The sequence below is a fragment of the Panulirus ornatus genome, chromosome 55 (genome assembly GCF_036320965.1).
Source record: "Panulirus ornatus isolate Po-2019 chromosome 55, ASM3632096v1, whole genome shotgun sequence".
Taxonomy (NCBI): Eukaryota; Metazoa; Arthropoda; class Malacostraca; order Decapoda; family Palinuridae; genus Panulirus; species Panulirus ornatus.
In genome coordinates this window covers 23,963,037-24,225,542 of record NC_092278.1, presented here as the reverse complement: position 1 = coordinate 24,225,542, position 262,506 = coordinate 23,963,037, and the positions used below count along the sequence as shown (strand labels likewise).

Sequence of the window (262,506 nt, the reverse complement as noted above, 5' to 3'; positions counted from 1 at the left end):
GCTGAGGGTCGTACCATCATGCTGAGGGTCGTACCATCATGCTGAGGGTCCTACCATCATGCTGAGGGTCGTACCATCATGCTGAGGGTCGTACCATCATGCTGAGGGTCGTACCATCATGCTGAGGGTCGTACCATCATGCTGAGGGTCCTACCATCATGCTGAGGGTCCTACCATCATGCTGAGGGTCGTACCATCATGCTGAGGGTCGTACCATCATGCTGAGGGGTCGTACCATCATGCTGAGGGTCCTACCATCATGCTGAGGGTCATACCATCATGCTCAGGGGTCGTACCATCATGCTCAGGGGTCGTACCATCATGCTGAGGGTCATACCATCATGCTGAGGGTCGTACCATCATGCTGAGGGTCATACCATCATGCTCAGGGTCGTACCATCATGCTGAGGGACGTACCATCATGCTGAGGGTCCTACCATCATGCTGAGGGTCGTACCATCATGCTGAGGGTCGTACCATCATGCTGAGGGTTGTACCATCATGCTGAGGGTCGTACCATCATGCTGAGGGTCGTACCATCATGCTGAGGGTCGTACCATCATGCTGAGGGTCATACCATCATGCTCAGGGTCGTACCATCATGCTGAGGGTCGTACCATCATGCTGAGGGACGTACCATCATGCTGAGGGTCATACCATCATGCTCAGGGTCGTACCATCATGCTGAGGGTACCATCATGCTCAGGGTCGTACCATCATGCTGAGGGTCGTACCATCATGCTGAGGGTCGTACCATCATGCTGAGGGTTGTACCATCATGCATAGGCAGTTCCAGTCATTCATGAAACAGCACATGACCTTGTTAGCGTCTTGACTGCAGCTCACAACACCAATAACCTTTTCATGTTGGTCGGTTGGTGTCTGCAGCGTGGAACAACTTATGGCAGCGTTCTTTTTTTAATTCTAGGTAAGTGTGTTAGTGTGCTGTGAGGTCAGGTCAAAGCACAAACATCCTGGGTGGTGTAGGTACGTGTAAGCCAGGTGTTTGTGGCCCCTGTAAACACCCGTCAGTCAGGTATACATACAATTATGTAGTGCTCAGGTATATACACCGGCAGACCTGCCCCACATAATCACCAGCAGCTTCTCCCTTCTCTTGTTATTTAACCGACTTTCAGTTCTTTCTCGTCGTCGACCACGTTCTCTCTCGTCCTCGACTACGTTTTCTCGTCCTCGACCACGTTCTCTCTGGTTTTGGTACATATATTAACTCTTCCATGTCGTTCACGCTTGTATACTGTGTTTTCTCTTAGTCCCAGTTCTCCAACGTTTTCTCTCGGGTTTTTGTGTCTGGTCATATTTATTTTTAGATCTATTCCAAGTTCTTTACAATTTTCTTGTTTTTGTTCATATAAATGTGTGTTTACCATCTTCATTCCCAGTCGTCACGAGTGGTCTTTCTTCAGGTCTAACTTCGACCGTGGTTTTTACATTTTCTTCTTAGAAACCTAACCTGCCAGGTCCCCGGGATACCAGGTCTCACCCCTCGACCAGATCGATCCTCTTGTGTTTCGACCCTTCCTGCCTCACCCTCACAGTGTGGGGACCTGTATGGCAGACCCCACGTGGTATGATGATGTAGGTCTTGGGTTTGTCATGAAGCAGTGGCCACCGTGTCTCTGGTGTCCATCATCCTTAATACAGGTCATTGTCACCATCTGTTGCAGGGGAGTGAAAATGTTGCTTGTACTGCAGTAGGGAAAGTAGCTATTGATATCTACTTGCCATAGTATATATACACAAGGTTTATGAGATGTGGTAACGCGGGGGCAGTCATGTCTCCCTGTAACACACATCATCATGGGCATGCCAGACACACAGATATCTCCGTTGTTTATTACTTGGGACGAATCAGGTGTGAGAACGATGAGGTAGGAGGCGTGTTGCCTTGTGGTTGTGAGGATTGAGTTGTACCTCATTGCCATACCCTGGGATGAGGCAGTATAAGGCACACCTCACACCCAAACAGCAGATGAAAGGAAAGTTTAACTGTACACTTGCGGTCCAGGAAACTGTGGCTGTAATGAGAGGACGTTGTTCTGGCAGGTCAGTGTCCTCTTATTATTAGTCTGAAAGAAATTCCCCGAATTAAGATAGAGCAATATTTTGCTTAATACGTAATATAGAGCAATATTTTGCTTAATACGTAATATAGAGTAATATTTTGCTTAATACGTATTATATTTCTGCAAGAAAACAAGGCTCTGAATTTTGAGGATCTCCTGCAAGATACATACTAGGCAGTAGAATATGGAGGAGTCTCACCTCAAGGGGCCAGTGGTGGTGATGACAGCTTCTGTGTACTGTATACCTCCGTGTCTGGAGCCAGTGTACGTAGAGCTGGTGAACATGAGGAGGACAAACAGGAGAGGTTCTCAGACCCAGCCTTGTGGACCTCCCCGGATTATCTGCGGTCGCTGGGTAACACTGGATCGTCTCCGTATTTCCTGTGAGGGAACTCTTGTGTTTATGTTCAGTGTTCACAGCACACCTCGAGAGAGAGACGGGAAATTTGGACAAACACATTTAATGTTTGTAAGATTACCTGTTGGTTGTGGTGTCATCATTATGATGATCACGTGACCAAATGTGATGTGATTCAGAGGGAAGATAGTGCTGTACTAGAGGAGAGTCCATGTATTTTTGTAAGAATGTGCGGTTAATTTCCTGGGCGACACAGGAAGGAGGAGTTCTTGCCTCAAGTGTCATCCCCAGCGACACAGGGATGGCACGTGAGGAGTTCTTGCCTCAAGTGTATCTTAACGTTGTTTACATTGATGTATCATTATGTTTATTGACTGCATTATTATGACAGGTGTGCCAACAGGTAGTTATATATGTTATTATTATTATTATTATTATTATTATTATATTATTTTATAGTGATATTACATCTTCTATCAATGTTTGTTATTTAGTTGCAGTTAAACGATCACTTGTTTCAGTACACTTTTGAAAGAAAAAATTTGAATGTGAAATGCAATACGCCGTAGTATGGGGAAATACAGTGTTATCTGGCTCGCAGATTAGTTGAGGGAGTTCAAGATCTGGTCTTACTGACGACCTGAAAAAATTCAGCTGTGTTTATGATGTTTTATAGATGAAGAGAGAGAGAGAGAGAGAGAGAGAGAGAGAGAGAGAGAGAGAGAGAGAGAGAGAGAGAGAGAGAGAGAGATAAGTAGGTAGAATGAGTGTGTCGATAGAGTCATGAACTTAAGAACATTTAAATAAAGATACGTTCACACACACACACACACACACACACACACACAGGAGAGAGGAAGGTGATAAGGAGAGTATAATAAGAGTGGCCATAATTAAGACAGGTGTGGCCTGCAAGACATTCCTGAACCCCCCCAACCCCGACAAAGGACCCCTTCCCCCCCTCCCTCCCTCCCTCCCTCCTCCACAAGGTACCACCAGAACCCCCCCCCCCCCCCAATTTCTCCCTCCAGGAGCCCCCCCCCCCCCCCCCCCCGACCCACCCATCTTCCTCCGTAGCTCAGTACTTCCTGTCTGGCTGGTGTGATCTTGATCAATACAATGTGTCTCCCTCCTCAGCTGTGTCTGTCTGTGTCTTCCTCCCTCCCTCCCTGTATTTGTCTGTTGTTTTTTTCTGTCTTTGTTTCTTCCTTCCTGTCTTTGTGAAGACCTTGACTGTCTGGCAGACGCTCTTTTCCTCCCTGTCTGTACCTGTTGCTGTCTGTGTCTTAGGCTGTATCCCTGCCTCACTCAGTATGTCTGTTGCTGTTTTCCGTCTTTGTTGTGTTGTTTTGTCATTCTGTTTGTGAATGTATTCTCTCTCTCTCTCTCTCTCTCTCTCTCTCTCTCTCTCTCTCTCTCTCTCTCTCTCTCTCTCTCTCTCTCTCTCTCTCTCTCTCTCTCTCATCATTACCACCACCACCATCGTACCAGCATCTCACCTGCCACCCCCACACCCCCTCATGCTAATAACCATTCCCCAGTGTTCCCTCCCCATCTCAGGCTCCCCGAACGATATACACAGGGCCAACCCCCACCGAGGGAGCGCACGAAAAACTCTGGTACACGACCAAACTCAGTGCTCTGGCCCGGACAAGGTGTGTACACGGCCGGCTCTGTGTGTGTGTGTGTGTGTGTACATGTGTATGTGTGTGTGTATGTAGGTGTTGCTGATGTGTTCTTACAGATATTGGGTGTCAGTGTTGGTAGTGTGTGCTGAGAGCCGGGTCTGCCTGGCACTTCAGGCTTCTGTAACGTATTCTTACGTTACAAATTGTTGCCCAAACTCCCAAGGTGTTCAGTGCAAATTATATATATATATATATATATATATATATATATATATATATATATATATATATATATGATGAAGTAACATATGTATCTTGTACATGTTTCTCCGGACTTGAAGTGTTGTGAAAAGACTATTTTCAAAATGGAAAACAGTGGAATGTGAAAGAATGTTTGTTATTGAGAATGAAGTGTGGAAACTCTCCTGCCAGATGCGGGGAATTCGCATAACCAGAATATGACTCGATGTTGTGAACCGACTACGAAGAAAATATGAAAAAAATATAGTCCAGAAAAATGGCGAATTTGTGAGCTGGTGTTTATATGTACAGCGAGTGAAGAGTCGATAGTGATGCTACTTGGTGTATGTATCAAGTGTAGGAAGTGAGTGGAAGGTGTCATTGTTAAGGATGTATTGTTTGGTAAATGGGATGGTGGCCCTCCACGGCGGCCAAGTCTGCCTCAACTCCCGGGCAAGTGATCAAGTGTGTCGCCACAGCATCACATCTTTGATCATCGCCTCCCTATCTTCTCTGTGATGTTGTTTGTAGGGTTGGTTGCGCACCAGTTTATCTCTTAGTTTGTTTCTCGTGTAGTAAATGATTCTTCGTGTATTTGATAATTTTGTAATGATTTATCCTCATTATTACTGTTCTTATGCCTGATAAAGGACAAGGAGTTGTTAACATAGATGGATTGTTTTCGTGGCCTGTTAGCAACAGACACTTGACGTATTGTTGTGGTTGATGAAGTGTTTGTGTGACGGTGTGAGTTGGTCGTCAGTGATGGTGGTGGTGTGTGCTAGTAGTGAGGGTGCGAGTGTGTGGCTGGTAGTAGAGTGTGGGGAGGTGGGTAGCCCACTAGCCAGAGTGGAGGGTGTGTTGTTTACATAGCTCTGGGCTGCAGGTTCACCACAAGGAAGGATGACTCGGGAGGCACAAGGTCGGGTCGCTTTTGGCAGCCAACCCATGTTTCTGCCTCTTCATTGATCGCCAGAGCACCTGGCTACACACACCTACCTATATTTACATACATATTTACATACATGCATTGTATGTTAACAAGGAACGTGTGACACTGGCAGTGGTGTGAGGTGGGTGTAGCAGTGATTGTCGTAGGTTCGCTACACCGGACGTGAGAAGGACAGGCCACTGTGGTGTGATACCTCGACTTTAACCAAGTGTAGTGGTCAACCCGTTGTTGTGTTGATGACTGTGGTGTAGCCTGAGAAGGCGTACCGTAAGGCTGTCGTCTGTGTCGCATGAGATCTGAATCCTCACGTTGACAGTAAAACGTTTGTCGCTGGAACACAGTCCCACGTGTGTGGCAATACTTGACACAGAAATGTATACATAGTGAACTGTCCAGCCTCCTGGACATGCTAATGTGTTGGTGTTACTCTTTACTTACGCCCTGTGGTGTGGTGGTGTTGTGGTCTGCCACGGGTTGTATGCGGGTGTTGTAGAGGCCGTCGTGTCTTGTGTTGTAGTAGCAGTGGTCTGAGGTATGTACCACCTGCTCCCTGCAACCCTCTCCTTCCATCTCCTCACTCGCCTCCATCATTACCCTCACCTTCCTCCTACATCCCTGACACCTCATACGTCCCCTCACCACCCTCACCTGCCCCTTTCCTCTCACACCTGCCTCCAGCACAGCACGTCGCCGGTTCGGTAAGGTGAGGGAGGCTGGGGCTCCCGGCCGTGCACTTCCTCTCCTGCCGCCTCCCGCTCCTCAGCCAACCCCGTCCCTCACCAGTGTCTTGTCTGACTTCATCTATGCTATATTTCCTCCAGGCCTCCCTCAACTACCAGTCATCACTCTGACATCAACTCTCACACGTAATTTCGTCAGCTTTCCACCATCCTCGTCGCTCAGCTGTGCCTGCAGCCACACCGCCGTCCATCAATCCAGTTCAACTTTGAGTCGTCCCCAGGTAACCCGGGCTTCACCTTCCATCCGTAAACAGACTCGTGAGGCATCCATCCGTCCGTCATGTGTGGCGTCCGACCAACGCCGATGTTTGTGCTACGCGCCAGCCGCCATCACACGAGTGTCGAGTGAGGCGCCACCACCTGTGGAGGGTAGGTGGGCCACACCACGCCTCACACAGGCCTGGGGGTCCACGATAACAGCAGACCACAAGGCCTGTAACGTACCTGCCCGTCGCGGCCAGACTCTCATTAGCTGCTGTAATGGATGCAGCTGGACCGTTACTACAGCTGTGTGTTCCTGTAACCCAGGCTAACGGCACCGTAACGTTACCGTTCATCTCTCTGAGAGAGGCAGGTCGGCCGATAACACGACCACCTGGTGTTGTAACACAGGCAAGTGGACCAGTAACATGGCCATATGGTGTGGTAACCCAGGCAAGTAGGCCAGTAACAGGATCATCTGGCACCGTAAAGCAGGCAGGTGGGCCAGTAACACACCCAGCTGGTGCTGTAACACAAGCAGGTGGGCCAGTAACACGACCAGCTGGTGTTGTAACACAGGCAGGTGGGCCAGTTACACAAAAACCTGGTGTTGTAACACAGGCAGGTGGGCCAGTAACACGACCACCTGGTGTTGTAACACAGGCAGGTGGGCCAGTAACACAAAAACCTAGTGTTGTATCACAGGCAGGTGGAACAGTAACACGACCTGCTAGTGTTGTAACACAGGCAGGTGGAACAGTAACACGACCAGCTAGTGTTGTAACACAGGCAGGTGGGCAAGTAACACGACCAGCTGGTGATGCACGACAGCCAGCTGATGATCGTGGCAGGGCAGGACAACCAGGTGCTGACATGACCTTGCGAGAAGGCGTCAGGACACAGGCGTCAGCCGGGACGCGACATCGTCCATCAGCTGTGCTCGGGAGGCCGCCATCTGCCAGGGCTGGGTTCCCCCGACCTAAATTAGCGCCTCCGAAGCCCAAGAGGAGCTGTAGGATCCAGCCCAAGCTGGACTCCTGCAAGAGTGCTGTGGCTTCCCCTGCTGTAGCCGGAGCTGGGGCGGCTCCAGCAGCAGGAGATGCCGTGGCCCGGACTGTATCCCGCCTGGTGAGCCGGGGCGGTGCCGCGCAGCACGTCCTCACCCTGTGTGTGGATGGCGCTGATATAGCGCGCAAAATGGGATGGAGGGAGATGATAAAAGAAAGCAGCAGAGAACAGCGTCTGCAGGAGAAAGTCAGGTCAGAAAATGTTGTTTCCAGCTCGAAAGAAGTTGGACACATCAGACTCCCGCTGGCAGACGCGTCGCCAGAAGCTGTTACGAGGTTGCATCCTGGAGTTCCCCTCTACGCATGGAGCAAAATCTCTCAGGGTAGTCGACGTGGTGCTCTGGAACTCCAGGCACCAAGTCACAAGAGATCGGATTCCTTTCCAGTAACCTCTGTACTCCAGGCTGGACCCTTCCAGGCAGGCGGAGGCGGTACTCGTAACACTGATATCCTGGAACATCAGTCGAAGCTCGCTGTTCCAGGGATATACTTGGACGATGATTTCCAGCAGGTTCTGTGGAAGAAGATGCGGCTTGCTGGGATGATGCAGAGATTGAGGTCTCCACACTCACAACCAGTGCCTCCACAACCACCAGGCTCACTCCCACAACCTGTGGCTGCACAACTAGCAGGCTCACACCCACAACCAGAGTCTCTACAACCACCAGCCTCACGCCCACAACCAGGGCTTCCACAACCACCACCCTCACACCCACAACCAGGAGCACCTCCACCTACAGTAGTGGGTTGTAGTGTCATTTCACGTGGTCCAGCCCCCAGAAGTGGCCGCATACGTGGCAGGTCATCGCGGCAGCAGCGTGTTAGCTTCCCCATGCTGGGGACTTCTGCCCTGCGGAGCGCACCCGCCGCTACCACCACCACCTTCCAGCATCACCTGGGCAGGTCAGCCTGGGCGCTCGTGGTGGACAACCCTCTCTATGGCCAGGTGGAGGTCAGGAGTGCCGCTGGAACTGCCACAAGACCAACGCTGAGCTGCAGGGGAGGGTCAGAGGAACCTCCTGTGCTTGCCAGAGGGAAGACTCCTTCTGGGGCCGAGGGACACAGTATCCCCTGCCATCGCCCGCCCCTCTCCGTGAATGAGGCACATGAAGCAGGGTCGGCTGGGACAGAGTCGGCAGCACGGTCCCAGCGGAGGAGAGCTGGTCCCAGCCTTGCCCCACCAGCCGTGCATCACCAGGTCTTACAGAGGTCTCAGTCAGGGCCGGGAGTGCTGGAGACGACACCCCTCACACACGACCCTGCCCCCTCACTCCTGCAGCCGACGCACTCCCTCCCGCCACAACTGATCCTCGCCCTCAACACTTCTGATGGCGTCACAGACATCCCCGAAGACACACATGTGCGTACCTCCCAAGGGGACTGTTGGCAAGGTGTACAGAAGTGCACACACGCGCGCACATCCTCCGTCGCCGTGGAGAGGCCGTCAGTGTACATTTGTACATATGTCGGCACTGAGGAGCCTCCCCTGGCCACCAGCTCACCCAAGACTCCACACAGACCGCCACACAGGTAACGTATGTCGACTGGCGCCACTTTCTGCTCATGTGGTGGACTGTGGTAGAGGCATCAGTAGTTAGGTTACGGTAGGAAAAAAGATATAACCAGATTTAGTCCAACCAGAACTTGATGTATCTGTTGGGAAAGTTACAGTATTGTAAGGTACCGGTACTTTTTTCTTTTTTTGTGTTGTTTTTTTTAGGAGGGAGCACTACTGCCTTTCACTGTGTTGAGCTTGTAGTTCGTGATCTGACAGACAGCACCAAGTCACCCACAGGGACCACTACTGTATGTCCACCTGAGAGGGGGTGGGGGCACACACCCTTTCCCTTCAGAAGTATAGTTGAGAATATATAATGATTATGTATGGGGTAGGGGCCGCAGTCCACGTGTCTCCTGTGTGTTGTAAAAAGCGTCGTAAGAGGGGCGGAAGCGAGAGGTTGGATATCCTCCCCTCCTGTAATATTACTTAAAGATATGAGGAGAGGAAGGAGGTAAGTGAGGCCTTTTCCTCGGAGGTTCAGTCGTCTGGTCCAGATGCTGCCTCGCTAAGTTACTGGTTGTCGCTGGTGTACACTTCACCACCACTGTGGTCGGGACAGAGGAACACAGGAAAGAATGGAAATTATTCTGTGATTGTATTAAAAACCGAAGTGATTTAATTAGTGATTGGGATTACAGGGCCTAGGTTCGTGTCTGCTATAGATAGGTTCAAAATGTGTGTGTGTGTGTGTGTGTGTGTGTGTGTGTGTGTGTGTGTGTGTGTGTGTGTGTGTAGATGTTATACCTCCCCAGGTGGAGGAGTTTATCACTAGTGCTTCTGATATATTGAACTTTTGTATGTAAATACTGATGCTGTGAACCTCTAAATGCTGGGGTCTGGCCTGGAGTTGAACCCCCTCCCATCTCCCCTCCATGTTGACCTCACATATTTTAAACAGCCAAGTGTAACGGGTTCTTGCTGGATGTTGTGTAGATTTACTACCCCCCCTCTCTCTCTCTCTCTCTCTCTCTCTCTCTCTCTCTCTCTCTCTCTCTCTCTCTCTCTCTCTCTCTCTCTCTCTCTCTCTCTCTCAACAGTTTTCAGATGGGCAGAAGAGAACCTACTCGTGGAATTTAACGAAGATAATTTGAGCAATTAAGTTATAGAGCAGTTAACAGTAGTAGTAATAGTAATACGGTAGTAAACAGACCCAACAGAAAAAGATGTACAAAATCAAAGAAAACGTGAGAGGTGTACGTGTTACCGTAGTGGACAGAGATGAGTCAAGGAAATATATTGCTAAGGTAGTGAGTGGAATGAAGCCATCAGATAATGAGTAGTGTGATGATGAGAACTTGTAGAACGAGAGGGAGAAAGATTAGGATGGAAGTTTTAATGAAGACATAAGAATCCAAGCTGAAGACTCTCACGTCGTGTGGTCGGTCACCAGGCAAGTGATTTGCAAGTGAAAAAAAAGTTGAGAGAAAATTCAGAAACGCTTCACGAGCAAGATGGAAGGAGTCGCACGTATGAACCAACATGGGAGGTTGAAAACGCAGGAACAGTATACGTCATGACAAAACGAAGAAAATGACATCAGAAATAATGTCTTGCATCCCAGAAGTAAGGAAGAAAGAGTCATTAAAATCCTCAAGTTTAGCTTGAAGTGCACGGAAAAAAAAGATATCAGACACAAATATACGAGAGCCGTACAGTAAACACTGTAATGAGAGGCATTTAGAAAAAAAAAATTCATATATGGTTCATCTCCAGATGAACCAGCCGTACATTGACAGCTGTGTGATGAGCATGACAGAGAGCAGCTGTGTAACTCATCAAGTAAGAGGTGTGCTGAGAAATACGCGCCAGTCCTGAATTGTTACGTAATATAGTCTTACTCAACCCCCTGCACAACTCTGCCACTACAACAACCCTCTGCACAACCCTACCACCAGAACCCCCTCTACAATCCAACCACCAGAACCCCCTCCACAGTTCAGCCACTAGAACTCCCTGTGCAATGCTACCACTAGGATCCTCCACCGCACATGATACAACACCTTCCCCCTGACTCAAGACGAGAGATGAACCATGGTGATAACTCCAGGAATGTTATTGTCTTGAGGCGCAACAATACAGAGAGAGAGAGAGAGAGAGAGAGAGAGAGAGAGAGAGAGAGAGAGAGAGAGAGAGAGAGAGAGAGGCCCTCTAACACGTCCGTGGACCACCCTCCTCAGGATCCCATAATCTCTACTAACCCTCGTCTGTCATTATCACGTCTCTCTCTACCATCTCTCCAGCGCCCTTCTCCTCCTCCCCCGTCTGCACCTCTCCCTGGCCTCCCCAAGTCTCGTAAGCCTCCCCAGCGACCCCAGCTCCCCGCGCCCCCTTGCCTAGGGATTCCATACATCACAGAAAGTATGATCCAGCGCTGCCACACTAACGTCCTCCACGACCCACGGCTACACCTGCGTCCGCTACCACCACATCTCACACATACGTGATCATCACCATACTCTCACTAACATCACTGTACATAACGCCAGCAAAAGCTACATCTCGTCGTAGGTAGGTAGGTATGTATGTAGGTAAGTAGGTACGTGGGTAGGTGTGCAGATAGGTAAGTCTGTAGGTAGGTGGGTAGGTATGTAGGTAAGTAAGTATGTAGATAGGTAGGTAGGTAAGTAGGTACTCCTCTCATACATACTTCCATGATAAATATTGTAATCTAAAATGTAAACATAACGTCACTGCAATAAAAACTCTCTCTCTCTCTCTCTCTCTCTCTCTCTCTCTCTCTCTCTCTCTCTCTCTCTCTCTCTCTCTCTCTCTCTCTCTCTCGTTCAGAAAGTCACCAGTCAGCGACTCAGATCAACCGTCATCATCATCATCATATGAAACATTTGTAATACTGTGATTTCTTCCTTTCAGGTAAGCTGACTGGCGGTACACTCATGAGGTACAGTGTAGACGCACGTACAGGTACACGGAAGGTACAGTGTAGTTGGAGAGGTGCAGGTAAGTTGCACTTTGTAGATGAAGACAGAGGGAAGGTGCAGTAATAGACATAGAGGTACAGGTATGGTACACTAGACGTGTAGGCACAGGTATGGTAGGCTAAACATGCAGGTACAGGTAAGGTACACGACGTGGATAAACAGGTAAGATAATGCTGTACTCCAGTCATTATGGTCGTGATGAGGGAAAATGGGTCGTCTCCTGGGGTGTAGTACACTTCCGCACACCCTGCCGCATACTGTACATTACCCCCCTACCCCCCCTTGAGTTTGTGACGAGCTGGTTGGTTGCTGGTGAGTGGTCATCATCAACTGGGTTGTAAACATGGCACGGCTCTCATGATCATGGCCTCCTGTTGGCTTCCCCCTGTCTTCTGCTGCTACACTTCCCCTGTGGTGTACTTAACGGGGATGTTGTGGTGTGTGGTAGTTGACGAGGGTGTCCCCGTACGTTGCCGTTGACGGGGCTGCTTGGGTATGTTGTAGTTGACGAAGATATTGGAGTATGACTAACTATGTTAGGGTATGTCCCAGCGTGTTGCTGATAGCGTCAGTGTCAGTGTTTGTTTATATGTTGGCAGATATGACCAGATGTTAGAGAGGAGTAATGTGCCGGCTGGGGTATATGTGGTTATACTCCAGTAAGTTTCAGGTGATTTTGACTAGAGAAAAATGACTTCAGAAAAGTGAAGGGTATTTGGTAGATCTTTTACAGTGGAGGGAAATGGTTAAGTGCTGAGGGAAAGTGGCAGTATTTACGAGAGGGCAACACTGTGAACACAAAGATAAACAGACGTGGCATGAAGTGATAGTGGCGAACCCATAGACACAGAGTACACAGGCACCGACAGACCGTGTCTCAGCTGTCCAGGTCAGGTAACCTTGGCTTCATTACATCATTTGCCGCTATAGATTACCACACGCACGGTACCAAATTCGTGACACGAAAGCCAGAAGTTTGTGAGTATAGCAGGTGTGTACGTGCATATCAGCTGTGTCGCTATTCATGACCAGACACCTCGGCGAAGGAGGCAGATAAGGGACTACAGCTGGCGGCCCGGTGATTGGTTCACGTCTCCACCAATGGTGACGGCTCTCGCTGGCCGCCCGCGCACACCTTTCATTCACAAGTTGGTGGGAGGCGGCCGCGTCCCCCATCTCCTGCAGACGTCTTCTCTACCCTCCTACAAGAGATTGGACACCTTACGATGACGTGCTATAAAACTGCGGTTTGTTAGACTGGTTATTGGGCGTCATGATTTGTTTAGGTGCATATTGGGTTATAGTAGCCACGTGCCAGTTGTTTTTTTTCTTTTTGATGAAGGGAAAGGCTTAGTTTGTTTGAGTTGAAGAGAGACCCCTCTTCGTTTGTTTTGAGTGTCTTGCATGGAAGGGTCTTGGTTTGTTTGGACTGTGCGAAAGTGGCGTTGTTTGTTTGGGACTTCCAGGAAGGAAAGCTTCTGTTATGTTTGTCAAAAGTAGTCGGGCTTTGTTATATTTCAGGGGTTTCGCTTATGTCTCCTCTGTTTGTCTGTAAGTAAATTCTTGTTTGGTGAGGGAGATGCTGATCTTTGTTATGATGTGTGAATAGGCTGTGGGGTAAGTATCAGAGGAATTTAAGAAGGCTTTGGAGAAGTATCAACCATGTGTACCAGACCGACCAGACTGTGGGTGATGTGCGGGCCGCCGCCTCCACCAGCCTGGTCAAGCAACGTTACCTTTTGCGCTACCGCTCACAGGATGAGCATGGGGTGCATGATGAACTTGCCGGTGATACCGGCATGAATCAGTCAGTCAGCCATACCAGCAGCTTGGACCCCGCCCGAGCCGTGGGGGTTAGAAGACCTGCGAAGACTAGGCCAGATGTGTTCTCCAGGGAGGGTGCCTATGTGTCTTCATGAGTAGCTTTGGTTTTGTTTCTTGTTTTGCTGTGACTGTATTTAATAGTTTTTGACACCTTGTATTACAGGACACCAATTTGATCCGTGTGTATTTTAGACTTTTATAGTGGTTTTGTGGTGACCGTAGTGATGTAAGAACGGGTTCCAGTTGACCATGTCATTCTAGTGGTGTACCGCGGATTCTTCTTGTGTGTGTGTGTTTACTGTATATGTTGACTGTAAATGCTACCAGGTCACTCGTATGGTTCCTGGGTTTTTGTGTTCAGTAGACGTTAATGTAGTAGTGCTGATCAATATCCGGTGTTGTAGAGCTTATATATCCTGGATGTGTTTCGATGTCAATAACCCGAGTGTATTTTATTGATATTTTGACATTGTAGTGTTTTACCGTGGTTTCTGTATAGCAGAGTGTATGTTCGTGGTTTCTGTATAGCAGAGTGTAAGTTCGTGGTTTCTGTATAATGTGTATGTTCGTGGTTTCTGTATAATATAGTGTAAGTTCGTGGTTTCTGTATAATGTGTATGTTCGTGGTTTCTGTATAATATAGTGTATGTTCGTGGTTTCTGTATAATGTGTATGTTCGTGGTTTCTGTATAATATAGTGTATGTTCGTGGTTTCTGTATAATGTGTATGTTCGTGGTTTCTGTATAATATAGTGTATGTTCGTGGTTTCTAGGACAATTTAGGTCTTTTGTTGGTCTTTACAGGAGTCAGGGAAGATTCCGTTTAAGATTAGAGTTGTGCATCTCTGTGGTTGGTGGGGTGTCTTGGGTAGTTCTTGGTTGTAAGCATCACAATACCGGCTCTTATCCTGCCTCCTCCTGCTTGGCACACATCACCGTTACCTGTACACATGATCAGATACGAACTTTAAGAGATTCGAATGTGTTTTCTGAGTTTCCTTTTATTTTTTTTTTTGTGTGTGTTCTTATGAACGTATATCATATTGTGTGGAAGGTAACTGGTTATGATTAATGTTGATGTATTGCATAGTGGCAGGTATACCCCGTGTATGTCCCTGTGTATGATTGGTTATATCACCTTTGTAAAGTCATTAACTAGTGAAAGACCAGATGCTTTTGATGATGATAGGTTTATCATTACGATGTCCAGCGTATTCCAAATGTAGACTAAAGATAAAGGTTACAGAAACCTGTGATAATACTGAAGACCAACTAACCTAACCTGCTTCTCAACGAATATATTAGGTTTGTTTAATCAGGTTTATACGAAATTGAATATTTATATTTGTTTCTTGCATTCTATACTGTAGCTTTGAATGCAAGTATTAGTATACTATACTGGTGCAGGTCATGTTAGAGAACCAGTACTGTACTGGTGCAGGTCATGTTACAGGACCAGTACTGCACTGGTGCAGGTCAATTTACAGGACCAGTACTGTACTGGTGCAGGTCATGTTAGAGAACCAGTACTGTACTGGTGCAGGTCATGTTACAGGACCAGTACTGCACTGGTGCAGGTCAATTTACAGGACCAGTACTGTACTGGTGAAGGTCGTTATAGGACCAGTACTGTACTGGTGCAGGTCATGTTATAGGACCAGTACTGTACTGGTGCAGGTCAATTTACAGGACCAGTACTGTACTGGTGCAGGTCATGTTAGAGAACCAGTACTGTACTGGTGCAGGTCATGTTACAGGACCAGTACTGCACTGGTGCAGGTCAATTTACAGGACCAGTACTGTACTGGTGAAGGTCGTTATAGGACCAGTACTGTACTGGTGCAGGTCATGTTATAGGACCAGTACTGTACTGGTGCAGGTCAATTTACAGGACCAGTACTGTACTGGTGAAGGTCATGTTACAGGACCAGTACTGTACTGGTGAAGGTCATGTTATAGGACCAGTACTGTACTGGTGAAGGTCATGTTACAGGACCAGTACTGTACTGGTGAAGGTCATGTTATAGGACCAGTACTGCACTGGTGCAGGTCATGTTATAGGACCAGTACTGTACTGGTGCAGGTCATGTTACAGGACCAGTACTTTACTGGTGAAGGTCATGTTATAGGACCAGTACTGTACTGGTGAAGGTCATGTTACAGGACCAGTACTGTACTGGTGAAGGTCATGTTACAGGACCAGTACAGTACTTAACCACCTCCGTAGTGGGCGGTGTTCAACCCCAACAGAAAACGGGTGCGGTACCTGGGATATATCGAAGGTGAGGAGTGTGTTGACCTTATCCAAGGTCGTGCCAGTGTTGTAAGTGTCAGGTATGGTTTTTCTTAGGCTTGGCCCATGACACATGCAAGACGTCCTAGGGGATAGTGGAATTCATATCAATATGTAGTTTTACGTCATTAGATATTTGTTGTTTATGATACCACACAGCCAGCGGTGTCTGGGTGTAGGGTAGTGGTTTACATGGAGTTAGGGTCTGGCCGAGTGTAGCACCATAGCAGGACGCTTGGTTGCGCGTATTAACGTGACGATCACCAGTTGTCATTGTAAGATGTATATTGAGGAAATAGTTGAAGCAACTCATGAGAGATGGAGATAGTTGCTGGAGGAGAGGGTAGCGGCCGGGTCTCTCCTCCCACGTGCAAGCAGTAGTATCCTCAGTCAGGTATTCCCCCCCTCCCCCCCCAGGGAACTTTATCCTCTGACAGAACAGTCTGCGAAGTCAAGGAAGATTTGAATACTGTAGCTGTGTGAAATACAATTCCCGTCCGGCTTAGACTTAATCTCATAAGTATTGAGTTGTGATTTATGAGTCCGTGAGCCTGGACACAGAGGGTGTGACGTCTGGTACGTGGGAGGACAGGGAACAGTGGAGGATGTACCCCACGAGCCACACCCATTATACCCCTCACCTGTGGTTACACCTCCATCATCACGTGCATCGTATCTTGCACTCTCAAGACCCTGCACAGGTCGGGCATCCTCGAACCCATGACATTGAATACCTCAAGTCAATTCAGGTGTACACGTGGGAGCTGCCAGGAGCCGTGGTTCCCAGTCTGTTGTTGAAAAATAGTTCTTGATTTTGACTTACACGGAAGACTTGAATGTCACTGCTGAAATGGGATGCCTTCTACGACACGCAGGGGAAAACGTGGGAAGTATTCTTTCTCCCATATATATATATATATATATATATATATATATATATATATATATATATATATATATATATATATATATTTATTTATTTATGTGTGTGCCGAAGGGAACGGCAGGAAAACTATATGTGGAGGGATGGAGGAGTCAGTTTCTCAGAGCTGTTAGGTTAGGTTAGGTTAGGTAGGCCTTGAGTGAGCATCAGAGTTCTTTCTTCATGAGGCCGTCCGTATCAAGGGAGTTGGGGACACTAACAAAAAGTTCTTTAGGATCAAAGACTATGGTTCTTGCACTTCATGGTAGGTTAGTTTTGAAAAAAACACGTTCACTATGCTATTCTTGGCTTGCTTAACAGTTAAGACTTTTAAGTGAGTGGTAAGGTGTAATGGGTAATGCCCCCTCGAGTTGGAAGGCTTAAGTAACGGCATGTTTGTTGCATATGTACCTTTCTGTAGTGGAGGGCGACGGGTCCGTGTTGTACATTAGGCGGGGCTTGTGGCGTGTGGGCAGGTATGGTAGTGTAGTGTGGGCAGCAGGTGTGTGGTGGGAGGAGGGACGTAGGAAGATGTCTGCTTTGGTGTGCTGATGTGGCCGGCGGTGCCCCGCTGGCGGTGGCGGCGAAGGTTGCCATCAGTACCCACCCTCTTATTTTCCTTGCTGTTTTGTCTACTCAGCCACTCATAACACTCGGACATTATAGATTTTGATCAATATTACTCTCCAGGGATTGTCATCATGGTGTAAAACTCTTGGGAGGGAAGAACACTGGGTGATTCGGATTGTGTTTTGTTTATATGATGACAACCGTTGGACTCCAAATCCAAAGCCTTGGAACTGCAGGTATCTGTGCTAGGCTGCGGTGCCGTCCATCCTTGGATACCCTGCAGTAAACCAGCCACGGAATAGCGGCAGTGATCACACATCGACTACTAGTGATGCCATGACTCGTACGATTATGGCTAACAACTTTGTCACTGGAATCACTATTATTTTTTTCATATTTCGAGAAAATGTCTCAAGTGTTCAGGTGTACCCACGATGTACTAACAGGGGAGGTTGCTGGGCCCACTAGAGTCCTGCACTGTCAACAAACTTCTGCTGTGTATATATTACAATACTCTGTGTAAAAATGTTTATTGTTCCAAGTACAATTTTGCGTATTTATACAGTATGGATTTCACGAGTGGTTTGCCTTGTGCTCAGAAAATACTTGAAAGTTTATCGAGTTGAAGACTTTGATGGCTTCTAGTGTGTTATTGGTGTCACCCCTCCCCTTGGCCAAGACCCTACGCCTCCCCTAACCCTCCCGTGGACTTCGATTAAAGCCAAACATATGACTAGAAGTGGTATGTCTTTATAAGGCAATGTTGTGACTGTGCGCGGGGAATAAGTTGGTATTTGGCATGATCACGTGCCATTTCGTGCAACCGCATTGCAGGTGATCTGTGAACTTGTGGCTTTCTGTTGAGTTTGGAGATTGTAGCGCGTCGTGGTGGAGTTTTAAGCTGGTGTCGGGAGAGGGGAGGCCACAGTGAGAACTTTGGTGCACATATGGCCGGGATGACCAAATCCTGTAAGTACCCGCCTGGTGTGCACAGCCACGCGGCGCCCCTGGCTATCAGACATCACTGCGGGAACCATGGTCACTGATTCCTTTTATAAGCAGCCTCCTGTGTTGTGAGCTGACGGCAGCGGTGTTCACAGATAGTGGAATACACTTTTACTGTGGTTGGTGTAACGCGGCAACAGTGTTTCATAAACTTGTGGGTAGTTATTAGAATGCCAGAGGATTTTTGCGAACGACGCTACTTACAGATCCTTCTATCACATGAGAGTTCGAAAGTGGGTTCTGTCTGCCCTTTGATTCTAGGATAAAAGTTTGTAATTTTTTTCTAGTTTTTACAGCGTTGACATGATAATCATATTGAGAGATATCCATCCATGTTTGACGGTATTGAATCTTTCAACGTTACAATTTGTAAGTACCATACGAGCATTTTTGATAATTTTGAGTTGTGAACATTGATGGGCCTGACATATTTAGGTATGTGAGCATATATCTGAGTTTCCGTAAAGACGTGCTGCATTAGGTTCGTTTGGAAGAGCAGTATGTGGAATTACTCATTTGTAATTACCTGTTAGTACGGCATGGGGAGACATTTAAGCCCTCACAGGGGCTTCAGTTTCTTTAACTTTCTGTATCGGTGAGATATTCTTAATTCAGGAATAGCGAGTAGCGCTCATGGCAGGAAAATTAGAGTCAAGTCGTGTGAGTAACATGTTGAGTATTCTGATGTAAGAGGATAATGGTGTGTTTAGGGAATTAACACCAACAACCCACGCGTGTGTTTGGCATTTCAGTCCATCAACTTTGATTATGTCCTTAGGTCAGTATTGTTATGTTCTTGAAGTTGACATTGTCCTGGGGTTGACTACTTGATCTTGGATTAGGATTCCAACTCTTAAGATGGGTGTTGCTTCACTACCTAAATAACGGGTGCACTTCTTTATTGATTTCTAAATCAGAGTTACCGTTATAGAGCAGTTTATAATGCACTGTTAAGTTTTTCAAGAATGTATATGTACCACTTCCAAAAATTCTTCCACTTTCTGGCTTTCTATTGCCTGTCGAGGTTGCTTTTCCAAAAAGATCCTACCCAGAACATTACAAATAGTAGGCGCCAGAAAAATCTGGGTGCATCTATAAAGTGCCATGTAGAATTTGATCAGTTTTATGTTGGGCAGACTGGTAAAGATCTTTCTGTTAGACTTGAGCAACATAAATATAGTATAAGAACTGGATACAAATCAAATGCCTTGTTTAATCACCTTAAAAACTATGATCATTGTATTGACTGAAGTAATGCCATCTCAGTTAACTCTAATTCTATTACCACGAGAAATATTGAATCTTCTATTATTAAATACACAAAGAATTATAATCTCAATATTAGTGATGGTCTATACAAATTGGATAACTTTATTGTTAATAGAATTTGTAAACAATTCACCTTTTCCACACAATAAGTTTATGATACTCGTTGTCTGTCTTGGACAATCGCATGTTTACCAAATGGCGTCCTAGCTTCGTCTCTTCGATGTATATCAACTGACTGTTATATTTCTCTCTTGTGTCTCCCCTGATGATGTTATTATTACACAAAAGTGCACTTGGGAACTTTTCGTGTTTCATTTTCCCCGTGGACTCATAGGAATATCTTGATCACGCGCAAAATTGTGATCCTTTCCAATATATATATATATATATATATATATATATATATATATATATATATATATAATATATACTATTCGCTATTTCCCACATTAGTGAGGTAGTGGTAAGAACAGAGGACTGAGCCTTTGGGGGAAAATCCTCACTTGGCCCCCTTCTCTGTTCCTTCTTTTGGAAACCTAAAAACGAGAGGGAAGGATTTCCAGCCCCCCGCTTCCCTTCCCTTTTAGTCGCCTTCTACGACACGCAGGGAATACGTAGGAAGAATTCGTTCTCCCCTAACCCATATATATATATATATATATATATATATATATATATATATTGGAGCGATGTGGTATACCGGGGTCGACGTGCAGTCAATGGATCGAACCAGGGTATGTGAAGCGTCTGGGGTAAACCATGGAAGGCTTTGTGAGGCCTGGATGTGGAAAGGGAGCTGTGGTTTCAGTGCATTCCACATGACAGCTAGAGACTAAATGTGAACGAATGTGACCTTTGTTGTCTTTTTGTAGCGCTACCTCGCGCACATGCGGTGTGAGGGAGGTGCCATTTCATGTGTGGCGTGATGGCGACGGGAATGGATGAAGGCAATAAATATGTATATTTACATTTTTATATATGTATATGTCTGTGTATGTATGTATGCGTTGAAATTTATAGGTATGTATATGTGCGTGTGTGGGCGTTATGTATATACATGTGTATGTGGGTGGGTTTGGCCATTCTTGCGTGTTTCCTTGCGCTACGTCGCTAACGCGGGAGACAGCGAATATGTATTATAATATAGAAAAAAAAGAAATATATATAAATTTTTATTTGTACTTAATGTGTGTGTGTTTCCCGCATCAGCGAGGTATCGCCATGAAACAGAGGAAGAATGGCCCTTCCACTCATATATACATGTATATACATATGTACTGAAGTGTATGTAACCAGTTTATAGTCATTATAGTAGTTCACTTTACTGTATATCCAACTGGTTATTTATTATTTGTATACTTACCAAGGAATCCCTTTATGGGGTTCTTGCAGCTTCAAAGCTGTGCTCCACTTGGAGCAGGGATATGATGGACTCCCACAGAGTGAGAAGGTCCATGACAAGATTACTCCTTTCCATCCATTGACAATGACCTAACCTTGCCAGAAGTGACTTCACATTTGCAGTGTTACCACAGGCAGGCAGAGTTTGGCTTGGTGTGTAATTATCACTTGTTTAGTGTTGTGTGTTCCTTTTTACTGTGTAGATAGTATTGTAACTGCATAAGCTATTACTTGAAATGTCTCTCACTTCATTTATTTTATTTTTGCCCTGATTTGATGTAATTCTGTTTGTACAGTTATAACAGGAGAGCTACCCTTACATTTCAGGAACTTTTTGCAAAAACAGATTCCCATGGAAGTCCCACAAATACTGCCAGTGAAGCTAAATAAATAATTGTACTGACAAGTGCTTATCCTTCAGTTATTCCTGTAAACTGAGGAAATTGACAGTACACTTGTTGCTTCTGAAAAAAGTGAATAAGTAGTAACTTATATTGTTATGATAATAGCTGTTGAGTTACAGTCATATAGTAGTGATGGGAAGAGTAACTCTCAAATGTAGAACAGTGCCTATCAAAGTTTTAATAACAGCATGATGGAGAAATGCCCCAAGCTTGATAGTTTGCATTGTTTGTTAGGTGTGAACAGAAGGGAGAACCAGATGATAATGGTGAATGTACTTAATCAAAACAAAAAAAAATTCAGGTTGTGAGGCATCAGGATGTTCCTACCAGTGTGTCTTAATTGGATAACCTATTAGATGAAGGTACCGGAATGGCTTATAAGGATACGGAAGGGAGGAGGAAGTGGTGGGAAAAGAGGAGGAGCTTTAGAATTAGATACACCTCCAGCTTCTTCCATTAGCACCCCAGTTCTTGTACATTCAACCAGTCACTTGTTGAATCCTGCTGCAAGGACAGGAGGAGGCACCAGCAACAGTAGATACCCTAACACAACAGCTTCTCTCAGTACTCCTGTTCTTCCACTTTCCTTCATGTTTAGAAAGCATGGGAAGGTTAGTGAGACTCATACTTCACCTCCATCCAGTGCAGTATCCTTGCAGGGTTGGCTGAGAGAGAATCAGGGCTCCAATGAGTCATATCTCTTCTGCCGTGAAGCTGCATTGCGTCAGAGCATCACCAGTAGTAATAGAAGCAGCAACAGGAGCACTACATTGAGTCAGAGCAGCTGTAATTCTGTGTCATGTGCACCTGATATACCACCCAGACCTACCAGTGGTAAGAGAAGTGGCTTCAACTCATGCTGTGTCAGTGTAGAAGAGGATTTGTCTGGCAGTACCAAACCAAAGACCCAGATGCTTAGAAACTTCTTGAAAAGTAGTGGTGCCAGAGAGGGAGCAGATGACTTTCCTCGGCTCAATAGGAGTGCCAGTGTCAACAGGAGCAGTGATTTGTGCCTTCATGAGAGAGGTTTCTGCACTGTTAATAAGGTGTCCTCCAGTTCTCATCTGCCTGTGAATGAAGAAAGAAAAATTAGTATGAAGAAGTTTACAGACAGTGCAAATACAAGCACATACAAACAATTTAGTGCCAAAGATAAAATCAGTAATTCACGATTGATACCAGACTGGGTGCTGCAGGAGAAAAATGTCTCTGGAGAGGGTCTGAGAAGGAAACACTCAACACAAAAGAACTCTCTTTCATCCTCGTTTCGGTTTCTTCGGAAACCTGAGGGAATCCAGGTTCAGAGACATGAGGGCATCAGTGATGCTGTTAAGAGTTCCAGCAACATGAGTTCTTGGAAAAAGTCTCTACACACCTCCACTCCCTCTCTAATTCCAAAGATATTACCCATAAAAAAATTGCCCATTGAAAACAAAGTTAATCATGGTAGGCATCGACCTCAGAGTTTTGATGAAAATTCCTTAAGTAGGCCTTCTAGGCATCCTACAGAACTGAGAAAGGCTGTTGAGAGAAATCGTTCCTTTCGAATTTTAAAGAATGTGAATGCTTGCTCTTTTTTGCATGCACTACCTACCCCCATTAGTATCTCGCATGGTGATAAAAAGCAAAAAGTATTTAGAGAACATGGTTCTGCAGTGCAGTCACAGTGTGAAAGAAGTGTCAAGAAACACAAGTCGCAGCTTACACAGCATTGCAAATACATATCAGATAGTAACTGTAACCATTGTAGTGAGGATGTAAGTCAGCACCACCATCAGGTGCATCCCCACAATGTAATAAGTGATGTTTGTGGAGATCAGACCAGGGAAGTAAATGTAGGGCATTGTGATCAAGAATCTAACTGTAAGAAAAGTGAAATTATTCGTGAACAGGATAATAGGTCACCTTCCAAGATCTTGGAGAGGAGACCTTCAGTTCGTAAAGTTCTAGAAACCTATGAACAGCTGTACATTGCAAGGCGTGACTGTGAAAAACTACATAAACGACCTACAGCTGTTTATATCCCCGTTGAAAAGACCACAGTTAAAGTTGGTGAGGAGAATATGACTGACATAAAAGAATATTTATTAGAGTATGATGAGCCAGGGAGACCCATTTCTGTCACAATAGAAGATCCTGCTGATTCAATTGGAACAAGTCCTGAACTACCGAGAAAGAGGAATTTATCTCCTACTTCCACAGAAACATATAAGTTGCACAAACCCTGTACTTCAAAAGAAAATCAGATTTGTAGTAATGAACAGGAAAATGTGCAGATTCATGAAGACTTAATGGTTATGCAGTGTCCCCCTTTATTTTTGAAATATAGTGGGGATAATGCCTTCCAAAATCAACAGGAACTGTGTTTATATTCAAAGCCACTAGACTCTCATTATATCAACCAGGTAGATATTACTTCTGTAGAATGTTTTGAAGATTTGGATGACCCTCTTGAGAAAATTATGCAAGCTTTGGAAAAGAAAACTAAGCCTTCAGTACCAAGAGAAGACTCCAGTGATGATGATTTTGTAGATTTGAACAAACTTCTGGTTGACTACGATCTTCCTGGATCACCAGCATATTCCATCAGGAGCCAGAGGTAGCTCAGAGCATTACCTTCTGGTTTTGGGCTTGTACAGTAGTTGTTTAAATGAATGGCTTTTGGATACTCAGAGTGGTTTTTGGAATTACTTGATTGGGTTTTTAACTAACCATGGTTTTTATCTTTCATAGTAGATATTGAATTATTGTCATAGTCTTTTTTTACTGCTGGAAATGTTTTTTAGTGGAATCTAAGCTTTCATTAATGCTCTCTTGCCTTGTACATTGGCTTTTGGATATTTACTATAGCCTTTGGGATTTACATCGAAGTATGGATAAAGTATTGTATTTTTCTGAATAGTAACGGTATTGTGAACTTCATTATTTTGCTGTGGGATATAGACATATTTTCCTCCTAAGATTAGGTTTTATTTATGTGATTTTTTTTTTTTTTTTTGCAAATATTGCTTATAGCTTTTACTAAAGATATGTTGCATCACCTCATAACAAAGATCTGGTATATTCCTTTTTTTTCCTCTTTAAGGGAACACTGCTTTAGAAAATAAGCTTTTAGTATAATGTGGTGTTAGATATGCTTTAAACTAATTTGTGATGGATATTTAAATTTTCATATTAACATATACAGTATTTACTGAAATGCTTCAAAATGATTGTTTTTGAGGCATTAAAACTTTATTTACAGTATTTTGTTTATAATGTAGTACTTGTCAGGGAACTTGATATTTATTGATTCTTTAAATATAACTTTTACAATATTGATGTGTTTTTGCGTAATTTGATCAGGTTTCTTGGCTTTAAGACAATCACCCTTGCAGTACATGTGCTTAGTTGTATTCAGACATGGAGTGGTAGATCCAACATCTAAAAGGGCTGGGGATATGGTATGGAAATTTTCCTTTTGAATACCATAAAGTTCGTATTGTGTGATTCTGTTAATGGATATTAATGATATGTCAAAAGTCTAGGGGACAAGGATAAGGATAAGACGGAATTGGTGATGGAAGGATGGTATGAATGAGTTTTTGAGTGAGTAGAGCCTAAACATGCAGGAGGGTGAAAGGCATGCACAGGATAGAATGAATTGGAGTGATTTAGTATACAGGGGGGGACATACCGTCAGTGGACTGAAGCAGCCAGGGGATACCACTAAAAGATCAGTGGGGCCTAGTTGTGGAAACTGGGCTGTAGATCTGGTCAGTTACAAATAACAGCTATGAACATGAGTGAATGATGCCTTTGCTTTGTTCCTGGTGATACCTTGTTAATACAAGAAATAGCAAACAGGTACATGCGTGAGAAAGAAAGAAGTCAGAAATTGTAACTTCCCTGCGTTTTACGATTTCTTAAAATGCTTTTCATGCTTGTCAGTATTAGAAGGATGAGAATTAGAATAATTCATTGCTTGTCATGCATCTCTAAATGCCTTCATTTCCTTTTCTACAGATGGAATGTACTGAAAATATTAGTGTATTCAATAATTTGAATATGTTTGGTTTTATTTTGCATAATCTATTAAATCTCTCTTCAGGGGCGAGGATGACAGTTTGGGGTGCGGGCTGAGTTACCTGCCATCAACAGGATCATCAGCGGCACTGCGGTCAGCCACACCACCACCATCAGTCACCATGAGTAGTGGTTGTGGTCTGCCTGCTGCACAACCTACAGCCACCATCATCAACACACATGCCCCAGCCCTTCCGCCTGACAGATCACACTCCTATATGCCACACCATCTAGGCACTTCACAGGTGGGATACTCAAACTTTTTCCCATTTTTGAGTTTGATGAATATTGATGCACCTCCCTAACATCTCTCTGATGGGTGACTAGGATTGATTGGATTTGGGTTTCATTCCATCAATACAGATAGTTGGCAACACATCACATATGAAATGGTAGGATAGGATGTCATATTTGGTTAGGATGGAGAGCATGCCAAGGAAAAGTAGTCTTTATATCATTAGGTGAGGGTTCTTTGAGTCCCACCACAATATATTATTATTCGGAATCAAATCCCCTGTGTCACTCTTTATACTGCATGTCTGTCATAGTTAATAGTGATAACCATTTAAGTAATGTGCTTAACAAAAATATGACACTGATAAAAGACTTTTGGTAGAGATAAATGCAAAATTTACATCTTTCGCAAAATCTCATACAGACTGCTATTGTAACAGCTAGATACATATTCGAGTTTACTATATTAGAAGGTGTGTTTAGTTTAGATATACATAATAGACACTTTTATTAATTCATCTGTTTTGCTTTGTCGCTGTCTCCCGCGTTAGTGAGGTAGCGCAAGGAAACAGATGAAAGAATGGCCCAACCCACCCACATACACATGTATATACATACCTATACATCTCAATGTATACATATATATACATACACAGACATTTATTTATTTTATTTTGCTTTGTCGCTGTCTCCTGCGTTAGCAAGGTAGCGCAAGGAAACAGACGAAAGAATGGCCCAAACCCACCCACATACACATGTATATACATACACGTCCACACACGCAAATATACATACCTATACATCTCAATGTATACATATATATACACACACAGACATATACATATATACATATGTACATAATTCATACTGTCTGCCTTTATTTATTCCCACCGCCACCTTGCCACACATGGAATATCAACCCCCTCCCCCCTCATGTGTGCGAGGTAGCGCTAGGAAAAGAAAACAAAGGCCCCATTCGTTCACACTCAGTCTCTAGCTGTCATATAATAATGCGCCGAAACCACAGCTCCCTTTCCACATCCAGTCCCCACAGAACTTTCCATGGTTTACCCCAGACACTTCACATGCCCTGATTCAATCCATTGACAGCACGTCGACCCCGGTATACCACATCGTTCCAGTTCACTCTATTCCTTGCACGCTTTTCACCCTCCTGCATGTTCAGGCCCCGATCACTCAAAACCTTCTTCACTCCATCTTTCCACCTCCAATCTGGTCTCCCACTTCTTCTTGTTCCCTCCACCTCTGACACATATATCCTCTTTGTCAATCTTTCCTCACTCATTCTCTCCATGTGACCAAACCATTTCGAAACACCCTCCTCTGCTCTCTCAACCACACTCTTTTTATTACCACACATCTCTCTTACCCTGTTATTACTTACTCGATCAAACCACATCACACCACATTTTGTCCTCAAAAAGACACTTATGTGCAACAAATTTTAAGATCTTCAAATTATTCTGTGGACATACTGGTCATTGTAACTTATAGCCATACTCAAGAATAGAAGCCACCAGATGCTGGTTGCACAAATTGACAGAGCAATTTAGGAGCTGAGATTTGCTGTGAAAATATGGCAAATCTCATGTAGAATGTATTTTTCTTCAGAAAGTTAAGTATTCCACATCTGAGGTGAAAACTGACATTACAGTTTAGTTGCCATGAAACTTCCAGGTAACAGTGTAGATGGGCAGTCACACACACACACACACTCTCTCTCTCTCTCTCTCTCTCTCTCTCTCTCTCTCTCTCTCTCTCTCTCTCTCTCTCTCTCTCAAATAACAGATGAGGTCTAATGAACATCATAAGTATGAACGGCAAACTGAATTTTTAATGTGTCAGTAACAGGTACATAATTGGGGTGAAAAGTCACTTAACATGTACACAGTCGAGTGCACAGCTGAAGTTATGTATTTCCTAACATCTTTTCTTTTTTAACTCTTTTCACCCTTGTTTCCCTTTTTCCCCTCTTGGTCACTTAGCACTTGGTGGAGTTGAATTTAAACAATGCTTGAACCTGTTTTGGTCTTTGTGTGAGTGTGTATGTTTTTTTGTTTTTATACCTTAAGCCTCTTGAGTGTTCTTTACCTAAGAATTTTCTCCTTTCTTGTAAAGTAAGGCTTTATGTTTGATGTAGAAAGTGAGATGAATGGGAATTCTTACCAAGGAACATTGAAAGCAAAGTGGAAGATTGGATTAAAAGGTTCGTTTGTTTGTATGTAAGAGGACGTGTATTGATATATGCAGTGAATGGTTTCTGGTAAAGTCAAAGGATGGGATTATATGGATGAGATGAGTATCAGCGATATGTTGAGATTAAACCATGGAAAAAAGATTCACCAGTCTTATCCTCATAATAAATTCATTTCATTTGTGAGCATAGTGTTCATAAATTTTACTCCTATAGAGAATTATGTTTTTACATATATTTTCATGCTGAAAATTAATGACAGCATTCATTATTCATGAGGTTGTTTTGCAGGAAAATGGTGGAGGAGGTGGTGGCAGCAGTGGTGGTGGTGGTGGTGGTGGTGGAGGAGGAGGAGGAGGACCAGGAGCACGTGTTGGGTCACCTGAGCGGCAAGACAAGAGTATCAAGGTGCATGTCAACACTTCATTCAATGTAGTCAAGTTCGGTGATGGGACAGATATGAAGGTGAGGAAAACAACATTGATATCGTTTGTATATACTGTACATTATGCACTTTCCAACCAGCTTGTTAAAAGCTTGAGCCAATGATAAAGAGTGCATTTGTGAGTAAAGTACAGTTGTGGTATAAAGTAAGCAAGGCAAGGTTTCATTGATTATGTAATCCACAGGAGTAATTAAGACTCCATCACAAATCCCTTTTTGCCTGAATGGTGCTTGGTAAGTTGGTAATATTTTACTTAGTTTGATATGTTAGATGAGTGCCCAGGCATCATCACGAACTGTAGCTTATATGAGAAACCCCCCAAAATTTATTGTGGTTACCAAAACCACCACAGTTGACTGATTACTGGTATTTTACTATTCAGTAACTATGATGAAGTTTGTGGTGTGATTACCTTATAACATGTCTACTGAGCAGGCTTCAGATAGTTTTTATCCAGAGTCACATTTTTATGGATGCTTTACTGCTTCAGATAATGAATTTAGGGGAAACTTATGGTTGCTGAACTTCACAGGTTTGGGGTTAGACAGCAAGTTAAAAGTCACTTTTGGCGAGCCTGTGTCATCATCATTTGATGAAAGAGTGTAGTCTTGTCAAAGAGCTTCCTTCAAAGGAGTCCATCCTTTGTGCACTGCTAAGTTTATTGCAGCCTTGAAGCTGCAGGAGCCCCTGGATTTATGTGAAAGGGGTCTTAAGGTTATAGCCCCTGGATCCCTTAATGAGAAATCGTAGGGTTCTGTAATAATGATAATGGTAATAATGTAGATACTGGACAGTGGCTGCCAGATAACATTTGTTGGCCATTCGTAACATACTGCAAATCATTTTCATTGTCCATAGTGAAAACAGCCAGAAGCAGCATTGAGTGTTTAACAACTAAAAGTAAGTAAATTCCAGTATGATACTGTTCGTACATAAAGATATTTACTCAAATCTCAAAATGTGATGAAGTAGTGGGTTTTGCAGGGTTCACTGAAAATTTTCCTATAGCAAAACTACCAAAAGAGTATTCCAGATTTTTTGCAAATTGTATGGTGTGCAGATTCCATTTAGATAATTGAAGCAAACCCCAAAAGAAAAATCTGCAATCTACTCAAACTCTCAAGTGCTTACCATTTTATTTCACACTGTGTACCAATGCATCACATAGGTCAGAAAGTCATGGATTGGATTGTAAGAATCCATTCAAAGCATAAATGTAGAATTCTCTTGGTGTCTTGACCTATTGTGCCAGTTGTGATGATGTGCTTAGGCTAAAGCAGCTATACTTAGAAATTGTTTAATGAGAGTTGTACCTTAGTAACTTTATGGGCAGGTTAGATAATTATTTCATGTGTAAATGACAAGCTTGAGTGGATGTGAAAAGCCAAATAGAGTAACAAAACATGGGGGACAAAGAAAGGTATTAATGTAAATGGGAATTGTTTGAGATAATTCTTTGTTGACTTGATGATTGATCATACTATGTTGTCCCAAGGTCAATTAATGGAGAAGGGACTTGCTCCAGTTTGTAACACCTTCAGTAGTAATGTTACCGTGGAACATGTACTAATGGAATGCCAAAAAGAGAGGAATCTTGGAGTCAATTATGAATCGTGTAGTAACAATGATTATTGGTGAAAGTCAAGACGTTAATTTTAATTTGAAGAGACTGATGAATTCCTTGAAATAGTCTAAAATTTATGATTTATATAAATAGTTTTAACTTTTTAGATATCTTGGAGGAAGCCAAATTATATGATTATTTATAAATGATTTTAAGATTTTGTATTGCTTTTTCATGCTGTAGAATGCTGAATAACCGTTACTTTCTAGGATTTTACAAATTTTGCTGAATCACTCAGTCTTTCTAGGCTTTGAAGTTTGAGTTCTTTAAGCTTCTCCTTATGGTTCATATGTTCTATTTCTTTTATTTTGGCCATGAAGTGCTTCAGAATTCTTTGTTTCCTATGTATACATTGAACATTTTAATTATCACTTTTTTGTTTTGAAGGTTCTCATTGTCATACCACCCATCAGTTACCCCTCTGGGCCTTAACAGTGTCATTATTGTATTATTGATTGTTCCTTGACTTATTTGTTGAAACATATCTTTACTGAATTCCACCAGGTTTAATTGTGCTTATTTGTAGATTTTATTTATGTCTTTGTATTTTTTTCATCAGATTCTATCATTTTGCTTACTCTAAGTCTCATTAGGTAGCAAAGCACATAACTGAACTTTCTTTTACTTCTCTGTCAGTGTCCAATATCATTATTAAGAAGAGTATTTTGACTAATGCTGTTTCTTGTGGAACCCTTGAATTGAGACCAGGCAAGTTGATCATGCAAATGGCAGTTGACTGAATTCCAATGAAATGGAAAATGGAGGAAAATCCTTACAGATGTGTGAACAGTACCCAGTACAGGATGAATTAAGGGATCATATCATACTCAAGGGAATAGAAAAGATTTGTTTTTCTTTAGAGATGATAGATAGATCCTAGTACACAAATGATAAGTGATGCTTTTTGAAATTGTTTCAGCATCAGGTTCCTTTTCTGATGAAGTTTGTTTTTGTTCTTGCTTTATGGTACTGTATGTATCCCTGTTCCTTGAATGCTAGTGGTGGCATAAAAGATAGATCTGTATTAGTAGGGAAAAAAGTAATTATTTAAACTGTAGATTGCTTAGAAGTATATCTGTTGAGAGAAAGGTGTTTATTATATGTAATCTTTTGGTTGCTCAAATCCATATTTGTAGAAAGGTGAATATGGTCTGTAAGTTGTTGATGGCTCAGACATATGGTTGTAGAGAAAGGTGATTATTATGAGTAAGCTGTCGGTGGCTTAGAGTATTTAGTTGTTAGCTGAAATTTGGCAGTTAGTGTATCTGTCTGTCTGTGTATCATACCCATTTATCCCACTCTCAAAGAAGGAATGGCACATACATTAACCTACTTGACTGAGAAGGACATCAGGTTCACTAAAAATCATTTGTTTGAAAAGCATGTATATTTTAGTGGACTAACTTGAGTGATTCAGATGTCCTCTACTACATATTGTGCATATTCTGCATAGTGTACCTCATAACTTCTTTTTCTTGTAAATTGAAATTTTGCAAGTACAAACAGAATTGTCTTAGTAAAGGAGATAATTTATGATAGATATGAAAGTTACAAATCTAGACGAGGCATAAGGAAGGTATCAGAAGTCTTTTAGTTTCTCTTTTTTTTATACAGATAGATAAGATGACTTTTGTATCAAATATATGCTGAGATACTTATGGAATTTATAAAAAATTTCTCTAATGAATTTCTACCTGTATATCTATATCTCTGATGCCCTTCTGGGAACTCCCATCAGTGGGTTGGCCACAGCAAAGGAGTCTCCATTTAACCCTGTCCTTACATGGATCCATCTCACACACCATTCCATGCACTCTTCCACCATATCTTTCTCTTTCCAGTATTCTACAACTCTATTTCCCTATGTCACAGGTGGTCTTCCTCTCACACCTACCCCTTTAATTTACTGTCATACACCCTCCTTGTAAACTTCCTGTCTTGCATTCTTTCCTTATGCCCAAACCAACTGAAAGTATTATGTTTCACCCACTCTACCACTCCATACTTCTTTCCCTTTGCATTCCCTGCCATTCCACATCTCTCACACACCCTCATTTCTTTCTTCATTTCATTTAGTCACCACATACTCCTCATAATTATGTAATTTCCACAGCCTGGATTCTTGACTTTTGCAATTCATTCTATGTCTGTGTTTCAATGTTTCAGTTGCATAGGTCAGGTTTGGAAGGACTATGCTGTCCCCTAATCCTTTCTCAACTAATGAATTTGAAAATTGATAAATTATGATTTTCTTGCTTTTCAGCTCGTCAATCCTTTTCTTAAATAAAAAGTTTGAAGACACTCCCGCAATTGAATAAGTTATGTTCCCTGACAAAAATTTAGCAATTGAATTCATTGAGACTAATTTATCTATGTTGTTTCTTAAATCCAGAAATTCTGTGTATAGTAATTTATAAATACTCGTGCCATATGTTTTAACATACTTCCTCTCTTCTCTCCCAAAGGAACCAAGCATTAAGGTAACTCATTACTTGTCATGTGGTGTTCAGGTGTAAATGTGAACTTTTTGGGTAAGACTTTTCTGTTTTGGGCATCTCTGTTCAGGATAAGTTGCATCCCTGACAAATTTTTTTTTTTCGTCATGGCAACTGCAGATGTTTACTGTCAGTTTGATTCCACCAGTGATATGTGCTTATAACACAGCAGAATATATTTTGTCCCATTTTAGCTGTAAACTTATGGTATTTCTTGTATATTTTGGAATAATTTTACAAGCTCAAGCAAAGTATTTATAGTATAGAATATTGAAGTGTTATTGGTAAAACATCATTCAATGCTGTGTTGTCAGCTTAACCCATTCACTGTCAACGTATGCCGGAATGGAGATATCAAGCTCTTAGTATCATGTTATGATAAGAAAATGACATCACATCTTACATTAAGTAAAAAAAGAAATATGAAGAAAAACCGCTTAGAATAACCTTCTTAACTTAAAAGATTAATGCACAGAAGTACATAACACTGATTTTATGGTGGAGTAAGTCAGAGTAAGCATGATGTTGCTTTGAAACATGTTATATGGTGGCCCTCATAGGCCTTGTGGCATGTTGTCCACAGAGCCTGTTTTATTATGATATATCACATCACTTTTTGTTGTGCATGTGAATTTTCTGAAATATTACTTCTTTAGAACGTGATGCTTTTTTTTTTTTTTTACTAGTTTTGTCACAAAGCATTTTACAGCTTACACATTTTGATTGTTATGCTATATTTTGGGTCAACATTTGTCGTGATATTGCTGTCTCAAAATAAACCACATATTTCATCACAACCACTTATGTCACTGTCTCTGATATCTGAATCAGTACATACAGGTGACTTCACTTTCAGCATTTACATCACAGTTTACTGCATCTCAGATTTCATTTCCATAGTTATAGTAGAGGTATTGATTGAGAGGGTGAAAGCATGTGTATAGCATCAGATATGGGGAGGAACAGTATGGTTTTAGAAGTGGTAGAGGATGTGTGGGTCATGTGTTTCCTTTAAAAAATGTGTGTGAGAAATACTTAGAAAAACAGACAGATTTGTATGCAGTTTGTATGGTTCTGGAGAAGGCATATAACAGGGTTGATAGAAATGCTTTTTGGAAGGTTTTAAGAATTTATGGTAAGGGATGAAAGCTGCTGGAAGCAGTGAGAAATTTTTATCAAGAGTGTAAGGCTTGTGTACAAGTAGGAAGAGAGAAAAGTGAATGGTTCCAAGTGAAGGTTGGTCTGCAGTAGGGTTATGTGATGTCACCATGGTTGTCCACTTTGAGTATGGATGGGTTGGTTAGGGAGGTAAATGTGAGACTCTTGAGAGAGGGGTGAGTATACAGTCTTTGAGGGGATGAGAGAGCCTAGGAAGTGAGTAAGTTGTTGTTTGCTTATGATACAGCACTGATGGCAGATTCGAGTGAGAAAAATGCATGAGTTAGTGACTGAGTGAGAGAAGAAAATGGAGTGAATGTGAATAAAAGCAAGATTATTAGGTTCAGCAGGGTTGAGAGACAGGTTAGTTGGGATATGAGTTTGTATGAAGAAAAAATGGAGGAAGTGAAGTAGTTTAGATATCTGGGAGGAGACATGGCAGCAAATGGAACTATTGAAACTAAAGTGAGTCATAGGATAGGGGAGGGAGTGAAGGTTCTGGGAGCACTGAAGAATATATGGGAAGAGAGAATGTTATCAGGGAGGGCAAAAATGGGTGTTTAAAGGAATTGCTGTCTCTACAATATTATATGGATGTGAGGCATTGGTTATAGGTAAGGGTGTGCAGCGGAAGGTGGATGTGTTGGAAATGAAATGTTTGAGGACGGTATATGGTGTGAGATTGTTTTATAAAGTAAGTCATGAAAAGGTAATAGAGATATGTGGTAATAAAGATGTGTGGTGATGAAATGGGTGTGGCTGAGAGAGCAGTAGAGGATGTGTTGAAATGGTTTAGACTTGTAGGAAAGGTTGAGAAAGAGGATAAATGTGTCACAAGTGGAGGAAACAAGGAGAATGGAGAGACCAAATTGAAGATGGAAAGATAGAGTGAAAAAGATTTTGAGTTATCAGGGCCTGAACATGACATGCAGGAGGGCGAAAGGCATGCACAGAATAAGTGAATTGGAGCGATGTGGTACACTGGGGTTGCCATGCTGTTATTGGACTGAACCGAGGCATGTGAAATGTCTGGGATAAATATTTAAATGTCTTTGGGGCCTGATTGTGGATAGGGTGTTGTGGTTTTCAGCACATTACATATGACAGTTAGAGAATGGATGTGAGTGAATTTGATCTTTGTTGGTCTGTTCCTGGCACTACCTCTTTAACATGGGAAATGGTACACTGATGATGGTAGAAGTGGGGTACCCTAGAGTGAGTTTGAAAATTAATGAATAGATGACAGCAGCAAATGTAGCAACTCGCAAGCATATGGTGTGCCTAAAAACATCATATTTTTGTCGCAACAAATAAAACCATTATAATCATTAATCCACATGCTGCCATTGTGTGTTATGTATACCCGTCATTGACAGTGAATGGGTTAAACCACTGATCATCAGAGGAGCTTCAAATTGCATCTGTTTTCTGCCTGTGCCTCTTATCTTTAGCTCCAGTGGTTTTTATTGCGAAATAAGTCCAAATTTACTGTAAGATGGCATCTTGTTAGTGCTGTACTGGCAGCAACAGTGTGCATGGCTGTTGTGATTATAACTATTTGTTGATGGTTTGGGATATTGAAATGTGTTCCCTAAAGGACTTTGAATATTACTGTTCTTGACTCTAAACTGTCTGCTTTATATAATAGTTTATATTCATAATCAATAAGGTCAAAACTTAATCTGCTAGCAAGAAATTTTTTTTAGTGTAGAGTATTTTTTATATAATCAGAATCAGTTCCATATTTAGGACTGATGCATTTGAATACATTTAAAAGAAAGCTATTGCAAATTGTTGAACTCTTTGAAATTAACTTGTTCCAGAAGTATGCACTAGATCTTTATAGTTAAAGTCCTTGGGAGAGAGACCGTTGGCAGAAAGTAGGGTAGTATGTTCATAAAATTATGTGCTTATCATGTCGCTCAATAGTACCTAAGACATCAGAGTTTTCTGACCACAGCCATCAAAAGCTTCTTGGAACACTTTTTTGTTGTTTATTAGAGAACTAACATAGTGAAAATTCTCATTTATTGCTAGTTATATCTGACAGCACATCTCCAGTGTAATGAAAAGTGCTAATAGTGGAAGACCAACAGATACTTGATACTGTGCGAGTGAAAAATTAGATTCTAGATATATTGGTACATCAGCAGTGATATTATATATATTATATGTTGTTCGCTGATGATACAGCGCTGGTGGCTGATTCATGTGAGAAACTGCAGAAGCTGGGGACTGAGTTTGGTAAAGTGTGTGAAAGAAGAAAGTTAAGAGTAAATGTGAATAAGAGCAAGGTTATTAGGTACAGTAGGGTTGAGGGTCAATTCAATTGGGAGGTAAGTTTGAATGGAGAAAAACTGGAGGAAGTAAAGTGTTTTAGATAGCTGGGAGTGGATCTGGCAGCGGATGGAATCATGGAAGCGGAAGTGAATCATAGGGTGGGGGAGGGGGCGAAAATCCTGGGAGCCTTGAAGAATGGGTGGAAGTCGAGAACATTATCTCGGAAAGCAAAAATGGGTATGTTTGAAGGAATAGTGGTTCCAACAATGTTGTATGGTTGCGAGGCGTGGGCTATGGATAGAGTTGTGCGCAGGAGGGTGTATATGCTGGAAATGAGATGTTTGAGGACAATGTGTGGTGTGAGGTGGTTTGATCGAGTAAGTAATGTAATGGTAAGAGAGATGTGTGGAAATAAAAAGAGTGTTGTTGAGAGAGCAGAAGAGGGTGTTTTGAAATGGTTTGGGCACATGGAGAGAATGAGTGAGGAAAGATTGACCAGGAGGATATATGTGTCGGAGGTGGAGGGAACGAGGAGAAGTGGGAGACTAAATTGGAGGTGGAAAGATGGAGTGAAAAAGATTTTGAGTGATCGGGGCCTGAACATGCAGGAGGATGAAAGGCGGGCAAGGAATAGAGTGAATTGGATCGATGTGGTATACCGGGGTCGACGTGCTGTCAATGGATTGAACCAAGGCATGTGAAGCGTCTGGGGTAAACCATGGAAAGCTCTGTGGGGCCTGGATGTGGAAAGGGAGCTGTGGTTTCGGTGCATTATTACATGGCAGCTAGAGACTGAGTGTGAACGAATGGGGCCTTTGTTGTCTTTTCCTCGCGCTACCTCACACACATGAGGGGGATGTTATTCCATGTGTGGCGAGGTGGCGATGGGAATAAGTAAAGGCAGAAAGTATGAATTATGTACATGTGTATATATATATATGTCTGTTTGTGTATATATATGTGTACATTGAGATGTATAGGTATGTATATTTGCGTGTGTGGACGTGTATGTATATACATGTGTATGTGGGTGAGTTTGGCCATTCTTTTCGTCTGTTTCCTTGCGCTACCTCACTAACGCGGGAGACAGCGACAAGCAAAATAAGTAAATATAAATAAGTTAAAGAATATTATTTTTATTAACTTACTGGATATCATAGCTACAGAATGCAGACCAGTATATTTTTTTTTCTTAAACTATTCCTTGAGGATACCATGTATTGTTATTCATGATATTCATAAAAGCCCTTTCAAATTATGTAAAATGCATGTTTAAATCTGTTATGCATTTCTTATGGCTGGTATTGGAGGCTTTTCATCATTAAGTAAATTTTGGGTATGTTATTTTAAGTTGAATGAACAGTAATTTGTTATTGAGTAGGGTAATTTTTAGTATTAATTAGTTTGGTTAATTCCTTTTTCATTTGTGAACTGTTTTAGTCTTTTCATTCTTCTTTTCCATTTTGAGCCTGTTGGAAAGCTGCAGGGAAGAATTCCCATTTAACAGCAGGTTATGTGGAAAGTCTACAAAGACAGAGTACAGTGACAAACACTGTCACCAGTTAGTGATTACCAGACTACTTGAATAAAATTCTGCCATTTTGATAAACCCCACCTATAGATATTAGTATCATGCATCAGGCCATTTTTTTCCTACCATACAAATGAATTCTTGTTCACATTTAGTTCACTATTGATAGAAATATCTGCAGTTAATTTAGTGGAAGGAGGAATTTTCCCATCACTTGGTTCAATAGAATGAAACCAGCTAATGATCCAAAAGTAATTCTGACATTAGACAGCAGGTTGGTAAGTTTTCCACTGAGTTTAGCTTAGTAACAAGTTTGTATTTGTGTTCTGAAAAAGCTGATAACCCTGCCAGATTTTTTTTTTTTAATCTTTCAGTCACTAGCTAACTATACATAGTACTTGTGTTAGATCTATGGCCAGAGTACTAGTTTTGTGGACATTGCATGTAATATGTTGTCAAAAATAAGATATGGAAGGAATTTTCAGGGTTATATCCTAGGATGAACTTGTTGTCTAAAATGATACATGGAAGGAATTTTCAGAGATGTATCCTGGGATGAACTTGTTCGTGCAGAGAAGTACATAACTTATTTTTTTATTACTTTTAATCCTATACACCCTTAGAAAATATATTGCTACCTTGGATCTGCATATTTGTAAGTATTTATCTAGGGAGAAGGAACCATAATATTTATATCTGGATTATCATTTCAGACACAAAGACAGAACTGTGGTGGTTTTCTTAATTTGCATTCTATTGAAAACAGTTTTACAGATCTGTAATTTGTACTTTATGGATTCAAACAGTATGTTACAGTATTACTCCAAGTTTGTGAAATTATGCGTGATGCTGACTTGTATTCATTAATATTAAATACTCATGTGAAGGAGTCAGCATCATATCATTTAAGGGAATATGTTTTGTTGAATAGAAATGGCACTAATATTTTATGGTTTCAATGTCTCTTGTTTACAGGGCATAATAAGTGTGGTTACCAGTAGGCAGGGTGGTGGATCTCGACCTTATGAGGGAATGTTTGCAGTCAGATTGCGCAACACCATCACTCGAGAGATCCACTGGCTACACCAGGACCTAACCATGTACCAGGTCATTGTTATATAAAGCATATTTATAGCTTGTAGTTCATGTACTCATGCTGTTTTTTACCAAACATTTGTTCATTGTCTTCATACTGCAATAGTATTTCCAACCTCTGATAATAGCAGTTCTTGTTCCATATGCAGTATCATTTACAGTAATGTATGATAAAGAATGATATATCACCAGAGGGCCCATATGATGTTGCAGTAACATCATGGTCATCACATCTCATAAACTTATCTGGTTTTCCCACTGCCGTGGACTGAGGATGCAGTCACAAGTAGTCTCCAGATCTTCAAGTGCAGAATATCATTTCCTTCTCATTAATTTTTTTTCATGGGGGGTTACTATTCCAGCCATCAAACCCTTCACCTTATTTCATTTTGATGATTTAGAAACTATCCCAGGCCCACACATGTACCATAGATACCAAAGATACCAAAATCACTTGACAAGTAGACAGTCATCAGTCATGTTCAACTTCTTTCACTTATGGATCCGGCTGTGCTGCATATTCTTATTTCTGATAATTGTTGTAATAGAAATTAGACCTGTGGGTTCCCCCCCCCCATGCTTTGTTCACCCCACCCAACATGCCCCTTCCCAAATCCAGCATACCCACATCCTACTACTCATAGTAGACACTATTCAGACCTAACATACACATGCCAGACCAACAATAACCCAACCAACTCATGTATGTCCACTTCTTCCCAACATGTGCTGAACATCCTGTAGCTAAACATCATTTATTTGAAAAATGCACCCTAGAAACTAAAACATTTCCTTTACCTATACAGTGCACACAGTGCACTTGTTCAAGACACTTAAGTGAAACCCACATCCAGCACATGTTTTGTACTCAGCTACACTACTCAAGATAAAACAGACTAAATGCACAAGGTGGATCAGTACTCATGACCATAATAAAACACACAAAACAACTGCAGAATGACAACACCTATGAATTGAGTCCATCAGACTCAAAGTTCAAGAGAATTTTAACATAGCCAATTTGTGTATTCTTCACACAACAGTGTACTAACCCTTTGCCCGTACAATTTATAGACACCCCTATGAAACACTCTTCAGTTATAAGCCTTAAATCTACCACAGCACAAAAGAGAATAAGACAGAACATATCATTCCAAACCTAAGTTCACCTTTCACAATGACGTTTAAAACTTTGTCTCCACAAAACTCACACATCTCAGGTTTAGGCAAAACAGTTATTACTGATATGAAATGTTTTGGTTCCATAGCCATCTAGCCTTCACATCTGCACTTGGCTTCACAAGAGGATGCCAAATTGGAACTGACAATATACTTTACATCATAGTAGTTTTTGTTTTTTGCTTTATAATTTGCTTATTTTTTCCACTAGGTGGAGGAAAAGTACCCAGACTTCCAGAGTACAGATTGGAAGTTTGAGTTACGAGTTCGCTATGTTCTGTCAGACCTCCATCAACTATATGAAAAAGACCGAAACACTTTTTGCTATTATTATGAACAGGTAATTTCAGTATTTGTTTTCCTTAAGTGAATATTTCATTTGCAATGTTAGAAATACAGTAAAAAGAATTTTGATGAGGTTTTTACATGGCTTGTAATTGTTCACAGGTTAGAAATGACTATTTAGAGGATGAGGGTCGAGGTAGTGAAGAAATAGACCAAGAAATTGCCATTCAGCTTGCCTGTATAGAAATTAAACGAATGTTCAAGGTATGTGATGCTGTATATCTTGTGGTATTGCCAAACACATGTATAACCACTTATGATGATTACAATTTGATTAAAGATACTAGCATTTGACAACTATTTCTGTATTTGCATGTGTGTTTGTCAGTTTATCTGTTTAATTATCTATCTTCCTTATCAGTCTTCCTCTACCTGTTTATCTATTTATCTATGCGACTTTTTATTTACATATTTATCTATTTGCCATCACTAATTCTGTTAGTAATTTTATTGGGGTAAATTAGGTACATACAACTTTTGAAAAACAGTATGTTATTACTCATACTGTCAGTGGCAGTGATGGGATTTATATATTATTGTACATCATTCTTTGGACTTATACATCAGAGCCATGAGCAAGGGTTTTGACCATGAATTTCAATGACTGACCCTGTTTAGGTTCTGAGAAGAGTCCATTAGAATGAAAAGTTTTTCACGGGATTTTTTGTGAAATTGTCAATATTTGATGACGCTACACTAGGGTAAAAAATTGAATATATTAAAAGTCATCATTCTTGTGATAAAGGATTTATGACTTTTGGGCTCTTTTTCAGGATACAAATAGCAATACATTGGAGAAGAAATCAAACCTAGAATATTTAGAAAAAGAAGTTGGGTTCCACAGGTTCCTACCTGCTTCAGTTCTCAATACAATCAAAACCAAAACATTGAAAAAGTCTCTGCAACACCATTTTAAGAAATATGGACAAATGTCAGAGTCTGAATGCTACTTTAAGTTCTTGGAGTTATTAGGGAAGGTTAAAAAGTATGATCAAGAGTCATTCCGTTGTGCATTGGGGGTAAGTCATATTTCTTGTATTTTGTACTAATTCCTTTCTTTCATTGATTTCTCTGATATAGTTTTTCAACTCATCTTTGACTACCCAAATTATTATGAAGCAACTTCTTTCACAGCCACACTAATACATTTCTCCTGCATAATTTTAGTTAGGATTTGAATAATCATTATCTTGACCATTACAGCAGCCAACTTGATGTATGTTGTACTAGATATGGATAATAGCTGTATGAAGTCACATTAACTTTTCATTATAAGTGACAATAATCATCAACAAAGCATTTGACAGCACCCCAACACACCCTTACAAAAATGTATACTTACACTGTTCTACAAAACAATGACAAAAAATGGTTGGCCAACTTCATAGCTTACTACTGACCCAGTTACTCACAAAAGCTTTTCATCCAAAATCATTTAAGTTTTACATTGACTGTTCCTAAAGAAGTTTTCTCTCCAGTCCTTATTCTCTTCCTATATGACTTTCCATCACCTTATGCTGATCACAGTGTGAAGGTTCTTTCATATGCAGATTACTTTGAACACAGATTACAGGATCCTGACATTATTCAATTAGCAGCTTACTTGCAACATGACATTACATGATTAGAACACTGGTTGAATTAGTACATAATGTCTGAATCTCCACTGCAGTCTCCATTCATTCTTTTAACCCCAGACAGACATAAATCCAACTTATATCCTTTTAGTGAATGTAAGGTGAAAGTTTTGCTGTGTGTGCTAGCTTCTGCACACCTGTTTCCCCAGGCTTGCCTTCTCTTCCATTTACCACCCATTTTCTCTTGAGTAATTATTAGTTAATTTTCTTTTGCTAAGAACCTCTGAAGAAAACTGTGGAGGAAAAATAAATGAAAAATACAGTTGACCATAACATTCAGTGGTTTAAGTTGGATTTTTGGAGTGGAGGTTGGGCAAGCATTCATATGCTAGATAATACTTCCATCTTTGCCACCTATTTTCTCCACTGTTAGAAAATACAGTTTACCACATCATTTACCAGATTGATTTGAAAGATTTGCTGTACGCAATAGGTTCTCACTTATGTCAAAGATTATTCAACATCCTCTGAAGATATTCTTTGCTTTGAAATATGTTTCTTTCATGCATATTGTATGTTCAGCTAAAGCTGTTCATTGTTTGGTTATCCACTCACTATGCTTTATATTTTACAGTCTGGATGGTCTATTCCCGTCACGTTGCTTGTGGGTCCATCTGTAGGTATCTCATACACAACAGACAATGCATCAAAGGTGAGTGTATAGAATAAGATAAATTGTAGTGAGAACTTTTGATGTGCAATAAGTAGCACTAATGTCTTTATCTCCCTTTAGATTTGATGGGTATTTTTTTAGATTAGGATTCAATAATGTCTGATATAAAAAGTTCCCTTTTAGAATTTATTTGTTTATGCTGTATAGCATTTGGTGAAAATTAAGGAAATCATACATGTGATGCACAAAGTTTTGCTTTCATAGGACACTCAGTCCTCAGATAACAAAAGACCTGTTGGTCTCTAATGAGATTTGTGTTTTTTCTGAAGTATAGAATGCATTGTTGCATAAGATGCATCTAGATTGTAGGATTGTAAGTTAATAAAAAGAACATTGCAGTGAGTGTATGTATACAGTACTTGTGTATAGCATCACAGAACAAAACAGCAGTGCAGCATAAGGGAAAAATGTAATAGTGAATACTGGTATACATTTTAAGATATTCACTCCAGTCATTATGAAATGAAATATTAGTGGAGCATTAAGATTTTACTAACTTCCTGTTTATAATTTTATTCATGTTTCCTCCATTACCAAATTGTTTTCTCATTTGGAAGCAGCCCAAAATGATTTGCAGCTACCCCATTGCTTTGATCTGTGGCATGTTGACCACTTCCTGTCTGGAGCTTGATGTATAAGAAAACCGTTTTTGCTTTGCAGCCATTGCATTTGCACTATGTTAAGCATGAATAGAATTTAAACTGTTAATCACTTTGTGACCAAAGATGCTTTACTGCATCACTTGGGCTGAAACAGGCTCAGATGATTAACCTGAGACAAGCATGAGTCTCAGATTGTTTGTGTATCTCAGACAGTCTGAGCTGATTAGTCCTGGGATAGTATGAGTCCTGGATTGTTCACATGCATGGCAAACATGTTTTCTATCTGTCTGTCTATCTATATATCTATATCTGATGCCTGTTCCATTTAGAACTCCCTCAAAGGGGTGGCCCTGGCAACAGAGTCTCCATAACTAAAGAACTCCAGTGGAGCTTCTTATCCTTTAGTGCCTCCTCCTTAATAGGCCAATGGCAGAGGGCAAGTGTAGTACAGTGTTTGCAGAAGCTCCCACCTAATGTTCCTAATGACTACTACTATTTAATGCTCCTACCTACTACTTCTACCTTCAGCCTAAATGTTCATACCTACTACTTATGTCTTCTGCTTCTACCATTTTGCCAAAAGGTAGGGTTAGCACACTGCAGGAAAATCTAGAGTTATGAAGAATAAGCTGCATGAGTTAAGTTTTGTCAAGTGTTACATATGATAGGGTGAGATTGTATGTTTGTGGACAGAATGCTAGTAATCCACATGTTTGTGAGGCAGAAAAAAAAAGACAGCTACATGGGTCAGAGGAGTGCAACTTGACAACTACTAAATTTCTGGCTCACTATGATGATGAATGCAGTGCAGTTTTAAGCAACATTTTTCATGATAAATATTTCTTCTGATACACTTAGAAATATGGCAAGTACTAAAGAAGTGAGGATCTTTATTTATTTTTATTTAGTTAATGAGGCCAGAAATGATGATTAAGTCTTACTTAATGAGTCTTTTTTGGCATTCATGACATGAGAAAGTTGCTTGCTTAAGTAGTCAGTAACTGCATATTCCAGCATTTAGTAACCTAATTTGTAAAGATATATTTCATTTTGTTCTTGAGAAACCAGTCATGAAAAAACCATGTGACCTGGCAGAGAGAAGAAACAGTTTAGATCAGTTGCATAGAAAGATAAAGCAGTAACAGTAATAGAGTATGGTCAAGTTGGATCAGTCAAAAAGAAGTGTTAGGAGACACTAGTTGTAGAGGTCAAGAAGGGCCCTTTCATTTTGATATGCAGTGACCAAGATGATGGAAGTGGAGTAAGATAGGGTAAGATAAAACTTTTTATAACTTCTGATGGGGAAAGCTAGTTTAACCACCTGGTTAAATTGTTATGCTATTTATTAGAATCAGAATATTTCCTTTCAGCCTCATCACATGGCAAGTTTTGAGCAGGTGCAGAGTGTCGAAACCTTGACAACTGACTGTGATACTCACCGCAAAGCTCTTGTGCAGCTTAAAGTAAGATTATGATGACCAACTTTTTAATCCTAGATGTAGAAAGATTAATGAAGACCATTGTTTGTAGGAAAGATTATGTGAATGATATTTACTGTTCCTTACAGGAGAAAGAATACATGCCATGCATTTTTAAACTCTGCATACATGAATGTCTGGAGTGATATGATGATTTATGTTTTGGTAAAGTAACACATATTCATGTTACAAATGTATGAAGTGGGATTAACTATTTTTGTATTCTATATTTCCTTTAAGGAGTGTTTGGTATAGGTTTAGCACTCTGATGTTTTGGGTTCAAGAAGCCAGGGTTTTAACTGCATTTTAGAGAGGGTTGGTATGATGTAATCTGTATAGTATGCCTAGTGCCATTTGTTTTATTAAAGCCTCAAACCAAGGTGATTGTTTCTGGGAAGACTCCACCTAATGTAGTGAAAAAGATGCAGTCATGTGTTTATTATCTGTTGACTTTTGTGTTTTTATATGAATTTTTATAAGTAGGTTCTTTGGATATTTCTTATCCGAATTGATAACAGTTTTCAGTGAATTATTTATTTGTAGACTAAGGTTGTTTGAAACCATGATAAGATTCTACTTGGATCCTTTCTTGTGATTATTAAAGTTTTGAAAACATTAAGCATGTAAGTAAATCATTTATTTATGCTAGAACATGCAGGAGGGTGAGAGACATGCATGAGTAGGAGAATAAGAGCAGTGTGGTATATGGGCTAAACTAGGGTAAACCATAGAAAGATGTGTATAGCTTGTCTGTAAATAGGGTCTCTAGTTTGGGTGCATTATACATAACAAATGGAGAGTGAATGTGAACAAATGAAGCCGTTTTTTGTTTGTTCATAGCACTCCCTTGCTATATGGGAAACAGGGATCTAGTATAAAAAATTTAAATTTATACAAAAGTAAACTCAGACAGATTTATTATTCAGTAATTATGTCTAAGTGCAGCAAGATACAGAGGTTCTCATTAATGGCAAACAATCTGCTTGTGTGTATTATTACTGAAATTTAGATTTTTTTTCCACGTAAGCAACACTATAAAAATTTATTATTTTCCAGACCATGAAACAAATTCTTTTAAGTCAGATTTTTTCCTGTTTTATTTTATAATGGGAACCTAGTACAGCACTTCGACTGTTGAAACTTGAGAGGAAAAAAAAGATTTAGAGGTAAAGTGAGAGTTTCAGTGATTTGGAAGTCAGTTGTCAAGCATGCAAGAAATTTGCAGTCTTGAATACTTATTTTAGAATTTTTTAGATAATTGTAAAACCTTAGATTTCCAAGGCACAGAGAAGTATAAGATGATAACATCTGTATCTAGTAGGAGTTCAAAAAGTAGACAGGGTAAAGACTGAACCTCTGAGAAAGAGAAATGTAGTTTAAAAATCACTAGAAAATTTGATGAATGAAAGTATATTAAGTTGGCAGCAGCCATACAGAATGCTTGTCAGATGAGAGATTAACATAAATTTTCACTATAATCATTAAAGTAACAGCAAAAAAAATGGCTAGAGAAGAAATTAACAGATCTGTTGTTGAGCTGTTAAGGATTTAATTCCAGGTGATGATTCTTTGAGAGTTATTCTGATATGTAAGGCATGCACAATGCATGCCAGAACAGAGTAATAAGTCTCATCTTTGCTGCTCAACTTGATGTGCTGAGTGTTTTAGTTTGAACTCCACTGTCCAAGAGAATGCTGTTCACCTGGTCACTCTGACTTAGTTAATAGTAGATATGATACCCTTTGTAAGTGGGATTGCACTAATAAAGTAACTGTTGGAGATTTTTTTTTTTAGAATTGTCATAACAGTTTTGTAAAGTTGTCTGTGCTCTCCACAGGTGGCAGGAACAGCAGAAGCGCTTACTGTTACATGTCCAAGCATAGCTATTGCTGAGAGCTTAGCTGACCTTATAGATGGATATTGTCGTCTTGTCAACAACACACGTACATCCCTTTGGAACACAAAAGGTGGGCAACATTTTGCTGACTGACATAAGTTGATAAGTATACATTTCCATAATATCTGAAATGGTAACTTGGAATTTTATTGTCTCTCAGGTTTCTGTCGTATTGCTTACTCTTTCCCTCAGTAAGTGATGCTATCATCAGCTTCTAAAGATAGTCTTATAATAAACATCAACACTGACAAGATAGTCTTATAATAAACATCAACACTAACATGAGGACTAAGAAAAACACCATTCTGGCAACATGTTCAGAATTCTTTTCTCATCATCAGGCATAGATTTGACCAAAAGAGAACATTACTAGATGACCTGTTAAAAGCATTTAAATCATGCAACCGTCATCTTAGTATATAAAGTATAACTTAAGCATAAGAAAAATAGCTGAAACATGGTTGCATTCATGGGAGTTAGAAAATATGTAATAGAATTATATTAGAACAAATTTACATTTATGAATAGGTTCAATACCAGAAAGGTAAAGCAAAAGAAAATACAGAAGCTAGTGAAATGTACTTTATTCCTGGGGATAGGGGAGAAGAATACTGCCCATGTATTCCCAGTGAGTCATAGAAGATGACTAAGAGGGGCAGGAGTGAATGGCTGGATATCCTACCTTCCTGTATTACTTTCCAAAAGAAAGAGCAAGGAACCAAGTGAAGATATTTCTTTCTGGGGCTATATCATCTGTTCTCAATGCTATTTGCTCATGCTGGAAAAGAAATAAAATGCACTGGCTATATGTCAACAAAAATAAAAATAGTTCACAAGCAGTCTCATGAGTACCAAGCTTAGGTCTCTCCAGTTACATGTATAAAGCTTTTGCTATTTTCCACTCCATGTGTAACTAATGAGAATTTTGTTATCCACCTCATTTTGCAGGTAGATTTTTGCATGAGCACGTTCGTCTATTTTATAAACCAAATTTGGATTAACGTCTCTTTTATAAACCAAATTTGGATCAATTATTTTGATACCTCTCCAGACCGTGTCCCCCTATTCTTAATTGCATAAATGATCAACACCCTGATATTTTTTGGGAAAAAAAGATAACTGTAAACTTGAACAAAATCACAAGTTGCCTTTCTTGGATATTCTGATGGAAAATTCTGATAATGCCTTCCACATCTCAATTTATAGGAAACCCACATGTACAGATCTGACCACAAAATTTTCTTCTGCCCTCCCTACCTAGTGTAACATGATTAGATTTGCATTCAAGTAACCAGAAATTACCACATGCACTCTAGCTACTTTAATTTTTGGCCAAGGATTGAATTTCCAGCTCGGTTTTTAATGTCCAGTGGCTTTTGCAGGCAATTGATAGACTTCAGATAGGTAGACACCTATCTCATCTTTTGTGTCCCATAGAGGCAAATCATTCACCTGCTGTCAAGAGAGCTTCAACAAATGTCTCCATGCCATACTTAGGTAGCAAAAGTTTTGCTTTAAGAAATAAATGATCAAAATTGATAGGAGAATTCTTACCACAAATTTCATGTACTATTTAAGACCAATGATGATATATATTGCAAAAGTACTTTTATGTTCAAAGATAGGATTCCTGACTGGCTGCAGTGATTATTTGTATACAAATATTTATTTTTTTTTTTATTATACTTTGTCGCTGTCTCCCGCGTTTGCGAGGTAGCGCAAGGAAACAGACGAAAGAAATGGCCCAACCCCCCCCCCCATACACATGTATATACATACGTCCACACACGCAAATATACATACCTACACAGCTTTCCATGGTTTACCCCAGACGCTTCACATGCCTTGATTCAATCCACTGACAGCACGTCAACCCCGGTATACCACATCGCTCCAATTCACTCTATTCCTTGCCCTCCTTTCACCCTCCTGCATGTTCAGGCCCCGATCACACAAAATCTTTTTCACTCCATCTTTCCACCTCCAATTTGGTCTCCCTCTTCTCCTCGTTCCCTCCACCTCCGACACATATATCCTCAAATATTTATGTGTTATATATATGTATATGTTGAGATGTATAGGTATGTATATTTACGTGTGTGGACGTGTATGTATATACATGTGTATGTGGGTGGGTTGGGCCATTCTTTCGTCTGTTTCCTTGCGCTACCTCGCTAAAGCAGGAGACAGCGACAAAGCAAAATAATGAAAATAATAATAATGTACAATAAGTCTCAGTATATTAGCGGAACAATGAGGCAGCTCCAGACTTACACATGTAAACACAAGGGTAATTCATATTGCATGAACCAGCCACTCTGTCAACCAAGTTACTCTGCCATTTGTTAACATATGTACCCATAAGTTGACAAAGTCATGATTGATTTTAAACTTTTGTACTGTTTTTGGTATTTGTTTATGCCTAAGGTGTGTTTATAGAAATGAAAAGATGGTTGCCTTATACCACCAGTATTGATTGTTCATATACAAATTTTTTTTTATTCAAATCTAGGCCTGAAATGAGAGTATAATTCTGGATACACTGCCAAGATGTTGCCATTCTTAGTCCCCATGTTGGTGTTGATTTTTTTTGTATATATATATGATTATTATTATATAACCCCAAGGACACCTCTTCCTTCCCTGTCTCTTAAGTTTCCAGCTGCTTCAAAGCTAGAGTGAGGAACTCTTGACATGTTATGCTTCAGTGATACAACCTTACTAAAGGTGACTTTTCACTCATGTTATATAACCACAAGCAGACTGAATTCAAGAACACCAATATATAAATTGAATGAAGAGAATATGGCGAAAGTGAAGTGTTTTAGATTCATGGAGTTGGACATAGTAGCCGATGGAACCATGATGTGGACATATGGAGATACTGATTAAGAGGGTACACATGTTGGAAGGGGAGAAAACAAGGAAAAGGGGGAAACAGAGGAGGAGATAGAAGGATGGAATAAAAGATGCTGTAAGTGTTAGGATCCTAAACATGCACTAGGGTGCGAGGCCTGCAAGGATAGAGCCGATTTAATCAGTGAAGTGTACAGGGGACTAGGAGATGGAAAGATGTCATGAAAGGTGCTGTAAGTGTTCAGGGCCAGAACATGCATTATTGTGCAAGGGATAGATCCAATTGGAGCAGCGAGGTATATAGGAGACTAAGTGCTGTCAGTGGACTGAACCAGGGCATATGAAGCAGCCAGGGGAAACCATGGAAAGGTCTGTAAGGCCTGATAGGGGGCTGTGGTTTCAGTACATTACATGTGAGAGCTATGACTTGCAGTAGATACGTGGGCATATTCTTTCTCCCCCATCCCCAGGAAGTAGTGCCAGGAAACAGACAAAGAATGCTCATCCACTCACATATGCATATATATCTTTTTTTCTTTCAAACTATTCGCCATTTCCTGCATTAGCGAGGTAGCGTTAAGAACAGAGGACTGGGCCTTTGAGGGAATACCCTCACCTGGCCCAATTCTCTGTTCCTTCTTTTGGAAAATTGAAAAAAAAAAAAAAAAAAAACGAGAGGGGAGGATTTCCAGCCCCCCGCTCCCTCCCCTTTTAGTCGCCTTCTACTACACGCAGGGAATACGTGGGAAGTATTCTTAATCCCCTATCCCCAGGGATATATATATATATCTTTCTTTCTTTGATACTATTCGCTATTTCCCGCGTCAGTGAGGTAGTGTTAAGAACAGAGGACTGGGCCTTTGAGGGAATATCCTCTCCTGGCCCCCTTTCTCTGTTCCCTCTTTTGGAAAATTAAGAAAAAACGAGAGTGGGAGGATTTCCAGCCCCCCGCTCCCTTCCCTTTTAGTTGCCTTCTACAACACGCAGGGAATACGTGGGAAGTATTCTTTCTCCCCAATCCTGAGGGATAATATATATATATATATATATATATATATATATATATATATATATATATATATTTATTTTTATTCATTTTGCTTTGTCGCTGTCTCCCGCGTTAGCGAGGTAGCGCAAGGAAACAGACAAAAGAATGGCCCAACCCACCCACATACACATGTATATACATACACGTCCACACATGCAAATATACATACCTATACATCAAAATGTACACATATATATACACACACAGACATATACATATATACACATGTACACAATTCATACTGTCTGCCTTCATTTATTCCCATCGCCACCCCGCCACATGGAATAACAACCCCCTCCCCCCTCATGTGTGCAAGGTAGCGCTAGGAAAAGACCACAAAGGCCACATTCATTCACACTCTGCCTCTAGCTGTCATGTATAATGCACCAAAACCACAGCTCCCTTTCCACATCCAGGCTCCACAAAACTTTCCATGGTTTACCCCAGACGCTTCACATACCCTGGTTCAATCCATTGACAGTACGTTGACCCTGGTATACCACATCATTCCAGTTCCCATAAATGCCCATACATGCACACATATGTATACATATACATATCACTGTATACATACATACACAGACATGTACATATGTATACATTTACATATTCATACTTGCTTGCTTTCATCCATTCCTGATGCTACCCTGCCCCACAGGAAACAGCATTGCTACCCCTTGCTTCAGCAAGGTAGCACCAGGAAAACAGACAAAAAAGGCCATTCCTTCACACTCAGTCCATAGCTGCCATACGTAGTGCACTGAAACCACAACTTCCTATCCACATCCATGCCCCACAGACCTTTCCATGGATTACCCCAGATGTTTCATATGCCATGGTTCATTCCATTGGAAAAGATCACAGTTGAGCACATGATCAAGTAAATTCCTTCTAATCCATGGGGAAATGGAACATGATAAGTTCCCAAGTGCACTTTTTGTAATGACCACATCATCGGGGAGATACAAGACTGAAAAATAGCAGCCAGTTGTGTGTGTGGTCACCTTCATATGTGTTGCATGATCTCTGTCAAAGTGGTTGCTAGGGCAGAAAGTTCTTTAAGTATGTATTTAAGCATTACTTCTTGATTCACCAATAGACAGAAAGGAGCACAACATCATTTGAGGGCCTTCCCAACCCAAAAAGATCACCCTTTACCGTACTTTCCTGGGGCTCAGCATTGAAGCTGTGGGAGCCAGTAAAAAGGATTCATGGGGATACATGATAATCTGTTTATATTTAAGATTCCTGGTGTATGTGTTTCTTGTGATTGTTGTTATCCAAAGCCATTGATATTCCATGTATACATTAGACTAATCACCTTTCTTTGTATGGTCATGTTTCATTACTAACCTATTTGTTTAGATATATTACCTTTGCTTGCAATCACTTTCTCAGCTTTGACCAGGAATCTCACCCAGCTTGTGTATAGCAAGATTCTTGTATACTTTAGTGGTGAATTATTAACACCATTCAGCTAATGAGTCTTGTCTTTTGTAATAATGAGTGTTCCTCTCAAATTGGATCATTATTCTTATTAATGTTTACAGTGCAGTTCCCTCTATTTTTTAAAATAGGAATGTACGGTGATACAGATACAGTAGAATTTATAAAAAAAAGAGGGTGACTGTGTTGTTGATTGGTTGGTAAGGATATTCATTGTATGTATGGATCATGGTGAAGCGCCTGAGGATTAGCAGAATGCATGGAAAGTGCCATTGTACAAAGGCAAAGGGGATAAAGGAGACTGTTCAAATTACAGGGGCATAAGATTGTTGAGTATTCTTGGAAAATTATATGGGAGGGTATTGATTGAGAGGGTAAAGGCATGTACAGAGCATCAGATTAGGGAAGAGCAGTGTAGTTTCAGAAGTCGTAGAGAAATACTTTGAAAAACAGTTGGATTTGTATGTAGCATTTATGGATCTGAAGAAGGCATACAATAGGGTTGATAGAGATCTTTGTGGAAGGTTTTAAGTATATGTTGTGGGAGGTAAGTTGCTAGAATCAGTGAAAGGTTTTTACCTAAGATGTAAAGTATGTGTACGAGTAGGAAGAGGAAAGTGATTGGTTCCCAGTGAATGTAGGTTTGCGGCAGGGGTGCGGGATGTCTCCATGGTTGTTTAATTTGTTTATGGATGGGGTGGTTAGAGAGGGGAATGCAAGAGTTGTGGAGAGAGGGGCATGTATGCAGTCTGTTGTGGATGAGAGGGCTTAGGAAGTGAGTCAGTTGTTTGCTGATGATACAGTGCTGGTGGCTGATTCATGTGAGAAACTGCAGAAGCTGGTGACAAAGTTTGGTAAAGTGTGTGAAAGAAGAAAGTTGAGAGTAAATGTGAATAAGAGCAAGGTTATTAGGTTCAGTAGGGTTGAGAGACAGGTTAATTGGGAGGTAAGTTTGAATGGAGAAAAAGTGGAGGAAGTGAAGTGTTTTAGATATCTGGGAGTGGATTTGGCAGCAGATCCTCCCTCCTCCACACAGCTCTATCTATAGCCCATGCCTCGCAACCATATAGCATTGTTGGGACCACTACTCCTTCAAATATACCCATTTTTGTTTTCCAAGATAACGCTCTCGACTTCCACACATTTTTCAACGCTCCCAGAACTTTCGCCCCCTCCCCCACCCTATGATTCACTGGAAATGAGATGTTTGAGGGCAATATGTGGTGTGAGGTGGTTTGGTCGAGTAAGTAATGAAAGGGTAAGAGAGATGTGTAGTTATAAAAAGAGTGTGGTTGAGAGAGCTGAAGAGGGTGTTTTGAAATGGTTTGGTCACATGGAGAGAATAAGTGAGGAAAGATTGACAGAGGGTATATGTGTCAGAGTTGGAGGGAATGAGGAGAAGTGGGAGACCAAATTGGAGGTGGAAAGATGGAGTGAAAAAGATTTTGAGTTATCGGGGCCTGAAAATGCAAGAGGGTGAAAGGCGTGCAAGGAATAGAGTGAATTGGAACAATATGGTATACCAGCGTCGACATGCTGTCAGTGGATTGAACCAGGGCATGTGAAGCATCTGGGGATAAACCATGGAAAGTTTTGTGGGGCCTGGATGTGGAAAGGAAGCTGTGGTTTCAGTGCATTATACATGACAGCTAGAGACTGAGTGTGAAGGAATGTGGCCTTTGTTGTCTTTTCCTAGCGCTACCTCGCGCATATGCAGGGGGAGGGGGTTGTTATTTCATGTGTGGCGGGGTGGCGATGGGAATGAATAAGGGCAGACAGTATGAATTATGTACATGTGTATATATGTACATGTCTGTGTGTTTATATATATGTATACGTTGAGATGTATAGGTTTGTATATTTGCGTGTGTGGACGTGTATGTATATACATGTGTATGTGGGTGGGTTGGGTCATTCTTTCGACTGTTTCCTTGCACTACCTCGCTAACACAGGAGACAGCGACAAAGTATGAAAAATAAATGTTAATGATATATATATCGTTAATGCGATGATCTTGATTAGGACCTCACTTGCCCATGCCGTCTCAGCAATGAAAAAAAATTATTGTGACTTGCCTTGCCAGTGCCATTTTAACTTCTGTAGAGAATACAGGGTATGCCATTAGATGTAGGTAGACAAACTTAGAGATTGATGGTTTAAAATTTCAAGAGTGTACTCCACAAAAAAAAAGAAAAAAGATCTTATGTTCCATTGTGAATATAGGCACTTCATCCATTTATGAAAATATACTCTGAACTTTATAGTAATTGTTAAGATCAGCATAACAGCCTTTGATGGAGCTGATAATGGTGTAGGTAATCATATTAAGTTTTTCATGCAGACATACTTATGACTACCATTGAATCATCAGTTAAACTTTCATACATGATGTGGCCTTGTTCCAGTGGATTTTTACTAGTTATGCAGTTTGAAGTATTGCTTTAGGCACTGTGACCACTTATTTTCAGGAAAGTTATTTTTTTTGTGAAAAAAGAATATTTGTTATAAGATATCCTCATGAGAAGCATGAAAAACATGCTTTTTGTTTGCAGTTTTCCTTGTAAAGGAGTAGTTTTATTAAGATGTGCTTATTCTTCTTTACATGGTAAAACTTACAAAAGTTTTTGCAGTAGTCTTTACCCATAGACATGTTATAGCTGAAGTGACATCACACTTGAAATGAAATAAGTAAATTTTTTTGCCCTGATTAATCTGACTTGGACATTAGGACATATAGAAACCTGCATATTGTTTTTCAGATATTAAGTGGGCTTCAGTTTGCATGTACACTATCAACATGTTTAATCATATCTTTGGGAGTCTATATATTCAACTTAATCTACTTAAGCTTCATTAAGGATGAAGATATACTTCTATTAATAATGGACTTATGAATCATAGTCCCCGTACCTGATTTTTGTTTATGTGATTGACTACATGTAATCTATCACCTGTAGGTGCATTTTGGACAGAGGTAGTATTTTTCCCAAGGCCCCATCTTTCGACCATCTTCTACTGCCAGACATCTTAAATTTTTTGCAATTCCCTGTGCTCACTCTTGTTTTCAGTTAGTTTTTTGGTATTTATCCACAACTCTGTTCATGTAGAAGTATTTTTTAGTGTGTTTTCTGACACTTTTTATGCTCACACACAAAGACATACATGAATGCTCTGTAACAGTACATACTTACATTAAACTGTATATAATTATACATATTAAGGTAAAACAGCATGAGAATCAAAGTTTTGATTAACGACACTATGGATGGATGAAAATTGGTATTGATGCATCCTTGTTAGTGAAGTTGAAATATTGCTTACTGGACCAAAGGACCAAGCTTGGACTATTGCAGATTTACTAACTTTTCCCTCGTCTTTTACTGTGCTCCCTGGCGCCGCTTGTTGAATGGTTGGCTGACTTGCTCCATGGGCTCGTTGGCTCCTTTCTCGCTCATTGCATCATCAACCATAGTTCATGTTTGGAAGTCTTTACCGTGCCCATGCCAGACTCCACAAGGTTTGTTCTAGCTTGGTTTGTGGCTTGATTGCATGTATATCCATTCACTAAACTTAAATTATGAATGATCTCTCTTGGTTTGTGGTTGTATTGCATGCCCTACCTTTGTAGAGGAGTCTTGAACTAAAATCTAACATCTTTTACTTTAGGAGACTTGCTTCATGGGGTAGCATCATTATCTAACATGAAAGGTCAGTGTAGCGTATGATCTTTGACTGGACAGTATAAATGGGAGACATTACTATTTCCTGCACTCTATGAATTCAATGTATGCTTCACTTTCAGGATATAGGAATCAGGATATTCTCCCCTAGTTTGTGTATGGATTAAAGGTATCACTTCATTGCAGACAACAAGCACATTTCAATTTTTTTTTTTATTTTGTAGTTCACCGTTCATCTGTAGATGAGCTGAAATGTTATTCTCCACTCATCACCCTTCATTAACATATGAGCACTAGTCTTGCAGCTGTGTTGTAGTCTCCTTTGACAAGGCTGAACACTGTCAGGCTTGTTTTCTGCTTGATTATTTGTAATGCTCTTTACGTGACCTGCAAGGTGACATTTAGCTTGGTTTGCAGCTTGACACTTGGGTTTACCTTTGATTAGAGTAGAAACATGACTTATACAGCTCATTTCATATATGACTGCATGTGCTACCTATCAAAAGGCAAAAAAGAAAAATGCATTGCACATCTTTCCTGTGGACTGGAAATCCAATGTAATGGTGCACCATTGTGACAATAAGGAGTAGCCATTCATATATCTTAAATGTAGTTTCTAAGCATGTATGAATACTTTACATGAGTTTGAGAATTTGTAGACATTTTATGGATCACTGAATGCTCTACACCCTTAAAATTCGTAGTAGATGATTTCTTGTTATTGTTATTTTCTAAGTATTACAAACAAGACTCTACAATTTGAAAACAGGCAGAAATTATTGATTTTCATGTTTTTCTGCCTTTTGAATCTAATTGGAAAATAAAGATATGAATGCTTTTAGGCCGTCTGTCAAAGCTGATATGTTGCCAGATCATATAGATTTACCTTATATGACATAGCAATTGCTATGCTGATAGATGCTTCAGAACAATGGTTGTGTCATACCACTTAAATAAAGGTTTAATATCATCATTGCCTGCCATTAGATAGCACCAGGTGACATGGCAGCTGATGAATGCTTCTTTTTTTCCCCTCCACAGCACTCACAAGCCATTTTATCAGGCATAGTTAGATCTAGAGAGCTGGTCTGATCACTTCTTGCATGGAAAAATTCTCCTAGGTGTTTTGGGCTGGTTTTGTTAAGCATGTAATTCAATTGTGCTTTATTGTGTGTAATTATGAGGAAGAATTTGGAGACACAAGCAGAGTTTGAATTTGTTTACTGGCTTTAGACAGTTGACAGCAGTGCAGGACTCATGAGCTGATATGAGCATGCACCTGACTAGTACATGCATTTGGACACAGCCCCAAGATGCTGAGCATACTGTAGTTATAGATCATGAGCCGCTATCATAGCAGAGCTTCAGCAGTGGCTGAAGTCAACCATTTTCATGGTTACTTGAATAATTTTATCAAGTTCTGAAGTTGGCTTAGTAAAAATGTAACTATCACATTTTCAAGTAAATGTGGAGTTTTAGAATATTCAGGCAGGATGTGTAGCCTGGGATATTCTGAATGCTTTAGCATGAAAGAATGGAATGGGACACGAAATATAAGATATGTACTTATGGGCAGTTTGGCATCTTTTGTTGGATTCTTTCTTTTACAAACAGTTTAATGACTTGTCAGAAGAGTAATCCTTGGCCAGGAGTTAAAAAAAAAAGTATTCATGAAGGGAAGAAAAATAACCACAGTAGTTGATGAATGGAAAGAGTTCTAAAGGTTAATGAATATTGAATAGTGTTATATCAAACTAACTGGATGATTACAGCTTTGATAGCAGTGTATCTTTGATGGGAGATTACATGGTATCTTGATAGACACAAGGCAAGTTAAACACTTTCCATTTTCATTAAGCACTTGTATGTATCGTTGGCTCTTTTCAGGCTCAGACAATGGGTTTTAATACTTGAGAGTTTTCTGAGCCTAGACAGACCAAGCCAGTGATATACTACCAGTTCCATCCACCTCTCTGAGTTGCTCCTTGATGACTGTTTATGAGTGCAGTTTGGAAAGTATGAGCAGGATATCATTTAGTGCAGGTCAGTTGGCTCAAGTCAGTGGGCACCATCAGTGAGTAGGCACAATCATTATAGCAGACCCTTAATTATATTGCATGAGCCATCAATATGCATTTGTTGGTGGCAATTGAAGGCTGCTGTGATATGTAGAAAATGTAAGGTATGCAGAGTATGGAGTATAAAAAGGGAAAGTCTTCCAATTTAGTATCTGACCAGAAGGCCTTGGAGCTCTCACTTTCCGAGCTTAGTCTGTTGGGGCTCAGCAAAATAGTTTTTCCAACATATGCCAAGCCCAGTTTTGTTATTCAGATGTGTGCTGCATCAGCCACAACTGTTGTGAAAGATTTTTGCTTAGTATTTTGTGGATTTTGATTGTGTTTTTGGTCTAAGAATGTTTGCAGTTTAGGTGGTCAATAGATTAGAGGGCATTCACTTTGTCTTTAAATAAAGTAATATAAGTAATATCATGGAAACTTTTTTATAGCAGCATCTGTAATAGTTTTGTATATTCATTGTACTGATTTTATGAATCTGTTTCAATCTTTTGGTCAGAATGCAGCAAACATCGATTGGTAAAAATTTGCATGAGTGTACTTTAGCAGTCAACTGCTTGATAGCACCTTCTTTTCTCAGGTTCATAAGATGCTGGACATGTATAGCATTTTGTGTTTGCTAGTTTCTCTAAATTATCTTAATTTACATCTCTCACTTTTTTCTCAATTTCATGTTGCCCTTGATGAACATGGACTAATCACTTATTGCATGAACCTGTATGGTAATTTCATATGTATATCTTTCAGTGCTCATGAGGTGCTTTGTTATTGAACTTATTACAGATGTATCTGTGATCCCTTTGAATTTAGATATCTGAGGAAGATCATTGTTTATGAACCATCTGAACTTCAAATCAGGAGGTTAGGTCTTTAGTCAGAGCTCTATACCTAATGCTCATGGTAACACTTTTACTGGTGAATGATTTAAACAAAGTTAACTGCATGGAAAACAAAGTGGGAGGTTTTACTGGAATCTGACTTGTGAGCTGGAGTTGAAGGTGAAGTGTGAAAGAGATGAGTTCATGAGAGAAGAGCAAAATGTAAGTGACCATGAAGAGTGAGAAACAGATATTAAAGTGAAAAACTAGAAGTAAAGGTAAAGTGTCAAGATTTGGAAGTATGCTGCCTGATAATGAAAAGAAAAAGGTTTTAGGGAAGGAAAGCATTGTCTGAAGATATTATATTGAAAAGAAAATTATTTAGGAATATACATTAAATGAAAACATTGAGTGAGAAAGAAAATTCGTTAGGGGTATACATTGTCTGAAAACAGATTTTTAAGAAAGAAAATTCTTTAGGGGTACACATTGTCTGAAAACAGATTTTTATAGAAAGATTCTTCAGGAACATGCTATATGAAGATTTACATGCATAAGGAAAAAAAATCACATTTATGGTGTGCACTCCTGATGTTTGACTTGATATAGGTACATACACACAAAAGTGTACATAGTCCTGTACATTTTGAAGTTTCATATAAATTTGTATTTATTGCTTTTCACTTATATAATATTACCCACTTGAAATTATGTAACTGAATTGAGGATTTCTTTCCAAGTATTTCAGTATTATCACCAATAAAGTAGAGAATTGTACAATTGATTGCTAATTTTTTCAGATACACTTTATTTGTGTATGTGGTTGATGCCTGTTGAATACCAAATATGCCATTATCATCACATCACTCAACATGTGACCTTAGTTTTACAGGTTCCTCTATGTAAAGAATCTGCCAAAAATTGGGCTGAAAATATTTACAATCAGATGTTAGTTGCTGGAACCTGCATTGGGTCTGAAAGATGATTAAGAGACTAGGGAGGTCTCAGAACAGTTGCCATGTAGGCACTGAGGAAACTTGTGACAAAATCATTTGTGAATTTCTTTAGTAGTTAAGAACAGTCAGGTGTTCTTATATATGAGCAGACATGGGCTAAGGATAATGAGCGAAAATGTTTATTCAATAACAAGTCCATTGTAACGAGGATTATGTGCATACACACAAGATTTAAAGTACATTGACATCACACACACACAAGATTTAAAGTACATTGACATCACACACACACAAATCCCAAGGTTAGAGGGGTGGCTGTGGAAAGCCCAGCCAGGAAGTGTCCTCATAGATGCAGCAATCCTCATGGCACAGGTGTACAGAATATTGCTACAAATCAAAAAATGAATGCCATTAATTGAATGATTAACTGTAAAGCAAAATAAAGTCACATACAGCAGCATTAAGGTCACTGTTGTAGTGAAAGTTTATCACCTTTTCACAGAACAGGTGAATGGTGTTCTCTGGTAACAGTAATTAGATGTGAGTATCAGATAGCAAATATAATTAAAGAGCAATTGTGGTCAACTTAAAAAATTCACTGATATCCTAGTAGTTAAGGATGATAATTGTTACACAAGTATAATCCCTTAAGCATGTGACAGTAGCTAAAGATATAACTTGTGGCTTACAAGATTAGTGTGACTGATCAGTATAAAAGTGTAGTGATGAAATACATTGTAACTGTTAAAAGGTGTTCATGGATAAGTTATGAGTTACAATAAGTAGTGACTGTGCAAGTGTGGTAACTAAATATTTGACAGTTGTTAAAGAGAAAAATGTTCACAAAAGAATTACTTGTATAGAGTGCTAGACAGTGGATAATTGTTTCATAGATGTGGTCCTAGCTCACCAAATTACCTCAATGTCATAACTGTGAGTGGACCCAATAAGAATAAATCCTGTGACACTTCTCACACTTACTTATTGGTGTGACAATTTCTCTCCAGGATTCTTATACAGCTTGTCTTGGCCCACAAATGTAAACAAGTCACAGCAGGAATGATTTATAGGGCATAGCCAAACGCTGCAGTTGAAAGTTGCTGGAGGCATATCTGGGCACTGTAGATGAGCACTGTTGCAGGCATAGCCAGGTGCTGTAGGAGCACAGGCTGGGTGCTGCAGTTGAGTGCTTTTGGTGGCATAACCAGATGTTGTAGGATTTCTGCTGGAAGCATACCTGGAAACTGAAGAGCAACATTGTTGGAGGACAAGCTGGGTGGGTGCTGCCATTGAGTGCTTTTAGAGGCATAGCCAGGTTCTGTAGGTGAGCATTGTTGGAGGCATAGCTTGACTGTAGATGGCCAACCATGCTGCTTTGCTTCAGTCATTAATGCCATCCCTGGTGCATTATGAAACAATCTGCTTGTAGCTCATTTACATTATCCCATGCGCATCATTGCCTCACACCAAGCTCATCGATGTTACCTAACACACCTCCCAACTGCAGCCAGCTGATGTCAACTTCACTGCTGTCATTGTCCTGTTATCATCTCTGTTGCCACTGTGCTCCATATCTCACCACATGAGTTGCACTGCTATCAACATTTCAACAACTACTTTATGATGTTGATCTATGAATGAGTCTTCATTGAGCTAGGTCTCATTGGCATCATACCAGTACTAAAGGCTTTTGTTAGTACTAGGAAATTCATGCGATAAAAACAAGCGGGGAACTAACCATTCCAGCTAGGCTAGGCTTACAATCAGCATTGTTACTCACCTCAGAACTAATTAATATTCAGTTTGCTTATTTGATGTAAGTGACATTCAGTTAAACTATTACACACTATTCAGCATATTTCCAACATGCTGGTAGCCATTGAACTCTTAACTTAGTCACCTTAGATTGGTAGATAAACACTTTTGCATTGTGTACCTTTTACAAAGATTTTACTTGATTTCACATTTATGTAGTGTGTTACAGTAAATTGGTGTTACATTTTCAGTGTGTTTGTTGTATTTATTGTATTGTCTTTATAAGAGATTGTGACTATTTGTATTTGTTATATTCTACTAAATTATCCATATAGGATCTTAGGCTGTGACTCTCATCAAATAGTGTAATCCATTGGTAATGTTATTATCCTTTTTTTCATCCATGCTTGTTACATTACATCTTATTTGGTTGCAGTTAGGATAGGTGAGTGATTCATTTTTCAGTAAAGAGATAGTTATCATTTATGGACTAAGGTCTTGTTTGTTTGATTTTTTCTCCCTATCCCTATTTTGCTGTATGTGGGTGTGCATTTGAATTAGTAATCATGCAGTGTAGATAATACTCTTATTCATGTTTCTTTACTGTATCATTATTCTGCCCACTCAGTTTCCCACAGATATTGATCATTGTGTTAAATTCCTTGGACTTAAGTTGATTGTCACCCGTGGCCTGACTGGCATCTCAGTGACTTGATTTTGTGATCTGCTCTTAAATGTTATTTCTGTTAAAAGATTCATAATTGTCTAGAGGACTGCACATCAGTATCTTACTTACATCAATGCTTAACCTTTATGGTTAGTTTTAAGGATCTACTAATGAGGTTGTTTTCAGTAGCACTTAAAGATGGTCAGGCATCAAACAGACTGTGAAACTTGACATGGTGTTGTTTCAAGACCTGAAGATGAAAATTCTATGCCTCCATAAAGGCAATATGCCATAGGATACTTTTATTTTTGCACAGATTTGCTAATCATAAACTCAGCAATGAATTTTCATGTTGTTAACAGTTGTGTGCTTGGATGACAAGGTGAGTGTTGAGTGAGACATCTGAGCAGCTATATCTTGATTTCTTAAGAGCCAGCTTTATTACAAAAAGGGTTAATTCTGAAATATCTTGCTCCTCTTTCCTGGTGATTTTTTATTATTATCATTATTATTATTATTTTTTTTTTTTTTTTTTTTTTTTTTTTTTTTACAGCCAGTATATATTCTTGGATGGTAAGTTTGTAAAATGTCATTGTTCAAAATAGATAATAGGGAATCTTGTTTGCAAGCAATTAAAGCCCTACTGACAAAACTGCCACTAAACTTCATCCTCCAAACTGTGTATTTAGTTTAGAAATATATTTTCCTAATGATTAAGTTGACTGTTACTTGCTACTTCTCTGTAGCTCACTTTTGTTCAGTTCCCTGTTGTCTAGCTATCTATTTTAGATTGAAAGATTTTGGAAACATTAGCAATAGAAGTAGTATCTCACCTCTAAGTGCATGCACTTATTTCTCTTTGATTAATTGTGTCCATCAAGCTCCTTTCCTTACAAGAAATCAGTCTTGTGTGGTAAGATTAGTTCATTTCAACTGGGGAAGCTTGAAGATTACATGCACTTTCCACCCACTCATTGTTGTGTTTATTGCTAGTAGACCAGCCTTAGAATTTGAAGCCAGTTCTTTCCCAGCCGTTGGTGATTTGAAAATTTAGGGCTACAAATTTAGGAAGTGCCTTTGAAGTGGATGTACATGGGAATGAATAATCAGAAATATTCCAAGATTGTTTTACATGGTGGTAGTAAGTCATGGCTTTTCTAAGTATATGGATGAAAAATGTAATTGATATTTTGATTTAAAAGTTAAAAATTTAGTTTGTGAACAGCACAATACAGAAGTACAGATTTGTTGCTCATCCTGTTAAGTACATATGAAAAATGAGTTTATCACCACATAGTGGTGAAGAGAGTGTATTTTGTGAGGTGGATCTTGGGTTTGGGGAGTTCACAGAGCAGAGGAAAAAACAATTGCCTTTTGACAAAGTGGGTAGTTGTTACAGCAAATGAGGGGATACCAAGATTTATACACTTGTGATCAGAATAGATGGCATTGACTACCAAGATTGTACCTATGTAAAGGATGAATAGACGAAGAGGAAAACTGAGAAAAGAATTAGGGAATTTTTTGAAAGAAAAGAATTAATGAATTTTTTAAAAGAATGGTTATGGAAATGTGGTAAGAATATGAAATATAGAGGAGGCTCTGCATAGAACTCCCTGAAATGGCTAATATTCACAAGCCAAGGGATGTGCCATAGGGGGCTTTTAGCATATCACTGTGGGATGTAGAGAGCTGTTCAGTCTTCTATTAGTTTGGTTTAACATCAAGGAATTTTTCTTGCTGAGGATAACTCCCACTGAAGGTGGGAAACAATTAGAAAGAGAATTTACTATAGCATTGTTGACTCAGGAAAGTCTTCTTAGTCCAAATCAACATAATTTATTTTTCATGTATCATTGTTAGTTTGATGAATAGCTTTTCTGTCATTGCACACTGTGTAATTATAATGCAACATAAATTTAAAGGAAATTGTAATATAATCTTCAAAAGCTTTAGAAAATCATTAGCAGAAATGGGATTCCAATTTTGAAGTGATGAAATTTATGGAATTTAAATGATTAACATTTTATAACAGAAGTGAGTGGGTCAGGAAGCAGCAGCTCACGCCACAGTTCAGAAACTGGGGGAGAGTCCAAAAGAGGAGGTGGTGGCTCTGAAGACTATGCAGAAATTGTTGATGATGAGGGTGACTATTCTACACCAGCAAGTAAGTGACAAAGTGTTGATTACAGAATAAGGAGATTTGAATTATCATTCATCAAATTCATTTTGAAGTAGAAATTTTCTTTTGACTTCACTTATATGCATTGATTGTATTTTTCTTCCTTCACTTTTTCCCACTTTTTATTCATAGTTTTCCTTTGTATTTCTCGAAATAAGATCATGTATTTATTCATGCTTATAGTTACCTTCATTACTTCTTTATCCTTCCATTATTCCAAGTCATATTCCATGTCTCAGCCTTTCATGTTTCTATGTCTGAAGCTTGATAAGCCATATCGTCATTGATTCAGTATTCAGGCATTTTCTCAAGTTGGTTTCTATTTCTGCTCTTGTAATTGTTCTTTCATATGTATTTTCACAGTACAAAAGTTTTTCACATTCCGTATTTATTTAACAGTCCTGGATCTACACATGAATCTTTTTGTCGGAGTATTTAATATCTTTACTCCATTCCTAGTTTGTTTAGGTTGATCAAGTACAGATATTCTCTTAACATCATTCACATATATCACAGCCTGTGAACATCACCGACACGTTCTCAACTCATGCCCATTTTAAAGTGAAACATGGTCCTACACACTTTTATAGTACTCTTTACCTTTTCATTTAGCATGCTAAATTGATTTGTCAAGGAGACCCATGGCACCATTTTTATTCATTATGTTATATTTTATGTGGAATTGAGAATTTGTAATATCATTTAATTATCATTTCCACAGCCAAAGACTATGAACTAGACAGATCAACCATAGATGTCAAAGAAATTATAGGAGAGGGCCAGTTTGGTGATGTTCACACAGGAGTGTACTATGCACGGGATGGCTCCACCATCCCAGTAGCCATCAAGACCTGCAAGGTGGAGTCAGAAGGCACCATGGCAGAGAAGTTCCTAGAGGAAGCATGTAAGTTTTATTTTATTCCTTAAGGTAACTGCTTTGGCATTGTTTATGCTGGTTTATTAAATTTCTGCCCATCGAATTTGCATTTCATATATGTAGCATCATATTAAACCTTATCACTGATTGCCTACCATACAGTAGTCACAAATATTGCTTCTTTTTTTCTTATTGGATTTTGGTGCAGATTTATCCACTTATGGTGTTGCACAACTTTTCAAAAACATCAAATGATTGATTGCTTCTAAGTTTAGCTGATATTGTGTTGAGTTCATGGCACTGAAGAAATAACTTCATCACTGATAGATTTATTGCATTAGATATTCACCACAAATAGAATAACTTATGGAAAATTCATTATAGGTTGACCTTATAACATGTGTTAGAGATGGGAGAGATTGTTAGACAGAATTGTATCGTGTAGAAAGACTTCCTGATTGCAACCAAGTTTTGGTGACAGAAAGAAGCTTTATGATCAGTAAGCTCTTTGTTGCATCTTTCCCATCTGATCTACTTGTCTGCTCCTTGTTTACTGGTTCATAATGAAAATTATCTTGGATAACATCAGAACCATACTCTCACCTCTTTCTCATGCACTAAGTACCCCATAGCATGACACTATGCATTTAAGGGTCCAGTTCACCAATTTATCCATAGTACATCCAAAGCTAACCCCCTGTATGCGGTAGGAACTTGTTGCATAGAAAGTTCCTTCAGATAGAACTTTTTACACTGAAAATTCACCACAGATATGAAGTGTAGAATTACCTTTGATAGGTCTTTTCTAAAAATATGTATGCATTTCAGATTTCCAGTTTTTGTTTACTTACTACAAATATTTATGCCTTTCACATTTCCAGTATTTATTCACCCACTGGTCTTAGAGATACAGAAGGTGGCCTTGGAAACAGAATGCATCTATACCGTGTGTTTTTGTTTATCTGTCATCTTTTGTTTAATATTTCAAAAATAAGTTGTGTGTATCCATCCATCCACATTGTGAAGTATGTCAAGAAAAAGTCAGTCTTGGGTTCCTATCCTGACCCCATAGGTGTATCACATGAGTAGTTATATTAAGATTGCTGGCTGATGACCTGAACTTGATAATTCAAAGTTTTAGAAGTCAATAGGAAAATCATGTTAACAGTATATTATGAGAAATTGAACTTTGGTCATATCATGCTGGTAAGGGAATGACCAGATTGATTTTAGTTTTGGATGGTTATTAAACAATTACTTTTGTTTTACAATGTGTCAGAGGCTCAGTAGTCTTGTAAAAGATAAACTGTGAATGATTAATCTGTAAAGTCAAATTAATTAAAGTATTTAACTTTTATTTTCCCAGTTAGTAGAGATGAGATTTGAAAAGAAAAAGGCTTCCCCAGTAACAGTTGCAACAATAGCCCATTTAACAAATGGTGGTCATTGACAATGGTCAGTAGCTGCTATTCATTAAAGGTTTACTTTTTTAATGATTCATGAAAAGGTGAGCAACAATAGCTGTTATACAAGTGATGGTCAGTGAAATGAATTAGAGTCAGCTGTTTCTTATGAATTTATTTTTCTAAATATGCATAAACAAAATATCTCAGTGATATTTAGATTAAAGATCACATGGCAGAGGCTAGTCAGAATTAAGCTAGAAAGTACAATGGCTTGACAAATTTAAGCAGAGGGTGATAGGTAGGTCCAAGGCAACCTCCTTAGCCAAGAAGCCTAAACATATTCTTTGATAAACAAATACAATTCTTCACATTTCTCCTTAATACATATCCTTTAATCATAATTCTTTCATAAAGAAAGTTGATTGTCAAGTCCTTTTAATGTCAGTTTTATTGGATTGCATCTTTCTTTTGTGATATGGGGTGAAGGGGAGTAGCTGGAGTGGAAAATTAAAGATATGGTAGGGAACTGTCAAATGCTTGGAGATGTTGAGGTTTATGGCAAAGATTCAAGAGAATCATTAAGGGAGAAGGATCAAGTCTGGGTCAATAATATTCGTAAGGAAAGAGGACCAAAGCTGGGTCACATTAGTGCAAATGTCATATGTTGATCATGCACCAAGGAAGCTGTACTGGTGATGTGAAAGAGAGGAATATGATTTTAAGTGTTTAAGCAAGTAAGAGTTTAGGAGTTTTTTGATGACTGGAGCTAGTAGAAGTGAGAGTGATTGGTTGATGGTTGGAAGGGTTAGAAGCAATTCCTTTTTAAGGGATGGACTGAACCAAAGCATGATTTCAAAAGAAGGGAAAACAGTGATTTTTAGATGAAATAAGCAAATGAGCATTGGTATGCATTTTCAGAAGCAAATTCATATAAAAGACAAAGAGTTAAACTTATATATCTATATCTGTTGTTCATTCCCTGTGGGAACTCCCACCTAGGGGGTGACCACAGCAAAGTAGTCTACACTTACCCCTGTCCTTACATTCTTTCCCTATGTACACCATCCTGCACATTCTTCACCTATTTCTTTCCCTCCGGTACTTTCCATCCAGTCCATACTCCATGTCCACCTGTAGCTGAAAGAGAACTTCAGAGAACTTGTGTGTGTGGAATATATGGGAAATGGCATAAATTCTATGGAAGACTAGAATTGGATTAATTCAAAGTATAGTTAGAGGAAAATAAGGTGCCACAAATAGTGGTTTCACCAGATGGAGAGCTAACTGTAGATTGATAAGGTGAAAAAGGAGGTGTTAAAAGGAAGCATTTGTTAGGAGAGTTATATGGTAAGAGAAGCAGTTATGAGATTGTATATTAAAAGGGAGCTGTTATGAGGAGATTAAATGTTTACAGGAAGCATTTATGAGGAAGATTTGTTTTAATGAAGCATCTGTGAAGATAGTATGTGTCAAGAAAAGCTGTTTTGTATGTGGTAAAGGGGGGCAGCTATGGGGAGAGTGATAAAGGAATGCAGTTATAAGGGGAGTATGTATTAAAACAAAGCAGTTAAGAAAATAGTGTCTGTGTTAAAGGAAAGCAGTTATAAGGAAAGTATGTATTAGAGGGAATCTGTTAGGAGAGTATGTTTTAAAGGGAAAGTTATGAGGAGAGTATATGTTAAATGTCAACAGTTATGAGGAAATTGTGTGTTAAAGGAAAGCATAATAGGGGAAAGTACAATTTATTTTTAAGTGAAACATTTATTAGGGGAATTTCTGAAAGAAACATTTCGTATTTGTGTGAGAGGAGCATTTATGTGAGTTTGTAAGAGGACAGCATTCTGTTGGGAGTGTGTGTTTGGGCTGAGGGAGGATTTTTCATGAGTATATGTGTAAGAGATAAGGTATGAAGGAATTGGAGTGGAAAGCAGTTCTAAGGGGAATATGTGTGAAAGAAGAAAGCTGTAATGATGTTGGTATGAGTTGGAAAGGGAATAGTTCATTGGTGAAAATATGTGAGACAGGGAAGCAGCTGTGAGGAGAGTCAGAGATGGAGAGGACAGATATAAGGGAATGACACAAAGTTAAGAGTGAGGGTATTCTGTAAATTTTACGTTAAAGATTTTATGTAGTCATCCCTGTTGAATGGGAGATTGCATAACAGTAATATTTTAATACAAAGTATAGTCTGTAGTCTTGACTTCACTGAGGTATATGTCCTTTGCTATAAATTTTTCTTGACTTTCATGTAAGTAAGGCTTTAGATTTATCAGTCATTTTAAATCTTTTTTTCAGATCATTCTCATTCCACTTTGTAAAAGTTAATTTATGTTGATGAGAAAGTTCATTAAGACTATTTATTGACTTTCCAGATATTATGCAGCAGTTTGACCACCCACACATCATAAAGCTTATTGGTATATGCTCGGGGTCACCTATTTGGATTGTGATGGAACTTGCACGGCATGGAGAGATGCGAGCTTACCTTCAGAGTAACAAGGACCGCCTTAACTTAGCCACTCTTGTCTTGTATGCCTTCCAGCTCTCCACTGCTCTCTCCTACCTTGAAAGCAAAAAGTTTGTTCATAGGTATGTACTCAAAAGAGTAGGGCTAAAGGAATCTTTTAGGTTTAGTATGGTTTTTTGAAGCACAGGTAAGTTAGTGTTTGTACACTTTTTTTTTTTTGGTTATATTATTGCACTTAATTCTAGCATATGATATACTTTAATCAAGTTTGTCATTTCAATGGGATTTAGTTTTTATGTCGGGTACTTTATTCTGTGTAATGTAGTTGTATTGTAATGCAAGTGATAAAGGGCAAAAATGAAAAAAATATACTGTTAGTTTGCAACACTTTGTATTTTAGTACTGTGAGTACCATCGTATTAGTAGATTTGAGTATAACCCCTTTAATTATTGGTGGGAGGTTGTAAACAGCAGTCGCCTGAGAAAGTATCGTCAATCCAACCTTGGATTGATTAAGTGGTGTCTTGGATTATCAAACACCATTATCAGGATAGTTCATTGTAACGTCTCTCATTAAAACTGAACTGCCAGGCAAATAGTAATGTTTCCCAACATGCACAGTGCACAAAACATCTATCCAGTAATTTTTTCATATCTTCTAACTCTTTGTACCATTCTTTTTCTCATTGTGAATCAAAGGTTTTGTAACAGCTATGACCTTTATAAATTTATTATACTTTGTTGCTGTCTCCCGCGTTAGCGAGGTAGCGCAAGGAAACATATGAAAGAATGGCCCAACCCACCCACATACACATGTATATACATACACATCCACACACGCACATATGCATACCTATACATCTCAATGTATACATATATATATACACACACAGACATATACATATATACACATGTACATAATTCATACTGTCTACCCTTATTAATTCCCGTCGCCACCCCACCACACATGAAATGAAAACCCCCTCCCCCGCATGTGCGCAAGGTAGCTCTAGGTAAGACAGCAAAGGCCACATTCATTCACACTCAGTCTCTAGCTGTCATGTATAATGCACCGAAACCACAGCTCCCTTTCCACATCCAGGCCCCACACAACTTTCCATGGTTTACCCCAGACGCTTCACATGCCCTGGTTCAATCCATTAACAGCACGTCGACCCCGGTATACCACATCGTTCCAATTCACTCTATTCCTTGCACACCTTTCACCCTCCTGCATGTCCAGGCCCCGATCACTCAAAATCTTTTTCACTCCATCTTTCCACCTCCAATTTGGTCTCTCACTTCTCCTCGTTCCTTCCACCTCTGACACATATATCCTCTTTGTCAATCTTTCCTTACTCACTCTCTCTATGTGACCAAACCATTTCAAAACACCCTCTTCTGCTCTCTCAACCACACCCTTTTTATTACTACACATCTCTCTTACCCTTTCATTACTTACTTGATCAAACCACGTCACACCACATATTGTCCTCAAACATCTCATTTCCAGCACATCCACCCTCCCATGCACAACTCTATCTATAGCCCACGCCTGGCAACCATATAACATTGTTGGAACCACTATTCCTTCAAACATACCCATTTTTGCTTTCTAAGATAACGTTCTCAACTTCCACACATTTTTCAACGCTTCCAGAACTTTCACCGCTCCCCCACCCTGTGACTCACTTCCACTTCCATGGTTCCATCCTCTGCCAAATCCACCCCCAGATATCTGAAACACTTCACTTCCTCCAGTTTTTCTCCGTTCAAACTTACCTCCTAGTTGACTTGTCCCTCAACCCTACTGTACCTAATAACCTTGCTTTTATTCACATTTACTCTCAGTTTTCTTCTTTCACACACTTTACCAAACTCAGTCACCAGCTTCTGCAGTTTCTCACCCGAATCAGCTACCAGTGCTGTATCATCAGTGAACAACAACTGACTCACTTCCCAAGCTCTCTCATCCACAACAGACTGCATACTTGCCCCTCTTTCCAAAAGTCTTGCTATGACCTGCTTCATTTTTATAAAGCAGGTTTGTCACCTCAGAAATACTACAGAGTACTTTTTTCCCCCTGGCTTTGATGAAGACTTCTGGCTATGCCTGTGGCATGTTGTATGATGCAAAGCATGGGCTATAGATGAAAATGTAAGAAGGGTGCATATGTTGAAATTGAAATGTTTGAGGATGATATGTGGAAGAGATGGGTTGATCAAGTAAGTATTAAAAGGGTAAGTGAGAGTTGTGGTAATGAAGAGAGTATTGTTGAGAGAGCTGAAAAGAACATGCTTAAATGGTATAGATATATGAAGAGCATGAGTTAGAAGTTGACAAAGAGTTCAGAAGTGGAAGGGACAAGGAGAAGGGTGAGACCAGATTCGAATTGGCAGGATGAAGTGAAAAAGATTTTGAGTGCTCAAGGACTGGATATTTAGGAGGGTGAAAGGTGTATGTAGGATACAGTACAATGAAGCCGTGTGGTATGCAGGGTAGATGTGCTGTCATTGGACTGAACAAGGCATAAGCTGCTGGGGGAAACAATGGGAAGGTAAAAGGGACATGGTTGTGGGTAAGGGGCTTTTGTTTTGTTGTATTACACATTACGACTAGAGAATGAATATGAGTAAATGAGACTTTCTTTGTTACTGGCACTTCTTCACAATTTCAGGGAATGGTGAACAAGTATGAATAGAAAAAAAGAAATTAGGTATTTTACACATGGTCTTCCATGTATGAATAAAAAGTAATGTAAAGATGTCTAAACAGAGTAAGAAAGAGAAAATAACTGAAATTACAGATCTACTTTTGGAGTTAATTTGAATGTTTAAACCTCATAATATATCATCTTTTATTATGCCTTGGGATTTCATGTGGTTACAGCATGCACTTCACCTTTTGTTGTTATTATTAAGATCCATATGTGACTCCTATCAGTGACGTCTTTCTGAATATCATATCTGTTCTGTAGATTGATCAAGTAGCACATTGAGTTGAATTTACTAGTTTTATAAAAAGTATCTGTAGAAATGTTGGTATTTAAGGGAAAACAAGATGCTTTTTGTATCTTACCTGATGAAGCATAATCTTTGTTTTTATTACTCACCCTCTGAAAATTAAAAGGAAAGCGTTTTAAGACATCTCTTTTCTGCAGGGACATTGCAGCCAGAAATGTTTTAGTTTATGCACATGATTGTGTTAAACTAGCAGATTTTGGCTTGTCTCGATGGGTTGAGGAGCAGAGTTATTACAAGGCAAGCAAAGGGAAACTTCCAATCAAGTGGATGGCACCTGAGAGCATAAACTTCAGAAGATTTACTAGTGCTAGTGATGTCTGGATGTTTGGTAAGTTGCTCATGATATTTGGATCTTTAAATTACTAATGAGACATAGATATATAGGGAGTTGTTAGGTACGACTGGTTGGGAAGTTGCTGCTAGTGCTTATATGCTTGGGAAGGTGTGGATAATGGTGTGGAATTTGCCATCCCTGGGAAAGAGGAGATAGAGTACTGCCTATGTATTCCCTGCTTGTCGTTGAAGGTGACATAGAGGGACGGGAGCGGATGGCTGGAAATCCTCGTCTTGTATTAATTTCCAAAAGAAAGAACAGAGCAAGAAACCAAATGAGGATTTTTCCCTCTAAAACTGTCATCAGTTCTTGACATTACCTCGCTTCTGTGGGAAATGATGAACATGTACAAATAACACTAAGAGGGTTAAGGGTTGAACATCACTGGCAGCTATACTGTATTATGATAACTTTTTTTCATGTACTTGAGAAAGATAATTACACACATATTTCTTTTGTGAGGATCAATTTTGCTTGCCTGGATTCTGTAGCAGAAAGGCAAGGGTTACCCAATTCATTTGGAAATTATCAAAGCCCATCCATCATCAGAAGCTCACCAGGTATTCACATCCCAAATGAATCTTCCTAAATTATATACAGTGAAGTTTTCATGCAAAACTTATATTTCAGGTGTATGTATGTGGGAAATTTTGATGCTTGGGATTAAACCATTTCAAGGGATCAAGAACAACGATGTTATCAAACGAATTGATAATGGGGAACGCTTAGCTCTTCCCACTAATTGTCCTCCTCGTCTGTACTCCCTCATGTCACTCTGCTGGACCTATGAACCCTCTAAGCGCCCTTCATTTAAGGAAATCAAGGAAGTTTTAAGGTATGTTAAAATATCCTTAGTTAAAAAAGATAAAGTATTTGATTTGTAAGGGTACAACTCTGGTTTCAACCATGGGATGTTTTACATGTGATATAAAATGTATATATTATTTGTAGGGGAAAATAGTGCTGGAAACTTTTACAGTAGCCATGAAATATAAGGACTGACTTTATTAATGAGCTGTTGGACTATTAGAAGAAAACTAAATCAAGCAACTTATGATGGTCAGAAGCCAGACCAGCAAGAGAAGTCTTTGATATTGTAAGCTTTGCACATTGTTGATATTTTGTGGTATAGAAGCATTTGTAGAGGTAACTTGTACAGATACCAATGTGCTGTTTTTGAATATTGTGGAAAAAGGAAACTGTATCATGTAAAAATTCCAGTTTAGATTTCTTTGAATGATCACTGTGACCTTTGTGCATTTGACATCCATTGAACAGATCCCCTACTTTATTTTGTATCAAAACAGTTTAGATAAAACTAGACAGACTCTCCGGTGCATAGTCTGATACTCTCTCTAGTAGGTAAGGTTACCTCTGGATTAGCATTTCTGTGTCATATGCTTTTAAACCATTTGTAAAGTAAAAAGAATGTCATCACACTTTTAATATGTAAAGATTTTTTTTGAGTGCTGTGGTGAGCATTTCTTTGCAGAATTGTAAACTTAACTTGTAAATCTTACAATGACTTGATTAATCTAGGTATTGGTAGGGCAGTATGTTCCTTATAGAATTTTAGAATTTAGGAGGAATGACATCACAAGCTCATATTTCTCCAATTTTTTGTGCCTTATGATTAAAGTTTTAACCTGGAATTTAACATAGCTTGTAACTTAAAGAAAACTACCTGTGGTCACAGAAATCAATACAGATGTATGTAATATTTTCTAAACAGTATTTTCACCCATTCTTATTTCACTCACAATAAATATGTTGCACTGCAAACAGCACAAGTGTTCTATGAAACATCTCTCGTGGTTTTATCTTACTTATTGGAAATTATTTGTGAGATGGACTAGTTTTAGGAGATTGTATGAAGTGTACTGCTGAGGAACTTCTTTATAGGCCGCCCAGTTGCACTGTAGGCTGAGGCTTTGCTTTATTTCATCTCTTCGAGGTATTACATAACTATTTCTTTATTTTAGTGAGATTCTGCGCGAAGAGAGAATGCAGCAGCAAGAGACAATGCGACGAGAAAATCGTCGTGTACAGGGCATGTCATGGGGTAAGTATTTCAGGATATAGTTTTAAGCAAGAGCAGACTATGGGTCCTTGCCTTATCTTATAAACCTTATTACTGTGGAAGTAGAAGGCTGGCAGATATTAGTGTGATAGCAGTCTTCAGTAGTTGTCCATTGGGTGACTGCTGAACATCAGGCAGTTCTGCATGGATATATGTTTAACACTAAGGGACTCTAGCTATACTTGAATGGTTTATGATGTTGCAAGACATACTTATACCATATGCATTTTTGCCTCTCTCCGTCCTTGTTCAAGATGGACTGCAGGATAATGAAGGGATCTTAGTTTTATGGCTTCAAGATCTCTGGTTTTGTGGTGGATATGATAAAGAGCTGAGTTGCCTCATCAAAATGATGGAGATGTGCAGCAGTTTGGTAACAGAACTTTACGACTGCATTTATGCCTTTGAGATTAAGCTTCATCTTTGGGAAAACCAGACGACCTTAAAACCATGACATGATACAGATGTCAAAATATATAGGTTGAAAGATGAATTCTAAGAAAGGTTTTATGACTTCCAAAACCTTGAGAGATTGCAGTTTTTCAGAACCCATTTTATTAATGTTCACAAGGCCTCAAGTGAGCTTCAGATCGAAATTCAAACTGCGTTGTGACTGTGGCTTGAAGAATAAGCTTTTTAATGTTGATGTTGGCACATTTAACCAACATTTAAGACTAAGATATCTCAGGCTAAAGCCTTTTGCTTCAAAAATTCTTTTCATTTTTGAGACATCTTATGCCTGTGAAGAGCTGGTCTGTGATGAACAATGTTCATAGTCCTTTGGAATACCCACTCCATCTCTTTTTCATATCTTTACCAGTTACCTGCTCTCTTCACTGACATTCCCATTTGTTTTCTTGTTTTTCTGTCATTATTTACCTCCTCTAAAACATATTCTTACTCTTCCAGATATTCATTGTACTTCTTCACCCCATCTTTCATTGTCCTTGTCAGCTCCCATATCTTTTGATACATATATGTGTGTGTGTGTGTGTATGCAGGTATGCATCTTTGTATGCATATGTAATTGCCTGTATGCACATTACAGGCAGAAGTTCTTCATCGGTGGGACCACATCTCTTGAACTTTCTGTATGTGTAGGTGTGTGTGTGTTTCTAGCCTTCACCTATAAGTGCTTACACTTCATTCAGGAAGTTCCCTTTGATGAGGATGTATCATTATCAGAGAGGATTAGAGTTTTGTTAAGGACCTTCCTGTCCAAAAAGGGCTCACCTTATTGTACTCATAGGGTTGCATGCAGTGATAATGATGATTATGTGTGTATGTGTTTGTGTTTACATTTGCATGTTTATCACTTTTATGTCCTCATTCATCTCATCTTTTATAAATCTTTTATTACAGTATTGTTTTTGATATGATAGCCTCTGCGACTTATCAATAAAATCTGGAAGAAATATCTTTTGTTTGAATGGGTGTTAGGACTAGGGAGCTGTATAGTACTTTAGTCATAGTTTAGTGATTTGAAGCCTATTATGTACAGACATCCTTTTCGGATAGCATTTTTGGACCATGTTATCTTGACACACTGAACTCTTGTGATCTTGTACACTTGCACTTTTGTGACCAAAGAATAGTGCATTAATAAAAACAAATTTCAGGTTCTGATGAGCCTCCACCAAAGCCATCCCGTGTACCAGTGATGTCTAGCAGTCGAGGACACACTTCATCACCTCCTCAAACTTCTGGTCTTGGATCACCGCCACTCTACGCCCCATCGCAGGTCAGTAGCAGTGGTCCGACCACCTACATCGTCGCCCAGACCCCCGAGGTGCTCAGTCAGCTGATGCGAGACAACCACAACAGGGCCGCCAACGCTCCTGGCTCCTATATCTCCCCAGCCTCTGTCCTTAATACCCTGCCCGTCGACTTCGTATCAACACCACGTTCTCCCCCTGCTGTCACCACATCACAGTCCAATCCACACTCCCCCTTCTCAACGTTATCACACCCTCAATCATCCCATTCCATTCCATCTCATCACAGTAGTGGTGGTCACAACTCTCCTCACTCCACCTTGTCTGCTCCTCATTCTCCATTAGGTTCCCCAATGGGAGCATCCAGCAGACGTCGTGGTGGTCGGGGGGGTACATTAGAACGTGGGGCATCGGCAGCGGCAGGGGGAGGCTGGGGTGGAGCCAGTTCTGGGGGCTCTGGTTCTGCATCACCGGTGCCCTTCTCACCTCCATCTACACTTATCAAGGTTGGGTTGCTGTAAAGTTGGTGGAGGCACGATGATGATGCTGATACTGCACGATCTTAGAGCCACCATAGCGCCAGCATGTATGGTGTTAGCATGGGGGTAGGGTAGGCAAGAGGCAAAAATGCTGTCACGTCACCCACAACTAGTTCTCCGTACGCACAGAACTTCAATTTTGCACTATTCTTTGATTAGAAATCAAGGTAAATGAACAGAACTAAAGGTTCAGGAAGAATACCAGTGAGATAATGAGCTGAAAAAGATCATATGTAATATGGAAGCTGGAATATTCATTATGTTAAAAGTATAAAATTATCAGTTTGATAAACTGATAATCTCTACTTATTCATAGGCTCAGATATCAGTTACTAGGTCATTATCCACCCATGATCTTATGTTAAACTTACATCTTAAAGTATCACCATGTGCTAATATCTAACACTAGTGGCAGATTCTTTTTTATCGATCTGTCTATATATTATTGTTAATTGCCTTCCCATTTACACTTTCGCAGTTGGGAAAGGGCAGGAACATCCAGCTCATTCACTATTTTATGCTAGATGGAGGACTAGTGAAAAAATTCCAGTGGTATGTGGTACTGGTTTTTTTTTTTCCAAAACAAGGAACAGAGAATTGGGTCAGGTAAAGGCCCAGTCCTCTGTTCTTAACGCTACCTCGCTGATGCGGGAAATGGCGAATAGTTTGAAAAAAAAAAAAAAAAAAAATTAAGAAATCCAAATAAGTTCATTATAAGTTACTAGATTATTGTATTTAACAAAGAAAACCAATATCAGTTTTCTTAAGTCATCAACTTTTTTAATGGGGTTTATGCTTACATATATCTGTCATAGATTACCCAGACCAATGTTACTGTTGGGATCCTTTTCAGTTTTTGAATGGAAAACTTTTAATATGAAAAAGGTTGTCAGTTTTTACACTTGAAGTCTTAATTTAATATGCTACCATATATAATATCTCATAATCTGAGTTGTTTGATAGTAACATGGCCCATCAAAAAATCATAGGATCATTTGATTGAAACTTAATTGATTTGGGTTTATATTAGATTACTTCAACATATGTAATCATTAAGAAACATTTCTTTAAGAGGGGAACTCTTTTTATTATAATTTTTTATTTGTTAATAATTACACAAGGACTCATTTCTGTGAAAGAATCCTGGTATATCCCAGGACATTTCTAAAGGCTCATGCAGCCCAAGGCTGTGATTTTTCAAGAGATGGGGAAATGTAGACTCCTTTGGAGTGAGACATTCTTTGATGAGACTGTACTCTCAGAGGCACAGCCTCACCAAAGGTGTCTTTTCACTTGTGTAACCTTGAGAAGATGGAGTCCAGTAACTTTTCACTTGTGTAACCTCGAGAAGGAGGTAACAAACACACACACACACTTGCATATCTATGGGAACATCAGTGAAGGGGGCTAATGGGGAGGTAATGACAAGTAGTGGTGATGTGAGAAGATGGAGTGAGTATTTTGAAGGTTTGTTGAATGTATTAGAAGATATAGGGGGTTTTGGTCGAGGTGGTGTGCAAAGTGAGAGGGTCAGAGTGAATGGTTTGGTAAACAGAGAAGAGGTAGTGAAAGCTTTGCAGAAGATGAAAGTTGGCAAGGCGGTGGGTTTGGATGGTATTGCAGTGCAATTTATTAAAAAAGGGGGTGACTGTGTTGTTGACTGGTTGGTGAGGATATTCATTGTATGTATGGTTCATGGTGAAGTGCCTGAGGATTGGCAAAATGCATGCATAGTGCCATTGTACAAAGGCAAAGGGAATAAAGGTGACTTCAAATTACAGAGGTATGAGTTTGTTGAGTATTCCTGGGAAATTACATGGGAGGGTATTGATTGAGAGGGTGAAGGCATGTACAGAGCATCAAATTGGGGAAGAGCAGTGTGGTTTCAGAAGTGGTAGAGGATATGTGGATCAGGTTTTTGCTTTGAAGAATGCATGTGAGAAATACTTAGAAAAACAAATGGATTTGTATGTAGTATTTATGGATCTGGAGAAGGCATATGATAGAGTTGATAGAGATGCTCTGTGGAAGGTATTGAGTATATGGTGTGGGAGGCAAATCGCTAGAAGCAGTGAAAAGTTTTTATCGAGGATGTAGGGCATGTGTACGAGTAGGAAGAGAGGAAAGTGATTGGTTCCTATTGAATGTTGGTTTGTGGCAGGGGTGCATGATATCTTAATAGTTCTTTAATTTGTTTGTGGATGGGGTGATTAGCAAGGTGAAAGCAAGAGTTTTGGAGAGAGGGGCAAGTATGCAGTCTGTTAAGGATGAGAGGGCTTGGGAAGTGAGTCAGTTGTTGTTCGCTGATGATACAGCGCTGGTGGCTGATTCAGGTTAGAAACTACAGAAGCTGTTGATTGAGTGATAAAGTGTGTGAAAGAGGAAAGCTGAGAGTAAATGTGAATAAAAGCAAGGTTATTAGGTTCAGTAGGGTTGAGGGACAAGTCAGTTGGGAGGTAAGTTTGAATGGAGAAAAACTGGAAGAAGTTAAGTGTTTTAGATATCTGCTAGTGGATTTGGCAGCGGATGGAACCATGGAAGTGGAAGTGAGTCATAGGGTGGGGGAGGGGGCGAAGGTTCTGGGAGCATTGAAGAATGTGTGGAAGGCGAGAATGTTATCTCAGAAAGCAGAAATGGGTATGTTTGGAGGAATAGTGGTTGTGAGGCATGGGCTATACATAGGGTTGTGCGGAGGAGGGTGGATGTGTTAGAAATGAAATGTTTGAGGACAGTATGTGGTATGAGGTGGTTTGATCGAGTAAATAATGAAAGGGTAAGAGAGATGTGTGGTAATAAAAAAGAGTGTGGTTGAGAGAGCAGAAGAGAGTGTATTGAAATGGTTTAGCTATGTGGAGAGAATGAGTGAGGAAAGATTGACAAAGAGGATATATGTGTCAGAGGTGGAGGGAATGAGGAGCAGTAGGAGATCAAATTGGAGGTGAAAGGATGGAGTGAAAGAGATTTTGAGCGATCGGGGCCTGAACATACTGGAGGTTGAAAGGCGTGCAAGGAATAGAGTGAATTGGAACGATGTGGTATACTGGGGTGGACGTACTGTCAGTGGATTGAACCAGGGCACGTGAAGCGTATGGGGTTAACCATGGAAAGTTTTGTGGGGCCTGGATGTGGAAAGGGAGCTGTGGTTTTGGTGCATTACACATGACAGCTAGAGACTGAGTGTGAACGAATGTGGCCTTTGTTGTCTTATCCTAGTGCTACCTCACGCGCACGCGGGAGTACCATTTCATGTGTGGCGGGGTGGCAGCGGAAATGGATGAAGGCAGCATGTATGAATATGTACATGTGTATATATGTATATGTCTGTGTATGTATATGAATGTATATGTTGAAATGTATTGGTATGTACATGTGAGTGTGTGGATGTTTATGTATATACATGTGTATGTGGGTGGGTTGGGCCATTCTTTCGTCTGTTTCCTTGTGCTACCTCGCTAACAGGGGAGACAGAAACAGAATAAATAGTATAAAAAATAATATACATATGGGTGTTTTGCTACCTCACACCCATTAAGTATTAAAAAAAATATAGGTGTGTTTGTAATTAACTCATTTCATAATTTATATACTGCAAACTGTAAACAGGTGATGCAGTTTCTCTCTCTTGAAGCTTTTTCACTCTTCGTGGAGAATGATTTGTGGGTGCATTGACTAAAAGATAGTTAAAAAATGAAGCAAAGTCATAAATTGCTCTATAACACACTGGTCTGGTATCAGAAAAGTCCTCTTCTCTGCCACATTAAAAGAACCCAGAAACCCCAGTTTGTTAACTCAAGCAGGCGACTGTATCACATGGCATGAACACGCTGTCGTAAGTAAACTTTTTTTAAGTTTGTTATACTGTATTTTGATTTTTCATTTTGATATTTTTCATTGCATTTTATACACATATTCATTAATCTTTGATAACTCTTATTCAAAAGAGACCTTTACAGACATATCTTTGCACTATTATACTTATTTACTATTCTCCCTTCTCTTATCTGATAAATGACTCATTGTATTCAGTTGTACCAAAAGTTTATTTTCAAAGAAAGTAACTGTTGTTTTTTTAGATACGTAGGCAGTTTACTTTATAATGCACCAATATTTTCAATAACTATAACTCTCAGAAACTGTACTGACAGTGCTCAGATTTGAACTTGGGTACTAACGTAATTGATATAACTCATCTCTCTCAGTAGACACTGCTATATGAATGTATATATGACAGCTTGTGTATGGAGGTGAGTGGATGTGGTGTTTCTTCATCTGTCTCCTGGTGCTACCTCACTGACATGGGGTGGTGATGCTGTTTCTTGTGAGATAGGGTAACACAGGGAATGGATGAAGGCAGCGAAATATGAATATATACATGTTTATATATGTATTCATATGTTGCAAGAGGTCATAGTGGTGCGCATGATCTAGTATACACATGTATGTGTATGTATATGTCTGTAATGAAAGGGTAAGAGATGTGTGGTAATAAAAAGTGTGTGGTTGAGAGAGCAGAAGAGGGTGTGTTGAAATGGTTTGGTCACAAGGAGAGAATGAGTGAGGAAAGATTGACAAAGAGGACATATGTGTCAGAGGTAGAGGGAATGAGGAGAAGCTGGAGACCAAATTGGAGTTAGAAGGATGGAGTGAAAAAGATTTAGAGCAATCAGGGCCTGAACATACTGGAGGGTGAAAGGCATGCAAGGAATAGAGTGAATTGGAACAATATTGTATACTGGGGTGGATGCGCTGTCAATGGGGTATACCATGGAAAGTTTTGTGGGGCCTGAATGTGGAAAGGGAGCTGTGGTTTGGGTGCATTACACGTGACAGCTAAAGACTGAATGTAAACGAATGTGGCCTTTTTTGTCTTTTCCTTGCGGTACTTCATGCACTTGCGGGTTGGGGGGGGCTATTTCATGTATGGCAGGGTGGCAACAGGAATGAATGAAGGCTGCAAGTATGAATATGTACGTGTATATATATATATGTCTGTATGAATATGTATGTATACATTAAAATGTATAGGTGTATATGTGCGTGTGTGGGTGTTTATGTATATGCACGTGTATGTGGGTGGGTTGGGCCATTCTTTCATCTGTTTCTTTGCGCTACCTCACTAATGCAGGATACAGTGGTTAAGTATAATGGGGATAGGGGAGAAAGAATACTTCCCACGTATTCCCTGCGTGTCGTAGAAGGCGACTAAAAGTGGAGTGAGCGGGGGGGCTGGAAATCCTCCCCTCTCATTATTTTTTTTTTTTTTTTATTTTCCAAAAGAAGGAACAGAGAAGGGGGCCAGGTGAGGATATTCCCTCAAAGGCCCAGTTCTCTGTTCTTAACGCTACCTCGCTAACGTGGGAAATGGCGAATAGTTAGAAAGAAAAAAGAAAATATATATATATATATATATATATATATATATATATGCTGATTGCTGAAAAAAAAAGAAAGGAAGCATGGGAAATTGGATCACTTGTTAGGTATTTATCAAGGCCATTATTTTCTTTCGCCTTAATCACTGCTTCATCATTTGCAGTAGTGACTTCTGCAGATTGTTGAGAGGTACGGTACATCAGAGCTACCAAAAGATTATTTTTTAGTTTTTATTAAAACGAGACCACAAGCTGTGTGTGTCCTTTAGAACCATCAGATTCAACATTTTGATTTTCCCATCGATGGGATGTATCAAAAATGTGATATCATGTTTTAGGAACTTACTCTGTTGTAAAGGATTAGTTGGTTATACTTAGGAATTAGGGAGCGGGGGGCTGGAAATCCTCCCCTCTCTTTTTTTTTAATTTTCCAAAAGAAGGAACAGAGGGGGCCAGGTGAGGATATTCCAGAAAAGGCCCAGTCCACTGTTCTTAACGCTACCTCGCTAACGCGGGAAATGGCGAATAGTTTAAAAGAAAGAATATATATATATATATATATATATATATATATATATATATATATATATATATATATATATATATATATTTTTTCAATTTTCCAAAAGAAGGAACAGAGAAGGGGGCCAGGTGAGGATGTTCCCTCAAAGGCCCAGTTCTCTGTTCTTAACGCTACCTCGCTAACGCGGGAAATGGCGAATAGTTTGAAAGAAAGAAAATATATATATATATATATATATATATATATATATATATATATATATATATATATATATATATATATATATAATATATATATATATTACTTAGTGTGTCTTCCATGTTAGCGGGGTTTTGCAAATAGACAGATGAAAGAATGGCCTAACCCACCCACATACATATGTATATACATAAACGCCCACACATGCACAGAGTTTGTATGAACATTCTGCCATTCAGCTTCCTAAATTTATGTAGCCTGTTTACATTAAGTGTCCTCAGTCATTTTATCTGATTCATCCACCAATCATATACTACAGAAGTAATTCCTCGCATCTTTTCTATCAAGTTTTTTTTATCTATTTCTAGTTATGTCCTCTGGTTGAAACTTTAATTGCTACATCTCTGGAAGAACTGTTCACTTTCTACATCATCAGTCTGTTTTAAAAGCTTAGAGGTTGTGATCAGGTCACCCCTGACTCATATGGATGACCTTCCAGAACTTTGTAAGAGTGTATTAGTGTGCATGAATTTAAGGGTGTATGAGAGTGTGCTAGTGTGGATAACCATGTAAAAATATATGAGAGTATGCTGGCATGGGTGAGCTAGCTGTTAGTGTGAATGAGCGTGGTGGGGTGTTTTTATATTAACATGAATCTCTTTGATAATGTGTATGCGAACATAAGTGGATAATCATTTACACACATGAAATTATTTATTTGTACTGTATGGGAGGGAAATTTATACTCATGGTACCCATCTCTTCAACATTCTTTACTGTCATACAACTTCTTAAAAAGTTATGTATGTTTTTTTGCATTAACCATGTCCTCATTCTGTTCCATTCATCCCACACTTTTATACTGTAAAAGTACTCACTTACATCTTCCTTAGAAAGGTCTCGCTTAATTTCATGTTATATCCTGTGTTTGCATTTAACACTACATCTCATAAAGAGCTTTTCACTATCCACATCATTGATGTGGTTTGAAAATTTGTGGAAGGGTGCTAGTATGGATGATAATGAGTGTGTGAGAATGCTCGAATGAGTGATGTTGCAAAGGTGCGCACCTGTGTCCCTGTGGATGATCAAGTATTGTTATAATGTGTCAGTGTTGGCTTCTTGAATTGGTAACATGAAAATTACTTATAATGAAATGTATACATTCATTTGCATTGGAATAAGTTTCTTAAGATATTGGTGTATTTTTGTCTTACAGTGAAGTTCATGGAGTTTAAAGAAAGTTGAAGACCTTAAGTTATGATCATACTGCAGCAAAAAACAGCTTAAATAACTTTGCATTAATTGTTTTGTGTGACTTTCTTTAGACTTAATTAAGACGTATTCTGTGTTCCCCTTTTATCCCTGTATTTTCCTGTATAACCCTTTTTTTCAGGGTGTGCCTTTAATGAAAATTTCATTAATTACCTTTTCTTGATATGGGATTAAACTCTTAATTTGCCCTGTAAATAGCTATAGTTTTGCTAATGCATCTATTTTTTTTCCTACTATATTGATGTTGTAGAGGCTTAACTTATTCATTTATTTTTTGTTGTTGTTTTTGTTGCACATTTCCAATAGCACTTGCTTTTAGGCAACTAGTAGATCACCTAGAAAGACTAGTGTGAGTTTTAGCTACCTTATTATTGCTTTTCATTATCCATAAGGTATGACTTAGTAACAAGAATTTATAAATCATTTAAGGTCTGCACTTAAAGCTAAATATTTTAACTTTATAAGCATTAATTTAAAAGTTTGTTATTAATATCCAGAATAATCATTGCCATTACTATTAATGCAGTCACATACTAATATTTACAATTGTTAGAGCAAGCATCATGTGCTTTACTCATGTGATAGCCAAAGTAAGAGGCAGAAATTTTCTGCAAATGTTTAATTTTCTACAGTTCAGTCCTTAATGCTTGGTGTTGAGTTAGTATGCAGAATTTCTTGGGGAATTCTTGTACCACCAAGCAGTGACTAAAGGAAATAGCATACATGATTAATAGGCTTTGAGCTTTTAACATTTTATGTTGGATAAGATTTTGAATTGTCAGTTAATATTTTATTTTTTTGGAAACCACTTGCGTATCCAGATCCCTCACGTGTCCACAGCCACACAACTGAAAGACAATGCACCAAATCATCCCATTTGCTGCCACCACCCTGAAAACAAATTAGAACAGACAGTAATAACAGTTTTGCAATACAATCCATGAAGATAAATGTACTTGTCACTAACAGCAACATAATCAACACATGCTTACCTACTTCCACTGCATACCCTACCAGATTCACTTCGCAACTTCTGAACCTCACCAACACCTCTGTGGAGGTTTCAGTACCCACCATATTGCATGGCTCAGTCCAGGATCCAAGGGGTGAAATTTCTCTTGAGCCAACTGCATTGTTTCATCACCACTGACCTGTGCAAACAACAGACAAACTCCCAACCCACAACCCCCAGCAGCTAATCTTACCAGACATCACTTTTTTGCACACAAGCACAGCATACAGAGACAGCCTGGAGCACTCTGAACAAACTATCCATTAACCATTTACTTATTCAGTTAAAAAAAAAAAATGCCATAAAAAGACATGCCAAAAGAACTTAGAAATATAATCCAAACCTCTGATTACAAGTTGCAAACCTCTTACAACAAAGAAACTAGCTCAGATAAAACCACACACTGTCTATAGAAATCACAGAATGAATCCAAACTCTAAACAACCTTATCACAAATCTCATTACTGAAGAGCAAACTCCTGACTGGCATGCCATCCTGTACATAGCAAACCACAGTATCCACAGCATCCAACTGGCATGCATTAAACAAGAGCCACATCAACCCTGCCTCCACACATGAAGCACATCTGACCCAGTCCAAATTATCTAGATACCTCATATCCCAAAGAACATAAAGACATACTCCGAAAACACTACTCATAGATCAGCCACAAACCACCTATACCTCAAAACAAGAAATTTATGACACACACAAAGTCCATCCAGAAATTAGTGCTCACCTACCCATCACTACCTCTGACAAGTATTGCAAACAGAACCTTAAATAACTCCCTTAAGCAGGGTCAAACAACATATCAGACTTTCACATAAAACACTTTGGCCCCATTGTAATACTATCTTATGATAACCTCAGTTACTCCTGGCTACACAAAAAAATCCAACATATCTGCAAACTTCCATACATAGTACCCATTCTGTTTCTTCTCTTACCACTTTACATCTCTAATGTCTTCAGTATCCAGTCTGAAAAACTGATCCATAACAGAATCAAGTTCAACATCCCACTCTTGCCTACTTTTTTTTTCCACCTGTCACTCGACTACTGTACAACACAAACCTCACAAAAACATACCATACATGGCTTCAACCAACCACAACCCCCTTCCCTCACAGTGGCAGTAGATCTCAATGTAGTATTTGATACTGCCCTCCAAGTATATCATTACATAAAAAGATATTTGACAGCACCCTTCACAACTGTGACAAAAATTGGTTGACCAACTTCATAGCTGCCTACCAAGCCAGTCACTCACAAAGGCTCCATCCCTAAAATCTTAAAATCTCTTCCTGAAAGACCTTCCATTACCCCCTGCAGACCAAATTATGTATGTCCTTTCATGTAAAGATAACCTTGCAATCACTTCACTACTCTCACACTACAGAAGCAACAACAAACATGCAACACTACATTAGGTACTTATTTGGCTTTTCTACATTAGTCTTCAGTCACCCTTTTAGCCCCAGACAGATTTGAATCCAACCTGCACCCTCCCATTGCCTTGAATGGCCAATTGCTCCCACTCAACAAAACACTACCTGTTCTGGACTTTACATGATAAATACATGAAATTTTACCCTTACCACAAACATCTTACTATAATGGAGCAATGGCTTGGACATTTACATATCTGTGTGAATGAAGTAAGTAAGTCCCAAACAAAAGAGAGAGGTTTGGTAGTAAATGGATTATGTGAAAGTTGAAGAGGTTGTCCTGAAATGGCCTGTACATATGGAAAGGATGAGTGAGGAGAGGCTATGAGGGGAGGGGGTATACATGTGGAAGTGAGTGGAAAAAGGAAAAGGGGGAAACCGGGGAGGAGCTGGAAGTATGGAGCAAAAGGGGCTTTGAGTGTTCGGGACCTGAACATGCATCAGGGTTTGAGGCATGCATAGGATGGTACAAATTGAAGTGATTGGGTATACAGGAGGTGATGTGCTGTTGGTTGAACCAGGGCAAATGAAGTAGTTTCAGGGGTATCATGAAAGGGTCTGTTGGACCTGGCTGTGGAGAGGGAGCTGTATGGATAGGGCACAGAGAGATGAAAGCAACAATGAGAGTGGGATATGATGCAAGTTTGATGGAAAGACATGTTTATTGTCGATTAGCCTATCTGCATATTTTTCAGTGTTGCTAATGCAACATGATGAGAAGCAGCAGGTGGTAAACAAGTTCCTTGCTGTGTGCAAGAAAAGAATTAAAAGTAAATGCTAAAGGTAAAGTGATGATCTTTGAATGGAGTGAAGCAGTAGAATGTAATGTTTTATAGAATCATTCAGTCCAGTAAGCTGAATTTATAGTTCCAAAACTAGGAATAATGGTGAACTGTTGAAGAGGTGAGAGTCTTAAGTATTTCAAACTGTTATTGTGCAAACATGGTTCGGTTGAGATATAAGAAAGAGCATTCCAGAAAAGTGTTTTGAAAGGGAAAAAATTGACGAAATGTAAAAATGGCACTGAAGGCAGCTACATTCTGCCAGCCACAATATGTAAATGTGGACTTGGGTTGAGTTGATGGTTCTAGGGTTCTGGATATTAGAGCTATTTAAAGGATGCTAGCAATTGTACCAGATGGGATGGAGTAAGTAATGGAGTAGTGTAGAGTTGTATATATACAGAAATAAAGATATTGAATGTGATATGGAGTGGTTATAGAGAAATACCAAACTAGCTTAATCATGAGGAAAGGATTCATGATGATAGGTTTGTAAAAAATACATTCATAGGATTGAATTAGAAGGAAGTAGGATGTGGAAAAACAGCTCCTTTAAGGGAAAAATGAGAAAGTACGTTGCTGAGGGAACTCAGGAGAACTGAGGAGGTTGCCATAACTTTGACCCTATATTTTAAGAATGAGAGATAAACTACATTATTGGTTCACAGCAGCGTCAGGGAAGCCAGCACAGTGATACGGGTGAATGGATGATTGGAGCTGGCAGTCTAGGAGGACCAAGCAGCTTGGGGGGTTCTGTCATGGCTGCTGATGTCGCTGAGCTTCAACACAAACTTTTAGAACAGAGACTGAGGCAGCAGCAGAGACAAACAGAGGAAGATAACCGCTGGCTTGCAAATGAGGAGAATAATATGGTGAGTGCTTACTGTCAAATATTTACCATTTTAAATGGTAGTCTGGACAGACATGTTTCCAAAATTTATGAAGTATGACTTAAAACCACTATACTTAATTGTGTACTATACTTCATTGTGTTTGTGGTTTATTCCTTGATACTTGTAACCATGTCTCCATGGTTGTTTAATTTGTTTATGGATGGGGTTGTTAGGGAGGTGAATGCAAGAGTTTTGGAAAGAGGGGCAAGTATGAAGTCTGTTGTGGATGAGAGAGCTTGGGAAGTGAGTCAGTTGTTGTTCGCTGATGATACAGCGCTGGTGGCTGATTCATGTGAGAAACTGCAGAAGCTGGTGACTGAATCTGGTAAAGTGTGTGAAAGAAGAAAGTTAAGAGTAAATGTGAATAAGAGCAATGTTATTAGGTACAGTAGGGTTGAGGGTCAAGTCAAATGGGAGGTAAGTTTGAATGGAGAAAAACTGGAGGAAGTAAAGTGTTTTAGATATCTGGGAGTGGATCTGGCAGCGGATGGAACCATGGAAGCGGAAGTGAATCATAGGGTGGGGGAGGGGGCGAAAATCCTGGGAGCCTTGAAGAATGTGTGGAAGTCAAGAACATTATCTCGGAAAGCAAAAATGGGTATGTTTGAAGGAATAGTGGTTCCAACAATGTTGTATGGTTGTGAGGCGTGGGCTATGGATAGAGTTGTGCGTGGGAGGGTGGTTGTGCTGGAAATGAGATGTTTGAGGACAATGTGTGGTGTGAGGTGGTTTGATCGAGTAAGTAATGTAAGGGTAAGAGAGATGTGTGGAAATAAAAAGAGCGTGGTTGAGAGAGCAGAAGAGGGTGTTTTGAAATGGTTTGGGCACATGGAGAGAATGAGTGAGGAAAGATTTACAAAGAGGATATATGTGTCGGAGGTGGAGGTAACAAGGAGAAGTGGGAGACCAAATTGGAGGTGGAAAGATGGAGTGAAAAAGATTTTGTGTGATCGGGGCCTGAACATGCAGGAGGGTGAAAGGCGGGCAAGGAATAGAGTGAATTGGATCGATGTGGTATACCGAGGTTGACGTGCTGTCAGTGGATTGAATCAGGGCATGTGAAGCGTCTGGGGTAAACCATGGAAAGTTCTGTGGGGCCTGGATGTGGAAAGGGAGCTGTGGTTTCGGGCATTATTGCGTGACAGCTGGAGACTGAGTGTGAACGAATGGGGCCTTTGTTGTCTTTTCCTAGTGCTGCCTCGCACACATGAGGGGGGAGGGGGATGGTATTCCATGTGTGGCGAGGTGGCGATGGGAATGAATAGGGGCAGACAGTGTGAATTGTGTGCATGGGTATATATGTATGTGTCTGTGTGTGTATATATATATGTGTACATTGAGATGTATAGGTATGTATATTTGCGTGTGTGTGTGTACATTGTGTATGGGGGTGGGTTGTGCCATTTCTTTCGTCTGTTTCCTTGCGTTACCTCGCAAACGCAGGAGACAGCGACAAAGCAAAATAAATAAATAAATAAAAAAAATACTTGTAACCAAACGTACTCCATATATTTTTCTTGTGGAGAATTGTCATTTTCAGCATTACCTAAAGGTCCACCACTAGGAACCCTCTTGGTCGTACTGCTTTCTTTTTTCAAAGAAACAATACTAGATGCCACTTACTTAGCACCATCCTCCTCTGATATTAAAAATAATATCAAAATTTCCTGGTGGAGTAATGTGAAGTACAGTCATCTTCATGCCCTTAGCAGCAAAGCAGAGGGGCATATTAGCTTACTCTTATCTGTTTTGATTTGATTCATTCTGGAATAACAATAGTTATAATAAGAGAAAGAAGAATGATTACATATTTTAAACTTGCTCTTCCTACTTAAGCAGAGTAGTATCAGAGACAAAATGGAATCATTCGCACACATTGGCTTTTTCACTGTCATATATAATGTGAAGAAGAAAAAATACTTTAAATGAGTGAAAGAAGTTTTGGGGTTGGAAAAGGATACTATTGTGCACGAACATTGTGAAAATAAAATTTTATAGAGCAAATTGTGTAAACCAGTTATGAAGAAATTATATATGGCATACACTTTAAGTGAGAGGTGCTTATTAATTTACTTGAAATTAAGAACCATTTATTGATGATATGGTTCATTGTTTTTTCCAGCTTAATTCCTCCAAGCAAAGAGTACAGTCTGATGTTTACTATTTGCACACATCCGTTCTAGACTTTGTACAGATAATTAAATTATGTGGAAAGTACGTTATCAACCCTAGCCAGCACATATCCAAATATAATTCTTGGCTGTATGGAGGAGCCATATTATATTATTATTATTCATTTTTAATCACCATGCATCTTAATATGTCAGATAGTGTATTTATTTGTGTTTCAAATTTCATTCAATTTTTGATATGATGTTCAGCAAAGATATGGTATTACGCTCATCTCCCACATTCCATCCTGTCTTTCTTTGATTTTTTTTTTTTTTTTATTTTAGTTCTTTCCCCAGCACTCCCTCCGACCATTCCACACATGTAGTTATGTCTTAAATCTATATAAGAAACTGAAACATCAGTGGAGTTGTACACATCCTATGACTTTTACTCAAAACTTAAAGGGTAGAAATGAAAAACAAAAGCTAAGGTCATAGCAATTAGATGGTCATCCTACAGCTCATTCCAGTATTTGCAAATTACAATTTCTCTTTCTGAATGAACATAAAAATGCACTATATATAGTAATCCCATAAGACTTAGAGGACCATAGCAGGTAGGCAGTGACTCGTCACTGAGGTGGTGAATGACTGTGTTACATACCTAGTAACTTTTCTTCACCCTTCCCAGTAAACTCAAGTCACACCAGCCCCTACATGCACTCATTTCTAGAACCCTTGTAAGAAATGAAGAATGCTTTAGCCCAGCACTTATGAATACTTGTGATAGAATTTTTCCAAAAGGCAGAGCCAATGCTGGTGTCAGAGAAAAAAAGTCATGGAAGCTTTGACATTAACTTAGGCGCTGGCCCAAGTACAGGCAGTTTTATTTGATGAGAGAAAGGTGTGAAGCATCCTCACATTGTTCTTTTATTCATTTTTCTTTTTTTTTGTGTGTGTGGATATTATGTGACCAAGAACTATGGGAAAACTTTATTCTTGCACATTACTAAATTGCATTTTATAAACTTTTGTCTAGTACTGTCAGTGCAGTTTCTGATTAGGTTTATATTGTCCATATTTTATGCAAAGCCTTTTGATTAATATTTATCTTTCATTTCTGGTATATTCTTACAGAGAAAACGTATGTCTTTTGCCATGAGTGCCTCTGACAAATCTGATTCCGATAGCGATTCTCCAGTAACTCATCATCCTCCCTCCTCCCCTTCTCCGGCACAAACAGAAGAACAAAGAGAGGGATCTGCCACTCCACTCTCCAATGGCTCCAGTTCTGCTGTTGAAGAGCCAAAGATTGTAGTTAAGGTAAGTGAAAGTACTAAACTCTTTTGAAAGCTCAGCTATCACTTTGTAGTTTTATATATTTTCTTCACTTGATGTATATGGTATGTAACATTTACTAGTTCTTCACTTATATTCCACTTAGCACAAGCTGGGGAGATAGGTCATGGTGACTGGTCATCACTGGGAGTCCAATAAGCAAGAAATGATATTCAGAGTACTTGAACATCGTGGCTTTACTATGTAATTGACAGATATGGAAATGTTTTAATTAGTAATTCAGGGGTAATCATCATTTCTTCAAAGGAAGTGAAAATGAAGTGGGCTGTTCATTTGTAATGACCAAAGAATACTTATCTGATAGGTACTAAGAGGCTGTAACTAAATATCAAACCTTTATCACATTTGGAATCTAAAACTGTTGCTTATAATTATCCACCAAAAGCCTCATAAAAGTCAGCTCCTATATGATCTAAAGACTGCTTCCACCCTTTCAGAAACAGTTTTGTTATTCCTCTATAGCTGGTAGATCAATTTGTGTAAATCTCAGCAAGCCTACAAATTTTCCAACTGCATCTTTATACAGATACTTTCAACCAGAGGCTTAGGATCTTGTCTTTTTCTCACTCTGTAAGAGACTTGAAATTCAGTTTTGGAGAATCCATCATATTTTTTTGGTTCACCAGAAAGTTGAGGAAATATAATAACCTTGAAAAGGCTTAAAAATTGAAAGAATTATTTATGTGAGCTCCTCAGGTGGTCGTAGAACCAACTTAAACTCACTGATGCAGCCACAGATACTCTGAACCCCTTCCCTCAGTGAAGTTGGTTTAAACAATAAAATGAGTCTGAATATTTAACCTTCAAAAACATGAAATACACCTTAACAACTGTGAAATAACCTTGCACTGGGTGACAGCAGTGGGATGGAAGTATTGCACATATGTTTTCATTCCAACCACTGATAGACAAATTAGCTTGCCTAAAGGCCCAGGAACAGGGAAATGATGGATATCTTCTGGAGCTAATGTATTTTTATGAGACTTACTGCTTTCTACTATTGGTAATGATACAGCCTCACCAAAGGTGACTTCTAATTCGAAGTATAACTACTTGCAGGTAGAATCCAGTAACACCAGATGGATAGATAGATGGTATTTTATTTATCCTCTACTCAGATGCATAAATTTTACTTGGTTTCTTGAAACAAATAACCAACTCCTGCTACTAAGAATTCATCTGTATGAGTGAAATTTAGGAGCATATTTTGATCAGACTAAAGTTTTATCAGTTTAGTTATCACATCTAGACAAAAAGGCAAATATATTTTGCTTTTTCGTGGTACCATGGATTATTCACCACCCTCCTTGTCAGCAAGTTAACATTAGGAATTGAGCCCTCAAGGAAAAATCCTTGTTTTGCTCCATTTGTTCACATGTTGAGAAACTGATACAGGAGGGGATTATATCCAGGCTACCCATTTCCACCTTTCTTCACACATGTGAGATGAGTTATGTTAATTTTCCTTTATCCCTGAGAATAATGATGGAATACAAAAAGCAGAAATCTGAAAATGAACCAGGTTACTTTTACAATATTTGTCAAGATTGTTCTAGTCCAGATTCACTGTTTAGTGCATGTACAATAGATTTATTGAATACTTTTTGTGTAACCTTCTATATCAAACCATAGATACATATTATATGCAAGTTTATGTAATTATTTCTAGATTGTACTGTATGTGTACAGTACTATACTTTACATGACTGCCTGGCAAGCATCCTTTAGACCTGCCTTTGTTAGACTAAAAATCAGTCCCTTCTCATAAAACTGATTTTTCCAAAATAGAATTGTCAAACATAGGTCTTTAAATAATTTTCAATATGGAACCCTGTGTTTGTTTTGACCACTATTTCTGTTCATGTATATTGAAATTTTTTTCTCTTAACAGCAGGTTGAACCAACGCCAACAGCTGATTTAGACCGTAGTAATGACAAAGTGTATGAGTCAACTATTCATGTTGTAAAAGCCATTACAGCTCTTACTCATGACGTCAAAGAAGGGCAGATACACAATTACCTTGACCATGTCAAAAAGGTTGGGCTAGAACTGAGGGACTTGCTTGCTACAGTCGATGCACTTATTTCAACAATCCCTCCTTCGTCACATAGAGAGGTGAGCAGTTTCAAGGTGGCAATGCCTTTTATTGACAGTCTTCTGCAAGTTGTACAAAATACAAGGATGAGGGAATTGCAGTGTTTACCATCTAAAAAAACAATTAAAAAATAAATGCATTACATGTCATGATTGCATGCTTTTACCAGACCATCATTGGCAATTGTATGCTGAAGATTGGTTATTGTTGTGTCAAGGTTGCAAACATGCTGCTTCCATGCTTGAGGGTTGTTGTCATCTGTTGGAAGGTGTGTAAAATGTGTTTGTTTGCATAGTTTGATTTTGAGATCTAGTTTTTTAGTTTGCCATTTAATAATAGATCAAAGCTTATGACTCCTTTTGTCTTAAATAGATATATTATAGCTTTCTTTTAATCTTTATAATAGATGTAATACTGACTTCCCTTTCATACTTTAATAGATATATATTTCATCCCTGGGGATAGGGGAGAAAGAATACTTCCCACGTATTCCCTGCGTGTCGTAGAAGGCGACTAAAAGGGGAGGGAGCGGGGGGCTGGAAATCTTCCCCTCTCGTTTTTTTTTTTAATTTTCCAAAACAAGGAACAGAGAAGGGGGCCAGGTGAGGATATTCCCTCCAAGGCCCAGTCCTCTGTTCTTAACGCTACCTCGCTAACGCGGGAAATGGTGAATAGTTTGAAAGAAGAAAGGAAAGATATATAAGAACGTTTCTTGAGTTTCTCATGAATTTAACACTGACTCTCCTTTACTTGTTGGTAGATGTCACATTGACTCTTCATTAGTTTTTGATAAAAATAATAACTGGATATTAGCCATACAAAAAAAGTTAGATTGATGTTTTAATTTTGTATTATGCTTTCTTTTGTCACCAGGTTGAGCTGGCTCACAAGGTGCTATCCAAAGACATGACTGACTTGGTACAAGCATATAAATTAGCACAGAAGTACTGTAACACAACATTAGATGAAGAATACCGCAAGTAAGTTGTTATTTTACCCATTCCTTGTGTTAACTTGAAGTTAACCTAAAGCCCACATCACCATGTTTCAGTATGATGCCTTTTTTCCAGTAACTTTCCATTGAATATTGTCTAAATTACATGATGACAAGGAGGTAAGCTAAGTGCTTCTGGTACAGTATAATCCATTCTTAAGAGTTATACTAGGGATATTTGATTAAGAATATAACCCCTCTTAGAACATGAGATTCAGTAGTTCAGCAGAGGGTGGATTTAACAAGATTGGCATGAGCGTAACCCCGCCATGAGCTGAAGCCTAATTATAATGTCTACAGACTAAATGAAAAATGCAAAGAATAGGAAGTAGGAAAGGAGTTTCAGACTGAATTTACCACCTTAAATTAATTACTGGCTCTTTGCACGCTGATTGTAAGCCATAGATGGCAGCCCTTACAAAGGATGAGTCACTGAGGCTGCCTGGAGGCCTCATTAATGCACTAGTGACCATGATGGGTGGTTTTGTACCTTCTTTAATGACTTCCCACATCTGTGGCACATATATCTGTACCACCACCACCTGTACTTTGGATTGGCTAGTCTGGTAAATAATGTTTTTCCAAAGTTAGAAAAGCTCAGATAAGTTTTTTGTGTACCATATCATATAAATGAAAAAGTTACATTTTTTTGGGTACTTAGGATGGGCCTGTAAGTACATATTGTTTTTTCTAAACTAGGAAAGGAAAAGTTTGTTTGTAAGATTGTCTTTTTCAACTTTGTTTTCCTCACAGTGGGAAAAGGCATAAAATCATTTGTGAAGTAAAAGGGTTAATTATCTACATCCCACCCTTGTTTTTTTCTGAAATTACCATATTATTAAGTTTTTAAAAATATTAAAGGTGGGAAAACTTTTTTAATTGAACCTTTAATGGGAGCACTTTCATTCAGATCATTCCAGATTGAACCAGTATTATAGTCTGGTGTCTGACTTCTCTTAACTTTGGAATTCGTTGAGTCTCTCACTTGGTAATAGGTTTTTTCCTATTGTAATTTCGGAAAAAACAAAGCACGAAGAGCAGCCTAATTGTGCCACATAAAATTGTTTGGATACCAGTACTACAGAATGCCTGTGTACTGGGAGATTTTGGAAATTCCAGGCACAAGTTTTCTGATTGTTGGATAAAACTTTTACTGTATCCGTTTCTTTGGTATAGGGAATTCCAAATCTGTTTTGTCACACCTTCATTGTTGTCTTGTTCAGTTTCTTCATGTTTGTTTTATTCATTCACCACTATAATCACGGATTATTTACACCTTTTCAGACTTTTGGAGACTGTGTATACAACATGCAGAATTCTTAGCATTACATTTGTGTCATTAAACATATAAATCATGAGTTGATGCTTGAATATTATTTTTTCACTTTCTGATTGATTGAATTCTTGCAGGCAGTTGCTCTCTGCTGCTCATGTTCTTGCCATGGATTCCAAGAATCTACTAGACGTAATAGATGGTGTAAGAGTGAGACACAACCTGGCTGCCTTCCTGCCAAACAAACATTCCGCTGTGTAATTGATCCATGGCAGTCAACACCTGAACACTCCCCCCTCCCAAAGTGCATCTTGGACAAAATTTGACAAGCCTGAAATCTATGAAACCTGTGGCTTATTTATAAGACTCCGTAGAAATACTTGACTATGAATACGAGTTTTTAATCTACGAAATAGAAATTTTGTGTAAATTCTGGTTTTCTGGACACCTGTCTCATGTAATACTTAGGTTATTTGTAAATAGTTATTAAACAGGTATACACTCTACATGATATCTGGTGTCCAGTATATTGTGGCCCTTGTTAAAGTGGGACTCCGAAGAATTCTTAACTGCTGTAAGTAATTAATTTTACATTTAAAGTGGACAACAAAGTGGGAGCAGGTGTTCTCTGATTTGCATCAATATTTTTCCCAGGATGAGTGAGAGCACATTTCAACAATTAGTTTTATTAGTCAGTGTCACCTAGCCTTACTGTGATTACTGCATGTCAGGAGGTGACAAACTTGAGCCCAGGTTGTTTTCCTTAGGGTGTCTTATTCCATTACTGTTAACAAGAGGATGTCACGGTATAATCAGAAGACAAGTGCAAAATTTTTTCCCTGGTGTGTGTATGTGTGTGTGGATGGATGTATGACACTGACTTCAAAATCTTATTTTAACAAGACTGCTAGTTAACTTCTGTTCTCTATCCTTGGCCAAACTCATAAATGATGAACTTTCAGGTTCTTTACATTTTATGGGAACTTTTTACTTTTTACATTAAAATGGGAAAATGATTTATGGTATAAGAACACATTATTTTAAAGATATGGAAATAAGTAAAAAGGAAAGTACATAAATCATTTATGAAAGGGCCATACTGATACCATTTCTTCGGTGTCATAGCTTGCTGCCTGTAGTCATGAGTGGCCAAAGTTTTCATCAGATTCTCGAGGTCACTGATTAGACATAGCTCATGTGCCTTTTGTTCATCAGAATGTAAAGTGCTCAAGATTGGCAATATTTCCACAGCCAAGCTTTTTGCATATTTTTTATCTTTGATGAGGAAATGCACATCCGATGTGTATATTTTGTGGCCACGTTGCAAGCTCTTGTACGTACTCCAACTCATGTCTTTATATATATAAATATATATATATATATATATGAATATGTACTATATGATCTTTGTGGTGTAAATATTAAAACTTCACTGAGTGTAATTATTTAATTTGATGGTCTCACTGAATAAAGAACAATGACCCACAAGTGTTTTTCTATCTATCTAATGCCTGTACCCACCTGGAATTCCTTCAAGGTTGGCCAAAGCAATAATCTCCATAACTTGCAAACTCATGCTGCTTCTTAGCCTTCAGTGCCTCACCCTTAACAGGCTACAGGCAGAGGGCAACTCGAGTGCAGTTTATACAGAGGCTCCAACCTAATTTTTCTACTGACTATGTCTACCTAATGCTCGTGCTTAATATTTCTATCAACTACTTCTACCTAATGTTGTTACCAAATGCTCCTGCCTTATATTTCCAACCTACTATTTCCATACATCTACCTATATCGGTGATGCCCATGCCCTTCAGAATTCCCTCAAGGGGATGGCCACCACAAAAAAAAATCACCATAACTGGTGAACAACAGTGTTGCTCGCATCACGGCCTTTGGTGTCTCACCTTTAGCGGAACACTGGCAGGGGGCAACTCTAGCACGTTTTCATAGGCTGCTACCAACAATTACTACTACTACCTAATGTTGCAGCCTACAACTATGCTCCACTGATAAACTGTTATTTATCATTTATTTACTTTGCTTTGCCGCTGTCTCCCGCGTTAGCGAGGTAGTGCAAGGAAACAGCCGAAAGAATGGCCCAACCCACCTACACACACATATTTGCGTTCACACACGCAAATATACATACCTATACATCTCAACATATACATATATATATATACACACAGACATATACATATATACACATTTAAAAAGGCAGTATCTAGAAGTGTGCCAATCTTGATGCATTTATGATAAAACTAACAATTCTTGCATTTATCATCTGCACAACTAACTACTGGCAAACATTTGAGAGAAAAAAGAAACTTTAATATGGGAACAGGGGAAAAAATACTACCCATATAACTCCTGTATATCATAAAGGGTGACCATGGGGGTTGGGAATCCTCCTTTCCTGTATTATTACTATAAAAGAAGAAACAGGAAAGAGCAATGAGAGGATCTTTTTTTGTCTAAGTCTTAAGTTTATCGGTTTACCATGTAAGTTTTAGAGGACTCCCCACAGATGGTGCTCATTTTATGTTAAATTTTTTTTTGTGTCTCCTAATCCACAATGCATACTATGTAATGCTCATCTAACCAACCAGTCAAGTTGATCTTTGTTGGCTAAAACCAGCCTGATAAAGTGATAACATATATTTTGTTCCAATTTACCAAAAGAGTTTGTTATAAACCAATTATTCTATCACTTTCCCCAACTGTTGAGAGGAAAGAGATAGGTAGGTTGAAATTTGGTTGCAAGGCCTCTTTATTATACCTTAAAAGGGTAGAATTAATGCAGGCTTAAAAGGTACGGAGAAATTTCTTTCCAGTCAACTTTGGTTGGATTTAATATGGAAAATTTTGCCTTTGGTTGGGCTATGAGTTAAGAATTCCTAAGGAAAGTCATCTTTACCTGTTGTCTTAACGTTTTGGAATTCATGAATGCTATTGTCACTGCCCATCTAGATCAGTGGATTAAATTCCTCTGAGCATGCCTTGTTCATTATCAGAATGTATTTTTCAACCTAAAATGCTGCCAGAGTAATATTAGATTTATATCTTGAGAGGTGAGGGTAACTTGGGAGGTGAGTGGAAAATTGTTGGGGGCCCTATCTTGAACTATATTAAAAATTTTCCATACTTTTGTCAGATGGGGTTAGATTTATTTCTGAGAAAAAGTTGAGCCCGTATTTTTTTCTTTGTTATTTTGACCACCTATTACGAAGATACTATACATCTTTAATATTAAGAAAAAATTAACACCATCTCTTAGCTCTAGCTAATCAGTATTCCTCTGTCCACCATGGGGATAAAAACTTTCAGAAATATATGCCCTTTGCATGTTTGAACACACTGGTGCATATCTCAATTAAAAATACTAAAGTACTTCACACTGTTCTCCAAAATATGTCTACTGGAAAATGGCATAGATTTTACCTTGTCTTTCCACTGAGGCCAGCACTTTTCTTCTATTTTCCAATTCATCAGGAGCCAATGGGATTCCAGTTGTCCTTCTAATGAATAAAAGTCGGATGATGATCACTACTGCCTACTTCAGGGTACGCCGATACTTTGCATTTGAGTAGTAAGCAGCTGTTCCGTCTGAAAAGATCTAATGTAGAATCTATTAATTCTGGGGTCAAAGCTTATGAACAGGTCTGGGGAAGTGAACAATGAGATGCATGGTGACATACTAATAAAATCTTTGAAGATAATAAGAGCAGAGGTTCTAACATCAGAACCCCAAAGGTTAATGCCTAGCCATGATGCCTTTTTTGAAACATCACTGCCTTCCCTTTAAAAAATTTACTGGGAGGTATACTATAAATAATAATGAAAAGTTTGCTTATCCAAATATTTGAAGCATACCTGTAAATGAACAAGTCCACAGACTAAATTTAATGGATTATAATCAAATTGGCCCTTAACATGACAATGTGACTCAGGAGAGGAACAGGGACATTCCCAGAAGAAATGAAATCACAGAAGAGTGACTCAGAAAGTACACTGAATGATGAAAAAATTTGGAGACAAGTCAGAGAACTGAATGTGATGGTTATGTATAATGGACAGCTATGGTGACAGAAAAGACTATCAATACATAAAATAATGTTTCAGATTTGTATGACAAGGTGAACTATATCTTTCTTCTTTCTTTTAAACTATTCGCCATTTCCCGCGTTAGCGAGGTAGCGTTAAGAACAGAGGACTGGGCCTTTTTTGGAATATCCTCACCTGGCCCCCTCTGTTCCTTCTTTTGGAAAATTAAAAAAAAAAAACGAGAGTGGAGGATTTCCAGCCCCCCGCACCCTTCCCTTTTAGTCGCCTTCTACGACACGCAGGGAATACGTGGGAAGTATTCTTAATCCCCTATCCCCAGGGATATATCACAATATATATCACAATATATTTCTTTAATGCACATGAAATGCTTATTATGGACAGGTACTGACAAAAAATATCCAATTTCTTTTTCTTATGCATGGCTATCTATCTATCTATATCCTTGAAGTCTGTTCCCAATTGGAACTCCCTCAATGGGTTGGCCATAGCAATAATCTCCATAATTAGCGAACTTCTGTGCTGCTTCTTAGCCTTTATCAGGCCACTGGTAAAGGGCAACTCTTGCACAGTGTTGCAGAGGGTCTTAACGTAATGTTTCAACTGACTATTTCTACTAATGCTCCTTCCTAATGTTCCTACCTACTGCTTCTACCCAAAATTTCTACCTAACGCTCCTTCCTAAATGTTCCTACCTACTACTACTACCTATTACTTCTCTCATTACACCAAAAGGCAGGGTTAGCACATTGTGCTCACTGTATGAAAATCTAGTTATAAAGAATGAGCTGTGTCAAGTGTTGTCATGCATTATGTATGACAAGGAGAGAATGTATGCTTGTGAACAAAATGCCAGTCATCCAAGTGTAGGTGAAGCAGATGGAAAAGACAGCTACCTGGGTCAAAGGAATGCAACTTGACAACCAATGAAATGCTGGCTCACTATGCAGCTGTCATTAAACCCCCCCAGTACTTAGGTGGGTAGCGATGCTGTTCCCTGTGGGGCAGGGTGTCACCAGGAATGAAAGAGGGCAAGCAGTATGAATAAGTACAAGTGTATATATGTAGATGTCGGTGTATGCGTATGTATTTGTGTATATGTTGATGTGTATGTGTAAGAGAGATATGTGGTAATAAAAAGAGTGTGGTTGAGAGAGCAAAAGAGGGTGTATCGAAATGGGTTGGTCACATGGAGAGAATGAGTGAGGAGAGATTGACAAAGAAGATATACGTGTCAGAGGTGAAGGGAACGAGGAGAAGTGGGACACCAAATTGGAGGTGGAAGGATGGCATGAAAAAGATTCTGAACGATCGGGGCCTGAACATGCAGGAGGGTGAAAGGTATGCAATGAATAGACTGAACTGGAACGATGTGATATACCGGGGTCAACATGCTGTCAATGGATTGAACCAGGGCACTTGAAGCGTCTGGGGTAAACCATAGAAAGTTTTGAGGGGCCTGAGTTGGGGTGAGAGAGTATCATTAAATTTTAGGGAGAAAAAAAAGATGTTTTGGAAGGAGGTAAAGTGCATAAGACAAGGGAACAAATGGGAACATCAGTGAAGGGGGCTAATGGGGAGGTGATAACAAGTAGTGGTGATGTGAGAAGGAGATGGAGTGAGTATTTTGAAGGTTTGTTGAATGTGTTTGATGATAGAGTGGCAGATATAGGGTGTTTTGGTCGAGGTGGTGTGCAAAGTGAGAGGGTTAGGGAAAATGATTTGGTAAACACAGAAGAGGTAGTAAATGCTTTGCGGAAGATGAAAGCCGGCAAGGCAGCAGGTTTGGATGGTATTGCAAAGGAATTTATTAAAAAAAGGGGGTGACTGTGTTGTTGACTGGTTAGTTAGATTATCTAATGTACGTATGAATCATGGTGAGGTGCCTGAGGATTGGCGGAATGCTTGCATAGTGCCATTGTACAAAGGCAAAGGGGATAAAAGTGAGTGTTCAAATTACAGAGGTGTAAGTTTGTTGACTGGTTGGTAAGGTTATTTAATGTATGTATGACTCATGGTGAGGTGCCTGAGGATTGGCGGAATGCGTGCATAGTGCCATTGTACAAAGGCAAAGGGGATAAGAGTGAGTGCTCAAATTACAGAGGTATAAGTTTGTTGAGTATTCCTGGTAAATTATATGGGAGGGTATTGATTGAGAGGGTGAAGGCATGTACAGAGCATCAGATTGGGGAAGAGCAGTGTGGTTTCAGAAGTGGTAGAGGATGTGTGGATCAGGTGTTTGCTTTGAAGAATGTATGTGAGAAATACTTAGAAGAGCAAATGGATTTGTATGTAGCATTTATGGATCTGGAGAAGGCATATGATAGAGTTGATAGAGATGCTCTGTGGAAGGTATTAAGAATATATGGTGTGGGAGGCAAGTTGTTAGAAGCAGTGAAAAGTTTTTATCGAGGATGTAAGGCATGTGTACGTGTAGGAAGAGAGGAAAGTGATTGGTTCTCAGTGAATGTAGGTTTGCGGCAGGGGTGTGTGATGTCTCCATGGTTGTTTAATTTGTTTATGGATGGGGTTGTTAGGGAGGTAAATGCAAGAGTCTTGGAAAGAGGGGCAAGTATGAAGTCTGTTGGGGATGAGAGAGCTTGGGAAGTGAGTCAGTTGTTGTTCGCTGATGATACAGCGCTGGTGGCGGATTCATGTGAGAAACTGCAGAAGCTGGTGACGGAGTTTGGTAAAGTGTGTGGAAGAAGAAAGTTAAGAGTAAATGTGAATAAGAGCAAGGTTATTAGGTACAGTAGGGTTGAGGGTCAAGTCAATTGGGAGGTGAGTTTGAATGGAGAAAAACTGGAGGAAGTGAAGTGTTTTAGATATCTGGGAGTGGATCTGTCAGCGGATGGAACCATGGAAGCGGAAGTGGATCATAGGGTGGGGGAGGGGGCAAAAATTTTGGGAGCCTTGAAAAATGTGTGGAAGTCGAGAACATTATCCCGGAAAGCAAAAATGGGTATGTTTGAAGGAATAGTGGTTCCAACAATGTTGTATGGTTGCGAGGCGTGGGCTATGGATAGAGTTGTGCGCAGGAGGATGGATGTGCTGGAAATGAGATGTTTGAGGACAATGTGTGGTGTGAGGTGGTTTGATCGAGTAAGTAACGTAAGGGTAAGAGAGATGTGTGGAAATAAAAAGAGCGTGGTTGAGAGAGCAGAAGAGGGTGTTTTGAAGTGGTTTGGGCACATGGAGAGAATGAGTGAGGAAAGATTGACCAAGAGGATATATGTGTCGGAGGTGGAGGGAACGAGGAGAAGAGGGAGACCAAATTGGAGGTGGAAAGATGGAGTGAAAAGGATTTTGTGTGATCGGGGCCTGAACATGCAGGAGGGTGAAAGGAGGGCAAGGAATAGAGTGAATTGGAGCGATGTGGTATACAGGGGTTGACGTGCTGTCAGTGGATTGAATCAAGGCATGTGAAGCGTCCGGGGTAAACCATGGAAAGCTGTGTAGGTATGTATGTTTGCGTGTGTGGACGTATGTATGTACATGTGTATGGGGGGGGTTGGGCCATTTCTTTCGTCTGTTTCCTTGCGCTACCTCGCAAACGCGGGAGACAGCGACGAGGTATAAAAAAAAAAAAAAAAAAAAAAAAAAAGTTTGTTGAGTATTCCTGGAAAATTATATGGAAGGTATTGATTGAGAGGGTGAAGGCATGTACAGAGCATCAGATTGGGGAAGAGCAGTGTGGTTTCAGAAGTGGTAGAGGATGTGTGGATCAGGTGTTTGCTTTGAAGAATGTATGTGAGAAATACTTAGAAAAACAAATGGATTTGAATGTAGCATTTATGGATCTGAAGAAGGCATATGATAGAGTTGATAGAGATGCTCTGTGGAAGGTATTAAGAATATATGGTGTGGGAGGCAAGTTGTTAGAAGCAGTGAAAAGTTTTTATCAAGGATGTAAAGCATGTGTACATGTAGGAAGAGAGGAAAGTGATTGGTTCTCAGTGAATGTTGGTTTGCGGCAGGGGTGCGGGATGTTTCCATGGTTGTTTAATTTGTTTATGGATGGAGTCGTTAAGGTGGTGAATGCAAGAGTTTCAGAAAGAGGGGCAAGTATGCAGTCTGTTGTGGATGAGAGAGCTTGGGACGTGAGTCAGTTGTTCACTAATGATACAGCACTGGTGGCTGATTCAAGTGAGAAACTGCAGAAGTTGGTGACTGAGTTTGGTAAGTTGGTGACTGAGTTTGGTAAAGTGTGTGAAAAAAGAAAGCTGAGAGTAAATGTGAATAAGAGCAAGGTTATTGGGCACAGTAGGGTTGAGGGACAAGTCAAATGGGAGGTAAATTTGAATGGAGAAAAAGTGGAGGAAGTGAAGTGTTTTAGATATCTGGGAGTGGATTTGGCAGCGGCTGGAACCATGGAAGTGGAAGTGAAATATAGGGTGGGGGAGGGGGCAAAAGTTCTAGGAGCATTGAAAAATCTGTGGAAGTTGAGAATGTTATCTTGGAAAGCAAAAATGGGTATGTTTGAAGGAATAGTGATTCCAACAATGTTATATGGTTGCGAGGTGTGGACTATAGATAGGGTTCTGCGGAGGAGGGTGGAAGTGCTGAAAATGAGATGTTTGAGGACAATATGTGGTGTGAGGTGATTTGATCGAGTAAGTAATGAAAGGGTAAGAGAGATGCATGGTAATAAAAAGAGTGTGGTTGAGAGAGCAGAAGAGGGTGTTTTGAAATGGTTTGGTCACATGGAGAGAATGAGTGAGGAAAGATTGACAAAGAGGATATATGTGTCACAGGTGGAGGGAACGAAGAGAGGTGGGAGACCAAATTAAGGTGGAAAGATGGAGTGAAAAAGATTTTGAGAGATCAGGGCCTGAACATGCAGGAGGGTGAAAGGCGTGCGAGGAATAGAGTGAATGGGAACATGTGGTATACCGGGGTCGACGTGCTGTCAATGGATTGAACCAGGGAATGTGAAGCGTCTGGGGTAAACCATGGAAAGTTTTGTGGGGCCTAGATGTGGAAAGGAAGCTGTGGTTTCAGGGCATTATACATGACAGATAGAGACTGAGTGTGAACAAATGTGGCCTTTCTTGTCTTTTCCTAGCGCTACCTCGTGCACATGCAGGGGAGGGGTTTGTCATTTCATGTGTGGTGGGTTGGCGACGGGAATGAATATGGGCAGACAGTATGAATTATGAACATGTGTATATATGTATATGCCTGTGTGTCTATATATATATGTAAACGTTGAGATGTATAGGTATGTATATGTGCGTGTGTGGACGTGTATGTATATACAAGTGTATGTGGGTGGGTTGGGTTATTCTTTCGTCTGTTTCCTTGCGCTGCCTTGCTAACGCAGGAGACAGCGACAAAGTAGAATAGAATGCATTTTTTATAATACTTTGTCGCTGTCTCACGTACATGTAGTGGACATTCTATTTCTTGTTTCTTTATTGACAAAACTAAGTTACATCTTGTGGCACTACACAACCGAACACTCTTAAGAGAAATAAAGCCATACCATCAACAAATTCTTTCTTTCATACTTAATTGCCATTTCTTGCATCAGCAAGGTAGCCCCTGGAACAGATGAAAAAAGGCCATGTCCACTCAAATTCATTGTCTAGCTGTCATAGGTAATGCACCAGTACAACTCCGAAACAAAAAAATTATTCCTATTTATCACATTTATGAACCAAATACTGCTATACTATCCACTCACTCAAATAAGATATCTTTAATGTTCAGGATAATATTACTATGTACTTTAAAAAAAAAATACATTTTCTCTTGCATCTAACTCCCTAACAATGACATTTACATGATGTTACAAATATTTCATGTTATCTGACAACATAATAATCACATATTGCATTGGGTAACTCAGCATAATAACACACTACAAAAGTTTATGGAGACAGTCTTTTCAGTAACAAAATTAATTCGTACAGAGTTTCCTTGTATTCTTATACAGTACTTCTAGGATTAACAAAATGCCTCCAAAAAACCTCTCTATTGGTCATTACGCATGCCTGTCTTCAAATCACAAGTTGAGATACCAGTTAGTAGGCACTGCTGAGGACAAAGCATAGTAAGCTTTATAATAAAAGTCATGAGTATTACTTTAAAATATTAACTGTTCTTTCCCTGGGGATAGGGGATTAAGAATACTTCCCACGTATTCCCTGCGTGTCGTAGAAGGCGACTAAAAGGGGAGGGAGCGGGGGGCTGGAAATCCTCCCCTCTCGTTTTTTTTTAATTTTCCAAAAGAAGGAACAGAGGGGGCCAGGTGAGGATATTCCAAAAAAGGCCCAGTCCTCTGTTCCTAACGCTACCTCGCTAACGCGGGAAATGGCGAATAGTTTGGGAAAAAAAAAAAAAAAAAAAATTAACTGTTCAAATTCAACATTTTTATGCACTTAACAAATGACTAACTATTCTACTGCTAGCAATATAGTACTGTCTAATCCATGTTCTTTTTTCTTTATAAACCTAGGAAACTTGGTACCATTTCATGAAGGTATTGTGCAAAGTCTCCCCTACACTTTCAAGTATCCTATTAACAGACTGTCACAAACATATTTTTCATACATATTCGCCATTTCCTGTGTTAAAGAGGTAGCATTAAGAACAGAGGACTGAGCCTAAGAGGGAAAATCCTCACTTGGCCCCCTTCTCTGTCCCTCCTTTTGGTGAAGTAAAAACTGGAGGGGAGGATTTCCAGCTCCCTGCTCCCTACCCTTTTAGTCACCTTCAACAACATGCACGGAACACATGGGACATATTCTTTCTCCCCTATATGAATATATTTCTATATTTACTTTAGATATCTACACTTAGTAAACAAGTACAACACTTTAAACATATCCTAAGGGATTCAATATCTGGTTAATTATCACATAATATCAATCTTCCTCATTAGCATCAACCAAAGTACTTTAAACATATGATTACTGCTTTTTGTGTTATTATGATGTTAATTTATGGTTAATAAAAACTTTTAATAAATTTGTTTAACTTACAGACCTACCAATAAAATAACACTGCAATCATTAAGGTAGCAATGAAACATGAGTTATTAATCAGGATTTAATTTTCAGTGTTTCTCCACTTGCCTTCTACAAGAAAATATTCTCACTAGGAAGACCATCGTCAAAATGTTGAAAGTGAATTCTGATTAACATCGTGGCTTTCATCGCTACTTTACATCTATTCAACTGAATTACCAGTATCACCATGATAGAAACAATATTAAAAAAAAATCCTACTTCAGTAGCCCCTATCTAATGTGACCATCACAGAATTACATCTCTAGGTGATAGGTTTCTACACTGTACAACGCTTATGAAATCTAAATTAAATCTCTCAAGAAGGAAAGGTCCTCAGTGTGCCCACTCAGAGAAAGAGACAATTTCTGTCACTGGATTACTTACGCAGGCTTTATTCCAATCACATTTGTGATTTTATATTAGAAGATACATACACTTTCTTAAATGGACAACATTTTAACCTAAACCTATACAGATGAGATATGTGTATTCTAATATATCCATTTCAACCTTGAGTTTTACATGAATAGCACAATCTATAAAACATAATGGAATATTATATTCTGATGCCTTTACAAGAGCTTCACAAATTCCTGAAGTACAATGTATTTTTCATTCCTATCTTTCACACAACTGAGATAACCACCCCTAGTTACGTCCAACTGGATGTATATCAGTCTAATCTTCGTTGGTAATTACAAAATGAGTACAATGCCCCAAATATAGAGCCTCTTGTCCACAATGAAGTCCCACATACCTTTCCTTTGTTTCCCCTGAGTATTTAACATGTCCTGGTTCAGTCCAATGACAGTGTGCCATCCGCTGCAAACCAAATCCCACTTTCCATTACGTGCCTTACACCTTCCGGCATGTTCATACCCCAACTATTCACAGCATCTTTCATTCAATCCCTTCCAACATGTATATCCACTCATTCATCCTTTACATATGTCCAAACCAGGTCAGTACACTCTTCAGTTCTCATTCATACTTACCTTACTAACACATCTCTTTCTTACTCTATCATTCCACAATCATTTAATTCTCCTCACAACCACATATTTCCAACACATTTACCCTGTTCTATGTCTCATATCAATACAACACTGCAGGTTCTACTACATACCTTCAAACATACCCATCCTCACCCTTCAAGATAGCAACCTCTCTTTCCATACATTCCACAATGTTCCCACGACCTTCACCCCCATCCACCCTATGACTCACCTCAGCTCCGATGATTCCAATCACTGCCATGTCAACTCCCAGGTATCTAAAACATTTCACTTCCCAAATTTTTCCATTCAAATTGAAACCCCAACTAACCTGTCTCTCTCCAGGGAGTAAAGCTAATAACCTTTTTTTTTACAGTTACTCTCAACTTCCTCCTTTCACACACATATATACCTGAACTCAGAAACCAATTTCTGTAGCCTTTCAATATAATCTGGCATTATTTTCATGTCATCAGCACACAATAACTGAGTAACCTCCCAAGCAACCCCACCCCTGACAGACTGCAGACCTATCCCTTTCCCTAAAACCTTAGCATACACTCCAAGAACCATCCAGTACTCTTCCACTTGATTTCCTAATGTCAGAGGTCACACAAAATCCTTTACCTGTACTATCACATACTCTCCTTGTGCACTCCTCACCTTGCATTCTTTCTACATGCCCAAACCATCTCAAAGTATTTAATTCAAACCACCGTACAATTCATTCCTTTTGCATACCCTGCCATTCCAAATCTCTTATACACCCCGTCATTACTTTCTTCATTCCATCTAGTCATACATGCCATTCTTGATAAAAAAAAACTTCTGACTGCTTCCATCTATTTACAAAACCTTCTAAATGATATCTTTATTAACCTACCTTATGTTTTCTCCAGATCCATAAATGCCACAAACTTTTCTTTTTCTTTAGGGATTTTTCACATGCGTCCTTCAAAGGAAACTCCTGATCCACATATCCTGAACCTGCATACTTTCATACTCTCAATTATCACTCTCCAATACAACTTACCAGGTACACTTAACAAACTTATACCTATGTAATTCAAACACTCATCTTTGTCCCCCTTGCTTTTATACGATGGTACTATACATGCATTCCGCCAATCTTCAGACACCTCACAGTGATACACATACACACATTGAAAATCTTAACTAACCAATCAACATCACAATCACCCCCTTTCTGAAGATGTTCAACTGCATTACCATCCACTCCAGCCACCTTGCCACATTTCATCTTATGCAAGGCTTTTTACACCTCCTCTCTCTTCACCAAACCATTTCCCATCACTCTCACTTGACATACCTCCCGACCCAGACACTCTAAATTTGCCATCCCAGCATCAAACACATTCAACTATCTTTTAAAATACTCATTCCAATTCCTTTCATCCTTACCAGTTACCATTTCCCCACTAGCCCCTTTCAAAGATGCTCCCATTTGTTCTCTTGTATTTCTCACACTATCAACCTCCTTCCAAAATATCTTATTCTTCAAGAAGTTTACTGGTAATTTGCTCACCCCAACTCTCACTGAACTCTTTTCAACCTCTCAATCTCCTGTCACTTTCTCTTGTGCATTTCCCAATCACTTGCACTCCTCCTCCTCCTCCTCCTCCCCCCCCCCCCCCCCCCTCTTAAGTGGTGCCCATGTGCCTCTGCTTTCTTGTTCACTAGCAACTTTACCTCATCAACCCACCACTCACTACCTTTTCTTACATGCTTATCTCCCACCTTCCACATATTAGACACTTCTCTTTCACATGCCAGCACTGCTTCCCCAAACATCTCCCATTTCTCACCTACATATATGTTTACATGCTGCATGCATGTAAGTGTATGCTTATATCTCATATGAATATATCAGCATGTGCACTTGCATGCATTTGTGTGTGAATGTGAGTGGAGTATATGTATGCATTTATCTAATGAATGACTTAGCATGTAGGTGAAAGCTTAATATGCATTGAGGTAAAGCCTGACATAATTTTTCTGTACAAACACTGAAATCTGGAAAAGGGTTTTTGCCACAGCCACAATAATATTCATGTATTTTCTTAGTAAATCTTTGATTATTGCATATTCTGTACTTCTGAATAACTGAAATGAATCAGTAGTACTGTGTGATCAAACAAAATTCAAACAAAATATTATCACAAAGACAGATATATAACTTGATAGTTGATTATTTACAGTAAAAACACAAAATTGCAGCTTTTCTTCTTGATATTTCAATACACAGACCTAGTGACATTCAACTAAACAAGTTGAAAGTTTTCTTTAAATTTAAGCTGATTGGCCTGGAATAGGGGCAAGTCCAAAACATTTGGATGATGGTACGAAGGCTTCCTCATTCCAAGAACTATCTCCAGCATTCTAAGGGCTCTCACAACTTTGTCCCTAAAAAAATTTATTATCAATACTGAAAATACTTGGCAATCATAAGACTGCCTCATGAACTCAAATATCACTAATAGGTCTGATTATGCAGCATTCCAACAGAATTTGACACCCATTATCAAAGGCAAGTTTACACAACTTGAACACGATTCCTAGAAAAAGGACACCTTTCACCTGCTGATAATTTGGCTATTAGTGAGGGACTTTTATTGTTCAGTCAAAAATCAAGGTTCTGCTACATTTTTATTGTAAATTCACCTTCCAAATATACAATCTAAAAGTCTCATCGCTTAAGCAGCTTCTTTATCTGTGTATTCTGAGACCCAATGGTCATGTCTGCTTTATCTGCCTTCTCTTGAATGTTGTCTATCATTGCATTCTGGTCTGTTATTTCAGATCCAAGACCCACTGCCAAACCCTTAAGGCGTGATAGACCAGCAGACATGTCATCTGAAAGAAGACTATTTTGAGAACTACAATTTTTTTTACCTAAGCAGCACTTAGAAAATGACACTGAAGTTAATCTAAAGTAGCCTGCAATAAATATACAAATGAACTGAGTATTCCTCTAATATCAGAATACAAAAGCTCTCTGAAAAAGGTCGTAAAGGTCAATAAATACAGTAGTCACTAACTAGTACATATCCAAAGTCTTAAATAACAGCCCAAATGTATAGGGTACAGTGCAAAGGATATAGAAAACAAGAAATATATTTAAAAGAAATCCTTGGAAAATATAAATTCCCATATATATATATATATATATATATATATATATATATATATATATATATATATATATGAATCATAGGGTGGGGGAGGGGGCGAAAATCCTGGGAGCCTTGAAGAATGTGTGGAAGTCGAGAACATTATCTCAGAAAGCAAAAATGGGTATGTTTGAAGGAATAGTGGTTCCAACAATGCTGTATGGTTGCGAGGCGTGGGCTATGAATAGAGTTGTGCGCAGGAGGGTGGATGTGCTGGAAATGAGATGTTTGAGGACAATGTGTGGTGTGAGGTGGTTTGATCAAGTAAGTAATGTGAGGGTAAGAGAGATGTGTGGAAATAAAAAGAGCATGGTTGAGAGAGCAGAAGAGGGTGTTTTGAAATGGTTTCGGCACATGGAGAGAATGAGTGAGGAAAGATTGACAAAGAGGATATATGTGTCGGAGGTGGAGGGAACGAGGAGAAGTGGGAGACCAAATTGGAGGTGGAAAGATGGAGTGAAAAAGATTTTGAGTGATCGGGGCCTGAACATGCAAGAGGGTGAAAGGCGGGCAAGGAATAGAGTGAATTGGATCGATGTGGTATACCGGGGTTGACGTGCTGTCAGTGGATTGAATCAGGGCATGTGAAGCGTCTGGGGTAAACCATGGAAAGTTGTGTGGGGCCTGGATGTGGAAAGGGAGCTGTGGTTTCAGGCATTATTGCATGGCAGCTAGAGACTGAGTGTGAACGAATGGGGCCCTTGTTGTCTTTTCCTAGCGCTACCTCACACACATGAGGGGGGAGGGGGATGGTATTCCATGAGTGGCGAGGTGGCGATGGGAATGAATAAAGACAGACAGTGTGAATTGTGTGCATGGGTATATATGTGTGTCTGTGTGTGTATATATATGTGTACATTGAGATGTATAGGTATGTATATTTGCGTGTGTGGACGTGTATGTATATACATGTGTATGGGGGTGGGTTTGGCCATTTCTTTCGTCTGTTTCCTTGCGCTACCTCGCAAACGCGGGAGACAGCGACAAAGCAACATATATATATATATATATGTGTGTGTGTGTGTGTGTGTGTGTATTTTTTCTTACCTAAGTCAGCATCAAGCCGAGCATTGACATGCCGTGCATTGGCTTGGAAGTCCTTAATGTCATGTTCTTCCTCTTCTTCTTCTTCAAGGCCCTTCAGATGATAAGCTGTCAATAAAACCAATGCTCTAAATTCAGTACCCTTACAAATAATTCAAACTAATAATTCAAATTCCCAAATGGTTAAAAAACATTTCCATAAAATTCATAATCTATATTCAAAATGCAATTATTTTTACAAATAAAGCATAGAAATCTATTTCCTGAAGTTAAGTACTAAAGAACATTCCAAGATTACATTTCTCATTAAATAACCCTTACAAATCACAATTTTCAATTCCACATTCCATTCATGTTTCCTAACATGAAAGACATAATCTATATCTATTCCACTTTACCTGGTCTGCTTATATGTAAAAAATATCATGAACATCAAACAGTAAAAATGTATGTGAACTATGCAAGTAGCTACAAGATGCTCACAAGGTAAAATAAGGACACAGGTTCTGTAAGGGATATCCTATTGTATAACTGGAGAAGTGGGAGACCAAATAGGAGGTGGAAAGATGGAGTGAAAAAGATTTTGAGTGATCGGGGCCTGAACATGCAGGAGGGTGAAAGGTGCGCAAGAAATAGAGTGAATTGGAATGATGTGGTATACCGGGGTCGACGTGCTGTTAATGGATTGAATCAGGGCATGTGAAGTGTCTGGGGTAAACCATGGAAAGTTCTGTGGGGCCTGGATGTGGAAAGGGAGCTGTGGTTTCGGTGCATTATTAAATGACAGCTAGAGACTGAGTGTGAACGAATGTGGCCTTTGTTGTCTTTTCCTAGCACTACCTCACGCACATGCAGGAAGAGGGAGGTTGTTATTTCATGTGTGGCTGGGTGGCAATGGGAATGAATAAAGGCAGACAGTATAAATTATGTACATGTGTATATATGTATATGTTTGTGTGTGTATATATATGTATACGTTTAGATGTATAGGTATGTATATTTGCGTGTGCGGACGTGTATGTACATACATGTGTATGTGGGTGGGTTGGGCCCTTCTTTCGTCTGTTTCCATGCGCTACCTCGCTGACGTGGGAGACAGCGACAAAGTAAAATAAAATAAATAAATAAATACATGATATAAACAGATACCTAGTTTGATACGTACACATGCAGATAGTTACATAAAAAGGAACTACAAACCTGGATGGGCAGTGGACTTCTGAACAACAACAGATGCTTGACTCTTTTCATAGGCAGATCCCAAATGAGGGTTACTTGTTACACTTAGTGCTTCCTTTGCACTAGGAGAAGTTGGTGAGGTAACCTTATCATCTTTACTAGCTGTCTGTTTGGGTGTCGTCCACCATGTCTTTAAGCTGCTGAAAACACTCTGATAAAAAAATATAATAATCTGCATTGCCATATCATATATATAAGAAATAAAAAAAACAAAAAAATATCCATCTGTCTACTGATCATCTTTAATGCCACTGCCTTTCAAATTGGGGGGACAACTACAATTATTTCTGTACTGTAGTACACCATAAGAAACAAGGAAGGGAGGTAGATCCAGCAATGTGCAAATGTAGAGTGACTACAGTGATCAGAGATAGAAATATTTCAAATGAATATGTTGAACATGCACTACCTGGCAAACTTGACAAATCTGTGAAGACCTACACTTCACCAAAGATACCAGAGCTGCAGTCAATTTGGTATTTGGTAGACTTGTTAACAAAGTCAAAAACTTTGACAATCAAGTCTTAAAATATTTTGGTGTTTATCAACTAAGCTCATTTCTATAAAAACATGGAAAAATCAAGACCTTTCTCACGAGACAGCCACAATCACACAATTTTCTATAAATACCCTGTGAACTCTCAGGCCAGATACGTCAAACTGAAGAGTCAGTTGACTGTTTACTCAAACTACACAAAGGTATCAACTGAAGTGAACTAATAACTTGGTGAAGCAGTGATGAAGTCTACCTATGAATGGTGAGCTCTAGTAGTCAGTCTTTTGAAAAGCTAGCACTGTTAGCTGGTTGGCTTCCCACCCAATAGGTCTCTAAGTTAACTTTCTCTTCTTACAAATGCTGAGAAGTAATCACCAGAGAAACGTCTTAAAAGTATGCCATGAAGCAAACGAAGTAATCACCAGAGAAACATCTTAAAGTATGCCATGAAGCAAACAGTGATGATTTACCTTGATACCATTGATGTTCTTCTGAGAATCTTTCAAGTTGTCAATAATGCCATCTAGACGCTGTTCAGTGTTACTCAGCTGTTCCCGCTGCTTCACCAATTCCTGCATAAATACAAAGAGTAATATTTAGATACACTTTTTTGTGGAACAAGTTTCAGATTCAAATACCATCTTGCACCTGCTAAGAATTATGGTAATTCTTATTCATACATCAAAACTTCTCTACAAACATTTATACTTTTTTCCACATAATCATGAAAATATAATTTTGCTGTGGGATTTATATGAATCTGTTTTATCTAAATATCTCTCTATCAAAACAAGTACTATACATATTTCCTTTTCGCACAGCAGGGAAGTCCCTACATAACCTTCCCTAAACATTTCCACTATTCCTTTGAATGGCCTGTATATAGACAATACCAATCATGCACACCATCCTAATACATCTCTAACAACTATAATCATAACTGGCATGCACTTTACAGGCTAACCTACTAGATCCTAAGCATTCATGCGAAGTCTTCAATAACATGCTTACAAACATTCCTACAGATTCATTTATTTCCTCTGACATAAAGTCATAGTGGTTTCTCTCTACCTTCCAGGCTGTTATCTGTACATCAATTACTATCGCACATCAATTTGCTTTTCCCTCTCCTATTTCAACAATTTCAAGCAATTTAGTTACTGTTGCACTTCAATTCTATACATTCCAGTTAACCTTTGATATATATATATATATATATATATATATATATATATATATATATATATATATATATATATATATATATATTTTTTTTATTATACTTTGTCGCTGTCTCCCGCGTTTGCGAGGTAGCGCAAGGAAACAGACGAAAGAAATGGCCCAACCCCCCCCCATACACATGTATATACATACGTCCACACACGCAAATATACATACCTACACAGCTTTCCATGGTTTACCCCAGACGCTTCACATGCCTTGATTCAATCCACTGACAGCACGTCAACCCCGGTATACCACATCGCTCCAATTCACTCTATTCCTTGCCCTCCTTTCACCCTCCTGCATGTTCAGGCCCCGATCACACAAAATCTTTTTCACTCCATCTTTCCACCTCTAATTTGGTCTCCCTCTTCTCCTTGCTCCCTCCACCTCCGACACATATATCCTCTTGGTCAATCTTTCCTCACTCATCCTCTCCATGTGCCCAAACCACTTCAAAACACCCTCTTCTGCTCTCTCAACCACGCTCTTTTTATTTCCACACATCTCTCTTACCCTTACGTTACTCACTCGATCAAACCACCTCACACCACACATTGTCCTCAAACATCTCATTTCCAGCACATCCATCCTCCTGCGCACAACTCTATCCATAGCCCATGCCTCGCAACCATACAACATTGTTGGAATCACTATTCCTTCAAACATACCCATTTTTGCCTTCCGAGATAATGTTCTCGACTTCCACACATTCTTCAAGGCCCCCAGGATTTTCGCCCCCTCCCCCACCCTATGATCCACTTCCGCTTCCATGGTTCCATCCGCTGCCAGATCCACTCCCAGATATCTAAAACACTTCACTTCCTCCAGTTTTTCTCCATTCAAACTCACCTCCCTATTGACTTGACCCTCAACCCTACTGTACCTAATAACCTTGCTCTTATTCACATTTACTCTTAACTTTCTTCTTCCACACACTTTTCCAAACTCAGTCACCAGCTTCTGCAGCTTCTCACATGAATCAGCCACCAACGCTGTATCATCAGCAAACAACAACTGACTCACTTCCCAAGCTCTCTCATCCCCAACAGACTTCATACTTGCCCCTCTTTCCAAAACTCTTGCATTTACCTCCCTAACAACCCCATCCATAAACAAATTAAACAACCATGGAGACATCACACACCCCTGCTGCAAACCTACATTCACTGAGAACCAATCACTTTCCTCTCTTCCTATATATATATATATATATATATATATACACCCCAGATGCTTCACATGCCCTGGTTCAATCCATTGACAGCACGTCAACCCCGGTATACCATATCGTTCCAATTCACTCTATTCCTTGCACACCTTTCACCCTCCTGCATGTTCAGGCCCTGATCACTCAAAATTTTTTTCACTCCATCTTTCCACCTCCAATTTGTTCTCCCACTTCTCCTCGTTCCCTCCACCTCTGACACATATATCCTCTTGGTCAATCTTTCCTCACTCATTCTCTCCATGTGACCAAACCATTTCAAAACACCCTCTTCTGCTCTCTCAACCACACTCTTTTCATTTCCACACATCTCTCTTACCCTTACATTACTTACTCGGTCAAACCACCTCACACCACATACTGTCCTCAAACATCTCATTTCCAGCACATCCACCCTCCCACGCACAACTCTATCCACAGCCCACGCCTCGCAGCCATACAACATTGTTGGAACCACTATTCCTTCAACATACCCATTTTTGCTTTCCGAGATAATGTTCTCGACTTCCACACATTCTTCAAGGCTCCCAGAATTTTCGTCCCCTCCCCCACCCTATGATTCACTTCCGCTTCCATTGTTCCATCCGCTGCCAGATCCACTCCCAGATATCTAAAACACTTTACTTCCTCCAGTTTTTCTCCATTCAAACTTACCTCCCAATTGACTTGACCCTCAACCCTACTGTACCTAATAACCTTGCTCTTATTCACATTTACTCTTAACTTTCTTCTTTCACACACTTTACCAAACTCAGTCACCAGCTTCTGCAGTTTCTCACATGAATCAGCCACCAGTGCTGTATCATCAGTGAACAACAACTGACTCACTTCCTATGCTCTCTCATCCACAACAGACTGCATACTTGCCCCTCTTTCCAAAACTCTTGCATTCACCTCCCTAACAACCCCATCCATAAACAAATTAAACAACCATGGAGACATCACACACCCCTGCCGCAAACCAACATTCACTGAGAACCAATCACTTTCCTCTCTTCCTACACGTACACATGCCTTACATCCTCGATAAAAACTTTTCACTGCTTCTAACAACTTGCCTCCCACACCATATATTCTTAATACCTTCCTCAGAGCATCTCTATCCACTCTATCATATGCCTTCCCCAGATCCATAAATGCTACATACAAATCCATTTGCTTTTCTAAGTATTTCTCACAAACATTCTTCAAAGCAAACACCTGATCCACACATCCTCTACCACTTCTGAAACCACACTGCTCTTCCCCAATCTGATGCTCTGTATATGCCTTCACCCTCTCAATCAATACCCTCCCATATAATTTACCAGGAATACTCAACAAACTTATACCTCTGTAATTTGAGCACTCAACTCTTATCCCCTTTGCCTTTGTACAATGGCACTATGCAAGCATTATGCCAATCCTCAGGCACCTCACCATGAATCATACATACATTAAATAACCTTACCAACCAGTCAACAACACAGTCACCCCCTTTTTTAATAAATTCCACTGCATTACCATCCAAACCCACTGCCTTGCCAGCTTTCATCTTCCGCAAAGCTTTTACTACCTCTTCTCTGTTTACCAAATCATTCTCCCTAACCCTCTCACTTTGCACACCACCTCGACCATAACACCCTATATCTGCCACTCTATCATCAAGCACATTCAACAAACCTTCAAAATACTCACCCCATCTCCTCACATCACCACTACTCGTTATCACCTCCCCATTTGCCCCCTTCATTGATGTTCCCATTTGTTCCCTTGTCTTACGCACTTTATTTACCTCATTCCAAAACATCTTATTATTCTCCCTAATATTTGATAATATTCTCTCACCCAAACTCTCATTTGCCCTCTTTTTCACCTCTTGCACCTTTCTCTTGACCTTCTGCCTCTTTCTTTTATACATCTCCCACTCATTTGCATTATCTCCCTGCAAAACTCGTCCAAATGCCTCTCTATTCTCTTTCACTAATAATCTTACATCTTCATCCCACCACCCACCACCCTTTCTAATCTACTCACCTCCCACACTTCTCATGCCGCAAGCATCTTTTGCGCAAGCCATCACATCTTCCCTAAATACCTGGTTGTGTACTTAACAGCGAATGGAACCATGGAAGTGAAAGTAAGTCAGAGGGTGGGGGAGGATGCGAAGGTTTTGGGAGCGATGAAGAATGTGTGGAAAGAGAAAACGTTATCTCCGGGAGCAAAAATGGGTATGTTTGAAGGAATAGGGTGGATGTGCTGGAAATGAAATGTTTGAGGACAACATGTAGTGTGAGGTGGCTTGATCGAGTAAGCAACGAAAGGGTAAGGTGAGATGTGTGGAAATAAAAAGAGTGTGGTTGAGAGAGCAGAAAAGGGCATGTTGAAATTATTTGAACATATGGAGAGAATGAGTGAGGAAAGACTGACAGAGGATATATGTGTCAGAGGTGGAGGGAACAAAGAGAAGCAGGAGACCAAATTGGAGGTGGAAGGATGGAGTGAAAAAGATTTTGAGCAATCATGTCCTGAACATACAGGAGGGTGAGAGGCTTGCAAGTGAACTGGAATTGAACCAGGGCATGTGAAACATGTATGTGTGTGTATATATATCCAGTTCATGGATAGGAAGCTTTGATTTCAGTGTATTGCAAACAACAGCCACAGAATAGATGTAAGCGAAAATGGCCTTTATTTTTTTTTTCCTTTCTGGTGCTACCTCACTAGTGCAGGAAACAGTGGACAAGTACAAATAATAATATGATTATATATGTTGGCCACTGACAATGAACGGTTGTGTATGGCTGTAAGTGCTTATTACATAATACATGTACTTCCCTTTCATACGTTTACCTATTAAGGTTGCTTTCAATATACTTGGTTCTTTCTTATTGGTGCCAGGTTCAATGTTTAAACTAACATCCCTTATGCCTTGAATGCTATTCTTAATGTCACAAACTACTGATTTCCCAAAACAACAGCATTTCATCAGAAATGCCACACTTTCTTATCTAATTTTTTTGGTTTCTTTAATTTCATGGCATGTGAAGTAGTTAAAACATTTTCACATCTTTATGGTAAATCTCAGCACCAGTAAATTCTATCGTCACAAAGGGAGTACAAACACATACTATACAGTGGTGTTCACCATGAGACATGGAAGATGGTACTTCAACATAAAGGACAGGAAAACATTTTACAGACGAAAAGAAATAAGATCAGCTAGTCTCCTGCTTAATAGCCATCTTGAGAAATTTCTAAATGAATCAAATCAAAGCTCTCACGGACTATGTGGCAAACATTAAGAAAAAATGGATCCCAAACAAAAGAAAGACTTACGAGATATCCAAATATTGTTCAATCAAACCATAAAAGAACTCATCAAATCTGGATTCTAGGAGACAAGCATACTTTGTCCACATTCAGGAAAATTATGTTTGCATACTAACTACTGTATTTCAATTCCACACATTTACCAATATATTTCATATGACCATGCTCCAGGCAAAGTTTCAGCTTAAACTCCATACAGATGATGTGTTCTGCCCTTCTTATGCATATGGAACAGAATTATACAGTATATAGTGTTAAGACAAAAGGAACTCAACCCCTTATGTTCATTCAACACCTGGTACATCCAAACAATCTCCCCAGCAATGGCATCAAATCAAACTCAAAGATGAGTAGTCACATCAACAGGGATTAACAGAGTAGTGCAAATTCTGTAAGACTACATACAATACAAATAAACAATCAACCTCAATCTTCTGACATACTAGCAATGAAATTAATAAATTTTCTTACCTCAGCTGTTTCTATGCCTACTTTCTCAGACTCATGTAATAATGCTATGCTCCTCTTAGAAGACTCCAAAGTCCGTTGCTTGACCTGTAACAAATGCATACACGGTAAATTAGTAAAATAATCTTAATTCTAAGCATATAAAAACTTAATCCAATGACTGCTATGCCCCACTCCAAATGTTTCTATACAGTATATTCAGTACAGTTGGAGCATGCCACTTTCATAGATGACAGTAGATATGAGAGAAATGTAATTGGCACTGTGCGACTACATTTGAATACCCAGTCAAAAGTACTAATTACTAATTGACAACCTTGAATATAATAATTGTTATAAGTTGTAAGCTGTCGCATTACCACAGCCAAATATTCATGAGATTAAATAATGTAAGAAATGATACTAAGCACTGCCAAAAACTAAGGCAAAATATCCATTATGCTATCATGCAATACAAGGAACACTCAAAATCCACCAAAATTCCATCAACTACACATTAAGCATTTTTTTCACATACCACAAAGCCCAACACTGCTAAACAAGCCTGATCTAATAATACCTGAGCCAAAGTTTTGTGAGCTTCAACTGCAGATTTTCAGAGTGCAATCAACTGATATGCAACCTAGTTGAAGATACTTTCTCTAGTACATCTAACAAGGTATAGCATATACGTAGTACTGTCCTATTGACTGTAAAAGCCAGTTTTATTTTGTGGTTCTTGCATAGTCTGGTACTATGTATATAATCAGTCATATAAATGATAAATACCAGTAAGATAAGGTATAAAAAAACTCTAAAGCCATGTAAAAGCCTCACTAAAACCATAATGAATTATAATCCAATCCATTATCATCAAGAATCATTACAATTTCATAAAGAATGTTTGAACGAGTCCTAGCGATTTCAAAAAGCATTTTAATCCTGTGACAGTCACTCTCCTACGTCAGCTAAACAACATAAATATGTACAAATAGGGCTGAACTGAGTATAGGGTAATATACACAATACAGAACAACATACTTTTTCTCAATGGAATATGAAAAAAAGTCTAGAGACACAGGTAATCAAACCAAGATCATCACAAAGTTTTCACCCTACTGTGAGGTTAAGATAATGATTTATGTGTACTTTCTTTATAAATAATTAAAAAACTCAACTGTGTAATCAAATATGTATATATAAAAATAACAACAACCTGACCATATGAGGACTAACTGGAATAATAACTCCATCTTTCCCCAAACAGTGGAACTGTAGAAGTCTCTTTTTGCTCTCACCTTTCAATCTTGCTATAACATTCCTAACTTAAAGAGCCAAATCTACTAATGCCTGCAAAGACTTGATCACGTTCTTTATGCTTTCTCTTAAATTTTTCTTTTCATGAGATGGCCTTGATTGGACATGTTCTGCATATGCCAAGTTGGTCAATAAAAATATCAATCAGTAAACTACATCTATCTCTGGTGTCAATCTACATACAAAGTGGCCCCTACCTGCCTCATTTGCCGCAGTAGTTCTTGTCGACGTACTTCCGCTTCCCGTGCAGCTTGTTGTTCAGGACCAGGTGGCAGCTTGTCTGCAGCCAGGTATGTTGCACTTGAAGTGTTCATGAATTCTGTTGAACAAACAATTATGAAAATAAATACATGTAGATAATCTACCAAGTATTTATCCATCAATTTCCATTATACATAGTGGTAAGAAATTAATATATTAATATATTTTAGGGAGAATAAAAAGATGTTCTGGAAGGAGGTAAATAAAGTGCGTAAGACAAGGGAGCAAACGGGAACTTCAGTGAAGGGCGCAAATGGGGAGGTGATAACAAGTAGTGGTGATGTGAGAAGGAGATGGAGTGAGTATTTTGAAGGTTTGTTGAATGTGTTTGATGATAGAGTGGCAGATATAGGGTGTTTTGGTCGAGGTGGTGTGCAAAGTGAGAGGGTTAGGGAAAATGATTTGGTAAACAGAGAAGAGGTAGTAAAAGCTTTGCGGAAGATGAAAGCCGGCAAGGCAGCAGGTTTGGATGGTATTGCAGTGGAATTTATTAAAAAAGGGGGTGACTGTATTGTTGACTGGTTGGTAAGGTTATTTAATGTATGTATGACTCATGGTGAGGTGCCTGAGGATTAGCGGAATGCGTGCATAGTGCCATTGTACAAAGGCAAAGGGGATAAGAGTGAGTGCTCAAATTACAGAGGTATAAGTTTGTTGAGTATTCCTGGTAAATTATATGGGAGGATATTGATTGAGAGGGTGAAGGCATGTACAGAGCATCAGATTGGGGAAGAGCAGTGTGGTTTCAGAAGTGGTAGAGGATGTGTGGATCAGGTGTTTGCTTTGAAGAATGTATGTGAGAAATACTTAGAAAAACAAATGGATTTGTATGTAGCATTTATGGATCTGGAGAAGGCATATGATAGAGTTGATAGAGATGCTCTGTGGAAGGTATTAAGAATATATGGTGTGGGAGGCAAGTTGTTAGAAGCAGTGAAAAGTTTTTATCGAGGATGTAAGGCATGTGTACGTGTAAGAAGAGAGGAAAGTGATTGGTTCTCAGTGAATGTAGGTTTGCGGCAGGGGTGTGTGATGTCTCCATGGTTGTTTAATTTGTTTATGGATGGGGTTGTTAGGGAGGTGAATGCAAGAGTTTTGGAAAGAGGGGCAAGTATGAAGTCTGTTGGGGATGAGAGAGCTTGGGAAGTGAGTCAGTTGTTGTTCGCTGATGATACAGCACTGGTGGCTGATTCATGTGAGAAACTGCAGAAGCTGGTGACTGAGTTTGGTAAAGTGTGTGAAAGAAGAAAGTTAAGAGTAAATGTGAATAAGAGCAAGGTTATTAGGTACAGTAGGGTTGAGGGTCAAGTCAATTGGGAGGTGAGTTTGAATGGAGAAAAACTGGAGGAAGTGAAGTGTTTTAGATATCTGGGAGTGGATCTGGCAGCGGATGGAACCATGGAAGCGGAAGTGGATCATAGGGTGGGGGAGGGGGCGAAAATTCTGGGAGCCTTGAAGAATGTGTGGAAGTCGAGAACATTATCTCGGAAAGCAAAAATGGGTATGTTTGAAGGAATAGTGGTTCCAACAATGTTGTATGGTTGTGAGGCGTGGGCTATGGATAGAGTTGTGCGCAGGAGGATGGATGTGCTGGAAATGAGATGTTTGAGGACAATGTGTGGTGTGAGGTGGTTTGATCGAGTAAGTAACGTAAGGGTAAGAGAGATGTGTGGAAATAAAAAGAGCGTGGTTGAGAGAGCAGAAGAGGGTGTTTTGAAATGGTTCGGGCACATGGAGAGAATGAGTGAGGAAAGATTGACCAAGAGAATATATGTGTCGGAGGTGGAGGGAACGAGGAGAAGAGGGAGACCAAATTGGAGGTGGAAAGATGGAGTGAAAAAGATTTTGTGTGATCGGGGCCTGAACATGCAGGAGGGTGAAAGGAGGGCAAGGAATAGAGTGAATTGGAGCGATGTGGTATACCGGGGTTGACGTGCTGTCAGTGGATTGAATCAAGGCATGTGAAGCGTCTGGGGTAAACCATGGAAAGCTGTGTAGGTATGTATATTTGCGTGTGTGGACGTATGTATATACATGTGTATGGGGGTGGGTTGGGCCATTTCTTTCGTCTGTTTCCTTGCGCTACCTCGCAAACGCGGGAGACAGCGACAAAGCAAAAAAAAAAAAAAAAAAAAAAACTAATTACCAACCCCCACTTAGATATGAAAAGTCCACCCGTGCCTCACACTTCAGCAGCTTCAACTCTTGGAACCTCTCACCCAAGCAAATACAACAAATGCACACTAAAGTGACCCAACAAGCACTAAAAAAAATACCCTCCCAACTCATCTTTAAACGTCACCCCACAAGACATACATCCAATACAAACTACATTCTATAGTTGAACACTAGTCACACTTTCCACTCTACACTCTGGACATCATCTATCCATACACTGACATGAAACCCCAATTAAACACATCCTAGGATCCATCATTCCCACAATGCAACAAACATAACTAATACTAACAAAAAAATTCTTGTGCTAAAACATGTTAACCTAAAGGAAGTGGGAAAACTGTTGGCTTTGGTAATGCAACAGCTATATTATGATAATCCTGGAAAGGTACAGTGGCTTAACAGCCTAAGAATACTTGGCAACCTCTCTTGGGGTCATGACCCTGCTGGAAACCTCTGGTTGAAAAAAATACAAAAAGAATTCCAGAATGTGATTTTTCAGCTTTTTTTTATTTCATTGAACAAAATGAGAGAACAATGAAAAAGAAGATAAAACACTTACAAAAAGTCGACTAAATCTATGTAAGCCTTCTATAACCTCTCAAGCAGTCAAGATTTACCTATGAGCACAACATCATCAATGTAATATTCCAGTTACATCCTTAAATGAGCTTTGTGCTAACATCTAACTATGTCAACAAAGAGACAACAAACCAAATGGCCAGTTATGCCACTGCCAGATTTTCCCTTGAGCAACCATTGCACTAAAACCAAAGAACAAATCAATTCTATGTTGCCATATTTCTACTATATAACTCAACAACAAAGGAGGTTAGAAGAGGTTTTCATTGTTTCTGATGGTTTTTTTACAAACATGTTTTACCTACTTTCATATTAAACATATTTTTTCAGTTGAGCGATACATATCTATCAAATGAACAATCTAGTTCTATGATGCCAGTGTAGTGTTAAAATATACAATAACAATAACAGATGATACTTTTGAACATTATATAGTACTGAATAACATTAAATAGGGCGATCGTACCACTATCACATCAATTGATGTTATTCAGTAAAATGCAACATTAAAAAATATGATGTCATTGTTACTGTATTCTATAAACACTTAACTGGTCTCACAAAATAAAATCACTCATTATCCAAAGCTAACATATTTGCCTTGCTAAACTGAAAAATTACCTTATTCCTATGCATTCAAATGCCCTGTTCAGTTACAAAATCATTTCATCATGAGCTGCAACTACACTGAATAATCACCAAATAATGATATCTAATATATCTTTATGGTTGCTTTTGCCAAGCTTAGTCGAAAACTGGATGGCTTATTTCCCCACACAATAAAAAACATTAACCACAGAAATATACTATACTTAAATCATGAGCAATAGATTAATTTTCTTTCTTTGATACAAATGTTGGCAATATAAAACTTTCCACTTACAAATTTTAATGTTATTCCTTTATCTTAATATAAATATTCAAACGAGCATCCTTCATTAGGCGACACTTTATAAGTTAAGCTATGAATAGACCCTATGCTAGGTGCAAGAGCTGTATATAGTGCAAGGCAGCACTGATCTGAGGTGAAAGAACCATAGAATCAACGAGAACATTACCTAACCCAAGCTGGATCCTTTGACTGGATATACAGCTGGCTAAACCCGAGCATAACGACAACCATACAATCAACTACACATAATACAACCTATCAGCTTGGTGACTCAACAAAAGTAGCAAGACTACAAAATGTGTGTGTAAAGACAACTTCAACTTACCCGAAGCCATATCATCATCTTCAAGCAAAGCGAATGCTGGTTTATTGGGGTTCAACGCATAGCTACCACCCCGGGACGCCATGTCTGGTATAATGAGCTGGTTTCACCAACACGAAAGAGTACACAAAAAGCCTATGAAGTCACTTTTCACTACAAAGTCTGTACTCCCATCACTACGAGATCAGATGATCTCTACCAACAATGACGTAGTACCCAGACTGGCAACTGATGACGTCGAGGCCATGTTATGGTCACACGTGCTGCCATCTCGTGATTGCATGCATAGTTGAGTATCTTAATGATCTTTATGTCTCCAGTGGCAACTGTAGATATGTTTATTGATATTCATGCGGAATAAACACAGAACAAGATAATTATCATGAAAAACATTGAGATTTATTAAAAGTAGATATGGCAATGTTGTTTTCATACTTATTTGCCGTTTTCCGCATTAGGTAGGTGCAGCTAGGAAAATAAGAAAGGCTTGACTTGATCACATCAGTTCTCTGTCATGTGTAATGCATCGAAACCACAGCTCCCTACCTACATCCAGGCCCAACAGACCTTTCCGAGGTTTCCCTCGGCTGCTTTATATGCCTTGGTTCAGTTCAATGAGAGCATGTGGCCCCTTGTATACCACATAGCTCCAGTCCACTCCATCCCGTGCACATCTTTCATTCCCTGCATGTTCAGAACAATCAAGATCTCATAAATTGCATCCTTTCATCTTCAATTTGGTGTCCTCATTCTTGACTCCTCCACTTCTGACACACACATCCCCTTTGTCAACATCCTCTCCCTTATTCTCTCCATATGGAGATACTATTCGATATCTTTTATTCATGTCTTTCCAGTTGATCTTTAACCCTAAGGATATGCAGCATTACTCATCACTTACGTAAATAATAGTAGGTATGTGTGGTTTGAGGGTTCTTTCCGGACAATAACTGTTGTGTATGAGTTTTGAAGTAATGTTCAACAAAGCAAGTAAAATTCCGCATGTTTCATACCTCATCACCGTAATAAACTTCACCAGCAGTATCTACAACACAAAGTTAGTAAGAAATAAAGAGAATATCAGTACACTTTCGTTATATAATGAAAACATTGTCATGTATAGTGAGGCAGGTATCGTGGCTAGGCGTCGTAATGAAATACAACACAGATTCCATCCCTGTCATGCTGATGCTCACCAGGGATTACTATCACGATTATGATTAAGGACGTGGCAGTGTGCAGGACGTATTGTAAAAGGTGTGGTTACGATCAGGGCAAAGTGCTACAGGTGTGGTTGTGTGCAGGACAAGGAGGCAGAGTAGCTATGTGCAGGACCAATGTGGTACGTGTAACTGTATGCCGGCCAGGACAAGGCAGGGTAGGACAGTGTGGAAGGCGTGGTTGTAGGCAGGTCAGGTTGTGGAAGACTTGGGTAGACGTCTGGGCAGAGTGTGGCTGCGTACAGGACAGGATGTGGTGTAAGGGAAAGGCGTGGTCGTGTACTGCGAGAGGGTGTGGTTGTGTGCAGGGCGTGGCCAGCTGGACGACGGTACATCAGGCACACAGGTCAGTGCTTATCAACATCAACCGGTGGTAGGACGTTCGCAGGTACAAGAATTGGTTGTCTGGAGGACATTTTACTGAGAAACATTCGTTACTGATAAGAAAACCTATCAGAACTCTACTAAGCAAGAGTTTCTAAGACTAAGTCTCATTCGTTAGTGAAGGAACATTTGTGAACATTTCCGAAGCTAAAGGAGACCCAAGATGGGCAATAAGGTGGCCGCCTTCTCCGAGAACCAACTGGACGAGTATCAGGTAGACGATGACGACGTAAACACCTTGGGTGACCCCTGTTCTCACGAGCAACAATGGTTCATATGGCACATTTTCAACAACAAACCAACTCTGAGTGAATAAAAGATAAATTCGTATGCTTAATACTAAATATCATGTAGAATGCAGTAAGAAGCGTATCATACAAATGATGAAATAAAGTTTTTTCCTTTAAGATTAAAAGGGTATCAATGTAAACGGAATGTATGAAATTGAGAATACAATACCCAGATGGAGATGCCTTATAATTCATAACTTCTGAAGCAATATCAAGGCCACTTAAAGGACTGAGTTAATTCGTTTTCATGTCCATTGCCAAGATAGCATTTTTGCCATTACTCTATGTGTTCTTTCCAAGGACGCTTTTCACTACACCAGGTGTTAAGTGTTCCACTAAGTGTTCATCTTCAGTGTGGAAACAGTCTACATGAAATATATGTAATACTTCTCTCTCTCTCTAGGCCTGCACCTTCTTGACTAGGAAGAGCATACTGAGGTGAGTGAGGCGATAAGGCGTCTACCATGGATGTACTTTGTGTAACTCAGTGTAACGATAAGGTGGTCACTTAATATGGCGGCCAGTAGGATAGCTAGTGTAGAAATACAGCAGCCATCACTGTTGTCAATATAGCATTATGGCGAAAATCAGTGTTGTTAGTATAGCAGTATGAATACTAAATCAGATCCAAAAACTGTCTAATGTAAATGACGCTGTTATAACTTAGACGCATTTCAACCCGGGACCCCAGTGTAACAGGCGGGAGCAATAATGCTATGATATGATCGCCCCTATAATATATATATATATATATATATATATATATATATATATATATATATATATATATATATATATATATATATATATATATATCAGTTCTGTAAGAGATTCATTTGTTCATAAAACACTCCTAATCATTTGCACATTTCAATGTTATGATAATGATAACTGAAACTTAATCATCACTGACGTGATAAGAGATAACAAAAGTTATCAGTGTCATGCTAACAAGAAACTGTTATCACTGTCATAACATAGAACTCATGACTTTCAACACGGCAGAGCTGAGCGTTTGTTTCGTCAGCTGAGTGGAGGTCACCTGCCCCAGGTGATCGAACCGGTGTGTGCCGCCTCCTTCACCGTGCCCTACGCTGCACTGGACACTCTCACGGAGCTCAAGGTAAGGAGATGGGAGCGATATAAAAAAGGAGAATGGTAAAAATGAAAAAAAAATACGTAAAAACAAGAGATAATCCAGTATATGAACATGCCAGTATGGCGACCATTTTGCAAACCAGAAAACCCACCACCCAACCAATCTGACCCTTTCATGCCTCCTTCAGGAGAACCCTTTCCGTCGTCGAGTATGTGAAGTCTTCAGCGGAGACGGTTCCGCGGCCCTCACCTTCGACCACTTCATCGAAATGTTCTCCGTCTTCAGTGAGCACGCTCCAAGGGACATCAAAGCCATATACGCCTTCAGAGTTTATGGTAAGGTCCTCTGGGGTTCTCAAGTAAAGTCAGAGACCTGTAGCATTGTATGGGCCACTGTCAAGGATCTTTTAGGCAGCTCGAACGACTTCCTTTTTTTTTTAGGGATCTAGGACACGGATGGCTAGGCTGCCTCATGTGTAGGTCCAGAGAATGTTTAGGGTATGTGTTAGGTCCTTCCTTTGTGAGGGAGGGGGGGCGTATCAGCTGTTGTTTGCTGATAACACAACTCTAGTGGCAGTCCCTAAGGGCGGGTTAATAAAATGGGTATCTGGCTCAGGCTCTCTCCCTCTCTCTCTCTGTCGCGGGAGACAGCGAAAAGAAAAAAAATATATATATATATAATATATATATTTTTTTTTTTTTTTTTGCTTTGTCGCTGTCTCCCGCGTTTGCGAGGTAGCGCAAGGAAACAGACGAAAGAAATGGCCCAACCCACCCCCATACACATGTATATACGTACGTCCACACACGCAAATATACATACCTACACAGCTTTCCATGGTTTACCCCCAGACGCTTCACATGCCTTGATTCAATCCACTGACAGCACGTCAACCCCGGTATACCACATCGCTCCAATTCACTCTATTCCTTGCCCTTCTTTCACCCTCCTGCATGTTCAGGCCCCGATCACACAAAATCTTTTTCACTCCATCTTTCCACCTCCAATTTGGTCTCCCTCTTCTCCTCGTTCCCTCCACCTCCAACACATATATCCTCTTGGTCAATCTTTCCTCACTCATTCTCTCCATGTGACCAAACCATTTCAAAACACCCTCTTCTGCTCTCTCAACCACGCTCTTTTTATTTCCACACATCTCTCTTACCCTTACGTTACTTACTCGATCAAACCACCTCACACCACACATTGTCCTCAAACATCTCATTTCCAGCACATCCATCCTCCTGCGCACAACTCTATCCATAGTCCACGCCTCGCAACCATACAACATTGTTGGAACCACTATTCCTTCAAACATACCCATTTTTGCTTTCCGAGATAATGTTCTCGACTTCCACACATTCTTCAAGGCTCCCAGAATTTTCGCCCCCTCCCCCACCCTATGATCCACTTCCGCTTCCATGTTTCCATCCGCTGCCAGATCCACTCCCAGATATCTAAAACACTTCACTTCCTCCAGTTTTTCTCCATTCAAACTCACCTCCCAATTGACTTGACCCTCAACCCTACTGCACCTAATAACCTTGCTCTTATTCACATTTACTCTTAACTTTCTTCTTTCACACACTTTACCAAACTCAGTCACCAGCTTCTGCAGTTTCTCACATGAATCAGCCACCAGCGCTGTATCATCAGCGAACAACAACTGACTCACTTCCCAAGCTCTCTCATCCCCAACAGACTTCATCCTTGCCCCTCTTTCCAAAACTCTTGCATTCACCTCCCTAACAACCCCATCCATAAACAAATTAAACAACCATGGAGACATCACACACCCCTGCCGCAAACCAACATTCACTGAGAACCAATCACTTTCCTCTCTTCCTACACGTACACATGCCTTACATCCTCGATAAAAACTTTTCACTGCTTCTAACAACTTGCCTCCCACACCATATATTCTTAATACCTTCCACAGAGCATCTCTATCAACTCTATCATATGCCTTCTCCAGATCCATAAATGCTACATACAAATCCATTTGCTTTTCTAGTATTTCTCACATACATTCTTCAAAGCAAACACCTGATCCACACATCCTCTACCACTTCTGAAACCACACTGCTCTTCCCCAATCTGATGCTCTGTACATGCCTTCACCCTCTCAATCAATACCCTCCCATACAATTTGCCAGGAATACTCAACAAACTTATACCTCTGTAATATATATATATATATATATATATATATATATATATATATATATATATATATATATATATATATATATATATATATATATAATTACGGCATTCAGTTGCCCAAAACTAAAACATCGTTTAAATATATCCCAAGACCATTAAAACCCCTGATGGAACTACCATAAAGAAGTATTTACTGCTTATTTGTCCCGCACTCCCTGCTCAAACACACAAGCACAACATTACAACCTGTGTTCTCGAGCGGTGGGCGTGGCCAGCTTCCAGAGTGTTGCAGGAACCTCATAAGAATATAAGGAACTTAGAAACCTTGAAATGTGTAAAGTAACAAGTAATACTAGAAACTTAGATAGGCAGTGTATAGATTTTATCAACATTTACTGATAAATAGTTAAAAGAAAAAAAAAACATGAAGCAAGTTAGGTTAGAAACCTAGGAGGAAAATGAGGTGATATGATATGTATGTGTCACATACATCATCAATATTCACAAACATGCTGGAAATTGTATTAAGCTCTTTTGTCGACAGACTTCGACGGGGACGGTTACCTTGGGGAGGCAGACTTGCAGCAGGCGGTCAGACACCTCACACACGACCTCCTCACGCCAGACGAGTACAACACCATCGTGGCCAAGGTGAGCGGCTCTACGAGGGCTTCTGACTGGCTGGGAGCCTCACTTGCTAGCAGACTGGCCAGGAGCCTAACTTAGCCGAAACTGGGGACGAGCCATCTAGATACGAAGGCTCATGCTAGGCCAACCTTGGCAAATCTTTCACATTTCCATCTGTTACTTGTTCTTAACCAAATGCGTCACATTAGAATGAAACAGTCTCTCTGAAGCTCGCCGTTGACCACAGATTTACATTCAATTTTTCCTTAAATAAGATTCTGGAAATTTTCAAAGCCAGAATTACTAAAATGAAATATTGACCGATAAAAACTGTGCATACATAAAACACCTTTTAGTAACCATTTTTTTTTTATGCTTGCAATCAATTAAGATGTCTTTGTTGTGTAAGACGATTTGAATTATGTATCGAGAGCATTACACAACCCTGACTTGGGTTGCTACTGCAGGAAATACCTCTACCTCACAGGTGCTGGAGGAGTCGGATGTGGACTGCGACGGACGGCTGTCGGAGTCTGAGTTCATCCACGTTATTCTCAAGTGCCCAGACTTCGTCCTCAATTTCCACATTGGGATCTAACCTCGTCTTATGACCTGCTGATCACGCTCCACAACCTATAATGCCTCTCGTTATTGGTTTCCTGTTACAGAAGATTGGGCCCAACGAGAGTAGACCTCTCTTCTCGTATTGTACAAATACATATATTAAGAATGTGTTGGACTACGTCAAAGAATGCCAGAATACGGAAAAGTATTTCACCAATGAAAGTGTTTATCTGAAAAGCCTTGTTGAAGGGTTAAGATCTAGCCAAGCAGTTCTACTGCTTGAATGACAGCGATGCAAAGGGGCTGGAAAGTTCCCTCATTGGCCCAGGTTGCTGCCATTTCTTTTTCCCTCACATACGCATCGGATGCTGGCATTCACTTCATAAACACACCCAATCCCACAAGTGACGCGACAACATGCATCTTGCACGATTCGTTATTCTTGACTAGACTTTCCTGCAGCGAGTGCCACGCATTAGCCTCGCCTGATAGCAAAACCATGTGTTATGTCAACTAAGGCGTAGCTACGTGAGCGTCAGCGGCATGATGTGTTGTAGTGTGTCACGTGGCGGGACAGGGTGTGGCTTCCCCTGTAACATTATCCGTTATCACGCCATGGTTACACTCCCTCCAACCGAAGCGTTTGTTGTTTGGACGAATGATGATATTGTAATCGTTTAGTGTGAGCTAGTATCCAAAAATATATCTTTCAACAGCTTTTTGTCAATACATCAATATTAACAATTGTAGACCGAGATGTCAATGTTGTAATGATAACTGGTTTTATAATAATTTTAATGACAACGAGCAGTTACGTCCTAGGACTAATGCAGCTGATGAATCATATTTCACTTCCCCTGATAAGACTGGGACTTTATATTCATAACCACACACAACAATACTGCTTCCACTTTTTCTCGTAATAATAATCATTGATGGATATTAACATAATGGCTTCACAGATGTACCAAGTTGCATTTCCAGTTTTGCGTTCTGAGACTTCGTAACCAAAAATTTTTTTGTACAATTTTAACGTTTTTTTTTTAATGCCACAGTAGCTTTATCTTATCTTAATATCATAAAACTATATCAATGTAAATAGGGAGATTCCTCGCCTACACAGATAAAATTCATATGATTATGATAATTCTGTAACTCAAATAAACCTGAGATATTCATTCTTTCCAAACTGTGTTTGAGTTACACATTCAGTTAATTTTTTCTAACCCTACGAGCACAGTTGTTCGTTCTCCAAGTATATGGTGTGACTTTTCAGCTGACCTTAAATCAAAGGCCATGTCCTCATATACAAAGGTCGTGCAGTTGTGATTTAAGGTTAAATATTGACTTTTGACCAGGTTGCAATATTGCGAGAAAGTTTCAAGTTTCTTTGGCCATGTTGTTGATGTTGACAGATTTAATGACAGTCCATAGGTCCAAGACTGAATAACCAACCAACCTTTTACATGGAACAGTGGTGATAAAGTAATAAATTCATTTTTTATATATGAACCATTTTTTATTAGTAACAAATACAGCGTGTCGTAGAAGGCGACTAAAAGGGAAGGGAGCGGGGGGGCTGGAAATCCTCCCCTCTTTTTTTTTTTTTTTTTTTTTTTTCTCTTTTTTTTTTTTTTGTTTTTCTCAAAGAAGGAACAGAGAAAGGGGCCAGATGAGGATATTCCCTCAAAGGCCCAGTCCTCTGTTCTTAACGCTACCTCGCTAACACGGGAAATGGCGAATAGTATGAAAGAAAAGAAAAGAAAATACAGCATAATGAGAAAGATCAACAATTGGGTATATATAAATCAAATATATCCAGATTACAGTAACTATAACATTCTATAATCCAACCATACAATGGTTTTGCAATAACTGTACGTATACGATAATGCAGATTATTAGAATCACATAAGAAATATAGTATAAATGTAAGTTAAATAAGAATACATATGTAATGAATTATATAATAAATGAGATCAGTGGTAATATGAACACATTTGTATTTCATATAAAACATTGATAAGCGAATATATCACGGAATAACAAACACAAGAGCTTATTATATGATGGGAAGAGGTCAGTTTAGTTTAATGTTTATATGGTGAGGAAGTTAGAGGTCAGGTGTGACTGGAGGCTTGGGTCTGCGGTGTGGTGGCCGTGGAAGAAGACCCAGGTCACCAGCTCGGTACCTTATCTGCCCCGCGTCCTCGGCTCGTCCGCCGCTACGCTTAACCTCGTCCTCCCCGCGAGCGGCAACTCCGGCGCCTGCCGCTTCGGGTCCGCATGCGTCCTCAGCCGAGGAAAGCAGGCTGACCAACTGCTGCAGCACCCCCGCCAAGGATTCCCCATCACCGCACTCACCCTCCTACAGGTTACATAGGGCATCCGGGTCACGTACAGTTTTAGTACCCATCACACTCAGGTCAATTGGTTTAAGAATAATATAACCAGGTCAGCCAGGGGATAAATGAAATATGTTAAAGACAATAACATTGCATTAAAGATGTCAATGATGTTTCATTGATTAATAATTCTACTTATACTCATCTAATTGGTATACTCCGAACGGGCTCAGGAGGGGAGATGGCCAGTAATTTACAATAGGTCAACCAAAAATGTTAAACTAAATTATAGTCATCTGAACTCCATCTCAACCTGTAAAGTATTTGTAAACTACATTCTACAATGGTCTTAAAATATTTCTCTCAGGTATGTAATCCGTAAACCAAACCACAGGCCGCTACTGTTACTTAAATACTAAAACATACAATTATCAACGGTAAATTGTAAAGTGTAAGCTAAAATGGTAATGTACATGATGTATACAGAATATTCAGAAAACACGAAACCGCAAAAAAGTAATATCAAATATAAACAGAAGTGTTAATTGTAGCCGTGACTTATAGAGGAAGTACACTAAAAAATTACAAAACAGTAGAATGTAAATTAAAGGGTAAACTTTAAGATGACAATTGTAAACTAAAAGAAATATAAAATCATCATCTGTAGACTATAAATGATGTATATTCTTAGAGGTTAAAACCACGATAGGTGTAGGGAAAACGATAGGACATGCGAGGAGCACCTGGAAGACGGCATGATGGAGTAGCGAGAGGGCGGCCTTGACAGACTCCTCCATGGTCTTACGGGCTGCGTCCTCTTGCCGCAGGTGAGATGACGTCAGTTCCAACGCCACGTCCTTTTCCGCTGTTCGCTCCCGCAATTCGCAAGCCGCCTGCGTCGAGGCATCCAATTGGGCTTGCATAACCTGCAAAGAGAATATATATATATATATATATATATATATATATATATATATATATATATATATATATATATATATATATATATATATTCCTATGAGTCCACGGGGCAAATGAAACACGATAAGTTCCCAAGTGCACTTTCGTGTAATAATCACATCATCAGGTAGAGAGAGAGAGAGAGAGGATTTGGGTAAGACAGAGATATGCAAATAAGGGGAGACAACTACAACATAAGTAAGAGAAGAAACATTACAGAAATAGTGATAAAAGGAGATAATAGAGCAGACTAGTTTTTCGAAAGAGACAGTAAGACATCGAGTAAAACGCTGACAGATATAATATGATATACTGAATATATTACTAAGATGAGAGATGATAAGACCGAAAACGAAAATAAGGACAAGGAAAACAAGTGATGGGCGGCGAGAAACATACCTGTAAGTCCCGACGGAGCTGATGATTCTCTCGCGCCAGGCGATCATAGTCCCGCCACACGTGACTGTGTTCCTCCGCGCGTTCTGTCACCACCTGCAGTAGCCGGGCGCGCCGTTCACCCCTCGCTGTCACCCGCGCCACTGTGTCCTGTAGGAGCCCTTCCCGCACCTGTGATTGGGAGTTAGATTGCTGTACTGTCGTTTCTCCCTTCCGCTACTGCTTGAAATATAATTGAAGCTACTGTTACTAATACAACTTATACATAAGAGTCCTCCTTGTGTCTCCTAAGACTCTACCTGAGACTTCCTTGGCTATCTAAATGAGACTCCCTAAATCTCCTCATGCTGACTCTATGCTTTATACTTGATATTTATAGCCATGAACCACGACATATCCTTCTGAAGCTGACGAACCTTCTCTCTGGAACTATTTGATGAATGTATGCGAGATTCCGAGACTTCAGGTCACAGGATAATCCTTTTAACCTCATAGATGTCTCCTCAAGTTTCCTGTCACAAGGAACCTACCTGGGAATCTGAAAGGGACTGCCGCAGTTGGTGGTTCTCAGTCCTAAGGTCAGCCACCTTCTCCCTGAACACGTCCAATTGGCGCGTGAGGGCTTCATTCTCGTGCAGCGCGCGGCGGGTTGTCGAGTGCACCTCCGTTTGTGCCGCCCGCCGCAGATCCTCAGTGATCCGCGTTACCCGCGACTCTAGCTCCGCCCGCAGCGCCGCAGCCTCCACTAACGACGCCTTCTCCAGAAAGCTCACCTGTAGGACATGGGGTCGTGAGCCAGCTTTCATTTGAGCTAATTTGAGAGTAAAAGTTTGACCCAGCGTGTTTGAACGCCAGTAAAAGCGTAAACCAGCAAGTTTGTAAGTATGAACCAATAAGCTAGTCAGTGAATAGAAATGTATGTCATCAATTTTGGAAGCCAATAAAAAAGTGAGCCAAGAAGTTTTTAAGCCAGTATACGAGTCAGCCACCAAGGATGTTGGTCACTACAATCATCACCAACTTACCTTCTCCTGATGCTTCTCCTTGTTCTGCGCCAGTTCTTCTTCAAGGCCCTTGAGCTTGGCCTCGAGCTCCTCCTTGTGTTGGCTGAATTCCTCCAGGCTCTCCAACTTCCTGGTAAGGGCGATGATCTTGTCGTTGAGGTCAAGGCGAGTATTTTCGGCCTCCCGGCTTAACGTTGCCAACTGCTCCTGTGTTCATAAAGGTTTGAACAGGAAGTTTGAGTATTGTCCTCGCTAGTGCTGTAGTTGTTATGGTCGTAGAGTTTATATCTCTGGCGGGGGGGTACTTACCTCGTAATGCTGGCGTTCGGCCTGCTTGGCCTTCACCAGCCCCGCCAAGCGGCTCCCGAGCTCCTCCACCTCGTCACTCTTGGAGGCCAGCCTGCAATCGTCAACACTTCAGTTACTGGGGACTCTTTATAACACACATGAAGACTATATCACCGGGAAGAGTATATAACACCTGGGTCAGTGGGTCAGCCAGTGACTTAACCTATCCTTGAGGAAACTGATGATATCAGTCTTGTCCTGCTGAAGCTTCTCGTACTGCGCACGCGCGTGCCTCTCAGCGTCGTCCAGCTGATCACACCGGCCGGTTGACCGCTTCAGCTTCACCTCCAGGGCCTGAGGGCGGAGATAAGAAGTCAACTAAGTGTGGTAAAAACAATACATAAACAAGTGAACAAGAGAAAGTACTGTTATCGCGGACACACCAAATGAGATAATATTATGTTATCTACGCCAAAGGACAAACAATTAGCAATATAGTTTATTGCTGGTAATTGAAATATTTATATATATTTTTAAAAGCAAATAAGATACATTTATCTATATATGTATATTGTTTTACCTAGAATGACCACATCTGTAAAAAAAAGTCAACATTATGACCTCAAAAAACCTTTGCAGTGGACAAGCCTAAAATCCACACACACTCCACCAAGCCTCGTATTGGGTAGAGAACCAAGGTACAACACAAGCATTTTAAGATTTCAAAAGTTAATTCTCTTCTTGGAATTCAAAGGTTACTGAATCGTGAGTCTGTCATTACTTCAATCAAGGTATAACTGTTTAGACTGACAAAGGTAGAATGTGACTCAAACAGTAGTTGAAATATGTAAACTATTTTAACTCGTTTAGCCCAACAGTCATTCACTAATCAGAAATTTAGCTCAGGAGATTAAGATAAGCTGGCGACAGTCAATGTATCGATCAGTCACTCACTTGGATCTGGTTGAGGTAGTAATGTTTATCTAACTCGGATATCGCTTCCTTGGGTTTTCCTTCGTCCTCAGCTTCTTTCTTGTCCTTCTTTTTCCCTTTTTTCTTTCCGCCTCGTTTACCGCCCTTTGGAGCCATCTCTTTATGCGTCACACCTGTGTAAATCAGAGGCTACTGAGTGACCTGTTGTTTACATGGTCCACCACATTGGCACCTTCCTCCAGCGTTAGCGTATGAATCAGCACATCAATCTAGATGCGTATGTAATCTGGGATATTCCCACTTTCTTCCAAACTCAACACGTGAAACGGAATACGCTGTGTGCTGGTGTTCACAGCTCGTCAGCAACAGCCGCTGCCATATACAGTACAGTTCGACCACACCTCACAACCATAAACACACACACCCTTGCACTTCTCTCTCGGCTCACAAACGTCCTCCTTCCCGTATCTATCTATTTTTCTAAGAATAACGATGAAATTCATTATCACAAATTACGATATTCATGTTCAATCCGTAGTTACAATTTCTGTCATTTTCGGTACGATGTTACAGTCTAACGTTACAATACTTGTAGTTAGTTTTCTGTATCCTAATCATTGCTAAATTCTAAATAAGATCTGCCAAAAAGTTCACTCAAATAAAAACTGGTCACGCCAGCAGACCACCTAATCTTATATCAACAAAACTGTCTTGATTATCTTTTCATAATCATTTTCGGTGTCGAAACTTATCGATGGCCCGGTCTTGAGATAAACAACTATGATGGTGGCAGTGAGGGTGTACAGCTAAACAAACTAAAGACTAAGTTGGCACACACATGTGATCGAGGACGATGAATTTAGGACAGTTGTTTACTTTGACAGGTAAATTTGACCTATAGTTGACCGGGACAACTGGAACATGGAAATTATGAGAACGGTATGGAACGAGGCGTCAGGTGACCAGGGATATGGCTATGGACGTCTTCCCTGGCTGTTGACCGGAGGGAAAGGGTCTGGGAGTTGATCTTTGAGAGAGAGAGAGAGAGAGAGAGAGAGAGAGAGAGAGAGAGAGAGAGAGAGAGAGAGAGAGAGAGAGAGATGGTTGGAAGGATTTTGGAAGTGTGGTGCCGAAGGGAAAGAGCTGGGGGGGGGGGGGGTAGGTTGACCCTCACCTTGGTACCCAGGGCCAGGTAAGATGTCTGTTACAATCGCCAAGGCCAAACTTGACTTTGGTTCTTGCGAGTGACAGTCCGATCTTGGGATGTCATGGCTGCCGCAGGCTGAGGGTGTCTCTATGGCCGCACTTGGATGGATGTGAGTGAGGTCATTGACAATCGACTGGTTGTACATACGTGTTAGTGAAGCCTCAGACTATAGACCATAGCTCTGGAAGGAAGCTAAGAGATGTTCCCTCCCACACCCGATTTTCTTTTACAGATTATCATCTTCAGCAGTTGTCAAAGAGCTTTGTGATTTCTTCATAGGAGGATCTAAAATTTTTCTCATTTATAAACAAGAAAATAAATCTAGACTAACTTTTCGCTGCTAAAACGTATTCAGTTTTAAGAAGCCATCATCGCTCCAACATGATTACTTTTGCGGCTTCCTAAATTTTTTATCAATAGTTATGAGTAGTGTGGCAATGGTTACACCTGAAATTATCATGGGAAACTTACCACAGGTTTCATATGCGCACATAATGGATAAGAAAAAAATTGTTGGAAGACATATTGCACACCAGGAAAAATCTACTCGATGAAATATCAACAATAATAATCTAAAGCAGATTTCATTAATCAATCATTCAATACAAACATTGAATATACAAGTTTGTTTCCTTGTTTCCTCATTGCTTGATAATGCATCACGAATGATTCAGTATGTGTAACAGGATTGTAAGATGTAACGAACAAATATGTCACTCACAAAAGCTGGTGTCTCGATGTATTTATGTTAAACACTAACACTCCGTGGAGACGACCTGTGCTGCAGCTTCAGTTGTTTATACGTTACCATAGTAACCAGTCGACAACCGAACCTGTGTGGAATTTATTTACAGAAAAAAATGAATCATTTTGACAAAAACAAAGTTACGGCACAACAAAAAATACTTTGTGCACTGAAAATTATGATTAATACATTAACACACTTAAAGAAATAAATTACAAAACAAATTTTTTTACATTTGCTCCTAGCCTTAAATCAAGACGTAAACGCCATGTCCACTAGCTGTAATATCTAATGCGTTATTTACTACGACTTTTGTTACAGATTATATCAACAAATATATATATATTGCAACGCCGCAAAATACTGCTCACAAGTAACGAAAAAAATAATGAAAAACAGTAGATGCTACTAATGCATGCATAGTGATGTTAGGACGACCATGTTATAATCCCTTATGTTGGGACTGAAATCAACAGCGATGCTAAACACTTCCTAATTCCTGATTGTGACAATTAACACCCTGGCTGACTCATAAGCCACAATTTGTCGAATTGCAAATATCATGTTCGTTACGCCTTCATTCTAACGTTAACCCATGTTGCGTGGCAGGTTATCTAGTAGTGCTTACATTATCACTGTCGCGCCACTCGAATAACTTTTACATACTTTGCAACATGATAGGATTTCACTGTAGTTTGCATGTTATCTTTGGACATTTTTTTAGCTTTTGTTACGTACGATTGTTTTATTTCAGCTGTCAATCAATCAAGGTGAATACCACTTTCGATTATAGCAACCAGTAATCGTACTTTCCCGTTTTTTTTATTTAGTAAATGCCACAATACCTGATTAAACCTTATGAGAAATACATATTTAATGTAGTACTTCTCTGACACGGATATTTGATTTTCAATGATAATTATGCATGATCTATTTTCATTTTTCAAGAACCGGTCGATTGGTCTTTCCTCGAAAGATACATTGTGACCGTAGCCTGGGACAAGAGGTACTTGGAGCAATGTGGTAAACATAAAACTTGACCGAGTTGAACTAGGACACATATCGGTCATGTGAAAAAACGAAAATCTGTGTATCTTTGCTTTGGATACATGGTTCTGGTTTCCGCATAAAATACATAGAAAAAAAAGAGCATTCACTCCAACTAACGTTATGCATAAGACATTGATACAAGCCCCAATACACCTGTGATTTTCTAGATAACTTCACGTCCTAATCAAGCCCACTGACCTTCCCTTGGACTCATCACCCTCTTGCATGTCCTAAACAGAACCTGCCGAGCATCTTCCACATAGTTTCCCCATTTTCTATTATCCTTCCACCCTACATGAATGCCCCAGCATTCACCACCAGTTCAAGGCATTTCTGCACACCTCCAGATAGGTAACCTCTTGAAACCGTAGTCATTTTGCCATTATTTCTGTATCGACCAACCACATATTGAGGCCAAACATTTAACATCATAATTCATCCTCTTCCTTTATTGCATGTCTAAAGCCCATACCTTATCCACAGTACCAACGGTAATATACCGTGAAACCTAACCTTCAACTTCAGAAGCTATGACCTCATCCAAGGATTTCTAAACGAGGCAAGGGAAAACGCACTTTCCTCAACTAATATGCGGCACTTCATCTGGCATGTGTTGCGGCAATCACTCAAAAATACTTCCTAACACGCTTCCAATTTCTACACACAAAAATTACCAGGTGAAAAATAACTTTGCCATTATCTGCATTTATTATGAACTCACATGTTAGTAGAATCCCACACGGAGTAGAGCCATTTAGATTTGTACTACGCTCCCCGTCTGAACCATGGCCCCAAAGGGATTTCTATGGTTCATCTAGCCGATTAAGCTCTGATCCACTTCACGAACGAAATGTCGACTCCCTTGACCAAGTCTTTCAGATACACCAACTCTTCTGCACACTAACACTCCACTCTTCCCAAACATTACAGCGCCCTTAAACACCCATCCATGAACATTACATACCTGACCGTAAGCACGTCACCTGTAAACATTCACCCTCCCCTCTCCCTACTTGCATAATTACTCGCTCGTGCTCACACATACCCAGTTTATCATATTGGCTTTATGATGGTCTATGAATAGGGTGCCTAGCATGATCATGGATACATACAAGGTATATATTGTACACAGATAAAACGGGTCAACACGACCTACCATTACTGAAATCGAACTATGGTTCATATCTAGTTACTTTTTCCAAACGTGGCACGTTTGGAGACAATCCACCTCAACAGGTACAAATACCTAAACATTTAAAACCTTATCAAAACAGAAGTACCATCCGACGTCTAACAAAGTGCTACAATTAACCTTTAAAAGGGGTCAAAGGGGGTTGCCTAGGGTAACGTTATAGACCACTTTTGGTTTCACAATTCTCATAATTTGGTTTATAATGAGGGGAAATTGTGGTATACCCGGGTCGACGTGCTGTCAATGTACTGAACAAAGTATGTGAAGAGTTCGGGGTTAACCATGGAAAGGTTTGTGGGGCCTGGACGTCGACAGAGCATTAGGTTTCGGTGCATTACACAAGTGTGAACGAATTTGGCCTTTTCTTTCCCTAGTGATACCTTCCTGAAGCACACGGCATCAAGATGGATGAAGGCAAATATGTACGCATGTATATGCGACTATATATATATATATATATATATATATATATATATAATTATCCCTGGGGATAGGGGAAAAGGAATACTTACCGTGTATGTCCAGAATGTCGTAGACGACGACCAAGAAGGGAAGGAGCGGGTGGCTGGAAAGCCTCCCCTCTCGTTTTTCTCTCAATTTTCCAAAAAGGAACAGAGAAGGGGGCCAGGAGAAGATTTCCCTCAAAGGCCTAGTCCTCTGTTCTTAACGCTACCTCGCTCACGCGGGAAATGGTTTTTTTTTTTTCTTTTTTTTGTGGAGGGGGGGAGGAAGTAAAAAACGAGAGGGGAGATATATATATATATATATATATATATATATATATATATATATATATATATATATATATATATATATATATATATAACTAAATGCACTAAATATATATGTAAATATATTTAGGAATAATTAAACAACTTTTATAAATCTGATTTTATTTTAAACACTTTTTACTTACCTATCAAGAAGTTTTGCAGTTAATATGTACCTCATTTCAAATTGAAGGTTTTACCATAATTGGAGAAAAATCAGGCACTTGTTCTTGCATGCAACTCGTGGATATTTTAATATTTTATCAACTAGTTTCCAAAATATATTAGCTGGAATATGGGAGCCAGTCTACCACACAAGGTAGCTTGACTAAATGTGTTTGTAATCCTAGCAAATGCTTCAAAAAAATTCTCATAACATGGAGATGCAAAGCACTACTATCCTTCATATCCTCATTTACCTAGACAACAGATTTACGTGACTGAAAACCGAATGACTGCCTTCAACCCTCTACAATAAAAAGCACAAAGAAAATGGAACACTACTACAATTTGCTTACATACCTGATTTAACCTCTGAAGTAATCATGAGAATGCTTTAGTCTAGACATCCTTTTTCTTAAATACAAGTTATCAACATAACTGCACGACAATAATTCTCCAATCAAGACCAAGGATATCGTCTCGAACACACTTCATACAACTAAACTACCATTTATAAATTCACTCCATTCCTAAAACTACCTTTGACAACTACGATGAGAAAACCTTAAATGCAAGAGCATCGTTTTTTTTCATTAAACTAAATCAAACATTCACTTTCTACATAAAGAGTATCATTTATGCCCCTATGAAGTTTCCAAGCGCAACTGCACAAGCACATACTAACACTTCACAAAAATTAGGATGACATTCATTGCCAGTTCAACAATTTGGGATATGGCTCATATCTGATTATCATAAAATGGAAACAAGGCATCATTTGCCTGCATGAAGAAACGTGAATCTGGACAAGTCCCTTGAATGTAGTTTGCAGCATTACAATGTGGCACATTGTCAATAAGCCCAAGATCTACCAAATATTTTCCTTTTTTCAACTACAGCATAATATCAAAGAGAAAATTTAGTTTTTAAGTTGGAATACTGAAATTGGTGAGTCACCTGCAACTACATTCAAGGAACAACAGAAACAGCAGTACAGTAGTTAAACTAATACTTCCTTTCAGCCCTCAACTTATAAGCTGTGCTGCATCCACATCACACCAAATCAAATTCTGATTGTTTCCCACGTTATCAATCCCTGTCAAAATGTTCACTTAGCAGTCGTGATCTGCTTTACCACGGCGAAGTCAACAACGATCCCCAATAACGTTTTAAGCTGAAGGTAAAAGTATAATGCCATAGATAAGAGAATGAATCATTTCAAATCACATGTACATTTGGTGTTGAACATTTCAAGCCCTTTTACAATTCCTACTTTAAAGACAAAATCTGCTCAAACAAGACAGCTTTTGTGTAAATGATTTACTCTATAAATTATCATTAAAGGCAAATCCATAGCAAAACCCTTTTGAAATCGTGTTCTAAATCAATTACTTCAAGGCAATATAGTGTGTCACAAAGCAAGTCAGATTTCCTTCACTAACCACATAAGATTTAAACCAACGGTATACTGATTTTCCCCATCTCTAATAAATCATCTCAAATTTAAGTATTAAAACTGAAAATCACACGGATCAAATTCCTTTTGGTTGAACTTTGTAATGCGTACTGAAGTAACTATTCTATGCTTATTTCAATAAAATAAGTAACCTTTGATTGCATAAGTCAAGAATTTCAACAATGAAGGTAAACTGGGCAAAACTTAAGAAACAAAACTGCGGTTATGTCACAGAAAATGACACTACCACTTTCCATTTTTACATCATGTGAAACTGAAAACTTTTCACAACATAACTACTCACATTGCCACCACTGCTGATACCAATTCGACATGACAAAAGGAATCTGGAGTATTCAGAGAATAATGATTCATCACCTGGAAAAAAATATCATATTAATCCTAGCTCCCATTCCCCTTCCTTTGTATGCATATGATCTATATATATGTAAACAATACAAATATATATATATGATCATATACTCATACAAGTTTATACATATATATATATATATATATATATATATATATACACTTTAGCAGGCTTTTATTTCTCATTTCAGTTATCCCTTGTTCATTTCTGAAAATCACTACCTTCCATTATTATGTCATTAGCCTGAGCTCTGCATACAAGTCATCAAGATACATCAATACTTCTTTCTAACTTTTATGATTCCCTTAATATACACTAATGAGTTCCCTAAATCCTGTAATAATTCATGGTAAATTCCTAATCTGAAATATTGATGCATTGTTAGAATAAGCACACAAAGCTCCTCGTAATGAGTTCAAACTATAAATTAACCCATAGTTGCACACATGAAGTTTGCAGTGCTTGATATGTCAGAGCCTGCATGTAGCCACCATTTATTACCCCATCCATCCATCCATCATCCACCCTCCTCCCTCCCTCCCTCCCACTCACCCCCCATTAGCGTTGCAAGGGTTGCCACAGCTGCAGCGAGTCACCACTGTCAGGTGACCGCACACAGCTGTCAGTCGCCTCCTCAGCATCACAGGGCACCACAGTGTCAGCAGTCAGGAGGACAGGATAACATTAGTAAGTACATTCGTTAGCATCTTATCCAATAATCTTGAAGATCACTGGCTATTGATATCAATCAAACGATCTTTAGGAATCCCTAATTCGTGGTGTCTGACGATGAGGATAATTTTCAGGTTATTGCACTCCTTATGGAGCTACAGGTTGAGGTAAAGGTGATTTTAGCAGTAGGAACAAGGGAATATATGGTGGCAGGTTTAAGGATGTGCAGCTGAATGTGACTTTGAGGAAGATAAGGTTGTGGTGTAAGCAGTGGCTGGGAACGAGGTTTGAGGTAGCAAGTGTAAGGCTGCGAGAGGGAGAAGAGGAGTGGTCTGGTGCCCTGCGAGCCAGTACTGCGCCTTGCGGCCCCCCCCGTCGGCTGCATGCCTGACTGGCTCTGCCACTGCTCCCGCCATAACACCGCACTACAGCAACCCGCCATACTCCACAGCAACACAACAGCAACAACTGCCACGCCCTGTGCGCGTAGAAATATACATCAGCACATGGCTACTAAAAAGGTAAATACACACAATACTCCATACTCTTACCAGCTTTAGGCATGTGGAATAGGAAAGTCCTGTCTTTGACCTTCGTGTCAATTTTATTTCCTAAGCATACAAAGTTAATGCATATGACTAAAGTGTAATCTGACAAAAATCTGAGTGAAAGCTTGAAGAGACAATCCCGGTGTTGATATGATGCATACTATTTATACAAACACTGTGAACAGTGGTAAACATTTTTATGCTTAAACTAGCACACATCAGAACCTGACTATTATAACTTAGCCCACAATAGAACCAGAGTGTATATTAATAAATAGGTTTATCACTCTTTTCACTATTTAGCATAGCATATCTTAAATAATTTAGGAATCGTTAAAGAAAAGTAAACTGATGTTGTAAATGATCTACAATAAAAAACCCAAAACAAAGTTACATAACTAATGAGCAAGATCCAAGGAAATAATCTGCAATGAGGAGGACATCAACATTCCATTACATGAGCCTATTCAGGCAAGTGGAAATGAAGAAAAATAAACCCTCAGACTTAATCTTAACCTCATTAAGTGGAGAGTGTAGGCCAAGATATAACTATAAAACTTTACAGCAAACAGCCTTGACAAATGAAATTTTAGCTTAAGTTGACAGGAATCCAGTACACAGTAAGCACATGAAAATGAACAAGTACCTGCCCAGCATGCCAGTACTGCAAAAATCTGGACAGGAATAAACAGGAATCTTGGTACGCAGAGATCTTGATACCATAGCTAAAACGCTGGAACAGCAACTGGTTGATGCAGTTCACTCCCCAGACCTGTTAAAGTAGGTACATGAAAACAATTAAACTGCAGTACACATTTTACTGCACATCTAATCAACATTCAAAATCTCCAACGGATCCGATTTCCAGGTAAAAGCTATGGATGCCACCCACCTCTTGAAAACTTCTTTTTTAGTTCTCTTCAAACACCCATTTCCCTTTCCTATATTTTCATTCATATTTTCCATCAATCTCATGTTTTCCTTTAATTCATATGAACTGAATCTTTTTATTAGAACTTTATATTCTACAGTCTTTGCCCTCCATTCAATGCTATCTTCTGAAAGATTAAGCTTTTAAACTTACAAACCAACTGTACTGAATTTTCTTCCAACAATGCTGTTCTCTGTATCCAATCTTATGAATTTTCTTTCAACAATGCTGTTCTCTGTATCCAATCTTAAAACACCCTTGAGGTGCTTCCACTCAACCACATCAATCTATTAACTACACAATCCTACACAATCAAGATCATTATTCAATTTACCCTAGAGGTTTTATAAATTCGAACTTTAACATCACAGCAAGTAAGTTCTTAATTTTTTCACATCTCTATTCTCAACCATCACTATTCTGAAATAAGACTAATCTTTATCTTTTTTTTTTTCGGTCTCCCGCGTTTGTGAGGTAGCGCAAGGAAACAGACGAAAGAAATGGCCCAACCCACTCCCATACACATGTATATACATACACGTCCACACACGCAAATATACATACCTACACAGCTTTCCATGGTTTACCCCAGACGCTTCACATGCCCTGATTCAATCCACTGACAGCACGTCAACCCCAGTATACCACATCGATCCAATTCACTCTATTCCCTGCCCTCCTTTCACCCTCCTGCATGTTCAGGCCCCGATCACACAAAATCTTTTTCACTCCACATTTCCACCTCCAATTTGGTCTCCCACTTCTCGTTCCCTCCACCTCCGACACATATATCCTCTTGGTCAATCTTTCCTCACTCATTCTCTCCCTGTGCCCAAACCATTTCAAAACACCCTCTTCTGCTTTCTCAACCACGCTCTTTTTATTTCCACACATCTCTCTTACCCTTACGTTACTTACTCGATCAAACCACCTCACACCACACATTGTCCTCAAACATCTCATTTCCAGCACATCCATCCTCCTGCGCACAACTCTATCCATAGCCCACGCCTCGCAACCATACAACATTGTTGGAACCACTATTCCTTCAAACATACCCATTTTTGCTTTCCGAGATAATGTTCTCGACTTCCACACATTCTTCAAGGCTCCCAGGATTTTCGCCCCCTCCCCCACCCTATGATCCGCTTCCGTGGTTCCTTCTGCTGCCAGATCCACTCCCAGATATCTAAAACACTTTACTTCCTCCAGTTTTTCTCCATTCAAACTTACCTCCTAATTAACTTGACTAAGGCCTTAACCCTACTGTACCTAATAACCTTGCTCTTATTCACATTTATTCAACTTTCTTCTTTCACACACTTTACCAAACTCAGTCACCAGCTTCTGCAGTTTCTCACATGAATCAGCCACCAGAGCTGTATCATCAGCGAACAACAACTGACTCACTTCCCAACCTCTCTCATCCACAACAGACTTCATACTTGCCCCTCTTTCCAAAACTCTTGCATTCACCTCCCTAACAACCCCATCCATAAACAAATTAAACAATCTTTATCTTTATCTATATGATGATTTTACAAGCATCACTGTCATTATTATGTACACGAGCAATTTCATTCCTTTTTAATAAAACCATCAATCATACTCTTATCCCTGGGGATAGGGGATTAAGAATACTTCCCACGTATTCCCTGCGTGTTGTAGAAGGCGACTAAAAGGGGAGGGAGCGGGGGGCTGGAAATCCTCCCCTCTCGTTTTTTTTTTTAATTTTCCAAAAGATGGAACAGAGGGGGCCAGGTGAGGATATTCCAAAAAAGGCCCAGTCCTCTGTTCTTAACGCTACCTCGTTAACGCAGGAAATGGCGAGGTTAAAAAAAAAAAAAAAAAAAAAAAAAAAAAAAAAAAAAAAAAAATTCAATCATACTCTATCTACCCTGTCTTCTCTGAACCTATAATCCTCAAGTTGGAATTATGTATGTGCAACACATATTAAGCCATTTCATAATCATCCCTTTCCTAATGATACTCAATACCATAGTAACTTACCATCCACTCTGTTTCCCATCTATCCAGAGGTTGGTGGCTGAGTGTGGAAAAGCGTGTGAACGGAGAAAGCTAAGTAAATGTGAATAACAGCAAGCTTAATAGGTTCAGTAGGGTTAAGGGACAAGCTAGGTGGGGTGTGAGTTTGAATGGAAAAAACCGGAGGAAGTGAAGTGTTTTTGATATCTGGAAGTGGATTTATCAGCAAATGGAACCATGAAAGTGGAAGTCAGTCATAGGGTGGGGGAGGGGGAAAAGGTTAAGAGAGTGATGAAGAATTTGAGGAGAGAACGTTCAATCTTGGAGAGAAAATGGGTATATTTGAAGAAATAGTTGTTCCAACAATACTATAAGGTTGCGAGGCATGGGCTATAGATAAGATTGTGCAGAGGAGGGTGATTGTGTTGGAAATTAAATGTTTGCTCTCTGAGATAATGTTCTCGCCTTCCACACATTCTTCAATGCTCCCAGAACCTTCACCCCCTCTCCAACCCTGTGACCCACTTCCGCTTCCATCTGCTGCCACATCCACTCCCATATATCTAAAACACTTAATTTCCTCCAATTTTATTTCCCATTTAAACTCACATCCCAACTAGCTTGTCCCTTAATCCTACTGAACCTAATAACCTTGCTCTTACTCATATGTACTCTCAGCTTTCTTCTTTCACACACTTTATCAAACTCAGTCACCAACTGCTGCAGTTTCTCACACGAATCAGCCACCAGCGCTGTATCATCAGTGAACAAATGACTCACTTTCAAAGCGCTCTCATCCACAACAGACTGCATACTTGCCCCTCTTTCCAAAACTCTTGCATTCACCTCCCTAACAGCCCCGTCCATAAACAAATTAAACAAACATGGAGACATCACGCACCCCTGCCACAAACCAACATTCACAGAGAACCAATCACTTTCCTCTCTTCCTACTCATACACATGCCTTACGTCCTCAATAAAAACTTTTCACTGCTTCTAACAGCTTACCTCCCACACCATATATTCTTAATACCTTCCACAGAGCATCTCTATCAACTCTTATCATATGCCTTCTCCAGATCCATAAATGCTACATACAAATCCATTGCTTTTCTAAGTTTTTCTCACATACATTCTTCAAAGCAAACATCTGATCCACACATCCTCTACCACTTCTGAAACCACACTGCTCTTCCCCAATCTGATGATCTGTACATGTCTTCACCCTCTTAATCAATAGCCTCCCATATAACTTACCAGGAATACTCAACAAACTTATACCTCTGTAATTTGAGCACTCACCTTTATCCCCTTTGCCTTTGTACAATGGCACTATGCATGCATTCAACCAATCCTTATGCACCTCACCATGAGTCATACATACATACATTAAATATCCTTACCAACCAGTCAACAACACACAGTCACCCCCATTTTTAATAAATTCCACTGCAATACCATCAAACCCACTGCCTTGCCAGCTTTCATCTTCCGCAAAACTTTTACAACCTCTTCTCTGTTTACCAAATCATTTTCCCTAACCCTCTCACTTTGCACACCACCTCGACCAAAACACCCTATATCTGCCACTCTATTATCTAACACATTCAACAAGCCTTCAAAATACTCATTATGCATTCCATCTATACCTCTAACGCCTGTTCCAACAGGAACTCCCTCAAATGGGTGGCCACAGCAAGTCTCCATAACTACAGAACTCCAGTGCAGCTTCTTAGCCTTCAGTGCCTCACCCTTAAAAGGTCACTAACAAAGGGCAACTCTAGCACAGTGTTTGCAGAAGCTCTTATCCAATGTTCCTAATGACTACTTCTATAAACCACTCCAAGCTAATAATCCTGCCCACTGCTTCTATCTACTGCCCCAACCATTCGGCCAAAAGGCTGGGATAGCATACTGTACTCACCACAGGAAAATCTAGTTTCGAAAAATAAGCTGCATGAGTTAAGCATTGTCAAGTGTTATATATGACAAGGAGAGATTGTATGCTTGTATGTTTGTGGACAGAATGCCAGTAGTCTATATGTTAGTAATATATGACCACCACACTCATTCTAGAACTAGTCTACAGAACATATATGAAACATACCATTGCAAATTTCACTTTCCAGAGACAATTTTCTTTACCTTGAACGTGACCTGGATCTTGACTTGCTCCGTGACTTTGACCTAGACCTCGACTTCGACTGCGAACGAGATCGGGATCGGGATTTGGAGTGGGAACGAGAATGGTCCATCGGCTGATCTTCTTCCATTGGTGCGTTCTCATCCATTCCATTCTCCTTATCCTCCTTCTCTGGGGATTTTGATTGACGATCATCAGGAGTACGAGACCGACTCTTACTTCCAGAACGGGACCTTGAACGTGAGCGTGAGTGGGAACGTGAACGGCTGCCAGACCTGGTGGAGTCATTTCCAACTACAATTCTGAGCTAATCAAGTATATAATATGCTTCCATCCATGAACTAAGCTAAACACCTGAATAAACAATAACGCCTCAACAAAATCACAGTCATCTAACCTTGATCTAGAATGGCGCCTTCGAGAACGTGAGCGCGACCTTGATCGAGATCTTCTGCTCCTCCTTCGAGATCGGGATCGCGACCGTGACCTTGACCGTGACCTGGAATATTCCCTGAACACAAAAATTTCAGGGTAAAAAGTTTCAGTTCAAATTGCAATCAAGTAAATAATATTCAATATGAATGCATAACACCAAACTTAATAACACCAACTTTAAAAGGGGTCAATACCAAATTTGAAAAATTGAGCAAATACAATTTACTGTTTCATGGCTACCTGTAGAAGGAATAGTTTCCTTCCTTATCTAATCTATATCAATTTCTGACAACAAATTATCTATTCTCTTGATGTACTACTATTTCATGTAAATGTTTGATATACTAACAGAGCCAGCTGCCAAGACATTCTTTCAGGTTCTAATTGCTATCTGATTGTACAGGGAGTGGGGTGGGTGAGCAATTGTTTCTAGATGGATATCATATATGAAATTGAATATCTAATGGGGTGGATGAGCAGTTGTTTCTGGATGGATATCATATGTAATTAAATATCTAATCTGAATATCCCAGGGTAGAGGGGTGAAAGAATACTTCCCACATATTCTCTGCATCTCATAAAGGATGACTAAAAAGGGTAAGTAGAGTTGGAAATCCTTACCCTCCTTGTGTTTCATTCCTTAATGTCAGAAAAGAATAAGCCAAGCAAAGAGGGCTCATCTTCCTTTTTCAAAAGGCTCAGTCTGGGGTGTCTGAATAAGTATAACCAAGATAGGAAGGAAAAATAGTATGATGCAAGAGGGGGATTAAAAGGGGCACATGGACCAAAAATGAAACAGTCATAGCAATTTTGAAGAACTGATTAAGTTCTTTAAACAGGGCTGATTGGGAAAGGGAGTTCTACTATACAAGGACATTGTCTCAAAAGCACTTTTTCTTATAAAATTCTCCCAGGAACTTGTTTCTGATGACTCACTACTGGTGAACTATGTCCCATCAGCAGACCCACTCAGCTTTTGATTTGCCATTTGCCAAAACAAAACCAACTGTATGAATTCCAACTTGGCTATGGAGGTGGCACTTCCTATGCTTGGTATTCTATGCTAAATCAAGAGTGAGAGGAATAAAAAGTGGATATGTGGGTGGCTAACCTGGAGAAGTATAGTTAAGTATCACTCATGGACTTGAGCAATTAGGATTTAAACAAATACAGTCTGTCCCAATCAAATCAACAATCAGTGAGTAATCTACTTAAAATTTTGGTATAAAAGTATGTATTTCCAGCATGTCAGATCAATTTAGGTGCATCACAGACATACGTTATCTGAATATTACATCTTTTATTCAAAACAGTCCTAATGGTTTCTCTTATGTTTGCTGGCCCAAATCCAAAGTTTTTTATCTTTTATTTCTTTAATGCTGAAGGCTCCAGTCGGGAACAAATGTCCAGAACATCAAGGCCGGGCCTAAATTGAAATAGAGAATTATGAAACGGAAATGGAAAAGACAAGGGAAAGCATTTACGAACTTTAGAAAAAGTGAAAAACCTGTCTTCTGAAATGTGCCAGGTCACAGTAATTGGGAAAAACAGTTTCAAAGCTTTGTAGTGTAGGGAAAGAAGCAGGCATCAAAACAGCCCACTTGAGTTACCAACATCCACACAATAATCATGTAACACAGTATTTTGCTAAGTACTGCGTGGTCCAGCTAGTGGTGGGCACACAAGCAACCAGCTCTCGGGTGCAAAAATACATTGTGGTGTAGGGCAAGGGGGTCAAGTTTGGAAGTTAGCCTGGGGCTGTTTGGAAGTTAGCCTGGGGCTGTTTACACGGCGGAATGCTTTTCACTGAACTCTTTCAAGCAAGGATGCAGAGCTAAAACCATCCCTACTGTGAGAGCAGTACTCCATATATGGAAGAATCAATCTCTTGTATAAACGGAGCAACTGTTCAGAGGAGTAGTTTCGACTTCTAAACAGGACACCCAGTTTCATAAGAGGCAGACTTAGCTATTTCTGTAATGAGGGGTTTCCAAGAAAGAGCGGATTTTACAGTAATATCATGTCAATTGAGTCAAGGGGTGGAATTACAGAACTGTCAAGAGATGAGAGTTGAGGAATTTTCAAAACAGAGATGGGAAGAAATTGGGTCTTAGAGGAATTAAATTTAACAAGACTGTGTCTACCCCACTAAGATATCCTGTCTAAGTCTGAGTTTATTGGAAAGCCGTGTCAAGACAAAAAGCAGATTGTGTGAGAGAAGAGCAAGCAAACTGTAGGATGTGGATGAATGCAATGTTCAGTGGTCAGCATATGAGTGCAGTGGATTATTTGTGGAGAGGAAATCATGGGGTGGTGGGGGTGGGGGGGAATGAATACTACAGGACAACCTTGAGGGTCACCACTATTGGGTGTGTGTGTGTGTGTGTGTGTGTTTGTCTCCCCCCCCCCCCCGATCCATCAACAACCACAGGGATCGGCAAGAGAGGAAGCTAGATATGAATGAGCAAAGTGAAAGAGGAAAGCCAAAAGAGGGGAGCCTAAGAGATGAGACCCTAATGCCACACTCTGTCAAAAGCCTTACATATGTCAAGGGCAACTACACTTAACTTCTCAAAATCTTTCTGGGATGATGACTAGACATTAGTAAGATAGGAAAGAATATCACCAATGGATCAAGCCTTACAGAAGTCATACTGGTGATCTGAGAAGACTGTGATTTTCCAGGTCTTTAGGGATATGGTAGTTGAGGAGGGATTCAGACTCTGGAAATGGTAAATGTCAAAGCAATTGGCCAATAGATGAGGGGTCAGAATAGTTACCCTTCTTACGGATGGAATATAACAATGCATGCTTCCAAGGAGAAGAAAAGTTTTGGGTATTTAAACAGAAACGGAACAGACAGGCAAGCACAGGTGCAAGTTCAGTTAAGAGGCACACTCACTCAATACATGGGAATGAATGCCATCAGGACCAGGCCTTGCCTGTGTCCTGAGAAAGAAATGTGTTTTGTACAATCCAAAAAGAGATTATGGGAAGGGCATAGGATTAATAAGAGAAGCATTAAGGGTGATGGAATGTTAGTTATCCGAGGTGGAGTTTGAGGAGAAACAAGAACCAAAGAGAATTGCTCTGTCAACAGAAGAGACACCTAAAGTACCGTCAGAGCAGAAAAGTGAAGGAAAGGAAGAACGACAGAGTTGTTAGAGATGCCCTTAGATAAAGACCAGAAAGACCTGTCAGAGGATGAGGAGAGGTTATCACACTTCCTTTGAATAAAGGAATGCTTCACCTCATGGATAATGTACTTGCAGCAATTAAAGCTGAATGGAAGCCAGAGGAAGGAGAGTTTTTTCAGGAAAGATAAAAGCTGAATGGAAGCCAGAGGAAGGAGAGTTTTTTAAAACCCAACATGCTAGGTCCTTTGCCTGAATGGCCTCAGAAAGGAACAGTTGAACCATAGATTGGATGAAAAGATCATCCTGAAGGAAGAGGGGATAAAAGCTTCCACTCCCGCTAGAATAACCTCTGCTATGCACCTAGCAGAAACAGAGGTATCACCACATGAGACAGTAATTTACCGAGGAAAGTCAGACAAGAAGTTACTGAAGTTATTCCAGTCAGCTTTGTTCAGTTGCCAGTACTTACTCTTTTAGATGGGGCTGCTGCCATTAGAATAGATACATTTATGAAAGCGTGATGAGATGAACCAACTGGAGCTACATTGCGTATTTACAGCGGGATGGACTAGAGGTAAAAAACAAATTCAGAATATCAGGAGTGGTCACAGTGGTTAAGAATATGGGTAAGGTGGGAGATAATTTGTACAACAGACTTTCAGTTTTGGCTGCAAAAAAGCACCAGCACACCTTTGTGAGTGTTTGTGTGTAATGTCCATGCAACACCATCGTAAAATTATGGACCACTTCTGTATAAGATTTTGTGAAATTTACAAGGAAGAGGTTAGACCATGGGTACTTCAGTGGCAAAATTGAAGAGTAGCATTAAAATGGAGAAATGGTTAAACAAGAGAGCTCAGGGATGTACTATGGTGGAAATATAAAAGACACTGCGACCAGCTAATACATGAAAGATACAAAAGACCACTGAATGAGTTCTGCAAAATAAGGCGAGTGAAGAGATTTCAGGGGGAATCCAAAGCTTTTCCAAAAATTCATCAGGAACAAACTAAGTTAAGAGCAAGTACTTAGGCTAAAGGACTCACAGAGAAGAATTCTTGAGGTACACAAGGAAATACAAGAAGAGTTGAATGATAAATTTAAGTGCTTTCAATGTGGACATCAATACACCAAAATTACCAAGGTTAGTGAGGGGAAGAATTCTTGGAACATACAAAAAGTGGCAGAAATGAAACAATTAGGAGAATAAAACAACTTGACCCATAGTCCTGAAAAAGTCTCCCAAAACAGTTAAAATGTGTGTTGAGGCACTTGACAGACCACTAGAAATGATGCTCAATAAATCATTAGAGGTAGGAGTTCCAAAAATGTAGAAAAGTGGGCAAACATAATCCCTACATACAACAGAGGTGATCAGGGAGCTGCACAGAATTACAGACAACTTAGAAATGTATGCTTCATAGAACAGTGGAAAAAAAAAAAAAAAAAAAAAAATACAAATGAAAAATTTTCAAACCAGAAGGCAACAGTTTGATAATAGGGCAAGTTCCATCTTACATCAAAGCAATAAGTAAACTGTAACTGTTCTTGGATTGACAGAAAACCTTTGAGACTTCCCCACTGGAGGTTGATAAAGCAATATCTACAGGTAAGAATAAAGGATGGGCTCTTCAATGTATAAGACTACCTAAGTGGTAGAAAACTGGGAACACAAATAAGCAATGCATCCTAAATGTGGGCTGGGGTTGCAGGTGGCAAGCCACAAGGCTCACCTTGGGCCCACTGCTATTCTTACTGTATGTAAATGCCTTGTCTGATGGACTGGAATCATATCTGAACATGCTTCCAGACAATGCCAAGGTCACGAGATAAAGAGGAGGAGGAGGATGACTGCATCAGCCTACGAGGAAAACTAGACAAACTCTTACGTTGCTCAAATAAATGGATGATGACATTCAATCCAAGTAATTGCAAAGTAAAGCAGATAGGACAAAAAAAGAGGAGGCCTCGTGATTAACACCCAGCGGTAAAATAATCAACATGCATCTAATTAAAATCCAGCAGAAAATAAATCCATAAAGGCTCAAGAGTGAAACAGTAATAGTTTTCAAAAATGTGTTCAATCTATTGCCAGATAAACTAAACAGCGAAGAAAGCAATCTGCTGGCAAAGAAAATATTGGTAGTCAATTATATGACAAAGACATGTTCAGTAAATCATTCACAACATAAACCAAAACTGGATTATGACTTGTAAATCTGGTCACTGCACCTAAAGAAGCACAAAGATCTGACAAATGGTTCTGTGGCGTGCAACAACAATGGAACTAAATTTAGGAGTACCGAGCTATGATGAAACCGAGTTACAAAGCCATCCACCATGAAGGAGAGGGAAAATGGGGCACCTTTTAAGTTCCTCAGCTAAACAATACTGATTACAAAAGTAACCAGAAGCAATATAAAAAGCTGCAAAAGAAGCTTAGAAAGAATGTTACTAAGAACTGGTTTAGTGTTACAGTGGTGGATGGCTGAAATACACTAACCACTGAGAGAGTGAATGATACCAATTTCCAATGGTTTCAAAGGCTAATTTACATCATGTGGCCCCACTAATGGAGAAATCGCTCCATACCGTGTAAACCCAACATTCTGCAAATGAATGCCAGTGGCCCTGAAACAAACATAGAAATACTCATTCAAGTCAGACACTACACAAGAAATGCAGTCCACAAGAATTAAACTTCACAGCACTGTCTGCAACATAATTAACATATATACCTCCTCCCTGTACAGTCCCTCCAGGTATACCCCTCAACTTCAAATTCTTACCAGCTTACCTTACACTTATCTCTATGGTGATTTCCATACCCATCATCCCACATGGTTCAACACTTACATCCATGTTCCCTGAGGTAAACTACTTATAAATCAACTGCAAACTAAATATTCTCAACCTAAACAATTAAGACTCCCAGCCCAACACCTTCGGAAACTGACCTCAGCACATAGTACTCTGCTCACCAACCCTATAATCACAGACCAACTGGAGTATGCTTAACGAACTACCCTATGACACCTACACATCCTATAACACCCATACACCCTGATAACACTCCATCTGCCCCCCCCCCCCCCCCCCCCCCCCCCATCTACAAAATCACCGGGAAGAATTACACAAACTGGAGAGCAGATGGGCCAGTCTTGACACAGTACAGGGAAACAGCTCCAAATCTTCAATACAGATGATCTCCTATCCCTAGATCATGCAATTTCAAACTTCATCAACATAGCCACCTAGGCCAGCAAAAAGCACAAACCAGAAGTTACACACCTTAAAGAGCCACAGAACAGCTCAGACAAAACCACTTACCCTCAACAGCAATTAGAGAGAAAATTATGGTAAATACTTTTTCTTTATTCAAAAAACTGCAATTTAAAAAAATGTTTGAAAGGAAATCTAAGTTAAGGGCTTTATGCACCATGCTATGACTCACTTTGGTCCCTAAAGTTCCATGACTTTGGTTTGTTACTATTGTCTTATATTCTTTCACGCTCTCCCAAATACTATTACTAGCATAAGAAGCTACGCCATCTACATACAGCGGATGATTCACCTCTCGTGCCCCCTCCAGCATAGTCTAGAACTGACCTTAATCCTTGCATTTACCTCCTTCACCATCCTACACAAATTAAAAACCCATGATGACATCAAAATTCTATAATGCAGAAACAAACACACATACACCAAAGCTTACACAATGTAACCCTTTACTGACTATCCCTAGAGGGGAGGGTAAACAGTCATGTTGGCTCTGAGCTGGTTGCCCTTTCCAAGATATGAACACAAGCTTCAATTCCTGGCTTGCAATGTTATGCAATTTGAATTATCATACAACTCAAAATCAAAATGAATTATAAAACTCAAAAATCCATAAAATTAGCCCAGTGCAGTTCCTGTAAACTTAAAGAGAAGAAAAAGACAGGCTGCATACTTAACAGTGAGAAAAACCAATAATATTCAAATCAGACTTATTTCAGGAAGGGTTGAGATTAACTTGAAGTCTGCCTTATTCTTTGTATTCAAGAAGCCATAGAAAGTAAACATACTATGGGCGAGAGGAATCCCAAAGAATAAACATCTTTTGACAATCCTTTCCTTCCTTGAAGGGTATGCTTCAAGATAAAACAAACATATTTCTTGAAGCATCATTTCAAATTCAGTATTGTTTCTACAAGTTTTTTAACATACAATATCCTAAAACTATGCAATCTAAATTACCTTTAACTTAACCAATGCACTATGTTAAATGACAGTGGGTATAAACCACTTTCCCATTTTAGACACACAGGTATAGCTACACAAGACATGTTCATGCAAGAGAACCATGCTATAAAAGTTACCAGTAAAATATTAAGATAGGACCCACTCCATTAAGACTTTATTAATACAGGTCTACAAAATGAAGGGAATAGGGCAATTAAAATTCATCCTCCATCCCTTCTAAGACCATAGTGTATAACTGGGTTCTAATCTATAGATGTGGGAACTATGCAAAATACCAGAACTAAAAGAACTATTTCACTACACTGAGAGTAAACAAATGAAATTATTACCTCCTGCTCCTTGACAGTGGGCCAAAGAAAGATATTAATTACATTAAGTATCCTTGAAGGGAACACTTTTTTAAATAATAAACAAAACCCTTTCCCTCTTCACTTTCATCTCTATACAAATAGTGATTACAAAATTCAGCTAGAACCCTTATTCTCTTTTAATTTCAAATCTGTTCACTATTCCCTACCTTAGAAAGATATCATCCGGAACAGATCAGTGAACCTAAACAGAAATGTCCTCACTTGGCTCCTTCATCTGTGTTTTTTAAAGCAATATAATTTGCATTACTCTTGTGGGGGCATACTTAGATCATCTGATGTGAAATCATCACTGAAAAAAAAAAAAAGGGGGGGGGGGGGGGGGGGGGCGCAAAAACCAAGCATGATTTAAAATACAAAATACACGTTACATTCCTCCCAAACCTTTGAATACATCAAAATACAGCAACCTTTGAAAGATCATTACATTAAATATTTTTTTTTTTTACTATTTTCCAACTACTGTACTTTGTAAATTAATCCAAAGAAATCTTAAGGGGTGAAAGCAACTATCCTTAACAGCAGAGAACACCCATTGGGTATCAGCAAACTGTTCATGTAAACATACCTGGAGCCACCACCAAATCTGATTTGGCACAGGAACAGAATTTTAATGAAACTGTGATTGACACTCAATGTGTACAGTTTACAACACATTCAAATAAATGAATTCAGAGCATATTACCAAGTACTTTAAGATAAATAAGTGAAAACATTAACTTACAGAGTACTGGTTGTACCTCTCTAATTTGGTGCTCTGTAGTCCGGCACATTTTGATCTGATGCCAATAGTTTTGTGGATCTGCCACCAGGGAAGCACTGCTAGCAGTGCTATGGCACCAAAATCTGTTTACACTGCAGCTGAGCTAATAAAGTCTTATTAATTTCTTATAGCCCCAGATCAAGTATATAATGCTGACGAATCTGCCCTGTATCAGCATTGTGTGCCACAAAAACCCTTGTCCAATATTGTAAGTCCATCTGGTGGTAAGGATTCCAAAGATAGGTTAACAATTCTTGGCTACAGCAATGCTCAGGAACACACATAAAAAAGAAAAACCTAAGCTCATGGCAATGAGAGCTGGCTGCTTGTGTGCCCACACCACCAGCTACACCACGCAATACTCTGCTGCTGTGTCACAAGATTATAGTGTGGCCATTAGCAACTCAAAGGTGAGCCGTTTTGATGCCTGCTTCTTTCCCTACACTTCAAAGCTCCGGAACTCTACCCTCTCATGTCTTTCCCAATAACTATCTATGACCAAGTACATTTCACGACAGTTTTTTTCACTTTCTCAAAAATTTGTATTCTTTCTCTCGTTTTCTTTTTCCGTTGCTATGCTGCTATGGCTTGAGTACTACCACGAAAAAATTCCTTTCATATGGCCTTGCGATATGTTAGAAGAGACACTGAAATCTGTCCCAACTAGGAATAAGCTTTTATTTAAATTTAGTTCAGTTCATATGTATCACAATCTAAAAAAGCACAGACAAATATCAGTTACGTTTGTAATCATCTACACAAAAACTGTTGGTTTGAATAGTTACCAACGAGATAACATGAAGTCACAAAAGAACGGAAAGAAGCAAAAAGGATACCTTCCTACAATTAAATTGTTTACTGTACACACATTGCACAGATATCTATTATAGATGTGTCCTAGCCCATTTTCAGAAATTTGTTCAGTCTTATAGTTTACAGTATTCCTTGCTAATTTTTTTTATTCTGCTGAGAACATGAGTGAAAAGAATATTACCTACATATCTCCTGCATGTTGCTGGATGTAATTCTTAGGGAAGATAGACTTGAACTTTGGTTGAAGACAATACTAGATGAACTTTGTTTAGACAAACACACCAAAGGAAGAGTCAATGAGAAAAATTGCAAAATACAAGAAGAAAGATATGTACTGAACAGAAAAGTGGGGAAGAAAGAATATCCAAAGAGCAAGTCAATAAGGGAGTGCCACATGCCAGCCTTGCCATCAGCAAAATCTTGTCAGTTACTCTTATTTATGCAATTCACCTACTTCACTTTCTTAACAGAAAACAGAAGGAGCCAAGCAAGGAGTGTTCCTCAAAAATACAAGTTGGAGTGCGTGAATATACATGGATTTATCCACGATGAGGTGAAAGATGGGTAGTTACCTTTGGGGAGAGGATACTGGATGTCCTGCCTCTGAGAGAAACAAAGCTTAAGGAGAAAAGGTAAAACTGTTTTGAGAATACCTTTAGGGTTAGTGTAAGGGTGAGAGCAAAGAAGGGGATGGCACTTCTGCTGACAGTCATGGAAATGTATTAAAACTGTGTAGGGAAGATCAAGAAAGATGTGTGTGAGAATGACTGCAGATTCTGAAAGACAGGCAACTCTCCATGCTTATGCACCTGGTATCAAAAGTAGTGAAAGAGTTACTGTTTGGGAAAAGGTGAATGAGTCCATCAGTAATTTTGATACATGGGATCATGTAATAGTGGCGGGAGATTTGAATGAGTGTTGAAGATGTGGTGGCTGAAGGTTGAAATGGAAGGAACACAGTACATGTATAAATGAAAATGAACAAATTGTCAAACTGTGCTGAAAAAAGATTAGCAGTTAGGAATACCTGCTTCAAAAACTGTCAGGTCACTGGTGTTATGAAAATGAGCATTATTGGATTATGTATTAAACGAGACATGAAATGGAGAGACTGTAGGAAGTGAATGTGCAGATGATCATGGCTTTTGGTTCTTGGTTCAAGAAATGCTATTCTCATCTACATCTAAAATAATGTGTACAAAAGAATCATGTGCTTTTTAAACACCAGGACATTCACACAGCCTTCAAATGGTTAATGCTCATCTAAAATTCACTGCAAAAAACCCCTATCAAATTCATTTCTCCAAAACTACAATCATCCTAAATGACCCACCACCTGCTACAGATTAGAGTAAAACTCTAATAATAATAATAATCACATCACATCACATCAGAGCATCATGGCTTCTCAGCAACAATAAATATGCAAAATTAAGAAACACATTGTCATCCAATTAACCTAAGCCTTACATCATACCAATCTTCAACCCCCTAACCCTGAAAGACCAACCACTTTAACAACAGAAAATCAACCACACTGGGTATGACGTACACCAAAAAATTAACTCCCTGTGACAAATATCAATACAAAAACAGCAAACAAATTTATTTCCTTCAGCACAGTAACTAGTTTCAGATTTGGACAAGAAAAACAAATCCCTAAATATTCTCAGCAAATACTTCAAGTGTTCCTAATTACATCAAACTCACCTGTCTTGTCAATCATACTAGTAAAAATGAATCTTGTCAACCATACTAGTAAAAATGAAAACAATCAAAGCAGCAAAACATATAAAACTGGGCTCTCAAAACAATCACTGACTGCCCAGAAACCACAGATATTCAACAACTGGACAATGAAGCAAATATACTACTAATACACTCTTTCTAATATGCTTGGCACTCAGTTAAATGCAACAACTGTAAACCCTTCCCATCAACGAACAACCCCCAAAACAGAAAACTACCCCTGCTTCACACTTCCACACCCAATAATCACAGACCCCCACTCCATTACACATATGACTAAGACACGACACTATGACTTCAAAGGCACCAAACAACCAATCCCACAACACAGATAAACACTATTTCACCAGACATACAACCATCTGAAACCACACCAACAAGCCCTGTACGATTTCATCTTTCTTGTCTGAGTTTTGGGTGGAACGCCTGAATTTCACTTATGCAAATTCTAAATGTTACACTAGGTTATACTAATATACCTGCAATTTAAAGCAATCTAACCCTATACATAATCTAGAATTAATGCATAGTTGATATCATAACTTTTTAAATGATTATACACATCTATATTCACACAATATGTATTCAAACATGTTGTATTTTTTGTAAGTCGTGTAATTAAAAAATATATACTTAACTGAGGAAGGCCTTTATAACTGTGCTGAAAGCTGAACTGGATCCTTTACCACAAAAGTGAATAGAAAACAAGTTTAAAAAACCTAAAACTTATTATTGCCACCATCAGCTGGGTTTTTGGTAATCCAATTAATAAGCAAGAAGTTCGAATGAAGCATTGAATGAGAAAAAAGTGAGTAAAATTAGAATCACTAGCAAGCACAACCACCTACGTAACTATTCACAAAACTGGAGTACAAATATAAATTTCAAATAATTACTGTACTATAGCAACTGTAATGTTCAGCAGATCTTATGTAACATTGAAAGGGGAAAATCATATACATGGATAAATCATGTTTCTAAGGTATTCAAGACAACTTATGTTTACCGTCTTCGACGTCTGCGGTGTGGAGGGGTTTCAGGGCGTCCATATCGGGCCATCTGTACTCTAAGCTCTCGGCCATCTAAACGCCGGCCATCCATGGCCTCCATTGCATCTTCAGCATCTCGCCGGTCATAGTATCTAAAAGAGAGGGCAAAAATCAATAAAATATTGTTATTAAAACCTTTTCCTCATACTATAACAAATCTATCCATATAATGTCTCTCGTTTACCCTTGTTTCTTTGGGTGGAATATCAATCAGTTAAATAAAAGCAATAATTCAAGGTGAAGATAATTCACTTCAAGAAAAACAATATTATCATTTTCTTTTTCTAAATATGCTTGCCATTTCCCATGTAGTAAGGTAGTGACAAGAACAGATAAGAAATGGCCCCATTCACTCATATCCACTCTCTAGCAACCATGTGCTATGTCGTCAAAAAACTTTACCTTGCAACGAATTTTCAAATGTCACACTTACATTTTAGTACTTTGTCATCTCTCCTTCGACCTTGATTACCATCTGCAGATGTCTGGGCATGGAAATGGCAAGGTGCCTGAAGCATTCTAGGTTTTGTTTCAGGTCCACAGGATCTTGATCTCTTAGGTGAGGCAAGGCAGTGCTGAGGTGTTGCAGGGAGCAGCCGCCTAATCATGCATTTTGAGTGCCAAGTGCACCTAAAAATCTCATATCTACCCCAATTTTCTTACTTCCAGAACTCTGGTTCTCCTCCTTAGAAAAGCAAGAGCCAACCATTTTGAAGTACTGGTGGAAAAAATACAGCACCCAGAAGCAAAATTCCCAAAATGAGGTGGCAGCCTAGAAGAGAAAAGAAAGAGTATCGTTCCCTTAAGATAGCCTGAGGTAAAGTGAGGCAGGCTCCCGATGGTAACACCATTGGAAATGCTAGACTCAACAACCAAATGTACGATAACATTACTCTCAGAATGTCGTATGTCTGCACCCCAATAAACCTTCAATCATAAACCGCCTCAGAAAAAATATGGGGGCGGATAAAGATTTTAGTGTACACTGTATAATACACCATAACCAAAGACCCCTACTCATAATCAGGCCACACAGCCCATTTCATTGTTTCATCAAACAACTTCATATGCCTTGGTTTAGCCTACTGACAGCACATCGTCCCATTAACCTCAATGCTATAATTCACTCTTAATTCATACATACCTTGCAAACTCCTGCATGATCAGGCCACATGCCTTTACAGCATCTTTTATTTCATCCTTCCACTTACTTCTTGTTTTCCGTTTCCCTTGTCACCTTCCACTTCAGACAAGTACACCCTCTTAGGCATCCTTCCTCATTCATCCTCTCCAAGTCTAAAAAATTTCAGCACACCCTCTTCTGCTTCTCATACTCCTCTTGCTAACCCATTCTTAGCCTTCTGCTCTCTCATACTTACACCTCTTACTAACACATTCTTAGCCTATCATTTGTAATTCAATCTCCCTTACATCACACACCTGGTAAAGTCTTTGGAGGTTTTTGCCAATACAGTCCGGGCTGGGTCCAGGCTGTTGGAGTGGGTCACTGGGCAACCAAACTATTTGAAGCTGGCCTAAACATCTGCCCACTGCCTGGCAAGTGTGCTACACTATGTAGGTACTTCTCCAGTGCACTCTTAAACATCTCTACTGTGCATCCCATGCCATCTCTGTTGTTAGCTAGCTAGGTGTTGAAGAGTTTTGGGAACATGTTTAAGGTCTCTCTCTCTCATGCATATTGCACCTTTAGATTTCAGAGGTAGTATTTTATGAAGTCTTTTCATGCCTGTCAACACCAGAAGGAAGTTATTTCCAAATTCATGTTGGGAACCATAAATTTTAAGATTTTTCAAGCAAGGATGATGATATAGCTCCCATCTCCACCCTAAGGAGCATAGCCACAGAGATTTCAGCTGTTCCTATTTTGGCCTTAAACATTTTGTTTCTAATGCATTAACCATAACCCATACATTTTTGTCTATGGCCTATGCCTCTCATCCATATGGCACCAACAGGACCACAATACCTTCACACATCCCATTTTTGTCCTGAAAGACAGTGACATCCCTTTCTACACATCCCTCAATGTGCCCAAGACCTTTGCCTTCTCACCCACTCAATGGCTTCAGCTCCTACCGTTCCATTCACTCAACTTGCAACTGACTCTTCTTGGGCCCTCCATCACCATTTGCCTGCATACCTCTTCTCTTCAAGACCTTACCTTAGCATTCACTTCCTCCAACCCACCAATACTTTCTGCTTCTAATAGCTTTCCTCCAACTATATAATTATAGTACCTTCCAAAAAGCATCCTTATCAACTCCATTATAAGCTTTCTCCGGTCATAAATATCATATATAAATCCTGTTTCTTCAAATCAAACATCTAATCCACACATCTACCACTTCTGCAATCACACTGGTCCTCCCCAATATGTGTGCATGCCATGCCATAAACCTCAATCACCACTCTTCCATACAACTCACCAAGCAAACCTAACAAACTTACACATCTACCTCAAACTTTTGTTTCTTTTGTCTTTAAACAATGGCACTATACAAGCATTCCGGCAATCCTCTGGCAACTCACCATGATCTGTATACGCTAGGGAAATATTAAACCAATCAACAAGTCATCTTTCTTGAGAATTTCAACAGAAATACCACCCACTATAGCTACCTTGCCACATTTCATTGGACACATGGTTTTTACTACCTCTTCTCTTTTCCCAACACTTTCTAATGCTATTAGTATTTATTAATGAACCTAAAGGGGTGACCTGCTGTCAATGAGCTGAACCAAGGTATATGAAGCAATCAAGATTAGTGCATGGAGTAGTTTGTTGGGTTTGGCCATGGGTGATTGCTTTAATTATGAGCAACTGAAACCATTGCATTACTCACTGTCCACAACCGAGGCAACTTCACTATATCACTAAGGCAGGAAATGTAATTGGGCTTTCAATAACAAAGGTTCTGAAAACTGAAAACCCTTTTAACTCTGAGGCAATTCAGAACCGAAAACCCTCTAAACTCTAAGGCAGAGTCCCATGAGAATAAGATGTATTCCCTGAGAAGATACAAGTCAAGACTCTTCCTACGTCATGATTCAGTGAGGAGGCATCAGATTTCACTCACCCAATAAAAACAACCCAAAGGTATCCATAGCACTTGATCATTAAACATATCCACCTTTAGCCAATCAGCAACCGCCACCAGGCTGACCTCATCAACTCGCATCCTACCTGCAACTCACAGCCCATAATTTGCAGATTGAAAGCAGCAAACCAAGACAGTGAAAGTATATATAGATACTTTTCGTTTAAAGGAAAAGGTCACAAGAAGTGGGGGAAGAGGGTTGACCAAGCAAGTAATGACAATGTGTGAGTCAGGTATGGAAATCTGATGACTATGGTTAATGGCAAAGAGAAATGAAGGGGATATGCTGAAATGGTTCGGCCATACAGAGAATGAGGAGAGCCTGACAAGTATATATATATATATATATATATATATATATATATATATATATATATATATATATATATATATATATATTAAAAGTAATGTAGATAAGAAAGGGGAGACCAAATTGGGAATGGAGGAATGAAATTAATAATTTTGTGGGTGCTCATGGCCTGAACGTACAGGAGGGTGATAGTGTAAGTGAACAGGATAGATGCGATAAACAGGAGTTTTAGTACTGAACCATAACATTTGATGCCGTGGAGGGATACCACAGAATAATCTGTGGGAACTGGTGGTGGATGGACAACAGTGGTTTCAGTGCTGATATTATAATCTATGAACAAGAGAAAGAATGAAAAGCTATGCACGAGAACTGATAATCTCAGCCTCTTCACTGCTTAAAATAACATGAACAAAACAAAATGGGTAAATGATAACATATAAACCTGGAACACGTACGAAAAGCTATGCACGAGAACTGAAAATCTCAGCCTCTTCACTGCTTAAAATAACATGAATACAAAATGGGTCAATGATAACATACAAACCTGGAACACGTATGTCCTCTTACATGAGACATTACCATATTTAATCAAGACCCCTTGATTAATTGCCATTTCTCTTAATCCTCTGTTTCGTTAGTCAACCAAACTCAAGTAAACTTAAGAAATACCAGATACAATGTGCCCAGATTCCTCCGTTTCCTGTTAAGTCACCCATACTCCAATCCATTTAAAATATTCCAGATACAATGTGCCTCGATTCCTCTATGGGAAAATCATTTCTTTTTAAATGGCTACAAACCTTACAGCTTAAAATTTTGTTCTCCAGGGTCATATAAAATCGAATATCTAGGTGGCTTATACCAAGTTATTTTACTAATTTTTGGGGTTTTCACACACGAAAAGGGGTCGTTTCTTCCATCTCCGTGAGAGCTTAACATATAAGTTTTACAATATATATAACATTAGAGCGAATTGAGGAAAAATAAATACAGCAAAATACTAAGACATACTACGGCCAACTGATCGACAAACACTTTTAAACATAATTGCCACTTAGTTCTCCTCATGCAACACTAGCACTGTCGAACAAAATCACTCAAAAGTAATTTCTGTAGTGACACTAAGGTTACTTCCCAACGAAACCAGTTTCAGACGAATGCATATTTTCCTAGCAAGCACAATATCAAAAAAACCTAATTCGGGCATACAATAATCGTCAACCTTCACATTTTCCGTTTAAAATTATACTAATACTCCTTTACGCCATGTAATTCTCCACATTAACATAATGGTCGCATACATTCCTCATCACAACTAAGACCGATCATTCATGGAACCTTTCTACCTAATAATCATCCTACTCGTAAATGCAATTAATTTTTTCTCACTACTCTCTTAAACCTACCTCACAAAGGCGAAGCCTCTGCTCTCGCGAGAGAACCTGTCTCGTGGGATGTACACGTCGCCTATCTCGCCATACTTTTCAAAAGAGCGTCGTAGGTCCTCCGGCGTTGTCCTATAAGTCAGATTGTCCACCTTCAGGGACGTCATCCCCTTGATATCCGGGGGGCCCCGCCCATAGCTCATGGTTAAACGTTGTAATTTACCCCTTCCTGCCACGAAACTTATATACTTTAGGGGGAAAATATCGTCAACCGGGTAAAGCGTCTAACTTGGTCTCACGGTCTCGGCCACAACGAAGTATAAATCTAAAGATTATGCTGATCGCTTGGTTTCGTATAAAACAGATGACTGTTGATTCTCCTTATAAACTATTCAACTCTATAAGCATCACTAGTTGAGGGATGCAAGTATTTTCTTATGGTTTCCTTTTCATTGTCTGCCATCTTTACTAAACAGTTGATAATTCCTTGTTCCTTTCTTTATATTCTATATACCTGATATGGAGGCACCGCATGCCTCAAGGTTTTGGCGGGAAGCCTCAAGCGCATGAGCACCAAGTCACAATGGCGACTCACTCATGGCTCCTGAGCACTTACCACGCATGATTAATTATCTCTGCCCCAACGAACCAGTTTTATTTAGATTAAATTCATCGTCCTCTTTCTGTTGCTAAGTGAAATAACGAAACATCTACTGATTTGGCTGTCTCATGGAGGTGATATTATTTTCAGCTTGGGTTCATATCCCAAGGACCATATTTATGCACGTTGGCAAGAAAAGTGAACACATTCAACCATGTTTCTGTAAATAGTCATCCTTCATACTTTAAGGTATCATATATATATATATATATATATATATATATATATATATATATATATATATATATATATATATATATATATATATATATATATATATATATTAATCCCCTATCCCTGGGGATAGGGGATTAAGAATACTTCCCACGTATTCCCTGCGTGTCGTAGAAGGCGACTAAAAGGGGAGGGAGCGGGGGGCTGGAAATCCTACCCTCACTTTTTTTTTTTTTCATTTTCCAAAAGAAGGAACAGAGGGGGCCAGGTGAGGATATTCCAAAAAAGGCCCAGTCCTCTGTTCTTAACGCTACCTCGCTAACGCGGGAAATGGCGAGTAGTTTAAAAAAAGAAAAAAAAAAAAAAAATATATATATATATATATATATATATATATATATATATATATATATTCCAAAAGAAGGAACAGAGAAGAGGGCCAGGTGAGGATATTTCCTCAAAGGCCCAGTCCTCTGTTCTTAACGCTACCTCGCTGTCGCGGGAAAGGGCGGATAGTATGAAAAAAAAAAAAAAAATATATATTGAAATGTATTTATTTTTTTTTATTTTATTATACTTTGTCGCTGTCTAAAATAAAAAAAATTGAAATGTATAGGTATGTATATGTGCGTGTGTGGGCGTTTATGTATATACATGTGTATGTGGGTGGCTTGGGCCATTCTTTCGTGTTTCCTTGCGCTACTTCGTAACGCGGGAGACAGCGACAAGTATAATATATATATATATATATATATATATATATATATATATATTTTTCCCTGGGGATAGGGGAGAAAGAATACCTCCCACGTATTCCCTGCGTGTCGTAGAAGGCGACTAAAAGGGGAGGGAGCGGGGGGCTGGAAATCCTCCCCTCTCAATTTTTTTTTAATTTTCCAAAAGAAGGAACAGAGAAGGGGGCCAGGTGAGGATATTCCCTCAATGGCCCAGTCCTCTGTTCTTAACGCTACCTCGCTAACGCGGGAAATGGCGAATAGTTTGAAAAAAAAATATATATATATAGGGGTTTAAGAATGCTTCCCACGTATTCCCTGCGTGTCGTAGAAGGCGAATAAAAGGGGAGGGAGCGGGGGGCTGGAAATCCTCCCCTCTTTTTTTTTTTTTCCAAAAGAAGGAACAGAGGGGGCCAGGTGAGGATATTCCAAAAAAGGCCCAGTCCTCTGTTCTTAACGCTACCTCGCTAACGCGGGAAATGGCGAATAGTTTGAAAGAAAAAGAAGAAAAGATATATATATATATATATATATATATATATATATATATATATATATATATATATATATATATACACATATATATATGGGAGCGGGGGGCTGGAAATCCTCCCATTTTTTTTTTTTTTTTTCCAAAAGAAGGAACAGAGGGGGCCAGGTGAGGATATTCCCTCTAAGGCCCAGTCCTCTGTTCTTAACGCTACCTCGCTAACGCGGGAAATGGCGAATAGTTTAAAAGAAAGAAAGAAAAAAAAAAATATATATATATATATATATATATATATATATATATATATATATATATATATATAGATAGATAGATAGATAGATAGATAGATAGATATTACAATGATGCACGCGATCTGGTATTTGCTGATAACCACGAGGAAAAATATCATCAGCAAATTTAGCAAGACACCACTAGCAAACAACAATTTCCTCATTCGTACACATCGTCACGTATAATGGACTGAAACCAGAGCTTCCTCTCCAACAAGACCCTGTTACCCTGTAAACCTTTCCGTGGTTTCCCCCGACCGATTCATGTGTTCTGGTTCGGCTCAGTAACAGTACAACGTCCCCTGTAAACCCAACCACATCCCTTCAATTCACTCTGTTCCTTACACATTTTATACCTTCCTGCATGATCAGGCCCCAATCTATTAGAGCATCCTTCACAAAATCCTTCAACATCCTCCTTGGTTCCCCCTTTCCATTGTTCACACCACTTCTGACATGTATACCCTCTAGTCATCCTTTCCATATACCTAAATTTCAGCGCTCACATTCCTCTCTACCACCTCTCTCTCTCTCTTTGACCGCCATTTCTTAGTTGATCATCCTCCATGCACAATGTACTATCCTCATAAGTTTCATTTCCAACTCATCCATCTTTTTCTTTACTTCTTAGTCTAAGTCCCATGTCCAGCATCCATAAAGCTCCAATGGAACTATTATACCATCAAACATGCCAATCTCTGCCCTTAAAGACAGTGGTTTTTCTGCATATTTCTCAATGTGCCCAGGACTTTTGCTCACTCACCCACTCTAAGAGTTCCATTGGTTGCCATATTCACACTTAGAAATCTAAAATACCCTACTTCCTCCAAATTCTCTCCATTCAGTCACTCTAAATAACCTGTCTCTCTTCACTGCTAAACCTAAAAACAATACTTTTGCTCACATTTAATCTCTCCTTTCAACCACTCCCCCAAATTTACACACCAACTTCTGCATTTTTCACTCGATTTTGCTACCAGCAAACAATAACTGACTCACCTACCTGGCACCCTAAACCCCCAACAGAGTGCATACTTACTTCTATCTCCAAGACTTGCATTCACTTCCCCACCACTCTATCCACAAACAAATTAAATGGCTGCCATTGTAACATAAAACGCCCCTACCACAGAACCAACTTCACCTGGAACCACTTACCCTCCTCTCTCTTTTTGAACGACGCCTTACTCTTTCAGTAATAACTCTTTACTGCTTGTACCAGATTTCATCCTTCACTATATATTTGTAAAACCTTCCTCAAAGCATCTCTATCAATCTATCATGCACTTTCTTGAGATCTCTAAATGCCCATACATACTAGTCCTGTTTTTTTTTAGATATTTCTCATGTGGAGTCTTCATGCAAATACCTTATCAACACAACCTTTACCACTCCTGATGTCACAGTGTTCCTCCCTAGTCAGAAACACAGTGCATGACATTACTCTTTTAATCACTACTCTCTCATACAATTTATCAGGTACACTGGACAAATTTATGTCTGAAGTTTGAATACTTGCTTTATTCCCATTTCCCTTTATACAATGGCACTATACAGACATTCTGCCAATCTTCAGGCACCTCACTATGAGCCATACATACATAAGAATAACAGAGTCCCTCCCTTTCTTCAGATATTCAATCAATCCACATTCCCATTTACTCCAGCTGCCTTGCTTCATCTCATCTTATGCAAGGCTTTCACCACCTCTTCTCTTTTCACCAGACCACTTTCCATGACTTTCACTTTGCATATTTCCCCAGTCTATACACCTTACATCTGCCACCCATCATTCAGCAGTCTCATAAAATGCTCACTACATCTCTTCACCTCATCACATGTTATCATTTTCCTATCAGCTCCCTTCACTGATGCTTTCATTTGCTATCCAACACTACAAACCACTAATCTTTCTCCAAAACATTTTCTCATTCTCCCTGAACACTTCTGATTCAGTCTCATCTCAATATGCTTGGCAGTAAGTTCTTTAAAATGAACTAAACCCTTCCCATTGATAACAAATCATATTTAACACCAAACCCCTAGTAGAAATAAAAAGCTTACCTTAGCTTCACGCTTTAACAATCTGTACTGTACTCATAGATCCGCTGTCCCTCTGTGAACAAGATATTGATAAATGACCCTACAAGCACTAAACAAACGCCCATCTGGCCCAGTTTTTTACATCATTCCCATTCCATCAATTAAACACCCATCTGAAACTTCAGTACAGTTAATCCTCATCTTTTCCACTCACTAGACAAATGTATACACACAACACAATACTTCCTGAGCTGTGGTTGTACACAGTGGATGTGGCTGATTTCCTCAGTACTCCAGAAGCCCCACTGAAGGGACCCTGGGGTAGCAATGCAAAGGTAAGATATATATAATACATTTGATCTCTACAATACATCCCTTAAAACATTATTCAGTACAAGAATTTTCTCAGTGAAATACCTCTGTTTTCCTGCTTAACACAGCTGTCTAAAAATATCAAGGGTTTTATCATCATGGATAACTGTTATTGTGCCCAATCTTGTATCCTAAGCTTTCTTACACAAAGGGGTGGGATCTTTCATTACTGAGGAGAAAATGTTTTTTTGTATGTCAACAAACTTCTCAAATTTTAAGGCAGGCAAAATTTTCAATGCTGATCATTATATCAGAAATGAAAACTTTTCTCAGATTCATAATTTTATTAAAAAATTTACAAAATATTCTATTCCATCCAAGGAAAACAAAAAATTACACAATTCCACGGACATACAATCAATATTTCACTTCAAATACAATCTTCATAAATGTGATAATCATATTTGTACTTACCACAACCTTTTTCTCTGGAAAAAATGTGGAAAAGTAAATGTTATAATTTACTGAAGAACTGCATAACATGACACACAATATCTAACCTAAAATAGTGTCGTAACATTATGCACATTCTTAATTCAATTTTCGTAAATCACGAATACCTAAATCATCCCCATTATTCTAAGACACACAAGTATAACTCTCAAATTCACATGACCAGCCTGGAGTGCAAACCCAAATCTGGTGGCCATGACCAGAGGGAAATGCAAGCATTCAAGTGCTAGGTAATATTTTCTATATTTTTTGTGTGCAAATAGGCAGAGAAGGGCGAGAGGTTCAAGGTGAAGATGGGTCTGCAGCAGGAGTGTGAGGTGTCACAATGGCTGTATAGGCTGTATAATCAGTTTATGGATGAGGTGGCGAAAGGTAAAAGCATGGGTCTCAGAGAAAAGAGCAGGTGTGCAGTCTGCTGGGGGTGGGGGCTGAGATGCAAGTAAACTGTTGTTTACTTATGATACAATACTAGTGGCAGATGTGAGTAAGAAGCTACAAAAGCTGGTTTTTAAGTCTGAGAGAGAAAGTGGAAAGTAAATGTGAATAAGAGCAAGGTTCAGCAGTGAAAAGAGACAGGTTATTGGAGTGTGAGTTTGAGTGAAGAAAAATTGGTGTGTTTTAGATACAAGGTATCTTTCTTTTCCCTCTGCCTCCGTCACATGTGGACTGCTGGCAATCCCTCCAGAAACATACAATCTCTCCTTATCATGTGTACACATAACACCTGACAGCATAACTCTTTCTTTGTAAATCTAGATTCTACTGCGTGAGTGCTATGTGCTAGCCCTATCTTTTGGCAATATGGGAGGAGCAATAGATAGAAGTAGTCGACCGGAACATTAGACAGGATCACTGGGTAGAAACATTTGGTAGAAGTAGTAGGGAGGAACATTAGGTGGAAACATTATGTAGTAGTAGTAGACTGGAACATTAGGTACAAGTAGCCAACAAGAACATTATGATGGAGTCTCTTAAAACACTGCATTAGAGCTGCCCTCTGTTGGTGGCCTTTTAAGGGTGAGGTACTAAAGGCTAGGAAATGGCACTGGAGTTCATCAGTTATGGAGACTCTTGCAGTGACCACTCCCTTAAGGAAGTTCTCAATGGGGATAGGCATCAGAGATATAGATAGTACAATAGGGAGTGGACATGGTAGCAAATGGAACCATGGGAGCTAAATCAGTCAGAGGGAGGGTAAGGGGTTAAGGTCTTGGGTGCACTGAAGAATGTGTGAAGGTCAGTGCCTTTAAGGGCAAAGAAGGATATGTTTGATGGTATAGTAGTCCTGTTGGTGCTGTATGGATGCAAGGCATGGGCCTCATACAAAAATGTAAAGGAGAATGTGCATATGTTGGAAATGAAATGTTTGAGGAGAATATGTGGCGTAAAGAGGGTTGACTGAATAAGAAATGCTAGAGTAATACAGAGGTGTGGTGGTAAGAGAAGCACATATGAGAGAGCTGAAGTGGGTGTACTGAAATGGTTTGGAAAGGGTGAGTGTGAAAAGGATGACTAAGAGGTTACACAAATCAGTAGTATGAACAACGAAAATGGAGATAGGAGGATAGAGTGAGAGCAGCTTTGAAGGCTCAGGGCCCATACATGCAGGAGGGTGAGAGGCTTGCATGAGACTGTGTGAACTGGTGCGATGTAGATTACAGGAGATGACATGCTGTCAACGGCTGAAGCAAGGCATACAAAGTGGTCTGAGAAAACCACAGAAAGATTTGTGGGGCCTGATTTTGAATGGGGAGCTCTGGCTTTGGTGCATTATACATGATAAGAGTGGATATGAATAAGAACATTTCTTCATCTGTGCCTGGCACTACCTTATTAGCACAGAAAATGGCAAACTTGAAAATACAAAAAAGTAGATATTCATCAATTCACGCTTTAGGTAAGAACCTCCGGAAAAAAGTTATTTAGAGAACATAAAAATACAAATAACTATATTACTGACTTATTATAGGTTGAATGTTTAGGTGAGACTTCAGTCTCCTTATTTCCTGATCATGAAGATAAACCCTAATATATGTATTTGGTATGAAACAACTGTATAGAACTGTTGAAAAAATATATGAAAAATACAATTTACCACATCACTCACCACTTTTAAGTTAAATGTTTTGAATGTTTAGATGATCATCTATTCATGAATTGGGTAAATACTCAATGAAGAAACCTGTGTATATAAAATATATGAAAAATACAATTTACTGTACCATTCACTGAATATAAACTGGATGCTCTGAAATGAAGATAAAAATGCATTCATGTGATAGAAGGCAATTCCGATTCATCACCTGAGTTTCCATTATTTTTCTAAATATGTACATAATCTTTTCTGACTGTAAGTACATATCATAAATGTTTTAAGATTTCTCTGTAATTTTTCCTTAGTGGTTTACAAAACTTCAGGGGCAATATCTGGTGTGTTATTGGCCTCCAGTCCCAAACCTTATGTTTATGCTGAAATCCACTGAACTGAAATTCATGGTACTGAGAATACTATTGGTCCCTATTGCATGAATATGGGTGACATCTGTGTTCATAGGTTCATATTTTGAATGTGCCAATCTTAAAGATGGGTAATCCACAATCCTTCCAAACACTTCACTGCTATACATCTTCACACATTCACCTTATTGTTTTATGTGCACAAAGCCAGATGATTTTAACTATGCTTTCAGGAAAGGCTTTCTCCCAGATGAAAAGAAATTGGCTAATACTATGCTTTTCACCAGGCTGGACCAGCCAAGTATAGGGCTGAATGCATCCGATCAAGTCTGGTTTCAGGGGCTGAAAATTCTGAACTGGAACCAATCAGTCAGCAGTGAGTAACAATAGCAACTTTGAAGAAGTGTTGATCTCTTTATCTGTCAATTCTGGGTGTCATTCTAGCATCACAGCCTTCCTTACAGTATGGAGGGATGGCTATACTAACTTGTAAGAGCTGGTCCTCAAGGCTCAAAAGAAAAAAAATGAATGTCATTGTAAGTATCTGCTGATATAATGCCAAATTTATATAGAGTCACTGTACTCTTGAATCATTCATGTTACTTTTCATTCTCAAGGCATGGTTTCATAAAGTCTTTATCTAATATACTTCATCTCGTAAGACACACAACTACTCATCGTATTCTGAATGTTAACGGTCCATAAGACTAGCCAATTTCTACAGAACTAAATTCTTCACTTCACTTGAGATTGTTTCAAAATTAATTGTCACTTTTACTACAAATGACAAACTATCAACTGTTGAAGGCACACCATTTTCTAATCATAGCTAAAAGTCCTAACCCATCATCCCACATCAGTATTATAAACAAATATGTGCTTCGTGAAGTACTAATGTGCAGACTTCCAACATTCATAGCTACAGCTATTTGCTATCCTTTGCTAATCTTAAGATCTTTTCATCAATCTACGTAAAATAAGTTGTCTTACATAAAACATTCACAGTATACTGTACTAGGTAGAATTCAACTCCAGCTTCAAATAAATACAATAAAGGATATCAAATGTACCAAATTAAAATACATTAGAAGGCATAGCGAGTTCTTATATCTTCTAATCTCTTGGACAGCTCATTTGGGGTCTTGTCTAAATCTTCAGAGATACTGCGTTGTTTAGCAGGGTCTACCATGTTGAACTGTTCACATAAGTCCCCATCAATGACATTCTGTAAGGGAAATACCACTTCAATTCAATGACAAATACAAGACATGTCAGACTGTGTACAGAAACATTCAGTCTTACCAAGGATAAAACAAATGTAGCAGATCAGTTAGCCTCCTACCAAATCATTTCTACCTTATGTAACCATAATCTGGAGACATAAGATTTGAGTCATACTTAGGCAATGACAAATGAACATAGCTGATCACACAGCATCATGCAACATTAACATAAACATTCTATTTGTCCAACCTGGCATTCAAAATTTTCCATTTCCTACTTATTTTTCCATAATAACTTTTCACACCTTGATGAAAATATTTACAAAAGTTATGGTCATGTATACCAAATAAGAGATGACAGGCTGGTCATGGTGTACATATTAATGCAATTAAAGGTAAAAGAAGGACAGATTAAAGAAGAGAAGGAGTGACACAAGTAGAAACCATGAGTGCTATAGAGATATTTCAGATGATGCTGCCAAAGGAATGAACCAGATCAAGTGAATGATGACAAGTCTCACTTAACATATCAAAATAAGTAAGCAAGTGGAACAGAAAGAAAAAGTCATGTGTAAAAGTTTATCAAGAAGCACAATTATTAAAAAGAAATGTCAATTTCATATCAACACAATGGACATGGGCTGAGGACATGTACTGCATATGCATCGAATCTACCCCTTGGAATTAGGAATAAGTTTAATAATAAAAAAACAAAAATCTTCTTCTCTTTAGTTTATCATTCTTTTCTGCTTTCCCTTGCGTACATTTATTTACTTTTCTAATATATGAAGCACAGAGACTCATTTAGAATTTTTCCTAAAATTGTGCTACATCTTTAGTCTAGAAACACCTTAAATGATATTCAGGATTTAGCATGTTGATCTAGGTATGAAACAAGTTCCAGAAAACAGAGGGCAAGAAGGTAAGCAGGGAAATACAGACTCCTTTGGAGTGAGAAGTTCTTAAAAAAGACTGTACTCCTAATAATACAGCCTCATCAAACACTTATGGTATAACCTCATGCAGACAGAGTCAGATAACACCATCAAAAGGATAATATGAATTATCAACACCAATGAAGATCATACACGAAGATTCAGGAATAATTTGATTGAAATGCTATTCAGTAGGTGTTAAAAACATAATAATGTCAGGTTAGCACTTGGTAAAGATATGTAGGTGATTATGATTAACAGAGTTGGGATACTGGTGACAAAAATATGAATAGTAAAGACCTGTTGTCATAGAATGCAGTGTTTGTGCATCATACACATCTTTGTTTAAATAAATCTATGAACAAGTAAATGTAATCCATTCCAAATGAAGGACTCAAAGCTCTCTTGGATCTCTAATTTATGTAGTGCCTTAAAAGAGTATAGGGTAGAATGACACTGCCCATGAGAAGTGGCTAAACAGCAAAATGAAGACATAAAGAAATTATGAGAAACAAAATAGTGAAGAGGTATAATAAAACATGAATGAAAATGGTGACTATATGGCTGAGGCGGATTTGAAAGTAAAGTCTAATGGGATAAATAGAAAAAAATAATACATCAGGTTGCCCCACTTAAGTGCAATATGTGGTGTAACAAATGACATAGGTCGACTGTTTTCAGTCACATGACTTACCTTGACAGGGAAGAAGTATGACCGGAAGGAGAGATGGTCTCGTCCACAAAGAGGCGGATGTTCAGAACGCATGTGCATCTCCAGATTCTGGAAAAGCTCATGATCCTCTCGAGATGTAAATGGCACCAGCACTCCTACTGTCCCACTCAAAGTGGTATACACTAAAGATTCACTGCCCCCAGGAATCAAAGTTGCTTTCTGGAGTGAAAAAACAATTAACAAATTTCAAAAGGTCAATTCTTTTGTATGCTGACTTGGCACAAGGTTTGCTTGAAAATGAAAATGACAGTTTACAAATTTCATAAGACTGCTAAATTTTCTGAACAGCATTCATATCATAGCTAATATATGAGAGAAAGTTAATGTTATTAAAACTTTACAAGTTCAAAATATATGTGGGAGTGCATCAGCCTTGTAAACTGACATTATGGTTCCTTAATGTTTCTAAAGATGGGACATTGAAATAAAAGTGAAATGGAGTGAATGCCAGGTGCAGCTGAACAACAGTAATGCAAAATGAATGTTACTGAATTTAGTATACGGATATGGACATGATGCAAATGAAATACCTAATGGCACTACATGATGTGAGGCAGGCTGACCATGTAAGGAATGACAGAGTAAGAGAGAGATTTGGTAAAAACAGCAGTCTGACCAAGAAAGCAGACCTAAGTGGACTAAGATCGTGTGGCGGTTTGGATACATAAAGAGGACAAGCAAAGAAAGGCTCTCAAAGAAGATCTACATGACAGAAATGGAGGAAGGAAGGGGAGGAGGACACCAAGAAGATGGAAGTATGGAGTAAAAGAGGCTATGATGGTTTCAAAACCTAAACATGAAAGAGGGTGAGAGGTATGTACAGGACTGAATGACCGGGGATGATGTGGTATACAGAGGCAACATGCTGTCAGTGGGATGAACAGGGGATAGGAAATGGGTATTTCTTATCTGTTTCCTAGCGCTACCTTGCTGACGTGGGAAACAGCAATCAAGTATTCTTTTTTTTCAACTTATTCATAATGTATATTAGCAACTAGCTTGGCCAATCCTAAGTACACACTTTTCATTGACTTTATATGATTATGTGCTGGAAAATTTTATTATTGATTTTACATTATTTTTTTTCTTTTTAAATAATAATAATAATATAAAATCAATAATAAAATCTTCCAGTACATAATCATATAAAGTTAATGAAAAGTGTGTACTTATGATTGGCCAAGCTAGTTGCTAATATACGTTATGAAAAAGTTGAAAAAAAAAAAAACTAGGAAAGGCTGAAAATGTCAACTGTGCTGAATCAAAAGGGGTTAACTGATGAACATATGAGGAACTCTTGTCACTCAAATCACATTAGATACTCTAGCCTGAACCTTTCATGAAAAATCATCACCTGACTCATTCCTCCATATCTACTGTTAAATAGTTATATGAAGGAAGGAACATATCACTGGCACATTTTTTTTAATTTTTTGATTTTTTTTTTTTTTAAATTTTCCAAAACAAGGAACAGAGAACGGGGCCAGATGAGGATATTCCCTCAGAGGCCCAGTCCTCTGTTCTTAAAGCTACCTCGCTAACGCGGGAAATGGCGAATAGTATAAAAAAAAAAAAAAAAAAAATCTTTTAACAGCATCTGGCTAAATGGACATACATGATTAAGGTTAGCAAATAAGCTAGGAAGGAGCAAAAGCTATGACTACAGGAAAAAATAAACACAATGCTTACCTCAAGTGTATTAACTGTCTCTCCAACATGGAAGTTGGCTATCACTTCTGCCTTCTGTGAAGCACCATTAAGGAGTCCGCGATCCCACAATGCTTTGTTACCAGTTGGATCTTCATCAACATCATCATTAATGTCACTGCCTAACCGTACCTATACAGAGGATAAGTATAAAAGTGTCAGTCGTTTCTCCAACAATCTCTTGAAATTCTGTTTCACTTCTTACAGTAAAACAACTCCTTGATTATTTGAGTTTCTGTCACAATTGCACACTGTATTCATGAAATTTCAATGTACACCACAAAGAATGGTTTGGCTCTACCGACATGATCTTGGCAGAGCTGAGGTCTTTTCTTTTACCCTCCTTAACTATCTGGAACAGACAATCAAACACACCAACACGATTTCCCTACCTCCATAACTACTCTTCCAACAAACTTAACCTCCTCTTTACCTCTGAACCATATCATAACTAATGGATTATTCTTCCCTCCTCAGGGGCTTCTGACCAACAACAATTTAAACAAGTACACAAAAAGCAATTTAACCCAAACTTCATCCCAAAATTTCACTCATAAAGCAAAGAAGCATGCTCAGACAAAACTACTCACCACCTGCAGGGACCAATGAGCAGAATTCATAATCTACAAATCACCATCAGTAACCTAATAATTAGAAAACAAACAGACTGACTGACTCACCTCTCTTCACACACAGACTATGAACCACAATACCAATGGCAACAAACTCTGGAAAATAGTAAAGAAAGTCCACACATTGCAAACCACTCCAACCCCCACATATGCAGATGCCATACGTAAGTTTAAGATGTATGATAACAGAGAATGTTCAGGAGAAAAAGAACACACAAACATACTCATAAAAGATTATCAAAAAATTAGCCACAAACCAACCACATCCTAAGCAGAACATTCTAAAAACTACATAAACTCTCAAACAATCTGCTCACCTATCCATCACACCTAATGATATTCAAAATGCAATTAAGACCTTACCCCAAAAATCTAGGAGTCATCATATCAAGACTTATACAAAAGGCTTCAAGATTCATCATATGAGCACTAAATTCCAAGGGCTCTGTTTAAATCCTTCATCAATATTTCAACATTTGTATGGCTGTTAAGTAAAATCTTGGTAATTCAAGATGCTTTCTTTAAAGACTAACACCTCCTGGAAGTAATATCAAAGAAGAAACAAAAACACACACATATATCACTACCCATTACTTCAGCGAGACAGCGCCAGGAAAACAGACAAAAAAGGCAACAGTCATTTACACTCAGTCTCCATTTGTCATGCGTAATGCATCGAAACCATACACATATACATTTCTTATTTTTTTCATACATAATCGACGTTTCCCATGTTTGTGCCAGGAACAGACAAAGAGAGGCCACATCTGCTCACATCCATTCTGTATACATATATAAATACATTTATTTTTCATACATATTTGCCATTTCCCACATTAGTGAGGTAGCATCAAGAACAGAGGACTGAGCCTTAGAGGGGAAAATCCTCACTTGGCCCCCTTCTCTGTTCCTTCTTTTGAAATAGTAAAAACTGGAGGGGAGAATTTCCAAGCCCCCGCTCCCAACCCTTTTATATATATGTAGGGGATAGGGGAGAAAGAATACTTCCCACGCATTCCCTGTGTGTCACAGAAGGCGACTAAAAGGGGAGGGAGTGGGGGACTGAAAATCCTTCCCTCCTGTTTTGAAATTTCCAAAAGAAAGAACAGAGAAGGGAGCCAAGTGAGGATGTTCCCTCTAAGGCTCAGTCCTCTGTTCTCAATGCTACCTCACTGATGCGAGAAATGGCGAATATGTATGAAAGAAAGAATAAATATGAAAGTGAAATCGCAATTCCATGGGAGTCCAGATAATTTTGTCTAACGAAGTATTTTTCAATACATGCTGCACTACATGTTTCATGGAGACAATCCACCTCATCAGGTACAAACAATTCATTAAGTTTTTAAATCCCAACACCGACACAAAGACCCTATCCTGTCAGTGCCATGCCAAGGAATATAGTGTAGAGTGAACTGGAACCATGTGGTAAACAGGGGTCGACATGCTATTAATGGACTGAATCAGTGCATCAGCAACCAGAATAAACAATGGAGAGGTCTGTGGGGCTTGGTTGAGGAAAGAAAGCTGTGATTTGTAAGTAATACACTGGAAAGCCAGAGGATGGATGTGAGCAGATGCAGCCTTTCCTCATATGTTCCTGGTACTACCTCGGTAACACAGGAAATGGCAATCAAGTATGAAAATATACACATGTATGGGAAAGGGGAGAAAATACACTGCCCATGCATCCCTTGTGTGTAGTAGAAGGTGACTATGAAGTGCCAGAGTGGGAGCTGGAAATCTTCCTCAAAGTCTCTGTCATCTGTTCTGGATGATACCTCACTCATGTAGGAAAAGCAATATAGTATGAAAGAAAGAAAAGATAAATAAATAAAATGAAAACCCACTACAGATTATAAAAAGTTATTTTCTCTAAACTAAGCTAAATCTCCATTCACAAGAGGATGAGACCTCAATAATGGAAGCTGACAAAGGTATGCTTTGCACTGGTTTGGGAAAGACTACATACTGCACAGCACTCACCACAGCAATGTTACCGAATTTGTCTGCTATTGCAGCTGTATCATAGTCCAGGAGGCAAGAAGTGGTGACCCAGCGCTGGTTGGTATCATCAACAAATATTATTAACTGGTTCTCTTGTCGTTTGTACCGAAGAACAAACAAACTCTCTTGAACATCACTTACAAAGACTCGCTGTCCTCTTGCTTTGATGTCCACAATCAGGTTTGCAACATGCTGAAGTGACCATGATAATGCATCAAGTAATGCTGTGTAAAATGATCTCATACTGTGCAGACATTTATCAGGGAAATGATGCATGAGGTATACGGGAAATACATTTCAAGATATATCTAACACAACACCAAATAATTATGTCGTGGTAGGGTTCCAGTACAACTGTGATTATGTTATAAATGCAAAAACTCCCAACCAAGAGCAGAGAGTATGTTGCATAAAGATAATACCTAATATTTCAACACTAACTCACATTTCCTTGTCTTCTTCTTTGGTCATCTCGACTTATTTGTTAGCATTTCCACTAATCAGTTTTCAATGCTCACTTTCCTCCAAGCAACTGTTTTCAAACTAAATAATCAAATACACTTTTATAAAGCAAAGTGGCTTATGTATGCCACTTAAAGATCTTGGTGCATTTTTAGAGATTCCTCTATCAGTATATATTTCCAATAAATATACTCTCTCATCTTGGCCTTCCACCTTATTGTCAGATTTCCAATAAAACAACTATCACTACTCTCATTCACATACACTTTTAACATGACTTTTCTCTCAAAGTAGTTAACAGATGGTAGACAGCCACCGACCACAGAGGTACATTACCAATAATACCTGCCTGAGTGTTGGGAGTGTTTGTGATGGCTGTGTAGTGAGTTAATACTTCAGTGGTTGTTTAGTTGCACTCCTCTGACTCAGGTAGCTGTCTTTTCTTTCTGTCTTATCCACATGTGGACTGCTGGCATTCTGTCCATGAATATACAATCTCTCCTTGTCACACTTAACACTTAGCTGACACAACTCATTTCTTGGAACTCACCTTTAACTGAGCTAACCCTGCCTTTTGGCAAAGTGGTAGGAGCAATATATAGAAGCAGTGGGTAGGAACATTAGACAGGAACATCAAATAGAAACATTGGGTAAAAGTTGTCAATAAGAACAATAAGCAGGAGCACTTGGTAGAAATAGCAGGTTGGAACATTAGGTAGGCACACTAAGTAGAAGTAGTCAATACAACCTTTAGGGGTCTCTGGAAACACTACACTAGAGTTAGCCTCTCCCTGTGGGTTTTTAAGGGTAAGGCTTTACTTGCTAAGAAGTGGCACAGGATTTCACCAGTTATGGAAACTTTTACTGTGGCCATCCCCTTGAGGGAGTTCCAGGAGGGTGAAGGCATCAAGGACATAAGCTGATAGATAAATATAAAAAAATAAATATGAAGTAGGCTATCTACCCATCTATCTATATCTCTGATGCCTGCTGCAATCAAAATTCCCTCAAAGGGGTGGCCACATCAACAAAGTCTCAATGAATAAAGAACTCCAGTGCCGCTTCTTAGCCTTTAGTGCCTCACCCTTAACAGGCCATCGGCAGAGGGCAAGTCTAGTGTAGTGTTTGCAGAGGCTCCTATCTCATGTTCCTATCTACTACTTCCATCCACTGCTCCTACCATTTTGCCAAAAGGCAGGGCTAGTGAATAGTGCTCATCGCAGGAAAATCTAGAGTTACAAAGAATGAGCTGCATGAGTTAAGTGCTGTCACATGTTACATATGAAAAGGAGAGACTGTATGTTCCACATGTTAGTGAGGTAGAAATAAAAGACAGCTAACTGAGTCAGAGGAGTGCAACTTGACAACCACTAAAGTGCTGTCTCACTATTGAAGTAGACTTGTTTACTAATTTCATTTTTAGCCAAAATGCAGTTTCAGAGATTTGTCACAGTTACTTACACAGAACCTCCATCAAACATGGCAGTTTGAAACATCTATGTTAATGCAACAACAACAACTCTGTCCCTTTACACAGGCACCTCTCTCACTTTGTCCCTTCATCCTAATATTACACTACAATGACCTTCCAATACGTTTTCTTAACTTATCAACATCAGTGTTCATGCTATACCTTATTTTCACATTTTCTTAGTAGTTTTTTCTTCCCAAGATCATAAATTCTCAACAAGCGGCCAACTCCCACAAGCACTCTACCATTGTAAGGGCATATTGATGTAGGAATGTCCTCAACCTCTGTTCGATGAACAAGTTCCAAATTTGTACAGTCACCTACAACTCTGGAAAAAATATTAATGTTGGGGACTACATCAAGTTATACATTTTATCATTACAACAACATATTCAATGCAGTAATAACATTAAACATTTCAATATTCATCCACATTACAATGTTTTAGACCCACCATTCAAAAGATATGTATCTGTCTGAGAACTTGAACATTTTTATCTATATCAAAAAACATAACATTAAGGAACAGGAAGAACATAATGCTAAAATTTACAGTACTTACTTGTAGCAGTAAATATAACCACTGTCAACCTGGCGAGGACTCAGCTGGTAATCTTTAACTGTGCCAACTAAAAGGTACTGCTGGTCCATGTCACTTTGGTTGGCAAACTTCACCAATGCAATGCTGTATAAATGGCATATAAGTTCTTGTGATCTCTCAGAATACATAAACCTTCAAAAACCTTAACACATGAAATGTTTATTGTTGATTCTGAGTTATAAACATTTTGAACAGGATATACAGAATGTATAAATGTCATATGAAACACAGGACCCCTTACAGGGTGTTCCCATAGCTCTGAGGACCAGGGGTGGGAAAGAAATCAATGATGCTGTCCTCCATTCATGTGATAATGATGATATAGACTTGTCAAAGGTGATTATCCACTCAAAGTGGTGCCACTTGTAGGATGAGTCCGAGAACACCAGGAAGTGTCTTTCCTAGTGCTACCTCGCACACATGAGGGGGGAAGGGGTTGTTATTCCATGTGTGGCGAGGTAGCGATGGGAATGAATAAAGGCAGACAGTATGAATTATGTACATGTGTTTCTATGTATATGTCTGTGTGTGTATATATATGTGTACATTGAGATGTATAGGTATGTATATTTGCATGTGTGGACGTGTATGTATGTGTATGTGGGTGGGTTGGGCCATTCTTTCGTCTGTTTCCTTGCGCTACCTCACTAACGCGGGAGACAGCGACAAAGCAAAATAAATATAATTATTTTTTTTAATTTTTTTTTTCTTTGCCGCTGTCTCCCGCGTTTACAAGGTAGCGCAAGGAAACAGACGAAAGAAATGGCCTAACCCACCCCCATACCCATGTATATACATACGTCCACACACGCAAATATACATACCTACACAGCTTTCCATGGTTTACCCCAGACGCTTCACATGCCCTGATTCAATCCACTGACAGCACGTCAACCCCGGTATACCACATCGATCCAATTCACTCTATTCCTTGCCCTCCTTTCACCCTCCTGCATGTTCAGGCCCCAATCACACAAAATCTTTTTCACTCCATCTTTCCACCTCCAATTTGGTCTCCCACTTCTCGTTCCCTCCACCTCCGACACATATATCCTCTTGGTTAATCTTTCCTCACTCATTCTCTCCATGTGCCCAAACCATTTCAAAACACCCTCTTCTGCTCTCTCAACCACGCTCTTTTTATTTCCACACATCTCTCTTACCCTTACGTTACTTACTCGATCAAACCACCTCACACCACACATTGTCCTCAAACATCTCATTTCCAGCACATCCATCCTCCTGCGCACAACTCTATCCATAGCCCACGCCTTGCAACCATACAACATAGTTGGAACCACTATTCCTTCAAACATACCCATTTTTGCTTTCCGAGATAATGTTCTCGACTTCCACACATTCTTCAAGGCCCCCAGGATTTTCGCCCCCTCCCCCACTCTATGATCCACTTCCACTTCCATGGTTCCATCCGCTGCCAGATCCACTCCCAGATATCTAAAACACTTTACTTCCTCCAGTTTTTCTCCATTCAAACTTACCTCCCAATTGACTTGACCCTCAACCCTACTGTACCTAATAATCTTGCTCTTATTCACATTTACTCTTAACTTTCTTCTTTCACACACTTTACCAAACTCAGTCACCAGCTTCTGCAGTTTCTCACATGAATCAGCCACCAGCGCTGTATCATCAGCGAACAACAACTGACTCACTTCCCAAGCTCTCTCATCCCCAACAGACTTCATACTTGCCCCTCTTTCCAAAACTCTTGCATATATATATATTTTTTTTTTTTTTATTATACTTTGTCGCTGTCTCCCGCGTTTGCGAGGTAGCGCAAGGAAACAGACGAAAGAAATGGCCCAACCCACCCCCATACACATGTATATACATACGTCCACACACGCAAATATACATACCTACACAGCTTTCCATGGTTTACCCCAGACGCTTCACATGCCTTGATTCAATCCACTGACAGCACGTCAACCCCGGTACACCACATCGCTCCAATTCACTCTATTCCTTGCCCTCCTTTCACCCTCCTGCATGTTCAGGCCCCGATCACACAAAATCTTTTTCACTCCATCTTTCCACCTCCAATTTATATATCTTTCTTTCTTTCTTTCAAACTATTCGCCATTTCCCGCATTAGCGAGGTAGCGTTAAGAACAGAGGACTGGGCCTTTGAGGGAATACCCTCACCTGGCCCAATTCTCTGTTCCTTATATATATATATATATATATATATATATATATATATATATATATATATATATTCTTTCTTTCAAACTATTCGCCATTTCCCGCATTAGCGAGGTAGCATTAAGAACAGAGGACTGGGCCTCTGAGGGAATACCCTCACCTGGCCCAATTCTCTGTTCCTTCTTTTGGAAAATTGAAAAAAAAACCGAGAGGGGAGGATTTCCAGCCCCCCGCTCCCTCCCCTTTTAGTCGCCTTCTACGACACGCAGGGAATACGTGGGAAGTATTCTTAATCCCCTATCCCCAGGGATAATATATATATATATATATATACATATAAATATAAAGGGTAAAGGGGAAGAGTGGTTTGGGAATGTCTGGGGAGTAAAGTCAGGGGTTAGTGAGAGGACAAGAGCAAGGGAAGGAGTAGCAATACTCCTGAAACAGGAGTTGTGGGAGTATGTGATAGAATGTAAGAAAGTAAATTCTCAATTAATATGGGTAAAACTGAAAGTTGATGGAGAGAGGTGGGTGATTATTTGTGCATATGCACCTGGGCATGAGAAGAAAGATCATGAGAGGCAAGTGTTTTGGGAGCAGCTGAATGAGTGTGTTAGTGGTTTTGATGCACGAGACCGGGTTATAGTGATGGGTGATTTGAATGCAAAGGTGAATAATGTGGCAGTTGAGGGAATAATTGGTATACATGGGGTGTTCAGTGTTGTAAATGGAAATGGTGAAGAGCTTGTAGATTTATGTGCTGAAAAAGGACTTATGATTGGGAATACCTGGTTTAAAAAGCGAGATATACATAAGTATACTTATGTAAGTAGGAGAGATGGCCAGAGAGCGTTATTGGATTACGTGTCAATTGACAGGCGCGCGAAAGAGAGACTTTTGGATGTTAATGTGCTGAGAGGTGCAACTGGAGGAATGTCTGATCATTATCTTGTGGAGGCTAAGGTGAAGATTTGTAAGGGTTTTCAGAAAAGAAGAGTGAATGTTGGGGTGAAGAGGGTGGTGAGAGTAAGTGAGCTTGGGAAGGAGACTTGTGTGAGGAAGTACCAGGAGAGACTGAGTACAGAATGGAAAAAGGTGAGAACAATGGAAGTAAGGGGAGTGGGGGAGGAATGGGATGTATTTAGGGAATCAGTGATGGATTGCACAAAAGATGCTTGTGGCATGAGAAGAGTGGGAGGTGGGTTGATTAGAAAGGGTAGTGAGTGGTGGGATGAAGAAGTAAGAGTATTAGTGAAAGAGAAGAGAGAGGCATTTGGACGATTTTTGCAAGGAAAAAATGCAATTGAGTGGGAGATGTATAAAAGAAAGAGACAGGAGGTCAAGAGAAAGGTGCAAGAGGTGAAAAAAAGGGCAAATGAGAGTTGGGGTGAGAGAGTATCAGTAAATTTTAGGGAGAATAAAAAGATGTTCTGGAAGGAGGTAAATAAAGTGCGTAAGACAAGGGAGCAAATGGGAACTTCAGTGAAGGGCGCAAATGGGGAGGTGATAACAAGTAGTGGTGATGTGAGAAGGAGATGGAGTGAGTATTTTGAAGGTTTGTTGAATGTGTTTGATGATAGAGTGGCAGATATAGGGTGTTTTGGTCGAGGTGGTGTGCAAAGTGAGAGGGTTAGGGAAAATGATTTGGTAAACAGAGAAGAGGTAGTAAAAGCTTTGCGGAAGATGAAAGCCGGCAAGGCAGCAGGTTTGGATGGTATTGCAGTGGAATTTATTAAAAAAGGGGGTGACTGTATTGTTGACTGGTTGGTAAGCTTATTTAATGTATGTATGACTCATGGTGAGGTGCCTGAGGATTGGCGGAATGCGTGCATAGTGCCATTGTACAAAGGCAAAGGGGATAAGAGTGAGTGCTCAAATTACAGAGGTATAAGTTTGTTGAGTATTCCTGGTAAATTATATGAGGAGGGTATTGATTGAGAGGGTGAAGGCATGTACAGAGCATCAGATTGGGGAAGAGCAGTGTGGTTTCAGAAGTGGTAGAGGATGTGTGGATCAGGTGTCTGCTTTGAAGAATGTATGTGAGAAATACTTAGAAAAGCAAATGGATTTGTATGTAGCATTTATGGATCTGGAGAAGGCATATGATAGAGTTGATAGAGATGCTCTGTGGAAGGTATTAAGAATATAAGGTGTGGGAGGCAAGTTGTTAGAAGCAGTGAAAAGTGTTTATCGAGGATGTAAGGCATGTGTACGTGTAGGAAGAGAGGAAAGTGATTGGTTCTCAGTGAATGTAGGTTTGCGGCAGGGGTGTGTGATGTCTCCATGGTTGTTTAATTTGTTTATGGATGGGGTTGTTAGGGAGGTGAATGCAAGAGTTTTGGAAAGAGGGGCAAGTATGAAGTCTGTTGGGGATGAGAGAGCTTGGGAAGTGAGTCAGTTGTTGTTCGCTGATGATACAGCGCTGGTGGCTGATTCATGTGAGAAACTGCAGAAGCTGGTGACTGAGTTTGGTAAAGTGTGTGAAAGAAGAAAGTTAAGAGTAAATGTGAATAAGAGCAAGGTTATTAGGTACAGTAGGGTTGAGGGTCAAGTCAATTGGGAGGTGAGTTTGAATGGAGAAAAACTGGAGGAAGTGAAGTGTTTTAGATACCTGGGAGTGGATCTGGCAGCGGATGGAACCATGGAAGCGGAAGTGGATCATAGGGTGGGGGAGGGGGCGAAAATTCTGGGAGCCTTGAAGAATGTGTGGAAGTCGAGAACATTATCTCGGAAAGCAAAAATGGGTACGTTTGAAGGAATAGTGGTTCCAACAATGTTGTATGGTTGCGAGGCGTGGGCTATGGATAGAGTTGTGCGCAGGAGGATGGATGTGCTGGAAATGAGATGTTTGAGGACAATGTGTGGTGTGAGGTGGTTTGATCGAGTAAGTAACGTAAGGGTAAGAGAGATGTGTGGAAATAAAAAGAGCGTGGTTGAGAGAGTAGAAGAGGGTGTTTTGAAATGGTTTGGGCACATGGAGAGAATGAGTGAGGAAAGATTGACCAAGAGGATATATGTGTCGGAGGTGGAGGGAACGAGGAGAAGAGGGAGACCAAATTGGAGGTGGAAAGATGGAGTGAAAAAGATTTTGTGTGATCGGGGCCTGAACATGCAGGAGGGTGAAAGGAGGGCAAGGAATAGAGTGAATTGGATCGATGTGGTATACCGGGGTTGACGTGCTGTCAGTGGATTGAATCAAGGCATGTGAAGCATCTGGGGTAAACCATGGAAAGCTGTGTAGGTATGTATATTTGCGTGTGTGGACGTATGTATATACATGTGTATGGGGGTGGGTTGGGCCATTTCTTTCGTCTGTTTCCTTGCGCTACCTCGCAAACGCGGGAGACCGACAAAAAAAAAAAAAAAAAAATATATATTCATATTTATTTTGCTTTGTCACTGTCTCCCGCGTTTGCAAGGTAGCGCAAGGAAACAGACGAAAGAAAATGGCCCAACCCACCCCCATACACATGTATATACACACCATGCACACACGCAAATATACATACCTATACATCTCAATGTACACATATATATACACACACAGACACATACATATATACCCATGCACACAATTCACACTGTCTGCCTTTATTCATTCCCACTGCCACCACGCCACACATGGAATACCATCCCCCTCCCCCCTCATGTGAGCAGGGTAGCGCTAGAAAAAGACAACAAAGGCCTCATTCATTCATACTCAGTCTCTAGCTGTCATGCAATAATGCCCGAAACCACAGCTCCCTTTCCACATCCAGGCCCCAAACAGCTTTCCATGGTTTACCCCAGACGCTTCACATGCCCTGATTCAATCCACTGACAGCACGTCAACCCCGGTATACCACATCGATCCAATTCACTCTATTCCTTGCCTGCCTTTCACCCTCCTGCATGTTCAGGCCCCGATCACTCAAAATCTTTTTCACTCCATCTTTCCATCTCCAATTTGGTCTCCCACTTCTCCTCGTTCCCTCCACCTCCGACACATATATCCTCTTGGTCAATCTTTCCTCACTCATTCTCTCCATGTGCCCAAACCATTTCAAAACACCCTCTTCTGCTCTCTCAACCACACTCTTTTTATTTCCATACATCTCTCTTACCCTTACATTACTTACTCGATCAAACCACCTCACACCACACATTGTCCGCAAACATCTCATTTCCAGCACATCCACCCTCCTGCACACAACTCTATCCATAGCCCATGCCTCGCAACCATACAACATTGTTGGAACCACTATTCCTTCAAACATACCCATTTTTGCTTTCCGAGATAATGTTCTCGACTTCCACACATTCTTCAAGGCTCCCAGGATTTTCGCCCCCTCCCCCACCCTATGATTCACTTCCACTTCCATGGTTCCATCCGCTGCTAGATCCACTCCCAGATATCTAAAACACTTTACTTCCTCCAGTTTTTCTCCATTCAAACTTACCTCCCAATTGACTTGACCCTCAACCCTACTGTACCTAATAACCTTGCTCTTATTCACATTTACTCTTAACTTTCTTCTTTCACACACTTTACCAAACTCAGTCACCAGCTTCTGCAGTTTCTCACATGAATCTGCCACCAGCTGATATATATATATATATCTTATTTCTTTAGTTTGCTTTGTCGCTGTCTCCTGGGGATAGGGGAGAAAGAATACTTCCCATGTGTTCTATGCATGTCATAAAAGACGACTACAGAGGAGGGGGTGGGTGGCTGGAAATCCTCTCCTCCCGTTTTTTTACTTTCCCAAAAAAAGGAACAGAGAAGGGGGCCAAATGAGGATATTCCCTCTAAGGTTCAGTCCTCTGTTCTTAATGCCACCTCGCTAATGTGGGAACTGGTGAATATGTGTGAAAAAAAACCCTCAGTATGGTAGCTGAAGTACTTCTGTAAAAAAAAAATATAACACATAATTACAAGATATGATTGGGAATAAAAAGTGTGGTTGAGAGAGCAGAAGAAGGTGTTTTGAAATGGTTTGGTCACATAGAGAGAATGTGTGAGGAAAGATTGGCAAAGAGGATATATGTGTCAGAGGTGGAGGGAATGAGAAGTGGGAGACCAAATTGGAGGTGGAAAGATGGAGTGAAAAATAGTCTGTGATCAGGGCCTGAACATGAAGGAGGATGAAGGGCGTGCAAGGAATAGAGTGAGTTGGAACGATGTGGTATACCAGGGTCGACGTGTTGTCAATGGATTGAACCAGGGCATGTGAAGCGTCTGGGGTAAACCATGGAAAGTTTTGTGGGACCTGGATGTGGAAAGGGAGCTGTGGTTTCGGTGCATTATACATGACAACTAGAGACTGAGAGTGAACGAATGTGGCCTTTGTTGTCTTTTCCTTTGTTGTCTGTGTGTGTATATATATGTATTTTTTTTTTTTTATGCTTTGTCGCTGTCTCCCGCGTTTGCGAGGTAGCGCAAGGAAACAGACGAATGAAATGGCCCAACCCACCCCCATACACATGTATATACATACATCCACACACGCAAATATACATACCTACACAGCTTTCCATGGTTTACCCCAGACGCTTCACATGCCTTGATTCAATCCACTGACAGCACGTCAACCCCGGTATACCACATCGCTCAAATTCACTCTATTCCTTGCCCTCCTTTCACCCTCCTGCATGCTCAGGCCCCGATCACACAAAATCTTTTTCACTCCATCTTTCCATGTGCGTGTCTGGACGTGTATGTATATGTGTGTGTATGTGAGTGGGTTGGGCCATTCTTTCGTCTGTTTCCTTGCGCTACCTCACTAGCATGGGGGACAGCAACAAAGTATAATGAATAAAATAAAAAATAAATTAATTACAAGAAAAATTACTGAAGTGTGACACAACATGGTTTCAGTGAAAGAGCGTCATGTGTAATGAACCTCTTAGGTTTCTATATGAGAAGTGAATTTTGTTTTAGACAAGAAGACTGGGTAGACTGTTTGCATAAGGACTGCTAGAAAGCATTTGATGGTTCTGCAAGGGAAGCTGATTAAGAGGCTGGATCAACAGGCAGTCATAAAGGAAAGATTCTTTTTGGTGACAAAAGATTATCTTTGTAGCAGGGAACAAAGGAAACATCAGAGGAGCCTTTTTGAAATGGGTGTAGGTACCCAGTGGAATGCCAAAGGATTCTGTTCTGGAACCAATATTCTCCTTGATCTACATGAATAACTTGTCAGACGATATGGAATCCTACCTGAATATGTTTGAAGGTGATGCAAAGGTCATGAAGGAAGCGAAAAATGAGAGGAAATGCATCAACTTACAAGGAGATCTAGACAGACTCATAAGTTGGTCTAATACATGGTTGGTGAAATTCAACTTGAGCAAATGCAAAGTGATGAGGATAGGATGCAGAGAAACGTCACAATATGAACGTTGGCAGGCAGGAAATAAGCTTCAGGAATCTGTGTGTGTGAATGAGGGGCTTGGAAAATTACGTATTCCTACTCTGTTGCGAGACCTAAATAAAAAATAGAATAGTAAAGGAAAAATACTGGCTACTGGCAAATAATAAAATAGCATTCAGGTATACAGATAAGGAAATATCTTACAAGTTGTTCATGTACAACATGAGGCCACAACTGGAATATGCTTCATTTGTTTGGTCACTACATCTAAAAGAGAACAAGGAGCTAACAGAGACGGTCCTGAGTTGGGCAATGAAAATGGTACCAGAATTAAGAGAGCTGAGTTATAGCTTTTAATATGTTCATTGCTATGGAAGGGAGAACAGTGAGGGGGACCTGACCACTTTAAGTTTTAAAACTGGATTGATGATGTAGACAGGAAACATTTATTTGATAGATAAAAAAGAAGGATATAAATGGCATTAATCAAGAGACTTGTTAAAAAAAAGTTAAGTACTTTTGCAATATAGGAGTGTGAGGGATGAATGGAATAAACTGTGGTAAAGGCACACAACATATAGAGGTTTAATATGTTGTCTGACAGTAGAGAATGCTCAGTGGAAAAAATATCATTCTGGTTGACCCTCTCAATCAGGCTGTTTTAAACTCAAAGACTTGCATTTCTGCAGTAGTCTACACAGATCTTTACAGTTCAGTGTTAATAGGTAAGTCTTTTACACAAAGCCCAATTCCACCACTTATTAACATCATGACACACCATATTAAGCTGTCTTCTACATAAAGACGAGTGTATAGGTGGGGGACTACTATATGAAACAAGGATATGGGTGGGGGCTACTAGCTTTAAGAGTGTAAATGAATTATTCTTGTTATCTTGCTAAAACCTTCCCTCAATAAATCAAAATACTAATTTCTAAAGATGGTGCAATAACTTAGCATGCCAAACAACAGTGCAACAGGCCTGAACTGAAATATCAGCCCCAGCACTTGTTTCAACAGCTTACAAATGTATGACAAGTACATAAAGTGCAGAGAATTGATAACAAAACTCAGAATAAATCAACTTACCTGAAGGCTGCTTCATTCTGGTCTAATCTGATAGTGTGAAGTGTATTACCCTGGATGGGTTCAATAATACGAATAAGTGAAGCCCACATGCCAGGACCAGCTTTTGGGGCACCAAACACAGCATCTGGGAGATCCTCTGAGAGCAGAGCTTCTGCCATCCTCTCTGCAACCTCAGCTTCCTCTTCTCCAGCTGCCTCTCTCAATTCCTATAAGATTTAAGAATTCTTTTCAAAAATTTATAGCAACATACTTTCAAAAGTCAAGCATTTCACAGTTAATCCCTGGTTGGCTGAGTTTAACAGTTCTCTATTTCAACCATGAAATTTTTACAATGAATATGGAACAAGACATCTTTGATTAACAGACAGGATGCTAGTCAGAACTCCGACCATGCAATTCAAGTACCATCCAAGCACCAAAACTGGATGAATTGGGGAAACAAACAAATGAAAGCAGAAAGGGTAGTTCCAAGGTTCTGCAAAAATCCTTATAGTCTTGTTTTTCCAACATCAACTGAGATCTTTGGAAACTAGGCAAAATACCTAGCAGAACTAGGAGCAAGCATCTTGGAAATGATAACTCTCCTCCAAATTTCAATGCACTTCCCTGAAATGGATCTGACAATTCCCTTAATCTTCAGTCTCAAATGGAGTGCCAAAACCCTTAAACAAACTCCTAGCCAGAAAAAATTCTAACCCTGTCACTTTTCCATGGAAGACTTCTGCCTAAAATACACCTAAAGAAGTTAAACACTGGGGCTTTTTGAACTTAGTTACAAGCTTAAGGACAAGTGACAATAAAAGAAATGCTTTTTACCAGAGCATTACTGTGCTTGGTCCTCAATACAGGTTGCAAGAGGCTTACTTTCATCCATTAGCTTAGTCACAATTATTTTTCTTTCATACTTGATCACCATTCCCCATATCAGCAAGGTAGCGTCAAGAACAAATGAAGAAAGGCTGCATCCACTCACATCCATCCTCTAGCTGTCATGTGTAAAGCACCAAAACCACAGCTTCCTATTCAAAACAAAACCCTACAGACTTTTCCTCAGTTTATCTCAGAAACCTCATATGCCCTGATCCAGTCTACTGACAGCACATCACAATATTATTTCAAAAATAAAAAAACATTTCTTTGAGAAGAGGGGAGACATTTTTATCCCACCTATAGTTTTATAAGAAGGTGAACCATTAGGGTCCCAGCAAAAACACATTAGCAAGCACTGTTTCACTAGATGCATTAAAGGAAGAAAAGACTTTAAACTGAACAAAGACTCATCACATGGTGTGCTGCTGGGCACATCAAAGAAATCACCACTGCATGAGCAAAGCCATGTCAACATGTCCTATGCTTCTTAGCACATCACATGAAACACCACTGTCTAAACAAAGTTAGATTAGCATGCACTAACCTCTGCCATCTGCATTTTTCTCTGGCGTTTAGTGTCTTCTGTATAAGCATTGTGATCAGTTTCAATTACTACCAAGTGTCCACTTTCTTGATGGATGACAAACTTGCGTGGAGTGTATTCTAAAGGGTGAGACACCTGTTGAAAAACATATAAGACTGGATGTAATAAATTCATTTTATTATGTATCATACATAACTGGTGTTTCCCACGTCAGCGAGGTAGAGGCAGGAAACAGACAGAGAATGGCCCATCCACTCATGTACACACCCACGTATTCCCTGCATGTCATATAAGGCGACTAAAGGGGGAGGGAGAGGGGGGCTGGAAATCCTCCCCTCTCGTTTTTAATTTTCCAGAAGGAACAGAGAAGGGGGCCAAGTGAGGATTTCCCTCAAAGGCTCAGTCCTCTGTTCTTAACGCTACCTCGCTGGTGCGGGAAATTGTGAATAGTTCGAAAAAGTAATGTAAGGGTAAGAGAGATGTGTGGAAATAAAAAGAGTGTGGTTGAGAGAGCAGAAGAGGGTGTTTTGAAATGGTTTGGTCACATGGAGAGAATGAGTGAGGAAAGATTGACCAAGAGGATATATGTGTCGGAGGTGGAGGGAACGAGGAGAAGAGGGAGACCAAATTGGAGGTGGAAAGATGGAGTGAAAAAGATTTTGTGTGGAAACAGACGAAAGAATGGCCCAACCCACCCACATACAAATGTATATACATACACATCCACACACACAAATATACATACCTATACATCTCAATGTACACATATATACACACACACAGACATATACATATATACCCATGTACATAATTCATACTGTCTGCCTTTATTTATTCCCATCGTCACCTGGCCACACATGGAATAACAACCCCCTCCCCCCTCATATGTGCGAGGTAGCGCTAGGAAAAGACAACAAAGGCCCCATTCGTTCACACTCAGTCTCTAGCTGTCATGTAATAATGCACCGAAACCACAGCTCCCTTTCCACATCCAGGCCCCACAGAACTTTCCATGGTTTACCCCAGTTGCTTCACATGCCCTGGTTCAATCCACTTACAGCACATCGACCCCGGTATACCACATCGTTCCAATTCACTCTATTCCTTGCACACCTTTCACCCTCATGCATGTTCAGGCCCCGATCACTCAAAATCTTTTTCACTCCATCTTTCCACCTCCAATTTGGTCTCCCACTTCTCCTTGTTCCCTCCACCTTTGACACATATATCCTCTTGGTCAATCTTTCCTCACTCATTCTCTCCATGTGCCCAAACCATTTCAAAACACCCTCTTCTGCTCTCTCAACCACGCTCTTTTTATTTCCACACATCTCTCTTACCCTTACGTTACTTACTCGATCAAACCACCTCACACCACACATTGTCCTCAAACATCTCATTTCCAGCACAACCATCCTCCTGCGCACAACTCTATCCATAGCCCACGCCTCGCAACCATACAACATTGTTGGAACCACTATTCCTTCAAACATACCCATTTTTGCTTTCTGAGATAATGTTCTCGACTTCCACACATTCTTCAAGGCTCCCAGGATTTTCGCCCCCTCCCCCATCCTATGATCCACTTCCGCTTCCATGGTTCCATCCGTTGCCAGATCCACTCCCAGATATCTAAAACACTTTACTTCCTCCAGTTTTTCTCCATTCAAACTTACCTCCCAATTGACTTGACCCTCAACCCTACTGTACCTAATAACCTTGCTCTTATTCACATTTACTCTTAACTTTCTTCTTTCCCACACTTTACGAAACTCAGTCACCAGCTTCTGCAGTTTCTCACATGAATATATATATTGCGACAAAGCAAAATAAGATAATAAATAAATAAATATACATATTTCATTTATCTATTGTACTTTGTCACTGTCTCCTGCATTAGTGAGGTAGCGCAAGGAAACAGACGAAAGAATGGCCCAACCCACCCACATACACATGTACATACATACACGTGCCCACACGCACTTATAAATACCTATACATTTCAACATATACATACATATACATACACAGACATATACATATACACACGTACAAATTTCATACTTGCTGCCTTTATTCATTCCCGTCGCCACCCCACCACACATGAAATGACAACCCCTCCCCCCGCATGCGTGCAAGGTAGCACTAGGAAAAGACAACAAAGGCCACATTCATTCACAATCAGTCTCTAGCTGTCATGTATAATGCATCAAACCACAGCTCCCTTTCCACATCCAGGTCCAACAAAACTTTCCATGGTTTACCCCAGACGCTTCACATGCCCTGATTCAATCCATATATATCATCCCTGGGATCAGGGGAGAAGGAATACTTCCCACGTATTCCCTGTGTGTCACAGAAGGCGACTAAAAGGGGTGGGTGCAGAGGTCTGGAAATCCTCCACTCCAGTTTTTACTTTTCTAAAAGAAGGAAGAGAGAAGGGAAGGAAATAAGGATTTTCCCTCCATGGGTCAGTCCTCTGCTCTTAACACTAACTCACTAATGCAGAAAATGGTGAACATGTAAAAACGAAAAAGATAATTCAATCATTTAATCTTTTTCTTGATCATAACACAAATCTTGGAGGGTCTATTTGCTCATCTAATCTTACCTCTCACCCTGGAGGTATTAACATACTATGATAGTGTTTTGCATGAGGGAAGTCCTTGTAGTCTGCGTGTAAGACTCGCAAAGTTTGGAACATTTGTGAAAAATCTTATCATAAAACATTTGCATATCAAAAAACAAATAAAATTTAACAGTATGTTAGAAAATGTACCAAGAACACAAAGGTATCCTTTATGACATATCAGGCTCATAAAAAAGTCAGAATATGAGTAACTAGAGTGAAAGGTATGTTCTAAGGAAACAGCAAGGAGAATGTAGTAATGTAATATTAAATAACAGAAATGTAAAACCAAGCTTCAGCCCTACCTGATTAAACACTGCCCCAAGTTTCTCTAAAGCCAAAATCCTGAGTGTGTTTGTGGAAATGGCTACAATGCCTTCCGGACATTGCTCTGACGAGAACCCTGCTGCATATTCTAGACTCTCATATGACAATGGTGTCAAGTGGAATCTGTTCTGGTAATAGTACGATAGCCATGAACGTGATGACATAGCCAGTACCTGAAATGCATTATGATGAAACGTTGAAACAGAAATGTGGTGAATAATGTAAATGAAAATAATCAAGTTGTAGTTTTGACATCCAGTATCGTAAAAAGCCAAATTTCACTTAACAGAAACACAGGTGACTCACATGTGCATCATACAAAATATGCTGGCATACACTGGAGGTATGTCAAAATCTTTAAAGATTCAATAAGAATCCATTTTTCAGTCTATAGTACCAATTTCTGTGTTTGTGATGGTTACTGACCAGTTGAGTTGAAAAAAATATGGTCAAAGGATGTGAAAACATAGTCTGAGTTGCTAGTAATTCTTTCCTGACAAATGCTTCACTACTTAACCAGTATAAGTAAATGCCCAAGACTGTATATGGCACAACTGCATTCATTTGCCACAGATATTTCATACTATTTATGGCACATCAGCATTAAATCGGCTGATGAAGAACAAAATTGAAGAATGAAACAGTTCCACATTGTGTTTGTGCCTGTCCCATGACAGTAGGGGAAAGCACTGTGAATGTAGCTCTTAGTAAATGTTAATTCCCACCAAGGAATAAAATATTCGTTTACACCCCTTAGAATACAAAGGTCTCAGAATACAAAATCTACAGTTTACTTACAGACTCATTTCCTTGCATAATGATACGAAAGAGTTTGACGGGCCTTGAACCCAAGTAACGTGTACGTGTATCAGACATGTCACCAGTCACAGAGTCCAAGACGGTACGTAGCAGTACACCATTCTGAAAATTTTTGCATAAGTAGGCCATATAAATAACCTCTGATATTAATCTACATATAATATCTAAATATATTTTTAATACTGTTCATATCTTTCATAAGGCCAAAACTAGAATATGCTTGTCAAATTTGGTTAATGCACCTACAGACACACATTGAGCTAATAGCAAAGGTACAGTTGGGAAACAAAGATAGTAACAAAATTAATAGAGCTGACTTACTGAGAAAGGCTAGAATTCTGCCCACCATGGAAGAAAAGTGTGTGAGGGGCGACCTAATCAAAACTTTTAAATCTTTACAGCAGGATAATGATTTAGACAATGAACAGTTCTTCGAAAGATGTAACAACAAAACAAGCAGAGGATATAACATGAAATCAAGCAAGAAACTTATTAAAAACAAGCTGTGAAATTTAACCTAATTTCACTTCAATATATTATTCATACATTCTTGCTGTTTCCTGTCATGTACTTTCCAATCTCTCACATTCATTATCCCATAAGTCTTTCTTTTCTCTTTCATTAGCAACTCTACTTTCTCATCCCACCATTCACTATCCTTACCCAAGTCAATACACCATCTTGCAAATGCTATGTGCCTCCCTCATACATATATGCACTGCTTCAGCACATCCCATTCCTCACCCCTTGTACCTTTTACTCTCATCTTCTGCCAATCTTTACCCAATCTCTTTTGGTATCTCCTGATACAAGCACAGTTTACAAGCTTACTCATTTTCATAAACCTCTCCCACTCACATCATTTTCTCTTTTCTTTAGGTCTTTACAAACTTTTACCCTTGCCTCCACCAAAAAATGATCAGATATCCCCCAAGTTCCATCTCTCAGCACAATTACATTGAACAGTCTCTCTTTAGTATGCCAATGAAGTAGTACAAAATCCAATAATGCCCACTTATCATTAACCAAACTCACCCACTTACACTTATGTGTGTTCCTCTTTTTAAACCAGATATTCCCAATCACCAATCCTTTTTCAGCACACAAATCCACTAGCTGTTCACCATTTTCATTCAAAGCATGAGGTACCCCATGCCACCTAATTATACCCTCAACTGTCATATAGCTCAATCTTGCATTAAAATCACCCATCACTATTACTCAATTCCTCACATCAAAATTGCAGTTGCATTCACTCAGCTCCATCCAAAACACTCACCTCTCTTCCTTACTCCTCTTGATACCAGGAGCATAAGTGTTAACTTTATCACCCTCTTTCATAATCCACTTTCATTTTCACCCACAGCAGTATGGAGTACACTTCCTCACAATCTCTTTCCCATTTCCAAAACTCCTCCCTCAGCAAAAGTGCAACCCACTCCTTTGCTTTCAGCCTCACATCAACCCGTTTTTTGCCTAAGTACATGGATAAGGAAATATTCAGCAAGCTGCTCATGTCCTACATTATGCCAAAGTTAGAATAAGCTCCTAAAGTTCTAAAGTTTAGTTAGGGCATTTAAAGAAGCACCAAGAACAAAGAGAGAAGGTCCAGAGGAAACAAACAAAGATGGTATTGTAATGAAAAGAGCTAAGTTACATGGAAAGGTCAGAAGCCTTACATCTGTCCACCATTAAAAAAATAAGAGCATATGATGACCTGATCACATCTTTATGATTCTAAACCAGTTTGATGATGTAGATAATAAACAGTTCTTTGAAAGATGCCACAATAAAACAACCTGAGGCCATAAAATATTGAATAAGAAACTTGTTAGAAAAATCTACTAAAGAACTTTTATGATAGGGATAATGGATGAATGGAATAAAATATACTACTTTATAATATTGTGAATGTGGACAGCATAAATAAGTTAAAAAATTGTATGACAGTAAAGACAGTTCCAAATATGGGGGCTGCATTAGCGTAAAACCCCCTCCTCATATTTTTTTTTTATTTTTTTATTATACTTTGTCGCTGTCTCCCGCGTTTGCGAGGTAGCGCAAGGAAACAGACGAAAGAAATGGCCCAACCCCCCCCCCATACACATGTATATACATACGTCCACACACGCAAATATACATACCTACACAGCTTTCCATGGTTTACCCCAGACGCTTCATATGCCTTGATTCAATCCACTGACAGCACGTCAACCCCGGTATACCACATCGATCCAATTCACTCTATTCCTTGCCCTCCTTTCACCCTCCTGCATGTTCAGGCCCCGATCACACAAAATCTTTTTCACTCCATCTTTCCACCTCCAATTTGGTCTCCCTCTTCTCCTCGTTCCCTCCACCTCCGACACATATATCCTCTTGGTCAATCTTTCCTCACTCATTCTCTCCATGTGCCCAAACCACTTCAAAACACCCTCTTCTGCTCTCTCAACCACACTCTTTTTATTTCCACACATCTCTCTTACCCTTACGTTACTCACTCGACCAAACCACCTCACACCACACATTGTCCTCAAACATCTCATTTCCAGCAAATCCATCCTCCTGCACACAACTCTATCCATAGCCCACGCCTCGCAACCATACAACATTGTTGGAACCACTATTCCTTCAAACATACCCATTTTTGCTTTCCGAGATAATGTTCTCGACTTCCACACATTCTTCAAGGCCCCCAGAATTTTCGCCCCATCCCCCACCCTATGATCCACTTCCGCTTCCATGGTTCCATCCGCTGCCAGATCCACTCCCAGATATCTAAAACACTTCACTTCCTCCAGTTTTTCTCCATTCAAACTCACCTCCCAATTGACTTGACCCTCAACCCTACTGTACCTAATAACCTTGCTCTTATTCACATTTACTCTTAACTTTCTTCTTCCACACACTTTACCAAACTCAGTCACCAGCTTCTGCAGTTTCTCACATGAATCAGCCACCAGCACTGTATCATCAGCGAACAACAACTGACTCACTTCCCAAGCTCTCTCATCCCCAACAGACTTCATACTTGCCCCTCTTTCCAAAACTCTTGCATTTACCTCCCTAACAACCCCATCCATAAACAAATTAAACAACCATGGAGACATCACACACCCCTGCCGCAAACCTACATTCACTGAGAACCAATCACTTTCCTCTCTTCCTACACGTACATATATTTGGGAAAAACAAATGGGCAATGCCACCCACAGCCAGCCCAGCTCTTCACCTTTCCCTTGAGACTAGTTGATAAATGAGTACCTGACTTAGGATTAGGGTGTGTGCCCACACGTAAGAGTAAAGACAAGGTACATACTAAAGTTTAGAAGATGGGTCAACACCATCGTAAAACTCTCTCAGTAACAAACAAACAGTAATTTCATTCATTTATGCACATCTGTCTGTCATCAGGTAACAGAATATAGAATAGCATTCTAGTTTAAGGATAAGGAATTATTCAGCAAGCTGTTCACATCATACATAAGGCCAAAATTAGAATATATTTCACTAGCTGGGTCACCACACTTTAGAAGCATAAAGAGCTATCATAGAAAGCCCAGAGTAAAGCAACACAGATGGTACCAGAATTAAGTGAGCTGAATTACATGGAAAGACTAGAAGCTTTAAATTTCCCCTCCTTAGAAGAGAGAAAATAGAGGGGTTACCCAATCATAAGCTTACAATTTCTAAAACAGATCAATGGCACAAAGAATTTTACGGTCAAAATGATATGCAATCTACTGCCAGAATACTTCACAAAGAAAATTGTTGAAGATGCATATTACCTGCAAGTAATTTCAAAATTTCTTTTAAGTATACGGTTAAAGGGTGTTTAATTCATTATTTAAAACTCCTGTAAAAATAAGAATACATAACTTCAAGCTAGGTCACCCTCACTGATGTAGGGATCTAACAAAGCAGGGCAAAAAATACGGTATCTGAAATCTAAGGGATGAGATACAAGGATGGGTGTGAAGCAATACATCTGCTCATCAAGGTAGAGAGAAAAACATGGGGAGACTTGATTACAACCTTTAAAATTCTTATTCAAATTGAAAACATCAAAAGAGATAAGAAGTCTATAAAATATGCAGAGAATGAGCAACAATATGTCACAGAAAAAAGTAAGCTTGGAACATGCTAGAAAAAAAATGACGCAGCAGTTCTTTGGTATTATAGTTATGGCTTACTGGAACAAGCTAATGGATAAAACTTTGAATGAGGATAGTATACAGAGCTTTAAAAAGTTTTCTGAGAGCAGAGTTTAAGAGATGGAGCCACATTAGTGTAAAACTCACACAGCATGCAAAAGGTTAAACACTGTCAAAGTTTAAGAAATGGGCCCCCCACTAGTGTAAAACCCCTTCAACAAACTTTAAAGTAACTCTTCACTAAAAGGCAATTCAGGACATATACAAATAAATACACAAAAATACCTGCAAACCAATGTTGAGATACAAGGCACCTAGAGTGCGAGGTTCATTATCTGATCCCTCTTGTCCTCCCATCTCAATGATGCTTAGAGACTCTGGTAAAGCAGGCAGCGCTTGCATTCCCCGTACTGTCAAACAGTCCTGATGGAAGAGAGGTAATTCAGAGTATGAAATCCAATGGTTCAGACTGACATGAAATATTAGCAAACAATCACAGTGTGACTTGCTATGAATAATACTTTTATTATTGTTCATTTATCATATGTGACTACATAAAAAGTGTTTATGCTCAAAATTATAAAGTCCATGTAGAAGGTCCCCTAAAAGATTTCAATTAATTCAAACTTTTGTGCATCCATTCATATATGAACCCCTGCTATGAGAGAGCTCCCTTAATCTTAGTTTATACGGGAAACTGTTTATTCACAAATCTTACTGTGATGGTAGTTTAGAATTATGAATGAGAAAATCCTGCAAATAAAACAATTGTGAGCTGTAAAGTCAGATGCCTGAGCAACCTGTTTGGTAATGGCATGTAAACAACCATTATCTGGAAACTATAATACCAAGAAAAAATGATTATATCACAAAATTCTTCAGTTTGGTGCATAGTGCCACACAACTTAATTCATAAGCCTTGACACTTAAAGTGAGTAGATCAGAATCATGCCACATCATATCCTTGTTCACAACAGTAACAGTGACCTCCTCCACTGCTAAAATGATGGCTGGTGAAATAAGCATGTTGAAGTTATGAAAGGATGGTTTGTTACCAGCAACTAGGTGCGCTACTGCCAAGGTGGTGGGGGTGCTAACTGTTCGTGTGTCAAACCAATATGTTGCTGAACTGGTGGAACAAGGTCAACAATGCTTGTGAATGAACACTATGAGGTGGATCATTAAAGACAATGCAAACATTATGTGTACTGATCATCATTCCCATCTTATGGCATCTCTATTTTCCAGCTTCAGGATGAGTTTTAGGCTAATGCCCCTGTAAATTCTTACTAAGACAAAGATATAATTGTTAGTAAAATGTATAAAAAAAATTGTCATCTATCAAGAATAAACTAAAGTCTGATAATGAAGAAATCAGTTTGAATGAGAATACAAAACACTATCAAAAGGAAAGGCTATCAATTTACTTTGACCAAGGTAGAACTCCCCCCACAAACCCAAACCCCCCAAAAAAATCAGTACTTATTCTTAGCATACTCCATCCATTCTCAAAACCCCATCTTCACCTTCTCAAGCACTAAATTCATCCTTTCGTATTCAACCAAAGCATTTTTATCTCTTTTCTATCGATTCAGCTGCATCTCCTCACAACAGCAAGAATGAAGTGTTCATATTCAACTGGTCTTCAGCATTCTTTCACTTAACCATCCTTTTGTGCGAGGCTGCAATTAAAAGCAGCTCTTGTGCAACCACTTTTATGTGATGTGAGAAGTTGTACTGTAATTGATAACCCTAAGGAATTATGAGAAAAATTAAAGACAATAGATAGATAGATATGGGCTATGGATAGAGTTGTGCGCAGGAGGATGGATGTGCTGGAAATGAGATGTTTGAGGACAATGTGTGGTGTGAGGTGGTTTGATCGAGTAAGTAACGTAAGGGTAAGAGAGATGTGTGGAAATAAAAAGAGCGTGGTTGAGAGAGCAGAAGAGGGTGTTTTGAAATGGTTTGGGCACATGGAGAGAATGAGTGAGGAAAGATTGACCAAGAGGATATATGTGTCGGAGGTGGAGGGAACGAGGAGAAGAGGGAGACCAAATTGGAGGTGGAAAGATGGAGTGAAAAAGATTTTGTGTGATCGGGGCCTGAACATGCAGGAGGGTGAAAGGAGGGCAAGGAATAGAGTGAATTGGAGCGATGTGGTATACAGGGTTTGACGTGCTGTCAGTGGATTGAATCAAGGCATGTGAAGCGTCTGGGGTAAACCATGTGTCAGCGTCGCGTCGCCTCGCCGCAGTGTATCGAGACAGACTTCCCCAGAACTTTTAAAGGGGAAGTAAATGTTTATAGTTGTGTTAATGGGGTGATAGTTTTCATGCATGGTGTTTTTGACAAGAAAATAGTGAAGTTGGAGAAAAATGTAGCTTAGACATTGAAGCTTATTGACACAGTGGTGAAATTGATGAGAACTGCTATTGACGTTTGTGTGAATAAATTGTACATTTCCTTTTCCATAGCCAGAGGTTGAACCATTATGTGACATTCATTTTTTTTTCATTCATTTCAAGCTAAAAGTTTGTTTTCTAAATTGTTTCTTACATTTTTCATATGTATATATATGTATGTGTGTGTGTGTGTGTGTATGTGCATATGTGTGTGTGTGTGTGTGTGTGTGTGTATATGTATATATATATGTATATTATCCCTGGGGATAGGGGTGAAAGAATACTTCCCACGTATTCCTCGCGTGTCGTAGAAAGCGACTAGAGGGGACGGGAGCGGGGGGCCGGAAATCCTCCCCTCCTTGTATTAACTTTCTAAAATGGGAAACAGAAGAAGGAGTCACGCGGGGAGTGATCATCCTCCTCGAAGGCTCAGAGTGGGGTGCCTAAATGTGTGTGGATGTAACCAAGATGTGAAAAAAGGAGAGATAGGTAGTATGTTTGAGGAAAGGAACCTGGATGTTTTGGCTCTGAGTGAAACGACATAAATTATCCCTGGGGATAGGGGATTAAGAATACTTCCCACGTATTCCCTGCGTGTCGTAGAAGGCGACTAAAAGGGGAGGGAGTGGGGGGCTGGAAATCCTCCCCTCTCGTTTTTTTTTTTAATTTTCCAAAAGAAGGAACAGAGGGGGCCAGGTGAGGATATTCCAAAAAAGGCCCAGTCCTCTGTTCTTAACGCTACCTCGCTAACGCGGGAAATGGCTAATAGTTTAAAAGAAAAGAAAAAGATATACATAAATGCCCATATATATACTTATCAACATATACATACACATACACAGACATATACATATATACAAATGTACATATTCATACTTGCTTGCCTTCATCCATTCCTGGTGCTATCCTACCCCACAGGACGGAGCATTGCTACCCCCTGCTTCAGTGAGGTGGCACCAGGAAAACAGACAAAAAAAGGCCACATTTGTTCACATTCAGTCTCTAGCTGTCATGTGTAATGCACTGAAACAATAGCTCCCTATCCACATCCAGGCCCCACAGACCTTTCCATGGTTTACCCTAGATGTTTCACATGCCCCGGTTCAGTCCACTGACAGCAGGTTGACCCCAGTATACCACATCATTCCAATTCACTCTATTCCTTGTTTGATTCTCACTCTCCTGTATATTCAGGCCCCTATCGATCAAAATCTTTTTCACTCCATCCTTCCACCTCCAATTTGGTCTCCCGCTTCTCCTTGTTCCCTCCACCTCTGACACATATAGCCTCTTTGTCAACCTTTCCTCACTCATTCTTTCCATATGTCCAAACCATTTCAACACACCCTCTTCTGCTCTCTCAACAACACTCTTTTTATTTCCACACATCTCTCTCACCCTTTCATTATTTACTCAATCAAACCACCTCACAACACATATTGTCCTCAAACATTTCATTTCCATCTCATCCACCCTCCTCCATACAACTCCAACTATAGCCCAAGCCTCGCAACCATATAGTATTGTTGGAACTACTATTCCTTCAAACATACCCATTTCTGCTCTCCGAGATAACGTTTTCTCCTTCCATACATAAACATACCCATTTTTGCTCTCTGAGATGATGTTCTCTCCTTCCACACATTCTTCATTTGTCCCAGGACCTTCGCCCCCTCCCCCACCCAGTGACTCACTTCCGCTTCTATGATTCCATTCGCTGCTAAGTCCATTCACTGAAAGCTCAGTCACCAACTTCGGCAGTTTCTTACTCGGTGAACTACAACTGACTCCCTTCCAAAGCCCTCTCATCCCCACATGGAAAATGAAACATAAGTTCCCACGTGCACTTTCATGTAATGATAACATCATCAGGGGAGATACAAGAATGAAATAGAAGACTTAAAACAGTCAGTTGACATAAAAAGAGAGAAATGGCATCTTACAGCTAAGATGCCAAAGGTAAACACATGTTTCTGGTTTGTGGGGAGAATGAGTGAGGAAAGGTTGACAAGGAGGATATATGCGTCAGAAATGGAAGGAACAAGGAGAACTGGGAGACCAAATTGGAGATGAAAGAATGGAGTGAGAGATTTTGAGCAATCAGGGCCTGAACATCCAGGAGGGTGAAAGGCATGCATGGAATAGAGTGAATTGGAACAATGCAGTATACTGGGGTCAACATGTCATCAATGGACTGAACCAGGGAATGTGAAATGTCCAGAGTAAACCATGGAAAGGTTTGTGGGGCCTGGATGTGGATAGGGAGCTGTGGTTTTGGTGCATTACACATGAAAGCAATGTATGGATGTGATTGAATATGGCCTTTCTTTGTCTGTTTCTTGGTGCTACCTCACTGATGCAGGGGGTGGGGATGCTGTTTCTTGTGGGGCTGGGTGGCACTGGAAATGACAGAAGGCAAGCAAGTATGAATATGTACATGTGTACATATGTATATGTATGCAAGAGGTTACAGTGGTGCGTGTGATATAGTATATGCATAAAACCACGAGGAAAATGAAACAGTGAGTTCCCAAGTGCACTTTCGTGTAATGATTGTATCGTCAGGGGCAATACAAGTATGAGACAGACGACGAGGAACAGTCAGTTGATATACAAGGAAGAGACGTAACTAGGACACCACTGGCAAACAAGCATGTATATGTATGTGTATGTATCTGTATGTATACGTATGTATATGTATATACATATATATATGTGTGAGTGGATGGGTCTTTCTTCGTCTATTTTCTGGCACTATCTCGCAAATGTGGGGAAACAAGAATCGAAAATGGGGGAAGTGAAGTGCCTTAGATATTTGGGAGTGGATTTAACAGCAAATGGAACCATGTAAGTGGAAGTGAGTCATATGGTGAGGTGAGGGGGTAAATGTTCTGGGAGCGATGAAGAACATGTGGAAAGAGAGAACATTATCTCAAAAGAGCGAAAATGGGCATGTTTGAATGAACAGTGGTTCCAACAATACTTTATGGTCACAAGACATGGGCTATAGAGAGGGTTGTATGGAAGAGGGTGGATGCGTTGCAAGTGAAATGTTTGAGGACAATATGTGGTACGAGGTGGTTTGATCAAGTAAGAAATTAAAGGATATGAGAAAAGTGTAGTAATAAAGAGTTTGGTTGTGAGGGCAAAAGAGGGTGTGTTAAAATGGTCTGGACCTGTAGAGAAGATGAGTGAGGACAACCAAATGGGGCTGTTGTTCCTCTGTTCTTTATGCTATTGTACTAAAGTAAGATGAGTAATTTTGTATGAAAAACTAGCATCTAAATGTATAAGTCGTTTGGAGGAGTAAAAATATATGGAAACACAAATATAATATATTTCCTTACGTTAGGATCAAGGCTGATGATCCTGACAGTATTATCAGATAACCCAACAGCCAAGAACCGAGATCGTTGCTCTCCAGCTGGCACTCGACCAACTGCCATACAGATAACATCACTCTTCATCTCCTTTCTTTCTGTATATTCATTCAGTTGCCCTGTCTGTGAAGCAGAAAGCACAGGATGTAATACAATCAAAATAATATGGGAAAAGTCATCAAAATATAAATGTAATAACAAACAAATCCTCATCAGAAGAGTTAACCTCTATCTGTGGTCTCTAGCATGACAGAGTAGATGACCCCACATATGAACAGCAAATAACACACTACTATCCAATTTAAGTATAATGACACCTATACAATGCTTCTACTCCAATAATTCTACTTGATCATATAACCACTACATTAAAGTGAACTCTAGCTAAAAAACATCTTTGATGATAGAATGAGAGATACCTTGTAACCCATTCACAATGCAGCTGCTATCTTTAATGTTCACAATTAAAGTTGGCACTTCATTCCAGTGGTTCATAAAGCATTAAACAAAACTAAAAATAACATCACTATTTACAACTAATAAGCCATTCCATATAAAAGGTCCATAGCCTCTGAGAAGACTAAGAATTATTCATAAAGGTCATTTTCAAGTTAAGAAATAAATTGTTCCCTTACAAGACCCATTCTTTTTCACAAATTCAATTCATAAACATCTTACATTTACATAAACCCTCTTGCCCATAAATCATCTAAGGGGTTTCTGTAGCACTCTACAAGCACCCTGGAAGCCAAACCTACTGAATGGGACCACAGTTATAAAGAGCTGTGATGTTGTGCGTGTTTGTGTCTCTATACGTTAACAAAGGGCAAATCATGAGTACACATTCACTGTCTTAACTTTGGAAATCAAATCCTGGGTCTTGTAAAATGATGAAAACGTTTCTGGAAGTTTGGAGGGATGGTTGGTGTCCAGAATACATACATGAAAGGTTAACCAGTACATGTATGGGATATGTAGTTTCAGACTGGTACATGTCTGGTTGGGTGACATTTGAAATTTCATTGGCAGGGTAGTTGTTTGGTGCCTGTCAGGTCATTTTCACAAGAAAAGTGTTTTGTCACTATTATGTCTGCTGTGGGAAAGGGGGTTCTGTGAGTATAGGTTTAATTTCCACTCTTAAGGTCAGTGGTTGGTTATGAGGGTTTGTGTGAGAAGGGTTCAGGGACATTGCAAAGAAATGAATTCTGAGAATACTGTGGTGGAAGTGTTTTTGTTTTGCTGTGCTGGTGCTGAATGTCTGTGGTTGCTACACAGCCAGAGACTGTTCTGAGTGATCAGTTCTGTCTGGTTTGCATATATGTTTTTACTTTCTTTCTCTGAAGATTCTGGGAGCACTGAAGAATGTGTGGAAAGGGAGACCATTATCTGGGAGGGCAGAAACATGTATGTTTGAAGGAAAAGTAGTCCCAGCAATATCATATGGATACAAGGTATGGGCTATAGATAAGTCTGTGCAGAGGGAGGGGAATGTATGTGTAGGAAATGAAATGTTTGAAGAAAATTATTTATATCTATTTATTCATTATACTTGATCGCTGTTTACCATGTCAGCGAGGTAGCACCAGGAAACAGACGAAGAATGGCCCATCCACTCATAGAAACATATATATACATAAACACCCACACACACACATATACATATCAACACATACATACACATACACAGACATACGTATATAAACATGTACATATTCATACTTGCTTGCCTTCACTTATTCCTGATGCTGCCCCGCCCCATAGGAAACAGTATTGCTACCACCTTCTTCAGTGAGGCAGCGCCAGGAAAACAGACAAAATAGCCACATTCACTCACACTCAGTCTCTAGCTGTCATGTGTATATATATACACATATATACTCTTTTTCTTTTTTATAATTGTATGCCATTTTCTGCATTAACAAGGAAGCACCAGGAACACATGAAAGGATGGCCTCACTTGCTCATATCCAAACTGTACCTGTAATGTGTGAAGTATCAAAACAGTGTGGGTGAGTGAGTGTTGGGGTGAAGAAGGTGGTGAGAGTAAGTGAGCTTGGGAAGGAGACCTGTGTGAAGAAGTATCAGGAGAGACTGTGTACAGAATGGAAAAAGGTGAGAACAATGGAAGTAAGGGGAGTGGGGGAGGAATGGGATGTATTTAGGGAATCAGTGATGGATTGCGCAAAAGATGCTTGTGGCATGAGAAGAGTGGGAGGTGGGCTGTTTAGAAAGGGTAGTGAGTGGTGGGATGAAGAAGTAAGAGTATTAGTGAAAGAGAAGAGAGAGGCATTTGGACGATTTTTGCAGGGAAAAAATGCAATTGAGTGGGAGAAGTATAAAAGAAAGAGACAGGAGGTCAAGAGAAAGGTGCAAGAGGTGAAAAAAAAGGGCAAATGAGAGTTGGGGTGGGAGACTATCAGTAAATCTTAGGGAGAATAAAAAGATGTTCTGGAAGGAGGTAAATAGGGTGCGTAAGACAAGGGAGCAAATGGGAACTTCAGTGAAGGGCGTAAATGGGGAGGTGATAACAAGTAGTGGTGATGTGAGAAGGAGATGGAATGAGTATTTTGAAGGTTTGTTGAATGTGTCTGATGACAGAGTGGCAGATATAGGGTGTTTGGGTCGAGGTGGTGTGCAAAGTGAGAGGGTTAGGGAAAATGATTTGGTAAACAGAGAAGAGGTAGTAAAAGCTTTGCGGAAGATGAAAGCCGGCAAGGCAGCAGGTTTGGATGGTATTGCAGTGGAATTTATTAAAAAAGGGGGTGACTGTATTGTTGACTGGTTGGTAAGGTTATTTAATGTATGTATGACTCATGGTGAGGTGCCTGAGGATTAGCGGAATGCGTGCTTAGTGCCATTGTACAAAGGCAAAGGGGATAAGAGTGAGTGCTCAAATTACAGAGGTATAAGTTTGTTGAGTATTCCTGGTAAATTATATGGGAGGGTGTTGATTGAGAGGGTGAAGGCATGTACAGAGCATCAGATTGGGGAAGAGCAGTGTGGTTTCAGAAGTGGTAGAGGATGTGTGGATCAGGTGTTTGCTTTGAAGAATGTATGTGAGAAATACTTAGAAAAGCAAATGGATTTGTATGTAGCATTTATGGATCTGGAGAAGGCATATGATAGAGTTGATAGAGATGCTCTGTGGAAGGTATTAAGAATATATGGTGTGGGAGGAAAGTTGTTAGAAGCAGTGAAAAGTTTTTATCGAGGATGTAAGGCGTGTGTACGTGTAGGAAGAGAGGAAAGTGATTGGTTCTCAGTGAATGTAGGTTTGCGGCAGGGGTGTGTGATGTCTCCATGGTTGTTTAATTTGTTTATGGATGGGGTTGTTAGGGAGGTAAATGCAAGAGTCTTGGAAAGAGGGGCAAGTATGAAGTCTGTTGGGGATGAGAGAGCTTGGGAAGTGAGTCAGTTGTTGTTCGCTGATGATACAGCGCTGGTGGCGGATTCATGTGAGAAACTGCAGAAGCTGGTGACTGAGTTTGGTAAAGTGTGTGGAAGAAGAAAGTTAAGAGTAAATGTGAATAAGAGCAAGGTTATTAGGTACAGTAGGGTTGAGGGTCAAGTCAATTGGGAGGTGAGTTTGAATGGAGAAAAACTGGAGGAAGTGAAGTGTTTTAGATATCTGGGAGTGGATCTGTCAGCGGATGGAACCATGGAAGCGGAAGTGGATCATAGGGTGGGGGAGGGGGCGAAAATTTTGGGAGCCTTGAAAAATGTGTGGAAGTCGAGAACATTATCCCGGAAAGCAAAAATGGGTATGTTTGAAGGAATAGTAGTTCCAACAATGTTGTATGGTTGCGAGGCGTGGGCTATGGATAGAGTTGTGCGCAGGAGGATGGATGTGCTGGAAATGAGATGTTTGAGGACAATGTGTGGTGTGAGGTGGTTTGATCGAGTAAGTAACGTAAGGGTAAGAGAGATGTGTGGAAATAAAAAGAGCGTGGTTGAGAGAGCAGAAGAGGGTGTTTTGAAATGGTTTGGGCACATGGAGAGAATGAGTGAGGAAAGATTGACCAAGAGGATATATGTGTCGGAGGTGAAGGGAACGAGGAGAAGAGGGAGACCAAATTGGAGGTGGAAAGATGGAGTGAAAAGGATTTTGTGTGATCGGGGCCTGAACATGCAGGAGGGTGAAAGGAGGGCAAGGAATAGAGTGAATTGGAGCGATGTGGTATACAGGGGTTGACGTGCTGTCAGTGGATTGAATCAAGGCATGTGAAGCGTCCGGGGTAAACCATGGAAAGCTGTGTAGGTATGTATATTTGCGTGTGTGGACGTGTGTATGTACATGTGTATGGGGGGGGTTGGGCCATTTCTTTCGTCTGTTTCCTTGCGCTACCTCGCAAACGCGGGAGACAGCGACAAAGTATAAAAAAAAAAAAAAAAAAAAAAAAAAATCAAAACAGTAGTCCCCTAACCACAACCAGGCTTCACAGACTTATCAGTGGTTTACCCTGACCATTCCATGTGCCCTGGTTCAGTCCATTAAGAGCATACCATTCTTTATATACCATAGTGATCCAATTTTCTCTATCTCATGCACACCTTACACCCTACTGGAATTCTTGATCGAACCCTGATATCTAGACTATGCCAGTCCTGCTCCAATAAGTTTTATCATAACATGAAATTTACTTAAAGCATCATATCATCCAAAACAAATATCTTACTGGATCCATTTCGAAGTACACTATCTCTCCTCCAGTAAGAGCGATTATAACCTGCCGTTGGTTCAAAGCACATCTTACGATAGTTTTTTTGCCAGGAGCTTTCCACTCATTAACACGACGATCTGCACGGATGTGTCGAATGCCATCAGGGTAAACCTGGGGGAAAACTGCAGTTAATACATAATCAATAAAAATACCTTGAATCATCATTCTGATATACTCCACCACCTTGAAATCTATTCCTGGTAAAATGGGCAGACCAGTTGTGGAAAGCATCCAATGTGACTCAAATGCATCCCATGTCTAGTGAGTTATAAAGAAACAACTTTCATGCTACTACAAACTGATTCACTTGGCATACTACATTGATTTGTCATATAAAACCAAAACATCATTTAAAATCTCTTCCATACATGAAATGATTCCATTGCACTTTATCATTTCCCTGGCACCTATCTATCTATCATCTATATGTTAAGACACCTGTTCCTTTCAGGAACCCCCTCATGGGAATGGGTACAGCAAAAGAATTTCCATAACTGGTGAACTCCAGTGTTGCTTCTAGACTTTTATTGAATCACACTTAAGAAGCCACTATCACAGGGCAAATCTAAAGCAATGTTTTTGGAGGCTCCTACCTAATGTCCTTGCCTAATATTCATTCATACTACTTCAACCTAATGCTCCCACCTAATGTTTACCCACAGTTTCTAATGTTTTTAACTAATGCTCCTGTCTAATGTCCCTTCCTACTTCTATTTATTGCTCTTACCATTTTCCCAAAAGGCAGGGCTAGTGCACAGCAATCCCCACAGGAAAATCTGGCATGAAGATTGTGCTGTGTGACTTAAGTGTTGTCAAGCATTATGTGTGACAGGAAGAGAGCATATGCTTGTGGACAAAATGCTATCAGTCCACACATGGGAAAGGCACAAGGAAAAGACAGTTACATGGTTCAGAGGAGTGCAATTTGACAACTACTTGATACACAAAATCCATCTGATTCAGTAAAACATCAAATTTTCCTATGCACTTGTGAAAATATTTATACAGTACACCTTCCTCTTCTTCACCAACACTATCATCTGCATAAATCATTTAATCCCACACATGAGCTGTACTTCACTGATTGTAATGATATCCTCATCTCCCTATCTATGTCCTGACGATTTCACCATTCAAAATTAAGTCTGACTCACTCATTACTGCTCATAAACATATATTCTTAACACATCCTCCAATGCTTCTATGTGAAAACATGCCTATTTATCATCAAATAGCAGCTAATAACATTTAGGTAAGAGCTTTAGGAAGAAACATTAGGCAGAAGTAGAAGGTATGAGCCTTAGATAGTAGTAATCATTAGGAATATTAGATAGAAGCTCTGCAAACTCTGCATTAGACTTGCCCTGTCAGTGGCCTGTTAAGGTGAGGCACTAAAGGCTAAGAAGCAGCACAGGAGTTCTTTAGTTATGGAGACTGTTGCCGTTGCCATCCCTTTGAGGGAATTCCAATTAGAATGGCCGTCAGAGATATAGATAGATAGATAGATAGATAGATAGATAGTGAATAAGAAATTCAATATCTAATGACAAATTCTGGTTACATTAAGACTTGGAAAAACAAGCTAACATCTAAGTGCCCCCTACATCAAATGAGACAGGTATCCTGTATGGGATAACTCAGTGCCTTGGTCTAAACTCTCATTTTTAAGTAATTGATCACCATTTCCTACATTTGCAAGGCAGCGCCAAGTACAGATGAGGAGCCGCAGCTGCTCACATCCATTTTCTATCTATCATGTGCAATGCACTGAAACCACAAAACCCAATCCACAATCAGGCCCTACATTCCTTTCCATGCCTTCCCCCAGCCACTTCATATGCCCTCGTTCAGTCCACTGATAGAATGTCAACCCTTGTACACCACACTGTTCTAATTCATTCTATCCCAGGCATACCTTTCACCCTCCTGCATGTTTAGGCCCCAATTACTCAAAATCTTTTTCACTCCATCCTTCCATCTCCAATCTGGTTTTCCACCATCCTTGTTCTCTCCATTCCTGATATATGCAACCTCTTTGACAACCTTTCCTCCCTCATTCTGTCCATATGTCCAAACTATTTCAGCACACCCTCTTCAGCTCTCTCAACCATGCAGTTTATAAACAAACCTCTCTCCTGCCTTTAATTACATACTCAATCAAACCACCGCCCATCACACATCATTTCTCAAACATCTCACCTCTAACACCACAGATCTTCATCCATAGCCTATGCACTGCATCCACACGACACCACCGGAACCACACCCTTAAACATAACCACTTTTGCACTACCAGATAACTGCCTGTATGGGAGAGATGGTCATGCTAAACAGCAGAGCAGCCTTACTGGCACCATATGGACGTAAGGCATGAGCCACAGACAAAAATGTAAAGGACAGAATGACTGTGTCAGAAATGCAAACTTCAAGGCCTACATGTGGCGCATGGAATGTTGATTTCTCCTGGTACCTCTTTGCACAAGCATTTTTTCCGTGTTTACTTAACAATGTGTCTGAGAAAAATCTATGAGAAACAGAACAACCCATATGTGGCACCCCTGGATCTAGAGAAAGCACATGATGGTGATTTCCCATGAAATATTCTATGAATATATGGCCAAAACTTATCAGAGCAAATATCACTGTTAATCTTTGCCAGTCCCTGGCCAATCCTGATCTCATGGGCTGTAAATGCAATGATCATCATGTACAATGGAATCCCTCAAAAAACTTAGGTAGTGTGAACAGTATCTAAGGCATTGGAATGATTAAGCATACCTGCACAAGAGCATCATCACCAAGCTGAGAACAAGCTAATGTTGGGGTGGTGCCCAAGAAGCCAGAATCCGTCACTTCCTCTACAGTTTCTCCAATGCTTAGTACCAGTGTGGCATTGACGAAAGACACGATGATGTAGGAATCATACTGGTCTGATGAAAAGAATATCAGTAAAGCCTTAAACATTGAGGATTATTAAAATCATCTACAGTAAAAATTATTTTACAAATAAAGGAACTGGAGGGATGTCTGATCATTATCTTGTGGAGGCTAAGGTGAAGATTTGTATGGGTTTTCAGAAAAGAAGAGTGAATGTTGGGGTGAAGAGGGTGGTGAGAGTAAGTGAGCTTGAGAAGGAGACCTGTGTGAGGAAGTACCAGGAGAGACTGAGTACAGAATGGAAAAAGGTGAGAACAATGGAAGTAAGGGGTGTGGGGGAGGAATGGGATGTATTTAGGGAATCAGTGATGGATTGCGCAAAAGATGCTTGTGGCATGAGAAGAGTGGGAGGTGGGTTGATTAGAAAGGGTAGTGAGTGGTGGGATGAAGAAGTAAGAGTATTAGTGAAAGAGAAGAGAGAGGCATTTGGACGATTTTTGCAGGGAAAAAATGCAATTGAGTGGGAGATGTATAAAAGAAAGAGACAGGAGGTCAAGAGAAAGGTGCAAGAGGTGAAAAAAAGGGCAAATGAGAGTTGGGGTGAGAGAGTATCATTAAATTTTAGGGAGAATAAAAAGATGTTCTGGAAGGAGGTAAATAAAGTGCGTAAGACAAGGGAGCAAATGGGAACTTCAGTGAAGGGCGCAAATGGGGAGGTGATAACAAGTAGTGGTGATGTGAGAAGGAGATGGAGTGAGTATTTCAAAGGTTTGTTGAATGTGTTTGATGATAGAGTGGCAGATATAGGGTGTTTTGGTCGAGGTGGTGTGCAAAGTGAGAGGGTTAGGGAAAATGATTTGGTAAACAGAGAAGAGGTAGTGAAAGCTTTGCGGAAGATGAAAGCCGGCAAGGCAGCAGGTTTGGATGGTATTGCAGTGGAATTTATTAAAAAAGGGGGTGACTGTATTGTTGACTGGTTGGTAAGGTTATTTAATGTATGTATGACTCATGGTGAGGTGCCTGAGGATTGGCGGAATGCGTGCATAGTGCCATTGTACAAAGGCAAAGGGGATAAGAGTGAGTGCTCAAATTACAGAGGTATAAGTTTGTTGAGTATTCCTGGTAAATTATATGGGAGGGTATTGATTGAGAGGGTGAAGGCATGTACAGAGCATCAGATTGGGGAAGAGCAGTGTGGTTTCAGAAGTGGTAGAGGATGTGTGGATCAGGTGTTTGCTTTGAAGAATGTATGTGAGAAATACTTAGAAAAGCAAATGGATTTGTATGTAGCATTTATGGATCTGGAGAAGGCATATGATAGAGTTGATAGAGATGCTCTGTGGAAGGTATTAAGAATATATGGTGTGGGAGGAAAGTTGTTAGAAGCAGTGAAAAGTTTTTATCGAGGATGTAAGGCATGTGTACGTGTAGGAAGAGAGGAAAGTGATTGGTTCTCAGTGAATGTAGGTTTGCGGCAGGGGTGTGTGATGTCTCCATGGTTGTTTAATTTGTTTATGGATGGGGTTGTTAGGGAGGTAAATACAAGAGTTTTGGAAAGAGGGGCAAGTATGAAGTCTGTTGGGGATGAGAGAGCTTGGGAAGTGAGTCAGTTGTTGTTCGCTGATGACACAGCGCTGGTGGCTGATTCATGTGTGAAACTGCAGAAGCTGGTGACTGAGTTTGGTAAAGTGTGTGGAAGAAGAAAGTTAAGAGTAAATGTGAATAAGAGCAAGGTTATTAGGTACAGTAGGGTTGAGGGTCAAGTCAATTGGGAGGTGAGTTTGAATGGAGAAAAACTGGAGGAAGTGAAGTGTTTTAGATATCTGGGAGTGGATCTGGCAGCGGATGGAACCATGGAAGCGGAAGTGGATCATAGGGTGGGGGATGGGGCGAAAATTCTGGGGGCCTTGAAGAATGTGTGGAAGTCGAGAACATTATCTCGGAAAGCAAAAATGGGTATGTTTGAAGGAATAGTGGTTCCAACAATGTTGTATGGTTGCGAGGCGTGGGCTATGGATAGAGTTGTGCGCAGGAGGATGGATGTGCTGGAAATGAGATGTTTGAGGACAATGTGTGGTGTGAGGTGGTTTGATCGAGTGAGTAACGTAAGGGTAAGAGAGATGTGTGGAAATAAAAAGAGCGTGGTTGAGAGAGCAGAAGAGGGTGTTTTGAAGTGGTTTGGGCACATGGAGAGGATGAGTGAGGAAAGATTGACCAAGAGGATATATGTGTCGGAGGTGGAGGGAACAAGGAGAAGAGGGAGACCAAATTGGAGGTGGAAAGATGGAGTGAAAAAGATTTTGTGTGATTGGGGCCTGAACATGCAGGAGGGTGAAAGGAGGGCAAGGAACAGAGTGAATTGGAGCGATGTGGTATACCGGGGCTGACGTGCTGTCAGTGGATTGAATCAAGGCATGTGAAGCGTCTGGGGTAGACCATGGAAAGCTGTGTAGGTATGTATATTTGCGTGTGTGGACGTATGTATATACATGTGTATGGGGGGGGTTGGGCCATTTCTTTCGTCTGTTTCCTTGCGCTACCTCGCAAACGCGGGAGACAGAGAAAAAAAAAATAAATAAATAAATAAAGGAAAAAACATTACTATCAAAAGGTCTTCCACTGCCATCTCAAAAAGTTCTATAATTGAAACATGTCAAAAAACTTAGCTTTACCAAATTTATCAGCATAAAATCTTTTTATACATCAATGGTCTGCCTTCTCAGTCATAATGTGTTTACTAACAGAATTTTCTCTTAAACCATCATTTCTTTAATAACCAACCCACCTTTAAACCATGTATCGTTGCTAGGCACTTCACCTAAAATATATCCATCCTCTTCTTTTTTTGCATTCAAGGCCCATAATTCACACTATGAAACAATGTCAGGGGTACTAAACCTTCATGAGTACTTATTTTTGCTTTTACAATAAGTGAGCTTATTTTTGTTTTACAATAAGTGAGCTTTCCTTTAACATATTTCTTAATGCATCTATGACCTTAGCCACCTCTTTCACTCTATTACTCATTTCAGCCACCATGCTTCCATCTGTCTCTTAAACCGTCATTTCTTTAATAACCAACCCACTTTTAAACCATGTATTGTTGTCAGGCACTTCAACTCCAATATATCCATCCTCTTCTTTTTTTGCATTCAAGGCTCATGATTCACACCACGAAACAATGCCAGGGGTACTAAACCTTAATGAGTACTTATTTTTGCTTTTACAATAAGTGAGCTTTCCTTTAACATACTTCTTAATGCATCCATGGCCTTAGCCCCCTCTTTCACTCTATTACTCATTTCAGCCACCATGGTTCCATCTGCCTCTGAAGAGTGCCACCATAGCTGTAGCACAAGTTAACAATACCTGGTCCACCCAGCATACTCTGTACCTTCCCCTTACTCCAAAAACATTGCATTTATATTCTTTAACACGCCAACCACGAACATATTAAAACGTATATATCATATAGAGAGTAGTCAAATCAACAGTGGGAAAACAGTTAATTCATATGAAAGAAAGATCACTTACCTTCACTTCGTTTTCTGACAGTCCATACAGCAGTAGGGTTACCAGGCAGTTCTGACACTGCCATCTCACTCACTTCCAAGCCATGACGTAGTACTCGCAATGATGATCGTGGGCCTCGCCCACACACAGTATACAGCTGTGGTGTATCTTCATTGGCTGTTTGGATAGAGCATTTTCAAGAATCAATTAACTGTTCTTTACTTTCAAGAAAACTAATGTACCATCATCTTCAATATAGTTTTTTTAACTAGTGCTTCAAAAATGCCTGATTATGCTTAATCCTCACATTTCCAGCTTTACCTAAAGAGTTCTTGCACAAAATCAAAGCTTCTTCAAACATCTTGCAAAACATATCAAGCACTATAACCTTTAATTAAGCCATAAAAACAATGAGCCACTAACATGGTATTGCACAGTATGATGCATCATAACAACATCATGATTCCCAACTTCCGTATTCTCACAGAAATTCCCATTTGATGAAAGGTTTTCACCATCTCTTTTCTTTTCATCAAATCACTTGCCATCTCTTTGCATACTACCATGATCCAATCACCCCACATCTGCCATCCTAACATAAAACACATTTAACTTTCCCACAAAATACTTAGTCCATCTCGTCTTCACCTCTTCTTTGTCCATTTCAACTCCCCCATTTTAATCCTTTAATGATGCTCCCATATATTCTTTTGTTCTCCCAATACTATATGCATCTTTCTAAAACATTTTCTTTCTCTCCCTCAAGTTAGCTGATACTCTCTTGCCCAAATTCTCATCTGCCCTCTTTTTAGCACTCATGCCTTCCTTTTGACCTCATGCTGCTTTTTCTTGTACATTTCCTAATCTCTTGCACACCTTCCCTGCAGGTAATGCCCATATCATCTTTCTTCTTCAATCACTACATATTACTTCCTCATGCCACCACTCATTATTCATTCTCACTTGCCACATCCCACTTTCCATGTGCCACATACCTTTCTCACACATGTAGTAATCTCCCAATTCTTGACTATTTCCCTGGTTTCATATGCTCTCACCTTTGATTATTATTCACTCAGGCCATCCTGGTATCTCAAAAATGTCTCTTCTTCCTAGCTCACTGACTTTTACTAATCTCTTTCCATCTTTATCATTTCCGCTCTACTTCTTTATTACTGGATTACGTAAGGAAAATGATGCCTCTAACCCAATTTAATGGCTCAATTAATGAATCTTCAAAATCAAGATATTTTTGAATAAGAACAATCATTCAGTTTCTTAATGAAAACACTGCAATTATGAGACTTCCTCACAAATATTTCAAAATTTTGGAAGAGTTACAAATCAGAAATGACAATGACAATGCTACTGAGTCATGGAAAGAAGTCGAGGACAAACATGAATGGAGTGTGGCAAAAACTATTTCTTTCATAATGGTTTACCTACTTCAAACTTATCTATTCTGGGCCTTTCCTACTTCTACATCTTATCTAGAAACTATCTAAGCCCACTTATAGCTCTCTAGGTATAATCCTACTTCATATTTCATATACTTAAAACAAATACACAATGCACCATTTTCAGCAACTCTGGCTATACCTTCATGTTAACACTAATCTTTCATCACTTTCTTTACAGTTCATGTAACCTGCATGTTTTCTAAAACAGGTAAACCAAGTAAACTTACCTAAATCAGCAATCTGGCATGCCATAATGGGTGACAGTGAATCAAGTTCATCAACCAGCACTAAATTCTGAAGCTGTCTAGGAGCATAGAAAAATGTGTCTCCTTCTTCTAAAGGCATGGCTGAACTGAATTCTGGCTCATCATCATCATCACCTAGATGGGCAATCTGTAAAAGAGCAGTTATGAATATGGATAATACTTGCCAATTATTTCTTCACCCCATCTCATTACTAAAGGAGATAAACTCCAATAAAGCAATAATGAAAGAGAAAAAATTGCAAACCTAAAAATACTGCCACCCATATTCTTAAGTCTGACTTTTCTTTCTCACTTTGTCATATACCCTGCTGTAAACTGTTTGAGGAATTTACCATGTCTTGTTTCACTGGCACCTTGCAACTGTGTACTCTATGCCAACACTACTCATTTACTCTATCTTAAAGGATGTCTTAACTCTTACCTATGGTTTCCTTTCCTTCACAAAATGTACCTAACATTATTAATTCAAAGATGTTTATTTGAATATGAAAATAATCATCTTTGAAGTATATTTCATCCACTAATTTCATTTGTTTCACAGATGTTGCAGCAAAACATGCTAAAAAAAGGAAAGTAAAGCCTCAGGGTCAAAGTGAGTTGTCACTACACCTGTTTTATTGTACATTTTACTCACATCCACAGGTAGGCCCCACAAACTCCATGGTTTACCGTGAGTGCAACATATGCCTTAATTCAGCCTACTGACTAATTGTCAATCCCCACATACCACATTCATCCAATTCATTCCATCCAATACATGCCTCTTACTCTCCTAAATGATCAGGGTCAAGATCTTATACCCCCAAAACCCCCTTCATACTATACTTCTTGGTTCCCCTTACCTTGCTCCCATCATTTCTGAGGAGTAGATTCTCTTAAGCAATCCTTCTCTTCATCTTCTCCTTACATCCAAACCATATCAGCATACTCTGGTCAGCTTTCTCAACCAGACTACTGCACTTACTACCATGCCTTTTTCTCATAGTCATTCTTTACATAATCAATCCATCTCATAAAATATATATCCTCAGGCATTCAATATTTGAAACACCACTCTCTTCCTTTACTTTGCATTCAACAACCAAGAATTTCATCCACACAAGACTATTAGGACTATGATGAACACATATACTCAGCAAAAACACTTATAGGCCAGTGGTCCATACACCTTTGGTCCCCAGAAAACTTGCTTTCAGATGCTCTGTGATGCACCCTGCACTTATTTCCAAATCTGGGAGCCTACCTAGAGTTCTAACTGATGAAAAAGTAACACTTCAAAATACAGTTAGTCATTTACGTCACTGAATCTAAAATGGATACAGCCATCCTCTATGGTTCTGTGTTCCACATAAGGATTGCAAATGAATATCATAAGGAAATAATGCTGCTGTCCAGTCAACAAAGGACTTGCAGATACCAAAGATTACACATTATCTGATTCATACCTCAGGTTCATGCTTCCTTTAATCTTTGACACTTACCAACCCCTAAACTTTGTAAATCTGAATGAAATTCGGGGTCCATTGGAATCATAAAAAACAACGAAATTCCACAAAACCATGGAAAACCATCACTCATGAGATGGAAACTAAACTTAAACTCAACAACACTGCACACCTCAACAAATGTATATTACTGGACTCACATAATGGGCTACTCTAAATCATACTAACCCTTTTCAAGACTAACCTGATAGAGATAATGATTGCCAAATTCTGATGCAACAAAAAGGAAGCCAGTCTTCAGGACACACATAGCAGTTGCTGGAGGGACTGTATCAAAATATTTGAGTTTGATCTCTGTCACAACATCTTCATCAGTTTCTAAGGTAATCTGCAAGGAAAAATAATCACAGCAGTGTTCTGAATTCTGTAGTAATCTATTCGATTTTTTATCTCATGGACCCACAATACATAATAAAGATTTCTCTAGAAATCTAACTTTCATATTTTGTAAAGGTATTCATGATTACACATATCTGAATGCTACAGCTGTCCTTTATCAATGATACGAAATGCATGTCTTATACAGTACTGGTAACAATATATCAAGTGAAAATGACCTGAACAATAAGCCCTTATTTAAACTACAATTAGCCTTCCATTAATCTTTGCTGTATCATAGAAATCATATAAATAAGTTAGTTTTAAGTCTTCTTTTGGGAAAACACTCTTTACATAATCTCTCAACAATTTTTAAATTCCATAAGGTATTTACACTTTTTTTCCTTTACTGGTACTTGTAGTAACAACCTGATATTTGCATATCATAGTAATTGTACTCTAACTCTCCACATATACCTATCTTTCTATGTATCATCATCAAATCTTCCTGTTCCAATAAAAGTGAAACATGAATTTCCATTTACATATGTGTTTTTTACATTTTCACTAAGCATATATAGTTGATTTGGTATTAATTTTCCCTCCTCACCTACTATCATTATTTAAAATACATTTTTCCTAGACCATGCTGTTTTAATACCATATATTTCCTTTCAGTACATTACACATGACAGCTAGAAATTGATTGTGAACGAATGTGGCCTTTTTGTTTTTTCCTAGCACTACCTTGCATGCGTGCAGGGGAAGGGGGGTGCCATTTCATGTCTGGCAGGGTGGGGACAGGAATGGATGAAGGCAGAAAATATGAATAAGTACATGTGTATATATGTATATGTCTGTGTATGTATATGTTAAAATGTATAGCTATGTATATGTGCGTGTGTGGGCGTTTATGTATATACATGTGTACGTGGGTGTGTTGGGCCATTCTTTCATCTTGTTTCCTTGCGCTACCTCACTAACGTGTATATGTATATGTCTGTGTATGTATATGTAAGTATATGTTTAAAATGTATAGGTATGTATATGTGCGTGAGTGGGCATTTATGTATATACATGTGTATGTGGGCGGGTTGGGCCATTCTTTCGTCTTGTTTCCCTTCGCTACCTCACTAACACGGGAGACAGCGACAAAGCATAATATATAAAATAAATATTACCTTGTTAAAATCTCTACCCTTCTTTGCTCTGTCCAATATATTAACTCCTATATCTCACTTTCCCTGATGATAGGGGAGAAAGAATACTTCCCATGTATTCCCTGTGTGTTGCAGAAGGCGACTAAAGGGGGAGGGAGCAGGGGGGTAGGAAATCCTCCCCTCCCGTTTTTTACTTTTCCAAAAAAAGGAACAGAGAACAGGGCCAAGTGAGGATATTCCCTCTAAGGCCCAGTCCTCTGTTCTCAATGCTACCTTGCAAATGTGGGAAATAGCGAATAAGTATGAAAAAAAATCTCACATTCCATGATATAATTCAGCCACTTACACCATACCAGCCAATCTGCCCCTGCATCACCCTGATCATGAATTCCTTACAGAGATCAGTGCTGATATCTATAACTACTTAACTCCTTAGGTAGTAGTTGGTAGGAAACTAACAAGTGAGGAGTTTTCAACGAGGTGTGTGTGGGATTATGAAGGGAAGATGGAGAGTGGCTTTTTATTCTATCTATCATCTTTAACTACATTCTCATTTAGATAGCACGGATCAAGAATACATAGCTTCTTTGTTCATTCACACGTATTCTAAACCCATGTCCAAATTGATAAAATATGCAAAGCCTTCAAAATAACTTTAAGATATTTTTCAATATAAAAGCTTTTCTAAGATTCTTTTACATCTATAAATTCTACATGTTACATGTGGTGTGGTTCCTGGAATGGCTAATGAACAAAATAATATCTACTTCATTGCTGCAGCTAAAACAATACAAAACAATCATGCTGTCTATAAATCTATGCAATTTAACCTTATACTTTCCCCTTAGGTCATTCCCCAGTACTGCGATAATTCATCTGACTTTTCCATTTATTCCTTACTTTGAAAATATCTCCTTGCTCTGTCTGAGCCAAGAAGAAGAACATAGAACGAGTCTTGTGAGTTGCAGCACAGATGAAAATCATGCCTCGTTCTGGGTCATCAAGATCATTCTGAAAAGAATACCAAAACCTAAATTAAAGCCTCTGACTGAACAAAAGTGCGAAATATACATGACACTAGTTTATTTCTCTTATTTACGTCACTGGAACCCTGATCCTAAAATAAACATTGTTCTTTTCAAATCTCTCATTTTTAAAAGTACATCTTTAGATATCACATCACTGCATGTAAATAAAAATATAAACATATGGAGAGATCAAAGAAGAGATGAGCAGACAGAGAAATACTGTCATGATATTCTTTAGCACAATCAGGAACAAACATATGAAGCATAGTAAGGGTATGTTGTGAAGTAAAATTTTCCAGCAGAGAGAAAAATGTTAATGGATGAAAATGGAGGGTCATATCAACACACATAAGAACAGTCACATCTTCATACATTACACCATGTGGAAAGCATTCAACAGGCATGAAACCTATAAAGTTGCACTTGGTCAGCATCATTGGCTGTATCTAAAACTGTCTGATGAACACTATCCTAAAATGTAAATCAACATATACACACTCTTCCAATATATAATCAACTATACTTCAAAAACTCTGAATTCAATATGTATACTTATTAAATATATTCAAAACATCATTTATATCTACTTAACCATCAGTAACTCCACTTACAATTCCATACTATTAGGTACATAGACCCATGGCTTCAAGGCTGTGCTACATCCAGAAGCATATAAATGATGGACTTCTACTGAGTGAGATGTTCTGTGACAACTTTTCATCCAATGATGACTGCAAAACATTGCTGTAGGTGACTTTTCTCTCATGGTGTAATCATGACTGGGTAGACTCTAGTAATTCTATTACACTAATTCAACCACAAAGCCTAATCTTCATTTGCACCAACCCTACAGATAAAAATGCTTCCAATGCATTAAATCCTCATTAATTCCTCCAGAAGTCAAAATCTAGCCCTAATTAATTATCTCACTTCAAGTATCCATCTCTTCCACAATTTACCTCTCATGTTTGCACCTTCCAATGTACTACAGGTACAACATGAAAAATCTGGAATCCCTCAAAGAAGTATATCAAAGCCTACCCTTCTCCTGGGGATTGGGCAACGGATGTCAGGCTGATCACCCAAGTTCTTATAAGTAATGTAGTTTTCAGAGCACACAAGTACACCAGATGGACCATCATTACCACCTGAAATATAGTAACAGTATTACAATATCTCCTTGAAAATTTTGAATACCTTTAATGCTGGTTATTCCTAAACCAAATGGCAAAAAGATTCCAAAATATATCAGAATATACATTTGTCTATGGCAAATGCCATATCCTGCATCTGAAGCATAGCAACTTATACATTCTCTTTTCTTAACTCTGACCATACCATCTCTACATCTTCAAGCAAAAGATATAATTAGCAGCACAAAATATATTTGTTTAAGGATTACAATTACCTGGTACAGATATGAGGAAGTTTGCATGCTCCTCCAGTGGCTCATGATATTTCCTGACAACATGATTAAGACCAAGATCCAATTCATAAAAGGTGAGTGTCTGTTGGGTCCTATGCACAGCCTCTCCAGTAGGATCAGTATCTGCTTCCTAGAAAATGAAAGTTATCTTTAAAAACAACTGAATGTGCATAAACTATCTATATTACAGCATTTGATGGGGTTGGTTAGAGTGGAAGGCGCTAAAAACATATGGTGGTGGTGGTGGTGGTGGGATGGGGGGGGTTACTAAATTTTGACGAGTTTTAATCAGGAGGAGAGTAAGGAGTGTGTGAAACTAAGAAGAGAGGGAATGAGTGGTTTCAAGTAAAAGTGGATCTATGTGAAGGGTGTGTGATATAACCATGGCTATCTAATATGTTTGTGGATGGGGTACTGAGGGATGTAAATGCAAGGGTTATAGACAGGGTAGGTCTACAGTATTCAGTTGATGGGAATTGGGGTGAGTCAGTTGCTATCTGCGGATGACACAACTGGTGTCCATGTTTGGGTGAATGTGTAAAAGGAAGATGTTGAGTCACAGACTTCAAGAATCCAAACTATTGAAATGAATTACATGAGAGGAGCATGAGGTATGATCAGATGGAAAGAAGAAAACTATAAAATTTAACCATATTCTAAAAGCATATGAAAACCCTAAGAGGGTTAAATTCCTCTGTGGCATTGCTAAAATACAACATTCAACATTCTGTTCATTAATGACTTCTGAATTGTATGTAGCTAAAAGGTGAATTACTGAAAAAAATAGGAGCTAACCTGAAACTGACATGTTTCTGTTTCGTTATTCTATGTTCAAAAACATGTCTCGAAGTACAACAGGAGATTGATTCACTTCATTCAAACATATGAGTGTTGCCACACTGTCCCTCTCAGTGGCTTGCAAAAGTTCAGCAGCATGATCTTCACCCAATTTTACTTTAATCTTTCTTTATCCCTGATATACCAAATGAACCACTTCTGCTGTAGCTAAATTAGGTCCATAAAAAAATACAGTTGGGTACAGAAACAGAACCTATGATGAGCAATTTACATAGGATAAACTAATGAAAAAACTAAACTCTTGACATCCCTAGGGATAGGGGTAAAAGAATACTATATCTGATCTATATCTCCTGCGCGACATAAAAGGAGACTATGTGGAGTGGGAGTTGGGGGCTAGAAATCCTCTCCAAAAGAAAGAAGGAAGGAGCCCAATGAGAAGTATTTCCTTTATGACTCATATATCTGTTTTTGAAACTACCTTGCTTGAGTGGAAAAGTGCAAATGCATATGAAAGAAAGAAAAGAAATATCTAATAAAACTGAATAAAAAAAAATCAGAAATCCAAAAATGAGTGACAAAGAGAATTCATGTAGCTATTTCTTAATACAATATATAATGAAAAAATGAAATAATCTGGTTTTCATTTCCATACAAAATCACTATACTTTTTTTAATGTGGTATTTTTGTATCTGCAAAGATCATTTACAAAGCTAAACAAAATGACATATAAATCTCTTGAAACAATTAAGTGAACTAACCTTTTGATGATTCTCATGAACTTACCTCATAGTCTATTTCTAAGCAAGCAAACAGTGGGTTTTCAAATCCCACATCCACTCCAACCATGTGATACACAAGTGTGTTGCTTTTATGGGCCTCCAAGGGGGATGATATGGTAAGTCTAGCTGCAGCATCCCGATTCAGGATATATACCAGCTTCTGTTTCTCTACAGCTCCTGTGGTGGAGCAAGGTCTAAACGTTAGACTACTTTTAAATGATTTGGCTTCACAATATCTCTCTATCCTCTAAGAGTCATATGAAGCAATTAATGGGGGGTGGAAATCTTCCCAAGTATTATCACCTTCCAAACATAGGAAAAAAAAATTTCAAAAGCTCAGACCAGAGCATGTGTATAAGAGTGGCTGTAATCAAGATGATAATGTGTGAAGCTAAGTTAAGGTGTAACAGGTTGAGTGCTACAAGAACCTTCTGGGAATAAACTCTGCAGTTAGTCAGAAGGCAAGAGACAAAGAAGGGGCAGCACTTCTAATCAACAAGGAGCTTTGGAACTGTGTCAGAATATAAGGAAAAAAAAAAGAGTTCAAGACTTTTTTTTTTTGTGTACAACACAGGTATCCACAGATTCCTATTTTGCAATTCAATGGCTAAATGTGTGGCATGCAGGAGGTGGGATACAGAAAGATGATAATTCTTAGTAAGTGGTGGAATGAGGTAGCTAAGCATTTCACTTCCGACAAATCTACCCTCTAATATAATACAGTATTTAGGACCCATGATTTACATCCATACATCACTGGTAAGACTAGTTTTTTATCATACTTAATCGCCGTCTCCCGCATTAACGAGGTAGCACAAGGAAAAAGACGAAAGAATGGCCAAACTCACCCACATACGCATGTAAATACATAAATGCCCACACATGCACATATACATACCTACACATTTCAATGTATATATACACATACATACACAGACATATACGTATATACACATGTACATATTCACACTTGCTGCCTTCATCCATTTCCATCGCAACCCTGCTACACATGAAATAGCAAGCCCCCCCATGAGGTAGTGCTAGGAAAAGACAAGAAAGGCTACATTCGTTCAGACTCAGTCTCTAGTTGTCATGGGTAATGCACCAAAACCAAAGCTCCCTTTCCACAACCAGGCCCCACAGACTCTTCCATGGTTTACCCCAGATGCCTCACATGCCCTGGTTCAATCCACTGACAGCACTTCAACCCCGGTACACCATACCATTCCAATTCACTCTATTCCTTGCACGCCTTTCACCCTCCTGTATGTTCAGGCCCTGATCGCTCAAACATGGTCTCCCACTTCTCGTTCCCTCTACCTCTGACACATATAACCTCTTTGTCAATATTTCCTCACTCATTCTCTCCATGTGACCAGACCATTTCAACACATCCTCTTCTGCTCTCTCAAACACACTCGCTTTATTACCACACATCTTTCTTACCCTTTCATTACTTACACAAGCAAACCTCTTCACACCACATATTGTCCTCAAACATTTCACTTCCAACACATCCACCCTTCTTTGCACAACCCTATCCATAGCCCATGCCTCGCAACCATATAACATTGAAGGAACCACTATTCCTTCAAACATACCCATTTTCGCTCTCTAAGATAACATTCTCGCCTTCCACACATTCTTCAACACTCCCAGAACCTTTGCCCCCCTCTCCACCCTGTGATTCACTTCCATTTCCATGGTTCCATCCTCTGCTAAATCCATTCCCAGATATCTAAAACACCTCACTTCCTCCAGTTTTTATCCATTCAAACTTACCTCCCAATTAACTTATCCCTCAACCCTACTGAACCTAATAACCTTACTCTTATTCACATTTACCCTCAGCTTTCTTCTCTCACACTCTTTACCAAACTCAGTCACCAACTTCTGCAGCTTCTCACCTGAATCAGCCACCAGTGCTGCATCATCAACGAACAACAACTGACTCACTTTCCAAGCCCTCTCATCCACAACAGACTGCATACTTGCCCCTCTCTCCAAAACTCTTGCATTAACCTCCCTAACAACCCCATCCATAAACAAACAACCATGGAGACATTACGCATCCCTGTCGCAAACCAACATTCACTTGGAACCAATCAGTTCCTATCTTCCTACTTGTACACATGCCTTACATTCTTGTTAAAACTTTTCACTGCTTCAAACAACTTGCCTCTCACACCATATACTCTTAACACCTTTCACAAAGCATCTCTATCAACCCTATCATATGCCTTCCCCAGATCCATAAATGTTACATACAAATCCATCTGTTTTTCTAAGTATTTCTCACATACATTCTTCAAAGCAAACACCTGATCCACACATCCTCTACCACTTCTGAAACCACACTGCTCTTCCCCAATCTGATGCTCTGTACATGCCTTAACCCTCTCAATCAATACCCTCCTATATAATTTCCCAGAAATACTCAACAAACTTAAACCTCTGTAATTTGAACATTCATCTTTATTCCCTTTGCCTTTGTACAATGGCACTATGCATGCATTCCAACAATCCTCAAGCACTTCACAATGAACCATACATACACTGAATATCCTTACCAACCAGTCAACAACAAAGTCACCCCCCCCTTTTTTTTTTTATAAATTCCACTGCAATACCATCCAAACCCGCCACCTTCCTGGCTTTCATCTTCCGCAAAGCTTTCACTACCTCTTTTCTGTTTACTAAACCATTCTCCCTGACCCCTCTCACTTCACACACCACCTTGACCAAAACTAGTATACCATCAAAAATACCCATCTTTGCCGTCACACACTCCTCAATACATTCAGGACCATATCCCCTTCCCCCACTCTAGCTCCCATGGTTCTATATGCTGCATAAACAACCTGAAGTACAGCAACAAAAGGCATACTGCAGAGATATAAAACAAATGTACTTACCAATCATGACTGCCCTTCCTTTTGGATCAATAGCAAGGTACTGTCCGGGAACAATTCGTCGACAACCACTCTTGCCAAAAGTTTCCATGTGAATTCTTTCAAATTGGTTTTTGGCTTGGTTGTACTCCAGGATGGTGATTCGTCCAGAATCAGACCCAACAACAACATAATCTAGAATACAAAATATGGCAATCAAATACAAATGCTGGACACCAACCATACTACATAAGAAACATGAAAACATTAAAAGAAAATATTAATTAGGCCCTATCAAGGTGAAACTTAGATATAAGAATACTCATAGTTCTTGGTATGTGTGTGTCAGCAGAATGAGAGACTGGAAGAATGAAGATGAATACATCAGTTACACAAAAAAATCTAAACTAATTGGTACTAAACTCAACTAAAAAACCTATAACTAATAGAGCATTTAGTGTTATATTCACATAAATGGCATGAAACACTTGGCATTTTCCTGTGCCTATGTGACAAACTTTCACAGCTTAAGGTAAGATTTGATACATGTAATTAGCCAACATTATCTAATCTTAACATATCTTTTTTTTTTTTACCTTTATTACCGCCTGTTAATCTGAAGGCCATCAAAGAGCGGATCACTCCAAATATGTCTGTCGTCAAGATGGTGTGAACCTGTCAAAAATATGCACGTTTATTACCAGATACTATATATTTCAGAAAAAAAGATATCCTGTGAGCCTTAATCAGTTTTGATAAAAAACCTTAAAAACTAATAAAACACAACTGGTATGCCTTGAAAGAGTTATACCAATGAATACACCATTAAAAGATCTAACAGACCCTATATCACTTATCAGATATGCTCCGAAATCACACTTATAAGGCCTGATTCAATTCTTATACAATCCTATTTCTACACACAAACATGAAGGAATTGTTTCATATACCAATAGCCAGTCCACATAATTCTTCAGACTTCTCCTTTGTAAATCTGCTTTTAATGTAGGGAAAGGAAACAATTTGAAACATGCAATGTTTTAACAAGGCAATTCACTAATGTGACAACAAAATCATGTGCAGAATACTTTCGCAAATATTCTTTCAAGTGACAGAAAAGATGTCTTATATTCTTCAATACTTAACTGCCTTTCTTGCTTTCATTAGGTATCGTCATGAGGAAACAAACATATGATTCATTTGAACGCATCCAGTCTCCAGATGCCATATACATGTATCAAAACCAGTGTCTATGATTCAAGCAGAGCCTAACATGCTATGCAACACTTCGCTTTGTTTCCTATGAACCAGTTCAGCCCATTAACGGTACATTGCCCCTCATATCACATCACCTCAATTTTTTATATCCAATGGACACCTCTCACTCTCTGGAACATTCAAGCATCTAATATCCCAAAGGGTTCCAAGCACTGAAAAGTCTGAATACTGAACACAATCAGAAAGTCCAGTGCAGTGGACAGTAAAAGCAAAGGAGTGCCTTCAAATAATGACGACAATACATGAAAGACTGCTGATTAAGTCAAGACACTTAAGCTTCAAAATTTAAAATATTTGGATTGTACACCTTTGGAGAACACAGGTGTGTTGATTAATGAATCTAGCAAAAATACAAAGATATAATGAACAGAAAATAAGTTATTTTTGGATTCCAGTGCAATTCATGCGAGAAACAAGTGCATAATATGAAGATCAAATACAGTTTGGTTCTAGTAGATTCTTTATGAAGAGATGATGAAGAATAAGAAATTTCAAGGTACATACTGAAATTTCAAATTTTCTTTATAAACATACTAAAAAAGGCAACAATTAAATAAGCGTGAACAAAAATGGATGATGAATTTCAAAGGTAATACAAATGTACAAAAATGCAGCTTATAAAAGGGGCAGAAGTGAATTTTTAATCGCCTAAAGGATAACAATGTTATATGGATGCGAGGTGTGGGCTATAGACAGAGTTGTGCGGAGGAGGGTGGATGTGCTGGAAATTAGATGTTTGAGGACAATATGTGGTGTGAGGTGGTTTGATTTAAGTAATGAGAGGGTAAGAGAGATGTGTGGTAATAAAAAGAGTGTGGTTGAGAGAGCAGAAGAGGGTGTTTTGAAATGGTTTGGTCACATGGGGAGAATGAGTGAGGAAAGACTGACAAAGAGGAAATACGTGTCAGAGGTGGAGGGAACGAGGAGAAGGGGGAGACCAAATTGGAGGTGGAAAGATGGAGTGAAAAAGATTTTGAGTGATTGGGGCCTGAACATGCAGGAGGGTGAATGGCATGCAAGGAACAGAGTGAATTAGAATGATGTGGTATACCGGGGTCGATGTGCTGTCAATGGATTGAACCAGGGCATGTGAAGCATCTGGGGTAAACCATGGAAAGGTCTGTGGGGACTGGATATGGAAAGAGAGCTGTGGTTTTGGTGCATTGCACATGACAAGTAGAGACTGAGTGTGAACGAATGTGGCCTAGTACTACCTCATGGGGTGGGAACGGTAATAGATGAAGACAGCAAGTGTGAATATTTCCAAGTGTACATATGTATATGTCTGTGTGTGTGTATAAGTTGAAATGCATAGATATGTAGATGTGTGTGTGTGGACGTTTATGTATATATCTATGTGTATGTGGGTGGATTGGGCCATTCTTCATCTGTTTCCTTGCGCTACCTCGCTAACACAGGAGACACAATTAAGTACAATAAATATATCTTTCACAACAAGTTTCTTCCCAATTTCTGACTATAACTTTAAGTAATTCTGGAGCTGCAACATTTGACCCATTATGTACTATTTAAAGGTGCAATCTATAAATATTTCTGGGAATTTAATGGTATCCCTCATTAAGAAGACCACAAGCAAAAGAACCATGAAGAGAAGTACACTTGAGAAGTCTGGAAAGCATTCTGCAAGGACTACCTTGCTCTATATGTATTGACAAAGAAAAATCAAATAAGTATAAAATATACTGTAAGTAGGAAGAGCATTGCAATGACAGATTCATAACAAGAAAAGCAATTTCCATACACCTTGAAATGAAACTCCCACCCAAATTTACCAAAATATTCTGAAATTTATCTCTTCAGGAGTATATAAAACAAATCACTTGGTTAAACAGAGAAAACCAAATAACAATAACATACACAACTAAATGAACAAATCTAAATTCATCATATCATCCTAAATGAAAAATATCACCCAAAATCCCAAATTCTAATTCTGTCTATTAAGTTTTATCGTTACTGCAATTAAATGAAAGTTGTGTAAGAAACGTTTTCCTTAAATACATCAGACACTGGCAATCTGAATAATGAACATCCAAGATCTATGCCGTAACCATGAGCTTTTGACTTTTGAATGCTGATTTGATTTTCACATAACTGTAAACACCTCAAATACTTAAAGAATACTAGGTCACATATAAAAGCCAACACGAAAAGACTGGTAGATGCTCTGGTGAGCAGATATGTATGGAAAACCATTAAAGCATTCCAAATTTTTCCATAAAAACTGTCTTCCACAGCAGATCATTTTCTCACGCACAAGACTCACCTTGCCTGTGTTGGGATCAGGCCTCAGAAGTTCTAATGAACGTCCTCGAGACACAACCAACTCCTGAGTGCGAGTACCTGAGAAGTTCCCATGGACAGCATGTGTGATACCTGACGCACGCTGCAATGTCAAGTTGTAAAGATACATCTTGCCAACAGGAAAAACTTCTTGGTAAATACCAACTGAACTGCTGAGGCCGAAGGCCTGGATTTCTTTTCCTTGATAGACTTACTCTCTGGTGAAAAAGAGAAAAACACAAAATAAATGTTTTAGACATACACGAATGAATCATACCAACAATTTCTTAGCAAGATGCAAGGGCTTACATTCTAATTGTTACAAACTGTACTATGTCATGCCATGTACCACGAGTTATATGAGTTTGTTTCATTGGCCATGATAATCACCTGTTCATTCATTTATTCACAGTCTGAAGGAGGATATCCTACTAGTCACAATCCATGACCATCTACAACATCATCCTGTCAATCTTTAAAACTCAACAAAAAATGGAAGGTCTTCAAAGGTGGGGGAAATTATGTTGAGAAATAATAGACAATCATAAAATAATAATAAAAAAGCCAGTGTTAGATTTTGATTTCATAAGTGAAATATACTGGAACTTACAACCTGATTTAATTAATACTATATTCAAGAACTCTGCGAAAAAATGGTCAAAAGCAGTCGTGGATGGTAATGGAAAGGATCGTTTAACTTCCTAAATAAATGCATGTTGGAACCTAAGGTAACCTATCCAAAACTCAGTTTCCAGGAATGTGACTTTAGTTAGTTGTAAGTAGTTATAGAAGGTGACTGGGAAGACCAGAATCAGCTATCAAATTACTCTTTGTCAATCAAATGTACACTCAAAGCACTGATATTCTCCTAAAAAGAATATTACTGTTTTAACCTTTTTGGGTGCACAAATCAGTGTGCACAAATAAATTACAGTCTGTGTTGACACAATAAAGAACTGAACTAGCTGGAGCAAATGGACAGATATATCATAATTCATACTAATAAAATCCTGGAAGTCAAGGACCCCAATCTGCATTGAAAAACAGCTCCCATCTGGCATGACAAACATAAAAGACACTGTAAAATATTACAAATGAAATGTGCAAGAAGTACAATAAATGAAGACAGAAACACCTAGGCCTAAGATTTTTAAATACATTGTCTGCAGCCATTAAAATATGAGGTGTCGTATAGGTGATGTAACTTTTTATTGTGACCATCTATTTCATATCTTTAAGGGTTTTATTCACCTTAGTATGGAGTGCTACTCACACATCTGGAGTGATCCTCTGTCCTCCTTTCTAATAACCAAAATGGAATCAAAAGACTTGTCTCATTAATTCACTTGGCATCACCTCTCTTCAACTATCCCATTTTCTATGCCGCAATGTTGCAGCTCTCTGTCTGTTCTCCATGAATCATTTTGGCCAGTGTTCTTGTGAGCTGTCTGCATGTGTCCTCACCCCAAGGCCTGAACCCAAGGCATACATCTAACTGCCCCTTCCCACAATTTCTGCGTGGTGACCAACCACTCTAGAATTAACCATACGATAACTTCATCCCTTGAGCAAATAAGCTGTGGAATTCTTTTTACTCTCTTTTTATAACATTTCTACCTTTAAGAATCATGTCTACTAACACTTATGGAAACCTGATTGATTCTTACTTTTCTTTTTTACATTTTCATTTCACTTTACTCCTTTCACCTGAAACAGCCTTTGACGAGTACGTTTTGCACATGCCATGTTGAATCACAATAAAAAATTGCCACAGGCAAAACATGCCCAATCAAAGTAATCTCAAGCAAAAAGAAAAAGTTAGAGAAAAGTAATGAAGAAATTAATCAAGGCAGAAAGGTTACAGGACAAAAGAAAATGGAAGGGAAAGAATTCTACAGCTTAACTATTTGGGGGCATTAACATTATGGACAACAGGAAGTGATGGCTGCAGATAAGTAATAGCAATAAAATTATGAAGACATGTGGCTTTTAATTTCAATTTTGGTTATAGGGAGATGAACAAAGTACTATCCTAGATAAGCATGCAGTACTTCGAGATATGGTACAACTCCACTTTAAGGGCACCACAATAACAGCATCCCTAAAGGTTAGAATTGAATGAAATCTGACAAGATTGTAATAAGATCAATGGGGAATGCCTGTAGTATGAAAAAACCTCAAGTACTGAAATCAATATTCATATCAGCAGTGTATTACTTTTCTGAATTAATTATCCTAATTTTGCTTCTCGATCAACATCCCAACGACGTAATGCCATTAATAATGTAATGTAACAGTATACTCTACAAAACTAAACCTAGCCTACCCTAAACCTGCTAACATAAACACATTACTCAACTGAGTCCCTACCGTACTGCATGTGTATTTCACCGATACTACTGCAAGCCTCCTAAATTCTGGTAAAATTCCTTAGTTAAGGGACACCATTTCTGTGGTGTCCCTAAACTTTATCCTCACATTTCCATCCTCTAGACATCTTATTTACACCCACAGTAGGATAGTATATGCCCATATGTACACCACAGAAAGAATGCCAGAAGCATACACTTCCGCTGAGGTAACAACAGGCAAGCTTTACTGTAATGTTAGGCTAGTTAAACTACACACGTGAAATCCATATCAATCAATAAACATTCAGTTCTTGAAATACTGAATCAATTATTCAATGTAACGATTGTGTCTAGCCATTACAAACTTTACATGACATAAACTAGTTTAAAATTATCGACTCAATAGTAGTAAAACTTACGTTTTAACGAAAACAATGGATTCAAAAGAGTAAATAAACATTCCACAGATTTGAACATACAAGTCCTTACTGTAAAAACTAGCCAAAAAGAATCACATATACGACAACAAATATTTAGTTACCTATATATATGAGTAATATATACAACAAACATCCTTAGCCGCAGCACAAAAACATTGACTGGCAACTTCAGTGTGGACAGTGGCAGGACACATAGGAACATCTACTGCTAGAATACATTGTTTCCTTTATTGCTCATTAGTTACCGCTTATTTCTCTCGGTTCACTTCATAAGTTATCAATATGTTTCTCCGAAAATTTATAACAGTTAGAATACCAAGATCATGCAGATGATTCAAGATAAAGAAAGACCAAATACGTCCTCACTACGTTAAAAATGAAACGCGTGATGCGTATATCTATTTATTTATTGTACTAATCTTTGTTTCCCGCGTCAGAGCTTTTACTAAAGACTCCTATTGCTCAAAGATATGCTTCTTTCAGTGACAGGGAAATGAAGACTCCTTTGGAGTGTGAAATACTTTGATGAGTGTACTCATAATAAAGCTTCGCCAGATAACGTGTTTTAGCTTAGGTTATGGCATATCATGGATTTATATGGCAAAGATTTGCCTAGTTTTGACTGACTTGGATGTCCCAGTGGTTGACCTTTCTTACTTAACGGCTGCGTTGAGAATGATAACTCTTCTGGGGAGTACGTGGCGGACTTCTCTAACATACCCTGTCTGGAACCATCGCCTACCTAACCATTTGCCCAAATGATTGTGGATCTGGGCAAGGAACTGTTTTGATGTTTTGATCTGTCCATATTTGCTATTCTGTTCTGTGATTATGCTCCTGCCTTCATGTCACGAAAGACTGTTTAGTATGCTTTTAATGGGGAATCATTGCATGATTTATTAGGCCTGTCTCAAAAAGTGCTCGAAATTGCATTTTATGCTGCACATGTAATTAGTAGCCTCATAATGGTTAATAAAAACTGATCTGCTCAGATTCATTGTAAGGTTAGATCTTGAGGAACATCAAGGTAGATATACTACCAAGAGTACCAAGGTACTGAATAGGTGAGCATTGAAGCCTGCCAGTAAGCAACCTGCTTCTGCTGTTTCCACATCCAGATTAATTCTCTCTCTCGAGTGATTCGTTTGTAATGCAATTGGGTTGCTTTTCATTGTATCCATCATTGTTTCTTTTGGTACAATGCTTGAAGCTAAAACTGGTTCAAAGCATTTGGCTGCTTGTCTTTCAACCTGCTTAAATCTACATGAAATGATGTTATGCAATGTCACCCATCTCTGCAAGTCCTTCATCTATCACTTCATGAATCCAGGTAGTTAAGGCCACAGTGATCATAACATACATGAGAACAACAGACCTTTTTTCAAGGTATATGGAACACTTGAGCACTTGTGGCAGAATGACACTAAAATATTTGAGAAGTGTATGGTATTGTTTTAAGATTGTGAGAATCTCACTCTATATCTAGATGCTGGAACTGAGAATCATGGGAGGAGGAGCTCAATATGTGCAAGTACAATTATTAGAAGCAGAGCACCCACTTACACCTGTATCTACCAAAATGAAGAGTATATAGTTGAGCTAAGTGTGGCAGCACTCTCAGAAGTAATTTCTTTTGGCACGGGCAGTATCACTGATGGAGGTACCTTCTGCTAGTGATAACATAGGCACCATTTGCTTTTGGTGCTCAAGATCACAATGTTTGATAAGAATTACATGAACCGTTCTTTTGAAACTGCTGTTACTTTTATAGATGAACTCTATTATCTACATCAAAAGTTAAATATTTTCACAAAAATTGTGAAAAAGCTTAATGATTATGCATGTATGATTAAATGCAAAAATAAAACGGAATTGTATACAATACTGACAATCTTTATTTACAAACATAAATATTTTCACATGTCCCATGTTTGTTAGAGTTTCATGGCACCAAAATGTGATGACTAGATACAACAATTCTGAAGTGTGTGCCACTTGCAATAAAGTGATGAGTTGCTATTTCAAAAAAATGAGAACAAGTACCAAATCTGAAACCTATTAATCTGTCAAAAGTGATATCTCTTATCAAAAACTTTCTATGTAGTAGTTCCATGGAATATATTACAGGTCAGAGAATGATCTTTTCAAATCCTTCATGCAAGTACTGTTCTCTCTGGTTTTCAGTAGTGTTCCTCCTATAATACCTGCAAACAGAAGGAGTCCTAGGTGACGGTTTGCTCTGAACTTCTGCCCACAGTCCCCTGGACTGTTGATGTCCAGAGTCATTACCTGTTAACAATCACCTTATATCAGTATAAGCTTTGAAATGTGTCACACTGCTTCAAATGTTTAAATTAGCATCAGAACAAAACTGGAAAAGCTCCCTGCAGCATTAAAAACTAAGGTTATAAGCAGACATACTACATAACATCTGTATTTGACTGGGACAAGCAGAACCTTTTCTAATCACATTAAAGCATTCTACTATAATATTTCTGTATCATTTATATGTAATAAAACTATTTTATGCACACAAGAAACTTAATGGCAGTTTCAAAAATGTTACCACATAAGAAGACACTATAGCCCTAACTACAAATGAAATAGAATGGGAAGGAGGTTTTAAAAGGAACTGAGATATCAAGAAATGACTTAGAATGGGATGAAGGTTTTTAAAAGGACTGATTTATCAAGAAAGACATCTAGAGAATACTAAAGGGTCTTGACATTCATAAGGTTCATAGTTTCGATGAAATTTCAACTTACAAGCTAAAGGTTTGTGTAGATACAACTGACATATCAGTTGATATATTTTAATTATTTTTCAAGATGTTGCTGGAAAAAGTCAAAGTGCCATGGAGGTGGAAATAAGCAAACATCATACCTATCAACAAGAAAGGAGACTGGAAGGAGGCACTGAACTATATACTGGTCTCCAAGACTAGTTTAGTCAGCAAGGTACTGTTAAAGATAATTAGAACACAAATGGACAACTTCCTGCAGAAAAGAAATAAACTATATGAGGGAAAGCTTGATTTCTGGGAAAGGTCATGTGTAATGAATCATTTAGATTTCTAAGAGAGAGTGAGCTTAGTTTTAACAAAATCTTTCTTTCTTTCAAACTATTCGCCATTTCCCGCGTTAGCGAGGTAGCATTAAGAACAGAGAACTGGGCCTTTAAGGGAATATCCTCACCTGGCCCCCTTCTCTATTCCTTCTTTTGGAAAATTAAAAAAAAATAATAAGAGGGGAGGATTTCCAGCCCCCTGCTCCCTCCCCTTTTAGTCACCTTCTACGACACGCAGGGAATACGTGGGAAGTATTCTTTCTCCCCTATCCCCAGGGATATTCATATACATATATACATATTCATGCTTGTTTGTCTTCATTCTCGGTACCATCCCACCTCACAGGAAACACGAAAAAAGGCTATATCCACTCACACTCATTCTCAAGCTGTTGTGTAATGCACCAAAACCACAGCTCCCTATCCAGGTCCCACAGGCCTCTCCATGGTTTATTCCGGATACTTCACATGCCCTAGTTCAGTCCATTGACAACATGTTGACCCGAAGTAAACCACATCATTCCAAACCATTCTATTCTTTGCACGCATTTCACCATTCTGCATGTTCAGGCCCCAATTGCTCAGAATCGTTTTCACTCCATTCTTCCCCCTCCAATTTGGTCTCCCACTTCTCCTCGTTCCCTCCTCTCTGACACATATATCCTCTTGGTCAATCTTTCCTCACTCATTCTCTCCATGTGACCGAACCATTTCAAAACACCCTCTTCTGCTCTCTCAACCACCCCCATTTTATTACCACACCTCTCTCTCACCCTATTATTACTTACTCAATCAAACCACCTCACATCTCATATTGTCCTCAAACATCTCATTTCCAGCACATCCACCTTCCTCCACACAACTCTATCTATAGCCTATGCCTTGCAACCATATAACATTGACGGAACCACGATCCCTTCAAACATACCCATTTTTGCTTTCTGAGATAATGTTCTCGACTTCCACACATTCTTCAACGCTCCCAGAACTTTTGCCCCCTCCCCCACCCTATGATTCGCTTCCGCTTCCATGGTTCCATCCGCTGCCAAATCCACTCCCAGATATCTAAAACACTTCACTTCCTCCAGTTTTTCTCCATTCAAACTTACCTCCCAAGTGACTTGTCGCTCAACCCTACTATCCCTAATAACCTTGCTCTTATTCACATTTACTCTTAACTTTCTTCTTTCACACACTTTACCAAACTCAGTCACCAGCTTTTGCAGTTTCTCACATGAATCAGCCACCAGCGCTGTATCATCAGCGAACAACAACTGACTCACTTCCCAAGCTCTCATCCACAACAGACTGCATACTTGCCCCTCTTTCCAAAACTCTTGCATTCACCTCCCTAACAAACCCATCCATAAACAAATTAAACCACCATGGAGACATCACACACTCCTGCCACAAACCAACATTCACTGAGAACCAATCACTTTCCTCTCTTCCTACATGTACACATGCCTTACATCCTTGATAAAAAGTTTTCACTGCCTCTAACATCTTGCCCCCACTCCATATACTCTTAATACCTTCCACAGAGCATCTCTATCAACTCTTATCATATGCCTTCTCCAGATCCATAAATGCTACATACAAATCCATTTGCTTTTCTAAGTATTTCTCACATACATTCTTCAAAGCAAACACCTGATCCACACATCCTCTACCATTTCTGAAACCACACTGCTCTTCCCCAATTTGATGCTCTGTACGTGCCTTCACCCTCTCAATCAATACCCTCCCATATAATTTCCCAGGAATACTCAACAAACTTATACCTCTGTAATTTGAGCACTCACTTTTATCCTCTTTGCCTTTGTACAATGGCACTATGCAAGCATTCCGCCAATCCTCAGGCACCTCACCATGAGTCATACATACATTAAATAACCTTACCAACCAGTCAACAATACAGTCACCCCCTTTTTTAATAAATTCCATTGCAATCCATCCAAACCCACTGCCTTGCTGGCTTTCTCCCTAACCCTCTCACTTTGCACACCACCTCGACCAAAACACCCTATATTTGCCACTCTATCATCAAACACATTCAACAAACCTTCAAAATACTCACTCCATCTCATTCTCACATTACCACTACTTGTTATCACCTCCCCATTAGCCCCCTTCACTGAAGTTCCCTTTGTTCCCTTGTCTTATGCATTTTATTTACCTCTTTCCAAAACATCTTTTTATTCTCCCTAAAATTTAATGATACTCTCTCACCCCAACTCTCATTTGCCCTCTTTTTCACCTCTTGCACCTTTCTCTTGACCTCCTGCCTCTTTCTTTTATACATCTCCCAGTCATTTGCATTATTTCCCTGCAAAAATCATCCCAAATGCCTCTCTCTTCTCTTTCACTAATAATCTTACTTCTTCATCCCACCACTCACTACCCTTTCTAATCTGCCCACCTCCCATGTTTCTCATGCCACAAGCATCTTTTGCACAAGCCATCACTGCTTCCCTGAATATATTCCATTCCAACCCCCACTCCCCTTATGTCCTTTGTTCTCACCTTTTTCCATTCTGTACTCAGCCTCTCCTGGTACTTCCTCACACAAGTCTCCTTCCTAAGTTCACTTACTCTCACCACTCTCTTCACCCCAACATTCTCTCTTCTTTTCTGTATATGTACATATATATATATATACACAACTCTATCCATAGCCCACGCCTCGCAACCATACAACATTGTTGGAACCACTATTCCTTCAAACATACCCATTTTTGCTTTCCGAGATAATGTTCTCGACTTCCACACATTTTTCAAGGCTCCCAAAATTTTCGCCCCCTCCCCCACCCTATGATCCACTTCCGCTTCCATGGTTCCATCCGCTGACAGATCCACTCCCAGATATCTAAAACACTTCACTTCCTCCAGTTTTTCTCCATTCAAACTCACCTCCCAATTGACTTGACCCTCAACCCTACTGTACCTAATAACCTTGCTCTTATTCACATTTACTCTTAACTTTCTTCTTCCACACACTTTACCAAACTCAGTCACCAGCTTCTGCAGTTTCTCACATGAATCAGCCACCAGCGCTGTATCATCAGCGAACAACAACTGACTCACTTCCCAAGCTCTCTCATCCCCAACAGACTTCATACTTGCCCCTGTGCTGGAAATGAGATGTTTGAGGACAATGTGTGGTGTGAGGTGGTTTGATCGAGTAAGTAACGTAAGGGTAAGAGAGATGTGTGGAAATAAAAAGAGCGTGGTTGAGAGAGCAGAAGAGGGTGTTTTGAAATGGTTTGGGCACATGGAGAGAATGAGTGAGGAAAGATTGACCAAGAGGATATATGTGTCGGAGGTGGAGGGAACGAGGAGAAGAGGGAGACCAAATTGGAGGTGGAAAGATGGAGTGAAAAAGATTTTGTGTGATCGGGGCCTGAACATGCAGGAGGGTGAAAGGAGGGCAAGGAATAGAGTGAATTGGAGCGATGTGGTATACAGGGGTTGACGTGCTGTCAGTGGATTGAATCAAGGCATGTGAAGCGTCTGGGGTAAACCATGGAAAGCTGTGTAGGTATGTATATTTGCGTGTGTGGACGTGTGTATGTACGTGTGTATGGGGGTTGGGCCATTTCTTTCGTCTGTTTCCTCGCGCTACCTCGCAAACGCGGGAGACAGCGACAAAGTATAAAAAAAAAAAAAAAAAAAAAAAAATATATATATACATATATATACACATATATATATATATACATACATACATAGAAGACAGAATTTCCTCCCTGGGGATAGGGGAGAAAGAATACTTCCCACATACTCCCTGCGTGTCGTAAAAGGCGACTAAAAGGGGAGGGAGCGGGGAATGGAAATCCTCCCCTCCCGTTTTTTTAATTCTCTAAAAGAAGGAACACACATCACTAACGTGGGAGATGGTAAGTGTGTATCAGAGGAGGAGAAGACAGGGTGGGTTGTTCGTACCTGGATTGTTAAAATGCATTTGATAACTTACTGCATGAAAGCCTTATTTTATTAAGAAACTGAATCAATAGGTGGAAATAAAAGGAAGACTCTTTCAACAGACAGAAAAGTATCTCAGTGTTGGGTAAAATAATATGAATGTTAAGAGAAACCTTCTCAACATGGGTGGAGGTCACCAATGGAATGCCACAAGGTTCTGTACTGGGAATATTGCTTTTCCTGATCTATGTGAATGACTTGTCTGAAGGTATGGACTCCTACCTGAATATGTTTGCAGATGACACAAAGGTCATGAATGAAATGAGCTAGATGGATTGCATCAGTTTACAAGGAGACATGGTTATGAAATAAAACACAAGTGAATGTAAAGCACTGAGGATGGGGAATTGTGAATGAAGGTCTCAAAATGAAAATTATCAACAACAAAATAAGCTTCAGAAGGCTGAGTGAAAAGGACTTAAAAGTTGACATAAGTTGACATCATCCCAATGTGTCACCAGGGTCCCATATTAAGAAAATGGAAGAGTAGAAAAACTGCCTACTGGTAAATGTCAGAATAGCATTAAAGTATAAGGATAAGGAAATATTCAGTATGCTGCTCACATCCTACATAAACTAAAATATGATTATCAAGTTTGAAAATATGAGCAATGATGGTTAATGTCAAGGTAAGGAAACCATATAAGATGCTAACCTATTGCCATAAAAAGGATGACAGCCTATAATGAGGCAGTATATGTATTATGGTATGAGCAGTAATAATAGTTAGTCATGGTAAGGAAGCCATGTACTATGCTAATACTTCCTACTGAAAAAGAAGCCAACCTTTAACAGGAGAAAGGAATATATGGATATGAATACAATTATTTAGATGTTGAAAGCTACCTGGTTTCCTATGCGAGCTGCAGCAGCTGCTACAGCTAAGTAGTAGGGCCATGCTAAATGAGCATTATATCCTGTGAGTAATAAACTGGAAATCATCATTATCCCAAAACTGCCGAGCCATTTCCAAGTTGCATCACCAAATTTCAATGCTGTGGACTTGACACCAATAATTGCATCATCATATTTGTCCTGTAAGAAAGGAGAATATCTTGAATTATTGTTTAATATAGAGGATTTGTCTAACAGGAGAGCAAAATTAACCAACTGTTATTGTTAAACAAAATTCAAATTACAAAATGGTAATTCATAATATTTGGGGTCTTCTTGGAGAGACAACTCTTCATAGTATACACTTTTCAGTGTATCTACCTGCAGCATTATGTTCACAATTTCCCAGATTTCACAAAGGAATGGTGCTCACAAAACATCCAAAATTCTTGTTGAAGAATTCTTCATGCTAGTTTGGTGACTATGTTGATGAAACAGTTAGCAACTACTTGCAATTAATGAATTTTGGAAAATCATAAAATATGCCTTAAGGACTGAACAAGTCACTTCCATTGCCTACTGTCCAGCCACAAGTTGAAAATAAGGATAAAAAAATGAGTCCATTAATCTATAAAAAATATGTCATGATATTTGTCTATCTAAATACATGTTCAACATTTCCTTCATCAGTGAGGTAGCACCAAGAACAGACACAGAAATGGCCTCTTTTGCTCACATCTGCTACCTAGCTCTTGTGTGTAATGCAATGAAAACAGAGACTAACATCCCCAACAATGCCCCAGAGGCCTTTCTGTGATTTCCTGTAACCATTTGATATGCCCAGATTCAGTTCACTGACAGAGTGATGTCCCCTGAATACCACAATGCTCCAGTTTGTTCAATCTCTGGCATGCTTCACACTCTCCATATGTTCAGGCCCCGAACCTTCAAAGCATCTTTTGCTTAATCCTTCCACCTCTTCCTTTGCTTTACCCTTTTCTTTGTTCCCTCTACTTCTGACCTGTATACCCTCTTTGTCATCCTCTCCAAATGTCCAAGCCATTTCAGACTAAAACACATATGCAATAAATTCAAACTTCCCATCATTCAGCACTTCTGAGTTAAAACACTTGCAAAATATATGCTTTTCTTATTTAATACATAACTTTGTACAACTACAGTCTCCAAAATCAGTTTGTTACCTTTATAGGGGTAAATAAGACATACGTACCAAGTTTCTATTACAATTTGTCCTTGAGATACTGTGCTAACAAGATCATGTCCAAAGACAGAGATATAACACACACACAGGAACTGACATGATGTCCCACATTCATTCTGTGTTCTAGCAAGATTCGCACACAAAAATATAAAAGTTGAAATAATGAAAGACTGAAGAAAAGTATAATTTCATGGATCAGTAAATGGCCAAGAAAAAGGAAATGTCAATCTCAAGTTCATGGAAGATTTAACTAAAAGTATGGGACTGTCATATCAAACAAGCAATAAATAAAAATTATTTCATTAAACTGAAGCAGAACTGTCTGAAATACATGTTCAAGAGAAATGAATATGAAGAAATGAAAAGGATAACAAGGAAAAATGAATGATAGGATACTTTTTCCTGAATCAATATCTGGTGTGGTTAAGTACATAAGTTTCATAACATATGGAATAAAAGGTAAAAATGCATTTGGTATTTCTTCTCACTACCTTTGATCCTCCACTTTCATGGACCAGGTACCTATATACAGCTGGGTGAACGAAAGTCATCCTTCCATGATGAGCATAAGCCTAATAAACTCATCCAACTGTGCACTATGTTCCAGCTACTTAGTGTTTTCAGGTAGAACTTCAAACATGAAAGTGGACCTGATGAAGGTGTAGATGCCTTCCTTTGCCTACTCTACCAAAAGAAATGCACAGGCCCAATGAACAACCCTGGCTTACAAGTCAACTACATCATCAAGAAAGCTATGAATTTTGTCTTGACCTACAACCTCAACCACCACCACCAGAATGCATTCCATGGCTTCTATGTAGTTTTTTCATTTATCCATAGACAATGAAGTTCCATGGTTCCAAATGCTGCCTGGTATTTGAAACATTCAATTTTCTCCAGGTTTGCTCCATTCAAACCTACAAGAAGAGACGGAAGAGGTTGGAAGAAGGAACTGCCCCCTGGGGAACTCCACTGTAAAGCTTGAGGATTCTAAGATGAGGCTTCAATGACAAATCTTAAAACTTTAAAAAATATAGTAATTAATTTTTTTTTTCAAAATTCCCAGAGTGATATTTACCCAAGTCCTAACTTGTAAAAAAAAAAGTACTCACAAGGATAAGGTTGGTTCAATAATTACAAAAAATGGGTAAGGAAGAAAGATATATCAGCAATGAGGAGCTACAATTGAAAATAGACTGAGAAAATTAATGTTCCAAAAGGCAATGTGTTGACTGATAAATGATCCAGATGATTACAGTACAACAATCAAAGACAAAAATTATTGTTCAAATACCTGATGTGCATATATTGTATCATATATTAGAGTCCATGCTATGCCTGCTGTGTAGAGTGGCAGACACACAGACCAGTCACATGAACCATGGACTGCTGCCCAACCCAACAGAGCTCCCCAGTTGAAGGTGAACCCCAGCATGAGTTGTGGCCAGTATGTCACACGCTTCATTAGGGGATACAGCACAACCAGACCTAATAAGCCAAAACATTTCATGAATGTCTTGCAATTATCAACTCAAATGTCACTTAACAAAAAAAATGTACTCTATTCAACCTGAAAATTTTAGAAAAAAAATTCCTGCTCAGAGTGGCAAGTGCATTTGAATGAGATCGAGTTACACTGTGATATCAAGCTGGGGAAGAGATGATGAAGAACTTTCCAAATTAAAAGGGTACACTTTTACAATACACTAGTTGAATTCAGGACATAACATAATGGAATAAAGACACAAGACTTCTGGGAGAGTAAACAAGTAGCTTACATGTGTGAACAATGACAAAACAGATTATTTTAATCCTCAAGTGAAAAATGACTGGGCTGCAATGATGATAAAATAGTCTACACAGCTAAGTAGTTTTTATTGAAGAATTGTGACAATACATAATGATAAAAAATTTAAGGGAAGACAGAAAATGACAAAAGAAATCTATCTTAGGATGCAGAAAGAATGACTTAGAGAAAAATGACATGTTTCTAAGCATAAGCAGCTTGGGAAATGATATAAGAAAAATGACACAAATAGATTTGAGGGAGATAAAGAAGTAAATACGAGGTCCAAGATGAAATCATACAGGTGAAAGGATATACAAAGCATATGCTTCAGCAGATGCAGACAATTCTGGGAAAAAGGAATGCTTAATTCTTAATTCACAAGATAAAAAAAAAAGGAGAAAAAATGGCATTATTTTTTCTACTAATAAATAAAACTTTTACCATTTTTCCACATACTCAAAATTACTCAGTCTGGTGAATAATGTGCCTGTTCCCAAACTAGGTTTGCTTCATTTTTTATGCATATGAAAAGAAAAATATTCATGATATTTTTTGGTACACCTAATCCTAAATAAAATAAAAGATACAATTTTTCTGAGTACTTCCTACTGACCTATCTCTTAAATGGTGTGTTTTTGGTTTAACAAGGAATAATTAACTCAAAGTTCATCAAAAAATTGATGGTCTTTATATTTCTTATGCATTAGGAGTGGGCAATAAAAAATAAGTGTGCACTAAAAGGGTTAACATCACAAATCTATGAGACAAATGGAAGGAACAAGATGAAGGGATGACTAGAAAGAGAATGAATGGACTGAAAGAGGCTTTGAGGTGTCAAGGCCTGGGATGGCAGAAATTGGAATGACATGATACACATATGGGGGTGGGGGGGTGATGTGCTGTTAAAGCTGAACCAGGGTGTACAAAGTGGTCAAGGGGAACCACAAAATGGTCTGTGGAGTTTGGCTGTGGATGGTAGGCTCTAGCTTCAATGAATTATATATGATAGATAGAGTGTGGATGTGAGTAAATGATACTGTTCTTTTGCTTGTTCATACCACTATCTCATTAAAGGGGTAAAAAACACAAAAAGTATAAAAATATCACAATATCCCAATTATGTGACCAGAGTTGGCATTACTTCCAAACACAGCTATTATTTTAGATATGGATATTTCTCTATCGGATACCCCTAAACACATAATCCAACACCTTACTTCTTGCACCTCCATCCCAACTTCACCTAAATTCAATACCTTCAAATACATCTATCTATCTCTTTCACACCTTGTTTCCAAGGAATACAAGGCAGAAAAGTATCCCACTTATATAAACATTTACACCTCCCTCGCATTCTCAAATTCCTCACACTTTCTAAGGTTCTCTTTCCAATATATTCCTTGACGCTCCCTTCCCAAGATGCCAGAAGTCTTCTACTTACTAAATTTCCTTTCACCTTGCTTGTATAGTATACTTCTTTATCAATCTATCACCATGAATGCTCTTCACTTTCCTTGACACACTTTGGGACACCATAACCCATGGAGCTCTCTACCATCCAAAATCTATCCATTTCAGCATTGCTTTTTTGTGTTAGCTGAGACAGCACAGGCAACTAAGGCTTTAATCAAGCCCATCTCTATGGGTGAATGAACAGCTGGGTTGAGTGTGGACCGAATGCCATAACTAGGATTTGAACCTGTGTGCTTGACCCTGGGTAACCCATGGATGCATCACAGTCAAAAACTCTAACTGCTGCACCATGGAGGTCCAAACTAACTCTATTCTATTTGCTAATACTACCAACTCCTCTCAGATAACCCATTTCAGCAGATCGAATCCTGCACCTGTACTCCATGTCTATGTCTCACAAGGTCAAAAGGATCATGCTGTCCCTTGGTCCTTTTGCCATTGTCAAATTCTTTTTATCATTATTCTCTATGATGATCTTATCACCTTTCCTCCCTTATAAAAGTACCTCCTTATGTCTCCATTGTTTGTGCCATGTTTGCATAGAATTGAACCCTATTATGTAAATTTACCAACTTTTTCTAACAGTTCACCACTCACCCTAACACATCCTTTTTTTCAACTATCTTTTTTATTTACTTTGTATGTCATTAAGCATTGTAACATAATACAATTATAAAACTGCTCCAGCATGATATGAGATATTAGCAAATAAAAGGGCTTACCTAGTGAACTTGCCCCAAGTAATACAGCATACCAGTTGAGCTGCAGGAGTACCAAACAACCCAAGCTAAGCTGTGTACCCAAGAAAACTAGAGCATCAAACATAGATAGGGCACCACTTGCCAGAGGTCGACCTGCTGTTCTTGCCACCTGCAAACACAAAAAATGCATTCAATTAAAACTCAATAATGTTACAGCAATGCAGGGTAGCAAGCTCTACCAAAAACATCATGGTTTCATTTCATTAATTCACAATGATGCATTTTATGTTCTGCTAAAAAAGGAATAAGTAATGTCAAAATATACTTTTCTAATTTTGCCTTAAACTGCACATTTCAATGATAGTCAGCCTTTGAATATTCATAGGGTTAAGGAATGAAATGTTCACAGATAACCAAAGTTGGCAGAAATTATAGTCAACATGGAAAAAAGGTGTTAGGGAATAAGACAAACAATGTATCATCAACACTCCAAAAGTGCATAATTAAAAGGAAATGAGAAATATGTAAAAATACACAAAGAATAGTAAAAGAACTTACTAAGAAAGTGTTCTGAATATACAGACATGCACTCAGAATATGGATAATTTTTTGTAGTAAAGGAAAAACTACCTAAAAGAAAATCAGTATGGAAAAGGAGGTCATACATGAAAATTATCTTAAGACTGCCATGAGTGACAGAGCTCAGATGGCTTGACTCTGGGCTTTTAAGGAAGTGTATGACACTGTACCACATAAGACAGTGGGAAAGAAGCTCTCTTTCCAGACAACAATTTTTTTTATCACACTGGATGGGAACAAAAGAACATTTCAGAGGAACCTTCATGAAATTGGTTGGGGGTATTAGCAGTCTTGGGACCATTGCTCTTCTTGGTCTCAGTAAATGACTTGTCAGGAGGACTGGACACATACCAAAGTATGTTTATAAATGATGCCACAGTCATGAGGGAAGTGAAGAATAATGAATATTCATCATCTTTGCATTAAGGCCTACATAGAATCTATAGATGCTGTGATACATGTTTATAAGTGGTAGGAATCTATTTACAAGATGAACTTGGGATTCAAAATTATATCCAACTTGTAAAAGCTTCACCTAAAGGCAACTGTGTACAGGCAAGCTAACTATGAGCAAATATTAGAACTTTTGTTCACATTTCCTGCTTTAAGAACAGACACACTACAGTCCCCATTCTCTAACTGTCCTAACTGTTCAGTATAATGCAAAGAAACCAGAGGCCACCATTCACAGTCAAGCCCCACAGACCATTCTATGCTTTCTCTTTATCATTTCACATGCTCTGGTTCAGCCTACTGAGAGCATGTCTCCCTCCTGTATGTTTAAATGCTCCAATTTGTTGTAGCCCATGCAGACCTCTCACCCTACTGAATGTTCAGTCCCTGACACCTCAAATCTTTCACTACATCCTTCTATCTCCTTCTTGGTCTCTCCCAGCTGTGAATCGGTCACAGTAAATACACCAAACTCAAACACAATTAGCATAATTTCATACGACCACCTAAGATGGTAAAATTCAATGATGTACTAATAGAAATTGAAGAGATATTGATGAATGCACACAAGCTAGTTCCAACAATAATATTGTCTTGTACCTTTGATTTTACTCTGCAGAATGGGAAAAGAGTACAACAGATCATGGATGCATGTATGAGTAAAAATCAGAGAAAATTGCAGTAGCAGATGAAAGCGTTGTTGAATATGCTAATGCTCATATGTGAAAGATTCAATGTAATACAAGTTATACACAAACCAACCAGAAATAACACCACCTACTTAATTTTAAAAATCACATAATACTAACATCAAGGTAAAAATGGATGATATCCACAAAGTGAAGCAAGAAAAGATATTATGATAAAGATCTAAAATTTTCACTGACAAAATAAGTCAACTAAGCCAATAATATGAAGAGGATGATCACTTAAGCATTCTAATGGGGCAGTCCATGAGCATAATAAAACTGAATCAAGAAATCAAATGAGGGGTATGTCTGCTGGCAGTTAAGATGTTAGGTTGCATGAGAAATAATTGAAGACAAAACAAAGCTTCTGAGACAGCTTACCTTTCCATCATAATCCTTGTCCCACATGTCATTAATGGTGCAACCAGCTCCACGCATGACAACAGCCCCAAGTGCAAAAAGGGTCAAAGTCTTAAGGTCTGGTAGACTTCCTGGGGGTGCTGCCATAGAAATACTCCAACCACATGGCCAAAATAGAAGCCAAGACCCAATAGGGCGGTCAAGACGCATTAACTGGAGGTATGCACGTAAAGTCTTGGGTGCACTTTGTACTAATCTTTGGGAAAAAGTTGGATTTGGCCCATAGTCCAAAGATAAATCTGTTTTTAAGATATCTGGTTCTTCCTTTTTAACATTTACAGAATTTTTCGAGTCTGGGAAGGTAGAATCAGAGGTACTACTGGATTTATTCACACAGATTATGGGATGTGTTCTTTGCTGATGTTTTTCATTATAATCTATTTTCAAAGCCCTTGTGACACTACTAAAACAGTTCCACTGATTAACACAACACAAGTGAGGATCTGATGTGATGCCATGTTTCTTGCATCTACAGAGACCCGATGTAGTTCTGAAACCTGAGACACAGTAAGTCAGGCGAGTGAGATGGAGGAATGAAACTGTTTGTCTTTGACCCACAATTCCTAATGACCCTCTTAGAGGCACTCCTCTTATCACCCACTGCAGCAAAGACATCACCTTCTAAAGGTTGTTTACTTTTTTACCTGAAAATAAGTATTCATTGTTAACATGTATATAAATAATAAACAAATTTAACACTACCATATAATATTAAGGCTTATTTACATAAGCTAATGATATCAATAAAAGGTAAAAAGTCATACAAACAACTACGTGTTTTTCTTGTTATCCAGCCAAACAATGGTTTTTAAAGACCAAACTCAATTTTCCTTTCATATTACCTTATCATCCTATCTTTACTGTGGATTTTTTTTGGGTGATGGATCCAAAAAAAACTTTTTTTTCCAATTCCATGGTTCCTCTCAGTAAAGAAAATCTGTATCAGTAATAGTTATACATTTGAGATTAAATACAGTGCCAGGTGCTCTTTGAATTTACATTTCCCACACGATAACTCCTAGATCTTTAACAATTTCTTCACTTTCTATGTCACTCACTATATTGTACTGTATATGTATGAATCTATATTTGCAAACTCATACTCTTAAAGAAATGCCAATAAATGGAGTTCTTAAATGGTGCAACAAAAGAAAGTAAACTATGCTGACAAAACACCGACTGTCTGACCCAATTATGCTTTACTTATGCCATCTTATAAGAAATTTTGTTGACTGGGCTATTACCTCAACTAGCTGTCAAAGCAATCTTGATCCACTTGTACTGACTTGTTGGTATAAATGCATTAGCTTCACCCATTACTCCATTTCTCACCATTCAACATTCGTGGATGATCGTTGTTATACCAACTAGTTGGCACAGGTGGGTCTGGTGCTATTTTGCCAAGTTGGCATCAGTGGGTTTCAAGTGGGTTACACTACTTGACAAAACAGCGTTTGACCTAGTAGCACCCGCTAATCGGCAAAATAGTTTCACTGATACCGACTAGCTAGCACTGTTGAGCCAAAGGTTACTTTACCAACTGGTCGGCAAAATTAACATTAAAACCATTCTTGCCAACAAAGTGGTGATTTTCATGATTGGTTAACAATATAAACACTATAGAATATACTGATCCAAAACCATACTCTCCGCACCTCTTTCAATACCAAGCAAAATCTATACATGTGTTGCATATCATAATTAGTCAGAATTCAAAGATAAATGCAATGAAGAGAGTTCTATTACTAAGGGAATTACTTAAGTGGCGAATACCTGCCTTTTACCTAACGCTAAAATTTATATGCTGCTCAAGCAGCAAACGACCTTGACCAAACGCACCATCAATATTACCGGTTAAGCCATTCAAACACAAGCACGATGATGTTCAGAATACGTACGCTACAATGTATGATGATGCACTGAAAAGAACTCACATTCACATCCAAAGGCAGAAAATTATGCAATCTCAGTGGCAACATCATGATCATTGTGTTACTTCGTTTGATTAGCAACGGGTTACAAAAAAGAATTAATTCTAAAAACCTTACATTTTCTAGCTTTAACAGCATTCTAATATCAAAGAAAACCTCCAATGCTTACATTATCTAAACACGATTGATAATCCTTCATTCATCTCACCGTATTAACATCTGTTGCCAGTTTGTGTTTTTTCTAAACTTTACATCCACCTGAGGACGATCAGTTTTTGCCAGAATAAAAAATCTAAAAATAAGTACCTAGTAGTCCCCGTGTCTCTTTTTCTTCAGAAGAATGACCTTATATTAATCATATAAGAATGTATTTTTTAAGATTGAAAGATGCAAGATCATAGGCACTGTTCTCCAAAATATGAATATGAACCCAATAAGGCTGGTACGCAGCGGTCAGTCGGCCTTGCTCGAGATGGTGCGTCTTGCTATGTGAAATTCCATAAGAGATAGGATTAGTGATTGAGATACTAAGTATGAGGGGAAATTATAATCATCAAAGACGGATTTAGAGACAAAAGAAATAAAAGACTGCTCTTTCAGTAATATAGATAGCTATAATGTCAATATATATATATATATATATATATATATATATATATATATATTTTTTTTTTTTTTTTTTTTTTTGCTTTGTCGCTGTCTCCCGCGTTTGCGAGGTAGCGCAAGGAAACAGACGAAAGAAATGGCCCAACCCACCCCCATACACATGTATATACATACGTCCACACACGCAAATATACATACCTACACAGCTTTCCATGGTTTACCCCAGACGCTTCACATGCCCTGATTCAATCCACTGACAGCACGTCAACCCCGGTATACCACATCGCTCCAATTCACTATATATATATTTATTTTGCTTTGTCGCTGTCTCCCGCGTTAGCGAGGTAGCGCAAGGAAACAGACGAAAGAATGGCCCAACCCACCCCACTACACATGAATATACATACACGTCCACACACGCAAATATACATACCTATACCTCTCAATGTACACATATATATACACCCACATACATATACATATATACACATGTACATAATTCATACTGTCTGCCTTTATTTATTTATTCCCATTGCCACCTCGCCACACATGGAATAACAACCCCGTCCCCCCTCATGTGTGCGAGGTAGCGCTAGGAACAGACAACAAAGGCCACATTCGTTCACATTCAATCTCTAGCTGTCATGTAATAATGCACAGAAACCACAGCTTCCTTTCCACATCCAGGCCCCACAGAACTTTCCATAGTTTACCCCAGACACTTCACATGCCCTGGTTCAATCCATTGAAGGCACGTCGACCCCCGGTGTACCACATCGTTCCAATTCACTCTATTCCTTGCACACCTTTCACCCTCCTGCATGTTCAGGCCCCGATCACTCAAAATCTTTTTCACTCCATCTTTCCACCTCCAATTTGGTCTCCCATTTCTCGTTCCCTCCACCTCTGACATATATCCTCTTGGTCAATCTTTCCTCACTCATTCTCTCCATGTGCCCGAACCATTTCAAAACACCCTCTTCTGCTCTCTCAACCACGCTCTTTTTATTTCCACACATCTCTCTTACCCTTACGTTACTTACTTGATCAAACCACCTCACACCACATATTGTCCTCAAACATCTCATTTCCAGCACACTCCATCCTCCTGCGCACAACTCTATCCATAGCCCACGTCTTGCAACCATACAACATTGTTGGAACCACTATTCCTTCAAACATACCCATTTTTGCTTTCCGAGATGATGTTCTCGACTTCCACACATTCTTCAAGGCCCCCAGAATTTTCGCCCCCTCCCCCACCCTATGATCCACTTCCGCTTCCATGGTTCCATCCGCTGCCAGATCCACTCCCAGATATCTAAAACACTTCACTTCTTCCAGTTTTTCTCCATTCAAACTCACCTCCCAATTGACTTGACCCTCAACCCTACTGTACCTAATAACCTTGCTCTTATTCACATTTACTCTTAACTTTCTTCTTTCACACACTTTACCAAACTCAGTCACCAGCTTCTGCAGTTTCTCACCTGAATCAGCCACCAGCGCTGTATCATCAGCGAACAACAACTGACTCACTTCCCAAGCTCTCTCATCCCCAACAGACTTCATACTTGCCCCTCTTTCCAAAACTCTTGCATTCACCTCCCTAACAACCCCATCCATAAACAAATTAAACAACCATGGAGACATCACACACCCCTGCCGCAAACCTATATTCACTGAGAACCAATCACTTTCCTCTCTTCCTACACGTACACATGCCTTACATCCTCGATAAAAACTTTTCACTGCTTCTAACAACTTGCCTCCCACACCATATATTCTTAATACCTTCCACAGAGCATCTCTATCAACTCTATCATATGCCTTCTCCAGATCCATAAATGCTACATACAAATCCATTTGCTTTTCTAAGTATTTCTCACATACATTCTTCAAAGCAAACACCTGATCCACACATCCTCTACCACTTCTGAAACCACAGTGCTCTTTCCTCATATATGTTATATATATCCACAACAGACTGCATACTTGCCCCTCTCTCTAAAACTCTTGCATTCACATCCCTAACAACCCCATCCATAAACAAATTAAACAATCAAGGAGACAACATCACGCACCCCTGCCGCAAACTGACTTTCACTGAGAACCAATCACTTTCCTCTCTTTCTACTTGCACACATGCCTTACATCCTCAATAAAAGCTTTTCACTGCTTCTAGCAGCTTACCTCCTGCACCATATACTCTTAATACTTTCCACAAAGCATCTCTATCAACCCTATCATATGCCTTCCCCAGATCCATAAATGCTGCATACAAATCCATCTGTTTTTCCAAGTATTTCTCACATACATTCTTCAAAGCAAACTTCTGATCCACACATTATCTACCACTTCTGAAACCAAACTGCTCTTCCCCAATCTGATGCTCTGTACATGCCTTTACCCTCTCAATCAATACCCTCCCATATAATTTCCCAGGAATACTCAACAAACTTATACCTCTGTAATTTGAGCACTCACCTTTATCCCCTTTGCCTTTGTACAATGGCACTATGCATGCATTCAACCAATCCTCAGGCACTTCACCACAAACTATACATACATTAAATATCCTTACCAACCAGTCAGCAAGATAGTCACCCCCTTTTTTAATAAATTCCACTTCAATACCATCCAAACCTTGTGGGATACTACAGTATAATACAATCCAACTTGAAAGGGGATTTCTGACGTGTCCTGTGTTCCTTTTCATTTACATAATTTTTGATCCAATGAAGTTCCCTTATTTCCAAAACTTCAAAAGTTGAAAACCAAAGAACAATGCATTAATTGCAAGCAAAATATAACAAAGTTAGTACCACAGAACTTTAACAAATGTTGAAGTTCTGTGTAGTCTAAGCAAAAATTGTGATGAAGTGTTTGTTTGAGTATCTATTAAGGACAATATCTATCCATTCACCTATTAGTTTTAGCTTCATTCTCATATATATGGAATGGATCAAGAGCATCCAGCCTTTCACATCACTCAAACTTTCATAACATTCTGTGCAGATGGGAAATTTTTCTATTTCTGAATAATCTATACTATTAAAAGGGGCTCCTGTCTTTTCATCCCCAGTTGTAGTCAGTGTAATAAGTTAACAGATGCATGATGACTAACACCCTTACATGCTAGTAACATTCATTTTCTTGGCAGGATACAATATGCTTGCTACTGATTTGAAACATTTTTGGTAAAATATTTTATTGTTGAATGGGAAGGATGTGGCATGTATGGAGAGGGGAAAATGGCAGGGTAAGTAATAATAATCATTTCAGAAAATTGTAGAATTGTGTACGGAAAGCATTTTGTACATGCAAGTGGAATGGTGAACGCTGATTTAAGTTTTACAGGATGACACAGTTTTGCAAGGAGAATGAAATAATATGAGCTGTTCTGGTTAGTGTGAAAAAAAAAACTTGCACTTTACAGTATTATATTACACATCTTGAGAATACATATGTATAGGCTATGTAGAGGCTTTGAGGTTTCATGAACCCAATCTCTCCGATGGAAATCAGTTACATAGTTACATACACTATGACAGAACTGAGCAAAAAATAAAGCAAAAATTTCTTTATATGACATACATATAAACCCAAAACTCTGATTCTCATGAAAACATAAAACAACATAGTCTTGTAAGAACTAAATATTAGGCACAATGCTGCATATTAAGGGTAGACTAGACAACCTGCCAGACAATGTGATAAACATTAACCTCCCTTATAACACTCAATACACTTGATCATTTACTTGTTAAAAAGACATTAACCAAATAATCAAATTTCATTCAAAATACTCATGTTAAATATGATATCTAAATATCCTTAGTACATATTTAGAATTACTTTCGCTTTATTTTTCTTATGTCGGCAGATATGTTCAAACATTTTTAGTCTGAGAACATCCAAAATCCAAATGCCCTTGCATTTAGGATTCCCACCAAATTGAAACATATGTTTGAATTCTTGATGGTAGTGTTCTGTGCTTTTCAGTTGGTCCTTGCACTCATTCTGCCCTTATCCTGGCATTTAGCAAGCATCCAACTCCCTACATTTCATCTTATGTGTAATATCCAAATTTACATTTGTATACATTGTACTTTTAAAAGCAGTGACAAAAAAAGAATTTTTGTCATATTAATGTGCTGAGAGGTGCAACTGGAGGGATGTCTGATCATTATCTTGTGGAGGCTAAGGTGAAGATTAGTATGGGTTTTCAGAAAAGAGGAGTGAATGTTGGGGTGAAGAAGGTGGTGAGAGTAAGTGAGCTTGGGAAGGAGACCTGTGTGGGGAAGTACCAGGAGAGACTGTGTACAGAATGGAAAAAGGTGAGAACAATGGAAGTAAGGGGAGTGGGGGAGGAATGGGATGTATTTAGGGAATCAGTGATGGATTGCGCAAAAGATGCTTGTGGCATGAGAAGAGTGGGAGGTGGGCTGTTTAGAAAGGGTAGTGAGTGGTGGGATGAAGAAGTAAGAGTATTAGTGAAAGAGAAGAGAGAGGCATTTGGACGATTTTTGCAGGGAAAAAATGCAATTGAGGGGGAGAAGTATAAAAGAAAGAGACAGGAGGTCAAGAGAAAGGTGCAAGAGGTGAAAAAAAGGGCAAATGAGAGTTGGGGTGAGAGACTATCAGTAAATTTTAGGGAGAATAAAAAGATGTTCTGGAAGGAGGTAAATAGGGTGCGTAAGACAAGGGAGCAAATGGGAACTTCAGTGAAGGGCGTAAATGGGGAGGTGATAACAAGTAGTGGTGATGTGAGAAGGAGATGGAATGAGTATTTTGAAGGTTTGTTGAATGTGTCTGATGACAGAGTGGCAGATATAGGGTGTTTTGGTCGAGGTGGTGTGCAAAGTGAGAGGGTTAGGGAAAATGATTTGGTAAACAGAGAAGAGGTAGTAAAAGCTTTGCGGAAGATGAAAGCCGGCAAGGCAGCAGGTTTGGATGGTATTGCAGTGGAATTTATTAAAAAAGGGGGTGACTGTATTGTTGACTGGTTGGTAAGGTTATTTAATGTATGTATGACTCATGGTGAGGTGCCTGAGGATTGGCGGAATGCGTGCATAGTGCC

At 39.3% G+C, this 262,506-nt stretch overlaps 7 protein-coding genes across 41 annotated transcripts in view; 2 read left to right on the top strand and 5 right to left on the bottom strand.

Annotated features, from left to right (window-relative positions):
* Fak (protein tyrosine kinase 2 Fak) overlaps positions 1-97,168 on the top strand; it is a 216,925-nt gene extending 119,757 nt beyond the window's left edge. For 4 of the 21 annotated variants that reach the window (XM_071693201.1, XM_071693199.1, XM_071693197.1 and 1 more), the window contains exons 3-25: positions 25,552-25,771; positions 28,267-28,440; positions 32,510-32,524; positions 38,484-38,615; positions 39,994-40,122; positions 40,230-40,331; positions 40,901-41,146; positions 42,339-42,416; positions 44,410-44,502; positions 46,355-46,484; positions 55,238-55,282; positions 63,752-63,883; positions 64,620-64,802; positions 68,554-68,770; positions 71,810-72,000; positions 72,637-72,841; positions 73,989-74,068; positions 75,706-76,307; positions 87,626-87,826; positions 91,096-91,281; positions 93,209-93,433; positions 94,287-94,393; positions 95,818-97,168. In XM_071693201.1, the coding sequence (XP_071549302.1) occupies positions 25,552-25,771; positions 28,267-28,440; positions 32,510-32,524; positions 38,484-38,615; positions 39,994-40,122; positions 40,230-40,331; positions 40,901-41,146; positions 42,339-42,416; positions 44,410-44,502; positions 46,355-46,484; positions 55,238-55,282; positions 63,752-63,883; positions 64,620-64,802; positions 68,554-68,770; positions 71,810-72,000; positions 72,637-72,841; positions 73,989-74,068; positions 75,706-76,307; positions 87,626-87,826; positions 91,096-91,281; positions 93,209-93,433; positions 94,287-94,393; positions 95,818-95,941 (3,817 nt within the window). In that variant the 3' untranslated portion in view covers positions 95,942-97,168. Of the gene's footprint in view, positions 1-6,211; positions 8,804-17,608; positions 17,726-18,100; positions 18,125-21,384; positions 24,061-25,551; positions 25,772-28,266; positions 28,441-32,509; positions 32,525-38,483; positions 38,616-39,993; positions 40,123-40,229; positions 40,332-40,900; positions 41,147-42,338; positions 42,417-44,409; positions 44,503-46,354; positions 46,485-55,237; positions 55,283-63,751; positions 63,884-64,619; positions 64,803-68,553; positions 68,771-71,809; positions 72,001-72,636; positions 72,842-73,988; positions 74,069-75,705; positions 76,308-87,622; positions 87,827-91,095; positions 91,282-93,208; positions 93,434-94,286; positions 94,394-95,817 lie in introns of those variants that run through there. The other 17 variants (XM_071693202.1, XM_071693205.1, XM_071693206.1 and 14 more) reach the window with 15 other exon arrangements.
* Positions 82,565-125,728, bottom strand: Snap29 (Synaptosomal-associated protein 29kDa). 4 transcript variants are annotated; one of them, XR_011716702.1, is made up of 8 exons: positions 125,490-125,703; positions 121,449-121,570; positions 119,959-120,042; positions 114,194-114,295; positions 113,189-113,378; positions 111,992-112,096; positions 99,122-99,296; positions 82,565-84,599 (listed from the first exon to the last, which is right to left on the bottom strand). XR_011716702.1 is itself a non-coding variant. In XM_071693216.1 (7 exons), exons 1-7 carry the CDS (start codon positions 125,569-125,571, stop codon positions 99,199-99,201), a joined length of 783 nt encoding a protein of 260 aa, XP_071549317.1. In that variant the 5' UTR covers positions 125,572-125,703; the 3' UTR covers positions 97,021-99,198. The 4 variants fall into 4 exon arrangements, 2 of the variants coding, with proteins under 2 accessions (XP_071549317.1, XP_071549316.1); XR_011716701.1 differs by lacking the exon at positions 82,565-84,599 and adding an exon at positions 93,338-93,475; XM_071693216.1 differs by lacking the exon at positions 82,565-84,599 and having other exon boundaries at positions 97,021-99,296.
* Positions 125,729-126,748: 1,020 nt separating this feature from the next.
* On the top strand, positions 126,749-133,023 carry Cib2 (Calcium and integrin binding family member 2). Of its 2 annotated transcripts, XM_071693183.1 has the most exons (6): positions 127,113-127,304; positions 127,784-127,818; positions 128,386-128,503; positions 128,667-128,814; positions 131,190-131,296; positions 131,760-133,023. In XM_071693183.1, exons 1-6 carry the CDS (start codon positions 127,254-127,256, stop codon positions 131,868-131,870), a joined length of 570 nt encoding a protein of 189 aa, XP_071549284.1. In that variant the 5' UTR covers positions 127,113-127,253; the 3' UTR covers positions 131,871-133,023. The 2 variants fall into 2 exon arrangements, with proteins under 2 accessions (XP_071549283.1, XP_071549284.1); XM_071693182.1 differs by lacking the exons at positions 127,113-127,304; positions 127,784-127,818 and adding an exon at positions 126,749-127,052.
* Positions 133,024-133,445: 422 nt separating this feature from the next.
* On the bottom strand, positions 133,446-139,824 carry LOC139765583 (cilia- and flagella-associated protein 157-like). Of its 2 annotated transcripts, XM_071693180.1 has the most exons (9): positions 139,691-139,824; positions 137,784-137,935; positions 137,053-137,183; positions 136,851-136,941; positions 136,563-136,748; positions 136,068-136,310; positions 135,541-135,708; positions 134,925-135,107; positions 133,446-134,204 (listed from the first exon to the last, which is right to left on the bottom strand). In XM_071693180.1, exons 2-9 carry the CDS (start codon positions 137,916-137,918, stop codon positions 133,950-133,952), a joined length of 1,392 nt encoding a protein of 463 aa, XP_071549281.1. In that variant the 5' UTR covers positions 137,919-137,935; positions 139,691-139,824; the 3' UTR covers positions 133,446-133,949. The 2 variants fall into 2 exon arrangements, with proteins under 2 accessions (XP_071549281.1, XP_071549282.1); XM_071693181.1 differs by lacking the exon at positions 139,691-139,824 and having other exon boundaries at positions 133,817-134,204; positions 137,784-138,067.
* A 3,008-nt stretch (positions 139,825-142,832) lies between these two features.
* LOC139765585 (uncharacterized) lies at positions 142,833-168,704 on the bottom strand. Of its 4 annotated transcripts, XR_011716697.1 has the most exons (6): positions 168,397-168,704; positions 163,516-163,650; positions 151,397-151,510; positions 151,002-151,274; positions 146,584-146,709; positions 142,833-145,867 (listed from the first exon to the last, which is right to left on the bottom strand). XR_011716697.1 is itself a non-coding variant. In XM_071693184.1 (5 exons), the coding sequence occupies exons 1-5, from the start codon at positions 168,576-168,578 to the stop codon at positions 146,697-146,699; spliced, it is 717 nt and encodes a 238-aa protein (XP_071549285.1). In that variant the 5' UTR covers positions 168,579-168,704; the 3' UTR covers positions 145,975-146,696. The 4 variants fall into 4 exon arrangements, 3 of the variants coding, with proteins under 3 accessions (XP_071549285.1, XP_071549287.1, XP_071549286.1); XM_071693184.1 differs by lacking the exon at positions 142,833-145,867 and having other exon boundaries at positions 145,975-146,709; XM_071693186.1 differs by lacking the exon at positions 142,833-145,867 and having other exon boundaries at positions 145,975-146,709; positions 151,002-151,232.
* A 4,699-nt stretch (positions 168,705-173,403) lies between these two features.
* Positions 173,404-239,916, bottom strand: Sf3b3 (splicing factor 3b subunit 3). 3 transcript variants are annotated; one of them, XM_071693172.1, is made up of 25 exons: positions 239,777-239,916; positions 236,868-237,102; positions 233,899-233,977; positions 233,327-233,497; positions 230,416-230,588; positions 228,813-228,960; positions 228,446-228,552; positions 227,277-227,387; positions 225,083-225,226; positions 223,355-223,520; positions 221,689-221,844; positions 218,056-218,207; positions 215,233-215,388; positions 210,524-210,679; positions 205,057-205,194; positions 200,597-200,719; positions 199,777-199,971; positions 196,843-196,977; positions 195,429-195,634; positions 185,782-185,904; positions 185,382-185,547; positions 183,266-183,478; positions 180,630-180,779; positions 178,902-179,099; positions 173,404-177,274 (listed from the first exon to the last, which is right to left on the bottom strand). In XM_071693172.1, the coding sequence occupies exons 2-25, from the start codon at positions 237,012-237,014 to the stop codon at positions 177,134-177,136; spliced, it is 3,654 nt and encodes a 1,217-aa protein (XP_071549273.1). In that variant the 5' UTR covers positions 237,015-237,102; positions 239,777-239,916; the 3' UTR covers positions 173,404-177,133. The 3 variants fall into 3 exon arrangements, with proteins under 3 accessions (XP_071549273.1, XP_071549275.1, XP_071549274.1); XM_071693174.1 differs by lacking the exon at positions 239,777-239,916 and adding an exon at positions 239,655-239,674 and having other exon boundaries at positions 175,982-177,274; XM_071693173.1 differs by lacking the exon at positions 239,777-239,916 and adding an exon at positions 239,255-239,392 and having other exon boundaries at positions 175,982-177,274.
* Positions 239,917-241,547: 1,631 nt separating this feature from the next.
* Positions 241,548-257,125, bottom strand: Coq2 (ubiquinone biosynthesis protein COQ2, mitochondrial). Of its 5 annotated transcripts, none has more exons than XM_071693177.1 (6): positions 257,026-257,125; positions 254,848-255,530; positions 252,767-252,914; positions 250,077-250,270; positions 247,573-247,761; positions 241,548-241,964 (listed from the first exon to the last, which is right to left on the bottom strand). In XM_071693177.1, exons 2-6 carry the CDS (start codon positions 255,499-255,501, stop codon positions 241,797-241,799), a joined length of 1,353 nt encoding a protein of 450 aa, XP_071549278.1. In that variant the 5' UTR covers positions 255,502-255,530; positions 257,026-257,125; the 3' UTR covers positions 241,548-241,796. The 5 variants fall into 5 exon arrangements, with proteins under 5 accessions (XP_071549278.1, XP_071549276.1, XP_071549280.1 ...); XM_071693175.1 differs by having other exon boundaries at positions 256,987-257,083; XM_071693179.1 differs by lacking the exon at positions 257,026-257,125 and adding an exon at positions 256,785-256,831.
* Between the last annotated feature and the right edge of the window lie 5,381 nt (positions 257,126-262,506).

Bases quoted from the DNA above. Each gene is read 5' to 3' on its own strand.
- LOC139765583 (XM_071693180.1), bottom strand. From the start codon at position 137,918: ATGGCTCCAAAGGGCGGTAAACGAGGCGGAAAGAAAAAAGGGAAAAAG. The intron at 135,709-136,067 runs GTAGGTTCCTTG...TCCCAATCACAG, and splicing joins AGTCCCTTTCAGATTCCCAG to GTGCGGGAAGGGCTCCTACA. The intron at 134,205-134,924 runs GTGCTCCTCGCA...TGTAACCTGTAG, and splicing joins TCCATCATGCCGTCTTCCAG to GAGGGTGAGTGCGGTGATGG.
- Coq2 (XM_071693177.1), bottom strand. From the start codon at position 255,501: ATGTCTTTGCTGCAGTGGGTGATAAGAGGAGTGCCTCTAAGAGGGTCA. The intron at 250,271-252,766 runs GTAAGCCCTTTT...TTGGCTTATTAG, and splicing joins ACTTGGGGCAAGTTCACTAG to GTCTGGTTGTGCTGTATCCC. The intron at 241,965-247,572 runs GTAGCTTTCAAC...GATTGTTAACAG, and splicing joins CAGCTCGCATAGGAAACCAG to GTAATGACTCTGGACATCAA.
- Cib2 (XM_071693182.1), top strand. From the start codon at position 126,811: ATGTGCAGGACCAATGTGGTACGTGTAACTGTATGCCGGCCAGGACAA. The intron at 128,504-128,666 runs GTAAGGAGATGG...TGCCTCCTTCAG, and splicing joins ACACTCTCACGGAGCTCAAG to GAGAACCCTTTCCGTCGTCG. The intron at 131,297-131,759 runs GTGAGCGGCTCT...TCTACCTCACAG, and splicing joins ACAACACCATCGTGGCCAAG to GTGCTGGAGGAGTCGGATGT.
- Snap29 (XM_071693215.1), bottom strand. From the start codon at position 125,571: ATGGCGTCCCGGGGTGGTAGCTATGCGTTGAACCCCAATAAACCAGCA. The intron at 121,571-125,489 runs GTAAGTTGAAGT...TTTGTTCAACAG, and splicing joins AGATGATGATATGGCTTCGG to AATTCATGAACACTTCAAGT. The intron at 114,296-119,958 runs GTAAGAAAATTT...GTATTTATGCAG, and splicing joins TAGGCATAGAAACAGCTGAG to GAATTGGTGAAGCAGCGGGA.
- LOC139765585 (XM_071693184.1), bottom strand. From the start codon at position 168,578: ATGAGCTATGGGCGGGGCCCCCCGGATATCAAGGGGATGACGTCCCTG. The intron at 151,511-163,515 runs GTAAACATAAGT...TTTTGTGTTCAG, and splicing joins CACCGCAGACGTCGAAGACG to GGAATATTCCAGGTCACGGT. The intron at 151,275-151,396 runs GTTAGATGACTG...TGACTCCACCAG, and splicing joins AGGCGCCATTCTAGATCAAG to GTCTGGCAGCCGTTCACGTT.
- Sf3b3 (XM_071693172.1), bottom strand. From the start codon at position 237,014: ATGTATCTTTACAACTTGACATTGCAGCGTGCGTCAGGTATCACACAT. The intron at 225,227-227,276 runs GTAAGGAATAAA...TTTTCCTTGCAG, and splicing joins AGCAAGGAGATATTTTCAAA to ATTACCTTAGAAACTGATGA. The intron at 218,208-221,688 runs GTAAGTGATCTT...TCTTTTCATCAG, and splicing joins TGTCAGAAAACGAAGTGAAG to ACCAGTATGATTCCTACATC.